Source organism: Ovis canadensis, chromosome 5 (genome assembly GCF_042477335.2).
Source record: "Ovis canadensis isolate MfBH-ARS-UI-01 breed Bighorn chromosome 5, ARS-UI_OviCan_v2, whole genome shotgun sequence".
Classification (NCBI taxonomy): domain Eukaryota; kingdom Metazoa; phylum Chordata; class Mammalia; order Artiodactyla; family Bovidae; genus Ovis; species Ovis canadensis.
The window spans coordinates 48,148,347-48,436,704 of record NC_091249.1 but is presented as its reverse complement, the minus strand read 5'-3'; positions in this window follow the sequence as shown (position 1 = coordinate 48,436,704).

Below are 288,358 nucleotides of genomic sequence, written 5' to 3'. Positions count from 1 at the left end.
ATCTATAAAGTATTGAATCATACCTGTAAAACTATCACAATACTATAAATCAGTTCAGTTCAGTTTAGTCTCTCAGTCATGTACAATTCTTCATGACCCCATGAACTGCAGCATGCCAGGCCTCCCAGTCCATCACCAACTCCTGGAGTTTACTCAAACTCTTGTCCATTGAGTCGGTGATCCCATGCAAACATGTCATCCTCTGTCGTCCCCTTCTCCTCTCGCCTTCAATCTTTCCCAGCATCAGAGTCTTTTCAAATGAGTCAGTTCGCATCAGGTGGCCAAAGTGTTGGAGCTTCAGCTTCATCATCAGTCCCTTCAATGAATACTCAGGACTCATTTCCTTTAGGATGGACTGGTTGGATCTCCCTGCTGTTCAAGGGACTCTCAAGAGTCTTCTCCAACACCACAGTTTAAAAGCATCCATTCTTTGACACTCAGCTTTCTTTATTGGAGAAGGAAATGGTAACCCACTCCAGTACTCTTGCCTGGAAAACCCCATGGATGGAGGAGCCTGGTAGGCTGCAGTCCATGGGGTCGCTAAGAGTCGGACATGACTGAGCAACTTCACTTTCAATTTTCACTTTCCACTTTCATGCATTGGAGAAGGAAATGGCAACCCACCGCAGTGTTCTTGCCTGAAGCATCCCAGGGACAGAGGAGCCTGGTGGGCTGCTGTCTCTGGGGTCACACAGAGTTGGACAAGACTGAAGTGACTTAGGAGCAGCAGCAGCAGCTTTCTTTATAGTCCAGCTCTCATACCCATACATGACCACTGAAAAAACCATAGCTTTGACTAGATGGACCGTTGTTGGCAAAGTAATGTCTCTGCTTTTTAATATGCTGTCTAGATTGATCATAACTTTTCTTCCAAGGAGCAAACATCTTTTAATTTCATGGCCGCAGACACCATCTGCAGTGAATTTGGAGCCCCCCCAAAATAAAATGTCACTGTTTCCACTGTTTTCCCATCTTTTTGCCATGAAGTGATGACACCAGATGCCATGATCTTAGTTTTCTAAATGTTGAGTTTTAAACCAACTTTTTTAGTCTCCTCTTTCACTTTCATCAAGAAGCTCTTTAGTTCTTCTTCACTTTCTGCCATAAGGGTGGTGTCATCTGCATATCTGAGATTATTGATATTTCTCCCAGAAATCTTGATTCCAGCTTATGCTTCATCCAGTGCATCATTTCTCATGATATACTTTGCATATAAGTTAAATAAGCAGGGTGACAGTATACAGCCTTGACATACTCCTTTCCTGATCTGGAACCCGTCTGTTGTTCCATGTCCAGTTCTAACTGTTGCTTCCTGACCCGCATACAGATTTCTCAGAAGCCAGGTAAGGTGATCTGGTATTCCCAGCTATTTAAGAATTTTCCACAGTTTGTTGTGATCCACACAGTCAAAGGCTTTGGTGTAATCAATAAAGCCGAAGTAGATGTTTTCCTGGAAGTGTCTTGCTTTTTCGATGATCCAACGGATGTTGGCAATTCGATCTCTGGTTCTTCTGCCTTTTCTAAATCAAGCTTGAATATCTGGAAGTTCACAGTTCACATACTGTTGAAGCCCAGCTTGGAGAATTTTGAGCATTACTTTTCTAGTGTGTGTGATGAGTGAAATTGTGCGGTAGTTTGAGCATTCTTTGGCATTGCCTTTCTTTGGGATTGGAATGAAAATTGACCTTTTCCAGTCCTGTGGCCACTGCTGAGTTTTCCAAATTTCCTGGCATTATAAATCTACTACACTTCAATTAAAAAAAAAAAAAAAGTTGAGTACCTCTCTAAGGGGTCAGTATTAGAGACAAAGCCATAGTACCAGAAAGCAGTGCTGCCAACATCTCTGGTTTCCAGAACAAATTATAGCTCTAGAGTAAATGCATATTCAAAACATTTATTTTGATTCTCTCTCATAGCTGCAACAAATGGTTTGTCTCTGAGGAAATTATTACTGAGAGCATTTTAAAATCTCTTAGATCCTAAGAGATGTGTCATGTAAAATATCTGAATAGGACACCCATCTTTTTAAAATATATGGACATTGACTTACTTAACATTAACAACCAATTGTTCAAAACTGGTATGCAGGTTAATTTTTGCCAGAGCTTAAGTGTCTGGTTCACAGATTTGGCCTTCAGAATCATGTGGTGATTCACTTCAGAAATTGCTTTTATTTATAAGAAAAAGACATAGTCTGGCAGCCAGAAATAGTTGAATGTTTCAATAAAATTTCAAGGGTATATTCATGGTATCTTCCCACAGAGAGACAGAATTAGTCAATTCAAACTGAATCTCTGTCCAATGATCCTTTAGGAAAGTGGAGTCTCAAAAAACTAGACTTTCAAATTCTGTTGGAATTTTGGCATAAACCAAATGCAGACTATAAATTAAACACAAGTCATCTGCCAATAGTACTTTACTGCTTTTAGATAACTGCTAGCATGTTGAATGAACAGTTATTACACTGATGACAAGTAACAAGTGCTTTCTTGCAATTTTAAAACTTATGCATCTAGTTTAAAGCTATCACTTCCTTCCTCCCTCCTTCCCTTCCTCTGACTCAACCCTTCCTACCCAACCCTTCCTTCCTAGCTTCCTTCCTTCCTTCCTTGCTTCTTTGCTTTCAAACAGAAATATAGAAGTATATCAACAAAGGATATTTTCTGTAAGAAAGAAACAGGAGATTACCAATAAAATTGCTAAGTGATACCAGCTAATCTGCTGGTGTGGTTAAGTAACTATTGAGTAATTGGTTTTTTAATTTCATACTAGCCCAAACAGATGGGAGGGTTTGTCAACTAAACACATATTTGGATTACCTTTTAAAGGCATGAATTTATTTAAATTTTCTTTGTAAATAGTCTCCATGATTCCAGTCAACTAGTGTCTAAACCATGCTTTCAAAACTTTAGGGCACTTATTTATTTCTGACAAAATACTCAATAAATCTCTAAATATTGCCTCTTGGTTTATGAATATCTCTATGTTCTTGTCAAAACAAAACCTACATTACTGTGTGCATAAGGAGGGGAATAGCAACAGGAGTACACAGAGATGATTGGATTTAGAAATCTGTAATTATTTTCTTGCTCCCCCCCTCTTCCCTAACCAGAACAAATATGCTAAAAAGTATATTGTTTGGTTTTTATTTTCCAATTAAGTTAGAAGAGCTTTCTGCTCCTTAGAACCACTGCTTTCTATAAGATATGAAAATGGTATGCCTAATCATGTTATTCAAGCACTGGGAAAAGTATTACTGATGAAGTCTAATGTTAAAAGCCAATAATCCCAGTATATCTTGGACAGAATTATGCCCAATTATCACTGACTCCAGGAAATCCTGGGTATTTTTTTTAACTGTACTGCCATTAGTGCCTAAAATGAGAGAACTATAAAATTCTTTTGGTCACAACTGATATAACGAAGTGTTTCAGCAAATGTGTGCAGGATCACTAGATTCCCTCCAGAATCTGCTGTGACCTTTCTTACTAATTAAGTTGTTGCCCAGGAGCCACTGGCCAGACACGGGTTACATTTCCCAGCTGACCTTGCAGCTAGACATAGCCACGTGACTAGTTTTTACCATGGGAATGGTGCAGAATTAGTTCCCACCACTTCTAGGCTGAAACATTTAAAAGGTGGTTGTGCCTCCTTAGCATATTTACCCCTCTTTGCCTGGAATGTTCATGAGAAGAGGGATCTTGAAAGATGACCCACTGAAGATGGCAAAGCTGCTCTCAGCCTGGGGCTCTGAATGACTGAGGAGAGCACTGCCACCTGCCACATCACAATAGATGATCACAGGACAGAGAAATAAACTTTAGGTCACTGAATGATTCAAGTCTTTTCATTACAGCAACAAGCACTGTATCCATGAAAATTTCAAGAAAGTGGATCATTTACAAGAAACCATCAACAGTGACAATACAAAATGCCGCTGAGGATGTGGAATCTCAGGGATTCTTGTTCAGTGCTGGTGGGAACACAAACTTGTGCAGCTACTTTGGAAGACCTTTTGGCGGTTTCTAACAAAACTAAACATATTCTTATCCTATGGTGCAGCAATAGATCTTTTTTTCTATTTACACAAGTGAGTGAAACTTAGGTCCACACAAAAAGCTGCACATGAATGTGTAGAGCAGCCTTATTCATAAATGTCAAAACTTAAACGCAGCTAAGATACCCTTCAATATTTCTGCAAATAAACTGTGGTATATCTATAGAATACAATATTATCCAGTGATAAAAAGAAGTGGGCTAGCATGCTATAAGAAGACATAGAAGAACTTTAAATGCATGTCAGTAAGTGAAGGAAACCACTATAAAAAGGCTACATACTGTAGATTCTAACAATATAACATTTTGGAAAAAGTAAAACCACAGAGACAGTAAAAAGATCAGTGATTGCCAGGGGTTATAGGGAAGGAAGGGTTGAATATGTGGACCCTAGGGAAAGTTTAGGCCAGTGAAACTGGCCTATATGATACTGTATGGTAGATTCATATCATTATACATTGTCAAATGGGCTTCCCTTGTGGCTCAGCTGAAAAATAATCCACCTGCAATGTGGGAGACCTGGGTTCAATACCTGGGTTGCAAAGATCCCCTGGAGAAAAGAAAGGCTATCCACTCCAGTATTCTGGCCTGGAGAATTTCATGGACTGTATAGTCCATGCAAAGAGTCAGACATGACTGAGAAACTTCCCCTTTACTTTCTACATTCAAAAGCCAGAAAATATTCAATGCAAACAAGTACTTAAACCATGAACTTTAGTTAGTAATAATGAACAATATTAGCTCCTTATTTTGACCAAATATAGGTTATTAATACAAGATGTAAAGATAATGGGAAAAATGTGGGAGAGAGGAATGATTAAGGGACATATGAGGGAATTCCTTGAAGGCCCAAGGTTAGAACTTTGTGCTTTTACTGCCATAGGCCCAGGTTCAGCCCCTGGTCAGGTAACTAAAATCCCAAAAGCTAGGCTATATGGTCCAAAAAGAAAAGAAAAGAAAAGATATCTATATATATATACACATATATATATATATGTGTGTGTGTGTGTGTGTGTGTGAACTCTTAGTACTCTTTGTTCAGTTTTTCCATAAACCTAAAACTGCTCTAAAATATCTTATTAATTTAAAAATATGCTTTTTTCCATCATTAATGCATCTATACTCACACATACACACACATGTATACAAAACAGGACTTGCTGAGGAAACGAGGAAGAACACACAAAGGAAACTGAAATTGACATTTTAAAAGTGATGAAACTGGAACAGGGAAACATAAAAAGCGAGGAGTTGAAGTATCAATGAGAGAACAGTGAGAATACGGAACACATTTATGCTTAAGCACAAAAGATTTAGAGCAAAATGTTCATGGCTTTCATCTCATCCTTGCTGTTTATTGTCTGCTCATTTGCCCGTGGGAAACTCAAAAGTGGTACTAGATCTCCAAGATCACTAGATTTCTCATGATGTTTTCAACTATAATCACTTAAGCGCTATACCTACAGCCTAAGCCACACACAAAAGCAATTTTACCAAAGCAGTATTTAAACAATATCATTGGCTGTTCATTTGTTGCTACAAGCACTTTCACTTGTTTACATACTTTATATTTCTATTTTAAAGATAAAGAACTGCAGCTCACAGAGTCAAACAACTTACCTAAAGTTGTGCCTTGAGTTCAGAGCTTGCATTTGAGCCCTAGTGACTTATCCAACATGCAAGCTTTCCTCCTAGATTCCCAGCATTCATCTGTTGCCAACAGTAACCACTGAGCTTCTGAGAAAGACCCTTGATTAGTAATTCAGTTTCTATTTTATATATAGAATCCCCTATTAACCCCAAGTTTAATCTCACCAACCCCTCTGTGGAGAAGCTGGAATCAAGACTGCTGGGAGAAATATCAATAACCTCTGAGATGCAGATGACACCACCCTTATAGCAGAAAGCGAAGAGGAACTAAAAAACCTCTTAATGAAGTTGAAAGAGGAGAGTGAACAAGCTAGCTTAAAACTGAACATTCAAGAAACGAAGATCATATCGTCTGGTCTCTCACTTCATGGCACACAGATGGGGAAAAATTGAAAGTGACAGACTTTATTTTCTTCGGCTCCAAAATCATTGTGGACAGTGACTGCAGCCATGAAATTAACAAATACTTGCTCCTTGGAAGAAAAGCTATGATCAACCTAGACAGCATATTTAAAAGCAGAGACATCACCTTGCTGACAAAGGTCTGTATAGTCAAAGCTATGGTTTTTCCAGTGGTCATATATGGATATGAGTGTTGGACCACAAAGAAAGCTGAGGGCAAAAGAGAACTGTGGCATTGGAGAAAACTCTTGAGAGTCCCTTGGACAGCAAGGAGATCAAACCAGTCAATCCTAAAGGAGATCAACCCTGAATATTCATTAGAAGGACTAATGCTGAAGCTAAGTTCCAATACTTTGGCCACCTGATGTGAAAGGACGACTCACTGGAGAAGACTCTGATGCTGGGAAAGACTGAAGGCAAAAGAGAAGAGGACGTCAGAGGATGAGATGGTTAGACAGCACCACTGACTCAATAGACACGAATTTGAGCAAACTCCAGGAGATGGTGAAGGACAGGGCCAAAAGACCATTTGCTTAGATCCACAGCAATGAAGCCTGTGTGACTTCTTGTATTTGAATGACAAGATCATCAGAAGGAAGCAGAGCCTCTGAGTCAGCAGCATCTGCTTAAATCAAGCCTTAATTAATAACGTGTGCAATTCTCTTTTGAAATCACTTCAACTGATGGTGCCTCCCACCCCACTAGACCTATGTCACATGTTCCAGCATTTCTTACAGTCATCACTATGCTAGTTATTGTACCTGAATGTGAATACCTTGGAATCCATTGTAAGATGTGATAGCCAAGAATCAGAAATCATCACTTTCCCAAACTATGGCTTTCTATGGGGTTAAATTGCAAGTCAAAAATTGTTTGAGCAACACTGAGGAACTCCTAATGAGGCTCTGAATAAAACATACGTGCTTATGGAAGACAAGTGAGGCATATTTATTTCTTGAAATTAACCAGTCAAAGAATAAAGTAAATTTTGTTAGCTCTCCCAGATTTTTAGATGCATATACAATCTATTGATTCCATGGGTTGCTTTAGGGCTATTTAAAGTCCTCGGGTTGGTTCTGGATGACTTGTGTGTTCTGATTTTTGTTTTGAGGTTTATAGTTTTCTGTTTGGTTAGTTTAAAACTTTTACAGATGGATTCTTATAGCTTTTGAAAAAATAATTACTTTTTTTTTTTTAGATGATCAGAGAGCATGGAGCATACAGGGTTCCGCCTACTCTGCCCCAATGTGGCTCAGCAAAAATATTGACTGAGAAGATTTCAAAACTTTTATAGGATAGATACAGTTTGCTGAAAACATTTTTCAGCAAAATAACTTAAGGAAATAATATCATGAATTCCCAAAATCATAGAAACTTACAATTATTTTGCTGCAGCCTCAGTGTCTCAAAAAAACCCAAGTCAACGGGGAAAAAGAAAAAAAGCTGATTAAAACATCCTACAAGAGGAGTTCAATAAAGGGTGTGTGTGTGTGCTAAGACACTTCAGTTTTGTCCCACTCTTTGTGATCCTGTGGACCACAGCCTGTCAGGCTCTTCTGTCCATGGAATTCTTCAGACAAGAATACTGGAGTGGGTTGCCATGCCCTCCTACAGGGGACCTTCCTGATAAAGAATACCTAGATTGTGGTGAAGGATCTAACGCCTGTAATTTGGGTTATTTTCAATGGATTCAATCACAAAAACAGTTTGATAACATTGGAGATTCATAGGAGTAAGTGTTATTGCTCCCTAAGTGCACTGATTATATTCCTGATGGTATTAATTCAACCATTCTGAATGTGCACTGATTCACTTCAATATGTTAGCACTCTGTGAGTTCCTAGCCAGCAGTATCTATAGAGAATTAGACAATATGGGTACAGAATAATGTCCAGTAAACTAGTGTCTATGGGAATACAGAAGTATAGTCTTGGTTTAATGGAAAAAAAAAATAATAAACTGCATCTGAAACTTCAGCAAATCACCTAACTGGTGTAAAATTTCTTCCAAGACAGAAGGGAAATCAAGGGAAAATCAACTTCAAAGTCTATGTCGTGTGTTCTGAGAGTCAGTTTCCCATGAGAGGCTGGAGAGTTCCGCTGACACCAACAATCAATTCTCAGACACCAGCAGGATGTCTATTCTATCCTACCTACCTAGAGATAGCATCAGATTCCACAGGTTAAGGGCTCAGTCCTAACAGGACTCCCCCACACACCACTTTAGACACAAGTTCTGAGCACTAGCTGTTAACCTGTGCTTCTAACCTATGGTCTATAGAATGGAGGTGCCAATGACCCTCTCCTACTCAAGATACCACTTCCAAGACCTAAATTGTTAACCTGTGCTTCTGAGCAACTGGCTATAAATCAGAGGCTCTCAAGACCTTCTCAAATTTGCTTAATTTACTAGAGTGCCTCCCAGAATGCAAGAAACATTTTACTGACTAGATTACCAATTTATTATAAAGGACAAAACCCAGGAACAGCCATGAGACACACAGGGTATGGTACAGGAAAAAATCTCAGAGCTTCCAAATTCACTCTCTACTCCTCACTCACCAACACAGAAGCTCTCCAAATTGTCCTTATGGGGTTTAATGAAGGGTTCATTACAAAGATCATGATTGATTACATCCTTGGCCATTGGTTATTTCTTTGTCCTGGGGGTAGGGGAGTGTCTTCTCCACCTCCCCAAAAGTCAGGGGGTGGGGCTGAAAGTTCCAACCCTCTATCACCTGGTTGACTCATTTGCAAGCTGCTTCCATTCTTAGGTGCTTTCCCAAAGTGGCCTCTTTAACATAATAAAAGATACCTCAATCACTCTCAACCCTTAGGAAATTACAGGGATTTTGTGAGTCATTGACTGTGCCTACATGCGCCTGTGCATGCCTGTTGCTGAGTCCTGTAGGACTCTTTGCGACCCTATGGACTGTAGCCCACCAGGCTCCACTGTCCATGGGGATTCTCCAGGCAAGAATATTGGAGTGGGTTGTCATGCCCTTCTCCATCAACGACTGTGAATGAAGAACAAATATATGAGAAATACATTTTGTTCATCTGAATGACCAAATAAATATTTCTACCTGGTAGTCCAGTGGATAAGACTGTGCTCCCAATGCAGGGACCTAGGTTCGATCCCTGGTCAGGGAACTAGATCCCACATACCACAACTAAGAGGTTGCATCTGGTACAGCAAAAAAAATAAAAATAAAAATAAATATTTAAAAGAAATATTTATTATAAATCATGATACTGCAGATATGTGATATATGCACATATTATTCTACACTGGATCAAGAAAAGGTAACTGGAGCTAAGTTTGAAGAAACCATTATGCTGCTGATGATGTATCTGTTAGATTGTGTTTAGTTATCTGCTGCTGCTAAGCTGCTTCAGTCGTGTCCGACTCTGTGTGACCCTGTGAACGGCTCCTCCGTTCATGGGATTTTCCAGGCAAGAGTACTGGAGTTATCTGCTAGCCATGCCCAAAGGATCGGGCACAAGTGAGCGACTGAACAAACCATGTCCATTACACAAGAAAGTGAGCTCTTAGTGAAGAATCAAAGCTACTCCATTTTGTAAGGTTCCAGGAAAAGAGCCTTTGGAAATCCCCTGACCTCACCCCACCACCTGCAAACCAATCAGAACCCTTAGCCAGCCCGGGAAATTTGAATGAAGCCTGGGAAAGGAGAACCAATCAGAACTCAACACCTAACCCTTCACCAGAAGGTGACCAATCAGACCCAGAGACTCCCGTTTTTCAAATTTTTCACACGATAATACCCTATATAAGCAACGTAACCCAGAGCTCAGGGCTCCTCCCTATAGCTGCGGCTTTGGTATCGGTGGGAGGCCCAGCTCGAGCTTGGTAATAAAAACTCTCTTGCTTTTGCATCGGATATCGGCTCCCTGGTGGTCATTGGGAGATTTTGCAACTTGGGCATAACATTAGCTTTTAACCTGTATAGATAAATTACTTCCTTATTTCTCAGCACAATCTCTAAAGACACAGAGATTTAAAATCCAGAATGGGAAGTTGGGGTTTTTGGTTTCATTTGTAGGCATAACTCATCACATGATTTCATCAATGAGCCAACTAACAATACTTCAGAGACAAGGGTCATTTAAGATAATACAGTAATATACACCATAGAGAGCTGTGCCATATATTACACATGGGGAGTTGGACAATTAAAAAGGCTGAGCACCGAAGAACTGACACCTTTCAACTGAGGTGCCTGGCATGCACCACAGAACAGGGAAGCCTGGTGTGCTGCAGTCCATGGGGTTGCAAAGAATCGGACACGACTGAGCAACTGAACTGACTGAACTGTGGTGCTGGGTGAGACACGACTGAGCAACTGAACAAGAACATAATACGCCATAGAGTCAAAGCAAGCTAAAGAGAAACACCCTAGGCATAGGTCAGCTCACTTACCTTCTTACATGAGTTACTTCATTCAAGCACTTCAGAACCCACAGGGCACTCAGGATTACAGTTCATAAATGGTAGTTCAGGAAACATGTGAAGGCCCTAAAAATATCTGAAAGGGCCGTTTGAAGTAAATGTCCACACTAAATAAAGGAAACACTTAAGTTCTCAGGGAAGAGTGCAAACTTATTTCTTGTTTGAAAAATGAAAATTATTGATTTACATATGATTACTATTTCCAAGTTGAGTTCCAAAGTAATAAATATTATCTCATGATTTTTTTCCAGAATTTTCAGGTGAAGAATAAATTTTTTATCTACTCTTGTTCACACAGGCAAAGAGTGTGCATAATGTATAAACAATGACTCTTTCTTCAGTATTTGTTGGTTTTCTGGTTTTGCTTATTAATCACCATCATTTCCACTCACAATTTAAAATACCAACACCTTGAAGAATCATAATCAAGGCAAAATTTCTAGTTCAGTTCACAGACATTCTAAGAAAGTGCACTAAACATAACATAATTTCTGAATAAACTGTAGGAAATGTCCACTGCAGCACTGCAGAAATAGCAAAGACCCATGTTGCTGATTCTTTGCTTCGCTGCCTTCAAGGCAAGTCATCTACCAAAGTAATGAGGCAGAAGACAGAAAATTTAATATTAATTTTGTGAGACCCATTCAAACCTTTTTCCTCCCAAGAAAATGTTTCTGTGGTTTTACTTAAACTAATATCACCTCTTCGGAGAGATCACTCTTTGGGTTTGTGTTTGTGAAACTAGACTACCGAGGTTGAAAAAAATGTTGCAGTGTCTAACAAGAAGCTTAGCCTAGAGCAAAACAACAGCCTCTATTTGGTAAAGCTGAACTGCTTTTATGAAATGCGGCAGTTGATTTCTTTTTCAACAATTGATTTTTATTATATTCCACAGTCAGGCCTCTAAGTGAATTTAAAGATTATCTGCAGTATGTGTTCTTAGAAGAAAAACAATTCACTTAAAAAGGTGGTTTTTGAACTGTTTCTGTAAATGTGTCTCACCATTTAATATTATCAGTAAAAAGAAATCCTTGGGCATTTGCAGCGTTGATCAGAACAAAAAAATGGATAATGTCAAAAGCGATTTTTATAGCAACATAAATACACTAACTGCAATAGGAAATATGAAGTTGGAATTAATTGTAATATTAGAACATAGAATAGAAAAGAGAATATTTTTCTCTTGTAATTGTGTTTGTGCTCTTGACTCTTCCATTCTTTGTCAACTGCTTCTTACATCACACTTAATTTCCCTGTTTTTTTCCTTGTGTAGAACTTTCTTGTGTGTGAGCAGGAGGAGTAGCTGTAATACTTTAAAAATATCCCATTTCCTACTCTAATACCAATTTTACATCCTGTCTGCTACAGCTTAAGACCAGACAACGCCTTTAATGAATTGTTTCTTTTCCAGAACTCACCATGGGCTATGCTGACACTTCAGAAAACAGCTCTGATACAACAGCTCTGATGGGTCCTTAACTCTGAACTCAAAAAGCTTATTTCTAAACTGAAAATGACCTACCACCCTGGGGACTTGTGGTCCTTTATAGGACGCTGAGAGGTTGTCTAGGCTTATGCTGGAGCCTATGCAACTCTGGTACCTCTCCTACCTGTTACATTATTTTCTAGGAAAAAGTGATTGAGAATAAAATTAGTTTTTAAAAAAATCCTATTATCAATTGAATAGTGTAAAAGTGTTATTATTCCTATCCTCTACCACTATCCAACATAGTGCCATTTCCTAAGTTACTATAGTTCATTAGCTGAAAAAAAAGCAGCTCTGCTAATATAAATTTTTTTAGATAAGTTCACCTTTCTCAAAGAACGAATGAAAAGGGCAAAGCATGACAATTTCTCATTTTATAATGGGAAATTTATTCAAGACTCCCCCTCCCCATTTATCACTGAAGAGACATTACAATTAAATGCCTTCATTTGCACATAAGTAGCCTACAAACTCTTCTTTTTAAACCCCTCAGGTATTTACAGTGTGTTTCTCTCTAGCTATTTTAAGTTTCATTTTTACTCTATTCCTCTATTAAGCAGTCTGACTCAGAACCTGGATTAGGAACAGCAGTGAACAACAAAAGGGCCGTTGCAGAATGATTTTCACTGTCTTGCTCAGGTAATCAAAGCCGAAATAAGAAAACAAAAAAGAAAATACATGTATTTCTCCTCTCTGATTATCAATATGCTGATTAATGGAATAATCATTTTTATGACAATGTTGACAGAAAATAGGAAACTAAAAATTATGGAAAAGTTTATTTCTAAACATTCTATTACATCTTTGGTAGAAAGTGACATAATTATTTTTCTTAAAACTGAAAAATCTTATCACCTAAATACTTTAGAAGCTGAGGTACACACTCTTCATTACATTATATGCCTTCTCTTTTTCATTTATTAATATATAGATGTGGTTGGATTTGCTCTTGGAATTAAGAAGCAGTCACCATGGTATTCTTAATCATGTTAATAAGCAGTATCTTTGTAGTTGTCCCTTAGAGGTCTAGAACAGAAATATACTTTATATTGTTTAGTATAAATATTTCAATTTTACCACTCAGTTTCCCAAGTTGAATTATGAATTACCAATCCTAGTGTAATATTATAAGGATGTAGGCTGAAAATTTGAAAATGTGGGTTCTAATGCAGGTCTCACTGACTTTGCAAAAGACTAATAACTACCCTGGGTTCTCATATTCTGCAAAGTTCTTTAAAAATATAAGTATTGTTATTACTATATCTTTATGTATAAAGTGAAAGTATTGCATTAAATGATCTCTGATGATACTATTTGATAAATGATATTTATATGTCAAAAACTATGACTATTTACTCAAATATAAATAGTACTGATTTCTATTATTTCAATTAATTTCAAACATGAGCATGCACAAGAATAATTACTTATACAAATCACTAAAAGACAATATATTCCATATCACAGAGAATATGCTGAATATTAATATTCAGCATAGGTGCAGAATCTGATTTCAATTTCTCCTTGACTTTAAGAAGATGTAGGTCGTTTATATAGGTCATTTGAAAGGTAATTTTTCCTAGATTTTCAATAAAGTCATGAGTTTTACCATTTGAACTCTAGGTCAACTCTAATAAGTTGAAAAATTAATTTTCAAAAAAATTCTTTAAATTCTTAAATGTATAAAGTTTAGTTTTTTTATGTTGGGTTTTCCCTGTATTTCTTAATTAAATCTTTACCATTTGATTACTGCTTTACAAACTTTGGAAAACTATAAAATCCTTTTTAAAGCAAACTCAAGTTATATAAAAGAATAGTAATAAGAAATCTGTGTGAAACACCATAAACCCCCAGGCAAACTTATGATCAAACATCCCTAGAAATGTTTCCAAAGTTCATGAATCTATATGGAGTCAGTGACAAAGTGAAGACAGAGGATTTTTGTAGAGAATGATCTTTCACGGTGCTTTTCCTGTATTCTCCCTCTACATGGAAGATTCAAGGGAGATGTACCTCACACACCTTCACATTAAGGTAAAGTAGGAAACCTTCAGGGGAATGATTCTGAGATCTTGGCCTTGTGAATTCTGAAATGTTGAGGGGTACAGGAATTAACATCTGACCATCATTTATAAAAAACTAAAGCAGCTAAGAATTTGCATCTGACAAGATGTTTGAGAGTCCCTTGGACTGCAAGGAGATCAAACCAGTCAATCTTAAATGAAATCAACCCTAAATACTCATTGGAAGGACTGATACTGAAGTTAAAGCCCCAATACTTTGGCCACCTGATGCAGAGAGCTGATTCACTGGAAAAGATTCCAATGCTGGGGAAGATTGGAGGCAGCAGAAGAAGGGGACCACAGATGATGAGAGCGTTGGATGGCATCATGGACTAACAGACATGAGTTTGAGCTAACTCTGGGAGACGGTGAAGGACAGAGAAACCTGGCATGCTGTAGTCCTTGGGGTCCCAAAGAGTCAGATACGACTTGGCAACTGAAGAGTCAGACACGACTTCATGCCTGAACAACAACTTGAACAAGAAGATCAAGAGAACAAGACAAGAGCTAACTAGTGCCTGCAGAGACAGAGACAGAAGTACATGGTCCATGCTGGGATCAGTCTTCTGTTGCATTGGGACTAATTCTGAGTTAGTTCAAGATGGGTGCATGAGTTTCCCATGGAGGAGATGAGGCCATACAGCAGAAGACTTGAGCAGGAACAACCTAGGTACTTATCATCAAATAATAAGACTGAAATTAATGCAAAGATAACACAGGGAACAGAGCTAAGTACACTGTCAGCCAGCCAGTCAAGATTCCTGCGAAAAACCAATGAAGATGCTACAAGAATATTCCAGGAGAGAAAGATTCAAGTTTAATTTTCAAGACCAACTAAGAACTTCAGTTCAGTTCAGTTCATTTCAGTCGCTCAGTCGTGTCCGACTCTTTGCGACCCCATGAATTGCAGCACGCCAGGCCTCCCTGTCCATCACCAACTCCTGGAGTTCACTCAGACTCACGTCCATCGAGTCCGTGATGCCATCCAGCCATCTCATCCTTGGTCGTCCCCTTCTCCTCCTGCCCCCAATCCCTCCCAGCATCAGAGTCTTTTCCAATGAGTCAACTCTTCACATGAGGTGTCCAAAGTACTGGAGTTTCAGCTTTAGCATCATTCCTTCCAAAGAAATCCCAGGGCTGATCTTTAGAATGGACTGGTTGGATCTCCTAGCAGTCCAAGGGACTCTCAAGAGTCTTCTCCAACATCACAGTTCAAAAGCATCAATTCTTTAGCGCTCAGCCTTCTTCACAGTCCAACTCTCACATCCATACATGACCACTGGAAAAATCATAGCCTTAACTAGATGGACCTTAGTCGGCAAAGTAATGTCTCTGCTTTTGAATATACTATCTAGGTTGGTCATAACTTTTCTTCCAAGGAGTAAGTGTCTTTTAATTTCATGGCTGCAATCACCATCTGCAGTGATTCTGGAGCCCAAAAATATAAAGTCTGACACTGTTTCTACTGTTTCCCCATCTATTTCCCATGAAGTGATGGGACCAGATGCCATGATCTTTGTTTTCTGAATATTGAGCTTTAAGCCAACTTTTTTCACTCTCCTCTTTCACTTTCATCAAGAGGCTTTTCACTTTCTGCCATAAGGGTGGTGTCATCTGCATATCTGACGTTATTGATATTTCTCCCGGCAATCTTGATTCCAGCTTGTGTTTCTTCCAGTCCAGCGTTTCTCATGATGTACTCTGCATAGAAGTTAAATAAGCAGGGTGACAATATACAGCCTTGACGTACTCCTTTAGCTCTAATCTTTTTTGAAACCAAAATCAGTGGTTTCATCAGTATCTTAAATTTTACATTCCAAAAATTGTTGTGGAATCACTGTTTCCAACTTAAGGTAGTTTTAGGACCTAGCTGTCTGTTAACTAGAAGAGCATACAAGTGTGGTTGTCCAGTAGCTAAGACTCCATGCTCCTAATGCAGTGGTCCCAGGTTTGATCCCTGGTCAGGGAATTAGATCCCACATGCTGCAACTAAAGATCCCACAGATCATAACTAAGACCCAGCATAAATAAATAAATATTGTTTAAAATTATGAGATCAGCTAGCATTGCTTTCTGGAGCAAGGAAAGAAGCTTTTCCTCCTGACCAAACTCAACGACATTGGAAGATAGAAATAAAATTGTATTTAATTATTCATTAACTGTGCTTTTCCAGGGACCTTCCTACTATCTCAATCCCACTGCACACAGTATACTTCCAAAGAAACTCTTAATTTCACCAAAACTGATTTGAAAGCCATGCTGTGCACCATCGCTATTGGAAACAAAATTTTAAATATTCAAAGTTAATCAAATGGACTCTTACCTAAGGAGTCACTATATAAAATATCACTGGCACAACACTTTAAAATCAAGGTATACAATGAATAGTTAAATTTTCAATTATAGACTCAAACAGAATTTCTAGATACTGTGACAATTTGGAGTTGGAAAACTTTCTCCTAACTTAGAAAGAGGGTATATGAGAGTAAATATGAATTTATGGGAAAATATGGTAAAAATATGAATTTGTGGGAAAAAGGATGTACTATGCACAAATACAAGTGTAACAAGTAGACTTCAAAGTAGAAATAAAACAAAATCAAAACAAGATCATTTAAGATATAGAGTAACTTGTAGGCTTTAACTAATGAAACCGTCTTTCTTATTCACAACTGTGATATATTTAATTCCAATTTAAGAAGACTAGCAAACCTCCAAACTAGCAGTTAAGGGCATTTTGAGAAACACAAAATAATTTATATATATATCTTCTATATATAGTACTTCTTCAAACAAGTTTAGGAACTTTGTTTTCCTAAAATATTTTAAAGAACACAATTAGGAAGTAACCAATGGAAATCAGTGAGAAATGAAGATTTGTTAAACAGTATTTAATTGTTGTGTGTTAGTTTATCAGTCGTGTCTGACTCTTTGTGAACCCATGGACTATAGCCCAATAGGCTCCTCTGTCCATGGGATTCTCTAGGTAAGAATACTGAAGTGGGTTGCCATTCCTTTCTCCAGGGGATCTTCCTGACTCAGGGATTGAACCCAGGTCTCCTGCATTGGAGGCAGAGTCTTTACCTTCTGAGCCACCAGGGAAGTGTTTAATTGCATATATATATATTTCAATCCATGTTCCCCAAGCTTTAGTTACATAGATTGTCTCTAATTGTATTTATAATTTGAGAAATTAAACCAATGACACAATGAGTGGACTATGCACCTGATTTCACATTTCAAAAGAGATGACCAATATAGCTTAATTGAATTCAAACAATAAGGTTTTTGATGTTTTACAAAAACAACAAAGATGTTTCTTTGTACAAAATAATGTGTTGCATATGAAATCAAATCATTGAAACTCATGGCAAACCACTTCAGCATTCTTGTCTTGAGAACCCCATGAACAGTATAAAAAGGCAAAAAGATGAAAGATGAACCGCCGAAGTCAGGAGGTGTCCAATATGCTACTGGAGAAGAGTGGAGAAATAGCTCCAGAAAGAAGGAAAACACTGAGCCAAAGCGGAAACACCACCCAGCTGTGGATATGTCTGGTGGTAAAAGTAAACTATGATGCTAAGAAGAACAATATTGCATAGGAACTTGGAATCAAATAAAATAAAAAAAAAAAACTTGGAATCAAAGCAAATTGGGAGTGGTAAAACAGGAGATGGCAAGAGTAAACATCTACATTTTAGGAGTCAGTGAACTAAAATGGATGGGAATGGGCGAATTTAATTCAGGTGACCATTATATCTACAACTGAAGGCAAGTATCCCTTAGAAGAAATGGAGTAGTCCTCATAGTCAACAGAAGATTCCAAAATGCAGTACTTGGGTGCAATATCAAAAACGACAGAATGACCTCAGTTCATTTTCAAGGGAAACTATTCAAAATCACAGTAATCCAAGTCTACGCCCCAACGACTAATACTGAAGAAGCTGAAGTTGATTGGTTCTTTGAAGACCTACAAGACCTTCTTCAACTAGCAACAACAACAACAAAAAATGTCCTTTTCATCATAGGGGATTGGAATACAAAAATAGGAAATCAAGAGATACCTGGAGTAATAGGCAAGTTTGACTTTGGAATACAAAATGAAGCAGGGCGAAGGCTAACAGAGGTTTGCCAAGAGAATGCATGGGTCACAGCAAGCACCCTCTTCCAACAACAGAAGAGAGGAGTCTACACATGGACATCACCAGATGGTCAATACTGAAATCAGATTGATTATATTCTTTGCAGCCAAAGATGGAGAAGCTCTATACAGTCAGCAAAAACAAGACCAGGAGCTGACTCTGGTTCAGACCATGAACTCCTTATTGAAAAATTCAAACTTAAATTGAAGAGAGTAGGGAAAACCACTAGACCATTCAGGTATGACCTAAATCAAATCCCTTACGATTATACAGTGGAAGTGACAAATAGATTCAAGAGATTTGATCTGATCGAGTGCCTGAATAACTATGGATGGAGGTTAAGGACATTGTACAGAAGGCAGTGACAAGATCATCCCCAAGAAAAAGAAATGCAAAAGAGGCAAAATGGTTGTCTGAGGAGGCCTTGCAAATAGCTGAGAAAAGAAGAGAAGCTAAAGGCAAAGAAAAGGAAAAATATATCCATTTGAATGCAGAGTTCCAAAGACTGCCAGGAGAACAAACCAGTTAATCCAAAAGGAAATCAACCCTAAATATTCACTGGAATAACTGATGCTGAAGCTGAAGCTCCAATACTTTGGCCACCTGATGCAAAGAGCCTACTCATTGGAAAAGACCCTGATGCTGAGAAAGACTGAATACAGGAGAAGAAAGGGACAGCAGAGGATGAGATGGCTGGATGACATCACTGATTCAATGGACATGAGTTTGAGTACACTCCAGGAGATTGTGAAGAACAAGGAAGCCTAGAATGCTGCAGTCCATGTGGTCGCAAAGAGTCAGACATGACTGACCGAATGAACAACAACAAATCTTTTCTATTTAAATGCAATTTTGAAACAAAGAAAAAGAGACAAAAGGAAAAAGAATCAAGAGAATAAAACCAAAAAATAAATCTCAATCAAGTAATTTTGTGATTTACTGAAAAAGAAATCAATTGAAAACATGATTCGTCATTTAGGGTTTTGATTAACAAGATACAATTAAGAGATTAAGTTTCAAAAGTCTACAATTATAGAAAGCAGAAGTGACCGTCGCTTAGTCATGTCCAACTCTTTGACCCTACGGACTGTAGCCCACCTGGCTCCTCTGTGCATGAAGTTCTCCAGGCAAGAATACTGGAGTAAGTAGCCATTCATTTCTCCAGGGTTTTTCCTGACCGGGGGCTTTAACCTGCATTGCAGGCAGATTCTTTACCATCTGAGCCACCAGGGAAGAAATGGAGGTCAGAGTTATACTGATTACTTATGCTTGTATCACTCTTATCTAGTGTCTAAGCTCAATAGAAATGAAGTCAAGACCAGAATCTGTTAAAATGTTAAACTGCAGAGATGTTACTTAAAACAGTTAACAAAATTAATTTAGCTAATTTAATAGATAAACCGCTGCAAGAAACACACACACAGATACACACACATGTACGTGCGCGCACACACACAAAGATGTGCAAATACTTGCAGACATACACAGAGATGCACACACAAGAGATAACTGTCCTGAAATGATGGCTGTATTTGCTTAGGAATGGGACTTCATCAGTACTCAGATAGCTCAGCCTCAGCAGGAACCCTTAACTTCTCTGTTAAATCTTGCCTTGTATTTAATTCCATATTTTTTGAAGAAAGCAATATTAATGTAGTTGTAATTCATTTACACTTAGATAATAATCAAAATGTTGCTTTAAATATTCTTCTAGAAATGGAAGAAACTGACAAAATTCTCTCTCTCTCTCCTTTTTCCACGTTGTGACCGTGCTTTGAATTTCAAATGATATATACTTCGAGGTCTAAACTGAGCAGTAAGGCAGTTCAAGCAGTGCATCTATTTTCTAGGGTATTATTGCTGTTAAAGGATTTATTCTCTATTAGGTTAACTGAGGATAAAGTACCCTTTAAAAATGTTGAAACAGATATGGAGACTATAGATTTCATGGCTTACTGAAGATGCTGCAATCTAGCTGGTAAATAACATGCATTTTAAATTGGTAAAATATTTGGGTACAACACACAGTGATGAGCTTGTGGCCCCTGTAGAGACATTGTAATATACTGTGCCACACTGAGTTGGTATTTGCAAGTGATCTTTTTTCTCCCTTTTAAAATATGTTAATTTTGTAAACCCAAAGAGCCCTGAATCCAAACACTAAGTACATAAAAATAATGATTCTGTTTACAACTTTTAGTCATAAATTTCTAAATAAAATTCAAATGCATCTGTTTTCTAAAGGATATAAAGGTATTTCCATCATTTTATGCTTATTAAGTTGTAATAGCAAGCATCAAATGCTACAGGGAAGTAGCAGAGCTGACTGTGTTAAGCCATTAAAGTCATAATTGTTAGCAGAAAACACGTTTAAGATAAATTTTCTTGCCATAGACTTAATCCATCTTTCAGAATGTGTGAACTCCGAGGTCACAGACTGGTACCCTGAACACCAAATTCATTCTCAGATATGATATTTGTGGCCTTCATGGTGATAAAATGTTTTATTGGTTGCTGACATTTTAAAATTCAGAGATTTTGCACAAAAACTTCGTATTTCTAAGATTTTTGAAAAACTGAGGATGTCTGGTAATATGTGGGTTGCCATTTGGGGCTTTCCTGGTGGCTCAGAGGTTAAAGCATCTGCCTGCAATGCAGGAGACCTGGGTTCTATCCCTGGGTTGGGAAGATCCCCTGGAGAAGGAAATGGCAACCCACTCCAGTATTCTTGCCTGGAGAATCCCATGGACGGAGGAGCCTGGTGGGCTACAGTCCACAGGGTCGCAAAGAGTCGGACACGACTGAGTGACTTCACTCACTTCACTATTAAGTAATAAGACAATAAGCAGCAGAAGTTGAGCTGTGGTTCCTTTTTTATAAGGTAATTTACACTCTACTACACACAGTCACCACCATCCTCTATTTTCTTGCAATGTTGAAGGTGCAAATTAGCTACTATTTATTACAAGTGTTTGGTATTATCTCATTTATCTTAAAACCTTCTCAAAATATTCATTTATTTTACTGCCTGTGTTGTGTGTTAGTCACTCAGTCATGTCTGACTCTTTGTGACCAAATGGACTGTAGCCCACCAGGCTCCTCTGTCCATGGGATTTCCCAGGCAGGAATACTGAAGTGGGCTGCCATTTCCTTCTCCAGTGGATCTTTCCCACCCAGAGACAGAACCCAGGTCTCCAGCATCGCAGGCAGATTCTTTATGCCTGAGCCACCAGGGAAGCCTACTTCCTAATAAAGGGTACTTAAGACCTCTTTTATCTATTCAGTCTCTTCCCATGAAATCCATATGACCTTTTCTATATGGCCACTATATTTCACTACTAAGTCAAAAAGTCTTTAATATTAGGTGACCTCAATTATCATATATCTTATAATATGTATTTTCTTTCTCCCCTAATAAACTGTAAACACCAGAAGAATTATGCCTTGTCAGGTATTTTATTTCCCAGCTTTCAAAGTATGTCCAAGATATAATGGATCCTTGATAAATATTTTGATAATACTGTTACTGGTGGTGCTGTTAATGTTACAGCTCAAATTCTGCTCCAGTTATCACCTCTAACAATTTCCCCAGAGTCTTGTGTGCATGCGTGCTAAGTCACTTCAGTTGTGTCTGACTCTCTGTGACCCCATGACTGTAGCCTGCCAGGCCCCTCTGTCCATGGGCTTCTCTAGGCAAGAATACTGGAGTGAGTTGTCATTTCCTTCTCCAAGGGATCTTCCTGACACAGGGATCATACCCATGTTTCTTACGTCTCCTGCATAGGCAAGTGGGTTCTTTACCACTAGCGCCACCTGGGAAGCCCCCCAGAGTCTTGAGGTGATATGAAAGTTATCTAGAAATATGTGGATTTTAGGAAATGGACAAAAGGGGTGGGATAATGCTCATTTGAGAATTAAAAATATATATATATATATACTTACCCAATACAAAGCATTATACTGTTGAAAATAATGAGACTATTTCAAAAGTCTAAAATAAAACTGACAATCCATGATTTTAGTCATTTATACATAAAATCTAATCACTAAATTTCCCATCATGTCATGTTCAGAGTTACTGGCACTGAACTTGTCCTTCACTCTAAAGAGCCACTCATAACATATATGAGGCAAATGTCTTAAGATGGGAAACAATAGGCAACAAAGGTTTGTGATACTTAAGATAAAGAAAAGATACAAAGTAGATTGTCATACACATTCTGGATCTCTGCCAGGGAGCACTTCCTGTCATACAGCAGGGAGGTAGAACTCAAACAGACCATCCATCTACTGAACTGAGAAAGCAGAAATCAGAGGTCATGACCTTGGTTCAGGGCAGGTGGTAAACCAACCAGGAGGTCATGGATTTAGAGATCAGTAGAAGAGCTGAGATAATAAATTTCCCACAGATTTGTCTGATCAATAAATTGCACACGAGTGTGGGAAAGTCAGGAAGCCCAACAAAAATGAAAGCCAGGGGAAACCTGAGAACTTGAAAACCTTCAGCATGCTCCTCATACATAGCAGACAGGAAAAACATTGCAGCCTTAAGATGTCTGAGCATGTATAACCTCTGCCCACATCAGTAGCTGAGCACTCCATCACACAGATACAGGGGATATCTTTAGGAAGGCAGAGAAAGAATTGAGCAGAGATATCAGCAGTTACACACTGCTATAGGAAGATGAATTCTGCCATTTAAGTTGAGGCAAGTTAAGGAAACAAACAAAACCCCAAAACTTTGGGAAAATTAAAAAAAAGAATCCAGAGTTGCTCCAACATATATTGACGGTGTTGTTTTTCAATCAAAAATCAATAAATGTGACCTATAACCATACTCAAGAAACAAAATAGAAAATGGTCTATCCTCTGCTCCTTCAGCTCAGTGAAACCATTTTGGATGTTTTAGAACTGCTGATCTAAATAAAGGACATGTTATCACTATGACATCGCAGAGAGGTTATCAACAGAAAAATTTAAACTACACAAAGAACCACATGATAATTCAAGAGATTAAAAGTTAAATACCTGAAGGGAAGCTTTCACTAGATGGGCCCAAGGACAGATTTGAGACAGCAAATCTAAGAAACAGCAGACCCAAATAGAAGTCACCAAAATTATCCAGTCCCAAACTAATGAATCTTGAATGTAGCAAGAAAAATAATCACCACACATCACATAGAGAACAACAATAATGATGGTCAATTTCTAATCAGAAACACTGTAGACAAAAAAAACTATCACCTAAGAATTATATATCAGATGAAACTATCCTTTAATGAAAGTGAAAACATTGCTATAAATCTCCATATACACACACACACACACACACACATACATACACCCATATATATGTTCTTGTGTATATATATTTTCTTTCACTGATGCATTTTTATAATCATTTGACTGTTTAATGCCAAATTACAACTTTGTATTGTGTTCATAATATAGATAACGGAGAAATTGTCATAAACTGTATTTTCAATAACTAATTCTTTTAATAAACAGTTTTTTCAACATTTCAATAAATGGTACCGAAACAACAGATATTTAAGTGCAAAAGAACAAAATTAAACAGAATTCAATCTTAACTTTAGGACACAATCAAAAATTTCCTAAAAATGGACGACAGATGCCTAATATAAAACTTGCAGAAGAAACATGGTAGAAAAATGTGTGACTTGGTTAGTAAAAAATAAAGCAGGTATTATCTTGACAACAAAAATCTGAACCGTTTATGCAGACCAAAAGAACTGGACAAAATGACTGGGAAATAAATCAATAAAGTAATATGTCACCAGACAGAAAAAGATAAGCAAGTGAAACCTAGATAAGTTTCTCTAAACTTTCTGAGATAATTATCTCTGTCACAGCCATGGAATGCCCATATAGTCTAAAGCACTTGTGGCATTAGCACAATTTCTATTACCATAATGTTTATTTTTGAAAGATTACTGGAAAAGATGATGGATTTGGCTCCAAAAGCAAAGCAAAATGTTGGCATTATTAAATATACCTATTCAAAAGCAGAGACATTACTTTGCCAACTAAGGTCTGTCTAGTCAAGGCTATGGTTTTTCCTGTGGTCATGTATGGATGTGAGAGTTGGACTGTGAAGAAGGCTGAGCACTGAAGAACTGATGCTTTTGAACTGTGGTGTTGGAGAAGACTCTTGAGAGTCCCTTGGACTGCAAGGAGATCCAACCAGTCCATTCTGAAGGAGATCAGCCCTGGGATTTCTTTGGAAGGAATGATGTTAAAGCTGAAACTCCAGTACTTTGGCCACCTCATGCAAAGAGTTGACTCATTGGAAAAGACTTTGATGTTGGGAGGGATTGGGGACAGGAGGAGAAGGGGACAACAGAGGATGAGATGGCTGGATGGAATCACTGACTCGATGGACGTGAATGTGAGTGAACTCCGGGAGTTGGTGATGCACAGGGAGGCCTGGTGTGCTGCAATTCATGGGGTCGCAAAGAGTCAGACACAACTGACTGAACTGAACTGATACCGTTTTACCAACTGATGCTAAATGGTAATCTGAATAAAACATATTTGAATCATTATAAGAAGGTATTAGTGTCTTTAATATGTAAAGAACTCAATAAAATCAATGAGAAAAAAATAGCAACCCCATTCAAAACTAGAAAAATGATGATGCACAAACCCCCATGGGGGGGGGGGGGAGTTGTGCTTAGAAAAGATATTCATCTCTAGAGTAACCAGCATCAAAATTAAAATATAATTGCATGACAGTTGGTTAATAATTACATACATTGATATTATCCGCCTTTTATTAAAGAATTGCATTTAAGTTGGTATTATGTTTGTCAGGATTCCGGCAGGAAAAAGTATACTAAAACTGAGTAATCAAAGGGAGTTTAAATTAAGAGAGCATTTATAAAAGGTATGAGCAGAGCTTTCGAACAGTAACAAAGAAAAATCATCCCTACAATGGGAATAGTGGAAGTGACTGCCACATCTAGGCTGGCAGGAGCAAGGGGAAAGAGCAGTTGCCAATATCCCCTGGAATGAGGGAGGCCTATTCGACTCAGGGCAACTGGTAGGAGCTATGGCCTTTATCCTACAGCCACTAGCAACCCAGCAGGAGGAAAGAGAAGGGAATAAATCCATGACCTCGCTTTCCTCCTTCCTGCTGATCTCCAGCTGGTGCTTACTTTGCTTGAACTCAGCAAGAGGCCAGAGAGGAATGGAGATTTACAGGTCGACTCCCAGGGCACAAAGTCTTGTGGAGCACAGTGGAGAGTAGGTACAGAGAAACACCAGATAACCAGCCCAGACACACTCTTGCAAGGAGGTGTGTTTGAGGGGGTGGGGGGAGCACTGCTGTAATTTTTAAAATCTTTCACAAGGTTACTTGATGATCTATTAAGGGCCTCAAAAATATCATTTATTTGGCCTAGTATTTCTATTTCTAGAAATTTATCCTAAGGAAAGAATGTATGCAACAATCTCTGCATAATTATGCTTATTGCAGAATGATCATATAAGTTTGAAATAACTTTTCAACAATAAGTGAAAAATTATATGACTGAATATAATTAAATATCATTCATGTTCTATAGAAATTAACTAATGAGATGGAAAACTGTTTAAAAAATTATTAAATTTAAGATGCAGAAAGCAAAATTCCCTATATAGTGAGTTGGGAAGATCCCTTGAAGAATAGAAGGGCAACCCACTCCAGCATTCTTTTCCAGAGGATCCCATGGACAGAGGAGCCTGGCAGGCTGTGTTCCATAGGGTTGCAAACAGTCAGACATGACCGAAGTGACTTAGCACACAGGCATGCACATGTGAGCACCCTGGACAGAAGCTTGGATTTACTACTATGTATTTTCTTCTATATATTTACTTCTATTTATTTTCAGCATCTAGAACAATGCCTGGCATACAGCATAAGCTATAGGCAAATATATATATACATCGGGCAAAATTAAAGAACACATTTCAGAAAATTAACAGTGCCTCTTTGTGGATGGTAGATTTAAGGGTGGTGTTTGTTACTTTCACATTTAAATTTTTCTATTTTATGATAAGAAAAAAAAAATCCTTTTTAAGTAAAGATCCTTTATAATTTTTTGAAGTATCATTATAGAAACCCTGTAAAAGCTTCTAGGATCCTTATCCCATTGAGGTCACTTCATCATCATTGGAAATCCCCTAGTGAAGCTCAGCACAAAGATTAAAATCCCAGGGAAAAATAAAAGAAAAAAACCTGAAAATCCACTCCATCCTTCCACCAGCATTGGAAGCAGCAGCAAGATTTTCACTCTTCTGGAAATTCTACTTTCACATTTCCCGAGGCTGTATTGAGTCACCTTCTGTGGTGACAGGAGTCTTAGACTTGAATCCCTTTTCTGTAAAATGTTTAAAATAGTTCATGAAGAAGGGAGTGAACTACCTTTGAGAGAATTTAGAGTGTACCGGAACCATTAGGAATACTTTCCAGGATAAAGATTAAGAATGCTAAGCATCATAAAACCAAGCTCAACTTCTTTCTATAACAGATTTGGAAAATGAAGCTCATTGCCTTAAGCATTTGCACTATTCTCATGGAACCCATATACAAGAAGTTTGGTCTGCTGAGTCCTTGTTTAGAATATTGCTATTTTTGGTATGTGAAAACTGATTTCAACAAAAGAGTTCAAAGCTCCAGCTCTGCCAGTCTAATTGAAATAAAGGTTTACTTAGTATTAGGAAACCTTAGTTGAATCCCCCTTCAGAATGAATTTGCTCTGTGCATACACTGTAATTCAAATAAATAGACATATATTTTTATATTGCCAGTTTCAAAATATTCTTGGGAGCTTTTGATTTCCTTGAAGGATTTAAAAGTTTAAGAGAGAGGTATATAAATCTAGGTCAAACCAGTGGACAGAAACCACTTAGTGATTTAAACAGGATAAGTTTCATACAACAAATTATTAAACCATGATTATAGAGTAATTCTAAGATGCAAGGAGAATGCTAAACGGCGCTGCATTGCTGAGAGTATCCAAGGATGGGAAACTTGGAAAAGAGGTCTCCTCTCCCAGGCTGAGGATCAAACCTCACTGGAGAAGGTACGGCTGCAGTCCACTGGATGCTAGAGAATTACACTGCAATGTCCAGCTCAGAGCTGGACCAAAATCAATAAGTGAACAACAAGCCTGCAGGACAACTTGAGGCGCAACTGGTGGAGAATATTCTGCTGATGATCAGTGACCAGCTGCTGAACCCACAAAGAAGTTTTTCCTCCTACATCTGTCCAACAGCCTCTACTGAGAAAGTGTAACATTGTGCACACTTTAAACCACAATTTTAAGAAATTCCAGCCATTATTGCAGAGTGAGTTTTAAAGGGCAATTTTAGGCTGAGGCAATAAACTGATAAGTGGGGAAGGAGGCCTACGTCAGGCTCCAGGCCTTATCCTCATTTCATCCAGGGCAGTTCTGCTATTACATGTTTAATAAATAGTAGTTCCCTGCAATAGTAATTTGAAAGCCAAAAAATACTGAAAAACATTACTATGGAAAAGAGAAAGTGACATAAACTTTTTAATTTTAGATTTTAAAAAAACCATTAACAAAATAAAGATGTAAATGGTATTAGCAAATTCTTATTACAGAGCAGCCCAGACTGGAGGAGGAAAGAGGGCTGCGAGAAGGGGCTCCAGAAAACAAAACAAAATGCAATAGTAATGATTTGCCCTTACACTTTTGAAGAAAGGAAAGTATTAGCATGGAACAAGTGAGTGAAGTATTTTAATTAAGCTGATAATTCCATTGAAATCGAGAAACTAGAAAAGAAGGAATTATTTTTAAAGTTATATAGGAAGGAAAATAATCATTGCCTGGTCCTTGGTTCAGTAATGAAAGGTATTTATATAATCATAGTAAACACTGATTATGAGAAAATTTGTGCTACGATTCCATCAAATTATTGGAGCAAGAGAAAAAGAGAGAGATTACAAAATAAACTCTACTGACTCAGACCAAAGATTTACTACATAATGCCAAAAAAAAACAGAAATCAAGACTTGTATAATATTTTTCTCTATCTTAGAAATATGGAAGCAAATACCAAATGCTATAAGAAATGGCCCAAGGGTGAAAATATTTTGAGGAGTGGAACTAGAGATTCAAGGGGGAGTGAAGGTTTTCACTATAATTGTTTTAGCTTTAGAATTTTTAAATTATTCACAGGTTTTAATTTGGTGAGAACAGGCCATATCTTAAATGTACATGATTTCTACATTGTAAAATTCATAGGGAAAACATTGGGAGAAAATATTCTAAAATAAGAACAGTAATTACTATTCAACATGATTTTTAACTCTGCCTTTATATTTTTATTATTTCAAAATTATCTAAAGTGAGTATCTAATAGTATCATGGAGAGACCAAGCAAAGGGTTAAGCAAAGCAAAGAAAATATAAAAGATAAATGAAAATGAATGCAAAAATATCTACCATCAGATAAGCAATATTTATTAAGTGACCATTGTAAGTCATCAGTCAATGCTATGATTTTTCCAGTAGTCATGTATGGATGTAAGAGTTGGGTCTTAAAGAAGGCTGAGTACCAAAGAATTGATGCTTTTGAATTGTGCTGGAGAAAACTTTTGAGAGTTCCTTGGATCGCAAGATCAAACCACTCAATCCTAAAAGAAATTAACCCTGCGTAGTCACTGGAAGGACTGATGCTGAAGTTCAATGCTTTGCCACCTGATGCAAAGAGCCAACTCTCTGGAAGACCCTGATGCTGGGAAAGATTGAAGGCAAGAGGAGAAGAGGGCAAAAAGGATGAGATAGTTGGACAGATTTATCAACTCAATGGCATGAGTTTGAGTAGACTCCAGGAGATACTGAAGGACAGGGTAGCCTGGCACGCTGCAGTTCATGGGGTCGCAAAGAGCTGGACATAACTGAGCAACTAAACAAGAACAATTTTAAGTCTAGCACTAGAAGTAATAAATAAACAAAAACTGACAAAGCAATGCCCATTCCCTTGAGGCACTTAAAATTAAATGGAAGAAAAGGTAAATGGAGGAAATAAAGGTTAAATATTAGATTATATTTTAATGACAATTTTTAAATAATAAAATAGCAATTAAAAACTTTTTTTGACAGGAAGTTTAAAGATCTGTTACTCAAAAATCAGTTGAAATGAAGGAATAATTTCTTCTCTTGTTCTTGCTCCTACAAAAGATAATTAGTTGTAAATACGTCTCACATAAAATTATGAACATTGCTGTAAATTCCCTAAGTATATTATTCACTTTGCAAAATTGAACAGGACTTTTCCCTAAAGATTCATCTTGTGTATTCTCAGGGCATCTGCTTATCCTAATACCAGTGGTAATGATGATCTTCTCTTATAACATTTACCACTTGCCTGAATTGGTTTCAAATATCAAGGCAAATATCAAGTCACTTTCATGTCTGCCTTTAGTTCAGATGTGAATTAACCAACATGGTAATTGAGCTTAAATGTCAGAGCCTCCTCCTTGCATGGACCACTTCTAGCAATATATTCTATATGTTTTTGTAGCATTTGCAAACACAAGGCACCTTAACCAAAATTAGGTAAGACTATTGTCACTTTCTGTTCCAGTTTACTTTCCAACATGCTTCTACTTAGGTCAGATCACATTTGGAGTGGCTATGAAGTAGCTGAGCTGGGAACAATGGAATCCTTGGAGGGAAAGTTATGACCAACCTAGAGAGCATATTGAAAAGCAGAGACACTGCTTTGCCAACAAAGGTCTGTCTAGTCAATGCTATGGTTTTTCCAGTGGTCATGTATGGATGTGAGAGTTGGACTGTGAAGAAAGCTGAGTGCCGAAGAATTGATGCTTTTGAACTGTGGTGTTGGAGAAGACTCTTGAGAGTCCCTTGGACTGCAAAGAGATCCAACCACTCTATTCTAAAGGAGATCAGTCCTGGGTGTTCTTTGGAAGGAATGATGCTAAAGCTGAAACTCCAGTACTTTGGCCACCTCATGTGAAAAGTTGACTCATTGGAAAAGACTCTGATGCTGGGAGGGATTGGGGGCAGGAGGAGAAGGGGATGACAGAGGATGAGATGGCTGGATGGCATCACCAACTCGATAGACATGAGTTTGAGTGAACTCTGGGAGTTGGTGATGGACAGGGAGGCCTGGTGTGCTGCAATTCATGGGGTCACAAAGAGCCGGACACGACTGAGTGACTGAACTGAACTATACTGAATTATATCTGAGCATATGGATCACAGTCATGCCCAAGTATATATTATAGCATTTCCTAGCCATTGTGGCAGAGAAGGCAATGGCACCCCACTCCAGTACTCTTGCCTGGAAAATCCCATGGACAGAGGAGCCTGGAAGGCTGCAGTCCATGGGGTCACTGAGGGTTGGACACGACTGAACGACTTCACTTTCACTTTTCACTTTCATGCATTGGAGAAGGAAATGGCAACCCACTCCACTCTTCTTGCCTGGAGAAACCTAGGGACGGAGGAGCCTGGTAGGCTGCCATCTGTGGGGTCGCACAGAGTCGGACACGACTGAAGCGACTTGGCAGCAGCAGCAGCCATTGTGGTATAGTTATGACTTCGGGAAATTCTCACAACCCATAATAGGATCTCCCTCATTGTTGAGACCAAAAGATGCAAAGCAGAGTTTTTATGGAGTGATTAATATGTCCTACTGAGATTAGCACCAAAAAAATTAGGATAATGAGGGGGAAAATGTTTCAAATACATAACAATAGAGCACAAAAAGCTAGCTTGTAGAAAGTTCCATCAATTCTTATATCTCATTTTGAAAAAAGAACTTTTGATAAGCTTTTTCCCCCATATTTGACAGTTAATAGTATAGTATTTACCTGACATTACAGTAAGTTGTGAAGTTGCAAGAAAATTTTTGAGTTATCAATAATGTAAAAAAATCAAAAGATAATCAAAAATCTCTCTCTATGCTCTATAGAAGACAGTATTAAATCACATTCATATGAAATCACAGTCATATGAAATGGCAATCAAATTGAAAGCCAAAAATAAATAGGAAAGAAATGCTATAAAGCTGTATTAGGCATCTAATTAATTAAAATATAATTTTGGGGGGTTTTATAATTTTACTAATATTGAGTAGCTTTTTAAAATTTGCAGTTTATTAAAATTTATTTTCTCATCTTAAATAAATGTTCACTTTTGCTGCTAATTTTTTATTTGACTTGATTTTCCTCTAAATTTTCCCAATTTGTGTACAATTGAGGCCTCATAACACTGAGACTCCCTGGATTTATTTTTTAATCATTATTTCAAAGCACTTATAATACCATGTTATGCAATTCCTATTAAACAAACTTTATATATTGACCCAGCATTTAGATCACTTTCTCGTAACAATATGCCTGTTTTTCCCTTTGCTCCCCATGTGCAGTAAGTTCAGATTTCAGATAATGCAGAAAAAAAAATTCCAAAAAATACAATAAAACTTGAGGTGAAATGTCATAGTAAATATTTATAACAGCATTGGTGGGAAAATATTCTGTACATAAAGCCATTGGAAGCTGTTCACTGTTTCATTCCTTTTCCCTATTTCCACCCATGTTATCCTTCAGGAGGTAGCTGGCTAGAAGATGGAAAAGTGTCACTGGCCCCTACATAAGAACTACTAAGCAAACATTAAGAAACAAAAAAATCCTAGAGAAAGAACAGAAGAAAAGAACACACACAAAAAGTAGAGGAACACTCTAAAGTGTAGCAAGAAGTATCTCAGAAAATAGAAAATGAATTCAAAGAAATAGATTATCATCTCAGTTGATATTACAAAAATTTTTTTTCTTAGGGAAAAGGAAATGAAACAAATATTTAAGGAAGAGATTTCAATATATAAAAGAAATTAAAACTGGCTACTAGAAATTAGAAAAGAAATGAATGGAAAAGAAAAACAAATATATTACACAGGGTTATCCTCTATTACAGAGATTAAACAATGAACATGACTGAAGATGCAAACACACAGTATTGATACATGGCCTTGAGGAAATTAGAAATGGAAGGGGAAAAAAAAGACAAAAAGACAAAGAAAAAAGAGATAAAGGCAATGATAAGGGAACAAATGTCCAGTAAGCACACTTCTTGTCCCTAGTCACAAAGAAACATTTAATGTGGCATATCAGGTCCTTCAGGCCAAAAACTGGCAAAGAAAACACAAGAAAATAGACCTTCAGGAAGGTGTTAAAGTTGCAAGATGAATAAAAAATCATATAGGATCTGCAGCAGAAAAAAATGTCATACACAGTAGGTGAAAGTTGAGGTGGCCTCAACTCTCTTTACCACCCTCCCCAAGACCAGAGACAGGCAGAAATAGTTATTTGCTTAGTGTTGGCACCCAAATGTGCCATTTGGAATTATTGGTCACTATCTTGGGACCCAGACAGAGAGAGACAAGAGGACAACTCAACATCCACACAGTGGCAAAAGCTGAAGACGTTTTCAGTCAACTCTAGATCCATCCAGCACATCTGAGTAATAACCGTTTTAATTATGTAAGCCACTGTGATTTCATTCCTTGACTAACTGTTGAAAGTTTATTACCTAACGCAAAGATGATATAAATACTATAAAAAAATCAACCATGGAAAAATAGTAATATGAGTAACAGAAATCAGAGTAAGGGTGAAGGTGAAGAAGGTTGGTTAAAGTATACTAATTTCCTTATCATTCATATGTAAAATTCAATAAATATACTCTAAAGTTGAAGCAGTATAATAATTGCACTCTCAAAAAAAATTTTTTTTCCTTTTCCTAATCTCCTAAAGGAAATCAGTCCTGAATATTTCTTGGAAGGACTGATGCTGAAGCTGAAACTCCAATACTTTGGCCACCTGATGTGAAGAACTGACTCACTGGAAAAGACCCTGATGCTGGGAAAGATTGAAGGCAGGAGAATAAGGGGATGACAGAGGATGAGATTGTTGGATCGCATCACCAACTCTATGGACATGAGTTCGAGTAAGCTCTGGGAATTGGTAATGGACAGGGAAGCCTGGCATGCTGCAGTCTAAGGGGTCTCAAAGAGTCAGACACAACTGAGTGACTGAACTGACTAAATCTTATAGGAATCTTTCAAAACCTAATATTTCTTATACTGAATGAATTTACTGTTTCCTCAAAATATTAGCAATGTTTGTTTCATTTCAATGCTTTACTTTGATAAATTTAGATAAAATAATATAATTTAAAAGAAAATAATACATAGTATATGTTAATATTTTAAATATTTCCATGCTCCTCACCTTGAGTCTTTAATACAGAAATAGCTAAATTTTAAGATACCAAATATTAATATTAGTTACTCCTGGATAGTGAAAATTTGTGGTAGAATCTACCCTTTTATTTTTCTGCTTTTAAAAATCTACCCTTTTTTTATTTTCCAAAAAATACAAATTGAATAAAACAATAAAATAGATACAAAACAAATGCAATTTGTTTTTACAAAACAATAAAGGCATTAGTCACAAAAATGAACACCTATTTTGAACACTTACTTTACACTGTTATACCACAGACATAAGTTACAAGCAATAAGATAATATTTTGCTTCACATTTCATAATTACACAAAACTTTAACAGTTATAAAAATACATGCCAACAAAATTTAAACTTATTATTGAAAAAATATGAATGAGAGATACAAATATTAGAATTTAATCTTCTAGATCAAAATTTAAATTATATATTGCTTTTAATTTATATTTTTAAAATCCACTTTTCAAGGCAAAAATATTTCACATTAGGCTGCCTTATGAAAGTATAAATATCAGATAACTGTTTTAAATGTTTTTAGAAAGAGAGTAAATCATATTTGGATCATAAAAAGTATTTCTAAAAGGGTGCCAGAAAGCTTCTTACATGCAACAGGGCTTCTTGTGTTTTTCCACATTTGTTAATGCTCATCTGGGTACTATTTAGCCTTCAGAAATCACCTTGGGCATCATCTTGTTATAGTCTTTGAAATCCCCGTGTTAGTTCAAGTGAGACAGTATTACAGTGACACCCTGTCTATATCTAAATTAACTCCATTATATTGAAATTATCTGTTAGGCTACATTCTCAAATTTGGCCTCCAAGCCAGCAATGTCAGCATCACCCGTGGACTTGTCAGAAATGTGTGTTTTCAGTCTTCACCCTAAACACATTAATTTGGGAATTCCACCGGTGGGGCCCAACCATCTGCTAATAACAAGCTCTCTGTGTGATTCTGATACATACTAGCTTGGGAGTACTCACTGATCTACTGTTTTCCCCAGTAGAAGGTAAGCTTTGTATGGACATGACCTTTTCTCATTCATTGTTGTATTCCTGAACCCTAGCCTCATGCCAGGCACACAGCACATGGTCCTTGAAGGTTCAGTCTAACAAAAACAGAGCCTCCACATAATGAAAATAACAGCTAACACTTCATGTGTCATTGTTGTGCTTTGGGCTTGCCCAGTGGCTCAGAGATAAAGAATCTGCCGGCAATGCAGGTGATGCAGGAGACGCACGTTTAATTCCTGGTTCGGAAAGATCCCCTGGAGGAGGCTATGGCAACCCACTTCATTATTCTTGTCTAGAGAATTCCATGGACAGAGGAGCCTGCTGGGCTACAATCCATGCTATCACAGAGTCAGACATGACTGCAGTGACTAAGCACACACACACATTGTGTTCCATGCACACATGCCGTGTTCCATGCACACATGCTGTGTTTCAGGCATTCTGTTAAGCATCTCACGTGTACTTATCCACTTAATTTTCCCAGTATTCTGATGGGGAAGATACTATTTAGTGTCCCCATTATTACACATTAAGAAATGAAGCACAGAAAAGTTAGGAAACTTGCCAAGGATACACAATTAGCAAATTGCAGAGACACGATAGAATTTCAGCCAGTTCTTATTCAGAGCCCTGCTACTAATCATGAAATTATATAGACTCACAATTTGTGGAAATATTTAGAATAATTACTTTAGAGTATCCTTCCTCCTCAGGTATTTGTAAGCGTCTGGGTTCTTTGTGCTCTTTATTGGTAAATATATATGTGACAATTTGGCCCCAGAAAGATTATTTTATATGCACACTTCCATTGATAACAGATGACCTCTTAAAATCACTTACCACTGAACTTCCCTCAATAACAATTGAATGGGATGGATTTGCTCAGAGTCATTTTAGATCCCTATCTGAACAATTTTCTAATGAAGACTCAGTTTTATTTTCTGATTACTAAAACCCCTTTTTGAGCTTGAGGCTCGCACTCAAATCCTACAGATGCTGAGAATTTGTTGAAAGATTCGGAATTGATTATTAATTACTATGTGATGAATTAGAACTCGGATTGACAGTGTGGCAAAACAAACTTGCCCATCATCAGATCCTTTAGCACTTATGGCTAAATAAGATACATGTAGTATTTAGATAAAATACATATGAGTGTTTTTATCAATTGTTTTAATTGAAAGTTAAGCTGTTAGTTATAATTTTTAACAATATTTAAGAAAAGAAGACCACAAATTATAAAAAGCATAAGATGACTACTTTCATAATGTCAGCTCACCTTTAGGTATACATGACTATAACAGATAATTTTGCTGTGGTTAAGTTAGGACAAGATGTGCTCAGGTTGCTTAAGAGCTGTGGTTTGCTCATTTCTACTGAATTTTACTTGGGACCATGCCTAATGCTCAGGCTCTACATGGACTGCAATTTCTACATGTAAAATTATGTTAATTTATTTTCATTTTGAAAAAAAAAATGCCATTACCCTCCTCATTTCTTAAAATGACAAAATCCCAACAGATTCAACTGTTCACAATCGATTGCTAGAACCATCTTACAGCAAAACTAAGATTTAGTTGAATAATTCAAGTTACCACAAGGCTAATTATCATTTTTATCTTCATTATGTGAGCTGACTATAGCACTTCTTAATTCCATCATTCCTTGGTGCTCTGGCAAAACAGCTAGCTGCCAGGTGTTGTGACTCTGGCTCCTGGAATTCTGCCTGATCTCCACTTTGTATGGTAACATTGCAGCCGGGAAACAGATTAGATTATGCTGAGCTGAGCAATGGAAATCCTGCTCAGTCCAGTCTTCTTATAACAAAGCAGGCTGGCAACATTAAAATTGAGGCTTAGTTAGAAGTAAAGTTTGATTCCATCACATTATGAGGTACTGGCCATGTGTAGAAATTAGTCATGTGAAGAAGGGAGTAGGAAAAGGAATTTAAGATATGCCACATGTCAACAATATATGGAAAGAAGCAAGTGGTCAAAGGAGACATAAAGATTGCTATTTTCCTTCAGCTGGTATATCTTTTGCTGCATACTTAAGGAGGATAAAACTCTCTCAAGATCTGTTCATTGTGAAAGGAAGGATGGTGGAAATACACACACACACACAAACAAAAAACAGGAATCTCTGATTGATTTCTCTGGCAACATATGGCAATACTCTATGCATGAAGAGAAGTCACTCTATTCTGATTTCTTGACAGCTTTACTCTGTGGTTCATGGATCAGCTGTCAAAGGGTATGGAGCCAGAAACAGAGATTGTGCACGGAATCAGTCAAAGAATGAGTACATCACAGTCAGCATCTGCTAATTATATGCTGAATTTCCTACTGGCCTTCTCTTTACTCTGAAGGGAAATTAGCCCTTAGAGAAAACTCTTTCGATACTGTCTATAGTTCACAGACAGATGACAAATACACCTAGATTAGGCAGATTGGCTGAAACTGAAGATGGATTGATCATATGTTGAGCTGGTTGCTTTGGGTGAAAACAGTCAAGACATTCAATGAGTAAAAGCAGAAAAAATTCAAATTCCAAAGAGTTTATCCCATATTTATCTAGAACATAATCAGTGGTTTCTTTTCCTTAAAAATGTATCAGATAGTCCAACAGGTAGAATTCTAAGATTCCCCAGACCCTGATTTACATATCTTGCATAATACCCTTCCTTGGCAAGACTTAGGATATCACATGACTGATATCACATGACTGATGAGGTTATTAATAAGTTGACTGTGAATTAATCAAACTAGAGACCATCCTGTATTGTTGTTGAGTCACTACCTCTTATCTGACTCTTTGAAACCCCATGACTATAGTCAGCCAGGTTTCTCTGTCCTCCGCTATCTAACAGAGGTTGCCTAAACTCATGTTCCTTGAGTCAGTGATACTTCTAACCATCTCAACCTCTGCCCCCACTTCTCCTTTTGCCTTATCCTGTGTAGACATGACCTAATCAGCTGAGCCCTTTAAAAGAGAAGGGCTGGCCTTGAAGATACAGCTTCCATGAGCTCTACATCTGCAAAGAACTGAATTCCAACAACTACATGAATTTCCAAAAGATTTTCCAACCCTCGACAAGATCCCAGGCTTGCCTAACACCTTGACTGCAATCTGAGGAGCACTTGAGCAGAGGACCCAATTGACCTTGCCCAAACTTCTGACCCACAAAAACTATGAGGTAATATATATGTATTGTTTTACATTACTAAGTTTATAGTAGCTTGTTACACAGGAAGAGAAAATTAACAGATCTGATATTCAAAACTGAGCTTTTTAAAGCCTTTTTATCTGGAACATTTCTTTATATGTGATGCTCTCCACTTCGTCAATAGTATTCTCCAGTATATTTTCCTGACTGAATCTGAACTGGATCTTATTTCTAATCCTCATTCAGTTCCATCTGTCACAGATATCACTATAAAAGCCTGACTTTTCAGAACTATTGTGAAACCTCAAATACTTCAATCCCTCTGGATTAATGTTCCTTTTTTTCCTGCAAAATTTTTGCTACATTCTGAGGGAAGATTGGTAAAGATAGTTGTTTTTCCTTTCAATTGATTTCAGTCAGCTTTTTGTCTTCCTAATTACTGAGGAAAAACAAAAGTTTTTTTTTTTATTACATCTTGTTATAATTTAGTTACCTTATTTCACTTTAGAAAAATAATTTAGAAAATATTGTTTTGATGTTTAAAGATAGTCAAAGGAGATTCAAAAGCCATTCAGCAATCATCCTTGGATCTAAACATCTTCACTTTCCCCAGCATCTCACATAGTGCCTCCAGTACAGTAAAAACCAAATAAATACTCACTGTATGAATGACTAGAAATAAGAAACTTTGATGTGTACAAAATGTCAATTTCCATTTATATTTTCAGCATAATAGATGAATAATGTATTTCACACTTTGGATTCCACAATTCTATACTGAGAAATAACACACAAAGAAAATTCACAATGCACTGAATAGCTGATGGATGGAATAAAGATCTCTTTATGATGGAAACATAGGTCATTATTTTTAAGGTCTGCATATTCTCAAGAATATATCTAGATAAAAATTTCATAACATACAGGGGGATCTCTCTCTTAGTTTGAAAATCTTTCTTTGAAAGCCTTAACAAAAAACTGGTGTTAATTAACTATTAATACATAGTGCATGAGCTTTCTCTTATAATGCTTTTATAATACTCGAAGTTTGCTCTCTGGAACCTGTTATTGCCGTTGTTTAGTTGCTAAGACATATCCAACTCTTTTGCAAGTAGCCCGCCAGCTTTCTCTGTCTGTGGAATTTTCCAGACAGTACTGGAAAATGGGTTGCCATTTCCTTCTTCAGGGAATCTTCCCAACCCAGGGATCAAACCCACATCTCCTGCATTAGCGGTAGATTCTTTATCACTGAGTCACCAGGGAAAACCCAGTAGAACCTGTACTGTGCTACAAAGTGGAGAAGATAGGAAGGAAGGAGGGCTATCCTCATGGAGAGAAGCCTTTCAGAATGTTTCCAAGACATGTTTTATGAAGTGTCACAAAATTCAAAATAAATGTGTTGGTACTAGAGGATTATGGGTGGTGGACTACCACCACCACAGAGAGAACATGAGGTTTAATTGGGTAGAGAAATAGCACAGAAATCTCTACACTTGCTCATACTGTTTAGAACTTTTGCTCGAAGATCTCTAGTTTCTCTAGACTTGCCACAGTTTCAGACATCCACCCAGCTGTGGAAATGAGTCCTGCAGGAGCCCTCCCCTGCTCCTGTCTTATTCATTCTGCTCAGTGAATTTTCTGAGAATAAAGGATCTACATCGAGTGCTAACATGCACACCTTAGCTTTCCCTGCAAAGAACTTCTAAAAAGTCACAGGGACACTGGATCCCTCCTGCTGTTTCTCCATTTAAGAGGCTTGGAGATGTCTTGGCATCCATGCTATGGGGTTGTGTCTGGTCTAAGATAACTCCCATCTGGTTGACATTCATAAGAACCTTCTGAGAGTAGAAAAAGGCTATTACCAAACATGTCTTGTGCTGAATCAGTAACACAGAACTGAAAGCATCAGTGACATGATTTTCAACATGTACGGAAGTAGGAACTATACAACACACAATCTACAGCTTTTTTTTTTTTTAACAACTACAGAATATTTGATGTACTACATTAAAGCCGACACAAAGACACTGAAACACGCAACACTGATCTCTTGTGTGATGTGAATGGCAAGTGTGGTCACTTTTGAAGCAATATCATTTCATGACCACAGAAAACAACTCACTGTCCCTGAATCATCAGGAGAGAGGGCATGAAGTACAAACAAGGAGAACAGTTCTGGGAACTGAAAGCTGTGAAGTTCAAGTGCCTTCTGCCTACTATGAAAACAAAAATCTCAGCCACAGAAAATCATTGTATTTAACTAAGTCCAACTGTAGCTAAATAGGATAAATAGTGAATTATCTGGAGACTTAAAAAAAGAAAAAAAAAGATTCCTTAGGCCCTGCCCAAGTGTTATTGAAATACAGTCTCTAGGGATGTAGTATAAGAATCTTTATTTTTGGAAAGCTAACTCAATTGATTCTTTCTATCATGGTCCAGCTTCAGAAGCCAAATCTAATGGATACCGTGGTTTGTTGCTCAAATTCTCCTCTCAGGAAGACTTGATCACCCTCAAGTTCCCACCTCCGTGGGTGCAGTAGGCATTCAATGACTGGCTGATGTGACAGGTCAAAGACCTCATACGTATACTTTGGTTCAGGACAATGTTAAAGAAACAAAAGCTGCAGAGTCTCCTCTGACCTTGAATGCCTCTCTCAATCCCTCAGAGGTGTTATTTCAGGAATAACAAGAAAATTCCTGCAAGCAGCTTTTCATCCCAGAGTAAGTCACTCCAGACACCCAGGCAAGGAGTGTTGGTTCTTAAGTTTTCCTTGAATATGGACCCTCAACTAGGCAGTAACTGACAGTGAAGCAAAGTGAGAAAGATATAAGGACTAGGGGTCCCAAGCACCAGGAGTTAGAATATGAGCAATGCAGGAATTCAACACAGCATTCAGGCAGAGGATGGCACAATGGGAAGAGTCAGAGGCTCAGTAGGGTGAGGAAGACATGAGGAGGTTGGCCTGAACAGGATGTCTGAAGTGGGAAGGGATTTAGCTTGGAGCTATGGGAGGTCAGCCCCGCATGGACAAATGAAGCTGGGGAAGGGTAAGAAGAAATCCTTCCAAGGCTTATGCAGCAATTCAAGACCAGTAATGGTTTTAGAAACCCACTGAGGAGGGTGTTTGTATAAGGGGTGATACAACAGAAGCTTGGACTCGGGAATCAGCCAAAATGAGTTAGGCAGGGTGTCTGCCTGGGTGTTGTTGAAAGGAGGCAGGAAATTAGTTATATAGAGAGGGGCCGATCAAATAAGCAAATGCACTGAGCATATGAGTATATACTCTTTATATAAATATAACTATATAGTGATATAATGGTTATGATATTATGCATATGTGCTCAGTCATGTTCAACTGTCTGCAACCCTTTGGACTATGGCCCACCAGGCTCCTCTGGCCATGGAATTTTCTAGGCAAGAATACTGGAGTGTGTTGCCATTTCCTGCTCCAGGGGATCTTCCCAACCCAGGGATTGAACTCTCATTTCCTGAGTCTCCTGCATTGGCAGGCAGATTCTTTATTAATGCACCACCTGGGAAGCCTGAGTATGCACCTGTGTTATAATATATATTTATAATTATATATATATATATTAGATAATATATAAAGAAATATATACTTAATATATATTTATAATATATGTAGTTACAATTTTATATTTATATATTAAATATTTAAATACATACATTTCCACACACATTCTCTAGCCCTGTTTAGTGGGAGGGCCTGATAGTAACAACCCAATAGCAATGTGTATACTTAACATCCACACACATTTTTGCTCCTAAATTGAATTCTCCACATAAAAGAACCAGAACAACTTAGAAAATAACTAATTCCAGGACTGACACAGAGGATGTACAACAGATGAATGTGGAACACCTTTCGGAGACAAAATAAAAAAGGACTCAAGATGATGAGATATATGCTGCTGCTGCTGCTAAGTCACTTCAGTTGTGTCTGACTCTGTTGCGACCCCATAGACGGCAGCCCACCAGGCTCCCCCGTCCCTGGGATTCTCCAGGCAAGAACACTGGAGTGGGTTGCCATTTCCTTCTCCAATGCATGAAAGTGAAAAGTGAAAGTGAAGTCGCTCAGTCATGTCTGACTCTTAGCAACCCCATGGACTATGGCCTACCAGGCTCCTCTGTCCAGGGAATTTTCCAGGCAAGAGTAGTAGAGTGGGTTGCCATTTCCTTCTCCAGATGAGATGTATAGAGCAAAAAAATCAGCTTGAAGGGGCTCCACTGGCAAAATCTGGAACAAATTGAGCATCAGCATGAGTAGTAGTGATAACAAATTAAAATCAATGAATAAAATATGAATTCATAAGTATATAGTGATATTAATTAATTAATTAAAAGTTTAAAGTGGGATATGTATTTAGAGCAAAAGTATCTCCTAATGAAATATTTATTAACACTAAAGAATAAAAGAGCAGTTTTATAATGGAGATCCTTTTAAGGATTCAAATAATTCAGCTAGCAATGGGACAAATCAAATTTGTGCACTGCTTGGTATGATATAATGAATAATAGCATCACTCTGACATTTCTTCCAAATTACACTGTAGAACCCAAATCCAATGAGGAAGAAACATCCAATAAACCCAAACTGAGATGCATCCTACAAAATAAATTGCCTATAATCTTCAAAAATATCAGTATCAAGAAAGTCAAGGAAAGAACTATTCCAGACTAGAGAAAACTGAAGAAAATATGACAGCAAAATGCAGTATATCATTCTGTATTGAACACTTTTGTGTAAGGGCCTAATTAATGATACAATTCATAAAATTTGTATAGAGTCTGAAGATTAGATGGTAGTAATGTTTCATTGCTATGTTCCTGATTGTGATGGTTCTATTGAGCTTAAAAAGGATAATATGCTTGTTTGTAAAGCAATACACAAAATATTTGGCAGTGATGAGATGATCTATTGGTGACATGTTCCCAGAAGTTTTAAGGAAAAAGTTATTTTATTCTTGAATTTTCTTTCAAAATCTTTATTAAAAAGTACATTTAAATTAAATATAATGAGATTTACTACCTTCCACACTGCACACAATGAAGACACCGTTGCTAGTGGTAAGGGATATACTGGTAACTCCCGGCATGCTACAATCATGAAAGTGTGAAGTGGTCACGGAAGCTGAGTTACAATAGTCTGTCAGTTAAAGGTGGATGAACATACTATATCAGGCATTCAAAAGGTTCAGGAGCAATCATTGCAAGTATAGTGGAACTGGATGACTGTTGTTGAAGACTAGGATTGCACTTAATAAAAAGGAAGGCTAAGGGTGATTATCAACTTGAGCATTAGTGTGAAAATTAGAGACACCAGTAAAGTATTACAATATGATGAGGGCTATGTCAACTTTCCCAACTTAAGCACTAATATAGTGTCAGTGGTTTTGAACTATCTGGATATCTCACAGAATATACCATAGGTCTACTATGTAATAGAAAACACATACACCATTTGAAAAACAATTCTTGGCATGACACTGGGCCCTCATAGAGAACCTAAAGGTTGAGCCTAAGATCAGGAGCAGGACTATATTAGATGCACTAAGAATAAGGTGACGGGCCCAGCATCAAGAATGGCAGAAGAAAAAGTTCCAACACTTATTGCAGATGGGTCAGTAAAATATGCATATGCAAGTCTTGGAATGACTGATAGTAAAGTATAGCTCAATTCAGGGAAACACTGGTGGGGAGAAATCCTCCAATGGGCAGTAATAAGCATAGTAATGAACTTGGACTCCTAGGCAGCAGTGAATGGCTTAGGTAGATGGCCAGCATCCTGAGAAGAAAAGATCAGAATATTAGAAACAAGGATTTTGGGGAAAGACCATGTCGATGCACCTATGGGGCAGTGCGTGAATGGTGAAGATTATTGTGTCACATTTTAAACACTGTAGAAGAGTGATTCAACCATTCGCTATCTGTCAGCTTCTACCATTGGCCACCCCCGTGCTTGCACAATGGACTTGTGAATACAATAGCTATGGTGGCAGGGTGGAGGCTCTTCATGGGCTCAACTGCCTATACTCCTCACCAGGGCTCGTATAGTGTCTACTGCTACTGAATATCAAACTTTTCAGCAATAGAGACTAACTCTGAGTTGCAGATGTAACACCATTCTTTCATGAATACAACTAGGCCTCTGGTGGTGGTTGACTACAGTGGACTCCCTTTACTCCAAGATGGGTATCTATTAATATTTCTGGGGTTGAGCTTTATAATGGCTATGGTTTGCCTTAGCCAGAAATACTACCCAAGAGCTTAAACCCAAGTTTTAATCCACCTCCACGGTATCTAACTTTAAATCAAAGGATCTCTATCACAACAGTCCAGCGGTAGTACCATGACCATGAGATCCACTCATGCCATCATATACTATGCCACCCAAAGGTACATAAGAGCAATGGAAAGAGCAATGGAACAGCAACTTGAAAGTATGTCTGAAGCACCAATGTAGAGAAAACACACTGCAAAGATGAGATAACAATCTGCATGACGCAATATACTTCTTAAATCTAAAACTATTATAAGCAGCTGTGTCTTTGGTAGATAGAATGGATATTGGTTCCAGAATGAAGGGTTGAAAGTAGCAATGGCTCGCTTGCCATAACTCCAAGTTACCCACTAGAATTTTTTGTGCTTCTTTTTAGTTTTAAGCTCTATGGATTTAGAGTTCCTTGTTCCCAGGGGAAATACTTCAAACAGGGGGCCCAATAAGTAGTGCATTAAATTTTAAGCTATGACTGCCACCTCTTCTTGCCAAGAGACCAGAAGATAAGGAAATGATAACTGCTTTAGAAGGACATGAGGCTACTGTTACCCAATGGGGACATCCGTTTGAATTTGCTGTGCACAATAGCAGAGTCTCAAATCTCCAAGAGACCAGGATCTGTAATACTCTACTATTTAGGCCATGAAGTCCAGTGGAGGTGTTGCGATGGGAAGAAATTAGAATGAAGGGAGATGATGTGTGTCAGTTGCAGGCCTGAGACGGGCTACATCATCAGAGTCATAGTTCATCCTATTAATCTTACTTTCATGAGATATTCCAGGGAAAGGGAACAAACAGACTCCTGGAGGAACTTTTCCAGATTAAGTTGACTTACTTTGTGAAGCAAGCAGGAAAAAGTGGTATAGGAATTAAGTATAGTGGATATTAGGTAGGCCACCCTGGACCCCTTTTGGGCCCAGTCACTCATCTGTCCCTTCACCTAAGCAGCCCATGTTCTTCATTGGTGGATGTAATGATACAAGAGCTAAGGCATTTTGTTTAAATCTAGGATAACTCTTGAAGAACCATTTCAACTTCATAACTACCCTTGGGGTTGGCTTAGACCTCTGTTGTGTTTACATGGTGGTTCAACTTCTCCTCTGACATTCTTTCTTTCCTTTTTCCTGTACAGGTACTGTTTCTGAAAACTCTTTCCAATAAACTTGCTGCATACAAACTCTGATATCAGATTGTTTCTTGGAAAACCTGATCTAAAAGACCACTAGATAGGAAGCATCTAATCTGGATCTATTGAGAAGGGGGATAATTACTTGAAAAACTTGGGTTCCATCTTGTACCATGCCTTGAGTGACTGTGTGCTAAGTCACTTCAGTTGTGTCTGATTCTTTGTGACCCTGTGGATTGTAGCCCACCAGGCTTCTCTGTCCATGGAGTTCTCCATTCTCTCTCCATGGACTGGATTGCCATGCCCTCCTCCAGGAGATCTTCCTGAACCAGGGATTGAACCTGTGTCTTCTGCATTGCAGGTGGATTCTTTACCACTGAGCCACTGGGGAAGCCCAGCATCATGCCTTAAAGTCTTGTAAAACAAAACACAAATAATTACAATGAGAGGGAAAAGAGTCGAGTCAAAAGGAGAATGAATAAAGGAGAAGCAGCTATGTGTACTGGACACCTAACATATGCCCCCTACTATAGAAGCTTTACACCTTTAGTCAGATTGTATTCTTAACAAGCACACAAAGAAATTATCATCCCAATTCATGGTGGAGGAACTAAGAGTTAGAGAATTTTAATAACATATAGAACTAGTAGCCTCCATACTACCTAGACCCCAAACTGACTGATTTATTCTCTCTAGAACTTCTTCCTCCACTTTTGAGAATATGGGTTAAAGGAGACAAAGTTGAGAAGAGTGGCAAAGCCATATCAGATTCCAGGCAATTGATAATAGATGGCTCAACGGTCAGAGTATCACAGCTAGTAAGTAAGATGCATTGAATAGTTCTTCTATGACAAGAACTATTCAAAGATACTTACATGGACTTTTTTCACTTATTCTCTAGGACTCCTGCCAAAGTCGTGGTAGTATTATTAACCTCTTTTTACCAATGAGAGTGCTGATTTACTTGAAGGAGTTAAACATCTTATTCAGGCTGGCACACATAGTGTAGTCTGTTGGTTCCCGAACTTTATCATGGAGGATGATCTGGAAAACTTACTAAGACACAGAATATATGTTTCTACTCCAAGAGTTGATGATTTAGAAGATCTAGAGTGTGGGGTATAAGAATTTGCTGTTTCTACAAATTCCCACGTTTTGCTGATGGTGTTGGTCCAGAAACCATGCTTCAAAATCACTGGGATAGTCAAGGACAAGGTTCAAAGTCAATCTCAGGCATCCTAACTCTAGAGCCCACAAATTCTGTGCTAAATACACATTTCTAGCAGAATTAACCCTAGGTTAAGGAGGAGAGCCATTATACCAGCCTGACCCACTTCATGATGCTAAACAACCCATTTTGTATTTCGATGCCTTTATGAAATAATAATAAACCTTCTGCCAAACATATGAAATACTTGACACGTAACATTTTTCCTAATATAGATATAAATTTTCATAAGAGGTGTGACCAATAAGGAAATAGCAATTATTGTACTTAGTGGACTGAAAGAGATCCAGAGACTTAAGCACTTTCCAGAGGAAGCAAGTGACACACTAACTGCCCTTAAGAAGCAAGGAAACTGCTGGGTATCAGGCAGGAAAGAAGAGAAGGACTAGAAGGCGGAAGAGATGAGGAAAGAGAAAGTTATCAGAAAATAATTCATTTACTGTAATTTCCCCTTAATTTGGCCTTAAAAGGGGGCAGTGGTTTTCTGCACATTTTTTAGAATTAAACCGGATATGGATGAATCAAGGTCCTGCTCTAGGAGGCCTTATACTCACTTAAATCCCACTGCCTGACTCTATAGAGGATGGGTAAAATGTACACCTCAAGTGGCATGCAGTGTTTTGAGAAAGACATGGCTTACAGTCATGCAACCATTAGAAGATAGTACTGAACAAGCACTTGCACGTGGGGCATGATTCAAAGTGAAAGTTAGTTGCTCAGTCATCCTTGACTCTGTGTGACCCCATGGACTGTAACCTGCCAGGCTCCTCTGTCCATGAATTCTCCAGGCAAGAATACTGGAATGGGTTGCCATTCCCTTCTGTAGGGAATCTTCCTGACCCAGGGATCAAACCCCAATCCCTCGCACTGCAGGCAGATTCTTTACTGTCTGAGCTACCAGGGAAGCCTAATTAATGTTAGTATAAGTCACAAATAATAGAGTAGGAGGACTTCAAGGTGGAAGTATCAGCACTCAACCCTGGGCTTCACAGAGCCCAAGACAACAAAATTCAACAAAGGAAATGATGGAAGTCATGCCCAGGCAAGTCCTCCAAAACAGAAAAAGTCTTAGTACTCTGTAGCACCTTGGATAAAGCCTGTTCTTGTGGCTCGGAAATCTGTGGGGTTTTTTTTTAAAGCTTTCTTCAAATTTTCACTTTTTTTAGATTAAAAACAGAGTTGATTTGCAATATTATATTAGCCTCAGGTATAAAATATTGTGATTCAATCTTTTTATAGACTATACCCCAGTTAAAGTTATTATAAAAAATTGGCTATCACAAGCATGTTAGGCAATTATATACAACTAGATATAAATGACTGAATTTTTTTATATTTTTAATTAATTTTTATTAGAATATAGTTGATTTACAATGTTGTGTTAGTTCCTGCTGTATAGCAAAATTCATATATAGTCATATATAAAATCTTCCCACTCTTTTTTAGATTCTATTCCCACATATGTCATTACAGAGTATTGAGTAGAGTTCCCCGTGATATACAGTAGATTCTTATTAGTTATCTATTTTATATATAGTAGTGTGTATATGTCAATTCTAAACTCTTAATTTACACCTTTCCCCCTTACAACTCTTTTTTTAACACAAATCAAAAAGCAGCACTATGTATTTTACAACATAATTCTTCTGAGCATCTGAGAATACTTTCAAATGTTTTGCTCATCTTTCTATCACTTGGGAAGGATGAGGCACATGTAATTAAAAAGTAATTATATCCATTGCTTTCCAAGTGAGATGACTTTGGACTCTTTTTTTCCAAAATATTATAGCATCTCTGCTGTTTGAACATAATTTTCTTCCTCTTAAAATTAATGCATTTTTTAAATTGGGATACAGTTGATGTACAATATTATATAAATTACAGGTATATAACAGTGATTCACAATTTTTAAACATTATATTTCATTTATTGTTATTATAAACTTTATAGGCCTTATGTTGTACAATATATCCCTGGACTTTATTCACTTTATACATAATAATCAGTACCTCTTAGTTCTCTGTCCTTTATCGCCTCTCCTCCCTTACCTCTCCCTACTGGTTAACAACTGGTTTGTTCTCTGTTTCTGTGGGTCTGTTTACTTTTTGCTATATTCACAGGTTTAATCTTTTCACATATAAGAGATATTGTGCATTATTTGTCTTTCTCTGTCTGACTTATTTCACTTAGTATATTTTTTCTACCACACCACTTAGGACTAATTACCTAGTTCAGGGAAATAACCAAATCTTGGAACTAATGCAAAAAGAGTTACATAATTTCTTTAAATGTTTTACTACAGTATTTTATAATAAGACTTCCTGAGGGTCATCTGATTTTCTCATGGGATATAATTTTGATTTACTATTCACAGTTGATTAAGGCTCATACATCTTATAACTCTGTAAAGTCAGAGATTGATTTGTGGAAAATGAACCAGGTGTGACATTTTTTCCCCCCATTTGATAAAGAAGGTATCCAAAGGTTACAGCTTATTGCCTTGTAGGATATTAATGAGATTTTTTTTATCATACCAAGCCATCTCAATCCAAATTTCTTTTTCCACTGACCTTATAAATCTGTATTTCTCATATCCTCACTGAATCACCTTTGTCATCCTGTATTAATGAACTGAATAAAATTTTGAAATGCGCTAACTACTTGTATGAGTTATTTTTTTTTAACAATTTGAGAATCACACTTTTTCTTTTATATTGGGTGGTTGATGTTCAAATCTTTTATCTAGATTTTTTTTTTAATATCACTTTAAACTTGGCTAGGAGGCAGTGGTTTGAATAGAAGCAGAAATGAATAAAGTCAAGTCAGTATCATAGGTATCAGGCAGCAAGACTTAAGTTTCTTGCTACCTTATCCAGAGCTTTGGTAATAATTGAGAATTAATGAGTATAATTATATAAATTTAAGAAGTCTTAGCTCAGTTAAATCAACTAAATTTGCTCCCTTGGAACAGATCTATTCTCTCTAAGAATTGTGGATATTTGTAACTAGATTAAAAAAAAAAAAAAAAAAAAAAACCTCTGATTGATAGTGGAACAAAAGAGGAATAAGACAGTCCATGCTCTTGTAGATGTTTCAGTTCCATCCATTGATTTATTTAGTATATATTTACTGGAGTGTTTTCTAATATCCACTCTTGCTTGATATAAGCAGTAAGCATTTTTTTTTTCCTTTCACTAAGTGTACTTTTCAGAAAAGTAGGAATGAGAAACAAAAATGGATGCATAAAATGTTAGGTGTTGATATGTGCCATGAAGAAAAATTAAGAATAAGAGTAAGAATGTTATGGAGGCTGTTCTTTCATATGCGGTTGGAGTAGGTATGTGTTAGAGATGGTTTCTCTGAGGAATTTACATTTGATAGAATGAAGTGAGGGGATACTGTTATTCTTAATTTATATTAGTCCAAAACACATGATGTTATAAATATTCATTGTTTATCTTTCAAAAACATTTTGAGAGAATATTAAAGTATGTAACCCCCTGCCAAGTGACGAATGAGAAATAATCAACCGAAGATAGAATTTCTATTACAACATTGTCTACAAATTGACACTAGAAGTTAAAAACAAAATGAATTTTATTTTCCTTAACCATATAAATACGTAACAAAACAGCAAAGGATAATAGAATTTCTATTTTCCTGGTCAGAATCTCTTGGATTCCTAGCATCAAAGTCAAAATAATTACCTTTCCTATTTTCCTTTAATTCCTGCAAATCATCTCAAATTTATCTTGATTATCATGAAATAGGATTCCAAAACTATAGCTTCACACTAGAATTACCTGGGGAATTTCAAATACAGGTACGTTTCCTAGATTCCAATAGCCCAAATCTGACATGATTGGCCGGGGTGGGGGGTGGGGGTGGTGGTGTCTTGAGCATCAGGATTTTGATAGCTCTCAAAGGACACTAATGTGATGTCAAAGTTAAATAGCATCCATAAAAACCATGATTTCATCAGGCAGTTCCCCTCTGTCCACCCCCACCACATCCACCCCCAGAGTTATTGTCTTTCAACTTGTCAACAGAAGAAATACAACTTGTTCATCCCATTCATATCTTCTAACTCTTAGTAGTCCTTCTCATTGGCAGATACCATTTCATTCTTTATCTGTGGAGCCATTTTTCTTTCACCTTAGAGCTCATTGTTTTGCTCCTTTAATTAAACAAATCACTTTCTAGAACTTTCCAAAATTAGAGTGGCAAAGGATATTGCAATAATTTTTCAGTTAATTATATCAGTGCTGAATAAGTCTGTTTCTAAAAAATAAAGGGGGGTGGGTAGACAAAGAACAACTTGCATAGAAGTTTCAGTGTAAGCATTTCTTACACCAGTGTAAGCACTTCTTACACCAGTGGTTGTTACCATATGGTTGGTCAGTATCTTGAAGAGGAGACTGAATCGAGTCACTGATTTTTCAAAACTCCCAAGTGATTCTAATATGCAGTCATGTTGGAAGACTACTCTCTGATATATCAGAAAATGTCAACAATTGTATCACATTTTTAAAGACCAGGTCTAAATTATAACCCAAATATAATGCTAGTGAAATATGGTGGAAGTTAAAGCAGAATTATTTAAAGCAATATTTGCCTGTTTATTGGAATCTCCTGGGACAGTGGCTGAAAATGTCAATTCACTGGGTCCTCTCCTGATTTGGGTCAGATTTAGTAGGTTTGGAGGAAGAACCAGGAATCTGCATTCAAACACATAAGCCAGCTGATTCATATGATTATACATGTATAGAAAATACAAGGTACAGAACTCCAAAAAAGACATAAGATTCAAAGAAGACTCAAATATAGTGTTAAGATCATGGGCACATGTCAGAATTCTCATTTGCACAGCACACTGGAAGTCTTTTTTTTTTTTAATTTGGGTGTCAGAGTCTGAGGGAGAAAAGAAGTATGGGGAGGTGGAATTTCAGAGGGGAGACTGACATGGGGTGAGGAATCAGGCTTACATGATATTAGAGTTAACTGAAAAAAAAAAAAGAGAGAGAAAATCTGGTAAGGATTTGGTGACCTGCTTTATAATGGCTGTAACTTTTATTTAGTACCTTACCAGGTACCTCACTTAACCCTCCCCTATGTATACAGAAATAAACCTCAGCTTTGGGATTTTGACAGAAAAAAAAATCTGATTGAAAGAATCTTATGAAATTAATGATTTACTATAACATATAAGAGGAGCAAGGATATACAATAGAGAAAAGCACCACACTTCAATAAGTGGTGCTGGGAAGACTGGACAGCTACATGTAAGAGAATAAAATCAGAACATTCTCTAATACCACACACAAAAAAATAAACTCAAAATGGAAATCTTGACACTCTCATGGATCATAGACAAATATGTAGTGGATTATAGAACAATTCTCAGAGGTACGGGTATTTGGATGATGTCATAGAACTCATCTCACCAGGCTGGCAGAGAGCAGTCAGCAGCAAGTAAAGGAGATTGCGTTGAATGATGCAGGGGACAATGGGACTCACCTCTCCTTGGCCCTGTCCCCATTCTATGGAGAATCACTATGGGGAACCTATCCTCACCCTCTGTTGCTTTATGCTGAACACTCTTTCTCACTTTGTGTTTAGCGCCAGGAGGAGTACCTAAGTATGGGGTCCTTGACTTTTATTTAACTATTTAACTATGTATAGGTTAGGTGAATCACTTTCTTTTGGACATGGATGAAAGAAAGTGATGGAGAAGGCAATGGCACCCCACTCCAGTACTCTTGCCTGGAAAATCCCATGGACAGAGGAGCCTGGTAGGCTGCAGTCCACAGGGTCGCTAAGAGTCGGACATGACTGAGCGACTTCACTTTCAATTTTCACTTTCATGCATTGGAGAAGGAAATGGCAACCCACTCCAGTATTCTTGCCTGGAGAATCCCAGGAATGGGGCAGCCTGGTGGGCTGCAGTCTACGGAGTTGCACAGAGTCAGACACAAGTGAAGCGACTTAGCAGCAGCAGAAAGAAAGTGAAAGTGAAGTCTCTTAGTAGTGTCGGACTCTTTGTGACGCCATGGACTGTAGCCCACCAGGCTCCTCTGTTCATGGGATTTTCCAGGCAAGAGTACTGGAGTGGGGTACCACTTCCTTCTCTAGGGAAATTTCCTATTCAGGGATTGAACCTGGGACTCCCACATTGCAGGCAGACTCTTAATCACCTGAGCCACACAGGAAACTTGGATGACATGGATAATATATGGACATGGATGGACATGGAGGAGAGATGTAAAAATAGGTACTGCTTAAGGTCATGCGGGCTTCCCTGGTGGCTCAGTGGTAAAGAATCCACCTGTCAATGCAGGAGACACAAGTTTGATCCCTGGGTGGGGAAGGTTCCCTGGAGAAGGAAACGGCAGCCCACTCCAGTATTCTTGCCTGGAAAATCCCATGGATGGAGAATCCTGGCTGGCTACAGTCCACAGGATTACAAAGATAAGACTTAACAAGTAAACGACAGCAACTATGACAAGATCATGCCCTGGTTCAGCAAAATATAACCCTTTTTGTAAAGAAAATTTTATTGGAACACAGCATACCGATTATTTATATATTTGTGGCTGTGTTGGCACTGCAATGTCAGAGTTGCATAGCTCTGACACAGGCTGACTAGTCTTAAAATCTGAAAGTATTTACTATGTAGCCGAAAAATTTTCCTAGCCCCTGTGTCACGTTGCCACCATGAAAGTACCTGGGATCATGTCACCTCAGCATAAAGCACAGTATGAGACAGTGCAAGGCTGAGCCCTGAACCCTATAGCCAACTGAAGCTATTTCTACTCTTGGTCTTCTCCATTTGAAACTATAAATGGAATTTCTTGTTTGGCTTTTGTTTGGCTTCACTTTGCTTTTACTTAAGCCATTGGAGTTGAGTTTACCTTAATTTACTCCTCCCCCCAAATAGTTCTAATTCCAAATATTAAAATTAAAAATATAAGCAGAGGAGAAAAAAAAATAACAGCTGAAATCAATGTGAAGTGAAAGTGTTAGTCACTCAGTTTTGCTCAACTCTTCGAGACCCCATAGACTGTAGCCCACCAGGCTCCTCTATCCATGAAATTTTCCAGGCAAGAATAGTGGTGTGGGTTGCCATTTCCTTCGCCAAAGGATCTTTCTGACCCAGGAATCCTGCATTGCAGGCAGATTATTTACTAGCTGAGCCACCAGGAAAGCTCTGAAATCGGTGTAGTAAGTATTTAACTATCTGACCAACTCTGAGTGAGAAATGAAATTATTTTTGCAGCAAACATAAAGACTCCTCCATAAAAGTAGTAGTAAATGCTCATAGAATCAAGTGAAGATGGTCAAAACAAGGATGATTCCAGTCAAGACCAAGATAGACAATATGCCAGCCATTCGGTGAGCAGGTTGTCACCAAGAGCTTAGGAAGTTTGGATTAATGGTTCATGCATGTATCATATACGAGATAATAGTGTTCCATGTTTTGCATTCTTAGACTGACACTAGCTGCTAGTTGAAATTGACACAGCTATTATAGTTTAACTCGTGTTAGTCTAATTCAGAAATGTCTTATGTTCACTCCTTACTTTCTAGCACAGGATCCGGCTTATGGTCGATTCTCAATAAAAAGAACAAATGAGCCTGAACTAGACAACCCAACATTTTTATTTTAGGATGCATATTCACATAGTATACATCAAGAACTTAAATACTTCTTCCTCTCAGAGTGCATCTTTATCTGAGATAGTCTCTAGTATCTGTACTCTTTTCCAAGTGGATAAATCTCCCTAAAATGTCCTGTCTGTCTAATAAATTCTTAATTGTAATGACCTAAGTTGACCAGTGGGCTTTCCTGGTGGCTCAGACAGTAAAGAATCTGCTTGCAATGCAGGAGACCTGGGTTCTATCCCTGGGTCAGGAAGGTCCCCTGGAGAAAGGCATGGCAAGCCACTCCAGTGTTCTTGCCTGGAAAACCCCATGGACAGAGGAGCCTGGCAGGCTAGTCCATGTGGTCACAAAAAGTCAGACAGAATGAGCAACTAACATTTTTACTTTCAAGCTGACCAATGAGTCAGACACAACTGAGCACGTGCACACAATCACTGAGTCTCCTTATTCCTCACATTTGATAATGTTTGTAGGTGACTATTGCAGACACCTAACCTTAAGTAGATGGGGAAACAGTGGAAACAGGGTCAGACTTTACTTCTGGGGGCTCCAAAATCACTGCAGATGGTGATTGCAGCCATGAAATCAAAAGACGCTTACTCCTTGGAAGAAAAGTTATGACTAACCTAGACAGCATATTAAAAAGCAGAGACATTACTTTGCCAACAAAGGTCCATCTAGTCAAGGCTATGGTTTTTCCTGTGGTCATGTATGGATGTGAGAGTTGGACTGTGAAGAAAGCTGAGCGCTGAAGAATTGATGCTTTTGAACTGTGGTGTTGGAGAAGACTCTTGAGAGTCCCTTGGACTGCAAGGAGATCGAACCAGCCTGGTCCTGGGTGTTCTTTGGAAGGAATGATGCTAAAGCTGAAACTCCAATACTTTGGCCACCTTATATGAAGAATTGACTCATTGGAAAAGATTCTGATGCTGGGAGGGATTGGGGGCAGGAGGAGAAGCGGACGACAGAGGATGAGATGGCTGGATGGCATCACTGACTTAATGGACATGAGTTTGAGTGAACTCCCGGAGTTGGTGATGGACAGGGAGGCCTGGCGTGTTGCAATTCATGGGGTTGCAAAGAGTTATACACGACTGAGTGACTGAACTTAACTGAACCTAAAGAAATAAAATATGTAAGAGACCTGGGAGATAGAGTTAATTCTCTGTTAATTAGCAGTATTCTCTTGCAGGATAAGCCTATCTTGGATTTGTTGGGAGGGTTAAGCCATGTTGTGTGAAGCAATAATGTCCCCTATTAACTGGTAAAAAATATAGTGAGCCCTCGTCTAAGCAAAGAAGATCTTTCTGTGTTTCAAGCTTCAGTCGTTTTATATACACACACACACACACACACACACACACACACACACACACACACACATATATATATATATATATGTGAGTCTGGTGGTTAATCCCTTTGTTTCCATTAGGATAAAACTTGCTTTATGTAATTCCTCTTCAAGTACTTAATTGAGAACAAGAAGCCTAGGTTAAGATTAGTTCTAACAGTCTGAGATTCTTCTTTTTACTGATAACAAAGGGTAATACAGAACTGCTCTGTTTAACATAAATCTCACTTGAAGATTGGAGAAAAACATTGCTAGTTAATCTTCCAAAATTCCAAATAAGGCTTGAATTCATTAACCGAAGCATCTACATGTTACTGAGGTTCTTCTTATTAATAAACTCCTTCTTAACTCACCAGGCATCTGGCTTACACCTTGTTCTCTACCAATAGCAAGCAAAGATAAATCCCTAAAGGAGGACACAATCCCATATTAGTTATCTATAGCTGTGTAATATAATACTTTACAATTCAGAGACTCAAAACAACAGTATTTATTATGTCACAGCATGTCAAGAATCCAAGCACAGCTCAGCTGGGTCCTCTGGTTCTGATCTCTCACCAGGCTGCCTCAAGGAGTTAACAGCGCTACTGTCATTTTAAGGTTCAGTTGAGAGAAGATACATTTCTATGCTTGCTCACCTTGTTGTTCCAAGATTTAGTTCTCTATGGGCTGTTGGACTAAGGGGCTCAACCCCTCATCGTATACAAACCGGACTCTCTCCTTGGTTCCTTGCCATGAGAATCTCTCCAAAGGGCAGATCACAACATAGCAGCTGATTTCATCAGAATGAGCAAGTGCACAGGCAAAAGAGAAAGAGTGCTAGCAAGGGACTTCTCTGGTGGCCCAGGGGCTAAGACTCCACGCTCCCAATGCAGGGGTCAGTGCTCGATCTCTGGTCAGGAACTAGATCCCGCCTGCTGCAACTAAGAGTTAATTTGCTGTAAACTAAAGATCCTACGCGCCACGACTAAAAGATCCCACCTGTCGCAATGAAGATTGAAGATTCCACATGTGGCTAAGACCTGGTGCTGCTAAATAATCTCTTTTTTTAAGTGCTAGCAAGATGAAGTCATAGTCTTCTACAACTTCATCTCAGGAGTGATATTCCGTCACTTTTGTAATATTCTATTCATTTAGCAAGTTACCAAGTCCAGTCCACACTTAGGTTGAGAAGATTATACAGGGTATATATATATTAGGAAGGAGGGGGGATCATTGGCAGCTCTCATTTTTTAAAAAAAAAATTTTTTATTTTAAAATTATTACAGATAAATAGGAAGATCCTCCAAAGTTACAGAGATACTGTATACCCTTTAACCAATTCGCCATACCCAATGGTAAGATTTTGCAACACTATCATGCAATCACAAAACTAGGAAACTAATATTGTTACAACCCACTAACCCCATTTAATCAGTTTATGTACTCTCATTTGTGTTTATATAATTCCTTGCAATTTTACCAAAAGTGCAAGTTTGTGTAACTACCACCATATTTACAGTATTAACAGTATCATCACCTTAAGGACATTTTGTATTGTCGTCTTGTAAATGCAGTCACCCTCCTCCCCATCTCTAACAAAAGATAGTCACTAATCTGTTCTCAACATCTATACTTTTTCATGTTGAAAATAGTACATAAATTGAATGATACAGTATGTGGCCTATTGGCACCGAGATCTTTCACACAGCCTAATCTGTATTAGATTGAGCCAAGATGTTTATGTATTAAGAGTCTGTTCCCACCTATTGTTGAGTATGAGCTTCCCAGGTGCCTCAGAAGGATTCTCAGGTAAAGAATCTGCCTGCAATGCAGGAGACCTGGGTTCAATCCCTGGGTTGGGAAGCTCCTCTGGAGAAGGGAACGGCTACCCACTTCAGAATTCCATGGACAGAGGAACTTGACAGGCTTCAGTCCTTGGGGTGAGAAGGAGTCGTACACGACAGAGAGACTAACCCTATTTTCATTACCACTATGGCTGAGTACGGAGGAGCTATCTTAGATGTCCGACTCCCACAATGTCTTTATGACTGAAGTTGCCAAAGGGGGTTGATATCTTAAGGGAAATAACCCTGAGCAGTAGGAGTTTATTTGGTAGACTGACAGGAGTTGTTAAATGTTGTAAAAAGACTTGCACCATGCTTATCAGGGGCAGCTACTTCACACTTACTCCTCACAAATCTCTCCAGTCCTGCTCTTCCACGTTGGTCTGCAGTTCCTCACTCACGGGGAAAATGCTCCTTACAGAGACATTATCCTTATTCACAGAGGAAATGTGAACCATCAAGTGAGACTTCTAAATTACTGACTCTCAAAAGGAAACTGTGTGACTGTATTTTTGCTCATTCTTTCATTTTTATTCTGATTTCAAAGGAAGAGATATTCCTGTTTTAGAGTAATTCCTTGATGATATATCTTTCTTTTCTACTTAAGTCTTTACTTCCTATTTCTTTCTTTCCCTGTACTCTCACAACAAGGCCCTCTGATGACTTCAGTCAGGCCTTATCAAGTGCCCACGTTTCTCGTGTATTCTTTCCTTGTACCCTTTAGATAGCACCTTGTTACTCTTCAGATAACTACTCACCTCCTTCACCTCGGTGCACTTAAATGTGGCCACCATTTGCATCAAAGCACATCCAGCTTTTCTCAAGGTAGTATGCTTATAGCTAAATTCAATTGCCTCTTTTCAGGCTTTAGCTTAACCAGCTTTCTTTATAATTTAGAACTTTTGACTGTCCCAACTTTCTAGAGATACTCTCCTCCTCTCATTTCCTTCAGTTCAGTTCAATTGCTCAGTGGTGTCCAACTCTTTGGATTGCAGCATGCCAGGCTTCCCTGTCAGTAACCAACTCCCAGAGCTTTCTCAAATCCATGTCCACCATTGGTGATGCCATCCAAACATCCCTTCCTCTGTCGTCCTCTTCTCCTGCCTTCAATCTTTCCCAGCATCAGGGTCTTTTCCAAAAAGTCAGTTCTCCGCATCAGGTATTGGAGCTTCAGCTTTAGCATCAGTCCTTCCAATGAATATTCAGGACTGATTTCCTTTAGGATGGACTGGTTGGATCTCCTTGCAGTCCAAGGGACTCTCAAGAGTCTTCTCCAACACCACAGTTCAAAAGCATCAATTCTTCGGCACTCAGCTTTCTTTATAGTCTGACTCTCACATCCATATATGACTACTGAAAAAACCATAGCTTTGATTAAGATGGACCTTTGTCAGCAAAGTAATGTTTCTGCATTTTAATATGATGTCTAGGTTTGTTTTCTTCCAAGGAAAATACCCATAATACCACTCTTTTATGTTGTTGTCCTACATGACTGTCCACTCCTTCTCCATCTCCTTTGCAGAGGAACAGATCTGTCCTTGAATGCTTCCCTTCAGATTTTTAGCTAAGGCACTGGCTTTTTATAAGTACTTCTAAGAAGATTTTTGGAACTTTCCTGATTTTAATTACCATCTCTATGTGAACAACTCCTAAAGTTTTATCTTCACAAATTTCTCTTTCCTAAGCCTCATGTCGGAGAAGGCAATGGCACCCCACTCCAGTACTCTTGCCTGGAATATCCCATGGATGGAGAAGCCTGGTAGGCTGCAGTCCATGGGGTCGCTGAGGGTTGGACACGACTGAGCAACTTCACTTTGACTTTTCACTTTCGTGCATTGGAGAAGGAAATGGCAATCCACTCCAGTGTTCTTGCCTGGAGAATCCCAGGGACGGGGGAGCCTGGTGGGCTGTCATCTAGGGGTCGCACAGAGTTGGACACGACTGAAGTGACTTAGCAGCAGTAGCAGCAGCAAGCCTCATGTTCCTATCTAACTATGCAAGAAAAATTCATTTGGTAATTTAAATTCAATTTCAAACTGAATTCCTCATCACCCTCAACCAAATCTACAGCTCCTAAAAGTTTCTTCCTTTCTATTAGCAGAACTCCTTCCATTCTGCTAGCTGGGTCAGAATCCTGAATAAACCCTCCTCATCCATCCAATCAACCATAAAGTTTCAATCAATAGAAAGAAAAGATTATGTGCTAGCATAATCTTTACCCAGTACTTTACAGTCCGATGCTCCATATTTAACCTTCAAATTGAATGAAAATAAAATACAGAAAAAGTGACCTTAAACAAAAATCAAGATGGTGTTTATGGTAGGCAGAATAATGGCCCTTCCAAAGATATTCATTTTCTAATTTTCAGAACCTATGACTATGTTACATTATATGGCATGGGAGAAATATTACTTCAGATACTATTAAGGTTGCAAATTAGATGGTCATAAAATAGGAAAATTATCTTGATTTATTTGGGCAGGCCCAATGTAATTACAAGGGTTCTTAAAAGTGGATGTGGGAAGAAAAAGAACAATCAGTTTCAGAGCACTAATATAGAATAAAAACTACACTAGCTATTGCTGACCTTGAAAATGGAAGGGAGCTATGGATTAAGGAATGAGGACACATTTTAGAAGATGGACAAGCAAGAAAATGGATTCTCTTCTTAAAAATGAAAGGAACAGAGGCCTGCCAGAACCTGGATTTTAAACTGCTGAAATATTTTTCAGATTTCTGATCTCTAGAATTATAAAACACAAGGCTATGGTTTTTCCAGTGGTCATGTGTGGATGCGAGAGTTGGACTGTGAAGAAAGCTGAGTGCCAAAGAATTGATGCTTTTGAACTGTGATGTTGGCGAAAACTCTTGAGAGTCCCTTGGACTGCAAAGAGATCCAACCAGTCCATTCTAAAGGAGATCAGTCCTGGGTGTTCTTTGGAAGGAATGATGCTAAAGCTGAAACTCCAGTACTTTGGCCACCTCATGCGAAGAGTTGACTCATTGGAAAAGACCCTGATGCTGGGAGGGATTGGGGGCAGGAGGAGCAGTGGACGACAGAGGATGAGATGGCTGGATGGCATCACCGACTCGATGGAGGTGAGTCTGAGTGAACTCCGGGAGTTGGTGATGGACAGGGAGGCCTGGCATGCTGTGATTCATGGGGTCGCAAAGAGTCATACACTACTGAGCAACTGAACTGAACTGAACTGAACTGAACTTTGCTTTTATCCACTAAGTTTGTGGTAATTTTTTACAGTGGTAATAGGAAACCTATACAGCTCATCTTACTAAAGTAACTTTTCATTTTTTATGTTAGACTAAAGCAGAGATCAACTGTTACTAAAATCGGAAATGACAGTGCAAATATTACCACTAATCCTGCAGAAATAAAAACATTATGAGAGTACTCTGAACAATTTTAATCCAACAAATTGGATGACCTAAATAAAATTTAAAAATTCCCAGAAACACAAAAAAACACTAAGACTTATCTGAACAGACTGTGACTAATAAGAGATTCGAATCAGTGATTAAATATCTGCCAACAAACAAAAGCCACAGGCCAGATGGCTTCACTGGTGAATTTGACCAAACATTTAAAGAAGAACACCATTCCTTCTAAACTTTTTTTCAAAGAACTGACAAGTAAACACTTCCTAACTCATCTTTTGAGGTTGCATTAAATGGCAACCCACTCCAGTATTCTTGCCTGGAGAATCCCATGGACAGAGGAGCCTGGCAGGGTACAGTCCATGGGCTCACAAAGAGTCGGACACGACTGAGAGACTTCACATTCATTCATTCGTTACCCTGATACCAAAGCCAGACCAGGATACTATAAGAAAAGAAATTCATAGACCAATAAATCTTATAAAGATGTGATGCAAAAATCCTCAGCAAAACACAGAGACAGCTCATTTCTCTGCACTTCACCTTACTGTACTTCACTGATGATATGTTTTTACAAACTGAAGGCATGTGGTAGCCCCGCATGGAGCAATTCTACAGACATCAATTTTCCAACAGCATATTCTCACTTTGTGTTTCCGTGTCACACTGTGGTGATTCTTACAATATTTCAAACTTTTTCATTTTTTCATCAAACATTTCATTTATTTCATTTGTTCATTTATTACATTTGTTCTGTGTATATTTATTAAATATGCTCACATATATTTGTCCTGATGTCTGTAATCAGTGATCTCTACCACTACAAAAAGATTACAATTTTCTGAAGGCTCAGATCATGGTTAGCATTTTTTAGTAATAAGTTATTTTTAAATTAAGACATATACCTTTTTAAGGCACAATTCTATTGCACACTTAATAGACTACAGTATTGTAAACATAGCTTGTACATGCACTGGGAAGCCAAAAATTTTGTATGTCTCACTTTATTACAATATTTGCTCTTTATTGTGGTGGTCTGGAATAGAACTTACTATATGTTCAAGGTATGCATTACTAACAACCAAATTCAGCAGCATATTAAATGAATCATGTGAAACCTATCACAAGCTTATTTTCTCTTAAGACTACTATTTAACACTGCACTTCAAATACCAGCTGGTAACAAAGATAAGGAAAGGAGATAAAGGGTATACAAATAGGGAAGGAAATCAAACTATCTTTGTTTCCAGAGGACATTAGTGTCTAAACCACTCCTCAAGTTGACTTCCTAAAACCCTCCAGAAACCAATAAACTGGGATGAAAGCCAATTATTTTTGTATCATTTTATATTTGTTGATGTTGTTTTAGCCACTAAGGCATGTCTAACTCTATTGTGACCACCTGGACTGTAGCCTGCCAGGCTCCCCTTTCCATGAGGTTTCCAAGGCAAGAATACTGAAGTAGGTTGCCATTTCCTTCTCTAGGGGATCTTCCCAACTCAGGAATCAAAACCATCTCTTATTCTCTATGTCTCCTGCATTGTGAGGTCGATTCTTTACGACTAAGTCACCTGGGAAGCCCCATCCCTATATACACCAGCAGTGAAAAACTAGAGCTTGAAAAATTCTTAGAAACTGATTATTTACAATGGCACCCCCTAAAAGAAATACTCATGTATAAATCAAACTAATTTGTACAGAATCATTATACATGAAAATATCAAAACTCTAACAAAAGAAATCAAAAATCTAAATATCACAAGAAAGATTGCCTAGGAATCCAGGTCAAGAAGTCACATTCAATAAAGCAGATAAGACCTCAATAGGATCCTAAATATTTCTCACAAGATCTCAAGGATGCTTGATCTGTCTCTTTATTCTTCCACCACTTCTTTCAGTCACCACCTTTCTCACAACCTTCTTCAGTTAACATCATTTCATATCTCTAATAAAGCTATTAAGACATAACTTGAAATGATTGGTAGTGTCAATTTGTATATGTGTGAAAATGCACTCCAGTGTGATGTGTCTATAAATAGTTATTCTAATTTGGAGAGAATAGTGCAGTTGATATATGTTTTCTTCTATAATATCAAGCCTACATTGTGATAACTTTCTTGTTTTTAATGTATTTACAGTAACTTATTTAATGCATATACAGTAACTATCAATGACATATTACAGTCCTCTGCTTCTGTTATACCCATCCCATCAATGAGATTTAACCATAAGCAACATCCTTCAAGTATACCATGAGATAAATAACTTATTAAATCAATGTCAACAGTATACAAAAGTGGTCTTTTTCTCCTACTTTTCTTAAATTGGATCCAAGCAATTTTCAAAAGCTATAAAGAAAGCAAAAATAAAGTTGTAAAAACTACCATAACTTGACACAGTATATGGCAGTGATTAAATATAAGCTATGCTCTTTTTACATGATGAAAGGTATTTTTCACTCTCTTAAAAAAGGAAGTGCAACAAATCTGATCACATTAGACAACATAATGCATGACATATACTTCTTCCTACAGTCAATAAGCAAAGTTCAGAAAGATATTAATTACTGACTCAAAAAAAGTAAAATAAAACAGCCCAGAGACTTTCAGGGACCTAGAGTGGAACAGAATCTGTCTACTATTTCAAAGGTCTAAGGGTACTACTAGGAGATGAACAGCAAAACTGGATATTTTGCATAGCGTTAGTCTTAAATTTGTTCATATCTAGTAGTATTTTGAAATGAAGCACCAATTTTCATGGAGCAAGATAAATGCTACTGGCTAGGGTGTCTTCACTAGTTTAGAACTCCCCACAAAAGGGCCAGAAAATCAGAAAGTACAAGTGTGAATTAGACAAAACTATTTTTCATATCTAATAAATCTCCAAATAGCACATATACCCTGAAAATATTGTGGCACTGGCTCACATACAGAAACTATATACTTGTTAAGGAGTGACTGAAAATTGCACAAAGTGCTCTATTGGCTTTATGTCACTCTTCGAATGGTGGCAAATAATGAACTCCCTTGATGGAAAGAAGCCACTTGTATTCAAGCGCCAGTTATGTACTTTTCTAGTCAATTGCATCATTCTTTACATTGCCTTCTCTCAAACAAAAGGAGTTTGGACCTGGGAAAAAGTTAAAGTGATGTTCTCCATTGTCCAAATTACAAAACAGCACGTTTTAGTAGATTAATTATATCCACAGGTGCTAAAGATGTTATCTAATGTGGAATAACAGTAAGCATTTACTTATCAACACTAAAACGTAATTCCAAGTTTCAGTATAAATCCTGAAATAGTTCAGTATCATACAACTTCAATCTAACACAGGGCCTAATAGTTGGCATTAGCCATGCACATTTCCATATCTCCATAGAGACTAAAGAATAATCACTTTTATATGTAAATACATTTAGTATAACTACCCTAGAGACCACAGTGGCTGCTAAGGTTAATAATGAAGCTACACTTAATTTGACGCTCACCCAAATGATTCTCTAGGAAAAATGCAAGAGCCTGAACAGAATCCGAGCTCAGATTCCACACTTGCTATATTTGATAAACCAGGACAGAACTAGTAAAATTGTTTGGCATGTTGAAATGATGACTACTTTTCCGGTTAGGATGTGAAATAGGCAAGTCTCCTCTCCTCCCAAGGTCAGTCAGTATTTTGTTCTGAGCATGCTGCTTGAATACTCATGTCCTTATCTCCAGATTCAATAGCTAGTCTTTGTGCATGATACAGCCAACACAAAGCTCAGATCAACAATAAAAGCTAAAACAAGGACTGTAGATTATTGCTGGGTGGGGCACACATTTTCATGTTTTGTCACCAGTGCTCTTTTGTTATTTGAAAAACTTCCATCAAAAATACACACATTTTCATTGAGTTGTGCATTGGAGTAAACTTGGAAAATTTGACTGGCTAAATCTTAGCATACAAATTGTTAGTTCACATGTGCAGGGCACCTCAAGGCACCCCCTGCAGACTGTACTGGGACTGCTCAGATTCACACACACAGTTCAGTTGCTCAGTCGTGTCTGACTCTTTGTGACCCCATGAATTGCAGAACGCCAGGCCTCCCTGTCCATCACCAACTCCCAGAGTTCACTCAAATTCATGTTCATTGAGTCGGTGATGCCATCTAGCCATCTCATCTCTGTTGTCGCCTTCTCCTCCTGCCCCCAGTCCCTCCCCACATCAGGGTCTTTTCCAATGAGTCAACTCTTCATATGTGGTGGCCAAAGTATTGGTGTTTCAGCTTTAGCATCAGTCCTTCCAATGAACACCCAGGACTGATCTCCTTTAGAATGGACTGGTTGGATCTCCTTGCAATCCAAGGGACTCTCAAGAGTCTTCTCCAACACCACAGTTCAAAAGCATCAATACTTCGGTGCTCAGATTTCTTTATAGTCCAACTCTCACATCCATACATGACCACTAGAAAAACCATAGCTTTGAGTAGATGGAGCTTTGTTGGCAAAGAAATGTCTCTGCTTTTGAATATGCTGTCTAGGTTCATCATAACTTTCCTTCCAAGGAGTAAGCATCTTTTAATTTCATGGCTGCAATCACCATCTGCAGTGACTTTGGAGTACAAAAAAATAAAATCTGACACTGTTTCCACTGTTTCCCCATCTATTTCCCATGAAGGGATGGGAGCAGATGCCATGATCTCAGTTTTCTGAATGTTGAGCTTTAAGCCAACTTTTTCACTCTCCTCTTTCACTTTCATCAAGAGGCTTTTTAGTTCCTCTTCGCTTTCTGCCATAAGGGTAGTGTCATCTGCCTATCTGAGGTTATTGTTATTTCTCCTGGCAATCTTGATTTCAGCTTGTGCTTCTTTCAGTCCAGCGTTTCTCATGATGTACTCTGCATATAAGTTAAATAAGCAGGGTGATACTATACAGCCTTGACACACTCCTTTTCCTATTTGGAACCAGTCTGTTTTTCCATGTCCAGTTCTAACCATTGCTTCCTGACCTGCATATAGGTTTCTCAAGAAGCAGGTCAGGTGGTCTGGTATTCCCATCTCTTTCAGAATTTTCCACACTTTATTGTGATCCAAATAGTCAAAGGCTTTGGCATAGTCAATAAAGCAGAAATAGATGTCTTTTCTGGAATACTCTTACTTTTTCCATGATCCAGCGGATGTTGGCAATTTGATCTCTGGTTCCTCTGCCTTTTCTAAAACATCTGGAAGTTCATGGTTCACGTATTGCTAAAGCCTGGCTTGGAGAATTTTGAGCATTACTTTATTAGTGTGTGAGATGGGTGTAATTGTGCTGTAGTTTGAGCATTCTTTGTCGTTGCCTTTCTTTGGGATTGGAATAGACAGTTCAGTTCAGTTCAGTCACTCATTCGTGTCCGACTCTTTGCGACCCCATGAATCGCAGCACGCCAGGCCTCCCTGTCCATCACCAACTCCTGGAGTTCACTCAGACTCACGTCCATCGAGTCAGTGATGCCATCCAGCCATCTCATCCTCTGTTGTCCCCTTCTCCTCCTCCCCCCAAATCCTCCCAGCATCAGGGTCTTTTCCAATGAGTCAACTCTTCGCATGAGGTGGCCAAAGTACTGGAGTTTCAGCTTCAGCATCATTCCCTCCAAAGAAACCCCAGGGCTGATCTCCTTCCAATTGGACTGTTTGGATCTCCTTGCAGTCCAAGGAACTCTCAAGAGTCTTCTCCAACTCCACAGTTCAAAAGCAACAACTCTTCGGTGCTCAGCCTTCTTCACAGTCCAACTCTCACATCCATACATGACCACAGGTAAAACCATAGCCTTGACTAGACGGACCTTAGTCGGCAAAGTAATGTCTCTGCTTTTGAATATACTATCTAGGTTGGTCATAACTTTTCTTCCAAGGAGTAAGCATCTTTTAATTTCATGGCTGCAATCACCATCTGCAGTGATTTGGGAGCCCCCAAAAATAAAGTCTGACACTGTTTCCACTGTTTCCCCATCTATTTTCCATGAAGTGATGGGACCGGATGCCATGATCTTCGTTTTCTGAATGTTGAGATTTAGGCCAACTTTTTCACTCTCCACTTTCACTTTCAACAAGAGGCTTTTGGCCTTTAAATCACCAGCCCCATTAATAAGCTTTGTAGTTAGTGTATACCAGTGATACAACTTTACTTGTTTTGTCAGTCTTTCTGCCCAGACCTGCACTTGTTTCCAGAGACTCTCTTGCCATTTGCACCCCCTCTTTCCCATCCAGTTTCCACAGCCTGCTAAATCAGTAGCTATTTTCCACCCTCATTTGTGTTTTCTGTTCTTGCCTCCATTTGATATCTGTCAATAAAGACCTACATCTATCTATTTGGTCAGTTTCTATTTCAGCAAACCATCCCTTTACTTTTGGAAGTCTCCTTAAATCAGAACACCACATTGAATAGCTAGGAGGAAAGAGGCAAAAATCATTCAATGTTGACTTGAGAAATTTTTTGCTTCTCCAAACTTACCTACTTTAAAATCACATCCTCAGACCACAGCTTAAGTAGTTGGAGCTCACAGTTATGATTATAAAATTACTTTGTTCCCACATTGGCTGAATTTCTGGCTCCTGAGAAGCAATATCTTACTGAGTACTACAGAAACTGTAGTACTGGCTGTATTGCACCCAGGGGTGGCTTACACTATCTGAATGAACTGAATAATAAGTAAGTTCAAAAGTTTTGATGAAAAAAGGAGAAAATTAAGAGTTTCTAGTGCAAGGGTCTTCCTGAGGAGCAGGGCCGATCACTTCCTAAATCATATTTTCCTAGCCCAAATGTAGACACTTTTTTCTCATTATGAATTAGGCTCAGTAATATCCAACCCTGCACCATCCCTGCACCATACTAATTCAATAATATGAAATACCAAATGCAGTTCTTACACTGTGAGGTGGTTGTGTGTGTGTGTTGGGTGTTGTGATTTAATTTGATTGGTAAAATTAGGACTGTACTTCTCTGTGTTTAGCATCACACACTTGAGTTTTTAAGCTAGTAAGGAGTTTTAGCTTTATCATTAATATATTTTCAGTAAAGAAAAGTGAAAGTCACTCAGTTTTGTCCAACTCTTTGCAACCCCATGGACTATCCAGTCCATGGAATTCTCTAGGCCAGAATACTGGAGTGGGTAGCCTGTCCCTTTTCCAGAGGATCTTCCCAACCCAGGGATCGAACCCAGCAGAGAACAGAGAAGTAAACACTTACTGTCACTCATGTTAATCATCCGTTCATTCATGAATGCTTGATGACTCTTGCCAGGCCCTACACCAACCTGCAGAGAAAATTTACCCACTTCTTCATTTAAAGAAGAAATGCAACACATGGAACATGTGATTTTAAGAGCCTTTAAAATTGTAGAATCAAAAAAATATTTTAATTCAAATCCTATTAAATGATTCTGTTATCCCCTAGACTGACATCTCTACTCAGCCATGGATTTTCTTTTTCTTCTATAAACTTTTAACTTGCATAGTATTTAGTGTCCTGCTTCTGCCCTTTGTATTTATCCTGGTAACTTAGGTCTCCACCTTGTGACACAGTGTAATTAAACTACACCACAGCGTTTTCCCCCAGACATGCATGTTCAGTTACTCAGTCTTGTTCAACTCTTTGCAACCCCATGGTCTGTAGCCCATCAGGCTCCTCTGTTCATGGGATTTTCCATTCAAGAATATTGGAGTAGGTTGCCATCTCCTCCTCCAAGTAATCTTCCTGACCCAGGGATTGAACTTGCATCTATTGCATCTCCTGCATTGTCAGTCTGGTTCTTTATCACTGAGCCACTTGGGAAGCCCCCTTCCCCAAACACATACATCCAAATTTGTCACAATGATGTGCAACACAATTTAAGACCCATCCTTCTTTGAAGACACTTTAGTAGTCCCCTTTAATTCACATGACCTTTAGTTTCTTATCTCTGAATCCAACCTCTGCACACTCAGACATTTCAAAAACCATCTTGTCAAAATTCTTCTGTATTCTACTTAAGAATATTTGTGAATAAAATTTCCTATCTTTATACACAGTAGTTGGTGTCATCAAACATGAACTGAGATGAAAGGAATTTCACCATGTTACTCTGCCCCCTTTTCCTTGGTAGCCTCAAGTCTATTGATTTTTTTTGCACATTTCATTTTCTTAAGAACATATTACTTAATTCAGAAGAAAACCCCGCTCTCTACTTTCACCAATATCCATTGTTTGCTGACCTTCGAATGTAAAGTGAAATTCTTTACATTTCCCATGTATAGATCTGTGAAATTCTTTACATTTCCCATGTATAGATCTGTAGGTGATCTGTAGGTCTGGAATAGTCTAAAACAAAGCACCAAAACAGGGAGATGGATGCAGAGCTTCTCTCATGTACCTTAAATTCTGCCTTTTTTGAGATTCTAGGAAAAATCAGGTATCAGGCACCTTATTTATCAAACTGTTCTGTATGAAAGCTTCACACTACAAAATATAGATACTTTGGGGGCTCAATCATGACATAGAATTGGTCTTAGGATTAATTTTTATAACATCTGGGATATTCTCCAAACTTTTCAGCAAAAGAAAAATGTATCCTACTGAAATGCTATTAATTATTTAGCAGTTAGGCATTTAAAATGTCATTTTTGTGTGCTTTCATTAACCAATATCCTTTTATCACTTTAAAAAATATGAGTGTCTCTAATCCTCAATTTGGAATTAAATTTGATTACTAACTGACATTTTCAATGATTTCTAATTAAAAATAGAGATTTTGAAATCCTAGCATTTTATTCCCATGTTACCCAGTAATTAGGATATTCATGATTTAGTTTGGTTTCTCTTTTGTTCTTCATCAAAACATATGCTGCCATTTATTAAACCCGATTTACAGTGATGCAGCTTTTACAATTTTGCATCATTTGATCACTATCAGTAATGAAATGTACTATAATTCAAACCAGGAGTTAGCCATTAATCTTTAAACAATGATCAGTGACATTTAATAAAATATGTTATGTGAAGACCATGGTTTAATTCTGCTACCAATATTCTCCATCACATCTGTTCTCCTCTGTACTTTCTCTTATAAAATAAACAAGAGAATTACTACTCTTTGGGGCTGATGGTTGGTCAAAGAAGATTGGTAGTGTAATTGAGAGTCTGCTATTATAAGTCATGATCTAGTAATTTAATACAAAAGAGTTAAGCAATTTCAGTTACATATTCCCATTATGCAACTCTCAATGATAAGAAATTTTCTTCGTGAGCAGAACACCTCATGTCATTTGACTCAATTTCTTTTCTTTCTTCACTTTGTGTCATATAGTCAAGGCTAAATTAATCATATTTCTCCAAAAGTTGGCCTTACTTCTTGACTTCTCAATTTCTTTAAATATGAGTACTTTTCTCCAAGTTGCTCAGGCTTGGTCAACCCAATGTTTCTTGATCTCTTTCTTTTTTTTAACTCACGATACTCAATCATTCTAATGCTCAGATGCCTTTTATACTCATTTCTTTTTGTTTTTTCCTTTTGTATTATATATACATATGTGTGTGTATTTTACTTTCACTTCCCAATACTTTAAGCTTGAACTTAGGTTTAATAATTATAAACTAATGCAACTGAAGAAGATTTGAGTAATATTAACTGACCTGTATGTGTGTGTGTGTGTGTGTGTGTATCGTTAATAAAAGAGGAACAAAGGCAGTATCATGAAGAATTTATGATTTCAGGTAACATTTTTTTTTTCAGCAGGCATCAGTTCAGTTCAGTCGCTTAGTTGTGTCTGACTCTGCAACCCCATGGACTGTAGCACGCCAGGCTCCCTGTCCATGACCATCTCCCGGAGTCCATTCAAACCCATGTCCATTGTGTCGGTGATGCCATCCAACCATCTCATCCTCTGCCGTCCCCTTCTCTTCCTGCCCTCAATCTTTCCCAGCATCAGGGTCTTTTCAGATGAGTCAGCTCTCCGCATCAGGTGGCCAAAGTATTGGAGTTTCAGCTTCAACATCAGTCCTTCCAATGAATATTCAAGATTCATTTCCTTTAGGATGGACTGGTTGGATCTCCTTGCTGTCCAAGGGACTCTCAAGAGTTCTCCAACACCACAGTTTAAAAGCATCAATTCTTTGACACTCAGCTTTCTTTATAGTCCAACTCTCACATCCATATATGACTACTGGAAAAACCAAAGCCTTGACTAAAGGGACCCTTGTTGACAAAGTAATGTCTCTGATTTTTAATATGCTATCCATGTTAGTCATAACTTTTCTCCCAAGAATATGAAATAGGAGAATTGAAACAAACTAGATAAAAGTAAAAGATCATCCTATAGTCCAACTGTTTTTGTTTTGTTTTGTTTTGTTTTAATTTTACTTTACAATGCTGTATTGGTTTTGCCATACATTGACATGAATCTGCCATGGGTGTACATGAGTTCCCAAACCTGAACCCCCCTCCCACCTCTCTCCCCATATCATCTCTCTGGGTCATCCCAGTGCATGGCTGCTCATTAGAAACACATTGGGAACTTTGGAGGAAAAAACACAGCAATACATGGGCATTTGTATTTTTCAAAGAATTCCAAGATAATTCTGATACACATCTGGGTTTTTAAAAGTGATTAGATGTTTTCCTATTAAATGGTAGTTTTGGTGATATGACTTCCCTGGTGGCTCAGACAGTAAAGCATCTGCCTACAATACAGGAGAGCCAGGTTCAATCCCAGGGTCAGGAAGATCTCCTGGATAAGGAAATGGCAACCCACTCCAGTATACTTGCCTGGAAAATTCCATGGATGGAGGAGCCTGGTGGCCCAAGGGGTCGCAAAGAGTCAGGACACAACTAGAGCGACCTCACTTCCCTTTCACTTTGGTGATATCGAACCCTATTAGTTTTCTGTTAACCAATCATGATACAACAGTATTAAGTGAGAAAAAGATGTCTACACTTCCCAATATTTTGATCCAAATAGTCACTCCATTCATTTGGACAATTCCAATTACTTCCCATCTATCTCTGCACTTCTAAACTCTCTGCCTGCAATTCAAACTATTCACAAGCTGCACATTCATCCTCTCACTATACAGTTTACATCATTCTCCTGCTATTCTCAAGTCCTCACAAATTTCTCATTGCTGAAAAATAAAACTCAAATTTCTTAATCTAGTACTCAAAATCCTACACAATCTGAACCCAGCTTCTTCATACTGTTCAAGATGCAAGTCATACATATGCTTAATAATGAATTTTTATTAAACATATCCTTACTTTTGCTTCTGTTTTTGTATTTTAATTTAGCCATAACACAGCCATCCCCTGACTATGCCAAAACCTTTAGCTGTGTGGATCACAATAAACTGTGGAAAATTCTGAAAGAGATGGGAACACCAGATCACCTGACCTGCCTCTTGAGAAACCTGTATGCAGGTCAGGAAACAACAGTTAGAACTGGACATGAAACAACAGACTGGTTCCAAATAGGAGAAGGAATACGTCAAGGCTGTATATTGTCACCCTGCTTATTTAACTTATATGCAGAGTACCTCTTGAGAAACCCTGGGCTGGAAGAAGTGCAAGCCAGGAGAAATATCAGTAACCTCAGATATGCAGATGATACCACCCTTATGACGGAAAGTGAAGAAGAAATAAAGAGCCTCTTGATGAAAGTGGAAGAGGAGAGTGAAAAGTTTGGCTTAAAGCTCAACATTCAGACAACTAAGATCATGGCACCTGGTCCCATCCCTTCATGGGAAATAGATGGGGAAACAGTAGAAACAGTAGCTGACTTTATTTTGGAGGGCTCCAAAATCACTGCAGATGGTGATTGCAGCCATGAAATTAAAAGACACTTACTCCTTGGAAGGAAAGTTATGACCAACCTAGACAGCATATTAAAAAGCAGAGACATTACTTTGTCAACAAAGGTCCGTCTAGTCAAAGCTATGGCTTTTTCCAGTGGTCATGTATGGATGTGAGAATTGGACTACAAAGAAAGCTGAGTGCTGAAGAATTGATGCTTTTGAATTGACTCTTGAGAATCCCTTGGACTGCAAGGAGATTCAACCAGTACATCCTGAAGCAATCAGTCCTGGGTGTTCATTGGAAGGACTGAAGTTGAATCTGTAACTCCAATAACTTTGGCCACCTGATGAGAAGAGCTGACTCTTTGGAAAAGACCCTGATGCTGGGAAAGATTGAGGGCAGGAGAAGAGAATGATAGAGGATGAGATGGTTGGATGGTATCAGCAACTCAATGGACATGAGTTTGGGTAGAATCCGGGAGTTGGTGATGGATAGGGAGGCCTGGCGTGCTATGGTTCATGGGGTCACAAAGAGTTGGACATGACTGAGCAACTGAACTGAACTGATACATTTACATACATGTATATACAGCTTCCATGGTGGCTTAGATGGTAAAGAGTCTTCATGCCAATGCAGGAGACCCAGTTTGATCTCTGGGTTGGAAAGATTCCCCTCGAGAAGGAAATGGCCACCCACTCCAGTATTTTTGCCTGGAGAAATACATGGACAAAGGAGCCTGGCAGGCTACAGTCCATGGGGTCACAAAGTATCACAACTGAATGACTTTCACTTTCACACATTTAACACTCTCTGTGCTTTTTTTTTTATTAAATACAATCGATTCTTCAATTTTGTTGTTTAGATCCTCCTTTCTCATATGACCATATGCTCTGGAAGAGATCTCTCCCTTAAAGTTTTAAAAAAACTTTATGTTGCATTATTTATGAGACATTATGGCTTTATTTCCAGTCTTTCAAGCTAGATTTATAACCTCCCAAAGCTACTGACACCCTCACATTCTTCTATCTAATACAGAGGACTGCATATGGGAAATAGTTACAGCAGTATAGAGAGGACATGGATGAAATAATCGTTTACATGTAAGCGAGGGGTCAGCAAACTATGGGCTGTGGGCTAAATATGGTCTCCTACCAGTTTTTGTAAGTTAATTTTTGGAGGACACAGTCATGCGTATGTGTACTTGGGCTACTTTTGCACTACAACAACAAAGTTAAGTAGCTGCAGCAGAGACTCTATGGCCCACAAAGCCTGAAACATTTTAGGCTTTATAGGAAATGCCTTAATTGAAAAAAGTTTTCTGGTCTGTGATATAATACACTGAAAGAAAGTAGGAAAAAATATTTGTTTGGCTACCTGAAGATATTCCACAAGGAACGTCCAGTCTGATCCTGTTTCCATTCTGTCACTGCCTTCACTTTACTACCAGGATGCCGATCAGTTCTACAAGAAAGACTGCTGCTGCTAAGTTGCTTCGGTCGTGTCTGACTCTGTGCGACCCCAGAGACGGAAGCCCACCAGGCTCCCCCGTCCCTGGGATTCTCCAGGCAAGAACACTGGAATGGGTTGCCATTTCCTTCTCCAATGCATGAAAGTGAAAAGTGAAAGTGAAGTTGCTTAGTCGTGCCTGACTCTTAGCGACTCCATGGTCTGCAGCCTACCAGGCTCCTCCGCCACGGGATTTTCCAGGCAAGAGTACTGGAGTGGGGTGCCATTGCCTTCTCCAACAAGTGAACCTATTCTTGGCTAAATTATCTGAAGCTGAGTTTTTGTAAACTGCATCTTAGGAGCATACCTCTTTGAAGGTACTTACAGTGGGACACCTTAGAGAAGCTTCTGCAGTCAGTATTTAGGACCTATGCTGATCTTCACTTATAGTCACTGAAAGAGACAGCTACCAGCCAGTCAGAACTCACCTATAGACTTAACCACTCAAAGACACAAGCTCAAAGTAGGTGTGAGAAGAGCAGTCTCAGCAGTGATGGCCCATGCCTTAATTAACTAGGAGAAGCCATTTTAGTAAGAAGATTCTTCTAAATATTCCAGAGAACACATTTAGCTGACTCATTTTTGTCAAAACAAAAGTGATTTTTGAAATTTCAAAACTTAAAAGATTCCTCTGGGAATTTATAGTAATATTTTTTACATTGAAATAATTATTTCTGTACTTTGGAATTCATAGTTCCCTGAGTATATCACAGTATGTTCATACACATATTTATACATCCATCATTTAAGTAAACTCATTTTCAACTCTAAAAATTCATGGGCTCACATATATTACAATGTAAATTCTGGGTAAGAACTGCATAGGTTCTTCGGGATTACCCTAGCCACATACAGTTTGTTATTTATGTATTTATTCAGTGAGTATTACTTAGGAGCCATCATGTTCCAGGCATCATGGAAATAGGATAGCATAGCATAAACACACCAGGTTTCTAGCTGGCAGAGCAGGGTTTGAATCTCACCTCCACAAGCTGAGTGAATGTAGTTAACTTATTTAATGGCCTTGAGACAAAACTCAGTTTTTATAAAACATGGAATCTGATATACTTGTTGAGAGAGTTGCTACAAGAATTATGCGGGGTAGCTGTGTTAATCTACCTGATATATACCCAGTTCAGGCTCTGCCTTCTGGGAACTAGCTAGTCCTCTGTGCTAAATGTAGAGGTGATCACTAGACCCAGCTAGATCTGTAATAGGGGCCTCATTCTCCTGGTAAATTTCCAGGGTTGGGCATTTGTCCCAAAGTAAGGACAGTTACTGCTGAGACAAATGTCTCTTTGCCTATCAGATCATGAAACTGGAAGAGAACAAAAATGGAAATGCTGCTTAAAAATGTCCCAACAAGTACAGAGAGACTGTGTGTAGCAGGAAAGAACAAAGCTAATATAACTGACAGTTAAAAAGAGATTGAGCTTCCAGAGTTCTCATCCCTTGATCACTAGGGCTGTCCTGGAATTGTTCCAATCAACTATTTTACTGTTAAGGCTGTATTCTATATACAAAACAAACACGCTTACCAAAGGGAAAAAAAAATTAGTGCATAAAAAATGCTAATTGCCTTATTCTACTTCCAGGCACCTGTGAATAATAGGATAAATAGTATATGGTCCTTCATTTATCAAAATGCCTCTGGTTTAGCCTCTTCACATTTTAGATAGCAGGGACCTTGTTTCTCCTATTTATTTCAAACACCTAGAGCAGTACTTGACATGTTGGTAGGCAAACAATAAATATTTGCCAAATAAATAAGTTTTTGGTTATATAACTATAGTATTGATGTAACGAGTAGCATAATAGACACATAAGGATATGTAAGAAAATCAAGAGAAACTTACCTAACAAGGTTTTTGCAAGCATTATGAAGTGTACATAAGCACACAGCAGGATACTAATGAAATGGTTCTTAATATAGCAAGTATTAGTTGCCCCACCATATTCCAAGAGCAAGAAATGCCAATGTTCCCCATTTTTCTAAAGTAAAGAAAATCTGGCTTTAACAGCCTGTAAATCAAGGTCGTCACAAAGCCCGAACTCAGGCATTACCTGAGCTCCTTTCAGTCTCCATCAAATTACACAGTGTGAATTCCTGGACTGAGGATATCCTGGAAAGCTCAGAGAGGAGGCCCCTGGCTTCAGGCCACAGTTCCTGCATTACTCAGGTCCTGTGATACACTGCACCTCTTGAATTCTCGTCCATTACCATCTCGCAGACCCCATCCCTCTGAGTCGTTGCCACAGTGCCCACTCAGCAACCCCTTTCAAGTTGTGGGCATGGCGCCCAAGGTCACATTATTTAATTGCCAGGTCTTCCAAACACCCACTCAGCAGAGTCACCCATCTGCAAAAGACACAGCACCTGGCCAGAGTTCTAAATCTGTAACACCTGAATAATCCTACAAACGGCCCTTTCCCCATTCTGACACTCACCTCCACAGAAGAACACACTTTTTCAATTGAATATATCACTCTTTTTCCTTCTATGACTTAGGTAACATGGTGACTCATTTCCCAGGTATAGTTTAGTCAGACTTTCAGAAATAGCCTACTACTAGCTTTACTTAGAACACAAAGCTCCATAAGGGAGGAAGAATTTCCTTTCTTTTTTTCATTGTGATTCCACTAGTGATCAAACAAGAAATACATCCTCAGTCAAAATTTTCTGGTATTTTTTCGTTTGTGAAAAGTTGTTCTTTTGCATTAATGTGGTCATTCTCATCATTATAATAATGATGATAATGATGATGAGGATGATGATGAATGAACTAAGAAAAGCTGAACATAAGTGAAGATTCACTCATTTTTTAGCTGCATATTCAGAAAAAAATTTCTATTGTGATGCTTTTTCCCCAGGAGAAATATTGTTCTAAGGGATTATAATTGTCAGTTTGAGTTCAGTAGAACAAGAACATTTCTCTTGCTATTTCAAAAATTTGAGACCAAAGTGCTCATGCTCTCTTCAGGCAAAGGTAGGCATCATTAGAATAAAAAGTCACAAATAGAAGGGAAGAAGGCTTGGCTTCATCACAATAAAGGAGGTATGAACAAAAAGCATTATATATATATAATATATATATATACACACACACACACACACACACACAGAATCTGTATCCATATTCGTTCCAAATCCAACACAGTTGCAGGCTTTCAGGTGTCATCCCAGCTTTACTACTTTTTAGCTGAAAGCATCTTTACCTGGAGGCTCAACTGCCAAGCCACTGCCAGTCCAACTATTTTTCACGTCAGCAGGTGTTAAACAATTACTGACACATTCATAGGTATCCCTTCCTCTCAGTCCTAACTCTTCACTGAGTTTCAAGGGCATTAGATGAGATAGATACACAATTCCCAGGTTACCTGTGGTAAAATAGAGATACAAGAATTAGCATGCATTGAAAAAGACTACTGCCTTTCGGGTCATAATTTATTAGAATCATAAGAGGCATTGACATCAACAGATTTAATGCTGACTTCAAGAGAAATGCATTTCAGAGAAAGAGCTTTTTTCCTTCCTTAGTGAAAAAGGTAGGCAGAGGTAATTCCCCAGAGTAAGAAACATTGGCAACTGACTCAATAATTGTAAGTGTAGGTAATTCACTGATAACATCTCAGGTTCCCTATCTGTGGGCTAAGAAAGTGAGTTTAAAAAACAAACAAAAAAAAGCTCTGTGTCCAGATATGTGGAAATTCCCAAACCAGTCCATAGATTTTAACTCATTAGCTATTTCTCCATAGCAGTGAAACAAGAATCTAATCCACAAAGTGATGTACCTTCTCTAAAATTACTGTGGACTTAAAATAGCAGTGGTCATACCTACTATCCTAATGTACTATTTCCTCATTTTATTAGAGTTAGAAATTCATGACATGTGATTAATCCTAAATTAGTTTCTGCTCTTTTCATTGTACATATCACAAAATGAACCAGAGATTTAAGTATGATTTGTACTTTATAAAGAATAACAGTTGCTATTGTTTTTCTATCATTTGATTGGTCAGGGAGGGGAAAAATGGAATCACTGCCCAATTCTCATACATAAAAACTTTAGAAAGTTTTATATTTCACTAAATATTCTAGCTGTTAAGTCTCTCCATCTTGTTATTGTCTCAGAAGTGGCAATGAAGCAAAGAATATATAGAATTATTCCATCATCTGGACAAGATTTAATAGAAATGTAAAATGATGCAAAAGTGGCTAATTTTACCAAAACTTGTAAGACAGCTTTGAAAATTAAAAAAAAAACATTTATTTGCAAAAATCATACTCGAATTATCTAGCATGATCGATGATGATCATAGTAATATACTTTTAGGGAATAATTCCTTAAGGATGGCTGATCATTAAGTATATAAGCCTAGCAATTTTATCGTTTTCATCTCTGATATGCAAGAGAAAGTGAATCATTAACAAACACCCCTGCTATGTAACTTAAAATTTTATATGCACTCTTTTATACAACATGAAAATATGCCTATCAATCATACACTGACAAAATAAAATTTAAAAAATGTACTTTATCCAGTCACATACCAGTCTCAGGTTCTAAATGGAGATGTTTACTCCTTGGTAAATGCACCTTTATGAAAATGTTAGTTTGAAGCACTGGCAATAAAATATGTATTTACTTTGGCCAATAATAGCAGAAGACTTGCTTGGCGGCTGCTGCTGCTAAGTCACTTCAGTCGTGTCTGACTCTGTGCGACACCATAGACAGCAGCCCACCAGGCTCTCCCATCCCTGGGATTCTCCAGGCAAGAACACTGGAGTGGGTTGCCATTTCCTTCTCCAATGCATGAAAGTGAAAAGTGAAAGTGAAGTTGCTCAGTCGTGTCTGACTCTTAGCGACCCCATGGACTGTGGCCCACCAGGCTCCTCCGTCCATGGGATTTTCCAGGCAAGAGTGCTGGAGTAGGGTGCTTGGCTAACATTTCCATAAACTATTGCCAGTTGCTAAACATTGGCTAGCACTTTTACAACTACAGAGAGAAGGGCCTAAACATTTGCAAGATATTTCTTTTATAAGTATCATTTGTCATATGGATTTGACTCAAAAGAGTATGAATGCACTTGTAGACATTTTAAAAATAGCTTGCCTGTCAAACACAGTGTTTCCTTTTAATATAACTTTAACTGAACAAGGTGTGTGTGTTTGTATGTGTGTATTAGTGTGAATGTACATGTAAAATAAATGTGTGGTCATAAAGAGTGATTCAAATAGGTTCATTAAAGCAGGCTTTAATTTAATCAAGAGTATATTTGTTGAGGTCTTTTTAAGAAATTAAATTGTTCTAGTTTCTGTTCCAGAATTCGAATTTAGTATACCTAATCACATATATAACTGAGGTCCTTTATTTACAGACTGATTTGTAACTTTAAAAAAAATTATAGTTGATTCACGTTATGTTAGTCTCAGTTGTACAACATAATGATTCAACATTTTTAGATTATAATCCATTTGAAGCTATTATAAAATATTGGTGATATTCCCTGTATGGTAAAATACATCCTTATAGCTTATTTATTTTGTACTAGTAGTTTGTAGCTCTTAATTCCCTATCCCTATGTTGTTTCTTCAACCTTCTCTATCCCCACAGGTTAATTTGTTCCCTCTGTGAGTCTCTTTCTATTTTGTTACATTCATTTATTTTCTTTTTTAGATCCCACATATCAGTGGTAAATTTTTTTTTTCTGCCTATTTCACGAAGCATAATACCCTCCACTCATGTTGTTGCAAATAAGCAAAATTTCATTCTTTTTTTATGGCTAAATAATATGATCTGAAGCCCAGTTTCCTGGATGGGATGCAGAAACCCACCAGACAGAAATGGAAGCAAAATGCCTCCCTACCTTCGAAGTTTCAGTCTCCTGTGCTCTCTGTCAGTAATTCCCATGCATTTAAAACAGTTCTGTCAAAGAGAGTACAGCCTGACTTGGTCCTATAGATGCCTTTACTATAACGGTGGCCTTCAGCTACTGAGAAACTGGTCTCCGCAGACATGGCTGAAGCACAGCAGTTAATCTAAAATCTCATTCCTCTGTTGCTATACTTGTATCAAAGTAGCATTTCACCCACAGAAGTAGCAACTATGAAGTTTTAGTTCAGTGAAACCACTGTTTTAGTTCTAAAGTACAACTTTAGTTCAGTGAAACAACTGTTCAGTGAAAATCACTTTGGCAAACTGACCTATGCACTCAGGATCAAAGTTCTTTAATTAATTTCCTTTAGCCATGTTCACAGGTTGAAAGAGGCAAGTGGGACTAAGCAGATTCCTTTAGAACCAGCTAGAGCATAAGAACAGTTAGAACTGGACATGAAACAACAGACTGGTTCCAAATCCAGAAAGGAGTACATCAAGGTTGTATGTTGTCACCCTGCTTATTTAACTTGTATGCAGAGTACATTATGTGAAATGCTAGGCTGGATGAAACACAAGCTGGAATTAAGATTGCAGGGAGAAATATCAACAACCTCAGATACACAGATGACATCACCCTTAAGAAGAACTAAAGAGCTTCTTGATGAAAGTGAAAGAGGACAGTGAAAAAGCTGGCTTTAAATTCAACATTCAAAAAACTAAGATCATGGTATCCAGTTCTATCAGTTCAGTTTAGTTCAGTTGCTCAGTCATGTCCAACTCTTTGCGACCCCCTGAATCGCAGCATGCCAGGCCTCCCTGTCCATCACCAACTCCCGGAGTTCACTCAGACTCACGTCCATCGAGTCAGTGATGTCATCCAGCCATCTAATCCTCTGTTGTCCCCTTCTCCTCCTGCCCCCAATCCCTCCCAGCATCAGAGTCTTTTCCAGTTCTTTTCAAGACAAATAGATGGGGAAACAATGGAAACAGTGACAGGCTTTATTTTGGGGGGCTCCAGAATCACTGCAGATGGTGACTGCAGCCATGAAATTAAAAGATGCTTGCTCCTTGGAAGAAAAGCTAGGACCAACCTACACAGCATATTAAAAGGCAGAGACATTGCCAATAAAGGTCCATCTAGTCAAAGCCATAGTGTTTCCAATAGTTATATATGGATGTGAGAGTTTGACTACAAAGAAAGTTGAGAGCCGAAGAACTGATGCTTTTAAACTGTGGTATCAGAGGAGACTCTTGAGAATCCCTTGGAGTGCAAGGAGATTAAACCAGTCAATCCTAAGGGAAATCAGTCCTGAATATTCATTGGAAGGACTGATACTGAAGCTGAAACTTCAACACTTTGGTCACCTGATGCAAAGAACTGACTCATTGGAAAAGACCCTGATGCTGGGAAAGATTGAAGGCAGGAGGAGAAGGGGATGAGAGAGGAAGAGATGGTTGGATGGCATCACTGACTCCATGCACATGAGTTTGAGCAAGCTCAGGGAAGCCTGACATACTGCAGTCCATGGGGTCATAAAGAGACACAAATGAGTGGCTGAACTGAACTGAGATCATAAGAGGCATGTACACCCACCCAGTGTTCTCATTTTAGATACATCATTTCTGAAGTTAAAACAAAAATACAGTAAAACATTAATAAAATGTATATTCACAGTGTCAGCAGAAATTTTAAATAAATTGACTAATTCAAAAGGATAAATAAATCCCAAGTGCAAATTGGTTAAGAAGCACATTTCTCTTCAGTAAAAATAAATAAATAAATAAAACTTCTTTAAAACAAAACTGCTGTTTCTTAAAGGTAGTTATTTTATGCATCCCTAGTGTGAAATAGTTTATTAAAGCAGGTAATGGAGAATCTGTCTTGCAATGTTTTTTTCAATATTCAGGGCAATGTATTTTATTTATTTGAAACAAGGGAATGTAGGCTTTAAAGTGATGTAAAATGCCACATGATGTTTACAATACAGTATTCATTATCCTTAAATTCAATTATTGCAAGATAGATGGAATTGATACTGAAAATATGATTGTATATTTCTTTCTCAGTAATCCATAATCACCTAAGAGCCTCTTCTCATAGAAAAGTAATCATGGACTGGCGATTCGTTTCTTACATGACCCGGAGAGATGTTATGGGGTGGGAGGGGGGTTCATGTTTGGGAACGCATGTACACCTGTGGTGGATTCATGTCAATCTATGGCAAAACCAATACAGTATTGTAAAGTAAAAAAAAAAAAAAAAGAAAGAAAAAGAAAAGTAATCATGAAGTATAACTTACAAAGCACTATATTCATCAGAGTTTTGTTTGCTTTGCTTTCCATGTGCGACATTTCAGAGTTGGCTTTCTGTTATACTGTTTCATCTGGTAATCCCTGAATAAGAGTTGATTCACACACTGAACCTGAGGTATCTTTAGAGTTTTCAAGTCTCAGACAGAAGCCCTTCACTATCCCACCCAAGAAAAGATAGTACTGAGAAGGAATTGGTGTAGAAAATTCCCTCCAAAGAGTCTTAGTATCTCAGAAGCCAGCACAAAAGAAAACTTAGAGATGATGCCAAAATGGTAACCAAACAAGGTATTTAGAACTTTGGGTGACAAAATGTCCCCTAGTTAGAAGTTTATTCGTTCATATATTCATTCGTAATTTTTTTTTAATTTTTTAAATTTTAATATCTTTAATTCTTACATGCGTTCCCAAACATGAACCCCCCTCCCACCTCCATCCCCATAACATCTCTCTGGGTCATCCCCACGCACCAGCCCCAAGCATGCTGCATCCTGCGTCAGACATAGACTGGTGATTCAATTCTTACATGATAGTATACATGTTAGAATGTCATTCTCCCAAATCATCCTACCCTCTCCCTCTCCCTCTGAGTCCAAAAGTCCGTTATACACATCTGTGTCTCTTTCCCTGTCTTGCATACAGGGTCATCATTGCCATCTTCCTAAATTCCATATATATGTGTTAGTATACTATTCATAATTTTAAAAATATTTGTTGAATACCTGCTGTATGTTGGGTTCTATTTTAGAAGCTGGGGATAAAAGAAAGAATGAGATACAGTGTTTGCCTTTAAAGAGTAAGCAGTTTAAGTTCTATCACTCAGTACTGTCCGACTCTTTGTGACCCCATGGGCAGTTTCCCTCCAGGTTCCTCTGTCCATGGGATTCTCCAGGAAAGAATACTGGAGTGTGTAGCCATTCCCTTCTCGGGGGATCTTCCCAACCCAGGATTGAACCCAGGTCTCTTGCATTACAGAGCCAGAAGGGAAGCCCCACACAGTTCAGTAAGGGTTACACACAAGTGAGCAGTCAATTATAACCCAACAAGAGATAAGGGAGCAGACACAACACAGTTTAGCAGGTAAAGGACAGAGTACCGGAGAGTTACCTGAAAAAAGTTGCTGAAGTGATAACATGAGATCATATAGTTTGATATCAAAATGGATTTAGACATGGACAACAGGCACATGAGAAGATTTTGTTCATCAACACTAATTATTACAGAAATGAAAATCAAAACTAAAATAAGGTATCACCTCACACTTGTCAGAGTGGTCATCCTCATAAGTCTACAAATAACAAATGCTGGCAAGGATGTGGAGAAAGCAGAACCCTCCAAATGGCTGATGGGAATGTAAATTGGTGCAGCCACTAGGGAGAATAGTATGGAGGTTCCTTAAAAAACAAAAACAGCTACCATGTGATCCAGCAATTCTACTCCTGGATACATATCTGGAAAAGATGAAGACTCTAATGTGAAAAGATATGTGCACCCCAATGTTCACAGCAGCACTATTATAATAGCCAAGACACGGAAGCAATCTAAATGTCCATGAACAGCTGAATGCATAAGGAAAATGTGGCATATATATGTGTGTGTACATACATATGTATATTTTTACACATATTTTTTGCACATACATATACACAACGGAGAAGGCAATGGCACCCCACTCCAGTACTCTTGCCTGGAAAATCCCATGGACAGAGGAGCCTGGTAGGCTGAAGTCCATGAGGTCGCTAAGAGTTCAACACGACTGAGCAACTTCATTTTCACTTTCATGCATTGGAGAAGGAAATGGCAACCCACTCCAGTATTCTTGCCTGGAGAATCCCAGGGATGGGGGAGCCTAGTGGGCTGCCGTCTATGGGGTCGCACAGAGTCGGACACGACTGAAGCGAACTAGCAGCAGCAGCAGTATACACAATGGAATATTATCCAGTCATAAAAAAGAATGAAATAATGCCATTTGCAGCAACATGGATGGGCCTAGAGATTATCATATCATGTGAAGTTAGGCAAAGAAAAATATCACATGATATCACTTATAAAGTGAAAGTGAAAGTGAAGTCGCTCAGCCGTGTCCAACTCTGCAACCCCATGGACTGTAGCCTACAAGGCTTCTCCATCCATGGAATTTTCCAGGCAAGAGTACTGCAGTGGGTTGCCATTGCCTTCTTCAGGGGATCTTCCTGACCCAGGGATCGAACCCAGGTCTTCTACATTGTAGGCGGACACTTTACCCTCTGAGCCACCAGGGAAATCACTTATATGTGGAATAAAACACACACACACACGCACACACACACACACACATATGAACTGATTTATGTAACAAATTCACAAACCTAAAAAATAAATTTATGAAAGGGTAGGTGAGGAGGAGAAATTGGGAATTGGAGATTAACAGATACATGATTCTATATATAAAAGAAACAGTAAAAATTGACTATATAGCACAGGAAACTATATTTAATACCTTGAAATAACTTATTATGGAAAAGAATATGAAAAAAATTCTCATTATTTTTCCAGTTGAGGAGATTCACTTGTCTCATGTTTCCTGCCCCATGTAAACACAATTATACTTTCTATCACCTTTAAATAGAAATACTGAAATGCTGTTAAATTCCATTTCTTCTCTACTTCCCAACTTACATTTGGATCTCTTGTCTTGAATATCCTAACAACCTCCTTTGTAATTATCCTGCCCATATTCCCACCTCACTCCAGTTAGTTCTCCATACCACTCAACTATAATCTAAAAATGCAAATTTGGTCACCTGATTTTCCTGCTTTAAATTTTTTTCTAGTACTTCAAAAAGCTAAAGAATATGATCAACACTAGGGGCTTTATACATAACATCCTTACTTCAGCTAAAATTGCTCAGTATCCATCTATCCACCAATCTATTTATCCACCTACCCAAATATTTATCTGCCCTCTACTTCAAAAGCATGGATTTAAGTGTCCAGTCTCTGTGAGGCACTGACAGTATAGGGATAATATGAAGTTTCATCTTGAAAGTGTGTCTGGTTCTGTGACCTTACGTTATTTCTTTAGCTTCATCTCTTACCACTTCTTGCAGCTTCCACTGACCTTCAGTTCAGGTCAGTTGCTCAGTCGTGTCAGACTCTTTGCAACCCCATGAATCACAGCACGCCACAGCACGCTATCCATCACCAACTCCCAGAGTTCACTCAAACTCATGTCGATCAAGTCGGTAATGCCATCCAGCTATCTCATCCTCTGTTGTCCCCTTCTCCTCCTGCCCCCAATCCCTCCCAGCATCAGGGTCTTTTCCAATGAGTCAACTCTTCACAAGAGGTGGCCAAAGTATTGGAGTTTCAGCTTCAGCATCAGTCTTTCCAATGAACACCCAGGACTGATCTCCTTTAGGATGGAATGGTTGGATCTCCTTGCAGTCCAAGGGACTCTCAAGATTCTCCAACACCACAGTTCAAAATCATCAATTCTTCAGCACTCAGCTTTCTTCACAGTCCAACTCTCACATCCATACATGACCACAGGAAAAACAGTAGCCTTGACTAGATGGACCTTTGTTGGCAAAGTAATATCTCTGCTTTTGAATATGCTATCTAGGTTGGTCATAACTTTCCTTCCAAGAAGTAAGCATTTTTTAATTTCACAGCTGCAATCACCATCTGCAGTGATTTTGGAGCCCTCCAAAATAAAGCCTGACACTGTTTCCCCTATTTCTCCATTTCCCATGAAGTGATGGGACCAGATGCCATGATCTTCGTTTTCTGAATGTTGAGCTTTAAGCCAACTTTTCCACTCTCCTCTTTCACTTTCATCAAGAGGACACTGACCTTACTCACACACAAGCATCCATATCCTATGTTCCAGCTACGCCAACTTTTTTCACTGTCCCCAAATTTGTGAGTATTATAATCAAGTCCTTGATGATTCCACATTTTCTCATATGTGGTTTCATCTCCTGGGATATCTGTATCCATTGCTACCCCCTAAGAATACCTTAAAATTCTAGATTATATATAACTTCTAAAAATCCAGCTCATATTCACCCCTTTATGAGTTGGATTTTGCTGTTTTTAGCAACATTGCACTGATTAAAAAACTGAGGCCCACAAATCAAAGACTGGTCCAAAGTTGCACAGCTAATAGAAAACATGTCCAGAGTTTGAGCTCAGCTTCTCTGATTTCAGGGCTCATTCCTACACAATCTTTCCCAACCCAACCCTTACACTCTCAGGTCTGAGTCATTTGTTTGAGGTGCTCAAGAATTTCTATTTTTCCCAAGCCTCAGGGGGGGTGTATTGATGATTGTCTCTAGAAGCTTTTCAGTCTACTAGAAAAATCAAGTTTCAAAGGGATGAACAGTGGGTTCATACCCAAAGACCTGTGTTCTGCCTCCATCTCTGGTAATAACTCTCCACAAAAGCGTGAGCATGTTTTCTCTCTGCATCCTTTTCTTCATCCATAAAACGTGCCTGGCAAAACTATGTCATAACTCAGCCAGACACAATTACTTGAAGTTTTGTATAGACTTCTTTGCACTTCTTAGTCTTTGCTCAAGTTATTCACCTCTACCCATAATACTCCATCTTGGCCAGTGCCCTCCTTCTTCTGAATAATTCTCACTTCCCTTTCTCACCACAGTCTAGCATAAGACTCAGAACAAAGAACGGTTTCTGAGTACACGTCAGATGAACGAGTTAATGACCAACCCCCCCGCCCACACCAAGGTAAGAGAAACCCAAGTAAGATGGTAGGTGTTGCAAGAGGGCATCAGAGGGCAGACACACTGAAACCATAATCACAGAAAACTAGTCAATCTAATCACACTAGGACCACAGCCTTGTCTAACTCAATGAAACTAAGCCATGCCCACAGGGCAACCCAAGATGGGCAGGTCATGGTGGAGGGGTCTGACAGAATGCGGTCCACTGGAGAAGGGAATGGCAAGGCTCTTCAGTATTCTTGCCTTGAGAACCCAATGAAAAGTATGAAAAGGCAAAATGGTAGGTTACTGAAAGAGGAACTCCCCAGGTCAGTAGGTGGCCAACATGCTACTGGAGATCAGTGGGGAAATAACTCCAGAAAGAATGAAGGGATGGAGCCAAAGCAAAAACAATACTCAGCTGTGGATGTGACTGGTGATAGAAGGAAGGTCCGATGCTGTAAAGAGCAATATTGCATAGAAACCTGGAATATCAGGTCCATGAATCAAGGCAAACTGAAAGTGGTCAAACAAGAGATGGCAAGAGTGAATGTCGACATTCTAGGAATCGGTGAACTAAAATGGACTGGAATGGGTGAATTTAACTCAGATGACCATTATATCCACTACTGTGGGCAGGGATCCCTCAGAAGAAATGGAGTAGCCATCATGGTCAACAAAAGAGTCTGAAATGCAGTACTTGGATGCACTCTCAAAAACGCCAGAATGATCTCTGTTCGTCTCCAAGGCAAACCATTCAATATCATGGTAATCCAAGTCTATGTCCCAACCAGTAATGCTGAAGAAGCTGAAGTTGAATGGTTGTATGAAGACCTACAAGACCTTTTAGAACTAACACCCAAACAAGATGTCCTTTTCATTATAAAGGACTGGAATGCAAAAGTAAGAAGTCAAGAAACACCTGGAGTAACAGGCAAATTTGGCCTTGGAATACAGAATGAAGCAGGGCAAAGACTAGGTTTTGCCAAGAAAATGCACTGGTCATAGCAAACACCCTCTTCCAACAACACAAGAGAAGACTCTACACATGGACATCACCAGATGGTCAACACCGAAATCAGATTGATTATATTCTTTGCAGCCAAAGATGGAGAAGCTATATATAGTCAACAAAAACAAGATCGGGAGCTGACTGTGGCTCAGATCATGAACTCCTTATTACCAAAGTCAGACTTAAATTGAAGAAAGTAGGGAAAACTGCTAGACCATTCAGGTATCACCTAAATCAAATCCCTTATGATTATACAGTGGAAGTGAGAAATAGATTTAAGGGCCAAGATCTGAAAGATAGAGTGCCTGATGAACTATGGAATGAGGTTTGTGACATTGTACAGGAGACAGGGATCAAGACCACCCCTATAGAAAAGAAATGCAAAAAAGCAAAATGGCTGTCTGGGGAGGCCTTACAAATATCTGTGAAAAGAAGAGAGGTGAAAAACAAAGGAGAAAAGGAAAGATATAAGCAGAGTTCTGAATGCAGAATTCCAAAGAACAGCAAGAAGAGATAAGAACGCCTTCATCAGTGATCAATGCAAAGAAATAGAGGAAAAGAACAGAATGGGAAGGACTAGAGATCTCTTCGGAAAAAGTGATGGCACCCCACTCCAGTACTCTTGCCTGGAAAACCCCATGGACGGAGGAGCCTGGTGGGCTGCAGTATGTGGGGTTGGTAAGAGTCGGACACAACTAAGTGACTTCACTTTCACTTTTCACCTTCATGCATTGGAGAAGGAAACTGCAACCCACTCCAGTGTTCTTGCCTGGAGAATCCCAGGGATGGGGGAGCCTGGTGGGCTGCCGTCTACGGGGTCGCACAGAGTCGGACACAACTGAAGCGACTTAGCAGCAGCAGCAGAAATCTCTTCAAGAAAATTAGAGATACCAAGGGAACATTTCATGCAAAGATGAGCTCAATAAAGGACAGAAATGATATGGACCTAACAGAAGCAGAAGTTATTAAGAAGAGGTGGCAAGGAAACACAGAAGAACTGTACAAAAAAGATCTTCATGACCCAGATTATCACGATGGTGTGATCACTCATCTAGAGCCAGACGTCCTGAAATGTGAAGTCAAGTGGGCCTTAGAAAGCATCACTATGAACAAAGCTAGTGGAGGTGATGGAATTCCAATTGACCTATTTCAAATCCTGAAAGATGATGCTGTGAAAATGCTGCACTCAATATGCCAGCAAATTTGGAAAACTCAGCAGTGGCCACAGGACTGGAAAATGTCAGGTTTCATTCCAATCCCAAAGAAAGGCAATGCCAAAGAATGCTCACACTACCCCACAATTGCACTCATCTCACACATCAGTAAAGTAATGCTCAAAATTCTCCAAGCCAGACTTCAGCAATACGTGAACCATGAACTTCCAGATGTTTAAGCTGGCTTTATAAAAGGCAGAGGAACCAGAGATCAAATCGCCAACATCGCTGGATCATAGAAAAAGCATGAGAGTTCCAGAAAAACATCTAATTCTGCTTTACTGATTATGCCAAAGCCTTTGACTATGTGGATCACAATAAACCGTGGAAAATTCTGAAGGAGATGGGAATACCAGAACACCTGACCTGCCTCTTGAGAAACCTGTATGCAGGTCAGGAAGCAACAGGTAGAAGTGGACATGGAACAACCGACTAGTTCCAAATAGGAAAAGGAGTATGTCAAGGCTGTATATTATCACCCTGCTTATTTAAATTATATGCAGAGTACATCATGAGAAACGCTGGGCTGGAAGAAGCACAAGCTGGAATGAAGATCGCCGGAAGAAATATCAATAACCTCATATATGCAGATGATACCACCCTTATGGCAGAAAGTGAAGAGGAGCTAAAAAGCCTCTTGATGAAAGTGAAAGGGGAGAGCGAAAAAGTTGGCTTAAAGCTCAACATTCAGAAAACGAAGATCATGGCATCCGGTCCCATCACTTCATGGAAAATAGATGGGGGAAACAGTGGAAACAGTGTCAGACTTTATTTTTCTGGGCTCCAAAATCACTGCAGATGATAACTGCAGCCATGAAATTAAAAGATGCTTACTCCTTAGAAGAAAAGTTATGAGCAACCTAGATAGCATATTCAAAAGCAGAGACATTACTTTGCCGACTAAGGTCCGTCTAGTCAAGGCTATGGTTTTTCCAGTAGTCATGTATGGATGTGAGAGTTGGACTGTGAAGAAGGCTGAGTGCCGAAGAGTTGTTGCTTTTGATCTGTGGTGTTGGAGAAGACTCTTGAGAGTCCCTTGGACTGCAAGGAGATCCAACCAGTCCATTCTGAAGGAGATCAGCCCTGGGATTTCTTTGGAAGGAATGATGCTAAAGCTGAAACTCCAGTACTTTGGCCACCTCATGCGAAGAGTTGACTCATTGGAAAAGACCCTGATGCTGGGAGGGATTGGGGGCAGGAGGAGAAGGGGACGACAGAGGATGAGATGGCTGAATGACATCATTTACTCAATGGGTGTGAGTCTGAGTGAACTCCGGGAGATGGTGATGGACAGGGAGGCCTGGCCTGCTGCGATTCATGGGGTCGCAAAGAGTCTGACACAACTGAGCGACTGAACTGAACTGAAAGATTTCATGTGGAGCTTCAACTTTATTCTGTGAAAAAATACAAATGCACCTTCAGATTTTTCCTTCAAATATACTGATGAGGAAAGAGGTGAAAAGAGTCCTTTATGAAAATAAACAGGGATGAAGGGGATGGAGATCTCATCTGTGCAAACCCTGTCTAATAGAAAATCCTAAATTTAAAAGGAGAGCATAACTTTCTAGATAAATATTTACACCCAGAAAATATCAAGTCCAATTTTATTACAAGTGCATCCTGAGGATTAGTGAAAGGTTTTGAATTTCTTCTTCAGTTTACCTTGTAGAAAACATCAGGAACTTCTCACCTGTCTATAAATAGAATTCTCTGAGGAGGAAGGGGCTTTAGGAAGATATGACTATATTTTACAAGCCAGCACAAACTGCTTAAAGGAAATTCATTAAAATGTACTTCTAATTTCTTTAAGAGTTTTTTTCTATGAAAGCAATTAACTTTACCTCAGAAATCTGTCAGTGATTTTTCTAATTCCACTTAACATTTCCATCCTTAGTGGGATCTATCTAGGGCAATGCTATATGCTAGTTTTTTCAGTGATGGAAATGTTTTGTATCTGCACAATCAGTGTTTTGGTTATTAAGTACTTGAAACACAGCTTGTATTACTGAGAAGCCATATGTTTAAATAACTTAATTTTAATAAATTGTTCAGTTCAGTTCAGTCGCTCAGTCATGTCCAACCCTGCGACCCCATGAATCACAGCATGCCAGGCCTCCCTGTCCATCACCATTTCCCGGAGTTCACTCAGACTCATGTCCATCGAGTCCGTGATGCCATCCAGCCATCTCATCCTCGGTCATCCCCTTCTCTTCCTGCCCCCAATCCCTCCCAGGATCAGAGTCTTTTCCAGTGAGTCAACTCTTTGCAGGAGGTGGCCAAAGTACTGGAGCTTCACCTTTAGCATCATTCCTTCCAAAGAAATCCCAGGGCTGATCTCCTTCAGAATGGACTGGTTGGATCTCCTTGCAGTCCAAGGGACTCTCAAGAGTCTTCTCCAACATCAGTTTAAGAGCATCAATTCTTCGCTGCTCAGCCTTCTTCACAGTCCAACTCTCACATCCATACACGACCACTGGAAAAACCATAGCCTTGACTAGATGGACCTTAGTCGGCAAATAATGTCTCTGCTTTTGAATATGCTATCTAGGTTGGTCATAACTTTTCTTCCAAGGAGCAAGCGTCTTTTAATTTCATGGCTGTAATCACCATCTGCAGTGATTTGGGAGCCCAAAAAAATAAAGTCTGACTCTGTTTCTACTGTTTCCCCATCTATTTCCCATGAAGTGATGGGACCGGATGCCATGATCTTTGTTTTCTGAATGTTGAGCTTTAAGCCAACTTTTTCACTCTCTTCTTTCACTTTCATCAAGAGGCTTTTCAGCTCCTCTTCACTTTCTGCCATAAGGGTGGTGTCATCTGCATAACTGAGGTTAATGAATTGTAATTGATGTATATGTAACCACAGGTGGCTAATAACTATCACACTGAACAGCACAGATCTAGTATATATGGTCTATATCTCTAAATTTTTAAATCTGTGGTTACATGCCATCTTTGGGTATGATTTTCCCAACTGATAAGGAAGAAAAAGACCTTGAAGTAACAGGCACTGTGTTTTGCATTTATCATACTCTAGAAGACCTATTTATTTTATTTTTATTTTATCTCATTCCAAAAATAATCAGAGGTTACCCTACTCAAATACATGATTTTGACCTTGCATCAGATAATACAATGGAAACACAACAAACTTGCCATCAAGTTGCTTATTAATTCAGACAAAAACTGTATATTAAATTATTTATCATGTAACAGAATATTAAATACATATATAATTTATAACTATTAACTGTATTATGACAAAGGTTTAAATTTACATAGCAAATGGACAATTTGACCAGGCCAAGAGAACTAACATGGATTGGAATGAGTGAATTTAACTCAGATGACCATTATATCTACTACTGCGGGCAGCAATCCCTTAGGAGAAATGGAGTAGCCATCATAGTCAACAGATTCTGAAATGCTGTACTTGGATGCAACCTCAAAAACGACAGAATGATCTCTGTTCGTTTCCAAGGCAAACCATTCAATATCACAGTAATCCAAGTCTATGCCCTGACCAGTAACACTGAAGAAGCTGATGTTGAACAGTTCTATGAAGACCTACAAGACCTTTTAGAAATAACACCCAAAAAAGATGTCCTTTTCATTATATCACATTAGAATGCAAAAGTAGGAAGTAAAGAAACACCTGGAGTAACAGGCAAATATGGCCTGGGAGTACAGAATGAAGCAGGGCAAAGGCTAATAGAGTTCTGCCAAGAGGTGGTCATAGCAAACACCCTCTTCCAACAACACAAGAGAAGACTCTACACATGGACATCACCAGATGGTCAACACCAAAATCAGATTGATTATATTCTTTGCAGCCAAAGATGAAGAAGCTCTATACTGTCAGCAGAAACAAGACTGGGAGCTGACTGCAGCTCAGATCATGAAATCTTTATCACCAAATTTAGACTTAAATTGAAGAAAGCAGGGAAATCCACTTGACCGTTCAGGTATGACCTAAATCATATTTCTTATGACTATACAGTGGAAGTGAGAAATAGATTTAAGGGACTAGATCTGATACACAGACTGCCTGATGAACTATGGATGGAGGTTCATGACATTGTACAGGAGATAGGAATCAAGACCATCCCCAAGAAAAAGAAATGCAAAAAAGCAAAATGGCTGTCTGAGGAGGCCTTACAAATAGCTGTGAAAGAAGGGAAGTGAACAGCAAAGGAGAAAAGGAAAGATATACCCATTTGAATGCAGAGTTCCAAAGAATAGCAAGGAGAGATAATAAAGCCTTCCTCATGATCAACGCAAAGAAATAGAGGAAAACAACAGAATGGGAAAGACTAGAAATCTCTTCAAGAAAATGAGAGATACAAAGGGAACATTAGAGATACAAAGAGATACAAAGGGAACATTAGAGATACAAAGGGAACATTTCATGCAAAGATGGCTCAATAAAGGACAGAAATGTTATGGACCTAAGAGAAGCAGAAGATATTAAGAAGAGGTGGCAAGAATACACAGAAGAACTGTACAAAAAAGATCTGCACGACCCGGATAATCATGATGGTGTGATCACTCATCTAGAGCCAGACATCCTGGAATGTGAAGTCAAGCAGGCCTTAGGAAGCATCACTATCAACAAAGCTAGTGGAGGTGATGGAATTCCAGTGGAGCTATTTCAAATCCTGAAAGATGATGTTTCAAAGTGCTGCACTCAATATGCCAGCAAATTTGGAAAACTCAGCAGTGGCTGCAGGACTGGAAAAGGTCAGTTTTCATTCCAATCCCAAAGAAAAAAAATGCCAAAGAATGTTCAAACTACCGCACAATTGCACTCATCTCACACGCTAGTAAAGTAATGCTTAAAATTCTCCAAGCCAGGTTTCAGCAATACATGAACCGTGAATTTCCAGATGTTCAAGCTGGTTTTAGAAAAGGCAGAGGAACCAGAGATCAAATTGCCAACATCCGCTGGATCTTCAAAAAAGCAAGGGAGTTCCAGAAAAACATCTGTTTTTGCTTTATTGACTATATCAAAGGCTTCGACTGTGTGGATCACAATAAACTGTGGAAAATTCTGAAAGAGATGGGAATACCAGACCACCTGACCTGCCTCTTGAGAAATTGTATGCAAGTCAGGAAGCAACAGTTAGAACTGGACATGGAACATCAGACTGGTTCCAAACAGGTGTCACCCTGCTTATTTAACTTATATGCAGAGTACATCATGAGAAATGCTGGACTGGAAGAAGCACATGCTGGAATCAAGATTGCTGGCAGAAATTCAATAACCTCAGATATGCAGATGACACCACCCTTATGGCAGAAAGTAAAGAAGAACTAAAGAACCTCTTGATGAAAGTGAAAGAGGAGATTGAAAAAGTTTGCTTAAAGCTCAACATTCAGAAAACGAAGATCATGGCATCTGGTCCCATCACTTCATGGCAAATAGATGGGGAAACAGTATCAGACTTTATTTTTTCTTGGCTCCAAAATCACTGCAGATGGTGATTGCAGCCATGATATTAAAAGACTGTTACTCCTTGCAAGTAAAGTTATAGCCAAACTAGTAAGCATATTGAAATGCAGAGACATTTTTTTGTCAACAAAGATCCATCTAGTCAAGACTATGTTTTTTTCCAGTAGTAATGTATGGATGTGAGAGTTGGACTATAAAGAAAGCTGAGCACCGAAGAATTGATGCTTTGAACTGTGGTGTTGGAGAAGATCTTCAGAGTCCCTTGCACTGCAAGGAGATCCAACCAGTCCATCCTAAAGGAGATCAGTCCTGATTGTTCATTGGAAGGACTGATGTTGAAGCTGAAACTCCAATACTTTGGCCACCTGATGTGAAGGGCTGACTCATTTGAAAAGACCCTGATGCTGGGAAAGATTGAGGGCAGGAGGAGAAGGGGACGACAGAGGATGAGATGGTTGGATGGCATCACCAACAATGGACATGGGTTTCGATAGACTCCGGGAGTTGGTGATGGACAGGGAGAACTGGCACGTTGCAGTTCATTGGGTTGCAAAGAGTCGGACACGACTGAGTGACTGAACTGGAATTGGAAGAGAAATATGAAGCATAAGATAGATTTATTTTAATCAAGTAAAGATGAGAGGTCAAATAAATCCAGACAGAGGAACAACATGTGGAAATTAACTGTGATGGGCAGGACAATGTTAAGTATAAGGAAATGAAGCAGCTCACTATAGTTATTAGGACCCAACAACAAGAGGCCTTGTGGGTCATTTTAAGGAGTCATCTTCCCTCAATAATGAGAGTATCAAAAACCCATTTAGAAGATGTCAGTGTTGAAAAGATCACTTTGATTTCTGTGGATTGGAGAGTCCAGTGTCAGACTTATGCTGATAGGTAAACTAGTTAGAAGGCTTTTTCAGAAGTTTAGTAAAGTTCTGATAAATACCTTGAACTAGAGTGTTGGGGTGGGTACAAAGAAAAGTGGATGATTCTGACAATGCTTTAGAGATGGCTATACAAAAGGCAGTGCAAGAAAGATAAGAACTAGGATGACTTCAAATAGTTCGGCTGAGAAATTGTGTGAATGGTAGCATTATTTAATAAAAAAGGTCCATAATCTTGGTTTTTTTTCATTGTAGGATATGGGTAGAAATAATGAGTAAATTGATGAAGTCCCAGCATGAAATTTCTAGGAGGTGGATGAATGTATTCATCTCATGCTCAGAAAGGAGAACAGAATGAGAGATAATAAACTGTAAATAAATTGTATATGGGTAGAAGTTAAGGCTGTGGGAATGGACCAGATTGAATATAGAGGAAAAAGTGAAGACTGTCTCCAGCCATGTGAAAATCTATACTTAATCCAAGTTATAAGCTGAGTCTGAAGAACATCTAGAGAAGTCATTAGAAGTTAAAAGAAAACCCAAGATGATACTACATCACAGAAGCAAGTGAAGGAAACTATATACATTTCCTACCTCATAAATAATATGTGAGGTGGTTTAAAAGTACATTTAAAGAAACAAGGTAAAGTTAAACTGGGCCAGAATTACGAAAGGGTGGGGCATTTTTCTTTTTATACAGTGCTTTACAGTTGCTAAATATAGACAACAAATTTGGTTCTAAGGTGTTTTGTCTCCTATTGCATTCTGGAATGTGGAAAATGGGGACTAAATGGTATCTGTCTGACAGTGTTGGTGGGAAGAATAAAGAAGCTAATGCCCATTACACATGCACAGTCTCAGCAACTGGTCCAGGTCACCATGGTTATGAGAAGCTGTGATGCTGGAACCAAGGCCATGGTGCTAGAAGATATGTTGTCTCAAGGACTGCAATGGGATATTTTGATTGTGTGCTGCTTTTGAGAAAAGTCAGCCTACTGTGCTTATGTTGTATTTCCAGTGCCTGAAACACTGCCTGACACTGAGTAGCCTCAGTGATGCTATTTAATTCATTCTCCTCAAGTACTGCTTTGGATTTGTTTTTCAATAATTAAAAAACCCATGCTCAGAAATTACAATGATGCATAAGCTAACTATTTTCAGTATAGGTGTAAAAGTTTACTCATAAATAAGTGTGCTTTTCTAAATTACAGTCCGTTGATGACAATGAAGCATAGCGAATTAGATGAACATTTCACAGTCACTAATTAGCTCTTCCTCAGGGACCATGTACAGGGAGGTGAAGGTTTTCTACCAGTGTAAAATCCTAAAAACTACTGTATGTCATTTCCTGAAGGTAGACAATTAAATAATCACCCGGTTAACCTAGAATTGTGTTTTTAATTAATGGTCCAAACTTATGTTCATATTACCAACTTTCCTAGATAAGAAGAGCTGAGATACTCAGTAGTATCTGAATATCTACTTCTTCTGCTTCCATTTCTTTCTTCCAGTGAAAAATTAGCAGCTTTAATGAAAAGTAGCCTGTGGTCATCATTCCTGCCTCCTAACCTGGCATATCTGGACTTCAGCAATCTCTGTGGGAGTTAATTAATCAGAAAGCAGCACCCACTGACTTCTGTACTTCTGTGATATTAATAAAATAAGAAAGTAGCCAGTGTAAGCTACAATCAGCTAATACATGCATTCAATCAATGAGTACTGATTAAATATTCAACACAGCATTGAGTAGAAAACAACCTGAAACCAGAAACTAAAAACACATATTAATATCACTTACTATTTACACTATTTTAAGCACTTTGTAAGTACTATGAAATTTAAGTGTAAGAAACAACAAATCTAAAAGCTATATACTGATGGTTAAAAAACTGAGTCACTTAGTGCTAGTGGTGGTTTAGTTACTCAGTGTGTCTGACGCTTTGTCCCCTGACAGACTGTAGCCCACCAAGCAGCTCTGTCCATGGAATTTCCCAGGCAAGAATACTGGAGTGGGTTGCTATTTCCTTCTTAAGGGAATCTTCCCAATCCAGGGATCAAACATACATCTCTTGCATTGGCAGGTGGAATCTTTACCAATGAGTCACCTGGGAAGCCCCAGCTGAGTAACTTGTTTGGGGTTAAATCTTAGTATGCAGTGGAACCACAAAGCACCCCAAGAATTTTGACCCCATGAACCTCACTTTTAACCACTGCTTCATCAGAGCATGAGTATTCAACCATATTTAACCCTGAAAGTAATGCTTCACCTCTTATTACTATATAATATAGAGTTCCAGGCCAGAAAATGTTTACAACACTTTGGATAGGCTTTAAAACATTGTATTATTTCATCTGTCCCTTCTGAAATATACAATATTGAGTATTTTCCAATTCATATGACAGGTTTTTTGTTTGCTTGCTTTTCAAAGGTTTCAAATCTTCAAAGCAAGACCTGTTTTTTCTTTTATACTTAGCTCTGAATTTGAATTCAAATTACAAAAACAATGACAAATATCTACCTCCACCTATGGCTTAAACTAGATTCTCATATGCAAATCTTCCAGCATTTGGGGGGGAAAAAAGCTGTCTTTTACTTATTTTAAATTTAATAATGTATTTCTTTGGTCCACATACAATGAATGATCTTTGGGGTATAAAAGTTGCAAGCATCAATTGTAATTTAATTTTTTACACTTGATATCTTATATAGTCACCATAGCATGACTTTATGATATATGATAGTTATGAGGTAGTTAACAGCATTGAAAATTATATACCACACTATGAACTCTGCTTGAATTACAATATGTTTTTACAGTAATTAAATATAAGGAGAGCATATAGCCTCTGCACCTGTGTCCTCTCCAGCCCTGAAGCCATCGGCAAAAGATGTTTTATAAATGCAATAGCTAACATGATTTGTGCACTATTTACCACTTTTATGTAGTTGGAAAAATATTCTTTGCAAGACCAATTTGATTTTAAACTATATTCACTTATGTCCTAATGAGACACTCTGAATAGAATATGAGAACTCTTCAGCATTTGTGGAAATATAAAACTAAGATAACTAAAGCCTTAGCGTACTGGAAACACTAGAATCCATTTAGAAATTTAGAAGTAACAGAGGTTTCTCACCTAAACTAATAAACATTCCAGGAACTGTGTATTACAATCCCATGAGGATTCTGTTTTTTGAGGACATTTCTCTGGAGAAATATGTGATCCAAGCCTAAAGTCAAAAAAGGTCTTGGTAAGAACCCACTTAATAAAATAAGCACAGATTACCTTTTAACAGCATTTTTTCTAAAAGATTTCAATTATTCAGTACGCATGCTTTAAACCATGAGTTTTTTTCCATTATACCATGGATTGGCTTGAGAGGGATTCATAAAGCGCTGAAACAGAATAACTTAATATGTATGAATATGCGTACCTGGAAAGAAATATTGCATGCTATTGTAATGTTTCTGTTCTGCTGAAGCAAAAACTCCCCTAAAACTGTTAATATTACCTTATTCCTAACAATGGTAACCATATATATATTGCTTTTTTATGTTGTTACTGATATTAAGAATGGATTGTTTAAAAACAGAAAGGTAGTTTTAAGGAAAACTCGATTTACTATATTTATCTATTTCAGTTACCAACAAAGGAAGAAATGTCATGCTGTATCCTCAGCTAGTGTTGACTGATAAATGCAATTTACAGTACAAATAAGACACTCTGACACTCTCTTAGACAGTGTTTTCCAGAGCCACTCCATTTTTCTTCTCCTTCTGCATGACCTTTATTTTACCTTCAGTCCCACCATTGTGATCCCAGACACCTATCAATCAATCTATTGTTTAAATATGACCCGTCTTACATAAAAATGTTTGATGACAGTGATCATGGAATTTCATGTTCCTTGCCAGCGTAGCTATTTGCACAAAATGGTATTTCTAAACAATGTTTATCCAAAGTATAGAATGCATGAGTCAGTTCAGTCAGTCAGTCGTGTCCAACTCTTTGCGACCCCAAGAACTGCAGCACGACAGGCTTCCCTGTTCATCACCAACTCCGGGAATCCACCCAAACCCATGTCCATCAAGTCAGTGATGCCATCCAACCATCTCATCCTATGTCGTCCCCTTCTCCTCCTGCCCCCAATCCCTCCCAGCATCAGGGTCTTTTCCAGTGAGTCAACTCTTCGCAACAGGTGGCCAAAGTATTGGAGTTTCAGCTTCAACATCAGTCCTTCTAATGAACACCCAGGACTGATCTCCTTTAGGATGGAATGGTTGGATCTCCTTGCAGTCTAAGGGACTCTCAAGAGTCTTCTCCAACACCACAGTTCAAAAGCATCAATTTTTTGGCACTCAGCTTTCTTCACAGTCCAACTCTCACATGCATACGTGACCACTGGAAAAACCATAGTCTTGACTAGACGGACCTTTATTGGCAAAGTAATATCTCTGCTTTTTAATATGCTATCTAAGTTGGTCATAATTTTCCTTCCAAGGAGTAAGCAATACTCATGATAAATGATCCTAGGTTTTTATAAAAAACTAGTATTTTTACTTTTTAAAGCAAGTTACAAGTCATTTTTGTTAAAAGATATCTATGATATGACCTTGTTTGTATGTATGTATGTGTTAGTTTCTGCTATATAGCAAAGTGAATCAGTTTTACATACATCCACTCTTTTCCAGTTTCCATTCCCATATAGGTCATTACAGAGTAGTGAGTAGAGTTCCTGGTGATACACAGAAGGCCCTCATTATTTATCTATTTTATATTATACGGTAGTGTATATATGTCAATCCTTGTACCAAAACTTACTACAATACTGTAATAATCAAGATAGCAGGGTACTGACATACAAATAAATATACAGATAAATGGAATTGAATTGAGGATCAGAAAAAAAACTCATGTATTTATGTCAGTTAAATTGTAACAATGTTGCCGAGAATATTCAATGGAGGAAAAAACTAGTTTTGCAAGAAATGACACTGGGATGCTTAGATATGCCCACACAGAGCATAAATTTGGACCCCTACCTCACACTCTATGCAAAAATAAGAGCAAAATTAATTATAAACATAAAAGTAAAATCTAAAGCTGTAAAACTCTCAGAAGAACACATAGCAATAAATCTTCTTGACCTTGGGTGAGGCAATGGTTTCTCAGAAACAAGACCAAAAGCATAAATGATTTTTTTTAAAGTTAAATTGGGTTTATCTCTGGGTTCAATTATCCTCCAATTAAAAAATTGTTGAAGCTTGGAAGGAGTGTTTATCATAACACTACACATTATGGTTAAAAAATAGAAACAATCTAAGTGGCCAACACTGAGGATTTGATTTTAAGACATATTTTATATGGGGCTTCCCTGGTGGCTCAGACACTAAAGAATTCGCCTGCAATGTGGGAGACCTGGGTCAGGAAGATCCCCTGGAGGAGGGCATGGCAACCCACTCCAGTATTCTTGCCTGGAGAATCCCCATGGACAGATGATTTGGTTTTATAACATCATAATTTATATAATCATTAAAAGTGACGTTGCAGGAAAAAAATAAGAAAGATAAATTGGATTGCATCAAAATTTTAAACATCTACATTTAAAAAAACAAAAAATGTCAAAAGAAAAACCAACAAAGTGTGATATTTGCAAATCATAAATCTGATAAGGATCTTGTATCTAGAATATATGAAAAACACTAACAATTCAATATAAGACAAGAAATATTATTCAAGAATCAGCAAAATATTTGATTAAACACTTCACCAAAGCTGATATTAGAATGACTAATAAGCAAGTGCAAAGATGCACAATATCAACATTCACTAGGAAAATATGTATCAAAATCACAACAAAATTCACAATCCACAACAAATCAGAACCATTTTCCATCTATTAGAATGTCCATAAACCCAAAGACAGACAGTAACAAGTATTGATGAGGATGTAGAGAAAGTAAAACTTTTGTGTACTGCTGGTGGGACTGTAAAATGGTACATCCAGATGCTTTGGAAAAGAGTTTGGCAGTTTATCAAAATGTTAAAAAATAGATTCCCCATGTGACTTAGCCATCCCAATCCTAGGCATCTATCCAAGAGAAATAAAAATATGTGACCACAGATTGATTTGTACACAAATATCCATAGTAGCATTATAATGGTAAAAATGTGGAAACAACCCAAATGTCCATCAGCTAGTGAATAGATAAATGAAATGTGGCATATTTAAAAATGTTGAAACATTCAGCAATAAAAACACATGCTACACATTCCTTATCTCAAGGAAACGAAAGAAGCCTGACACAAAAGACCACGTATTACATGATATCATCAATGTGAAATGCCCAGAAAGGCAAAAGTGTAGAAAAGGCAAAATTTGTAGAAAAGCAGATTAGCAGAAATACGGAGTGACCACTATTGGACAATCTTTCTTTATGGAGTGAATGAACTTCACTAAAATTGTGATGGTTATGCAACTCTGTAAAGATATCAAAAAACACCGAATTTTATATCTGAAACAGCCAAATTCCATGTATATCAATTAAATCTTAAAGCTGTTAAAAATATTTGGAGACTCTTCCTAGCAAATGTTGCGGTAATACAAGTGGTAACATTTTTGGTATTGTTAGTTTCAGGCTGTTTTCTGTGTGTTGTGGGATTTTAAAAAAATGAGTAATTATGTGCTATGCTGTGCTTAGTTACTCAGTTGTGTCCAACTCTCTGTGACCCCATGGGCTGTAGCCCGCCAGGCTCCTCTGTCCATGGAATTCTCCAGGCAAGAACACTAGAGTGGGCTGCCATGCCCTCTTCCAGGGGATCTTCCCAACCCAGTGATCGAACCCAGGTCTCCCACATTGCAGGTAGCTTCTTTACTGTCTGAGCCACCACGGAAGCCCAAGTAATTATGATATAATTTTATCATCCTTTGTGCCATTGAGAGCAAGAATCTCAGTGTGGAAAAGATGATAGAAACAGAATGTAAGAGACTTCAGACAAAAACCTATAGTCCTAAATATGGTTAGAGTGATCAATTCCTGAAGTCTCAATTTATGAAGTATATCACAAGCATAAAATTGTAGATATAAATATAGATAGATATAGATTGAAATATAGACAAATTTATTGTAAGCTAATCCAATGAAGAGGCCTAGATATAATGAGCAACTGATCACAGGTGGGCATCCACAATAACTAGATAGTATTCTTGAAGTAGCAGTTTAAAAGGTAATTAAAAAATAAAAAGCATTCTAGAGAAATGGCAGATTACAGATGTGGGGCAGGAAGTATACAGGTTGACTCTAAAACATCTTAGTCCAACTAGTGAAGACACACTCAAAGACTACCAGGTCCTATCCAAAAGACTCAAGAGACAAAGTGAAGAGGTCTTATGTGAACAAAGATGGAGATTTTTGAGCTTCAGAATAGTAATGACAAAGTTTAAATTATTAATAATTTTTTAAAACAATTCAATCCCTTTAGAGAACTATAGTGAATTCATTATCTTTAAAAATGGTACTTATTCTGCCTTATACGTATTCAACACTTGATAACCAATTAACAGATTAGAAAAAGAATTCCTTCATAGAAGTATTCCTACTAGTAAATGAGAAACTGAAAGATTTGCAATCCCCAATTAATAAGTGGATCTAGATAGTAAATAGCAACAACTGCGATGTCACAAAAAGACAGCCAAATATTAAGTTCCTCCTGATGGAAGAACAGAATACCACCTCTGCTAAAAGCATAGAATCTGAGATGGAAAATGCCTCTAGATCCAACTGTCCATGTGTAGACCACACAGAAATGTGTTGAACTGCATTATTAATATTCCATCAACTAAACCCAGACCAGCCACCTCTACAGGTCGAACATCCTTTGTTCTTCAACAGATAACTCAAAGAAAAAAAAAAAATGAATGGAAAAGGAACTTCTGGATTAAAAGAGAGTTAAAAATATAACCAGTTTTCCAAATTGGCAAGACTAACCTCTACTGTATAAGGATACACATTTGAGTGATAGAACTATACAACCATATAAAGAAGTGACTAGTATAGCATTCAGAATAACAGCTACTTTTAGATTTATAACAAGCACCAGATCATGGAGGAACATCTGCGGTGGCTGGCAAAATTTTGTTTCCATTTAGGTGCTTATCACAAGCGTTTATGTATTACTATCTCTTTAAGGTGTATATTGTATATATTTGTTTCTATTTTTGTTTTCCAGTAAGAAGGGAAATACAGTTCTTAAAGAGAGTACATTTGCCCTTCCAACACAATGGAGAAAATGAAGGTAAATAAAATACAGTCAAGATGGAAAACATGCTTAATAGCAAGAAAATTGTAGAAAAGAAAGCATGAGCACAATGAAAGATGAGGCCATTAGTAATAGTACTTTCCAAATCACTGTAATTACTTCAGCTTACCACACCTCACAAAGTTTACAGCTGAATTTTCACACTAATCTTAGCTTCCAAAATTCTCACTGTATTTCAGAGTTTTCCAAACTTTGAAACCTTTTGATTATGTGTTGCCGTTTTCACCAGCATTCATCACAGATCTTTTGTTTGATTGGTTGTGTCTATACATTTTACATTTCTGATATTTATAGTGAAAGTTAATGTTAGAGACTCCTTGGAAGGAAAGTTATGACCAACCTAGATAGCATATTGAAAAGCAGAAACGTTACTTTGCCAACAAAGGTCTGTCTCGTCAAGGCTATGGTTTTTCCAGTGGTCATGTATGGATGTGAGAGTTGGACTGTGAAGAAAGTTGAGTGCCAAAGAATTGATGCTTTTGAACTGTGGTGTTGAAGAAGACTCTTGAGAGTCCCTTGGACTGCAAGGAGATCCAGCCAGTCCTTTCTAAAGATCAGCCCTGGGATTTCTTTGGAAGGAATGATGCTAAAGCTGAAACTCCAGCACTTTGGCCACCTCCTGCGAAGAGTTGACCCACTGGAAAAGACTCTGATGCTGGGAGGGACTGGAGGCAGGAAGAAAAGGGGACAACAGAGAATGAGATGGCTGGATGGCATCACTGACTCATTGGACATGAGTTTGAGTGATCTCTGGGAGTTGGTGATGGACAGGGAGGCCTGGCGTGCTGCGATTCATGGGGTTGCAAAGAGTCGGACACGACTGAATGACTGAATTGAACTGAATGTTAGAGAAATTTATCTAGACTTGTTATAAATTAGTTTTTATCCCTCTGAGTGCATATTTGAAGTAATATTACTCATTACTTCATCTCTGAAAAAAAGTTACGTGTCCTTACTTAATGCCATTTCTAATTTATGTAGTATGTCTTTAAGTAACTTTTAGAAGTGTGTGTGTATTAGTTTGGTTTTATCATTTTGACAAATTGATAGATTTTTGAACAGATATTTTGGGTTTTCTCTTCTCAGTGGCATGAGAAACTTGAGTTTTATAAGGTTATAACTTTTCTCTTTCTCAATTATATTTAGTCTATAAAGGTTTTTTAGAACTGAAATTAATAATTGATTTAAATATCCCAGATAAGTTAAAGTCTTCATAAAACAAAAAATATTTTACATTGCTAGAGAATTAGATCAAGTAAAATAAACAATTTGTATTTAAACATAAATCTATATATTTATACTAAATATCTTAAATATATATTTTAGAAAATACATCTTATGATCTCTATGTCATATGGTTATTGGAAGTGGATTCTAGTATAAGACTCAATACTAACTAATTGTGGGAAATCATAGGGTGCCTTACTTCTCTTATTACTTGATCATCATGTGATTTTCCCTGCTCTTTTTTTTTTTATGAGTATTAACATTTTATTTTATTTATTTTTTTTTAAATTTTAAAATCTTTAATTCTTACATGCATTCCCAAACATGAACCCCCCTCCCACCTCCCTCCCCATAACATCTTTCTGGGTCATCCCCATGCACCAGCCCCAAGCATGCTGCATCCTGCGTCAGACATAGACTGGCGATTCAATTCACATGATAGTATACATGTTAGAATGGCATTCTCCCAAATCATCCCACCCTCTCCCTCTCCCTCTGAGTCCAAAAGTCCGTTATACACATCTGTGTCTCTTTCCCTGTCTTGCATACAGGGTCGTCATTGCCATCTTCCTAAATTCCATATATATGTGTTAGTATACTGTATTGGTGGTGAAAAATTGAAAGCATTTCCCCTAAAGTCAGGAACAAGACAAGGGTGTCCACTTTCACCGCTACTATTCAACATAGTTCTGGAAGTTTTGGCCACAGCAATCAGAGCAGAAAAAGAAATAAAAGGAATCCAAATTGGAAAAGAAGAAGTAAAACTCTCACTGTTTGCAGATGACATGATCCTCTACATGGAAAACCCTAAAGACTCCACCAGAAAATTACTAGAGCTCATCAATGAATATAGTAAAGTTGCAGGATATAAAATCAACACACAGAAATCCCTTGCATTCCTATACACTAATAATGAGAAAGTAGAAAAAGAAATTAAGGAAACAATTCCATTCACCATTGCAACGAAAAGAATAAAATACTTAGGAATATATCTTCCTAAAGAAACTAAAGACCTATATATAGAAAACTATAAAACACTGATGAAAGAAATCAAAGAGGACACTAATAGATGGAGAAATATACCATGTTCATGGATTGGAAGAATCAATATAGTGAAAATGAGTATACTACCCAAAGCAATTTACAAATTCAATGCAATCCCTATCAAGCTACCAGCCACATTTTTCACAGAACTAGAACAAATAATTTCCCTGCTCTTTACTGATGTGGCCACTGCATTTCTAAAGTGAATTATTTCCTCACCAAACATAAGTAAAAGTTGGCATCCTTCAAAAATTCTGCTTACAAATTTCAGCAGTTGAAAATTGCTTTGCCTATGTTATCTAAACTGTTTCAAAAACTACTTTTATGCTTATCATTGACATTTCTCTCCTTTCCCCTATATTCCTTATGGAACTTTTAAATTGGATTTTTAAGCATCCATGTGCTCATCCTTCAAAAACTTTTAACTTTCATAGCTTCTACTGCCTTTATCAGTTTAGTTGACACCTCTTTCCTAATTCTCATCACTTCAACTACTGAAGTCACTTTGTATTTTACTATGATCACCTGATTTTTCTTTTGGAACACTTAAATTTCTAGAAAAAAATACAAATTCTTATTTTCTCCCCTAGCTTTCCCACAAATGGATATGCATCCACATATGCAGCCTTATGTGGATACATATCCTCATTGCATATTCTTATAGTTGATTAACTACTATGAATTTTCCAAGCCATTAATAATCACATACAGTTATTAGTATTATAACAGAGTCCTGACTACAGCAATTTTTTCCCTTAATTTAGTGGTTTATTTTCTCATGTAAAACTAAAGTATATGTATTCCAATCCTGGTATGTCTGCTCTACAAAGTCATTAAGGCATTAAGCTCCTTTTATTTATCCTTTCTATCACCATCTTAAGCACATGTCCTCTGCTCTCAGAATCACAGGATGGCTGCTGGATTTCCAGCCATCACATCCATTTTCTAGGAAGGGAAGGGACACAACAAACAGTTCTCTCAGCCAAGTCTGAGCTCTGTAAGAGTTATTTTGATAAACGCATTCAATTGCTTTCACTTATAGCTCATGAATCACTCTTCAAGGCAACTCAGGTGAAAAACTATAATCTTCCACCTAACACACTGCTGTTCCAAATGAAATCAAAGCTCTATTATTGCATTTTGGAGGGTAGTTTATGCCCAAATGGGCACTTCTATTTCCAAAGTATCAGTTTATTAACAGATTTATACAAATCTGATGTCTACATTTTCAAAAGCTAAATTCTTTTTACTAGCCTTAATTGTAATTGCATTACACTGCAATTAATATGATCTAATGTAGATCATAGTTACTTTATAAACCTTTACCTAAAGTTTATAACTTGAGTTTGTCACCTAAGTATTTATTATGTATTCTCTTTGTTATCAAAACAATGTCATCTATGAGTTTTAGCTAACTGGATGGAGAAGTTTCCAGTTACTTACCTCTCTTTCTTATCACTACAGGAACACACACACACACTCTCTACTATATGCATGAATCTAGCTACTGAGTTTCAAAGATGCTTAGGGAGATGCAAACTGAGAAGAATAAATAGTTTAGACAAACTAATATAAAACTGGTATTTGAGAATGCTATTTTAAATATATCATCAGTTTAACTCAATTTTTGCAAGAAAATTATTTTCCATATCTAGAGTGTCCAGGGAATTTTGTAGTACTTTTCCAAAACAGAAAGTCTTTTTTTAAATTCACCTAAAATAGATTTATAACCAATATTTTAAGCTTGCTTGGAACTGTAGATTGAAAACAAATATAAAAATACTTTAAACTAATATTTTATCAATATTGAACAAAAGTTAGATTATAATGGCAATTATGTATTTATTTTAAAAACAAATATTATAGATCCTTCCATATATATATTTGTCCAAGAACACTTATAAATGCATGCATAATGAACAACTTTCACAGCATAGCTATAAAGAACATTACTTTTGTAACAAGTATGTGAAATTTCATAAATTTTCTTTAAGACTTCTTAAATATGACATATTATATATATTATGTTATGTAATACACTATATACATAAAACATTTTTAAAAGAACAGAAAAAACTAAGATTTTTAAGAGATATAAGCCATATCACAGACTTGCCAAATGTTAAAATTTTGCTGTAATTGCTTCAGCTATATTTTCAATGAATAAAACATGACAGATAAAATCAAAATCTTCCTTGGTTTGTATACATTTAAAATGTATGGATCCACAAAATATATAATATCATGTCAGTGTTCTTTTTACATCTTTGCATAAATGTTTAATATTGTTTTTATAATTCTATAATTGACTTTATAATCAACATTATTTCTGAGATCTACTCTTACTAATACTTCACTTTAGTTCATTTATTTTTAACACTTACATAGCATTCCATTACAGGAATATTTCAGACTTTATTTACTGGTATGTTTCCTGATGTTGAAGTAAATATCTTTTACATAAGTTTTTCTTAAGGTACATGTTCAGATCTAGTATTGCTAATATATTTTCTGTCATAAAATATTTACATCTTAGGCTTTGAAATTGCCAAATTTCTCAGATGTCTAGTTTATAGTTCTATCATGAGTGTAAGATAATTCTGATCTTCCAATATAATGACCAAGTCTTGGTGATCAGATATCCATAGGTTGAGGAGCTTGTTTCTACTGCCTATTATTTCTGATGTTTCTTAAAGGTAATGTATCTTGTTTCCCTATGTGCCTGATTAACATAGACTATATACTCTATGTTGCATTTGAAAATGGTATTTGCTGAAATCATTTAAGATATAGGACTACAGCTTCATCTTCTAGTCTATGCTTTTATTTCTTTTTGTCCTACATTTGGAGGTAATGCTAATTCAGAGCCACATTATTGGTGTGAAATTCCCTGAAGAGCCAGGTGATAAGAAACCAGACTTCAAGTTTCTCTGAATCATGGTAAACATATAGTTGAGATTCATGTGGACTGTGTAGACGTTTGGGATTCCAGCTCAAAGTTAATGGTGGCCAGATAGTAACAAGGCAACGGAGGCATGCAGAGTACAAAACTTAAGACAGCCTTCACTCCTAGGGGTACAAATGCAGACAGAACCCTTAAAAGACTGTAGGATTCAGAAATAACTAACCTCTGAAAGACACCAAAATGTAGTCTATATTGGAAAATGTATTATCAGTTTTCTTATCATTATGTTTTGAGGCATTTACAACTTTAGTAATTTGTAATGTTTTACTGTCATATAAACTATTTCAATCCATTTTCAATCTTATTTTCTTCCACTAATCTGATTTTTTTTCTTTGACCCCTGGGAAAATACCATACTTTTTAACATATCTTTATCTTACGCGTGGCTTGTTTTCAAAATTGATCCCAAGATACTCTTGGCTCTATACCATTCCTTATGTTTAAGCATTCCTCCAGAAAAACTGTTGGAATCACATTGAAATTGTATACTAATCTGCTGAATTTGACAGCTTTTCAAAGTTGAGTCCCTCTATTCATGAATTTGGTATTTCTTTCCATTTATTCAGATCTATTTTTTCTGTTTTTCACAATGTTATTGTGGTATTAGTGTACAGTAAATTGTATATATGTAAAGCATACAAAAATATGAGATTTAAACACAAATATATGTGTAAATCCATGAAACCATCATCACATCCAAAGCAATGAACATTTTCTTCATCACCAAAATATTCTTCCAGTCACTGTGTAAAATACCTTTCTCTTCAAATCCACCTGCAGGCAAACATGGATCTGTCTTCTAGCTCTAGAGATTAGATTTTATTTTCTAGGATTTTATATAAATGAAAACAATCACTGTGTGCCCCTTTTTTGTCATGTCTTTCTTATTCACCACAATGATTTTGAGATTCTCCCACATTATTGCATTTATCAAAAATGTATCCCTTAATATTGATAAAAGTACTCCATTTTACAGCTGTAGTTTGCTTTCTTTTAATCCACTCATCTATAGACAGTCATTTGGGTTGTTCCCAGGTTGGGGGTTATTGAGAATAAAGCTGCTACCATCATGTGAACCTAAATCTTTGTTGGATATACATCTCAGATTTTATTGAATATCTAGGAGTGGAATTGATATTATTGTATTATAAAATGTAGTTAATCTTTCATGAAGCTGTTAGATTGTTTTCTGAAAATATTTCAAGACTTTACATTCTCATTGGCAGTATATGATTCCTATAATTTCTCAACATGCTTAAAATATTCGGCATACTCATTTGAGTGGATGTGAACTTGTTTGTAACTCTGGTCGTTTTGAGCATGTGTAGTTTGGTAGTTTATATCAATCAACTGACTGCTGATTTCATAAACATAGAGCTGTTCATGGTATTTCCTTGCTGTTGTTGTTCAGTCGCCCAGTCGTGTCCGACTCATGACTCCATGGACTGCAGCACACCTGCTTCTTTGTCCTTTACTATCTCTTGGAGCTTGCTCAGACTCATGCCTATTGAACAGATGACGACAGCCACCCATCTCATTCTCTGTTGCCCTCTTTTCCTCTTACCCTCAACCTTTCTCAGCATCAGGGTCTTTTCCAATGAGTTGATTCTTTGCAGAGGTGGCCAAAGTATTGGAGCTTCAGCATCAGTCCTTCCAATGAATACTCCTTTAGGACTTACTGGTTTGATCACTCCAAGGGACTCTCAAGAGTCTTCTCCAACACCACAGTTCAAAAGCATCAATTCTTTGGCCCTCAGCTTTCTTTATTTTCCAACTCTCACACCCATATGTGACCACTGGAAAAACCATAGCTTTGACTAGATAGACCTTTGTTGGCAAAGTCATGTCTCTGCTTTTTAAAATGCTGTCTAGGTTGGTCATTGCTTTTCTTTGAAGGAGTAAGCATCTTTTAATTTCATGGCTGCAGTCATTGTCCACAGTGATTTTAGAACCCAAGAAAATAAAGTCTCTCACTGTTTCCATTTTCCCCCCATCTTTTTCCCATGAAGTGATGGAACTGGATACCAGGATCTTAGTTTTTTGAATGTTGAGTTTTAAGCCAGATTTTTCACTCTCCTCTTCCACCATCATCAAGAGGCTTTTGAGTTCCTCTTCTCTTTCTGCCATTAAGGTGGTGCCATCTGCATATCTGAGGTTATTGCTATTTCTCCGGGCAATCTTGATTCCAGCATTAGATTCATCCAGCCCGGCATGTCATATGATGTACTCTGCATGTAAGTTAAATAAGAAGGGTGACAATATACAGCCTTGACGTACTCGTTTCCCAATTTTGAAATTGTGTTGTTCCATGTCTGGCTCTAACTGTTGCTTCTTGAACTGCATACAGGTTACTCAAGAGGCAGGTAAGGTGGTCTGGTGTTCCCATCTCCACAGTTTGTTGTGACCCATGCAGTCAAAGACTTTAGCTTAGTCAATGAAGCAGAAGTCGTTTTTTTTGTTGTTGTTGTTCTTTTAACATCTAGGGGTTTGTAGTGAGCTCCTGTAATTCTCTGCTATAGACAATTTTACTTTATATTGTTGTTGCTAGTCTGACTAGAAGTTTACCAATTTGATTGACTCAACAGAAATTTTAGGTTTCACTGGTTACTTTATTTGCTTTTTGTTTTCAAATTCATTGATTTTTGTTTTATCTGTATTTTTTCTTTCCACAGTTTTTGTTGAGTTTAATATGTTCTACCTCTCTAGTTTTTTAAAAGTATAAGATTATACTACTAATTTGAGATCTATTTGTTCATTTTATAAAATTTTAATTTATTATTTACTTATTCTCTCTACTTCAATTATTATTTACCAGTCCAACTCTAACAAATCTTCCTGTTTAAATGGTTTGAGTATGACTAAGGAAGTACTTGAACAGCTTTTTTTATTTGATTCATTTCCTCTTTATTATAAGATGTTCAATTAACTTTACAATAGATCTGCATTTAATTTAAAATGCTTAGGACATATGTTACATTGACTCTATGGGCCACTGGAGTTGGTATCGACAAGTGCCAAGGAATATTGGTGTCCCTATTTTATCTTAAGACTGGATTATTCAGTAAGTTTTGAAAGCCAAGTTTTCCTTATTTAGTTAAATGTTCTATTTCCCCATATGTATTTTATAGATTTTCCAGGAAAAGTGTGTTATGATAAAACTAAATTCCATAGTAACATGCATGAACTAAGCCTGAGATGAATGTGTTTATAAATAGCCAGTGTACCCCCGACTGGTTTCCTAGAAGGTTATTTAACATCCTTCAGCTTCAGAATATATGTAGAGGATTGATTGGGCCATTTACAAAAACTTGCCAGCTTTCATTATAAAGCCCTATGAATGTGCCTAAAATTTACATGATTTTTTATTACATATTTACCTTCGATAGAGAGCAAGGATAACTAAATGTTTACTCTCAGCTAACTGATCTGCTTCTCTCTTGACCAACCTCTTCCTATGTGTACAGCTGCAAATAGCTCGTATTATTTTTCCAGAAATTTCACACACACACTGCATGATATGGTTTACTCTTAAGTCATAAATATTAAATGAATATATAAGGAGAAAAGATGTTTAAGTCATAATGATAAAAAACAGCACAAATAGATAGCAGTAAACACTGTATTTAGCACATGATAGTAATTATCTTATAAGCCCTCATAATAAGCTTGCAGATAAATTCTATTGTCATTGTATCAACGAGAATGTAGAGGAATCTCGAGAAAATTGACAAAACTAGCAAGAAGCAGGGCAGAGATTTCTTTGTCCTCTAAGTCAAATTGCTTTCTGTTTTTCTTTGACATTTATAAAATCCTGAGGCACACACTCACTTTTAGTTTTTCACGGCAAATAAATAAAAAAGAAACTTCCATATAAATTTGGAGCTTAGAACAGTGTGGTGTTAATCTACTGCTTTCTCAAATTCCGATTCTAAGAATATGTAAATCGAAGCTGTGCAATGCCATTGGGTTTTCATATTAAGGGGATATTCACAGAATATGAAGTATCAGAAAAATTTAAGCATGTTGACCTGATTGACAAACTTTTTAATCTGCTCATGTGTTGCTGGTGTGGGCGAAACACAAGAAAGAAAGAGAAAACAGAACAGAGCAGTGCAGAGAGGCTAAAAGGAATGAAACTGAGCACAGAACAAAAAGACAGCAAATGGCAGTCCTCATCAAATTTTTATGCTTTCCTTTCCTTTCTCATTTTTTTTCAGTTCTTCACCTTTGGTAACTGTAATATATTATACTATCTTCATTCAAATCACTTCATAAATTAAATCTTTCCCTCCCATCTCCCACCAGACACTTTAGGATTAACATTTTATCTGAGTGCTACTCCAGGATAAAGACAATGAGGGGTGGTGGGAGAGCAAAACAAAGAAAAAAGAGGAAACCTTTACAACTTTAAGACAGGTCCACTTATTTATCCAATGTTTTACATATTTCTTATGATTGGACAAGCATAGAATATTTCTAGCCAGCACCTCACAGCCTGTCAACACTCTAATACTTCATAATTTATAAAACAGCTTTCTTCCCCCAAAAGCTCAATTTACTTTACAGATATCTCATTGATGCTCATAATATTCCTTCAGGGAACTTAGGCAACAAGAATTATTATGTGTTTTACTAGGTAGGGGGAAAGGCTGAAACAACAATAATCCATTATCACTAGTGAGTTACCAGAGAACCAGAAACTTCAAATTTAATGCTATTACCTCCCTGACTGCACAAGCTATGAAGAGAGATGAAAATGACTAAGTCCCGACACTCAGGAGATTAGAATTTTATAGGCAAGAAAAGTAGGTTAACACGTAGCTAGCTGTCAAATGCCTTCTTTGGGTCTCCATTAGAATGCCTAGTAGCCAACTCCAACTGAACATAATGCCCAAAAATAAAAAAAAAATCCTTGCCTTTCCCCGAAAACCACTTCTTTTTCTACTGTTCTCACCTTAGAAGGCAATGATCCACCTAGTTGATCAAGCTACCAAAGTGGTGGTCATTCATTTTTTTCCTTTTCTCCCTCTTCCCTCATCTCTAAGTTCTATTGGCTCTACTTCCAAGACTGATTCTATGCATATGCAAGTCTACCCTCTTCTTTGATGCAACTCTATATTGTCATCACCCATTCTAATGTCTGGTAATCTGACAAAATTAGAAAATGTTCCACATCTACTATTGCAGTACCCTGGTGTTATCAGGATGAGTGGCAATATCATCATCCAGAAGACTGTATAGCTCTCTCCCTTCTCCCTTTCTGATGCCTCCTCACCAAAACCCACACTTAACAAAACAGAAAGAGTAATAGTTTGAAAATTTTAATGGTAACTTTTATCCATTATACATATAAGTGAAATAAATCAAGTTAAAATGTTCCATTTACATTAGAAAAGAAATCCCTTCGTTCATAGTCATATGATGCTTCTCAGAGATAATCACTTTCAATTCATTTGGTATTTGTCTTGTGTGGGTATATCTATAAAACATGTTACACTGACATAGAATACTACTTCTTGATTTTTCATTTTGCAACATTATCTATTCTCTTCCATCTATAGAAGATGAGAATTTGGCTCTCTTACCATTTCCTTCCGGAAACCACCTATTCACTTCCTACACCTTCATCCTTATGGCATATTTTTATTGAAATGTTGATTATGTAGCTATGCAATATTTACATTATTCTGATGCATCAATGCTACTGATAGCCAAGCCATGCATGTTTCATTATTCTAGACATTTACCATAAATTTAACCCCCACTGTCTACCAGCTGTGAGATTTTTCTTAAAAACATTCAAACACATTACACAGTCTCTCAATTTCACTTTCTTACAGAGATTTCCACTGTTATCCACTCAAAATTCAATCCAGATTGGTTAAACTTAAAACCTGATACACAGGTATCATTCTGGCATCCCTGTCAACCATCATCCTGAAAATCCTATTTGCTGCTCTTTAGAGCCTATGCTCCATTTTATGGAGCCCATGCTTCCTCTTTCTTGCTTTACTCCTTATTTTGTGGAGTACATCCTCTAATATAATGTCTTTCTGAGAAAGAAGAAGAGGTAGAAACTTAAAACATCCTGTATATTTGAAAATTTCTTTCCCTACTACTCTTAATTGATAATTTAGCAAAATATAATATTCTAAACTCTAGAATATATAGCATTTCCTTCAGTATTTTAACAGCACTGCTTCATCATCTTTTCACTTTCAGTATTGCTGCTAAAATGTCTAAAGCCACTGCGATACTGAAAATTTGCATGAAACTTTATTATTTTAATCCTGGGATATCTGTCTGAAATGTTCTAACATTTTCATCTATTAAGCTGGTTACATGGTGAGTCCTTTAAGTTTGGCGATTCATAACATTTAGTTCTGGAAAATGTAATCCCTTGACACTTTCTACTCCTCCACTTTCTCCAATTTTTTTTCTTTCTAGAATGCCTACTATTTGGAGTATGGACCTGCTAATCAGATGGGCAGTCCTCTGATTTTTTTTTTCTTTTTTCTCCTGTTTTCTGTCTTTTAATTTTTTTTGTTCTATTTTCTGGGAGGATTCCTCAATTTGATCATCTAATCTTTTTAATTGGCATTCTGTTCTGGTATCATAGTTTAATGTTTTAAGATGTCTACATTCTTGTATTTAATGGAAGATAAATTAGATTTCTTAAGGTTTTTTACTTCTTGCACAGTCTCAGGTTCCACCAATCCACCGTCCTTAAGCTCTGCAGTGATCTTTTAAAAATCTTAAATAATGTTCTTTTCTTGTGAAGGCTTCTAATATTACCCTCTTTCACTTTTAATAAAGCCTACATTTTCATACCATGGGCCAGAAGTTGGAAGGTAATTTGACCTTTGGTTATCTTTCCTAATTCACCTCATTATCATAGCTGATAGAAATTCAAATATCTGTTGATTAAATTACCATGGTTAGTAAGTTAGTCTTAGTCTCTCAGTTGTGTCCGACTCTTTGCAAGTCCATGGACTGTAGCTCACCAGGCTCCTCTGTCCATGGAATTCTCCAGATAAGAATACTGGAGTGGGTTACCATGTCCTTCGCCAGAGGATCTTCCCAAACCAGGAATCAAACCCAAGTCTCCTGCATTGCTGGCAGATTCTTTACCATTTGAACTACCTGGGAAGCCCTAAATGATCCTGGCAAAATTCAAATATAAATTTACATAACCTTGAATCCATGACTTGTCCATTCACCATACTTTTTTCTTCTTTTTTGCTAGTGTAGACTTTTACTCTATTTCCCACTCCAAAACATTCTAACTACCTCTGCAAGCTGGTTTTCCTAAAATGTGGCCTAATCGTGTATTTTTGCTCTAAAGTCATTCTGACTTCTCTATGATAAAGAAAAGTAAAGTATCAGTCTAGTAGTCAAGGCTCCCAACCAAACTCTCCGGTTTTACCCATAGAACTGGTTAGTAGTTGAAATGCATAGAAGAATCACCTTACCTGTTATTCAGTCAGTAAATGGACCCAATCACTGCACCATCTCCATTCAAGTAGACTAAGCAAGACAGACTTGTACTGAAAAGGTCATTTGCTAATGTTAAGATGTAGAGTGTCTGTTCACTCAAAAATTTAGTGTTGAAGAACATTTGCTTAAACAAGCACCAGAATCTCCCTGAAGAGAGAGAAAGTGCAAGTAAAGAAGGGGGCGGGGTGCTGGCAGTGCTGGGATATTTAAAGCTGAGTTTGGAAATAAGACTGCAGGGTGAGACAAAAGGGAATTGGGTTGGAAAAAGTTTAACCCAGAAACAGATTCAGTCCAGGATTGGTGGTTACACGAGAGTCCTGTTTTAGTGACAAGTAGGAAATTAAAAAACAAACAAACAACACAAAACACGAAGAAGAAAGGACTATACAGAAGGACACAATTCACCTGTCCATTCTTTTTCCTATTCTTTGAAAATTCTTGAATTCACTAGGACCACCCTTGTTCAGATCACTACTCATCTCTCATGGGTGCTGCTGAAATGGCCTAATTGATCTCTACACATCCAATCTTTCTAGATCTAATCCATTCTTTACACAGCATTCAGAGTGATCTTTAAATTTGTATCTGACCATATCACTCTCCTGATGAAATTCTTTAACTGCTTCCAGTTGCTCTTGGAACAAACCCAGAATCTTTACTTGGACTAGGAGACCCTGTATCTTTTAGCCCTGGATTGAGTCTATGGTATTTTTATATATTATTTTTCTCCCTGTATCTCTCTAGTCTGAAAATTCTAGTGCTAAATTCACCTTTCAGAACACAGCTTACCTGTGACCTCCAGAGGGGAACCTTCCCTAACCTAAAGATTACAGTAAACCATCATCGTATTTTCCCAAGGTACCTCACATTTTTCCTTAGCAGCACACATCACTCCTGCAAGTTTTTATCTGATATCTACCATCCCCTGGGTTGTAAGATACACAAAATAAGATTCTTAGACTCATAGTTGGTATAATAAATACTTAATTATTATAATAATAACAATAGCTAATCTTTGAACATGTAATGTGTGCCAGCTGCTCCATGCTTCATCAGCCTTAATTTACCCCTTACATGACTTAGTAACACAATAGCAACAAACAATTTTAGGTTTAAGAAACTGAGATACAGAGATACAGATACAGAGTAATCACAGGAAAGCTTCAAAGCTCATGAGGCAGTAATGAGCAGTGATTCTAGAGTCAGGTTCAGTTCAGTTCAGTTCAGTTCAGTCGCTCAGTCGAGTCTGACTCTTTGCGACCCCATGAATCGCAGTGCACCAGGCCACCCTGTCCGTCACCATCTCCCGGAGCTCACTCCTCTGGCACCAGCTATATAATCTTAGACAAGTGACCGGTAATAGCAATACTTATCTAATAGATTTTTCAAGGGAATTAAATGAGAGCAAGAATAAATGGAATTATTCACCACTGAACAGTGTCAGACTTTATTTCTGGGGGTTCCAAAATCACTGCAGATGGTGACTGCAGCCATGAAATTAAAAGACGCTTACTCCTTGGAAGAAAAGTTATGACCAACCTAGATAGCATATTCAAAAGCAGAGACATTACTTTGCCGCCTAAGGTCCGTTTAGTCAAGGCTATGGTTTTTCCAGTGGTCATGTATGGATGTGAGCGTTGGACTGTGAAGAAGGCTGAGCACTGAAGAATTGATGCTTTTGAACTGTGGTGTTGGAGAAGACTCTTGAGAGTCCCTTGGACTGCAAGGAGATCCAACCAGTCCATTCTGAAGGAGATCAGCCCTGGGATTTCTTTGGAAGGAATGATGCTAAAGCTGAAACTCCAGTACTTTGGCCACCTCATGTGAAGAGTTGACTCACTGGAAAAGACTCTGATGCTGGGAGGGATTGGGGGCAGGAAGAGAAGGGGACGACCGAGGATGAGATGGCTGGATGGCATCACTGACTCTATGGACACGAGTCTGAGTGAACTCTGGGAGTTGGTGATAGACAGGGAGGCCTGGCATGCTGTGATTCATGGGGTTGCAAAGAGTCGGACCCGACTGAGTGACTTAACTGAACTGAACTGAAAATTATTCAAATTTTATTTCTAGGGGTGTGGTTCAAATACTTCACTGTACCACCTCTAATTTTCAATTATTGAGATTTTAAACACATCAGCCCCCAGTAGTCTGAGTGGTACCTACTGGGGAAGAGAATGGAAGTACTATTTCAGATGTACATGTTGTAGCCATTAGTTATGGGGCTGGGACATACGTACTACATATAGAGTGCAACCACTGAACTGCTGTGCAGGAAATCTGAGCTCTCTTAAATGAGTTGAGTGTGTCTCAGCATCTGGGGTCAATACACTAAACAAAGTGATGCTCGTGAGTGCTAAAGTGAGAGGCAATATAATTTAGTATTTGAGCACCCCGTGGGCTTAAGATGTTTCCTTCTTCACATACTCCCCAGGTCTCAGATAATCAGCATTTGAATAGAATTTTCAAAGGAGCATGTCTACAAAATCATCTTCCTGACTTTGTTTTTCCAAATCACTTCCCTTATAGAAGAAAACATGCACAATTCTAACTTAGTATGATAAAACTGAGAATGAAAGTCAGTGATGCCATGGCTATTTTCCCAATGTAAATGATAATGGACACTTATATGGGCAGCTCTTCCCTGGTTCCAGCTGTGAAAATATAGCAGCCTGAACCTTGGCACACCCGTCAGTCCTTCAGTATGCCTAGTGACTACACTAGTTCTGAAATACATGATAAGTAGAAAACAGCCCTTGTCTAGAACCTCAAGAGAGCTTATTATGTGCTCCATTAGCATGCCCACTCAAAGTAAGCAGACTTCTAAGGGCTTTTTAGACTTGCTCTTCAATTTCTTCTACCCTCTGTATGTTATTATTTTTCTATTTTGAGAAGTGTTCACTGGAGACTTATACTCTTCTTAGGTAAAAATATGTAGTTATATGCATATGTGTATAGAAGCAAATTAGAAGTAGCCATAAATTCCAATAGAATAGCATGAGTCTACACTAGATTCTGCTTATTGATTAACTGATTGATCATAGGAAGGGCTAATTCAAAGGTATCAGCATTGACTCTATATACTCGTTTGCAATGATGAACTAACTGTACGTAAAACAACTGCAGCTTTCTACTTCAAGACACAGTTGGTAAAGTCAACAAACAGTAAACGCTGTAGTGCACGTGGAGAAAAGGGAATCCTCCTACACTCTTGATCGGAATGTGAATTGGTACAACCACTACGGAGAACAGTAAGGATGTTCCTTAAAACACTAAACACAGAAGTTCTATATGATACAGCAATACTATTCCTGGACATTACCTGAAGAAGACCATAATCTGAAAAGATACATGCAACATAATGTACACTGAAGCACTATTTACAATAGCAAGACATTGTAAGCAACAACCTAAATATCCATTAACAGAAATGGATAAAGAAGACATGGTACATATATGTAAGGGAACATTACTCAGCCATAAAAAGATAAAAAATAACGTATTTGCAGCAACATGGATGGACCTAGAGATTATCATACATGACTATCTATAAGACAGATAACCATAAAGGACCTCCTGTATAGCACAGAGAACTCTACTCACTATTCTGTGATAACCAATATGAGAAAAGAATCTGAAAAAGAATGAACACATGTCTATATAAAACTGAATCAATTTTCTGTATCCCTAAAACTAACAAAATACTGTAAAATAACTATACTCCAATTAAAAAATTTTTAAAATACAGCAGAAGAAAATGGCAATTGAATGCAGTTTCATTTCTCTCCACTAATGATACCAGTTTATCTTCCTTTACTAGCTTTAATAGCTGCTAGACTAAGAAATGCCTTGGTTCTGTGAAAGTCTACCTGAGACCAGTCTTGGAACCCATGGCATAGAATGTTAAAGCCTGAACTTTGGGGAAAATTATGCACTATGAGATCTGTGTATGCCAGGGAATATTTGAGTTCAGTCTTCTGCTAATATGTTTTAATATGCCCATGTTCCTCACCTACAGCATACCAAATGGTGCTGGAAGATTGCTATTCTTCTACAATACACAAAGCTAAAAGGCTGTAATTACATCCACACGTCAAAAGGGGGGCTGAAAACTTAGAGTTCCACACTCAGCCAATATATCACTCATCTATCTAGGAAAAAAGAAATTACTGTGGATATTCCAGAACCAAAGGTAAACAAGAAAGGCTTCTAACAAGACAAAAAGTAATAAAAAATAGAGACTATACCATAGATACAAATGGAGAAGTCAGGGAATAATTGTAAGCAATGGTCCTTGAGATATACATATATTTGTCAAGTGTGTGTTTATACACAGTATATAACATAGTTTGTATATATAGGGCATCAGTTCAGTTAAGTCACTCAGTTGTGTCCGACTCTTTGTGACCCCCCATGGACTGCAGCATGCCAGGCCTCCCTGTCCATCACCAACTCCCAGGGTTAACTCAAACTCATGTTCACTGAATCGCTGATGCCATCCAACTATCTCATCCTCTGCCGTCCCCTTCTCATCCTGCCTTCCATCTTTCCCCACATCAGGGTCTTTTCAAATGAGTCAGCTCTTCACATCAGGTGGCCAAAGTATTGGAGTTTCAGCTTCAACATCAGTCCTTCCAATGAATATTCAGGACTGATTTCCTTTAGGATGGACTGGTTGGATCAGGGACTCTCAAGAGTCTTCTCCAACACCACAGTCCAAAAGCATCAATTCTTCGGTGCTCAGCTTTCTTTATAGTCCAACTCTCACATCCATACATGACCACTGGAAAAAACACAGCCTTGACTAGATGTACCTTTGTTGGCAAAGTAATGTCTCTGCTTTTTAATAAGCTGTCTAGGTTGGTCATAACTTTTCTTTCAAGGAGTAAGAGTCTTTTCATTTCATGGCTACAGTCACCATCTGCAGTGATTTTGGAGCCCCCCAAAAAATAAATAAATAAAGTCAGCCACTCTTTCCACTGTTTCTTCATCTATTTGCCATGAAGTGATGGGACCAGATGCCATGATCTTAATTTTCTGAATGCTGAGCTTTAAGCCAACTTCTTCACTCTCCTCTTTCACTTTCACCAAGAGGCTCTTTAGTTCTTCTTTACTTTCTGCCATAAGAGTGGTGTCATCTGCATGTCTGAGGTTATTGATGTTTCTCCCAGCAATCTTGATTCCAGCGTATGTTTCATTCAGTGCAGCATTTCTCATGATTTACTCTGCATATAAGTTAAACAAGTAGGGTGACAATATACAACCTTGACATACTCCCTTCCCGATTTGGAACCAGTCTGCTGTTCCATGTCTAATTCCACTGATGCTTCTTGACCTGCATACAGATTTTTCAGGAGGCCTGTCAGGTGGTCTGGTATTCCCAGGAATTTTCCACAGTTTGTTGTGATCCACACAGTCAAAGGCTTTGGTGTAGTCAATAAAGCAGAAGTAGATTTTTTTGCTGGAACTCTCTTGCTTTTTCGATGATCCAGTGGATGTTGGCAATTTGATCTCTGGTTCCTCTGCCTTTTCTAAATCCAGCTTGAACATCTGTAAGTTCACGGTTCACATACTGTTGAAGCCTGGCTTGGAGAATTTTGAGCATTACTTTGCTAGTGTGTGAGATGAGTGCAACTGTCCAGTAGTTTGAGCATTCTTTGGCATTGCCTTTCTTTGGGATTGGTATCTACACTGACTTTTTCCAGTCCTGTGGCCACTGCTGCGTTTTCCAAATTTGTTGGCATATTGAGTGCAGTATCATCTTGTAGGATTTGAAATTGCTCAACTGGAATTCCATCACTTCCACTAGCTTTGTTCATAGTGATGCTTCCTAAGGCCCACCTGATTTCACATTCCATATATATAGGGCATATATTGCATATATTCATATACATGTGTGTCTGTATGTGCATATATATGTGTGTATATATATGTATATATGTATATATGTATATATGTATATATGTGTGTATATATATATATATATATATATATATATATATATATATATAAATCTCCTTCTGGTGGCTTAGATCGTAAAGAATCTGCCTGCAATGCAAGAGAACCAGGTTCTATCCCTGGGTCAGCAAGATCCTCTGGAGAAGGGATGGCTACCCACTCCAGTATTCTTGCCTTGAGAATTCCATGGACAGAAGAACCAGGAGGGCTACAGTCCACAAGTCACAAAGAGTCAGACACAACTGAGTAACACTTTCACTTCTTCATTTTCATATATATATTTATGAGATATATACATGCATATATGTTATCCTTCTCTGAAAGCTTATTTGTAAAGAATCCACTGGCAATTCAGGAAACCCTAGTTCCATTCCTGGGTCAGGAAGATCCACTGGGGAAGGGATAGCTACCCAGTCCAGTATTCTTGGGCTTTCCTTTTGGCTCAGCTGGTAAAGAATCCTACTGCAGTGTGAGAGACCTGGGTTCAATCTCTAGGTTGGGAAGATCCCTGGAGAAGGGAAAGGCTACCCACTCCAGTATTCTGCCCTGGAGAATTCCATGGACTGTATAGTCCATGGGGACACAAAGAGACACGACTGAGCGACTTTCATCTAAATTTGAATGTATCTTGTATGAAGAACACATAAATTTTCAACAGTTATAGTATAGGGACTATCTCCATCAGTTTTAGATATTACACACTTCTCTTAAATTGATCATTGGTCTGTTTATCTGGGTTCCTCTTTATTGTCATACAAACAAATCAACTGCTATTTCCACAAATTTTACATTTTCCAAACTCTCTTATTAAAATGCAAATACTCAGAGAAGTGTCCTATAGCATGTGATTGTTCACTGTTCATGGCAAATGACTTGCTAAGGATTTGAGATGTGTGCTATCGATCATGGAGTAGCGGTATGTGATACTAAAATCAAGTGTGAACATTTCTTTTTCCTCTAAAATCCATTCCACACACACATAGACTGTGAATTTTAATATACCTACCTCTGAAACCCAATTGAGAATCATAATCTAGTTAGCAATCATTACAGATAAAATATTGATACATTATTCCTCACACCTGTCAAAATGGAAAAAAAAACAAAAGTTGCATCTAACTGGTTTGTGAGATGACATTACAGTGCCCGAAGGGAATTTTACACAAGAAAGGTAAATGGATTTTGCTCACCAAGAAAGGACAGTACATGGGGAAAGACTGTTATGGGGTGGGAGGTAACATGGCGGCGACGGCCACTGCGCAAACTGTGAGTTCAATTCTATGTTATAGTTAAATGAGCTAGAGGAAGCAAGTCAGAAGCAAGGCATTAACGATGAGGCAAAAGCAGCAAGGAAACACTGAAAACTCATCCGCTATTTGTCCTTACCTTAAACTGACGCTGAAAGTTAAATCTCAGCAGTACATGAAGCCCAATCAAGGCTGTGGGAATTTAACTTGTGAACCTTTTTAAAACACTGATTCACTCTCTAAGTGGAAGTCCATTTCTTCTAGAAGAGTAAAATGTAATCTAGCTAATTAAGGTTGGGGCTTCCCTGGTGGCTCAAAGGTAAAGAATCTGCCTGCCAATGCAGGAGACAAGGGTTTGATCCCTGAGCAGATAGGATCCCTGAGAAGGAAATGGCAACCCACTGTAGTATTCTTGCCTGGGAGATCACATGGACAGAGGAGCCTGGAGGGCTACAGTCTGCAGGGTCGCAGAGAGTCAGACACAACTGAGAAAGTAAACAACAACTAAATTAAGGCTGACTTTGGACCCTTGAAAGTGAACTCAGGTTGTTCACATTTCATCTCCTCTCTCTGTGTAGGATCCATTTAGAGGGTACTTATGGAGCTCAGGACCTAGAGGAAGAGATCTCCTTGACAACTGTGAGAAAAGACCTCTTCCCAAGAGACCTTTGCCAATGCCTTCCTCTTTTGTTCCATCTTTCCCTTCCCTCCTGAATTCAGGGGATCTTCATCTCTTCTGAAAGGGAAAGTGGTTCTGCTAGACTATATAGTCTTTCTGTCTTACACCTGGGTGACAGTTTTATGGCATAAAAGTAAAAGATTTGATATCTTTTTTCTCTGGTTATACAGCAATAAGTTTCCCTAAAACAAAGGATTGCTCATGTGCAACATCTGAAATGAGGAAAGGTCAAGGGATAAACATGAAATGTGAATCAAGAAAAAAGACACCTCAAGTAATCCATAGAATATTACACCATTATTTAGCCACATTCTACATCCTAACTTAAATATTTGCATCATGACAAAGAAACTGATTCACGTTTTTTATACTTTTCATCTCAATGCCCCATTTCCCACTGCCTCCCTTCAGAGACACTGGGAAAAGGGTCTTTATCCAGATTCCATTGTTTCTGAAAAAGCAATCTCCACACAGAAACTAATACATAGCAGTATGGGTGTTAGGTCTACCAGACGGCTTTCAATCAAGAACAAGCCAGGATGCTGGCTAAGATGAACCCTTTCCTCTAATCATGCCATTCCAGGGGATGATACATTTAGCAATATGATTAATCCACTGGAATAGACAAGTACAGTGTTATGTTGTCATTACATAAAACCACACTGTATGTAATGTATTCTTTGTACTTTTCATCTTAAACATTCAAATATATTTTAAAATAAAACTTGATGAACTTTTATCCCTTACTCTCCTGAGGCAGTCATAGTCATAGCATTTAGAAACTGGAAAAATTAAGGTAGGAAAATTAAATGATATCTAAAGAACAGTATTGAAAGTAAAATTTAAAACCAATGACTAATAATACCTTGGGAACATTTTTGTTGAATTATTTGGCTAGTCTTAGGGAATGAGATGGAGAAATTCCAAATAAGTCTGCATAATGACCATATTCAATGTGAAGCATTTTTTTCTTTTTCAGCTTGTAAAATGCCAGCAAATAAAGAAATGTGGGTAATTTTATATGAATAGATACAAATAAATAGATTTTGAACAACCATCGTGAACTTCCACAATGCTGTTATTTCTCTATTATGTTTTCTTTTGACTTACTCAATTGGTATTGAATCAGTCAACAATATATTACTTAAATGCCTACTCAGAAAATACTATTATGACTCTTGAAAAAAACTCTTTTTTCAAGAACCAGCTTCTTTACATAACAATATGGTACCATTTTAATACAGGCTTTTTTTTCAATAAAAGTGACAAAAATTAAGTCAGATTGTAAGCACTTGCTAAATGAGACTCAATTACCATCTGCATAGGCAATTTTATTTCTTTTATGCAGGACTCTGGGCCTGAAACTCTCTGAAGCAGAAATATATATAACTAAAACTTGAAAGAATTCCATAAAGGAAATTACTCAATGTCTTGCTGAAGAGTATTTAAGCCAAGCTTAATTGGCAAAGCCAAACCCATCAACAATTCAACCTCCATGGAAATAGTAAGACCACTGTTTATAGAAACTCGCTGCCATCTGGTAGCGCTCTGCATGTTGATTTATATGAATGACCTTCTGGACTCTGGACTTTCTGACTCAGTTCAACTTATATATATATGCACACGGGATACTCTTTTATTTTCCAAACTTTTCAAGATTTACCCTCTGATTATATCTCACAAAATTATAAATGAGTACATAGCTAGACAGAGCAAGCATGGACCTGACAGTAAAACTTTCACTTTAATGTGACTTTTCTGACATATGCTTAAAATTTATTAAACTTAAATAAGCTTAGAATCCACATTTTTTTCAACAGCTAGCTTCTGTGAAACCTATTAAGTGCCAGCATTTTGGTGAAGACAAAGCATTCAAGACATGTTTGTTGCTCTCATAAAGCAAGAAACAGATGAAAATAACTATACCAAATCAAAATATGCCTTTAAAACAATGGAAAAATCAATGAAGTGCTATAAGAGAACAGTAAAAGAAAAGGAGAAGGTGCAATTAATTTGCTTAGTTGGTGAGGGGTAAAACTGAATTGGCTCTTGAAGACGAGGTACGATTTCAAAAACAAAGGTGGTGAATGTGCCCACTGGCCTAACGAAATCTGAGCTAATGCACAAAGAATGCAAAATGAAAGATAAACTCTGAAAGTATCAAGTAGTCCAGTGAAAGTCAGAGCAGATTTGTAATTATTTTGCCTAAACCTTAAACATCTGTCTGATGGTTCAGAGGGTAAATTGTCTGCCTTCAATGAGGGAGACCTGGGTTCGATCCCTGCGTTGGGAAGATACCCTGGAGAAGGAAACGGCAACCCAGTATGGTACTCTTGCCTGGAAAATCCTATGGATGGAGAAGCCTGGTAGGCTACAGTCCATGGGGTCGCCAAGAGTCGGACACGACTGAGCAACTTCACTTTCACTTTCAAACCTTAAACAGTTTTCATACAATAGTTAATAGTCAGCTGTGCCAAATTCAAATTCTTTCAAATAATTTCGTGATTTCTATTTTGTTTTTTTAGATAGCACTCATACTTCAGTATAAATTGCTTAAATACCATGGTCACAAATTTTTACCCTTTTAAAACTTAAAGAAAAAATAATAATAAAATCAGTTGAAACCAAATGAACACATTTAGAGTATTCATCCCACCAGGAACTACTAAAAAACCACCAATATTTTGTAACAAACCACTAATATTTTGGAGTTCCTAGTAACTTCTGCCTTGATTCCTAAGCTTTGGAACATAACAGAAGTTAAATGCTATATGCTATGAATGATTCTGTAGGTCTGTTGTGACATTTCCAGCCTGAATATTCCTGACAAGAAAGCATAGCATATTATTTCTGTTCTTTAAAATCTCTATCTAAATGGACAATAATAGTAAACTAACAAGTCATATTAAAAATATCACATTGATTTAACAATCATAAATTCAGATAGTAACAATATTTCAAGTTTCATATGTAATGTTACAAGATGTTAAAATGGAACTTAAGCTCTCTCAATTTCAACCGTGTAGGCAACCGGTCCTATCACTCCAGGGGAAATGGATGGAGAAACAGTGGAAACAGTGTCAGACTTTATTTTGGGGGGCTCCAAAATCACTGCAGATGGTGATTGCAGCCATGAAAGGAAAAGATGCTTACTCCTTGGAGGAAAAGTTATGACCAACCTAGATAGCATATTTAAAAGCGGAGGCATTACTCTGCCGACTAAGGTCCGTCTAGTCAAGGCTATGGTTTTTCCAGTAGTCATGTATGGATGTGAGAGTTGGACTGTGAAGAAGGCTGAGTGCCAAAGAATTGATGCTTTTGAACTGTGGTGTTGGAGAAGACTCTTGAGAGTCCCTTGGACTGCAAGGAGATCCAACCAGTCCATTCTGAAGGAGATCAGCCCTGGGATTTCTTTGGAAAGAATGATGCTAAAGCTGAAACTCAGTCCTTTGGCCACCTCATGCGAAGAGTTGACTCATTGGAAAAGACTCTGATGCTGGGAGGGATTGGGGGCAGGAGGAGAAGGGGACGACCGAGGACGAGATGGCTGGATGGTGTCAATGACTCGATGGACGCGAGTCTGAGTGAGCTCCCGGAGTTGGTGATGGACAGGGAGGCCTGGCGTGCTGTGATTCATGGGGTTGCAAAGAGTCGGACACGGCTGAGCAACTGAACTGAACTGGACTGATGGCAAAACCAATACAGTATTGTAAAGTAAAATAAAAAGTTAAAAATTAAAAAAAGTTTCAACCAAAACCCCAATAGTCAAGGACAATATAAAAGATGCCAAGTACACCATATTATACAGAAGGGAATCAGTCTTTTTCTGAAAAGAACAGAAAGTATTTTAGACTTTGCAGCTCATAATACTTTAATCAGTCAATTGTACCATCATATGTAGAAAGAAGCCATAGATAACATACAAATGAACACACATGGCTGTGTTCCAATGAAATCTTCACAGAAATTTGGGTCTATCATTTTACATATCACAAAATACTATTTTTCTCATTTTTCTCTTCAATCTTTTAAAAGTATAAAAATCATTCTGAGGGCGAGTCACACAAAAACATGTAGCAACCTATATTTGGCCAGTAGGCTGAAGTTTGTCAACCTCTGTTCTATAATGAGGTGCTAGACCACTTATGTACAACATGCTAAGAGAACATAAAATAAATTTTAACAGCATTTGTGACCTCCCACTTCCAAAATATATGTGTTAGAAGTTCGACAGTGAAAATTTATGAAAATAAATGTATACATACATACATAGAGTTGTCCTCCTTATCCAACAGGAATATGTTCCAAGACCCCTAGAAAATGCCTAAAACTAGATAATACTGAACCCTATAGAGACCTTCCTATGCATACACACTGATGATAATTAATTTATAAATTAAACACTGTAATATATATTAATAATAATAATATAGTAAAGTAGTATGTTATAGTAAAATTATGTGAATATGGTCTCTGTCTCTCTCAAAATATTTTACTCTACAAATTTAACACCTCTTCCATCTTCACTAAGTGCTTATCATGAGCTGTGGTTGTAACTGTTAACTTTTATAGTTTAAGGATGCCAGGAGATGCCAGCAAAAGTAACGATTTTTTCCTGTTCTTTATAATGTTATTGATAGATTTATTCTTACTGGAGATCTTAGGGAACTCAGCATATAGTTTTCTTCTTTGTCCTTAGAAAGTCAAGAATTTGCACTTTTTCACCTAGGATTTCTGTTTATGCACTATAGCTCCGTCTTGTTCTCAGAACTGGAACTGGTCAACTTCTCAAAGTAACATAGCATTTTTCATTTGTATTTTTCTAATCCTTCAGAATTTTCATGGAAATGATTGAAAGAAAAAAATTATGTTGTGTACAGAGTCTGACACCTTAGTTGCCCTTTGAGTTTATATTAATATAGCATGCTCCTCTTGAGTTTGGTAGTACACATTGATTATTTCAGAAGCAATTTCAACATTTTCTAAGTAAAAGTGATAAAAGAATCTAATGAATTTCTCAAAAACAGCCCATTTTTCAAAGGTGACTGTACTACCAAATATTTATTTTTCTGGACTTTACAGATAGGAATGATTCATTCCAATTAAGCATTACTGATGGAAGAAAATATGCAGCATTTTCAAGATATTCTTTTGATAATGTTTTCAATGTATTAAATTTACAGTAAATAAAATATAAATTTGGTAACAAGTTGTGATTGGCACAACTGTACTGGCAATCACATTTTTTTATATTTTGAGAAGTTATATAAATTCAGGCATTCTTACCATTTCTAAAATGCAAGGTTTCGTATGAGGGATCATTTTACAACCCACCCTTCAAGGAAAACTAAGTTGATCAACTATCCAAATTCACAAGTAGGATTTATTTTCCCACCTGCTATCCTGTATTGAATGTAATGCACACTTGCTATACCTAGGTAAGATGAATATAAAACTAATCTTTTAAACCAAAGTAAAAGGAAGACACTATTAATTATTACATCAGAGACAACCTATGTAAACAGATGACTGCTGGACAAACTGTGTGGTCACCTTAGCTATAACTGACAGACCATAAGTAAGTTTCCCAAATGTCTTTTAAAACAACTCACAATCTGTAATTAGGGTATTCATAAATAATCATTTCAGAGTTCAGCCAAAAAAAAAAAACCCATCTTTTTCTTATATATGAACTTCCAAATAATAGAATTGTGGACTTTATATTCCATCTCACCATAGGTGTAAAATTTTGCCCTGACAGGATTTTTGTTTTGTGTTGGTTCACATTCTCCATATTCAAACTCAGCTCTCCAAACAAATAGCAAGAACCTCATGATGTAGGTTACTGCTGCTTTTTAATTTCCATAATGGATGTCGGTAAATATCAAGGAGATGGGAGGGAAAATATGCATTTTAGGCAAAGGTAGGAGGGCTATGCTGCTTCTGAAGCCTTTTTCATTTTACTAGATGATTTGGGATTTGGGAAATTAAACATTTCAAAGCTTAAAAAGACCTGGGAAAATGATTTAATAATCATTACAGTAATTCCCACAATCTACTGCACAGCAAGATGTAGGTCTCATTAAACTGAGCCACAGATGAGTGAGCTGGAAAGACGTGGCTGAGCACCCAGCACAAAGGTGACTTGCTGAAGTTACAAGCACACAAAATAAAAGCACTTTTCATCAGTTCCAAATGAGCAACAACACTGAGACAAATTCCTTGCATTGAAATTGTGTCTAATTAGTTAATGGATATGTTAGAGGCCAACCGACTTTACCAATTTGTTGATATAAATGGTTTTCCATTTCCTCCCTCATTGAAGCCCTTTTTTATTACTCACAAACTTTTCAAATTGCACTCAAGGCTCAAGGCAGTTTGAACTCAGCAGGAAATCGCCTTCCAAACAGACTCCTAGATCTATATCTCAAAAGAGAAAACTCAGGGTTCTGTAAACTAGGTGACTCAGAGCTCCAGGCCAGAAAAGCCAGTGATGTGAGCATTTCAACCTGCAGTTTCTCCTCAGCACTAGTGGTTTCCTAACCTCTCAGTCTTTTCTCCTCACCACCTCCGTAAATTTTCATACTAAATTTTTAAAAAGGAGAATCCCAGGGACGGGGGAGCCTGGTAGGCTGCCGTCTATGGGGTCGCACAGAGTTGGACACGACTGAAGCGACTTAGCAGCAGCAGTATGCCTCACCATTCTTTTCAGATGGCCCCACTCAGCAGCTTTTCCAGTTCCCAAAATGGTTGTTCCAACCCTTCATTCATCTACACAAGCCTACCACGTTGGAAAACTCTACTTCTTCCTATGAAGAAATGGAGGCCCCAAATTTTTCCTGCTGCATCTACACAAGTCACTGTCTTCACCCACAAACCTTCTTCTTGCTAGTGCTGTCTACACTGCAAGATCAACCATTTTGCCTCTGCTCAGACCAGTACCCTCTGAGACTTACTCACAGTTACTTTTCCATCTCTTGTGTGCTTTCTTTCTCTGCCAGGTCTTCCTCATCTCACATCCCCATGACCTGTAAGCATGTGCAAGCTTCTTCCACCATCTTTTTTTTTTTTTAAAGTTAAAGAAGCATATCAACTGAATAACCAAAATCTTTCTTACTATTGTTGACGTTCTGGTTCTCTTGCTTTCTTCCTCATAATAATAAAACTACATTTTTGTACCCACCCTTGAGGTCCCTAAAGTTGCATCCCTTGAATTTTAAAATTTCTCTTGTCTAAGTCTCTATCATGCTTCCCTGGTGGCTCAGATGGTAAAGAATCTGCCTGCAATGTATGAGACCTGGATTAGGAAGATACCCTGGAGAAGAGCATGGCAGCGCACTCCAGTATTCTTGCCTGGAGAATCCCCATGGACAGTGGAGAATGGCAGGCTACAGTTTATGGGGTTGCAAAGATTCAGACACAACTGAGTGACTAAACACAGCTCAGCAACCTCACTCTTAAATCAACAGCTTTTCTGATGGAGGAGAAGGAAACGAGAAAGTCAAGTATTTGACTCTAATACCAGCCACCCTGCCTACTATAGACATGGTGAGTTGTTGTCCTGAAACTGTACCCAATTTTATCTACCACTGCTTCTTTGGGTTGAGAAAGGGAGGGGATGATTTTCTCCTCCCTTTAGTACCTTAATGATAAACATGAGACTGAGCAACTCAGCTTTCACTTTGTCTCCTGTTAGAATTCAGGTACTCAAGTCTGTATTGACCTTTGTTCACTTGGTGATGATGGTAGTCTCACCCATCACATTTAGGTGAGCTCTGGGCATGACAACGTAATGTAAAAGCATTCCCTGACCTGAGTACCCTATTTAGAACTTTGGAATCTTTCAGTGAAGTGAAAGTCACTCAGTCGTGTCCAACTGGAAGTCTCCAGGCCAGAATACAGAATACTAGCCTTTCCCTTCTCCAGGGGATCTTCTCAACCCAGGGATTGAACCCAGGCCTCCTGCACTGCAGGCAGGCGCTTTACCAGCTGAGCCACAAGGGAAGTCCAAGAATATCGAAGCGGGTACCCTATCCCTTCTCCAGCAAATCTTCCCGACCTAGGCATGGAAACGGGGTCTTCTGCATTGCAGGCGAATTCTTCATCAACTGAGCTCTCATCTTCCAGGATTGATTCAAAATTGTGAGCAAGCCTTTGTTTCACTTTTGTTTATTTAGATGAAAAGAAACCAGGGAAATGGCAGAATAGAAGGAACACAAATGATCAAAATCATGAGATAAAGACTGAGGCAAAGCAAGAATGTAAGGGTGGGGGTATGGAGAACCTTTTCAAGACGGAGATGAAAATAACTATTTCCTAACATTTTGAAAGTATTTCAAAAAAATCTTAGACATTCTGAGAAGAAGCTGTAGTGATAGCATTAGCCCTCATACCCACTAGCTGAATTACCACTGTGTTAATAGATCAGTTACGGGGACTCTGCTCTCATATTAAATCCAGCTCTTCTCAATTATTATGAACACAGGGAAGTCTTATTAAGAGACAGATAGGAATCTGAAGGAAACCATTGGAAATATGATAATCTGCTAACAGTGACTGCCTTAAAGCTCTTTAATTCATGCTTCCTTGTAGTTGTCTGTGCTTCTAAAATACAATTGGAAAACTGATCACGTAAAGTCCTGAGAAATTTTCCTAAGGCTTGGAGGTCATCAGTTGGTGTTCACTATGATGGAACAACTGGGGAAAATATAAAATTAAAAACCCAATGTCTACCTATAATGAAAATTTGAGCTTAGCATGAGTTTTAATTGCTGAAGTCAACACCTCTCAGAAAGAGGTATTAACATTATTGTCCTCAGAGCCCAACAGAAGAGATATTCAGTGGTCTGCAAATCAGCATTCAATCTGTGTGATTACGTACAAATGAAGTAAATTTGATTCTTATTTTGACTTAAAGGAAATAAAAATGTAAAAATAAAATTAAAATGAACACTTAAGTGCAAGAAACTGTGATGCTGACTGACATATAATTGAATAGCATTCTCAGTCTCGTGCACAAAGAAGCTAAATGGAAGAGAATTTGAAGATCTTACTAGATTGATACAGCTGTTAAGAATATGGCCATAAAAAAAAAAAAAGAATATGGCCATGGATCACCTTTGATGATGAGGAGAGCTACTTACAGTACTTCCAAGATATATCAGGAGGAGGAAAAGGAGAAATTTAAGCATGGAGATGCTAGCTTCCATTTCACATTGTATTACATATGTGAATATCTTCATTGATGGGCACTGCTTGGTTTTTAAATAATAAGTTTATATAGTGTAAACTAAATCCTTCTGACAGATCATTTTATCTGAATTTGGTGAATTAAGCTAAAGTTTAAATGTTGGGACACCATATATAAACTTCCAGAGCATGGGCTTCTTCTGAAATAGGTACAGGACTGGAGCAAATCATGACTTGGAGTTAAACAGTGACTTTGCTATGATTCCCACCTGACCAGTCTCTGTAGGATTAGAGTCTGTTGCATTTTTTTCATCTTTGTCTGCTATGTTAAGCATTTCATGAACTCTAATTGTACTTAGTGTCGCACTTTTTTTTTTAGGCTAGAGATGTTGTTACATTTACACAGAAAGCCACAATGTGCTGTGCTTAGTTGCTCAGTCATGTCCAACTCTTTGAGACTCTATGGACTGTAGCCCACCAGGCTTCTCTGTCCATGGGGATTCTCCAGGCAAGAACACTGGAGTGAGTTGTCATGCCCTCCTCCAGGGAATCTTCCCAACCCAGGGATCAAACACTCAGGCCTCCCACATTGTAGGTGGATTCTTAACTGTCTGAGCCACCAGGAAGCCCAATAATACTGGAGTGGGTAGCCTATCCCTTTTCTGGGGGATCTTCCTGGCCCAGGAATGGAAACAGGGTATCCTGCATTGCAGGCAGATCCTATACCAGCTGAGTTCCCAGGGAAGCTCGAGAAACACAATAAAACAATATAAACAGAAGAGAAATAGCTACCTATTCCTAACTTTGCATGGAATACTTATTCACAGAGTAACTAGGCAAGAGATGAAGCAGAAATATTGGTAAGATCTAATGTGGAAGTTTTGCTTGATTCTACTGACTGAATGGTAAGACACATCACATGATTACAGCAGGTAGAGCTCCCAAGAGCACTGTCTCTAAACCTAGCAGAGAACACAGCACTCAAGGGCTTCACCAGCCCTCTGAACCATCAGTGCAAAGTCTCCATTATTTTAAAAGATAAAAACCCTTCAGATTTTACAGCATGCTCAACACCCCCAGAAAAAAATACTCCTCCAGAAACTTTGAGTTCAGAAGGATATACTAATTTTCAAGTGAAATGATTTTGCAAACACAATTATGAGCTTCAAGTCTTTGGGGAGCAACATAAGAAAAAAATAGAGAAAAGCTGGTAGGATAATTTGAGTTTATGTCTACATATGTTTTTTTTGGTTTGTTTATGGAGATGTGGAACTAAAATGGTAAATTAAATTAGTAAAATATAAAACAGATTTTTAAAGATCATTTTATAGCAAAGGTATTTATTTTGCTAAGAAGAGAAAATATAAGCAATTAATATCAATTGCATGCTAGATACAGATTTCTTGAAAAATCAAATTAAATCTTGGGATTTAAATTTTCTGCTTAGTATCATATGAATGAATTATTGATATCACCTAGCAACGGCATTGCCTTTTATCTTTCTCAGAAATTGTCATTGCAAAATATCAGTTTATCATCATCATAGTAAAGGAAATAAATGATTTGAACTTATTCATTAAGGTTTTACTAAATTGGGGCCACTACATGCGTTCATTTTTCTAAATTAATAACCTTGTTATTTCTCTCAGTAAAAGAATTTGAATTATACACACATGTATAGAGACATATTTATATGATTAATACTGGAATCATAGAAGTTCATGCTCAAAATCTATACACACTGACAACTCCAATAAGGTGAAAGTTTTCAAATTATTTAAAGTAATGGATAGTTTTTAAGAACAGCAGCATAAATTAAAATCCTTTCCCTTGAATTGACTAATTTTTGTTTCTAGTTAGTAATTTTAGATATGAAATGTCTTTATGCCTAATACATATATAGACACATACACACACAAACCAGGGAAACAATCAGAGTTCTGAAAGTAATATTAAAGCAATCATACCACAAGCATTCACAGAACGACACTGACTTGATGGGGACAATGTTTAATCTTTAAGGAGCAATACACTGGAACAGGTTTAACCACAGATCTGTCGTACAATAGAAAAACTTTAAAATTTCATAAGTGAGAGAAACTAAAAAGTGGGTCAGTTGTCAGTAATGTATTAATTTTTCAACACAAGAGTTTAATTCTCTTACACTCTTTTTTCAGGTTTCCTTTGAAGTTAACAGCAACCAAAATGGAGTAAGTTTGAATATAGAATCAGCATATTGCAATTGTTAATGCAGAGGATTTGGAGTACAAAGGAAATTAATGAGTCCTTTAAACTAACACAACTTTATGTTTTGCTTTGAACATGCAGTCGCATTGAAAGGCAACGTTCGTGCTGAACTAGTAAAAACAAGAAAGACAGAGCAAGTAGCAGGGTTTCTGTAGTTCAAAGAAATTCCACGGGGAGCCTGCTTCAAACCACAGAATCCCTATTCCTCATTACCCTGTCTAGTAGCAAGAACAATTATTTGTGGGGGGCGGAGGGGTGGTAAGCAGAGGTGCACACTGATGCAGGCTAAGAAGGAAGATAACTTTCTTTCAAAAGAATATCACAGTTCTGAATTATGGACACATTGCATCTACCAGTGAATTATTCAAAGCAGCAGTAGTACTCTCACACATTTTCATCTCTAGTTCCAGTAGTGCCTGCTTCACTATTGACACCCTGGTTGGTAACTAGTAAATTTATATTAGGTTTCAATTATATGCTGAACATACCAACTGCTGGCTGTTCAGTAATAAGAGCACACCTCTGCATAAAATGATTGTTTTTGAGTGAGTCAACATACTGTGTCATATCACAACTCCTTTTGATTTGGGGGCCAGTGTATGTGACAAAGACTCAATGTTGATATACTTTGTCCCTATCCTCAGGATCCCTTCTTATTATACACTAAGAAATGGTTCCAGGTTGATATCCTGCAGTCTATTTACTTTCATAAGAATTATACCTCCCCATGAAGCATCTTCTTTTAGCCAGACTCACAAACTAGCCCAATACATTGCTAATTTCAATAGTGTTGAGCTCATTTATTGGAACATGCTGGTTTATTGTTTTGTGTTTAGTTCAGGAAAGCCTCCATCAGGATTCACTCTGAAATGTAGATAAACCAGGAAGAATGGGAACCTGGCAAAACATTCTGCTTCCCCTTGTTCCATGTTCATTTCTTGCACTGATCTAAATTAGTGATAAGCTATTTCTACATATTTGCATTTTTAGATATAAGATATCTAATTTCTATATAAGATATATAATTTCTAGATATTTTATCACACTATATCAAACAACTATTTTTTAAATTAGGTATTTGGCTTTGTTTATGGTATACCCAAACCAGTACAGTGAATCTCGACCCTGTTCTGTAGAATCCTCTAGAGAAATTAATAATAATGCCTATGCTCCTTCCCCAGAGATGCTGATTTAATTGGTATAGAGTAAGTTGAGAGTGGACTATAAGGAAAGCTGAGTGCAGAAGAATTGATGCTTTTGAACTGTGGTGTTGGAGAAGACTCTTGAGAGTGCCTTGCACTGCAAGGAGATCCAACCAGTCCATCCTAAAGGAGATCAGTCCTGGGTGTTCATTGGAATGACTGATGTTGAAGCTGAAACTCCAATACTTTGGCCACCTGATGTGAAGGGCTGACTCATTTGAAAAGACCCTGATGCTGGGAAAGATTGAGGGCAGGAGGAGAAGGGGATGACAGAGGATGAGATGGTTGGATGGCATCACCGACTCAATGGACATGGGTTTGGGTGGACTCCGGGAGTTGGTGATGGGCAGGGAGGCCTGGCATGCTGCTGTTCATGAGGTCACAGAGTTGGACACGACTGAGCGACTGAACTAAACTGAACTGAAGTTCCATGCACCAAAGTGTTTTAAAAGCACCCAAATTCACAGAAGCTACAGTCAGTTTTAACATCCACTGTGAAAAGGGGGATAACTTGCTTATAGTTTGTGTAGCTGAGTAATCACAACTTTTATAATGACAGAAACAGAAACTATTCAGTCCAGCTCAGTCGCTCAGTCATGTCCGACTCTTTGCGACCCCATGAATCGCAGCACGCCAGGCCTCCCTGTCCATGATCAACTCCCGGAGTTCACTCAGACTCGCATCCATTGAGTCCGTGATGCCATCCAGCCATCTCATCCTCTGTCATCCCCTTCTCCTCCTGCCCCCAATCCCTCCCAGCATCAGAGTCTTTTCCAATGAGTCAACTCTTCCCATGAGGTGGCCAAAGTACTGGAGTTTCAGCCTTAACATCATTCCTTCTAAAGAAATCCCAGAGCTGATCTCCTTCAGAATGGACTGGTTGGATCTCCTTGCAGTCCAAGGGACTCTCAAGGGTCTTCTCCAACACCACAGTTCAAAAACATCAATTCTTCGGCACTCAGCCTTCCTCACAGTCCAACTCTCACATCCATACATGACTACTGGAAAAACCATAGACTTGACTAGACGGACCTTAGTTGGCAAAGTAATGTCTCTGCTTTTGAATATGCTATCTAGGTTGCTCATAACTTTTCTTCCAAGGAGTAAGCGTCTTTTAATTTCATGGCTGCAATCACCATCTGCAGTGATTTTGGAGCCCCGAAAAATAAAGTCTGACACTGTTTCCCCATCTATTTTCCATGAAGTGATGGGACTGGATGCCATGATCTTCGTTTTCTGAATGTTGAGCTTTAAGCCAACTTTTTCACTCTCCTCTTTCACTTTCATCAAGAGGCTTTTTAGTTCCTCTTCACTTTCTGCCATAAGGGTGATGTCATCTGCATATCTGAGGTTATTGATATTTCTCCTGGGAATCTTGATTCCAGCTTGTGTTTCTTCCAGTCCAGCGTTTCTCATGATGTACTCTGTTAAGTGGCTACAATAAGCCAGAATGAATACCTTATTCTCATTATCACAATAAATACTCTTACCACTGCTATTCAACAAGAAGGTAAGTTGTTGTTGAAAACTCATTGCCCACACACCAGAGAGCATGCTAGGTCAAAGCTGAGTGGATAATTTACTGAGCCTCAGGTTTACAGCAGGTAGATATGACATCTAGACATTAAGTGATAGCTATAGAATCATTTGCACTGTCACCCAGATATTCCCAGTATTCAACGATCCCTTATTATAAGTCACAACAGCATTTCTTTTCTTCCCAGGATTTCTTACTTTTATCTGAAAGTAGATTTCTTACTTTTATCTGAAAAGTAGTTCCCTTTTATCTGAAAGTAGAGTAGAAAGTGAGATTCAAAGATATTTTAGGTTTCCTTTAGTGATCATTTCCAAAAAACAAATCTACTTTCTTTCATTTCAGAAACCTGTTTACTTCCATACAACTTTCGAGTACTTCACCCGGGAAAGTCAGAGATTCAGGATATGTCTGTGTTGACATATTCCACCCATATTTCCTCCCCCGAAAAAGGAGTGATTCTGCACATACAGCTGCCTCAAAGACATGGAGGTCGTCACAGTCAGAAAGAGTCTAATGTAGTATTCAGTTCACATGATTCATGAATTCATACTAAGCCCCTCAGTTTCTCCTTAAGGCCTCAGCGACAGGAAACTCACTTGCTAACTTATGGTGAGATAGTCTAGCTACAGAGAGGGCTAACTATTAAACAGTTCTTAATTTGTTTTGAGGAGAAATCCACCTAGCTTAATTAGAATCACTAGTCCTCATACTTCCTCCTAAGAACCACCCAGAATAAATCCTATTTTCAATAATACTTGAAGAAGGTATCATAGTCCATTACTAAGTCTTTACTCCGTGGGCTTGAGTAAAGTCTTTTCCGCATGTCCTCATCTACTGTCTTTAGACACCTAATAACTGCACCACTCTCCTCCAATATACCTCCCTGCATCATCACCCCTTCTGAAGCGTCGTGCCCAGAGCAAATACAAAGCAGAGTGTGGTCTGATGAAGACAGAGTCTCATGGGGACCATACTTTAGAGGAGGCATCTATTAAAAGAGTTTTCTTTTTCCCATAAGTTTCTATTTGATCACTTCCCACAATCTATCTAAATAGCAGGTTTCCCTTTTCATTCCTTCTTTCTCTCTTTCTTCCTTCTGTATCAAAGTTCAGAAGTATTCAAAATCAAAATCTACTTTAAAAGTTCCTATGAAAACTGTTTATTATTTTCTCCCAGGCTGTTTTCTCAGTTGGTATTTCTTGCCTTGGTGGCAACAGAAGATAACTTGCAAAAAACTTGAAGGTTCTTTTTGGCCATAGCAACTTGGTCAAATTAGTCTACAGTGCCTTAAAATGGAGGAAAATCAGATGTCTATATTGGAACATACCATTTTTCTTCAAACTTTAATTATAATTTATTGTAAGAATGTATCTGCAAATGAGTCCTGTGTTAAAATACTGCATATACAGATCATAACTTTGCTATTATTCTTTCAAATATCACTCAATAAATATAATATTGCTTAGTGGAAAAATCCATTTCTGTTGTTTCTAAATTCTCAAGTTAATTGTTGGATTTAGAGCCACATACATGCTGATTGGAAAAAGAGATTTTTTTCCCCACACTTTGATTGAATACTCTCATCAGAAATGAAATGGGTATTGGTCTCTGAGGAGGAAATTCTGGAATCATACCAGACTGATTTATCTTCCCTGATGCTTAGATTGTAAGGAGCTAAATGCATCACAGTATTAGAATGAAATGAATTATGCAGAGTCTTTGACAGCCAGCATGTGTAATTTCCTCTTGAAAAACTCTTCAAATTATTCTGTTCCACCTTTGATTACGTGCTAGTTATGCTGAAAATAAGTAACCCCTCAAATGTTTTAAAACATACATACATATGGATTGCATAAAATTAATATTTTTACCTTTACAAAAATCATTCCAGGAGCATATTTGCCAGTAAAATATATTTAAGGCCATTTCAGCACTTCCACTAAACTCCATTTTCAGAGGTTTATAATGTGGTCATAAAAATTCATTCCAGGCTAAAATTCAGCACCAAAGAAAATGTGCTTTACACTTTGTAGATAACCATTTCCTCTTCTTTCATTTCTCATGACTGATTTGGGGGGAAAAAAAAAAAGTTTCCACTGAGTGTTTTTCAAAAGTTGAGACATTAGCCGAACTGGCAGGAATCAAAATCACAACTGACATGCTAGTCATTTTTTAATTTATTGGAAACTTTCCCCCATCCTTCTCTCTCCTTTTTTCATCCTGCTTCCAAAACACACAGGTTCAAGAATCTTTCACATAAACCTGTATGTTTAAAGAGCATACATCAAAGACTGCATGGTACCATGCTTCAGGAAAGTTGGTATGGGCAATGTCTAGCTCTAATGGGTATTACAAGGACAAAGGTGCTTTCACAAAGATTCAATCAAAATCTTGTTAACATCCAGTCTCTACTTTATGTGTAGCAAAGAAACACATGAAGGGTCACAGTTAGAAAGTTGTAAGTGTTTCTTGTTCAAAGAAGAATGAAACCATTTTCCCAGGCTTCTGTAGCTCGTGCACTGAAGCATGACAAAAACCTTGAAATCCATGCGGTCAAGATGATGTCAGCAAGGGAGGGAATGCCCATCTAAACCACACCAGTTTTGGAATGCAGAAGCAAATGGACCAACTCTTTCTCTAAAAGGTCACCTAGTTCATATGATCCTAAAAGTAAAATTAAAGATCTGAACCTGAACTCTTTTCTGCCTCATCACTGGTTTCATTCTTGTCTTTAAGCAATAAAAAATTTTGCTCTGTTTTTGTTTTAACTAGTCACACCCTTCCCAACGACAATCCTTGGGAGGATCTCTCTGAGTATACTTGGGAGATATTGTTAAGGTATTTTCACCCTTTTTAATAATGTATCCACCAAATGTGTAATTTTTAAAACTGCAGTATAATCTTATATCATTCTTTTTTAAATATAAATTTATTTATTTTAATTGGAGGTTAATTACTTTACAATATTGTACTGGTTTTGCCATACATCAACATGTATCCGCCACAGGTATACATGTGTTCCACATCCTGAACCCCCCTCCCTACTCCCTCCACGTACCATCCCTCTGGGTCATCCCAGTGCACCAGCCCCAAGCAACCAGTATCATGCTTTGAACCTGGGCTGGTGACTCGTTTCATATGTGATCTTATATATGTTTCAGTGCCATTCTCCCAAATCATCCCACCCTCTCCCTCTCCCACAGAGTCCAAAAGACTGTTCTATACATCTGTGTCTCTTTTGCTATCTCGCATACAGGGTTATTATTACCATCTTTCTAAATTCCATATATATGCGTTAGTATACTGTATTGGTGTTTTTCTTTCTGGCTTACTTCACTCTGTATAATAGGTTCCAGTTTCATCTACCTCATTAGAACTGATTCAAATATATTCTTTTTAATGGCTGAGTAATACTCCATTGTGTATTTGTACCACAGCTTTCTTATCCATTCATCTGCTGATGGACATCTAGGTTGCTTCTATGTCCTGGCTATTATAAACAGTGCTGCGATTCTTTACAACAGTTCTGTGAGGGTGCTTTTCCCAGGTTGTGTCTGATATCAGAGAGAGAAAGGAAGAAGAGAAGTTTAGGCATCTATCAAGGCTGGGGGACTTAAAGTGGGAACAGTCTGCTCCCTCTTCTTTCCGTTGGAGGAGGACTGGACAGCCTCTTGCAGCAATGCATGCATGCTGATAACACATTCAACCTCAAGAGTCAGAGCTGGAAGCCAACCCACAGGAGTAAAAAGCCTGATAAAATAGATCCAGATATGGAGCGGAGAAGAAAAAAAAAGAAAGATCAGGAACTCAGTATTTTTTCTCAGTGTTTTTACTATGCCCAGAAAAGACTGATAAAAAGAGGTCAATTATAAATGTTACAATATTGAAATATTTATTGAAGAAAGTATAGATATTATTTTCACATCAGTAACAATTAGATTTAATCCATATTTAGCATAGTTGGAAATATCATGCTCCTTGACTTCAGACTATACTACAAAGCTACAGTAATCAAAAATAATACAATACTAGCACAAATACTGACACATAGATTGATGGAACAGAACAGAGAGCCTAGAAATAAACTCACACAAGTATGGTTAATTAATCTACAATGAGGAGACAAGAATATACAATAGTGAAAAGACATTCTCATCAATAGTGATGCTGCAAAAGCTGGGCAGCTACATGTAAAAAATAAAATTAGAATATTTTCTCACTCCATATACAAAAATAAGCTCAAAATGTATCAAAGATTTAAACATAAGACTGGAAACCATACAACTTCTAAAATAAAAGTTAGGTAGAACACTCTATGACACAAATCTTAGCAATATTTTTGGGCTGTGTCTCCTAAGGCAAAGGAAACAGAAGCAAACATAAACAAACGGGACCTAATTCAACTCAGAAACTTTTTGAGACAATAAAAATACAACCTACTAAATGGGAGAAAATATTTTTAAATTATATGACTCAAAATGGGTTATTATCTAAAATATATAAACAGCTCATAAAATTCAATGTGAAGAAATAAAAAAACCAATTAAAAAATGGGCAGAAGACTTATATAGACATTTTTTCCAGAGAAGACATACAGATGATTAACAGGCACATGAACAGATGCTAAACATCACGAATCATCTGATAAATGCAATTCAAAAAACAATGAGATATCACCTCACATCAGTCAGGGTGACTGTCACCAAAAAGACCACAAATAAGAAATGTCAGTGAGAATGTGGAGAAAAGGGAACCCTTGTACATTGTCAGTAGGAATGTAAATTGGTGCAGCCACTGTGGAAAACAGTATGAAAACTCCTCAAAAACTAAACAAAATATACAACTTCTACACAATCCAGCTATCCCCCTATCCTGGGGGTATAGCTGAAGAAAATGAAAACATTAATTAAAAAAGATACACACACCTCAATGTTCAAGGCAGCATTATTTACAATAGCCAAGATATGGAAGCAACCCACAGGACAGTCAACTGATAAATGGATAAAGACATGGTATTTATACACACAGGACTTCCCTGGTGGCTCAAATGGTAAAGAACCTGCCTGCAATGCAGTAGACCTGGGTTTGATCACTAGGTTGGGAAGATCCCCTGGAGAAAGAAATGGCTACCCACACCAGTATTCTGGCCCGGAGAATTCCATGGACAGAGGAGCCCGGCAGGCTACAGTCCATGGGGTCCCAAAAGGTCGCACACGCCTGCAGTGCGGGAGACCTGGATTTGATCCCTTTACATACATAGAACATTACTGATTCACAATAATGACTGCAATTTTGCCTTTTTTAACTACAAGGATGGGCCTGGAGTGTATTAAGCTCAGTGAAAAAGTCAGAGAAAGACAGACACTATATGGTATCACTCATATGTAGAATCTAAAGAATAACGCTAGTCAATTTAATAAAACAGAAGCAGACTCACAGATAAGGAGAACGGATTTGTGGTTACCCGTGGGGAGAGGGAAACAGGGAAGAAAAAGACTGCAATAAGGGATTAAAAGGTACAAACTCCTCTGTATAAAATAAATGGCAAAGATATATTGCACAGCAGAGGGGATAGAGCAAATATTTTATAATAAAATTCATTTAAATTCCAAAAAAGGTCTGCATAGTCAAAGTTATGGGTTTTTCAGTAGTCATGTAATGATGTGAGGGTTGGACAATAAAGAAGACTGAGTGTTAAATAATTGATGCTTTTGAACTATGGTGTTGGATAAGATTCTTGAGAGTCCCTTGGACTGCAAGGAGATCAAAACAGTCAGTTCTAAAGGAAAGGAGTCCTAAATATTCACTGGAAGGACAGATGCTGAAGCTGAGGTTTCAATACCTTTGCCACCTGATGTGAAGATCTAACTCATTAGAAAAGACCCTGGTGCTGGGAAAGATTGAAGACAGGAGGAGAAGGGAACGACAGAGGATGAGATGGTTGGATGGCATCACCAACTCAATGGACATGAGTTTGAGCAAGCTCCAGGAGATGGTGAAGGACAGAGAAACCTAGTGTACTGCAGTCCATGGGCCACAGAGTTGGACACAACTGAGCGACTGAACAAATGGAGTATGACCTGTAAGAATATCTATAAGAATATATGTTGCAACTTGAAACAAAGATAACATTCAGTTCAGTTGCTCAGTCATGTCCAACTCTTTGCGACCCCATGAACTGTGGCACACCAGGCCTCCCTGTTCATCACCAACTCCCAGAGTCCACCCAAACCCATGTCCATCGAGTCAGTGATGCCATCCAACCATCTCATCCTCTGTCATCCCCTTCTCCTGCCCTCAATCTTTCCTGGCATCAGGGTCTTTTCCAGTGAGTCAGCTCTTCACATGTGGTGGCCAAAGTATTGGAGTTTCATCTTCAACATCAGTCCTTCCAGTGAACACCCAGGTTGGATCTCCTTGCAGTCCAAGGGACTCTCAAGAGTCTTTTCCAACACCACAGTTCAAAAGCATCAATTCTTCAGCGCTCAGCTTTCTTCACAGTCCAACTCTCACATCCATACATGACCACTGGAAAAACCATATTAGTATAATAACATACTTCAATAAAGAAAAAATAAAAATAAATAAATAAGTAAAGGTATAGGTGAATTTCAACAAGGCATATTTGTGTTTATCTTCTCAGAACTAATTAAAACTAGACTTCAAATGACAGATTGCTTAGGCAACCATCTCAGGTTTCTCACCAGTTTGGAAACCCTGATAATTTTTTTTTCTTATTGTTAGTGTTTCGACATGTTGCCAGTTAATGTCCTGCTCATAGGGAATAAACACACTTGAAAAATTTCTCTTCTTTGTTGAAACTGTTTTTCTCCCCTTAAAATGCCCATTTTTATGTAAACAACTTTGCTTTTCAGTTACTTTTGTACTATACAATGACACTATTAATTTTCAAATGTCTTTCCTTCTTTCCGAAGGCAGCAAACCCCTGGGTGCCACTTTTAGCCATGTACCGGATGAGAATATCAGTTTAAAGAATTATCAGAAATTGATTTTCATGATCTCTGCAGAGTAGAAAACAGACAGAAAACCCCCTGATGCATCGCAGATTTAAGGGAGAGTGACAGTATTTGCACCATTTTATCCCTGTCCCTATGTTTCCCTGTTTATTATTGCCATGTCACTGTTCATATACTAGGGAATAACATGTACAAGGAATATCCTCTTTTCCTCATCCCCAAAATAATACATGAAATGTTTGTATCTATATGTCTTACTAATTAAAAAAATAAGAACTCTTACACAGTTACACTCTGTTGACTACTGCTCACTTTCATCACATGAAAACGCTTGTCTGACAAGTATTTCTGTGGACATTAATGGTGGTACCATAGACCACAGGTTAATTTCTCAGTAACTTTTCTGCTGTCTTTCAGAGTGATTATTTTTCCCGATAAGTCTTGTGAGTTGTAGAGAGATTTTGTTCAAATCACCAAGCAAACATATAAGAAACATTTGTTGAATATATTAACAACAATTATGTAACTTCCTATTTTCTCTTAGATAATTTGATAGTTATTTTCTACATCTTAACTATTTAGATAGTACAGTGAAATATAAAACCACATAGTAAAGGCTTGGCAAAGTAACTCCTTGGCGTGGAATATTAGGAGCTCTCAAAGTCTGCCTTTGTTGACTTGGTAAGATTTGTATCCCACTGCTGCTCCATTTGAAGGTGAATTTCCATCCAACTAACGTTACTTAGTTTATACAATATTTTATATTGATGTATTCTTCTGTGATCAGACCATGAGCAAGCCACAGAAAAAAAAATTGGAAAGAATTGTGCAATTCAAACTGCAGGAAGATAAATAGCCAAGAGAGATTCTTTGTTTTGTTTTGTAAAGGCATTCAAACTTTGACCAAAAAGAATGCAACTAGGTTTTTGAAAGCTTTTGCTATGCCAAGGAGAACCTCATATATCACCATAACTATGAACAGAGAGCAGGAGAAAAGAGAAGGGGTCACAGTTATCCATCAACCTTTAAACAAACACATCTACTTTGCTACAGGTGGTGCAGCACATAACATTAAATACATAATATTAAGCCATGGGCTTGCTGAATGCTGCTGCTCAATGCTTAAAATAAAAACTGAAGATTTATATTATACCCACTTCTTGCCGAGTTTTCAACCTGGGCCAAAGAAAATCGCTTTTCAAGTAACCAACAGGGATAATTCTTCGTTTCAAATTTTCTAGTGGCTAAAAGATTCTAAGGGGGTGGCAAAAACTTTAAGTTCTTGGATCGCAGCCATTCTGACTGGTGTGAAGTGGTACCTCATTGTGGTTTTGATTTGCATTTCTCTAATAATGAGTGATGTTGAGCATCTTTTCATGTGTTTGTTAGCCATCCGTGTGTCTTCTTTGGAGAACTGTCTATTTAGTTCTTTGGCCCATTTTTTGATAGGGTCGTTTATTTTTCTGGAGTTGAGCTGCAGAAGTTGCTTGTATATTTTTGAGATTAGTTGTTTGTCAGTTGCTTCATTAGCTATTATTTTCTCCCATTCAGAAGGCTGTCTTTTCACCTTGCTTATATTTTCCTTTGTTGTGCAGAAGCTTTTAATTTTAATTAGATCCCATTTGTTTATTTTTGCTTTTATTTCCAGCATTCTGGGAGGTGGATCATAGAGGATCCTGCTGTGATTTATGTCTGAGAGTGTTTTGCCTATGTTCTCCTCTAGGAGTTTTATAGTTTCTGATCTTACATTTAGATCTTTAATCCATTTTGAGTTTATTTTTGTGTGCGGTGTTAGAAAGTGATCTAGTTTCATTCTTTTACAAGTGGTTGACCAGTTTTCCCAGCACCACTTGTTAAAGAGATTGTCTTTACTCCATTGTATATTCTTGCCTCCTTTGTCAAAGATAAGGTGTCCATATGTGTGTGGATTTATCTCTGGGCTTTCTATTTTGTTCCATTGATCTATATGTCTGTCTTTGTGCCAGTACCATACTGTCTTGATGACTGTGGCTTTGTAGTAGAGCCTGAAGTCAGGCAAGTTGATTCCTCCAGTTCCATTCTTCTTTCTCAAGATTGCTTTGGCTATTCGAGGTTTTTTGTATTTCCATACAAATCTTGAAATTATTTGTTCTAGTTCTGTGAAAAATGTGGCTGGTAGCTTGATAGGGATTGCATTGTTGATGGGAATGCAAACTAGTACAGCCACTATGGAGAACAGTGTGGAGATTCCTTAAAAAATTGCAAATAGAACTACCTTATGACCCAGCAATCCCACTTCTGGGCATACACACCGAGGAAACCAGAATTGAAAGAGACACATGTACCCCAATGTTCATCGCAGCACTGTTTATAATAGCCAGGACATGGAAACAACCTAGATGTCCATCAGCAGATGAATGGATAAGAAAGCTGTGGTACATATACACAATGGAGTATTACTCAGCGGTTAAAAAGAATTCATTTGAATCAGTTCTGATGAGATGGATGAAACTGGAGCCGATTATACAGAGTGAAGTAAGCCAGAAAGAAAAACACCAATACAGTATACTAACACATATATATGGAATTTAGGAAGATGGCAATGACGACCCTGTATGCAAGACAGGGAAAGAGACACAGATGTGTATAACGGACTTTTGGACTCAGAGGGAGAGGGAGAGGGTGGGATGATTTGGGAGAATGACATTCTAACATGTATACTATCATGTGAATTGAATCGCCAGTCTATGTCTGACACAGGATGCAGCATGCTTGGGGCTGGTGCATGGGGATGACCCAGAAAGATGTTATGGGGAGGGTGGTGGGAGGGGGGTTAATGTTTGGGAATGCATGTAAGAATTAAAGATTTTAAAATGTAAAAAATAAAAAACTAAAAATAAAAAAAAAAAAAACTTCAAGTTCTTTTATTTGTTCAAAATTTGACCACACTGTTCCACCCAAGCCATAAATAAATCTGTATCTGCAGGTATAATCATAACAAAGACTATGTACAGTTATTTGTAGTCTTTCATTTGGTTAACATGTCTCCATATATATATCTGGTATAGATCTTATTAGATAATCTTTATTAATGATGACAACTATTAGATAGTAATCAACTAACTAGAAAATAGAACTTCAAGTTTATTGATGCAAATTCTAATAATATTAATGTCTGTCCCAGAAAGATGAAATTACAAATAACTGTTTTGTTTATTTCAGGAAATTTCAGGCAACCTATTTACCTGTGCCAATCCAGTAGCCCTCATCAGAGTAATAGTCCCTTTGCAGACAACAGATTGTTCAGCTGGGTTTATCAAGCAACAGTTTCATCTTGAAGGTTTATTTTAAAGCTCTCTCCTGGCTGTGTCCACTTAAATTATTACATCTAAAAATCTGCACAATTGCAATCAGGGTCTGTCAATTCCACTTCATACAGAAACACCTTTCTTAAACTACCGATAAACATTATACATGATACCACCTGCTTTAGGGTCATTGCTAAGACTTACAAAGGAATTACTCTCTCTTGTTTAAGGAAGAGGCTGTTTTGATGACCTGGTGGAGACCTAACAGAAAATAGTCTAACAGCTAAAAGGGGTATGTTCTGCTCTTCCATGGGTTTTAATAATAAAATTAAAACAATCATAATCTTTCTCTTTTTATGTCAACTGACAATTGGGTTTAAAGGAATCTCATTTTGCCTCCTAATTATATGGTCTCCTCTCTCAACATATTATGGTTAATTTAAACAACTCACTTATGCATGATTAAAAAACAGTCAGCTAATTAATATGGACAAGTTAGTTGATGTCTGTAGAAACAGGCAATAAGTTTTTCAAGTTAATATTAATTTATAGTTGTCATTAGGGGAGAATAAATGTATCTAAAAGAAAATTACTACAGTGAAAATTTTAATATTGAATATAAGGATTTATTTTACTAACACTTGCTCTTACTAGAATTTGAAAAATATTTTAAGTGGTTAACTTAAAAGATAACTAGCATCCTTTGTGTATGCCTTTTTAAAGTTAGTATGACATTAATTATGATCCTAAAGATTATCCCAATCTGTTTATCTAGAATTAGAAAGAGAAAACTGAATTTTTTAAAATTTCTTTTTCCCAGAGGCTCTGTTCAAAAGTCAGTTTTGCTTTGGTAGGAGAATACCACTGAGTCTTTTATGTTTTACATTTCCAAATGAATTCCTATTAGACTTCCTATTAGGAAACCTCTGAAGGCAGTTGACAGATTGCCATTGGAATTAAATGGAATTAAAATTTTTTATATATTGCAAAGTATGCAGTAATTAAGCATGAGAAGGAAAAATATAAACTAATATGATTGATAAAATATTCTTGATTACTTTAAAATATTTTCCCCACACTACTGCATGCTTATCTACACTATTTTGGAGATTTCAGAAAATGGTCAACAGAGCTATGTAAAGGAGACGCTATAAAGAGAAACCATTTCATTATTTTAAAAGTCAGGTCCAAATAATCAAAGGGATGTAAGAGGAAGAAAAATAAATCACACTGAAAACATATTTCAGCCTTAGTTGTGTACATTATTATAGAGATTAAAATTTTCATCCACTGAGTAGATAGGGGGTATTTTAGGCGGTATCCTTAATTTTTTTCAAATCTGAGGAAAATGACTCTCCACTGGACAGGGCAGGAGAGGGTCTGACATGCCTTTCTATCCTTCACAAAATGTGACATATAACAAGCTATAATAAATGTTTCTGAATAAATATCTGTTAATTATCATGGAGCTTTGATATACTCCAGTCTTATATTTTATAATTCCAGGAAAGACAGCGATTTTTACCACTCAGAAAATGGTGCCAAAAAAAAAAAAATCATATATAGCTCAATTCAAGTAGTCCTTAAGCCATGTAATACAGTCACAAAAGATCTAGGCTGAAAGCTGGCCAACTGAGCTTTTTGTCTCTATTAACTGGCCCCTTGAGTAAAGTTTACCTCTCTAACCTACAGTTTTCTCACTTATCAAATAAGATTGGCTAAAAGAGAATCTTTCAGCTCACTGTTTCTTCAATGGCGTTTGGCTCCTAACAGCTGTAGTGAAAATCAGGCTGTTTCACGGTAAGCTGCTGTCAAAAGTGACAGTTAGGGAGTGGTGTTATTACTTGCACTTCAAGTGATTTTATGTACTTTTTAAATTAAGTAAGATTCTCAAGGCTCTCCTAGTAACCAAACACAATATAAATGGCTTAGTGCCTATAGGGAAAAAAAAATTAATGTTCAAAATTACAACTAAAATCTATCAACATATTTTATTCTCTTGCAGTTGTATATTCCCATGTAGTTCTTTGTCAATAGGATATATAGCTAAACAAGTGAAAAATCATAAAGTCATTTCCTTAAACATCAGTGACCCAATCAATCAAAACTTCATCCTACTTGTTGGATTCTACTAATAAGCTGTCTTTTCTTTCTCTCTTTCTTTATTGAAGTATAGTTGATTTACAATGTTATGTTAGTTTTAGATATGTTATTGTTGTTGTTTAGTCTCCAAGTTGTGTCCAACTTTTTTGCAAAGCCATGGACGATAGCCCACCAATGTTCTCTGTCCATGGGATTTCTCAGGCAAGAATACTGGGGTGAGTTGCCATTTCCTGTTCCTGGGGATCTTCCTGACCCAGGGATCAAACTCATATCTCTGTCATTGGCAAGCAGATTCTTTACCACTGAGCCAGCAGGGAAGCCCAATTTCAAGTATACGGTATAGTGATTCAGATTTGAGGGGTTTTTGTTGTTGTTGTTGTTGTTTTCAGATTATATCCCAGTATAGGTCATCCCAAGATATTGGGTATAAGTCCCTGCACTACCCAGTAAAATCCTTATTACTTATGCATTTTATGTGGCGGTGGTGGTTTAGTTGCTAAGTTGTGTCCAATACTTGTGATCCGTGGACTATAGCCAACAAGGTTCCTCTGTCTGTGGGATTTCCCAGGAAGAATACCAGAGTGGATTGCCATTTAGTTTTTATCTGTTAATCCAATACTCCTAATCTGGGCCTCCCCACCCTCATACTCTGTCTCTTTCCTCTTTGGTAACCAGAAATTCTAAACTACCTTTTCTTAAATGAACAATTATTTTCACATCATAGAGGTTTAACAAGCTAAATTTACAAAATTAGTATTATTTAGTTGGTAGGAAAACAACAGAACAGGAAAGATTGGCGACCTCTTCCAGAAAATTGGAGATACCAAGGGAACATTTCATGCAAAGATGGGAAGGATAAAGAACAGAAACAGTGAAGGGCCTAACAGAAGCAGACGACATTAAATGATATGGCAAGAATACACAGAAGAACTTTAAGGTCTTAATGACCTGGATAACCACAATGGTAAGCTCACTCATTTAGAATCAGACATACTGAAGTGTGATGTCAAGTGGGCCTTAGGAAGCATTACTATGAACAAAGTTAGTGGAGGTGGCATAATTCCAGCTGAGCTCTTTAAAACCTAAAAGATGATGCTGTTAAAGTGCTGCACTCAATATGTCAGCAAATTTTGAAATCTCAGCAGTGGCCACAGGTCAGTGACTTCAGAAAGTCAGGTTTCATTCCAATCCCAAAGAAAGACAGTGCCAAAGAATGTTCAAACAACTATACAGTTGTGCTTCTTTACAAGCTAGCAAGGTTATGCTTCAAATCCTTCAAGCTAGGCTTCAGCAGTATGTGAACTGAGAACTTCTAGATGTACAAGCTGAGTATAGAAAAGGCAGAAGAACCAGAGCTCAAATTGCCTGCATTTGTTGAATCATGGAGAAAGGAAGAGAATTCCAGGGGGAAAAAAAACCCAAACATCTACTTCTTCTTTATTAACTATGCTAAAGCCTTTGACTGCGTGTATGCGTGCATGCTCAGTTGGGTCTGACTTTTTGTAACCCTTTGGACTGTAGCCCAGCAGGCTCCTCTGTTCATGAAATTTTCCAGGCAAGTAAACTTTGTGGATCACAAAAAACTGTGGAAAATTTTAGAGATGGGAATACCAGACCATCTTACCTGTCTCCAAAGAAACTTCTATGAAGGTCAAAAAACAACAGTTAGAACCAGACATGGAACAATGGACTGGTTCAAATTTGGGAAAGGAATACGATGAGGCTGTATATTGTCACCCTGCTTATTTAACTTATATGTAAAGTACAACATGCAGAATGCCAGGCTAGATATATCAGAAGCTGGAATCAAGATTGTCAGGAGAAATGTCAACAATGTCAGATATGCAGATGATACCACTCTAATGGCAGAAAGTGAAGAGGAACTAAAGAGCCTCTTGAAGGTGAAAGAAGAGCATGAAAAAGCTGGCTTGAAACTCAATATTAAAAAAAAAAAAAAAAAAACAACCTAGGATCATGACATCCAGTCCCATCCATCACTTCATGGCAAACAGAAAAGGAAAAAGTGGAAGCAATGGCAGATTTTCACTCTTTGGGCTCCAAAATCACTGCAGACAGTGACTGCAGCCAGGAAATTAAAAGACGCTTGTCCTTGGCAGGAAAGCTATGAGAAACCCGGACAGTGTATTAAAATACAGACATCACTTGGTTGACAAATGTCCATCTAGTCAAAGCTGTGGTTTTTCCAGCCATCATGCATGGATGTGAGAGTTGGACCATAAAGAAAGCTGGGCGCTGAAGAACTGATGTTTTCAAACTGTGATGCTGAAGACGACTCTTGAAGTTCCTTAGGCTGCAAAGAGATCAAATCAGTCAATCCTAAAGGAAATTAACCCTGAATATTCACTGGAGGACTGATGCTGAAGCAACAATACTTTTGCCACCTGAAACAAAGAGCTGACTCATTGGAAAAGACCTTGAGGTTGGGAAAGATAGAAGGCAAAAGGAGGAGGGGGCGGCAGAGGACAAGATAGACAGCACGACAGAGTCAACAGACATGAATTTGAGCAAACTCTGGGAAATAGATAGCGAAGGACAGGGGAACCTGGAGCGCTATAGTCCATGAGGTCACAAAGAGTCAGACATGTTTAGTGACTGAACAACACAACAGTTAGCATTTTGACTATTTTTGGAGAAAATGGAAAAAAAAATAGTCCTTATACTTTTTTTTTTTTATCCTTATACTTTTATGAGCTTTTTGTTTGATTAAGCTAAGAAAAGAGGATTAGTCTTGAATGCAGGACGTTGTAATCAATTAGAAAACGTGCAATTTCATCTAAATTTTAATTCACAAAGTCTTCTCTAGATTTAAACATTTTATGATAAAATGTTTATTTAAAAAAATTTTTCAAATGTATTAATGTATCCATTTTACCATGAGAAACTAATCTGGTCAAAGCCTGTGGTATTGGAGAAGACTCTTGAGAGTCCCTTGGACTGCAAGGAGATCAGTCCTGGGTGTTCACTGGAAGGACTGATGTTGAAACTGAAACTCCAATCCTTTGGCTTCCAGATGCAAAGAGCTGACTCATTTGAAAAGACCCTGATGCTAGGAAAGATTGAGGTCAGGAGGAGAAGGGGATGACAGAGGATGAGATGGTTGAATGGCATCACCAACTTGATGGACATGGGTTTCGGTGGACTCCAGGAGTTGGTGATGGACAGGGAGGCCTGGCATGCTGAGGTTCATAGGGTTACAAAGAGTCAGACACAACTAGGTGATTGAACTGAACTTAATCATTTAAATTTTTAAAAATATATTTTTCTTTTAATAAATAAAATATACTTTCAAAATGGAAATGTGAGGTTAGGATGAGTTTTCCATCCATGTACTTAATTCAAAAGATATTGAATACCTCTACAGGCTAGGTGCTGATGTGATCTGAATCAGAAGAAAATACAAATCACGTATTTTGCATGAATTGAATTGCTTAGCAACTTCTTATTAAGAAGGTATGATATGCTGACGTTACAATGAGCCTTTGGTCATGTTGACTTGGAGAGCCGAAGGAAAGACCTAGAGACATGTTAAAATGATTTTAAACTAAAAACTAACACGAACATTCTTGAAGATACAGACACATCTTCAAGGTGTGAGATAGTGACATGTGGCTCTAAATAAGAGATAAAATGAAATCTTAGTAAAACCAGACTGCTACAAAATTCACAAGATCCCCCTTTGAGGAAGACAGAAATAGAAAATGTTCTGGGACTTGCATTTTAGAAAAGTTTGCCAAATCTTGAGAAATGTCCTAGGGCTGAACTATACTAGCTTGTCAGTTGGTAGTGGTGAGCAGGTGATGACTAAAGGGTGCCAGCTCTGAGGAATGCACTTCAAGAAGACAGAACAAGAAAGGCACTGAGATCCCAAGCATCCTAGAAAGCTCTACTCAGCCACAGAAATGGCAGTGCTGAGCTTTCAAAATATGAGCCAGCTGTTTTCAACGGTTTGGGCAAGCTGCCCGTCAGCTTCCATTACTGAGGTCAATGCACAGAGATGGTAGATAGTGACAGAGGGGATGACTGCCAAGGAACCTAATGGCTGAATAAGATTTCTCTCCAGCACATGCACCAAGCAAGCCTTTTATATTCAAACATCCCAGGGAACTGTTTTCACAAATACCAAAGCTTTCATTTTTTCAGTTTCCAGCCACATAGGGCTCATGTTTGTTCATTCATGAAGGAATTCTGTTTCAGTGTGTTAAAGATAACAAATTCACGTTAAAACCAAGGGGCTGACTTTAAGGTAAAATTAAACTATTTGTTTCAATCATATTATAAAATGTCACCCTCAGTTTTTCTTCCTTTCTTTACAGCAATGTTCTTTAGCTGGAATGTGAGTTAGACATAGATTTACATAGATACTGAGATGAATTAAGTGAAAATATATTACAAATCTAAATTTAATATCCACTATGCATCTATTTGAGATTGCACCCAAGTACTGCTTTTCAGACTCTTGTTGACCATGATGGCTACTCCATTTCTTCTGAGGGGATTCCTGCCCACAGTAGTAGATATAATGGTCATCTGAGTTAAATTCACCCATTCCAGTACATTTCAGCTCGCTGATTCCTAGAATGTCAATGTTCACCCTTGCCATCTCCTGTTTGACCACTTCCAATTTGCCTTGATTCATAGACCTAACATTCCAGGTTCCTATGCAATATTGCTCTTTACAGCATCAGACCTTGCTTCTATCACCAGTCACATCCACAGCTGGGTATTGTTTCTGCTTTGGCTCCATCCCTTCATTCTTTCTGGAGTTACTTCTCCACTGATCTCTAGTAGCATATTGGGCATTTAACAACCTGGGGAGTTCCTCTTTCAGTATCCTATCATTTTGCTTTTTCATACTGTTCCGGGGTTTTCAAGGCAAGAATACTGAAGTGGTTGGCCATTCCCTTCTCTAGTGGACCACATTCTGTCAGACCTCTCCACCGTGACCCATCCATCTTGGGTGGCCCCACACGGCAGGGCTTAGTTTCACTGAGTTAGACAAGGCTGTGGTCCTAGTGTGATTAGATTGGCTAGTTTTCTGTGATTATGGTTTCAGTGTGTCTGCCCTCTGATGCCCTCTCGCAACACCTACCGTCTTACTTGGGTTTCTCTTACCTTGGACATGGGGCATTTCCTTTTCAGCCACTACAGCAAAGCACAGCCACTGCACCCTACATTGGAAGAGGGGTATCTCCTGATCTTAAATGTGTAGTAGCTCCTCTGGGCCCTCCTGCACCCACACAACTGCCACTCCTTGGACATGGGGTTGCTCCTCTCAGCCGCCGCCCCTGACTTCAGGCGTGGGGTAGGTCCTCCCACCCGCTGCCCCTGAACTTGGGCAAGGGGGAGCTCCTGTCAGCCATGCTTCTGCGTGCTTCTGCACAGTCTGTCAGATAATCATGATGGTGTGGTCACTCATCTAGAGCCAGATATCCTGGAATGTGAAGCCAAGTGGGCCTTAGGAAGCATCACTATGAACAAAGCTAGTGGAGGTGATGGAATTCCAGTTGGGTGTTTTCAAATCCTGAAAGATGATGCTGTGAAAGTGCTGCACTCAATATGCCAGCAAATTTGGAAAACTCAGCAGTGGCCACAGGACTGGAAAAAGTCACTTTTCATTCCAATCCCAAAGAAAGGGAATGCCAAAGAATGCTCAAACTACCGCACAATTGCACTCATCTCACATGCTATTAAAGTAATGCTCAAAATTCTCCAAGCCAGGCTTCAGCAATATGTGAACTGTGAACTTCCAGATGTTCAAGCTTGTTTTAGAGAAGGCAGAGGAACCAGAGATCAAATTGCCAACATCTGCTGGATCATCAAAAAAGGAAGAGAGTTCCAGAAAAACATCTATTTCTGCTTTATTGACTATGCCAAAGCATTTGACTGTATGGATCACAATCAACTGTGGAAAATTCTGAAAGAGATGGGAATACCAGACCACCTGACCTGCCTCTTGAGAAACCTATATGCAGGTCAGGAAGCAAGAGTTAAAACTGGACATGGAACAACAGACTGGTTTCAAATAGGAAAAGGAGTATGTCAAGGCTGTATATTGTCACCCTGCTTATTTAACTTATATGCAGAAATGCTGGGCTGGAAGAAGCACAAGCTGGAATCAAGATTGCCAGGAGAAATATCAATAACCTCAGATTTGCAGGTGACACCACCCTTATGATGGAAAGTGAAGAGGAGCTAAAGAGCCTCTTGATGAAAGCGAAAGAGGAGAGTAAAAAGGTTGGCTTAAAAGCTCAACATTCAGAAAACTAAGATCATGGCATCTGGTCCCATCACTTCATGGGACATAGATGGGGAAACAGTGGAAACAATGTCAGACTTTATTTTGCGGGGCTCCAAAATCACTGCAGATGGTGACTGCACCCATGAAATTAAAAGACACTTACTCCTTGGAAGGAAAGTTATGACCAACCTAGATAGCATATTGAAAAGCAGAGATATTACTTTGCCAACAAAGTTCCATCTAGTCAAGGCTATGGTTTTTCCATTGGTCATGTATGGATGTGAGAGCTGGACTAGGAAGAAAGGTGAGCACTGAAGAATTGATGCTTTTGAACTGCGGTATTGGAGAAGACTCTTGAGAGTCCCTTGGACTGCAAGGAGATCCAACCAGTCCATCCTAAAGGAGATCAGTCCTGGGTGTTCATTGGAAGGACTGATGTTGAAGCTGAAACTCCAATACTTTGGCCACTTCATGTGAAGAGTTGACTCACTGGAAAAGACCCTGATGCTGGGAAAGATTGGGGGCAGGAGGAGAAGGGGACGACAGAGGATGAGATGGCTGGATGGCATCACCGACTCGATGGACATGAGATTGAGTAAACTCCAGGAGTTGATGATGGACAGGAAGGCCTGGCGTGCTGCAATTCATGGGGTCGCAAAGAGTTGGACACGACTGAGCGACTGAACTGAACTGATGTATGTGTGCATGCTAAGTAGCTTCAGTCGTGTCTGATTCTTTGCAATCCCATAGACTGTAGCCTGCCAGATTTCTCCGTCCATGAGGTTTCCTAGGCAAGAATACTGGAGTGAGTTGCCATATCCTCCTTCAGCGGATCTTCCTGGACCGAGGGATTATACCCATGTCTCCTGCGGTTTCTGCATTGCAGGATGATTTCTTTTACTGCTGAGTCAATGGGAAATATGATGGAAATAAGAACCTTTTGGGGAGTAATGTCAAAGTGAGAATGTGACCAGGTTAAGTTCTTTCAGAAGTTATTTTTATTTAATTTTGTTACGCTTGAAGACATTTACAATTATTGACTAAAATTTTTAAACCTGGAGGGAATTTACCTATAATTTAGAATGTGACTTTCTTTTCATAACTCATCCCTTTTCTGTTGCATTATCTAGAAGAGTTGAAAATTCACCCCCCATAGTTTGATGTTACAGTGTCAGATAAAGAGTTAAAGTAGACAATTTTGAGTATCAGCAAGGACAGCTGCTCTAAGAGAAAAAATACTCAGAACATCTAAAATGCCAATTAAAAAAAAGGTTCAATTATCAAGAAACAAGTTTAAAAAATTAGACTGGCAAATTTGCCACATTCATAATATTAGAATAAACTTAATTATACTGGCTTCTTATTAAATATTAGTTACATCTTTGTTTAGAAGCGAGAAATGGCGGGTATACTACAAGGATCTTAACATGAAATTAGAGACATAGGATATTATTTCCCAGAAAACTGTATGGACTGGGAAGGCAATCAACTTCCACCAAAGCTGGGTTTTCAGATCCAGTCCTTTCATGACATTTCATTGCCATTACCTCCAGTGTCAGATGGTAAGAGAACATTTAGACGGCAAATTTTTATTCCTCTTGGTATGTCTTCAGGGAAAGTTTTATTTATACTCCAAAAAGGCTTACTTTTTTTTTTTTTTTTTGTAAAAGGCAAGTAGAGTATTTTTCAAACTAAACTGTAATGGAGATGGTTATCTATTGCTGAAGTTGGCTGATTCTGGGGATTACTATGGATGACAAAGATCATGATCCAACAGGATTTGTATCTTATCTACGTCAGATAAATATAACTGAAATGACTATTATATGGTAGAATTTTGCTCCAAAGCAGAAATTCAATACTCAAGGACCCAAAGTGTCAGAGTAAAATGGTAGATGAAGGAAGAAAAACAGAATAACCTCAAGCTCAATTCCCATTAATCAATATATTATTAGTTCCTCTTAACAGAGCTGTCTACATGCTAGAAATCTCTCTCAGGAAAAGGTTCCTTTCTGAAACATCAATATATCTCTTGGAATGTGTTCATGAAGAAAGCAAAGAAAGTACAATTTTTTTCCTCGTGAGTAAAGGAAACTGAAGGGGTGTCCTTTATAAGCTACCTTGGAGGTTTCCTATGTAACTAAGAAAGCAGATTAACTGGCCATAGGACCTCTCATAAAATATTCAAGTATTTTTCTCAGGAAATATTCAAATAAACAGTAGCTGAGAAAATCCCCAGGAACAAAAACTGTCCACTTTAAACAATGTGCCCAAGTCTCCGTTAGGGGTAGGATAGCCACTCACACTGACAGTGCCTTCTGTAGGGACTGATTCAAAAGTTCATTTTTTATCTAGCCCTCGAGGCTAGATCTAAAGGGCACTAACCAAACATGACCCCTAAATGTTTCTTATGCAGGGAAATGTAACCGTGATAGTCACCTTTGGCGCCTTAATGCAGAATCACCACTGCCCAATAAAAGGCTGCTATTCCTCAAGTCCTTGCAATTTCTCTTCCAGATCAGCATATCTGCTTCTGTCATGCTCTGATTCTGAGCCATGTCTGCTTCCTCTTGTTCTCATTAACTTTTCTCATCCTATCATCATTTAGAAACTGCAACAGAATTTAAAGACTGGAATAGCGTAGGAGCACAGTGTTCAGAATTCATGAATAAAAAGCTAACTGCTGAGTGTTCTGTTTCTTATTTAGGTCAGTGCTTCTCAAATTACCTTTTGTGAAGACCCAGTTTCTTCATCTTTTAAAACTTTCTGATCTGTTGCTGTCTGAAACTCTTAAGAATTACAATATTAATGAATCACTTAGAAATTAAACTAATCACCTATCATGCAAAATAAAGAGTTTTTTAAAATATTAGATTCAACAGACATAAACTACTTCTAATTGTGATTTTGCAAAAGATATCAAAAGCCTTACTTCCCATTGCTTTGCTGCTTTCTTCTCTAGCTGTAGCAAATACTTTACAAACTTGCCCCATCTGTGAACAACACTTAGAGTAGAACTGAATCAGATAATTCAATATTCAGTACACAAAAGTCTGTATCAGTCCAGCTTTTTTGGTTTTAAATGAAATGACTGTTTGATTCAAGGGAATTCAAGCAGAATTGATCACCTCTTCCTTTCCTTCAGGTTTAGATCTGAAAACCCCAAGCTGTTAGCACACAAGCTTAAGTACTCCATCCTGCCATTCTTTTGGGAAGCACTGGCATTAGGTAAGTTTCTTGCAGGGTCTATAAGAAATACTAAAATAAAAAATCACAGGATATTTCTCCAAATCTATGATAAAGTTCAACTAGCAAGTATTATGATTTCAGAAACCCATGAATAAAAGAGAAATAACACAGGTAATTTTCAAATCAAGAACAAAGGGAGGGACACCAAAAAATAACATGATGGGGTGAAATTCAAGGGTTTGATTTAAGAGAAAAAGAATAAAATCTGGGGTAAATTTATAACCCATTAAAGTTAGTAAAAAGAATAGAAATTGGGGAAAAATCCCTATCAGTTATGTTAAGTATATATATGAATGTTATTCTAAAGGAAATAAAGAGATGAAAATGAAAGAAGGTGAAAGATGTAGACAAAAAGAAACACAGATTCAAGCTAGGATTTCCAGATTTTCCTGAGGAAACAATAAAACAGAGGCTTATAGATCCAAAGGGCCCACTAAGTGGTGATGGACAGGGAAGCCTGGCGTGCTGCAATTCATGGGGTCGCAAAGAGTCAGACACGACTGATCAACTGAACTGAACTGAAGTTTAAGGAAACTTTCTGAGTATGTAGCCAATAAATATTGGATTAATGGGTGAATGATTGGCAACAGAAAGACAATTTTTCTAGTGACACAGTTTAATCAAGTTCAAGTAGTTATGGAGCTACTCTCTAGTAACTCTCTATTGAATTAAAATAAAATCAGAGATGTAACATTCTTCTAATGTGTGTGAGGTACACCCTTGTTCCTTCACCACAAGTTAGTGGTGTGGGAGGATGGCCTATGGAAAAGAAATGTACACAGGCTCAACAGGAATGGCCTCCAGGATATCAAAGTACAAAGTGCCCATTAAACTGTTCCTTTTTGGTTTGCTTAACATTTTTGTTATTTCCAGTGGCTGTAGCCAGTGCCTGGGTCACTAGAGAAAGCTCTAGAATTTCTTTAAGGAGCAGCTTAAGTGCAGACGTATGAGCATTTTTAGATTAGTTGGTAGTAGCTTGTGGTGGAAGGACTTATGGAGGCTTTTTGTAGGTACATCCTTTACCTCCTCCGGTGCTGCTCTTTGGCGCTGTCACTGGAGGAACGAGAGTCATATTCTGAAACATCTTCATTTGTTATGTGGGACACCCTTCCTGACATTTGCACATTCGGGCCCCAATCTCTCCACAAAGTTTACATGGTTCCTATTTATCACTACAGATTATCTTTCTGAACACTATCCTGCTCGGCTATACTTCAAATCATTTATATTTGTGATGGCATTCAGTCAGTATGGAACATGACTCTAGGTAGGACTTCTTTTTATAAAAGACATATATTACAAGATAATAGTAAAAACAAATGGGAAAAAAAGGCTTGCTTATAGAAAGTCATTATATGGACATTTTGGGGAAAGTGTATGTGTGAATCTGAATCACCCACAGAATGTGGCGCTATTCCCTGGGACCATGAGCATGTATACCTGAAAGAGCCTAAATAAAGGTGAATGTGGCCTGACACTGGTGTTTCCTCCTAGAAGGTACCCAGCTCAGGACATTTACTTCGTCATTGCTCCTCTCGGCCCTACAGACCTTGCATTGTAGGTATAATAGAAAAGAAAGAGGATAGTGGAGGTCTAAATGGGAGCAAGAAAGTTTGTAGGATGAAAGAAGGCACAAAATTAGAACATGGTTAGGAAAAATAAGTATTCTAACTAGATTTCATCTGGATTGCTGGGAGACAAAACAAAATAAATGATACAGAAACGTACAGGGGAAGTGACATATTGTACAGGCCATATTCAGTGTCAGACCAAGGAGTCTGACACAGATACAACAGACGTTTCTCAGTAAAGAATCAGTGGACCAAAATGAATTTAAGTAAAGAAATTTCTAGAAATATATTACCCTTTACATAAGACTACTTATGTTGAAAAAGGAAAGAGGTGAAATATTCAAAAGGATTTTTTAAGTAAGAAAAAATAATGATGAAATGAAACTCCTTAAAGAGAAAAATGTATATGAGCATGTATCTTACTCCCATCAACAATTACAGGAGTGGGGTGGCCCAAGTTTTAGTAGTGTTTAATAAAATCCTTTGATAAATAGCCTAAGGATGAGATCTTTGAGGAAAAAGCTAAATAAATCTAGTTATTGCATTCTAAATGCTAAATATGACTAAAGGCCAAAGCTAAAATATCTTATAAATGGAATTACAAAAGTCTCAATGAGACGTTACAAAAGCTAGATCAAACTTCTTTGGCAAAAACTAGACCTTTTAAAAAATACTAAATGAATGAAAATGTCAAGATTAATAGTAGCAGGAAAAAATGCAAGACAAAGAGATAAATAGAAGAGGAACTAAAAAATGAGCCAAGACAGATCCACACAAACGGAAGAATTTGCCCATCTGACAAGCAGTGCTGGGAGAAGACAGAATGTTTAAAGTACATGAAAAGAGAGTCTTTGTCTTGGTATTTAATTGAAATTAATTAAATCATGTTGGAATAAAAGCAAGAGAAAATGATAGATGCACATTATCTAAAGCTCGCCAGTACCTAGAAGAAAAGAAAGTTAACATTGCATAAAGCACAAATGGAAAAGTTCAAGGGCATTCATGCTCTGAGCCAAAGCTGACTTTAAAACCCTTTCTAAGATCCCTCCAACTACAAGAGCCACTCATTGTATTTAAATGTACTGTATGAGGAGTCATTCTCTTCTGAAGGGCATAATATATCCAAGTTGGCATCTCACACGTTACCTTAAAAGGGGAAGAGAAGGTGACCCAAAGACAGAATCAAATTCCAAAGAAAATAACTTCACTAAGCAACAGGAACTCCTTTAGGTGTTATACTGACCAGCACCAAAAAATTGTCTGAGTCTCCAACCAGTCCAGCTATTTTACAGCAAAGACAAATTTTTGCCATTTTTATTGCTGCTCTTAAACATGCTACATACACAATAGACCCCAACAAATTAACATACCAAAATGATTGGAAACACGTTTTACCAACAAAATCAAAGACCATTTATTTGTGATCTAAGCAATCATTTCATGATTATCTTGTAAACTAAATAATGATGTTTAGTTAAGATTCTTTCATTAAACAATGGAAAATACTAAATAAAACTGTGAAAATAAATCATTTGTGTCTTCAGACTGAAACAAAGAAATAAATATAAAGAGCCATGTATAAAATTTAGAAAAGGAGATGAAAAAACAGGCAAATATTAAAATGTCAGGAATTTAATATAACTTAGTCTAAAATTTAGGAGTACTTAAGAGAGTATGATAATAAGATAGATGAAGAACAAAGACAGTAGGAGGAAGATGTTAATGATCACAATTTCAAATACAGAAAGAGGAGGTTTTAAAGGGTAAACATATTTAAATAGCCGTCTGTTAGTTACTGGGCTTCTCAGATGGTGCATCTGTAGAGAATCCACCTGCCAATGCAGGAGATATGGGTTTGATCCCTGGGTGGGGACAATTCCCTGAAGTATGAAATGGTAACCCACTCCAGTATTCTTACGTGGAAAACCTCATGAACAGAGGCGCCTGCAGGCTATAGTCCACAGGATCGCAAAGAGTCAGACTCAGCTAAGCAACAGAGCACACACGCTTTTAGTTACTACCTCTCAACTCTGACCTGTAATTCAGACACTCTGAGAAAATTAAATTACTCCATGTTGAAGCCAGAAGTTACGACTATATCTTGAGTAGAAAGCAAAATTTAATGACTGAAAACTAACGAGTGAGATGCACAGCAGCAATCGAGTAGTCCATAACTTGCAGAGAGCATAGAAAGAGAAATTTTAGTTTTCAGCAAAGCAGAAGAAAAACTGCATCAAAGATAGTAGGCAAGAGGAGAAACCTGAATAGAACAAATAGGGTAGGTCCACATTTCTGTGGGTAGAGGTCAAAGAATTAAGAGAAAAATAAAGATGGCCTCAAATTAATAACCCTCAAGAAAACCAAGTATATTTCAAAATTTACAAGCATTTTCACATCAAGGTCTAGAAGAAACTTCATAAATCGAAACGTCAAACTAAAAGGATACAATACATATGAGAAAAAAAGAAAAACCTACTTGACGTTAAAACTAATAAATACCATGTTACTCAGTCTTGCACTGTTACTGATGTAGAAATATGAATTGTAAGCCTTTGGAGAAAAATGTCTTCTTGTATGTTAATAAACAACTTTCATATTTCCCTGTAGATGATACATTTATAAAAGAGCTAAAATGCAACCAAGCAATATTTTGTAATAGATAAACAAAAATGAAATTAAATCCAATTCTGTAGACCATAAATGTAACAGTTAATAAAAGACATTTAGGCTGTGGCTGGGGCTTCCCAGGTGGCACAGTGGTAAAGAATCTGCCTGCCAATGCAGGAGACATAAGAGACGCTGGTTTAATCCCTGGGTCAGGAAGATCTCCTGGAGGAGGAAATGGCAACCCACATCAGTATTCTTGCCTGGAGAATCCCATGGACAGAGGAACCTGGTAGGATACAATCCATGGAGTTGCAAAGAGTCAGGTACAACTGAAGCAACTTAGCAGGCATGCATAAGGGGCTTAGAGGCAGGCATCTGGGTACTTGAAATTCCTTGCAGTTTCATACACGCCTTGTAGTAGTTGGTTTCCTATGATCATTTTAACCACTACTAATTCAGCCATACTAAATCCTCAGTCAACTTTAATATTCAGTAGAATATTGATGCCCATAGGATATTTCTTCTGTGCAACAACGATTGTTAGGGAATTGTATATTCCTTAGCTTCCCTCATAGCTCAGTTGGTAAAGAATCCACCTGCAATGCAGGAGACCCCGGTTAGATACTGGGTTGGGAAGATCCGCTGGAGAATGGATACGCTACCCACTCCAGTGGGCTTCCCTGGCTCAGCTGGTAAAGAATCTGCCTGCAGTGTGGGAGACCTGGGTTTGATCCCTGGGTTGGGAAGATCCCCTGGAAAAGGAAGAGGCTACCCACCGCAGTATTCTGGCCTGGAGAACTCCATGGACTACATATTCCATGGGGTGGCAAAGAGTCGGACACAACTGAGTGACTTTCACTTTCAGATACGTTCATACATCCCTCACTTCTGCGTAAGCTTGGACTGGACTTCAGCACCAGCATGTGACACTCATACTGCCACACAGTGCAGGCCAAACCCTGTTCTCTCAACTATGAGAAGGCAGTGAGACTCTCCAGGGACCAAATGCCTCCAAAGGACTGATATGCAATCAACTTAAGCCATGGGACAGTTGGAGCTAGAGCTCAACTGAGAACCTTTGAAGATGCTACGAATATGGTGATTACAGAATAATTCCCTTATGAAAATCCCATTTGTAGCCCACCAGGCTTCTCTGTCCATTAAAACATTATTCTAATTAAAGTTTATCATTTCATTCTATCCATAAACATCATACAATAAGAAATAATTCATAAAAAGAACGCAATAGGGAGGATAGCTATACTGTAACTTTCAGTGACTCTTCGGAGGAATCATGGGATAGTTTAAAATTATCATGCATGACTTAAATTTTTCATACATCACTTGTGTTTTTTTAATAATAAAAATGTATCCTTAATACATGAAACTTAGAAATATATAGAAAAGTAAAAAAAAGAAGAAAATTCCTGACGATTTCACCATCCAGAGAGAATTACTGCTGCTGCTAAGTCGCTTCAGTCGTATTCGACTCTGTGCGACCCCATAGACGGCAGCCCACCAGGCTCCCTCGTCCCTGGGATTCTCCAGGCAAGAACACTGGAGTGGGTTGCCATTTCCTTATCTAGTTCATGAAAGTGAAAAGTGAAAGTGAAGTTGCTCAGTTGTGTCCAACCCTCAGTGACCCCATGGACTGCTGCCTACCAGGCTCCTCCGTCCCTGGGATTCTCCAGGCAAGAACACTGGAGTGGGTTGCCATTTCCTTATCTAGTTCATGAAAGTGAAAAGTGAAAGTGAAGTTGCTCAGTTGTGTCCAACCCTCAGTGACCCCATGGACTGCTGCCTACCAGGCTCCTCCGTCCATGGGATTTTCCAGGCAAGAGTACTGGAGTGGGGTGCCATTGCCTTCTCCGACATCACCAGTAAAAAGTGAAATTTTAAGTTTTCATTCTGTAATTATGCTATGTGCATGTTTGGAACATTATCAATAATGGAAATAATGCGTTTGGCTTTCTTCTTCATTACCCCAATCATTCACATTGGTTCAAGGCAGATAGAGAGTTTAGGGGTGGTAGAACTTAACAGATAAAGCAAAGCATAAGCTTCGGCATCAGACAGACTGGAGTTATTCTAGATCTGCCACAAACTCAGGGTATACTCTGAATATACCCTGTATATACAGAGCACATCAGTAAGTCTCACTGTCCTTAACTTTAAAACAAAAGTGATAAACCTACATTTTAAGATATATTCATGGTTTAAAAGAGATAGTGTATCTGCAAAGTGCTGCAAGGCTTGAGCTTGAAGCACATGTCTAGGAGTCTAGGAACAGATTGGGTAGACAAGAGGAAGCAGCATGGCCCAATTCCTTGGTGCCACTGGGGACCCACTATCTGTTCTTTTTTTTTTTTTTTTGGCTTGGGAACTCCTCCAACAACACAGACTATCACAGTCATAAGTGAATAAAATTCTTCAAATTCTGGGCTTTTAAGTCTCAAATTCTAGCAGCCCACCTGTGCTCTCAGAGAAGATCAGAACCATGCTGCACTCTGCTCAGCATTCAGTACATGCCATTGCTTAAATCCCATCCCTGAAAATCTAACTTAAAAAAAAAATTGAAATTAGACGTCGGTGTGTGTGCACGCAGTAAAACAAATTCTTCTCTTGCTCTGCTGCTTTCCAAAGCTCATCCGGGACTAGTGCTCAAACTGAATTTCAACTTCACACCCAGACTAGGCCTTCAGCTTGAAAGGACAAGGTGAGAACTTGGTCCATTAAACATTATGGAGTAAGTCAAGTAGCCAAGAGTCATACTCCAAGCAAATCCAAAATTCAGATTTTTTTCAACAAAGACCTCAGGTTTGATTCCAACCCAGGGCCCTGAGCTGCATGAGTTTGCACTGTTACATTAGGCAGGCAAACACCAGGCAACAGATAGGACCTTACTGCTTCCTTTTAGGGCTCAGTGGCGCCTGTTCTCACATTACAATGGCTAACCTTGGATTAAAGAACACTTGGATAATAACAGCATAAACTTTTCACAGTTCACTTAAAACTTTGTAAAGGCGGTGTTTTTTATAGAGGAGAGTGCATTAATATATAAAACAAGCATGTTGTTTAGTTTAACCATTTGGCCATATGTGTTTTCCAGGGTCACTATTTCAGGAATATATAGGCAATCTCAACTTTTTTTTAATAAAGTGAGAGAATGCAAAACTTTACAGTTCACTTGAAGAAAGCTGTAGCACCTACATACCATGTATTAAAAACAATTATTATGCTGTTGCCAGACAGTATGGGGTATATTACCAGAGCTCCTATCATTAAACATGCCTCAGAATAGCTCTTAAAGAATCCAGATGGTGGCTTTCAACTTCATCTCCATGGTGTCCCCTAGGAAGTATGTGTTATAATCAGTCTCCTTCTGCCTTTGGAGTTTTGTAGAGCAGACCCAACAGAGCACGGGGCTTCCTGCTGCTACTGGTGGACCGTAACTATACTAGCCATTACTCTAAACAGCCACCAAAATGCCATGTGTGGGAGAACCCACCCATCCACAAAAGCAAGTTTGTAGTCCAAGTGCAAAAACTGCTACTTAGAGGAATTTCTCACAGAAGGCAGATCTCTTTTTTTAAATTATGCTTTTTGTTGCAATTCCACAGAAAATAAATGTGAGGGAAATGAATTTAGGATCTGGTTTTTCATAAAAATGATTTCCAGTCAGGTTTTATTACCAACAAAGAAGCACTCAAGTGGGAAAGAATGATAAGATGAACTAAACCAACTGTGGATCAGACTCAGGTTACCTTCAGGGAAAGAATTAAGCTGGAAACGTCTCCTGTGTATCTAAACAATGGATTCTCTAAAGAAGCATAACTTTCTAAGTGGAATCACAATAGTACAATGGTTTCAGCTTGGAAATCATGAGGAAATCATCTTTTCATTTTGCTGTGAAGTTTTATGATAACTGTTCACATACTTTGTACTGAGTTAAAACTACATGACTTTGCACTTTGCACAGTTCTAACACTGGCTTCTCTCATAATTTAATTGGATGTACTCATCATACATGTGTGTTAACATATAGTATATTTCATTAGATTTTTAAAAATATGATATTGTTAAATTAGCAGTATCAGAATTTTAAATGCATATGCCCTTTGACTCTTAAATTCATTTATAATAATTCATACCATAAATATTCTTTTACTTGTATGCAAAGCTATGTTTAAGCTAATTGAAATATTTTCATTTGTAAAAAAATAAAGAAACTGTAAATTGGTAACTAGTAAAATTATTAGGGAGCCCACAAATAAGTTAGGTATGTATATACTAATTTGGACTTCCAGATACGTTTTAAATAAATATGGAATTAACAATAGTATATATAGTATATACCTAGTACTATTTCCTACTCGTTTCATCTGTAAATATATTCACATCCATTTTTGGTTGTGAATTAATTTTTACTATTTTTTCACTTTTATTTATATGGAATCCAAAAAGAGATGAGAAATGAATACATGTACTCAAGTCTTCCATCAGGAGGTGAAATCAGTTAATTTAATTGTGTTTTCATAGTATTAATTTTTTTAACTTTTTATTTTTACTTTATTTTACTTTATAATACTGCATTGGTTTTGCCATACATTGACATGAATCCACCACGGGTGTACATGCGATCCCAAACTTTTAAATAATTTTATTACATTCCCATTTAAAGCATGGAAAAAGATGAGGGTTTTTTTGATATGTTATGTGTAAGATTTTATTTGCTATTAACAAGTTACATGGTGATTCAGCATTAAATCATGATGCATTGTCAGCACTCTGATCTCAAAGGCAAGTGATTGGCCTTTTCCCTATTTTCCAGGACAGGGTAATTTAAATTAGGTCTTTTACCACATATATTTTTTAAAAATTATTGTTATTAATTTTTTAACACAGTAAAGTTATCACATTCTTTGCTGGGACAACCGTAAGATATATGTATTAATAAGATTTCAGCACATTCCAAAGGTTTTTGCTAATAATGTAATGGGAAGAATTTAAAATATATTACAAAAAAGGGAGAATTCATGACAGTTGTGTATAATTTCCTTTTAAAATATTATTTTCCATTAATATTTAACTAGCTATTTAGAGCAATTTTAGGGTTGCAGAAAAATAAAATATAATGTATAGAGAGCTCTTATATACTTCCCCACTTTCATACACACACACACACACATGCACACATGCACACACCAGTTTTCCCTGTGTCAACATCTTGTATAAGTGTGATACATTTGCTAGAGTTAATGAGCCAATACTCTCTATTATTGTTAACTAAAGCCCATAGTTTAGAGTAAGACCCCTACACATGAATCTTCAAGTTGCAGACTTTCAAAGATATGAATAAGCTCACATATCCAAACATGTGAGTTAGTTCATATGTCAGGTATACATTGTCACATGCATGCATCCTTTACAATTTGTTGTGTTGTGTGTACTTTACAGTTCTGTAAAGAGTACAGTAGTACACAATCTTTATTTCAAGCCCAAAATGTCCAGAAGAAACCATAAAAGCAGCAGAATATAGCCAATTGTGTTAGCTGGGTATCTTGGCCAACTTTGTTGGACTTACAAACATGCTCTCAGAATGAAACTCATTTGTATATAGGAGACTTACTGTACATTATGTAAGCTTTGCAATTATATAAAATGTATCCACCATTACTTTTCAACAAGTCTATTCATTTTTTAACTTGCTATAGCTATCTACTCAGCATTGACCTCATAGCAAAAGATGGAAGCATTTAGGCATTAAAGTCTTTTTGCTTTCACTTTCTGTTTGAAGTGCCCAGTGCCCTTTTACAACCACAGGATTTGTAGTCATAAAGTACAACAATTCTGATTCATACATAGGTAGAAATATATGAATCATAGCATCCCAATATGTCTCTTTCCTCAGGAGAGTCTGCAGTAGAAACCACTGTCTAGAGAGTTGACCATTTAAACCCAAAGGCATGACTTGCTTATCATGTACTTATAGATATGTGAATTTGAAGGTGGCTGGGCCCTTGGATATAGATTTACAAGATATAGAATAACTTTTCTATAAATAGAGATTTATCTGGACTCTAGTTGAATTTTCATTCACCAATGTCTATTTAGGAAGTTGATCCATTGTTTCCAATGTTTGACCTTGGAGGGCTAATGTCTTCTTTAACCATTTACTATCCAATCATATCTGAATTTTGTGTTACAAAATAGGATAAGTTATAAATTCAAATTATGTGGCATGAAGTCTATTCTACATGTCCATCAAATTCAGCAAACAAATTTGTTTTGGGTAGAAAAGAGGGCAAAGAACAAATGTATTCCTTTCCCTAAAATGACATAATTACCTATAATGATATGAAAGTCATTCCACAATATTATTGGAGAAATTTCATTCCTAAAGTGATTTAAATTTGTCTTTATTAAAACAGAACAAAAAAAATAAACTTTGACCTCAGTTTTATTTTAATCAACAAATAGAGGCAAAATATAGCATATAATAGTACATAGACTTAAGATCCAAATAAAAATTAAATCTCAATTCAGAACCTGCAATTTAAATGAAATTATGCTTTATAATATAAGTCATAATATATATCAGCTAAAATATAATCAAGAAGATGTACCACCTTTGGCATTAAAATTTAATGTGATAGTCTACCAAAGCAAGTTTCTGATTTTTTAAGGATATTAAGAAAAAAACCTAGCTTTTATCTGGTTAATCAAAGAGTGGGGATCATTGTAATGGATAATTGGGCTAGCTGGCTCATCTTTATAATCTGACATTTACACAGGTCTTTATATTTTCAAAATGTTCTACAACCATTTTTTCTGGTTCCGTAGATATAACCTGGAGAAGTAAATTAGTTGTTCAATTCACATTTTACAAATGAGCACAAAGAAGCAAAGTGAGATTAAGCAAGTCAGATGCAAAGCCAAGATAAATTCTTGCCCTAGCAGGCTTAATCCACAGCCTTTCTGTGCCTCAAGGAATCCTCAATCTCTATTTGAAAATTTCTGAAGAGAATTAAGCTGTCAAACACACACTCACAATCAAGACTCCTCACCATTCTAGCCCAAGTGGTCCAATTATAGATTTAACCTAAAGTAAGTTCTGATATATTGATGAAATAATATGGCAAGTCATGGTTACTACAGTCTTAATCTCTTACTTTAAAACAGTCTTCAAAGACTAACATGCCTTTAACCATGAGTAAATTATCTTTTCAACTCTCCTCATTCTTTTTCTGCTCTTATTAGAAGAGTACAGCCACTGTGCAGGTTCCATCTGCAGCAGCCCAGGAAGTTCTGTGAATCTGCCTCAATATTACAGGAGAGAAAGGAGAACCATAAAAACAGCATACAAATGTGGGGAAATAATAGGGCCATTGTCTGGCATTTGATTGAGTAATTTGATCAGAGGGCAGAATTCACATGACTTAGCCCAAGTGGGCCTGTATGCTTTCCTTTCTTTCATTTCTTGGGTTCAGTCACCCCATCACCTACCACCCCCTGCCCACAATGAATTTACACACAGAGCCACCTTACATGGTCGCAGTGTTCTCCCCGTGTATAACATAAAGCTGAAAAGAGCCATTTCCTCTCAGGAGGTAAAGATGCCACTTAAAGGATTAAATGCTCTTTTTATACAGTTCATCTGAATGATCAATTGAATTTTTCAGTTTTGAAGATTTCTAAAAGAATTTAGATGTTCGAAGTAGAATATGAATTTTTTTAGGAGCTTCTGTTGGGTGAACATAACCATTTATTAAGGGATAATTTGCTGCAATGTAGCATTTGATCCAAGATCTGAATCAAACCCCAAATCTGCAAAATTAATTTTGTCAATTTGAGGATTAGACTTCCTGGCAATAATATGTATGATTTAAAACTTGAAAACAAATTAATTAAAAGAACAAATTCAATTTCTTGAAACTGTCATAAATTTTGCTATTTTTGGTGAATGGCATTTTAAGAGCCCAGAGAGTTAACAAGGCCTAATGGTGGCAAAAGTAGATAAAATTATTTTTTAAATGTATTTATCATCTTTAGAAGCACCTATTCCTTTTTGTGGAGGATTAGTATTTTTCAAAATAAAATAAATCTACTTAAAATGTATTTTATATTCTTCAAATGCCACTAAACAAAGCAACAAAGTTACAACTCAATGTTGGTGAGTACATATGCATATGTTACAATTTCTTCTATTTCATCCTTAGAAAATAAATAATAAAGTTGGAATTTATTGCTTAAATTATATATTGACTCCCAAGTTAGAAACTCAAAATACAAACAAAAGATGTGACCAGGTATAAAATTTGAATAAAAAACATTATTTTCATATTTATTAAGCTTTTATATATATTGTTTCTAGAAAAAAAATCAATCACAAATACTATATTGATACCATAGGTGTCTGTGCATATTTGTAAACCCAAGTTTTATATATACGTGAAAGTTACTGAATGTCACTCTAAAAAAAGCAGATAGCCATAATTAAGTGTAAACATGGACAGTGTTCTGAACAAGAGTCCCAGACATCAAAACTAGACTTTCACTCAATCTGCATCTGTTTGTTAATTCAAACTTAGCATTCTAGATTAAGAATTATTTCTTAACCATTTGTACTGACAAATCGAAAATCAAAATTTTTAAATGAGAATAGTCATTGTGATGTCTAATGTTTCCAAGTTTGTTATTCATGTCTTAGGGATCACATAAATTTTGTTTGATAATTCAGTTCTCCCTCCGTTAAAATAAATAAAAACACTGCCTTTCAGAACTGTGTGTACATCTCCTTGCTCACTAAACTGACTGAATAAGAACTATTCTTTTCTATCTATTCCTGTCATTTTGACATTAATAAGCTTTCCGTGACTTGTGTTTGAGTGGTAGAATTTTGTTCAGAAGTGGAGTGACATTCAGTTCCCTGAGTCAGGTAATGAAGCCTATATTTTATATAGGCATGCCTCTGATTTTACTAGCCTTTTCTAAGTACATTAACAGCATAAGCTATATTTTTGAAAGCATCTATAAATTATAAAAACGGTACAGATGTAACATTGTATGCCTATAGTTATATGCCTAAATGCCCTAAGAACATGCTATATGTATACCCCAAACCCTGTAAAAAAAAAAAGAATGCCCTTGAAATTCAATTTAATTCCTTCAAATTGACCTGTACTATATGTCAGGAATGAAAATCAATGGTTATTTATATTATATCCACAAAGCACTATACAGTTCCAAGGCCAATATAAAATGATTATCAGTTCGTCATTTTTTCCCTTTTTTATTTTACGTCATTTGAAATCACTTATATAATAAATCAAAGACATAAGAGTGAATGTATAAATGTTCAGGATTAAATGTTCCTAACTGTTAACAAGGATACATAGAAACTGAGGTATTTACGAGTGAATTCTACAACAAATTCTTCCAGATCTCTTTGCCAGTCCTTTTCCCCACGCTCCAGCCCAAAGAAGGTAAGCTCTAGTTACAGACCCCATCTGCCATGCAAATCATGTCTTCAGATAGGGAGGGAATGAAATCTCTTACATTCTTTTAATTTCTTCCCGAGTATTCCTTGCTATCCCCAGTTCATAAGCTCTAAACTACATTGCTTGCATTGCTAATGATGGGCGTTGTTCATTTTGAAACATCCTCTTTGCTTCCATTTTTAATGATATAATAAAAATAAAGACATTCAAGATTCAAAAGTCCATAACCATGGAAAGACAGCACTGAAAGAGACCTTAGAAATCACTAAGTCTAGAGTGGTATTTCTCACTCATTTCTTTAGTATCACTCCCCAAGAAGAGTTTTTAGGCATTGTCTTCCACATTGCCCCAATTTCAACATTATAGATCTATTTATACTTGTGTATGTATTCTATGTATATCTGCACTTTATACATAAAAAGAGGAGGAATTCTTTCCCCTTAACAATTTTTTATCCCCTTTGGGCAAAATCACCTTTGAGTTGAATATATTTTTTAGTTAAAGAAATATGACGCAAAAAGAGCTAGTACAATGAAAGCATATCCTATCAAAATTATCTTAGTAACTTACAGTGAGGCAAAAGCTGGAGTTTCCACCTTTGACCATCATTAATATAATATTGAGACACGTTACCTCTGGAAGAGATCTGAGGGAAGAAATAACACTACTTTTAATTATGTGTCCCTATCTAATAACTTCCCTTCTTTCTCTTTCATTGATTATATGGATACTCTTCCCTTTTGTCATGCTGGCAATATTAAAAGAACACATGACTTCTTCCTCAAATCTTTTATGATTTTTTTCTCATTTAATTTTTCTCTGTTTATCACAATAGCACCTTTTCATAGCATCTTTCATCAACAGCAAATCAGCTTAAAGATACATGAACATTCATAGTATGCAAGAGCATACACACTCGTATGTAATTCGTATATAACTACATGCACATATACCATTTTAAGGTGAAGAAAGGCCACACATGGTGATATTCTATACTGCTAAAGACCAGAGGACACTGTAATATATGACCGATTGTAGACATTGTTCATGATGACATTGAAACATTTCGGTTTCACACCTAATCATGACAAATTTCTGACTAATGCCATTCCTTTCAGTGCAGCTTATGGAACTAATCCACTTAATATTACAACAACTGACAGCGTAATAGTGAACAGTTCAGAAGCCTGATCAATAAAAATAGATCCTAGACCAGGGCAAAAGGCAATGGAGTAAGATTTAGAAGAAGGTGGCTGACTCAGCTCCCTTCAAATAAATCAAATGAATCACTCAAAACCCTATGGAAATAATAGCTAAGAAGAACCTCAGAAATTCTGATTAGGCAGAAGTGTTTTTATGTGATGTGTATTGGTCTTTGTTGTTCACTAAAAGGACAAGTTTGGCAGGGCTTAAATTTCATGGTTAAAGTGGTATAGCTTGTGTCAGAGAGGTTTTTTTGTGGGTTTATGGAAAGAATATGGAGCTCAAAGACAGCATTCTGGTGCTTGCCCCAGCGCCTTCCTTTCTGATTCTCTTTCTCTGGGAAAATTTCTTAACTTTCTGGGTCTGAGCCCCTCTTGTTTTAGGCATAGGCTATTTGTGAGGTCAAATGAAATAATGACTATGACTTACATACGAGGCTTCCAGTTTTTCACAAAAATAAGGCAGTCTTATTTCTCATTATTGACATCCGATAGTCACTGCTACTTAGTGTTTCCTAATCCAAATGTCAATCAAATAAGATTTTGTTTTGCATTTACTTTCAATAGGACAATATTAAACTATGAACAAAAGATGATTTTGAGGACATCGTCATATCCCTAAATGTCTTCATGACAGATAATGAAAGACACAGGCACTGAGTAATGAGTTCTATAAAAAGGACTCTTAGAATTAGTCTTTCTTGCTCCTCAGCACAGATCATCAGCCTTTACCCTCTACATCCAGGGCATCTTGCTATGATTCCAATGAAGAATCATTAAGTGTGCCACATGGTTCTAAACACTGAAGCACAGCAAAGTGATAGTAATGGGGATTAAAGTTTGGGCAGAGGAGATTGCATATGGGAGGCTAGAGACTTAGTGTAATTCTCATTTTAAGAAAAAAGAAAAATGAACTTTTATACAAGTTGGCATGTGCTCATGTTGATATTGGAGAAGGCAATAGCACCCCACTCCAGTACTCTTGCCTGGAAAATCCCATGGAAGGAGGAGCCTGGTGGGCTGCAGTCCATGGGGTCACTAAGAGTCGGACACGACTGAGCGACTTCACTTTCACCTTTCACTTTCCTGCATTGGAGAAGGAAATGGCAACCCACTGCAGTGTTCTTGCCTGGAGAATCCCAGGGATGGGGGAGCCTGGTGGGCTGCTGTCTGTGGGGTCGCACAGAGTCAAACATGACTGAAGCAACTGAGCAGCAGCAGCAGCATGTTGGTATATTTTTAAGTTCTATGAAGAATTAGGTGCCAGTTATTTCTCATTTCCCTAGTTCCCCAAAGGCGAATGTGTAACTGAGATAAGTATACCAATTTGAAGTTTTGATAAAGAGGTACAGCATGCATGTCATCTGCTCAGTAAGGCTGATACTCTTGTGGCCAGAATGGCCAGCACAGGAGAGAAGAGTATCCCTTTTAAAGGTTCTTAGTGCTTACACCATGTTGCACCATGTCTTAAAAGTTCTTTGAGGGTATATCCTCTATCACTCCTACCCTACCAGATTGGAATCTCCTGGAAATTAGGGATCATATTAGGAAATGGCAACCCACTGCAGTATTCTTGCCTGGGAAATCCCATGGATGGAGAAGCCTGGCAGACTACAGTCCATGGAGTCACAGAGTTGGACACAAGTGAGCAACTTGACTTTTTTTTTCTACATTTTATTCATTTTCTATCCTGAAAATGACAGAAATGGCTGCAGTACATGCTAGACATTCAGTGAATGTTTGTTAATTTAAAATGAACACAGAGAAAACACAAACATGTTAATATTTTCATGCTTTTTTTACATTGATAGTTTGTGATCATACAATGTTCTATGTTAACAGGGTATCTTTAAAATTCCATACACACGGTCTAAAATATAGTCTAAATATAAAAAAGGGGAGAGCTATAACCCTATGAAATAAAATTCTAACTATAAAGAGAAGAAAAAAGTAAATTATTAGAAAGCCCCATTTGAATTTACTATAGTAAATTCCAATTCTAATCTATACTTGCCTCTTATTTATAATGCTATGGCTCTTCTGAGCAGTTTGTTTTAAAGCATGTTTCTGAAGGTTAAATTAGACTTAATAGTAAATTTCTACCTTTTACCTTTACAAACTACACCCTTGCTCCTTGAGGAGTCAAGAGAGTTTCTGATGAAGATTTCAACACAATTATTATATAACGTGGCATATCTTTTCACTGACCAAGACTCTCTACCTCATCCAAATTAGATTGAACGCTAATTTTCCTTTTAGTCATTAATTTCTTACTTTCTCAATTGTTCTACATTCTTAATTGCTGGCGGGCAAAAGACTTCTGTATAACCAAGCATGTTTGACTCTGAGAAGCTAGAAGTTAGGAGGGCCTGTCTGTATGCATCATACGGCTCTTGTCTTCTCTAGTTAAAAGCTTCTGATCAATAGACTAAAGAGTAATTTCTAGTGACCTAGCACAGAACTGAAAATTAAAAGTTCTTTCAGCCAAGATTACCCAATAATAATTCATGGACTGTAAACAGAGTCTGTCGAGTTGTCCCATGCTTCAGCAGTTTACAGGGAGCACAGATTATTAGCATTGAGTTGGGCTTGATATTTGCTTACGCGTCTGTTACGTTTTGTTGCTACTGATTTTTTAGAAGGCACAGATACTGTGCCTATTCACCCAAAGGATGGTTTAGGCATACGCTTGGGCTCTACGAAGAAATGGTCTTAACTGCTGATGCCAACTGGTTTTTTGTAACTGGTGTTACCAGGATAGTTTTACTTGGTAAATGGTAAACAATGATGTTGGTGGAGTTATGCTCTCATGTTAATGTATATAGGATTATATGACCAGCACATCAGACCCATGATTTCTTTTATGTCACTGCTCAAGAGGAGGCTAATACTACTACTGTGATGCAAGCATAATCATTTTTTTTGGAAACACTATACCAAAAATTGATTCCTTAAAGACAAAAAGCAGGTAAGTCATGCATATTGAGAAGTTTTATCATTTTAACCTGTCTTTTCACTTCCTGATATAACAAAGCTGCTGCTGCTAAGTCACTTCAGTCGTGTCCAACTCTGTGCGACCCCATAGATGGCAGCCCACCAGGCTCCCCCGTCCCTAGGATTCTCCAGGCAAGAACACTGGAGTGGGTTACCATTTCCTTCTCCAATACATGAAAGTGAAAAGTGAAAGTGAAGTCGCTCAGTCGTGTCCAACTCTCAGCAGCCCCATGGACTGCAGCCCACCAGGCTCCCCCGTCCATGGGATTTTCCAGGCAAGAGTACTGAAGTGGGGGGCCATTGCCTTCTCCATAACAAAGCTAAGTATCAAGATATTCAGCTCAAGATCAAAATAAATACACATGAGATTTTTCAGAAATAAAAGTTTCAGGGTGTTAATTTAGCTCCAGTCACTTGTGGATTTAGATTCAGCCAAGGTCAAATTGTTTCTCCTAAAACATAACTCCATGAAATAAAAAAAAAGATATACACACATTTAACTTCTGTGCATGCTAAGTCACTTCATCATGCCCGATTCTTTCTGACCCTACAAACAATGGCCTGCCAGGCTCCTCTTTCCATGGGATTCCCCAAGAATACTAGAATGATTTGCATGCCCTCTTCCAGGGGATCTTTTCCACCCAGAGATTGAACCCCATCTCTTAGGTCTCCTGAACTAGCAGTTGGGTTCTTTACCACTAGCACCACCTGGGACGTCCAGTTAACCTATATACAGTTATAAATTTTGTTTCCAGGCATTCACAGCATAAATAAGTACAATAGTCATAATCCAGTTTACCAAAAATGTGAATATATTTCCAGAAGACATTTTTCTAAATCTGACTCGAAGTGGACCAGTCAGTTCAATCACTAAGTCTGACTCTTTGCGACCCCATGAATCACAGCACGCCAGGCCTCCCTGTCCATCACCAACTCCCAGAGTTCACTCAAACTCACGTCCATCGAGTCAGTGATGCCATCCAGCCATCTCATCCTCTGTCTTCCCCTTCTCCTCCTGCCCTCAATCCCTCCCAGCATCAGAGTCTTTTCCAATGAGTCAGCTCTTCACATGAGGTGGCCAAAATACTGGAGCTTCAGCTTTAGCATCATTCCCTCCAAAGAAATCCCAGGGCTGATCTCCTTCAGAATGGACTGGTTGGATCTCCTTGCAGTCCAAGGGACTCTCAAGAGTCTTCTCCAACACCACAGATCAAAACCATCAATTCTTCGGCACTCAGCCTTCTTCACAGTCCAACTCTCACATCCATACATGACCACAGGAAAAACCATAGCCTTGACTAGACGGACCTTAGTCGGTAAAGTAATGTCTCTGCTTTGAATATACTATCTAGATTGGTCATAACTTTTCTTCCAAGGAGTAAGCGTCTTTAAATTTCATGGCTGCAGTCACCATTTGCAGTGATTTTGGAGCCCAGAAAAATAAAGTCTGACACTGTTTCTACTGTTTCCCCATCTATTTCCCATGAAGTGATGGGACCAGATGCCATGATCTTCGTTTTCTGAGTGTTGAGCTTTAAGCCAACTTTTTCACTGTCCTCTTTCACTTTCATCAAGAGGCTTTTTAGCTCCTCTTCACTTTCTGCCATAAGGGTGGTGTCATCTGCATATCTGAGGTTATTGATATTTCTCCGGGCAATCTTGATTCCAACTTGTGTTTTTTCTAGTCCAGCGTTTCCCATGATGTACTCTGAACAGAAGTTAAATAAGCAGGGTGACAATATACAGCCTTGATGTACTCCTTTTCCTATTTGGAACCAGTCTGTTGTTCCATGTCCTGTTCTAACTGTTGCTTCCTGACCTGCATACAGATTTCTCAAGAGGCAGGTTAGGTGGTCTGGTATTCCCATCTCTTTCAGAATTTTCCACAGTTTATTGTGATCCACACAGTCAAAGGCTTTGACATAGTCAATAAAGCAGAAATAGATGTTTTTCTGGAACTCTCTTGCTTTTTCCATGATCCAGCGGATGTTGGCAATTTGATCTCTGGTTCCTCTGCCTTTTCTAAAACCAGCTTGAACATCAGGGAGTTCACGGTTCACATATTGCTGAAGCCTGGCTTGGAGAATTTTGAGCATTACTTTACTAGCATGTGAGATGAGTGCAATTGTGTGGTAGTTTGAGCATTCTTTGGCATTTCCTTTCTTTGGGATTGGAAGGAAAATTGACCTTTTCCAGTCCTGTGGCCACTGCTGAGTTTTCCAAATTTGCTGGCATATTGAGTGCAGCTCTTTCACAGCATCATCTTTCAGGATTTGAAAGAGCTCAACTGGAATTCCATCACCTCCACTAGCTTTGTTTGTAGTGATGCTTCCTAAGGCCCACTTGACTTCACATTCCAGGATGTCTGGCTCTAGATGAGTGATCACATCATCATGATTATCTGGGTCATGAAGATCTTTTTTGTACAGTTCTTCCGTGTATTCTTGCCACCTCTTCTTAATATCTTGTCCCTCTGTTAGGTCCATACCATTTCTGCGCTTTATTGAGCCCATCTTTGCATGATATGTTCCCTTTGTATCTCTAATTTTCTTGAATAGATCTCTAGTCTTTCCCATCCTGTTGTTTTCCTCTATTTCTTTGCATTGATCGCTGAAGAAGGCTTTCTTATATCTTCTTGCTATTCTTTGGAACTCTGCATTCAGATGCTAATATCTTTCCTTTTCTCCTTTGTTTTTCGCCTCTCTTCTTTTCACAGCTCTTTGTAAGGCCTCCCCAGACAGCCATTTTGCTTTTTTGCATTTCTTTTCCATGGGGATGGTCTTGATCCCTGTCTCCTCTACAATGAATGAACCTCATTCCATAGTTCGTTAGGCACTCTATCTATCAGACCTAGGCCCTTAAATCTATTTCTCACTTCCACTGCATAATCATAAGTGGATATGTTGCTGAGAAAGTAATTATATTTTAATTTCACTTCTGATATTGTTTCACAAGGAAATGATGACAAGGCCTCAATGCCCTATTTTTGTTCTCCGGAAGCCCCTCTGTGCTCTCGAATAAAGCCAGTCTCCATTCCATGAAGCATAAAGCTCATTGTGGTCTAGCCTCTGCCTGTGTTCTAACTTCATCCTTCTCCATCTCCCTCTTAATTCACTGCAACCTGGACACCAGAGTTTTCTGCAATTCTGGGCTAAAAATCTCTTTCCCAAGGACCTTTCCCATACTACTCCCTCTGCCAGGAACACTTTTCCTCTAACCCTTCGCACATCATTCTCTTCTCAAGGTATCAGCTTAAATTCATGCTCTGAAAAGAGCATTTACTGCTAAGCTATTCAAGAGAAATCCTTCTCTGTGCTCTTTTGTTCATTTCCTTCCTAAGAAGCAGGTATTTGCTATGGCTCAGAGAGTAAAGAATCCACCTGCAATGGAGGAAACATGGGTTCGATCCCTGGGTCAGAAACATCCCCTGAAAAAGGAAATGGCAACCACTCCAGTACTCTTGCCTAGAGAATCCTTGGACAGAGGAGCCTGGAAGGCTGCAGTCCATGGGGTCGCTGAGGGTCGGACACAACTGAGCGACTTCACTTTCACTTTTCACTTTCCTGCATTGGAGAAGGAAATGGCAACCCACTCCAGTGTCCTTGCCTGGAGAATCCCAGGGACGGGCGAGCCTGGTGGGCTGCCATCTATGGGGTCGCACACAGTCGAACACAACTGAAGTGACATAGCAGCAGCAACTGACCTCTCACACACACAATAATGAGTGGTGTTGAGCATTCTTTCATGTATTTGTGGGCCTTCTGTGCATCTTCTTTGGAGAAATGTCTATTTAAGTCTTCTGCCCATTTTTTGATTGGGTTGTTTCTTTGATATTGAGCTGCATGTGCTGCTTGTATATTTTGAAAGTACTTTAACTAGATATTGCAAAATATCTTTCATTAAGATTGTGTCAATTTAAATCCCCACCAGCAATGATGTGAATGACTGATTCCTCACAGACTCAGCATGAAAATGTATTAACATGTATTTTAATTCTGTCAATATGGAATGGCAAGAAAATGTTTCACTATAGTTTGTATACATGTTATGAGTGAGCTTGAACATACTGTCAAATGTTTAAGAGTCATTTTTACACATTTTAGTGAATGTGTCATTGATGTCCTGCCCTTTTTTTTCCTAAAAATAAAATAAGCCTTCTATTGTTAAAACATTAAAAAATAAAGCCATTAGGACACAAATTGCTATTGTTTAATTCATCATTTTTTTTCTGCTTAATAGCATACCCAATGTTTGCACACAGTAGGTCCCTATGAAATATTTTGAAAGGTTTAATGAGTACATGTCTTATTGGTAATTTCCTCCGATTATTTTTAATGTTTCAATCATGCTATCAAAGTTCTTGAATAAACCATTTTCAGTACAATATTAAAAACATAAACTAGGACAAACTATGCTTTCTTCTTTTAAAATTAGTCATTCAAAACTAAACCTGAGGTATGACTCTCAACGCTCAGGTTCAGCACCTTAGCTTTGTATTTGGAAAGGATGATGAATCTCTCACTTGAACAAAAGCTCATACCAATTTAAAACACTAAACTCCAGGGTGTCAGGAACCATCCTCACTTTATAGTCTTAGCAATGCAGTTTTTCTTACTGCAATGTGTTTGTTGATTAATTATCCAGCTAGCAACTAGCCAGTATTTTCTTCCGTTTTCTTTGTTGAAATCTATGTTTCTCTTTGACATTCAGGTTTTCCTATTTTCCTTGTGTCGTTTTCCCATCTATCATTTTCTCTCTTATTTTCCTAAAGAAATGAGTCAGTTGAACATATCTTTTACTCATCTTCCAGCACAGCTGAAGGAAAATGTGTAACATCTCAGACCTGTTTGCTGAATTCATATTTTTCAGTTCCAATTATGTTCTCTGAATTACAAGTTATATGTTTTTAAATGAAAATATTTTCTTTTTTCGCAAAGCCATATCATTCCAACTTTCCTGTTGTATAAATGAGTTGTTTAATCCATTCAGCAAACATTTGTTCAACACCGGCAAGATGGCTGACACTGTCCTAGGCTCTAGCAAACAGCCAAGAACAAAATATTAAGTGGACTTCCAGCTGGGTAGGAACCTTCTAGTTAGAACATACATTAATGTTCAGTTCAGTTCAGTTACTCAGTCATGTCCGACTCTTTGCGACCCCATAAATCGCAGCACACCAGGCCTCCCTGTCCATCACCAACTCCCGGAGGTCACTCAGACTCACGTCCATCGAGTCAGTGATGCCATCCAGCCATCTCCACACACGCAAACATGTCTACACACCTTTCCTGCATGGGCCTGCTAAAACATATAGATCCTATACAGGGGAAAGGAGAGAATGTATGTTGAGAGTTAATTATTAGTACTTGTTACATTATTACTGTTTATTTTATTAACTAAATCCAGGAAATAAATTATGAAATTTTCCAAATAATTAAGAATATACTATGTAATCTCTGGGATCCAGGAACATATTATCCAGTTAAAAAAAGGAAACATAGGATAATTTAACTAATAACATGACTGGATTTCTAATCATGGTATGTGTGCTCGTGTGTGCTCAGCCGCCCAGTTTTGTCTGACACTTTGCAACTCTGTGGGCTGTAGCCCGCCAGGCTCCTCTGTCGATGGGATTCTCCAGGCAAGAATACTGGAGTGAATTGCCATTTCCTCCTCCAAGGCATGTTCCTGATCTCCATCTCCTGTGGCTCCTGCATCGGCTTGCAGATTCTTTACCGCCGAGCCACCCAGGGAAGCCTTAATCATGGTGTAATCGCCTTCAAAGCAGGATTTCCTCACCTCTTTCTCCAACTTCAATTCTAACTGCTATGAGCACTTTGTGCTTTAAGTATTGAGACTTATCTGGAAAACGCAATGTCCTTGTCTGGAAAATGCCATGTCCTTTCACCATCCCATGCCTTTGCAGATGGTATTTCAACTTTTTGGCTTTGTATTCTCACCTGCAAACCTTTCCTTGATCCCTCAAGACCAAAGTATAGTGATAATACTTACCTCAGACCCTGGTTCACAGAGGTACTCAATAAATGGTGTTGAATGAACAAGTGAATATAGGAACAAATGTAAAGTTACTGTGAATGCTCAGCAATGATGCAAATACACAAATCCTCAAGGTTCAAAATAAGAGAGAAAGCATGCTCAAGATAAGTATTCAGAAAGGAAAGGAACTATTCTTAAAAAGTGTGAAAACAACTTTGTATGTCAGAGAATGAGAAACTATTTTACAGATACAACAGAAACACGATTTAGAAGCATATGATAACACATTTATTTTCTTTATTCTTGATATTTATATTTTACCTAATGCTCATGATGAAATTTACTCTTGCCTGGAAAATCCCATGGACAGAGGAGCCTGGTGGGCTGCAGTCCATGGGGTCTCTAAAGAGTCAGACACGACTGAGCGACTTCACTTTCACTTTTATGCATTGGAGAAGGAAATGGCAACCCACTCCAGTGTTCTCGTCTGGAGAATCCCAGGGACGGGGGAACCTGGTGGGCTGCCATCTATGGGGTCGCACAGAGTCGGACACAACTGAACCGACTTAGCAGTAGCAGCAACAGCAGCAGCATGATGAAATTACAAGAGCAATTTTCCCTTTGCACTGAAATTTCATGTAAGCTATCTATCTATCAATCAATAAACTCATTATTGAATAGAGATATATTAATACATTTTGTTACCTGAATGTTTATTGACTGGAGGTGTTTCAGTATCCACTTACATAAAAAATCACAGGCTACAGGTGTTAGTGTCTACAAAAATCCCCCAGGTTAATAATGTGTTAAGAAAATGAGCTGGTACATTAAGTTTGTGACCTTTGTTTCCTTCTTGGAGAAAAACATTCCTTTTCCTCACAGCTAAGTGAATTTTCCAAATTAGAGTCTCTTGATAGATGTCAACAAGTTCACTTCCGACTCTTAATTTTTAAACCCTTCCTGGTTATATCTGTAAAGTAAAACTAAAGAATAAACATAAATATTTAAGATTTATCAATGCAGCCCATTTTTAATATACTCCACTCAATATACCATGTGCTGAAAGTATTAATAATTACTTATCACAGAAACAACTATGTGAATAATATATAATAGAAATAAAGTCACAAAGTTACTTCAATCTTCTCAAGGTAAGTGAAGACAAATTGGTTTTTTGGATTGGGTAGACGCACACTGTTCTTTGTCTATGAGCAGAATGCATTTTCTGTCTACAATAAACATTCTCTGCTTAGAGTTAAAATTTTTCTGTATACTTCACTAAAGTGAAAAACTCCAGTTCAAGCCAATTTTCTTGCTTTAAGAATGATACCTAATTTGAGCCTTAGAACTGCCTCCAAATCTGTAACTCCATTGCTGCATGACTCTGAACTTGTTAGTGGAGATGCTTCATTCTATACAATGTGAGGAGAAGTATGGAGGCAAGTCATGACCTCTGGAGTCTGCTCATGCAACTCCAGAATTCTATGGTTTTATATTCTCCTCTAGTCACCCAGGAAAGGATTTTCTTCTCTTTGGAATTTCTCCCAGGCCTGACAAAGAGTGAATCTCCCAGCCTTGACTTTGTTACCTAAATGATTATTTTAAATGATTATTTTCCCCAATAGGTATGGAGAAGGAAATGGCAACCCACTCCAGTACCCTTGCCTGGAAAATCCCATGGACGGAGGAGCCTGGTAGGCTACAATCTATGAGGTCACAAACAGTCAGACATGACTGAGCGACTTCACCTCACCTCACCCAATAGGTAATGTCATGGCTCATACAAATATAATATGAACACTTAATGAATACTTTATTTAACTTATTCATTAATGGGGGATTCAGTAAGATATTACTATCAATAAAATGGTGACCTCACTTATATAGATCAATCAAAATTCCGAAGCATATTAATAAAAATACATGACTATCCTTCTATGGGGTAATAAACAATTGCATTTCATCAGATTTAGGCTGACTTACATTTCTACAGATGAGAGTTAGCTGCACAATTATTAATTTTCCACAAATATTATAAAAATCACTGAAAGGCAGTGAAAGGTGGAGATAAGATAGCAAGAAGCATAAGATAGGAGACTGAGTATTCCTTGAGGATATTTCCACAACTTTTCCATACAGAGATCCTCCAACTTAAGTAGAAAATCACATCTCTTTTCTTATTATGTTATTCAGTCACCTTCCAAATATTAAGACATATGTTAACACATATATTTATTATCAAAATAGATATGTGCAGAAATTTCAAATTTGAGAGATGATAGAATCATCATTTTACATAAAATGTCTCTTTTCAGATTGATTTTAGAAACAGAATCTTTTATTCAAGCAAAATGCAAATTATTTAAAAATAGAGAGCTCCCCTGGTTAAAGTTTGGGGTTTGGAGAGTTTTTAAAGTATATAAATAGCCAAAAGGTGAAAACAATCCAAATGATCATCAGTAGATGGATGGATAGGCAAAATTGTGGCATACACACATAATGGAATATTATTCAGTCATAAAAAGGAATTAAATTCTGATACATTCACAATCTTGAAAATGTTTTTCTAAGTGAAATAAGTCAGACATAAAAGGGCAAATATTATATGACTACTTATATGCATTATCCAGAACAGAAAAATTCATAGAGATAGAAGATGCTAGGGACAGTGCTAGGGACAGAGGGGATGAGATAAATGGGGAGTTATTACTTAAAGAATACAGTGTTTCTGTCCAGGATGATAAAAAAAATTCTGGAATTGGATAATGATGCTTGTTTCACAACATTTTGAATGTATTAATATCAATGAATTGTACGATTAAAAATAGTTGAAATGTTAAATTTTATGCATATTTTACTATAGTAAAGATACCAAAAAATTCTGATTTATATTAATAAAAAGCAGTGTACAAAAGTTACCTCATCATAAACAGTTTATTTTACTTACTACTACTAAGTCTAGCATAGTTCTCACTGTCAGTTAGTTACAAACCTAAGCCTATACTTGTATCCAGATTTTCTAGTTCCTAACCTAGTCATTCTTAATGAGATCCTACATAGATCTTAAAATTTTTATTTCAGATCTCAAGGACTTCTAAGATAATAATAAAAGATCCATCATATCCACACAATATCAAGACTGACTATATAGACATAGCAACCAAAATAGTATATTTCTGACAAAGGGATCGAAAAGGAACCAATAGGAGAAACAAGAAACAGTCCCCACACAAACGTGCCTGACTCATTTTTTACAGAAGTGGAATAGCCATTTGATAGAGAGAGAATAATCTTGCCAAATGCTGCTGGAACAATTGCACATCCATTGATAAAAATACAAATATTGACCTAAACCTCACAGTTTATTCAAGAATTAACTCAAAATGGATTACAGACTTAAAACACACAACATTTAGGGAAAATATAGAGAAAAGCCTCAAGTCTAGTGTTAGACAAGGAGTTCTTAGACATCACCAAAATCATAATACATAAAAAGAAAATTTGATAAATTGGATTTCATCATTTTCATTTTGAAAGTCCACATAAAGAGGATGAAGAGATAAATTATAGACTGGGAAAAATTTTACAGATGTTCAACAAAAGAGTAGTATTATGATTATAGAAGGAAACTTTAAAACTTTATAGTAGGAAAACAATCCAGTAACAAAGTGGGCTAAAGATATGAGTTACTTCAATGAGAAGATACACAGATTGCCAACAAGCTAAGAAGAGATGTTCCACTTCATAGCCATCAGGGAAATGCAAGATGAAAACCACTGTACTGCATGCCCATCAGAACAGCTAACATGAAAAAACAAACAAACAGTGACCATTCAAATTCCGGCAAGACTGGATCCCTCACACGTTAGTGATCCAAAAATAAGATACTAGAGACAGTCTGAGGGACAGTTTACCCGGTTCTTTACAAATTAACAGACAACTATCATATGACCTAGTAATTACACTCTTGGGCATTTATCCTACAGAAATGAAAACTTATACTCACATAAAAGGTTGAATGTGAATGCTCATAGCAGCTCTGTTTGTAACAGTCAAGAATGGGAATCAGTCCAGGTGCCATTCAATACGTGGTTAAGCAAACAGTGGCGTATCCAAACCATGAGATACCACGAAGTAGTAAAAGGAATGAACACACAACTGAAATGAACCTCAGGGCATTATACTCAGTGAAAAAGGGCAGCCTCAAGAAGTTACACATGGTGTGATTATCTTTATATGACATTTTGGAAAAGACAAAATCCTAGAAATGAAAATAAGAAGAGCAGGGGGAGTAGGTTCGGTTATAAACACCAGTGCAAAGCGAGCCATCCTTGAGGTAGTAAATACACACATCTACACGTGAGAAAATCACATAGAACTAAATCCATAGCCACACAAGTACAACTGGGGAAATCTGAATTTGCTGGGTAGATTATATCAATCTCATTACTGTAACTGTGAAATTATTCTATAGTTCAAAAAAATTACCATTGGAGGGACCTGAGTATAGTGTGTGTGACAACTCTGCATTTTTTCTTAAAAGTGCATGTAAATCTACAATTACGTCAACAAAAAATTTCAGTTAAAACGTAAGTCTACAAAAAGAACATTCCAAAACAAGAAAAGTATCTAGGAAGTTACAAAAATGATATCAGATATAAAACAAAAAACCAGTCCAAAAGTTGAAGTAAAATATGGGGCCAAAAGTAAAGGAGTTAACCATTCTGGCCAGAAGGTCAATATCCAAATATCATGAGTCTAGTAAGAGTTAACAGAGAAAACACAGAAAGGAAAGCATTAAACAAATACCACATAAAAAATTACCAGGATTGAAAACTTCAAAATAATTCAAAGTAATTGTGATGTATAAATGCACAGAACAATGTGTAAAAAATACCAGCAGCAAGGCATATCATGCTGATTTTTCAGAAATACTAAGAATCAAGTCAGGATTCTACAACACTTTATAGTCAGACAAATTAGGTCACATATAAGAGACTGGGAACCAAAACACTGTAATTTTCACTCAGAAGTTAAAAATAGATAATGCTACAAAATTCCAAGAGGAAATGTCTTATGGTCTAAATTATACACCTAGCTAGACTATCAATCAAATATAAAAGTAAAATAAAGGCATTTCCAGGCATTTGAGGTAGCAAAAGTTTAACTTGTGGTGCAATTTTTTTTTTTTTTTAACGGAAGCTACTGGAGAATGTGCTGTACTGAAACAGGGCAATAAGCAAGTAGAAGTCACAGGAACCAGGAAATAGGAGCAATCATAAAAAAAAAAAAAATGAAAAAAAAAAAAAGGTGATGGAAATCCCCAGGATGCTTAGTACACAAAAGAGAAAGATTCCAGTCCAGGTCAGAGCAGGAGAATGATTCTGTAAACCTCCCTCTAAGACAAAAATTTAATTGATGCACTTGACCCACCTGGTGAAAAGCTTAGCATTCTAACAGAGTTCAGAAATTAATTAGTGATAAGGACAGATAGAGAAGTGACTCAGTGGTGTCTGACTCTTTGCGACACCATGGACTACAGACTAGCAAGCTCCTCTGTCCACAGGATTTTCTAGACAAGAGTACTGGAGTAGGTTGTCATTTCTTTCTCCAGGGCAACTTCCCGACCCAAGGATTGAACCCAGATCTCTCCCTCATTGCAGGCAGACTCTTTACCATCTGAGCCATCCCGGGTTCAATCCCTGCATCAGGAAGATCCCCTGGAGAAGGAAATGGCAGCCCACTCCAGTACTCTTGCCTGGAGAATTCCATGGACAGAGGTGCCTGGTGGGCTACAGTCCATGGGGTCGCAAAGAGTTGGACACCACAGTGTGACTCACACACACACAAGGAGAGATAAGTGTAAGGCAATGATGATAAGACACTTAATACATTCTGATACAGTACAACACTGAGTTTCAAACAAAACAGATGGTGGCACTTATACATAATCATCATAAAGCAATCCTTGTGTAGTCATTTAACAAGACAAACAAGAGGCAGTCATAAAACTGGTAGGTCTGATGGACGGAAAGTGTGAGATAGTGAGAGCATGCGTGGGAGGGTGGGGGGACTGTGGGGGACTGGTCATAGTAAAAATGTCAAAGCCTCATCTTTCATATTTAGAAATCAGTAGAAAATAGTTGCAACTGAAATCTTTTTTCAATAACAGTATAAATATATTTTAATAGTTTAATATGTATGTAAATAAAATAATAGCTACAAGTGTTGAAAATGAAGCCACTAAGCATAGCAATTTGGAGTGGGAAAGGGTGGAGCACAGACTATCTTTATTTTCAGTTCTTTAGCATCATCTCAATTCTTAACCATTCATATGTCTTATTTTAATAACAGACTACATTAAAAATAAACAAAGTGCAAGTATTTTTAAAGTTTACAAAAAAACAGAAAGATTAGAATTGCTACTATAATCCTGCAACCCAGAGGGCACCACTGCTAAAATTGGGGTCTATTTTCTAAAATTATGGTATAAAGTTAGAAAAAAGAAACAGCTGATTCAAACAAACACCAAACATTCAATTATAGGATCTAAAATCTTCCTTCAGAAAACAGTCATAATCTTCAAGCGTTCTTTTGAAAACACTAACATTACAATTGACATTGCAATTGACACTTGGGAAATCTTGGCAGGAACTGAATAGCTTGGAAAGGAATAACCCACATCTGTGCCTGCCTGGATGTATCCAAATTTTACAATTAAACATGAGAAAAACAGAGGAATAACTAATTGATAATGATAAGCAACAATCTACCTTAGGGTCACTTTTGTGAAAGTTGATTCAGTTTGATTGAACCTCCAAACCATCAGTGTTAAGCTTGAAGCAATATTTCACACGCCTGCTATTTCTAATAGATTACATTATGACTTATGCTTTTAAGTCCTTTAAATTAAAAAATGTTGCATATATTTATAGCCAGTTACTTTTATTATATCTTTAAAATGTTCCAACTTACTGCAGGATTACTATGCCCTAACCGAGAACTTACAGATGTTCAAACTGGATTTAGAAAAGGCAGACTGTACGGATCACAACAAACTGTAGAAAATTATTCACGAGATAGGAACACCAGGCCATCTTACCTGCCTCCTGGGAATCTGTATGCAGGTAAAGAAGCAACAGTTAGAACCGGACATGGAACAACAGACTCGTTCAAACTTGGGAAAGGAGTACATCAAGGCTGTATACTGTCACCTTGTTTATTTAGCTTATATGCAGAGTTCATCCCATGAAATGCCAGGCTGGATGAATCACAAGCTGGAAATCAAGATTGCAGTGAGAAATATCAATAACCTCAAATATGCAGATGACACCACCCTTACGGCACAAAGCAGAGAGGAACTAAAGAGTTTCTTGATGAAAGTGAAAGAAGAGAGTGAAAAAGCTGGCTTAAAACTCAACATTCAGAAACAAAGATCATGGCATCTGATCCCATCATTTCATCAAATAGATGGGGAAGCAGTGGAAACAGGGACAGACTTTATTTTCTTGGGCTTCAAAATCACTGCAGATGGTGACTGCAGCCATGAAATTAAAAGATGCTTGCTCCTTGGAAGAAAAACTATAATCAACCTAAACAGCATATTAAAAAGCAGAAACATTACTTTGCCAACAAAGGTCCATCTAGTTAAAGCTATGGTTTTTCCAATAGTCATGTATGAATGTGAGACTTGGACCGTAAAGAAGGCTGAGCACTGAAGAACTAATGCTTTTGAATTGTGGTGTTGGAGAAGACTCTTGTGAGTCCCTTGGGCTGCAAGGAGATCAAACCAGGCAATTGTAAAGGAAACCAGTCCTGAATATTTGTTGGAAGGACTGAAGCTGAAACTCTAATACTTTGGCCACCTGATGTGAAGCAGTGACTCATTGGATAAGACTCTGATGCTGGGAAAAACTGAAGGCAGGAGGAGAAAGGGAGGACAGTGGATGAGATGGTTCGATGGCATCACCAACTCAATGGACATGAGCTTGAGCAAGCTCTGGGTTGTAGTGAGGGACAGGGAAGCCTGGTATGCTGCAGCCCATGGGGTTCAAAGAGTTGGAATCAACTATGCAACAGAACTGAACTGAATACCCCGTCTACAAAAACAAGTCTTACAACAGAAATCTCATCTTATTTCACAAGTCATTTGTTAAGATATCGGTTACACTTCTGTTCAGATGATTTACTGTAGAGTTAAAATGGCCCATTCTTTTCCCTTTAACAGAATTTTGTCACTTCCTTGCCATTAGTAAAAGAATAATCTATATCTGCTAGCCTCAAGATTAAGGTGGTAATTTCCATACTTAATGTCAACGTCAAGGACACTGCAATGTAGAAACTGTTTTATCCCTTTCTTCAGTTCAGTTCAGTTCAGTCGCTCAGTCGTGTCTGACTCTTTGCGACCCCATGAATCGCAGCACGCCAGGCCTCCCTGTTCATAACCAAATCCCGGAGTTCACTCAGACTCTTGTCCATCGAATCCGTGATGCCATCCAGCCATCTCCTCCTCTGTCGTCCCCTTCACCTCCTGCCCTCAATCCCTCCCAGCATCAGAGTCTTTTCCAATGAGTCAACTCTTCGCATGAGGTGGCCAAAGTACGGGAGCTTCAGCTTTAGCATCATTCCTTCCAAGGAACACTCAGGGCTGATCTCCTTCAGAATGGACTGGTTGGATCTCCTTGCAGTCCAAGGGACCCTCAAGAGTCTTCTCCAACACCACACTTCAAAACCATCAATTCTTCGTCACTCAGCTTTCTTCACAGTCCAACTCTCACTTCCATACATGACCACAGGAAAAAACATAGCCTTGACTAGATGGACCTTAGTCGGTAAAGTAATGTCTCTGCTTTTGAATATGCTATCTAGGTTTGTCATAACGTTTCTTCCAAGGAGTAAGCGTCTTTTAATTTCATGGCTGCAATGAACATCTGGAGTGATTTTGGAGCCCCCAAAAATAAAGTCTGACACTGTTTCCCCATCTATTTCCCACGAAGTGATGGGACCAGATGCCATGATCTTCGTTTTCTGAATGTTGAGCTTCAGGCCAACTTTTTCACTCTCCTCTTTTACTTTCATCCAGAAGCTTTTTAGTTCCTCTTCACTTTCTGCCATAAGGGTGGTGTCATCTGCATATTGCATATCTGAGGTTACTGATATTACTCCCAGCAATCTTGATTTCAGCTTGTGTTTCTTCTAGTCCAGCGTTTCTCATGATGTACTCTGCATAGAAGTTAAATAAGCAGGGTGACAATATATAGCCTTGATGTACTCCTTTTCCTATTTGGAACCAGTCTGTTGTTCCATGTCCTGTTCTAACTGTTGCTTCTTGGCCTGCATACAGATTTCTCAAGAGGCAGGTCAGGTGGTCTGGTATTCCCATCTCTTTCAGAATTTTCCACAGTTTATTGTGATCCACATAGTCAAAGGCTTTGGCATAGTCAATAAAGCAGAAATAGATGTTTTTCTGGAACTCTCTTGCTTTTTCCATGATCCAGCGGATGTTGGCAATTTGATCTCTGGTTCCTCTGCCTTTTTTAAAACCAGCGTGAACATCTGGAAATTCACGGTTCACGTATTGCTGAAGCCTGGCTTGGAGAATTTTGAGCATTACTTTACTAGCATGTGAGGTGAGTACAATTGTGCGGTAGTTTGAGCATTCTTTGGCATTGCCTTTCTTTGGGATTGGAAGGAAAATTGACCTTTTCCAGTCCTGTGGCCACTGCTGAGTTTTCCACATTTGCTGGCATATTGAGTGCAGCACTTTCACAGCATCATCTTTCAGGGTTTGAAACAGCTCAACTGGAATTCCATCACCTCCACTAGCTTTGTTTGTAGTGATGCTTTCTAAGGCCCACTTGACTTCACATTCCAAGATGTCTGGCTCTAGATTAGTGATCACATCATCATGATTATCTGGGTCGTGAAGATCTTTTTTGTACAGTTCTTCCGTGTATTCTTGCCACCTCTTCTTAATATCTTCTGCTTCTCTTAGGTCCATACCATTTCAGTCCTTTATCGAGCCCATCCTTGCATGAAATGTTCCCTTGGTATCTCTCATTTTCTTGAAGATATCTCTAGTCTTTCCCATTCTGTTGTTTTCCTCTATTTCTCTGCATTGATCGCTGAAGAAGGCTTTCTTATATCTTCTTGCTATTCTTTGGAACTCTGCATTCAGATGCTTATATCCTTCCTTTTCTCCTTTGCTTTTCACCTCTCTTCTTTTCACAGCTATTTGCAAGGCCTCCCCAGACAGCCATTTTGCTTTTTTGCATTTCTTTTCCATGAGGATGGTCTTGATCCCTGTCTCCTGAACAATGTCACGAACCTCATTCCATAGGTCATCAGGCACTCTATCTATCAGATCTAGGCCCTTAAATCTATTTCTCACTTCCACTGTATAATCATAAGGGGTTTGATTTAGGTCATACCTGAATGGTCTAGCTGTTTTCCCTACTTTCTTCAATTTAAGTCTGAATTTGGTAATAAGGAGTTCATGATCTGAGCCACAGTCAGCTCCTGGTCTATTTTAGTTGACTGTATAGAGCTTCTCCATCTTTGGCTGCAAACAATATTATCAATCTGATTTTGGTGTAGACCATCTGGTGATGTCCACGTGTATAGTCTTCTCTTGTGTTGTTGGAAGAGGGTGTTTGCTATGACCAGTGCATTTTCTTGGCAAAACTCAATTAGGAGAACTGTAAAGATGGCGGAGGAATAGGACGGGAAGTCCACTTTCTCCCTCACAAATTCCTCAAAAGAACATTTCAACGCTGAGCAAACTCCACAAAACAACTTCTGTAGGCTGCAGAGGACATCAGGCAACCAGAAAAACAGACCATTGTCTTCAAAAACAGGTAGGAAAAAATATAAAAGACGAAAAAGGAGACAAAGGAGGTGGGGAGGGAGCTCCGTCCCAGGAAGGGAAGCCCGTCCCGGGAAGGGAATTTTAAGAAGAGAGGTTTCCAAACACCAGGAAACACTCTGCCTGCCGAGTCTGTGGTGAGCCTTGGAAACACAGAGGGCAACATAACAGGAAGGAAAAATAAATAAATAATTAAAACCAAGAGATTACAAGCCCACCAGTAACTCCCCCAGCGGAAAAGCAGCACAGACGCCTGCATCCACCACTGGGAAGTGGAGGCACGGCAGGGACGTGCGGGCTGCAGTGCTTTGTAAGAATCGGGCAGGAACGCCCCACGTGCAACCAGAACCATCTAACTTGGGCTAGCAAACCAGACTGTGGGATAGCTATCACACAAAAAGCTCGAACATAAGACACCGCCACGATGAGCACAGAACAAAGGACGGAACGGAAAAAGCCGGCTACAGACCATCCCCCACCGGGGACAGGCAGCCAGAGCCGTAAGGACTGGAAAGGGGCAATTGCAGACCCGGAGAGATTTTACTTACCTAACTGCAAGCAGGCTTCTTTGCTAAGACTTCTGGGGGTGCTGGACAGTCACAATCTGCCTCATGGGGGGCGCCAGCGGTCCACCCAGAAAGCTGAGCAGCAGCAGCAGAAAAGGTGACAAGCTGCGGCAATCGCGCTCACCAAACTCCTGAGCTACTCGGACCTGGGAAGGGCACAAAGCGCAGTCCCAGCCCAATCTGTGCCTCTGAGGGCTGCCAGAGCACCGAACCTGAGAGGCTTGGACAGGGGAAGTGCAAGCAGCCTAGGGCCGGCCCCAGACGGTTCTGGCTGAGCATCGAAGAGCCGGAGCGGTTTGTGCTCCGCGAGAAGGGACAGGTCATGCGGGGCTGAGACACTGTGTGCACACGACAGTGCTATTTGTTTGCAGCATCCCCCCTCCGCACAGCGCGACTGAACTAGTGAGCCTAAAAAACCAGGAAACAGAAGAAGTTAAACAGAGGGAACCACCTTGGAAGTGATCCCACACAGCCCACAACATCAGAGAACGGACAGATATATTGTTACTATTTTTAAAATCATTCCTTTTTCTTTTTTTCTGTTTTGTGGTTTTTTTCTTTTTTCTTTTTTTTTTCTAACTTTTTTTTTTAATTGTTAAGTCTTCTATTTCTCCTCTAATTTTTATTTCTATAACCTTCTATTACTATTTTTTTTAAAAAAAAGACTTTTTTTTATTTTTAAGGCAAACACCATATATAGTCTTTGGACGGCTGTTGGTTTTTTGTGTTTTTTGGTTTTTTTGTTTTGTTTTGTTTTGTTTTTAATAATTCTTGTTTTGTTTTTTTTTTCTTTCTTCCTTTTTCCTTCTGCTTCTTTTCTTTAATATTGTATTTTTGAAAATCCAACCTTTACTGTAGATTTTTAATCTTTGCTCTTAGGTTTTTATTGTCAATTTTGTACATTTAAAAACCCAAACTTCACTACCCAAGTTTACCTGAGAGCGAGATTACTGGCTTGACCACTCTCTCCTCCTTTGGACTCTCCTTTTTCTCCACCAGGTGGCCTCTGTCTCTTTTCTCCCCTATCTCTTCTCTATCCAACTCTGTGAATCTCTGTGTGTTCCAGACGGTGGAGAACACCTAAGGAACTGGTTACTGGCAGGATTTGTCTCTCTCCTTCTCATTCCTCCTTCTTATCCTCCTGGTCACCTCTGTCTACTTCCTCCCTCTCCTCTTCCCCGTATAACTCTGTAAATACCTCTGAGCGGTCCAGACTATAGAGAGCACATAAGGAAGTGACTACTGGCTAGCTTGCTCTCTCCTCTTTTGATCTCACCGCATCTCATTCCAGTTACCTCTAACATCCCCCTCCATCTTCTCTTCTCCTTGTAAATCAGTGAACCTCTCTGAGTGTCCCTCAATGTGGAGAAACTTTTCATCTTTAACCTAGATGTTTTATCATCAGTGCTGTATAGTTGGAGAAGTCTAGAGGCTACTGTAAAAATAAAACTGAAAACCAGAAGCAGGAGGCTTAAATCCAAAGCCTGAAAACATTAGAGAACTCTTGAATTCAGGGAAAATTAAGCAATAGGAGCTCATCAAATGCCTTCATACCTACACCAAAACCAAGCTCCACCCAAGGGCCAACAAGTTCCAAAACAAGACATACCATGCAAATTCTCCAGCAACACAGGAACACTCCCCTGAGCTTCAATATACAGGCAGCTCAAAATTATCCCAAAACCTTTAATGTCTCATAACCCATTACGGGTCACTCAACTGCACTCCAAAGAGAAGAAACCCAGCTCCACCCACCAAAACTCCAACACAAGCCTCCCTAACCAGGAAACCTTGACAAGCCACTGATAGAACCCCACCCACAGTGAGGAAGCTCCATAATAAAGAGAACTCCACAAATTACCAGAATATAAAAAGGCCACCCCAAACGCAGCAATATAACCAAGATGAAGAGACAGAGGAATACTCAGCAGGTAAAGGAACAGGAGAGTTGCCCACCAAACCAAACAAAAGAGGAAGAAGTAGGGAATCTACCTGAGAAGGAATTCCGAATACTGATAGTGAAAATGATCCAAAATCTTGAAATCAAAATGGAATCACAGATAAATAGCCTAGAGACAAGGATTGAGAAGATGCAAGAAAGGCTTAACAAGGACCTAGAAGAAATAAAAAAGAGTCAAAATATAATGAATAATGCAATAAATGAGATCAGAAACACTCTGGAGGCAACAAATAGTAGAATAACGGAGGCAGAAGATGGGATTAGTGAAATAGAAGATAGAATGGTAGAAATAAATGAATCAGAGATGAAACAAGAAAAACGAATTAAAAGAAACGAGGACAATATCAGAGACCTCCAGGACAATATGAAACGCTCCAACATTCGAATTATAGGAGTCCCAGAAGAAGAAGACAGAAAGAAAGATCATGAGAAAATCCTTGAGGAGATAATAGTTGAAAACTTCCCTAAAATGGGGAAGGAAATATCACCCAAGTCCAAGAAACCCAGAGAGTTCCAAATAGGATAAACCCAAGGCGAAACACCCCAAGACACATATTAATCAAATTAACAAAGATCAAACACAAAGAACAAATATTAAAAGCAGCAAGGGAAAAACAACAAATAACACACAAGGGGATTCCCATAAGGATAACAGCTGATCTTTCAATAGAAACTCTTCAGGCCAGGAGGGAATGGCAAGACATACTTAAAGTGATGAAAGACAATAACCTACAGCCCAGATTACTGTACCCAGCAAGGATCTCATTCAAATACGAAGGAGAAATCAAAAGCTTTACAGATAAGCAAAAGCTGAGAGAATTCAGCACCACCAAACCAGCTCTCCAACAAATTCTAAAGGATATCCTCTAGACAGGAAACACGAAAAGGGTGTATAAACCCGAACCCAAAACAATAAAGTAAATGGTAACGGGATCATACTTATCTATAATTACCTTAAACGTAAATGGGTTGAACGCCCCAACCAAAAGACAAAGACTGGCCGAATGGATACAAAAACAAGACCCCTCTATATGCTGCTTACAAGAGACCCACCTCAAAACAAGGGACACATACAGACTGAAAGTGAAGGGCTGGAAAAAGATATACCACGCAAATAGAGACCAAAAGAAAGCAGGAGTGGCAATACTCATATCCAATAAAATAGACTTTAAAACAAAGGCTGTGAAAAGAGACAAAGAAGGCCACTACATAATGATCAAAGGATCAATCCAAGAAGAAGATATAACAATTATAAATATATATGCACCCAATATAGGAGCACCGCAATATGTAAGACAAATGCTAACAAGTATGAAAGGGGAAATCAACAATAACAGAATAATAGTGGGAGACTTTAATACCCCACTCACACCTATGGACAGATCAACTAAACAGAAAATTAACAAAGAAATGTAAACTTTAAATGATACATTAGATCAGTTAGACCTATTTGATATCTATAGGACATTTCACCCCAAAACAATGAATTTCACCTTTTTTTTCAAGTGCTCATGGAACCTTCTCCAGGATAGATCACATCCTGGGCCATAAATCTAAACTTGATAAATTCAAAAAAATCGAAATCATTCCAAGCATCTTTTCTGACCATAATGCATTAAGATTAGATCTCAACTACAGGAGAAAAACTATTAAAAATTCCAACATATGGAGGTTGAACAACACACTTCTGAATAACCAACAAATCACAGAAGAAATCAAAAAAGAAATCAAAATATGCATAGAAACGAATGAAAATGAAAACACAACAACCCAAAACCTGTGGGACACTATAAAAGCAGTGCTAAGAAGAAAGTTCATAGCAATACAGGCATACCTCAAGAGACAAGAAAAAAGTCAAATAAATAACCTAACTCTACAACTAAAGCAACTAGAAAAGGAAGAATTGGAGAACCCCAGAGTTAGTAGAAGGAAAGAAATCTTAAAAATTAGGGCAGAAATAAATGCAAAAGAAACAAGACACCATAGCAAAAATCAACAAAGCCAAAAGCTGGTTCTTTGAAAGGATAAATAAAATTGACAAACCATTAGCCAGACTCATCAAGAAGCAAAGAGAGAAAAATCAAATAAATAAAATTAGAAATGAAAATGGAGAGATCACAACAGACAACACAGAAATACAAAGGATCATAAGAGACTACTATCAGCAGTTGTATGCCAATAAAATGGACAACGTGGGAGAAATGGACAAATTCTTAGAAAAGTACAATTTTCCAAAACTGAACCAGGAAGAAATAGAAAATCTTAACAGACCCATCACAAGCACGGAAATTGAAACTGTAATCAGAAATCTTCCAGCAAACAAAAGCCCAGGTCCAGACGGCTTCACAGCTGAATTCTACCAAAAATTTCAAGAAGAGCTAACACCTATCCTCCTCAAACTCTTCCAGAAAATTGCAGAGGAAGGTAACCTTCCAAACTCATTCTATGAGGCCACCATCACCCTAATACCAAAACCTGACAAAGATGTCACAAAAAAAGAAAACTACAGGCCAATATCACTGATGAACATAGATGCAAAAATCCTCAACAAAATTCTAGCTATCAGAATCCAACAACACATTAAAAAGATCATACACCATGACCAAGTGGGCTTTATCCCAGGGATGCAAGGATTCTTCAATATCCACAAATCAATCAATGTAATTCACCACATTAACAAATTGAAAAATAAAAACCATATGATTATCTCAATAGATGCAGAGAAGGCCTTTGACAAAATTCAACATCCATTTATGATAAAAACTCTCCAGAAAGCAGGAATAGAAGGAACATACCTCAACATAATAAAAGCTATATATGACAAACCCACAGCAAACATTATCCTCAATGGTGAAAAATTGAAAGCATTTCCCCTAAAGTCAGGAACAAGACAAGGGTGTCCACTTTCACCGCTAATATTCAACATAGTTCTGGAAGTTTTGGCCACAGCAATCAGAGCAGAAAAAGAAATAAAAGGAATCCAAATTGGAAAAGAAGAAGTAAAACTCTCACTGTTTGCAGATGACATGATCCTCTACATGGAAAACCCTAAAGACTCTACCAGGAAATTACTAGAGCTCATCAATGAATATAGTAAAGTTGCAGGATATAAAATCAACACACAGAAATCCCTTGCATTCCTATACACGAATAATGAGAAAGTAGAAAAAGAAATTAAGGAAACAATTCCATTCACCATTGCAACAAAAAGAATAAAATACTTAGGAATATATCTACCTAAAGAAACTAAAGACCTATATATAGAAAACTATAAAACACTGATGAAAGAAATCAAAGAGGACACTAATAGATGGAGAAATATACCATGTTCATGGATCGGAAGAATCAATATAGTGAAAATGAGTATACTACCCAAAGCAATTTACAAATTCAATGCAATGCCTATCAAGCTACCAGCCATGTTTTTCACAGAACTAGAACAAATAATTTCAAGATTTGTATGGAAATACAAAAAAAAACCTCGAATTGCCAAAGCAATCTTGAGAAAGAAGAATGGAACTGGAGGAATCAACTTGCCTGACTTCAGGCTCTACTACAAAGCCACAGTCATCAAAACAGTATGGTACTGGCACAAAGACAGACATATAGATCAATGGAACAAAATAGAAAGCCCAGAGATAAATCCACACACATATGGACACCTTATCTTTGACAAAGGAGGCAAGAATATACAATGGAGTAAAGACAATCTCTTTAACAAGTGGTGCTGGGAAAACTGGTCAACTGCTTGTAAAAGAATGAAACTAGATCACTTTCTAACACCGCACACAAATATAAACTCAAAATGGATCAAAGATCTAAATGTAAGACCAGAAACTATAAAACTCCTAGAGGAGAACATAGGCAAAACACTCTCAGACATAAATCACAGCAGGATCCTCTATGATCCACCTCCCAGAATTCTGGAAATAAAAGCAAAAATAAACAAATGGGATCTAATTAAAATTAAAAGCTTCTGCACAACAAAGGAAAATATAAGCAAGGTGAAAAGACAGCCTTCTGAATGGGAGAAAATAATAGCAAATGAAGCAACTGACAAACAACTAATCTCAAAAATATACAAGCAACTTATGCAGCTCAATTCCAGAAAAATAAATGACCCAATCAAAACATGGGCCAAAGAACTAAACAGACATTTCTCCAAAGAAGACATACGGATGGCTAACAAACACATGAAAAGATGCTCAACATCACTCATTATCAGAGAAATGCAAGTCAAAACCACAATGAGGTACCACTTCACACCAGTCAGAATGGCTGCGATCCAAAAATCTGCAAGCAATAAATGCTGGAGAAGGTGTGGAGAAAAGGGAACCCTCCTACACTGTTGGTGGGAATGCAAACTAGTACAGCCACTATGGAGAACAGTGTGGAGATTCCTTAAAAAATTGCAAATAGAACTACCTTATGACCCAGCAATCCCACTGCTGGGCATACACACCGAGGAAACCAGAATTGAAAGAGACACATGTACCCCAATGTTCATCGCAGCACTGTTTATAATAGCCAGGACATGGAAACAACCTAGATGTCCATCAGCAGATGAATGGATAAGAAAGCGGTGGTACATATACACAATGGAGTATTACTCAGCCATTAAAAAGAATTCATTTGAATCAGTTCTGATGAGATGGATGAAACTGGAGCCGATTATACAGAGTGAAGTAAGCCAGAAAGAAAAACACCAATACAGTATACTAACACATATATATGAAATTTAGAAAGATGGCAATGATGACCCTGTATGCAAGACAGGAAAAAAGACACAGATGTGTATAATGGACTTTTGGACTCAGAGGGAGAGGGAGAGGGTGGGATGATTTGGGAGAATGGGATTCTAATATGTATACTATCATGTAAGAATTGAATCGCCAGTCTATGTCTGACGCAGGATACAGCATGCTTGGGACTGGTGCATGGGGATGACCCAGAGAGATGTTATGGGGAGGGAGGTGGGAGGGGGGTTCATGTTTGGGAACACATGTAAGAATTAAAGATTTTAAAATTAAAAAATAAAATAAATAAAAATAAAAATAAAGATAGTCATTTATGATAATAATTTCTCATCCTTACCTATTATTATATTTAGTGTTTAAATATATGGAATTTAATGGTAAATAAAGTTTAAAACTAAAAAAAAAAAAAAAAAAAACCTCTTTTAGTTTTTGCCCTGCTTCATTCCATATTCCAAGGCCAAATTCGCCTGTTATGCCAGGTGTTTCTTGACTTCCTACTTTTGCATTCCAGTCCCCTAGAATGAAAAGGATATCTTTTTTGGGTGTTAGTTCTAAAAGGTCTTGTAGGTCTTCGTAGAACCGTTCAACTTCAGCTTCTTCAGCATTACAGGCTGGAGCATAGACTTGGATAAATGTCATATTGAATGGTTTACCTTAGAGACGAACAGAGATCATTCTGTCGTTTTTGAGATTGCATCCAAGCATTGCATTTCGGACTCTTTTGTTGACCATGATGGCTACTCCATTTCTTTGAGGGATTTCTGCCCACAGCAGTAGACATGATAGTCATCTGAGTTAAATTCACCCCTTCCAGTCCATTTTAGTTCACTGATTCCTAGAATGTCGACGTTCACCCTTGCCATCTCTTGTTTGACCACTTCCAATTTGCCTTGATTCATGGATCTGACATTCCAGGTTCCTATGCAACATTGCTCTCTACAGCATCGGACTTTACTCTCATCATCAGTCACATCCACAACTGGGTATTGTTTTTGCTTTGGCTCCATCCCTTCATTCTTTCTAGAGTTATTTCTCCACTGATCTCCAGTAGCATACTGGGCACCTACTGACCTGGGGAGTTCCTCTTTTGGTATCATGGGGTTCTCAAGGCAAGAATACTGAAGTGGCTTGCCATTCCCTTCTCCAGTGGACCACATTCTGTCAGACCTCTCCACCATGACCTGCCCATCTTGGGTGGCCCCACACAGCATGGCTTAGTTTCATTGAGTTAGACAAGGCTGTGGTCCTAGTGTGATTAGATTGACTAGTTTTCTGTGAGTATGGTTTCAGTGTGTCTGCCCTCTGATGCCCTCTTGCAACACCTACCATCTTACTTGGGTTTCTGTTACCTTGGGCGTGGGGTATCTCATCACAGCTGGTCCAGCAAAGCACAGCCGCTGCTCCTTACCTTGGACGAGGGGTATCTCCTTACCGTCGCCATTTCTGACCTTCAACATGGGATAGCTCCTCTAGGCCCTACTGCCCCTGTGCAGCCACCACTCCTCGGAGTGCTCCTCCAGGCTGCAGGCCATGGCCTCGGGCATAGGTGGCTCCTCCTCTGGGTCACTGCCCCTGGCCTTGGGCGGGAGATGTCTCCTCCCAGCCGCCCCTGACCTCGGACGCGGGGTAGCTGCTCTCAGCTGCCGCCCCTCATCTTGGACACAGGGTAGCTCCTCTCGGCGTTCCTGCACTGTCACAGCCTGGCACTCTAGGCCGAGGCCCCTGACCTCAGAAGTGGAGTAGATAGCTCCTCTCGGTCACGTGCCGCCTGCGCTTAGTGCGCCGGCTCTCGCAGCCGCCTGCGCTTAGTGCGCCGGCTCTCGCAGCCGCCTGCGCTTAGTGCGCTAGAAAGGGAAAGTTTATTGAGGATTTGGGGGCTTTGGGTCCATTTCTAAACATTTCCCATAGTCTTAAAAGTTAAAATATGATTTTAACATTACAAGCTCAACAAAATGCCAAAAAAATTAGCCTGCCAACATTTTTCTACTTGTTAGATTTGCGTTTGATTGCTGCCCGGGGATACTGTATAAATTTCCATAATTTATGCAAACAATGCTAAACAAATCACACAACAGAAACAACTGTATTAATGATAAAATAAATTATCTTGAACACTGGTACTTAGCACCAAATTTTTATTACCAGATATATAAATGTACAGTTAAAATATACATTAACATTTGCTATTATTAGAAATAAACTCCCTCATTCCAGAAGTTGAATCCTTAAATAAAGTGGAACAGGGATGGTGAAGTAGGTAAGTTTATCTACCCACAAACTAGTCCATCCACCAAAGTCTTGGTTTATAAATTTTGCCTGAAAGAACATTAACCTGAACAGATGAAATGTATCACTATGTACATATTCTATTTATGAATTTCTATATTAAGTCATATTTTGATCACATTTGAACACATATGATTTTACCCAATTTGAATGATCTAGGTGTCATATTTGAATGCTGTGAACTGGGAATATGTTATATTGATAACTTTGGGGAATTTGTAACACACAGGGGTCATATAATGACTCTATCCTTCTGGCCACTTGCTATTGTGCTATTTTTTATTGCCTACATAGCCCACAAAAATGTAAAGCTCAGTAGATATTTCCCTGGCCAAAAGTACAGAATGGTACTTACTACAAGGCTGCAGCAAACAAGATTTTCATACAAGGGCTGGTCACAGTTACAGCCCACAGGTAGACAACATCACAGAGGCTTTCCCAAATACTTAACAAGTACAGTCAGAAATATGCTATCAGGTCTTATGTTGCTTTTGCTCATTCTGGGAGAAAAAATAAACTAGCTTAAAACTAGAAAAGGTTAGTTTTCATCCTAATCCCAAAGAAAGGAAATGCCAAAGCATGTTCAAACTATCACACAATTGGTCTCATTTCATATGCTAGCGAGGTATGCTCAAAATCCTTCAAGCTAGGCTACAGCAGTACATGAACTGAGAACTTTCAGATGTACAAGCAGGACTTAGAAAAGACAGAGGACCCACAGATCAAATTGCCAACATCCACCGAATCATAGAAACAGCAAGGGGATTCCAGAAAAACATCTTCACTGACGATGCTAAAAGCCTTTGACTGTGTGGATCACAACAAACTGCAGAAAATTCTTAAAGAGATGGGATTACCAGACCACCTACCTATCTCCTAAGAAACCTGTATGCAGGTCAAGAAGCAGCAGTTAGAACCCGACATGGAACAACACATGGATTCAAAATTGGGAAAGGAGTATAACAAGGCTATATATTGTCACCCTGCCTATTTAACTTCTATGCAGAGTATATCATGTGAAATGGTGGGCTGGATGAATCACAAGCTGGAAATAAAGATTGCCAGGAAAATATAAACAACCTCAGACTGGCAGATGATTCCACTCTAATGACAAAAAGCAAAAAGGAACTAAAGAACCTCTTGATGAGGGTGAAAGAGGAGAGTGAAAAAGTTGGCTTAAAACTCAACATTCAAAAAACAAAGATCACAGCATCCAGTGTCACCTCTTCATGGCAAATACATAGCGAAAAAGTGGAAACATTGGCAGATTTTATTTTCCTGGGCTCCAAAAAAATCACTGTGGATGGTAATTGCAGCCCTGAATTAAGAGACACTTGCTTCTTATAGAAAAAAAGCTAGGACAAACCTAGACAGCATATTCAAAAGCAGAGACATCACTTTGCCGACAAAGGTCCATCTAGTCAAAGCTATGGTCTTTCCAGTAGTCATGCATGGATCTGAGACTTGGGACATTAAGAAGGCTAAGCCCTGAAGAACTGATGGTTTTGAACTGTGGTACTGGGCAAGACTCTTGAGAGTCCCTTGGACAGCAAGGAGATCAAACCAGTCAATCCTAAAGGAAATCACCACTTACTATTCACTGGAAGGACTGATGCTGAAGTTGAAGCTCCAGTACTTTGGTCACCTGATGCAGAGTTGACTCATGAAAAGATCCTGATGCTGAGAAAGATTGAGGGCAGGAAGAGAGGAAGGCAGAGGATAAGATGGTTGGATGGCATCACCAACTCAATGGACATGAGTTTGAGCAAGCTCTGGGATAGGGTGAGGGACAGAGAAGCCTGGTGTGCTGCAGTCTGTTGAGCCACAAAGAGTCAGACATGACTTAGAGACTGAACAAGGAGCAACAAGCTTAAGATGCCTGCTTTCATACCCATAACTGTCTCTCTTCTTGACTCCAGACCAGCATAGCCAGCAGCTGATTCAACTCATACCTGAACATCAATGTACCCTAAAATTTAAATCATGAGTTTTCCCATCCCATACTGGCCCTCTCCCTGTTTCCACTCTCTTATTAAATGGCAGTCTCTGAAGTGGAAACCTGACAGGCATAGTGACTTCTCCATTTTCCAAAACACTCACATCAAATTAATTCCATCCACTAAACCATCTTCTCACTCATTAACCAAGCCCAGGTTACTACTCAGTTTAGTCCCTTTTTGCTTGAAAACCCTATAGTTTCTCATTGTTACTAATGAAATGTCTAAAACACAAATAAAACCTGTTGATGAAAAAATTAATTAACAGTGCATCTAAGAAAGAAATGGAAATTTTCATAAGAGCCAATCTGAGGATTATAACCAGAAGGTTAGGTTTCACAAAGCCCTAAGGACTGTTCCATCCACTAAAAGTCAAAGAATAGTAATATAAGTTTTTGAGACAAAGGGTTATACATCAAAGTAACATACTGACAATTTACATAGTCCAACAATGAGTAGTGGATCATCCTGACCCTTAAACAGTTGAGAAAGGAGTGTTTTTTCCTAGGAGTTACCTTGCTGGCTTCAGGAGGAAAGTGCATTTGGTTTTGTGGGTTGGTTTTTTTTCTTTCTTTCTTTCTTTTTTTTTTTCTTTTTTGTTTTTTTTTCTTCTAGGGCTCTAGTTAATGTATAATGCAGATATACGAATGCACATTTAAAGGGGTAGGGGAAGTGGCCCAAATGCGCAGAGAATTTTACATTAAAAAGTTGTCTTGTTCTGCCTTTAAAATAAGTTTGATTGATCAAAACTAATAACCTTTGTGTCATCTAGCCCCTACCTACCTCTCTAGCCTCACTTTGTACCTTTCTAACTTTTCTGTTTCAGATATAGGATCCTTCTTTCTGTTACTGTATTATGTTGATGCTTTCCATGTGCTCTTTGCCCCAAATATTCTCCTGAAACTTTACTCTCTCTCCCTTAACTTGTAAGACCTATATACTCCTAAGTGCCCACTGAACCAAACACTTTCCATCAGACAAGGCATATCTCCTATGATCATACTCTTCCTTCTCAGAGACTCTTCTTAGTTGAAGTTTTGAATTTGATTGTTTAAGATGTCTGTCTTCTTCTGTTATTTCTTTTCTATAGAGGACTTGGGAGTAAACATATTAGGCTTTGCTGGGCATAGGGTCTTTGTTTCAACCACTCAACTGTGCACTTGTAGGTAGAAAGCATCCATAAATAATAAGTAAACAAGGAGGTGTGGTTCTGTTCCAGCAGCTTTTGGCCATAGTTTGCTCACCCTTTCACTACATAGTGTAAATGCCATGGAATTGCTGGGCATGTTTGTTTTTATTCATTGCTATATTTTAGTACTCTCAGTTCTCACAATACCTACAGTGGTATTGGAAGGTGAAACTACATTTTCAATTGTGTGGGTACAACTATATTTTCAATTATGATTCTAATATACAAGACAAAAATGAAAAAGAAATTATTTGACAAAGTGAAAGTGAAAGTGAAGTCGTGTCTGACTCTCAGCGACCCCATGGACTGCAGCCTACCAGGCTCCTCAGTCCATGGGATTTTCCAGGCAAGAGTACTGGAGCGGGGTGCCATTGCCTTCTCTTGATTTGACAAACGAGGTTTCTTTTAAAGGACCTCATGGTTATTTAGACTTGCTCTTGATATGCCTGATAGTCTCAATAAAATTCAAAGCACAAAAGGTTAAGCAATTAGTGAGGATACCTATACTTGTCCAGATGGTCCCTTAGAGGGAATAGAAAGTTTACGGAAAAATGGGAACTGAAGGAACTATATTTCAATACTCTATGTTCACCTAGCAGGAAAATTGACTGAAGCAACTAGAGAAATCTTCATTTTTTAAACTACTTGGCTGAACACAGACAGTAATTGTGAAAAGAAGAGCTACAATGAAGAATCATACAGACATTCACTGCAAAGGATGACCAGAAACTTCAGTAGCAGCCATCAGGCACTTAAGCTTCACTTTAAAAGTTTTGCTTTGTTTTCCCAGAAAAGAACAGCTTCTGCACTTCTGGTAAAGGTGATGAATTGAGCAAGCACAGATATATGCATCTCTTCTCAATTAAAGCTGTTAGAGAAAAATATACAACCAAGCTTAAAGGTAAAGGATGAAAATATGCGTGCATCAGAAACCCAGCAAGAACTAAAGCTATGTGAAACATGAAGAAGGGAACTATATACATACCCTTGGGGCTGAAGTTTTAAGCCAATCTTGATAGACATTAGTTTCAGATCTTATTTCTAAAATCAGGGAAATAGCACTTGGCTCCCTGTAAAAACGTGGGGCCTAGGAAATGGTTCAATGGTGACTTGAAATTTTCTTTTCAGCTGTCAAGCTCTAGAAGCTGGAAATGTTCATGGACACATGTGGAAAAGGGGAATGCCCTCCCCATACGGAGTAAGAACCATACGCACGTGTAGTGACCAGTGTGTGAGGGGCAGAAGTGGTGGGAGTGGGAGCAGGTTGAGGGTCTGTGTCTAAGTTCACTCCACCCTTCAGTTATAGAACTCTTGAACTGAGAAACAAACCTAAATATTGGTTCAGATCTGATGAAACCTATAGGATCACTTGAAAAGGGAATGAGGAAATCACCAGACTATACCTATGGAAGAAAATTACATATTAACAACACAAAACAGAGTCCATAGAATCAATAAACTAGGAAATTTACAATCAAAGAACTAGACTACAGAACAATCTGAAATGGATTTTTAAAATAGGTAGGTTTTAATTTTGTTTAATTTCTATTGAGGTATAGTTGATTTGCAATATCATGCTAGTTTCAGATACACACACACAGACAGATGTATATGTGAGTATGTACTTACATATATCATGGAACATTACTCAGTCATAAAAAGGAGTGACTTGATGGCATTTGCAGCTACCTGGATGGACCTAAAGACTGTCCTACCGAGTGAAGTAAACTGGACAGAGAAAAGACAAATATTATATGACTGCTCTTATATGTGGGATCTAAAAAACTGGTGCAATATAAGTAGATTTCAAGGGAGCAAAAATACAATCCATAAAAAGAGAACTTATGTTGGAAGAGGGATCTCATGAGCATCCATGGCTGATTCATATTGATGTATGGCAAAAGCCACCACAATGTTGTAAAGCAATTACCCTCCAATTAAAATAAATTAATTAATTTTAAAAAGGGAAAGGAGAAAATTTATGAAAGGTAGGTACAAAAAATTTCAATGAAAAATAATATGCAAAATATACTCATTTAAATAAAACACTCAATAACTAGAACTGTAGAGATGCTGAAGAATTACTATAATGAAATAACAAATCCGAAGTCTCTTTACAGAGTACCAGAAAGCTAAAGAGAGATTAATAGTATGAAAAAGTAGGTAAGAAAAAGAGAGTCAGAAGAAATTCCAGAAGGAAATAGTAGAAGAGGAGGAAAATATAATTACAGAATAAGGGTGTTTAATAATTGAAAATATCATTCATCATACTAAAAGTGCTTCTTGAATCCCAAACATCATTTTTTATACATGGACTTAGACATAAAAATTATTAGCAAAAATGTTCTTAATATTTCTCACATGGGGGGAAAAAGGTGATATGAAGAGACTGATAACTGAGGATTAGGCCTGTCAGAATGAACATAGGCCTATTCAAAATGGATAGCAGATTAACCATCAACACCAGAAATGAGATGACAATAAAGTAATAATGCTGTCAAAGTGTCAAGGAAATACATATATATCAGACTAAAATCCCAACAAACAAGCATGAAAATAAAATGATGACGTTTTCAGACATAAGATATCCTAAAGAATTTCTACACACTAATGTGTACTGAAGGGATTACTTGAAGAATGATAAAAATTACTCCACAAATGGAGGGCTGAGGAAAAAGTTTAAGAATATAAAATAAAATCTACCAGACATGTAAGGAAGGACTGATACCAATTCTCTATAATCTCTTCTAGAAAATGAGCAGAAGGACTTGCTTCCTAACTAAATCTCTGATACCACCAGCATGACCCTAATTCCAAAAACAGACAAATGTATTACAAGAAAACTACAAACAAATATATGTCATAAACAGAAATGCAAAAGTCCTCAACAAAGCATTACCAAATTAAATAAAATCACAGCAAAAAATTATATATCATGCCCAAGTAGGATTTATTGCAGATATGTAAAGCCAGCTCAACTTTCAAAGCTCAGTTAACATACCCATCACATCAATTGGCTAAAGATGAAAAATCATGTAATCATACCCATAGACTCATAAAAAGCATTAGAGAAAATTTAATATCTATTCATGATAATAACTAGTGCTAAACTAGGAGCTGAGGAGAATTTCCTCAACTTGATAAAGAACATCTACAAAAAACTGAGGGCTGATACTATGCTTAATGTTAAGCTACCAGATACTTTCTAAAATCAGGAACAAGGGACTTTCTTGGAAGTCCAGTGTTTAAGATTCCATGCTTTAATTGCAGAGGGCATGGGTTCAACCCCTCATTGGAGAACTAAGATCCCACACGCTACGCAGCATGGCCAGAAAATAATAAATTTTAAAAATAAAATCAGGAACAAAACAAAGAGATCCCTTGCTATTTTTCTTGTTCAATATTGTGCTATAATTCAATAGAGAAAAGATGATATTCTCAATAAATAAAGTTTTTTAAAAAGTAGACAACAAACTTTAAATCTAAATTTTAAATTTAAAATAAAGGGTTGAGACAATCCCCTGGAGGAGGACATAGCAACCCACTCCAGGGGAGCCTGGTGGGCTACAGTCCATGGGGTCACAAAGAGTCCAACACGACTGAGCAACTAAGCACACAGCACAAACATTAATGAGAGCTAAGGTGGAAAGAATTTAAAATTTTAAAAGCATATGCCCTATGGAAAATAATAATCAAATTGATTACATTAAAATAATATACTTTATAACATCAAAGTTCACTATAAGCAAGGTGAAAATACAAGTGACTGATATAAGACAGTATTACAACATGTGTAACAGCTGAAGGATTACACATCCAAGTTTTTATTTGAGAACTGACATATTTAGGTTTTCTGGTGACATTTGCAATCTGATTTATATCACATGCCATCTGAAGCTAGCAGAGCATCAGCTGAGCCAGACTGCTCAACAGATCAAGCAATGCATGGTATCCTCTAGAAGGTAACACGGACATTTGTAATTGCTGTGAGATTCACCCATGGACAAAGTCACATTTCTCCCTAAAGTTGGCCCAAAACCACTGGGAGAAAGGAAGCTCTAGAAGAGAGATGGAGGTGGCTATGTTAGTTGGCCCCATATTCATCACTGATGTGACTCATGACACCAACAATAATGTTGGCTGAATGGAATTAGCTTCAGCTTCAATTTGAGCTGAGAAGAAGGAACCAGAAACTATTCCTGTTGGCTTTCAGAGTCAACCATAATTATTGCTGCTTTCTCTAAAGAATTAATCTGAAGAAACCTATTTGAAATAGTTTTATCACTATTCTAATAAATTGGTGTACTTAAAAAAGAAAGAAAAGCTGAAGCCCCATTCTTATCAGTAAGTAGCAACTCCTTGCTTCTAGTTTCTCAAGCCAAAATCATTAAGACTTCCCATTAACTCCTCTAGACTCTAGACTTTGTAAATTATGCCTACAAATCAACAATGAGAAAAATACAGTCATTCAGAACAGAGATGAGAAGTAGAAATCATAATAGCCAATTAATTATGAAGCCATCCAACCTCACTAACTATTGAAGAAATTAATTATTAACAATCATATTTCACTTATTTCATTTACTATTTCAGTGAATGGTAAAAATTTGTATGTCTCATAATGTCAAGGATTTGGAAAATTTGGGGGAAAAAATGGTTCTCTCAGATATAGCTAGTAGAATACAATCACTTAGAGGATACTCTGACACTCAGCAGTGAATTTAATTGTCTATTACACAGCTCAATGCCACAATTACATATCTGAGTGTATACCTAATAGAACTCTTACACACACATACAGAGAGACACACACAAAGAAGCATTTCTCCTTAACAGCAAAATCGAGGTGTACAAGTAGTACTCAGTGTGTACAAGTAGTAACAAGTGTGTATGAGTAGAGAAATGGAAAAAGACATTAGTATGACAGGACATAATCTCGGCATGGAATGTTACAAAGCAGAGAAAACACAGATATATGTCCAAATATAACGCTGCAAGGTATAAAATGATCTATCTATATATCATCTTTTAATACGTTGCAGTTAAAAAATACAGCAAAAACAATACTCTGTGTTGTTTGTGAATGCATTCCTCTATATATGTAAAATGAAATGAAATGATAAATACTAAATGTGTCGTATTGGTTGCCTCTGGGATTGGGAAAAGAAGAATAGAAATGTAGGTGCTGGTAAAAGAATAGTCGTATCTGTAATAGCTGTAACATATAATAATAATCTCTTTAGATTTAAAAAATCTAGAGGTGAATATGTAGAAATGTTCACCATTAACTCCACGTGTTTGATATATTGTTTATAATTCTTTGTGCATTATATTCTTTAAAAAATAAAAATAGTATCTATTCTATATAACATTTACTTTAGCTTTTGTATTCATTGAGCATTATGAAATGTGTCCTTGACTATTATAAAGTTTTCCTTCTCTTCTAATGCATAGGTATTTTTACATGTACTCATTTCCCTATAGATGACAGATGTAAAAACAACACAAAGTGAATACTGCTGCTGCTGCTGCTAAGTCGCTTCAGTTGTGTCCGACCCCACAGACGGCAGCCCACCAGGCTCCTCTGTCCCTGGGATTCTCCAGGCAAGAATATTACTGAAGTGAATATAAAGCACAATAAAGTGGATATTAAGATAGGTTAATTCATAGTAATTTACTGGTTTGAATCAGCAGATGAGAGAAGTGGGGTGGTAAGGAGAAACCTAATCAATGATGCTCCTAAATACTGGGACACACCAGGGCAGTTTCTTCCCCTGATTATGACATTTGCAAGGACAGCAGCATTTTCTATTGTGCTTTTAGTCTCAGAATCAGAGAAATTATTGAAGAGAGTGAACTCAATAACTTCAGGAAATGGTTGTGCTCTGCTTCTCTTTCACCCATTCAGGGTCTATTTCTGTACTGAGTGCTATTCTGCAGGGATGGGCCCAGAAACCACAGATGGGAGATGACTCAGGAGAGTGGGCTGGGCAAGAATGACCACATTTAAACTATGCGCTAAATCAGATCCCTCTGTTCTCTCTGGCTGGAAGAGTAAACAAACTTCTCGAGGACTTAGCCCGCTGTCCATGAAGTAGGTTATCCTCATTAATGTTTTCCATGTCAGTATAAAGGACCAAAATCCAGCTGAAAATCAATATAACTTGTTTGCCAATCTGACGTTGTTTGTTATGCAAACTCAAATCTCCCTGGCTTCAGTTTTCTTTATAATGACAATGAGATCAATAAATACTCGGTCCACAAACTGTTCTCAAAATGACAATAAGAGAGTTTTTCATTTTGTTCCTGTTATTAATACACTATGAAGGGAGGACACGGTTTTCTAGATCATTGACAAAAGATAGATGATAGACTGACCGATGTGTGTATATACATATATGTATGCACACATATGTGCGTGATTGAATGTGTATGTATATAACGCTCTTGTAAACTGGATGTAACAATGCATGATGTATTTCTATAGTTGATTGTTATGACAACAAAATTAAGTAATAGATAAAATGCTAGGGAACTGTATTGAAATAATACTTTTGGCTTGATTTTCTAGCATAAAAAATGGTCTGGAGTAATGTTCACTAACTAGAAATATTTTTAAAACATGACTATCAGTCTTTCAGTTAAAAAATCAGCATCTCCGCTTTATTCATTTACGTGTTTTTCTTACCAATAACTTCAGATAATTTTCTTTTCCATTTGATCTCTACTTTTTCACATGGCTACAGAAAGTTTCATAATTCTTATGCCTCTCCAAATTTCCCTTCCTTCCTTTCCCCCTCCACCTTAATTTTTCTCTCCTCATTTACCACTATGTAGGCTTAGGTATAGGAGATATTGGGAATACTTCTCCTCCAGCTTATTTCCTGTAATGAGTATTCTGAACCTGAAACAAGATGTAATTCTTGGTTAAAATCCATCATAAAAAGTATGAAAAAGCTTACTTCGGATACCTATCTAGCTTTCCTTTATGTAATCCTTTCTTTCTATTACAAAACTACTCTCAGGAATAGGTCTGATAAGTTCACTACATATACACATATATAAAGAGGATAAATGCATATATTTACTGCAAGGGTGGATTGATCTCTCGCTAATATTCACCCATTGGTGCAGTTCAATCACTCACTCAAGTCTGACTCTTTGCGACCCCATGGACTGCAGCACTCCAGGCTCCCCTGTCCATCACCAGCTCATATTCATCCATAGTAGTAACTTAAAAATAATTCTGAGCTTGTATTCATTCTCTTCAGGATTTCAAGTCATGAGTTACAGTGACTTCTTCATGGACACTGGCTGAATTCGTCCTCTCCTACTAGTTGTCTGCACTCTTTCAAGGTAGTAATAAATGCTGTGAGATCTCTACTATTGGAAAAGACCCTGATTCTGGGAAAGATTGAAGGCAGGAGGAGAAGGGGATGATAGAGGATGAGATGGTTGGATAGTATCACAGACTCGATGGACATGAGTTTGAGGAAGCTCCAGGCGTCGGTAATGGACCAGGAAGCCTGGTGTACTGCATTCCATGGGGTCACAATGAGTCAGACACGACTGAGCAATTGAACTGAACTGAGATACCTACTAGCTGATAGAGAAGATATTTGAAAAGAAAGAACTTTCTCAGGTTCCCCTGTTTTTCTGTTTGTTTTTTTAAATTCTGGCTTCTCAGCCAGACAAAGCTTTCCAAAAGTAAATAAACTTTTTTATTTCCATAAAATTAAATCAGTAATTTAGTAAACATTCTTCCTAGTACCTTTTTGTAAAAATGAAGATAGAAATCTCATAACTTACAAGCCCAAAGTCCTTTAATTCTTTACTGTCCTCCAAGTAAAGAAGGTGACAGGCCACTTAACCATCATTCAGAGTTTATATGTCAGTGTTGGCATCTTTGACATTGTTTGTTGTATAAACAGCTCCAGAAAAACACTGCTTTTAGTCTGATATACACTATCTGAATGTTTCATATCATAATTATCTGAGCCAGTAGAAGGAAGAGTTTTAGCAAAAATACCATGACATAACAGATATCACATAAGTTGTTTTTAAGATACAATCATATCTCAGATTGCCTAACTGGAAAACCATGAGGTTACAGGGTTTACTAGAGTAAATGTCCCTGTTCAGTGAGGCATCCCCTGACTCACATGTCTCAAAGAACACCCAGGCAACCCTTAATGTCCATCCTTCCTGGCATGTTTTACTTCCTTACACAAATCAGTGTCTCCCTAAACGTGCCACTATTTAACAAACTGTACTACATTCACTTATATTATGAATGGCCTATTTTGTGAAAATATAAACTTGCATGACTAGAACTCTGTGCTTTGTCTACTTTCGTAGCCACAGCACTTAGAACATCAGCAATCAGAATAGGCTTATGATAAGTTTTTATTAAATGAGTTCCATCAGCATTGTTAAAACATTAAGAGCCTGGCTCTTAGCAGAGAAGCCTTGGCTCTTTCTGTTTCTCTTTATTATCAGGATTGTGGCAAAGACAAGGGAGTGATCAAGGCTGCTTCATCTGGGATAAGCCCCAGATATTTCTTTTTCTTCTTGGTCTTTCCTCTTCTATCAGGTGAGAGCCTGGACCCTGAGTACTGGCTTAACAGACCTGGGCAGCTGACTTAGCTCCAGAATGCATTTGCCCTTGAGTGTTCCATATTAAAAGACAAATATGTCTTTTAATCTCACATTTTGACAAGTTAAGGTATATTCTGGACTATATTTGTGCCCTGCAATGAGAGTTGATATTTAGATGTTACTTTAGGAAAAAAAAAAAAAAAAAAACCACTGGTCATTACACACACACACACACACACACACACACAATTTGTGCTTTGCTAAGTCACTTCAGTCATGTCTGACTTGGCACAACCCCATGGACTATAGCCTACCAGGTTCCTCTGTCCATGGGATTCTCCAGGCAAGGATACTGGAATGGGTTGTTGTGCCCTCCTCCAGGTGATCTTCCTAACTCAGGGATCAAACCCGCAAGCCTTGTGTCTCCTGCATTGGCAGGCAGGTTCTTTACCACTAGTGCCACCTAAGCCAAACTAAATATGGCAATATAAGTCTTAATAAAAGTCCAGCTTAAATGCTGAAGTTCTCTCTGGCATTTAGAATTAAAGCCTAGGAAGGATAATTTATAAATAGTTTAGGGTTATAAGTATAAAAATATAGAACAAGAGGACCAGAGATAGCTTTTCTTGATATAAACTTGGGTCAGGAAAATCCCTCCAAAGTATTATATAAGGCCATCAATCAAAAGACTGGTGGATCAACTAAATTAAAATTTTAAACTTCTGAAGAGTAGGATATATAATGATTGCATGATTAGAAACATGGGTAAAATGTATCAATGACTATCTCAAAAAAAATACAATGACTAATGGACAATAAAATGTTTACTCTAATAATTGAATACATTAAATTAGAGCAGCAATGAACTATCTTTTCAATATTTACACATCTAATAAATAATGATAAATTTCAATGTTGACTTTGATATAAAAAGGCACTCTCATAAACTCTCCTTGCCAGACTAAATTAGTATTAGTTTTTCTGGAAGACATTATGTAAATATGCATCGAAATTAAAATATGTATATTATCCTCTGCGTGTGTGCGTGCACACACATAGTTGTGTCCAACTCTTTGCGACCCTGTGGAATGCAGCCCACCAGGCACTTCTGTTCATAGAATTTTCCAGACAAGGAGAGGGTTATCATTTCCTCCTCCAGGGGATCTTCCCAACACAGGGACAGAACCTGTGTCTCTTGCCTCTCCTGCATTGCCAGATGGGTTCTTTACCAGCTGAGCCACCAGGGAAGGCCTGTATATTGTCCTAATTTAATCTAAAAAGAAATCATGAGAAGAACAAGAATATTCACTGCAATATTGTTTACATGAAAAATGTCTGTAGAAACTGTTCAATAGCAAGACTGAGTGGGTTAAAATTAATTCAGTACTTTTATATAGCAACTTTCCAGCAGCATTGAGTGGGTAGGTTAAAAATTAATTTAGTACTTTTAAATCGGGTATCATTGCAGGCAATATAATGAATAAGAAATGGACATGGGAAGATGCTCATGGTGTTAACTAAACTATCATTTAATAGTTTAACACATGTAGGTATGTTTATAGGTGAATTAAAATGTGTTGGTAAGATATTTGCAAATATATAACAGAGGAGGATTCTATAGGGCCTTCCCCTAACAGACCCCTCTGCCATGTCCTCCACCGTCCTCTTGTCTGTAGAAAAATGCTGGACAAAGAACAAATTTAACCAAAGAAGTGAGAAAATGCAGAAGCAAAGGAAAGCTGTCAAACAAGGCAAAATAATACTAGTTTAGCCAATAAACAAAGTCAAGGACCTTTAGCTCCTCCTCAAGAACTATGACTAAAGCGACTTAGCAGCAGCAGCAGCAGCAGCAGCAGCAGCAGCAGCAGCAGCAGCAGCAGCAGCAGCAGCAGCAGCAGCAGCAGCAGCAGCAGCAGCAGCAAAAGCTATAGACAAGATTCTGAGCCATGTCCTTGAAATTGTTTTACAGATACTGAAAGCCCCACCCGGTGAAAGAAGTTAACCACGTAATGATGGGACTGGAGCCATGATATAAGCTGTTGCATGTTATACAGTTCCAAGAACTGACCTCAAGCAAACGAGAGAGAACCAACCAGCCCTGGAGTGGAAGATTAACTGTGCCTGAAACAATCAATAGTACACTGATCAGATCAACACATGACCAATTTCAAGATGATTATCAGAGCTAGCTGAGCTACTCTGAATATAATTCCCTTCTCTCACCTATATGCTCCTGAAGCTACCTTTTAATAGCTCTTGGCCCCTGACTGGCTGCAGGGCATTGGTTCTGTGGGACATGAGTCCATCTTCTCCCCAGGACTGTGGCTTCCTCAGTAAAGCTACCTTTTCTGTTACTCAACACTTGTAATACTCATCTATCAGTTTTGGATTCTTGAGTGATGAGAGTGACAAATATACCAAATGGTTGTCTCTCAGTAAAAAGATCAGTGGTTGCCAGGGATGAGAGGGAGAAAGGGATAAATAAGTGGAGCAGAAAGGATTTTCAGGACAATGAATTTACTCTGCATGATACTGTAATGATGAATATATATCATTAAACCTTTGTCAAAACCCAAATAATGAACAACACCAAGCATGAACTCTGATGTAAACTCTGGACTTTGGATGATAATAATGTGTCAATGTAAGTTCATCAATTGTAAGAAATGTACCATTATGATGGGGGAATGTTAATATTGTGGAGGAGGATATGTTATGTGTACAGGTAGAGATATTTGGGAAGTCCCCGTACCCTCTCTCAATTTTGCTGTGAATCTAAAACTGCTCTAGGAAAATAAATTCTATTAATAATAATGGTTGTCTTTGAGGAGCAAAGTCACGGGAATTGCGAGAGAATTTAATTTTCCATGTCAAATACTTTTGGTAGGACAGAACTTTTCTATCAGACATTTATATTTTCAGATTTGAAAAGATATCTCCATTTTGAAAATATCAGCAGGAGAGGATAAAAGGCAAGTGACCTGACTGAGAAACCAAATCCAGGAGCAATTGAAAGCTGGCCTGCACATGTGTTTCTTAACACTATTCTTATTTCATGCATGCCACCTAAATATCAGAATATACTTCCCCTATATATCCTCTTATTAATATCTAGCAACCATTTGTTTTCTAAGTTTCCTGAATTTTTCTTTTCTTTTTTTTTTTTTGGCATTAGATTTCATTCCCTCCCCTTCCCTCTCTCCAGCCAGCAGCTAAATAAAAATTCAGACTGGAATGAACAGAGCCCTACCTCAGGAGAGCAAAGACAAGGGGCACATCCCAAATGTTCAGGAACAGGGGTTGCTAACTCTACTGCACTTTGGAAGAATCGGGCTAGGAGGAATTCAGGGGCTTGTCAGCAGTCTCTGATTGTCCACTTACAGTTAGACTAGATTCCCTGGGAGAAGGAGGTCAGAGAGTCGCCAGAAGGTAAATCCTAATAAATCCCAAGTACAAATGGCATATTCCTTATATTATCCAGTGGGTACAAAAACTGGGCTATATCTTGTGATAGTGTCTTTTATTTCCTAGAGATATATTTTTTCCATTCATGGTATATTCATAATCCTTCCTTCTATACTATAATGCTATAGTTCAGGTTTTCTTGCAAAAAATTATAGCCCAAAAGTTGTTTAATAATGTATCTCTATCTTTTTTAACTTCAGATAAACAATCCTTTGAAAATAAATAAAAGAACTTCCCACTGTTGTTTCAGTCTTCACTCTTCTTTAGTAGAGAAGCTTGACACAAACCCTCCAGCCAGACATGTCATAGAAATACAGTGTGAAATGAGTCTTGTGAAATCTGGCTACTGTTAAGAGATTATAAAGGATTACCATACAGTCCATTTCTTTAACGTGGTGAACTATAATCTGGGGACAGCAAAAAAACTTCACAGTGAATATATCCATACAAAACATATACAGGTCTAATTATATACCTGTGGATTAACAGCAATGTGGACAGGGACTGCCCTACTTCAATTTTCAACTTCTGCATTTTCATAGATAGCAACCGAATTATATTGACTGTACTCCACACAAAAACACAAAACTAGGTCAATCTGCTCACATCCTAGAGATGGCGTGAGCATCAGTATCTGTAATTTCAGAATCTTCAGTATATTCAGAATATTCAGTATACTCAGAATATTTAGTATATTCAGAATATTCAGAATATTCAGAATTCAGAATATTAGTCTTCAGAAGTTTCACAAGCATTATTTGCCCTATCCTTTGTAATTCTTAGTAAAACAAAACTACACACTGAGAAGACATAAAGTTCTATAAGAGGAGGCTTACAATCTCAACAGCAAAGGAAGAAAACTGGTTAAAAAAACAAAAACCTTCCATGCATATGGGATAAATCAGTCAGTAGTGAGAGTGACTGACTCCTAAGGACAGCAAGTAAATCTTAGAACATGTGTGGGGCACCATGCCTGTGCCATAGGTAATGGCAATAATGCCACAGTCTCCCAATCTATTTTCCTCTGTATTTGCTTCTACCTTCCATTCTCATTCTAAACATAGCAACACTGATTCCAACACAAGAACATGTAACTTCCCTATTCAAAATCTTCCCACATCTTCTTTCTTCTTTCTAAGATCTAATCACCTGTCCCCCAGCCCTAGTTGCCCCATCTGGCACTTTGCCCCATCTGGCACTCGGCTGTCTCTTAATCAAGCTGCCTCACCATACTGGTGTTCTTACTATTCCAAGAACTCACTGAGCACACTCCTACCTCCGTGTGTCTGCAGAGGAGGTTTCCTTTCCTTGGAATGATTTTGTGCCATGCACATACCTGGCTTGTCCCCTCACTAACTTCACGTTTTTGTTTTTTTTTTTTCCCTCTGGTATCATCTTTTCAAAGGGGCCTTGACAATCAATCAAAACTGTAATACTCCTTTCTTTCCCCCATCTCAGAGTTGTCCTCTGCCTCTTCTTGCTTTAGTTGTCTCCACTGTGCTGACCAGTTCACGGTCAATTGTATACATTTACTCATCCATTTAGTTTCCTTCCCTTCCTCTGAAAGCAATTTGCCTGAGGGTGAAATATTGTCTGTTTTGTATAGTCCTGGATCCTTAGCACACAGTAAGAAAATACTCTTATAAATATTTGTTAAAGGGATAAATACTTGTTGAATGAGTTAATTAACGAAGAATGAAGGATGGGCTAGCAATAAAGGAACATGATTTGTGAACTGGATTTTATGATTAGAGCTAGAACATGAAGGTCCATTTGATGCCTATTAGCTTAATGTTCGGAGAAGGCAATGGCACCCCACTCTAGTACTCTTGCCTGGAAAATCCCATGGACAGAGGGGCCTGGAAGGCTGCAGTCCATGGGGTCGTGAAGAGTCGGACGTGACTGAGTGACTTCACTTTCACTTTTCACTTTCATGCACTGGAGAAGGAAATGGCAACCCACTCCAGTGTTCTTGCCTGGAGAGTCCCAGGGATGGGGAAGCCTGGTGGGCTGCCGTTTATGGGGTCGCACAGAGTCTGAAGCGACTTAGCAGCAGCAGCAGCTTAATGTTAACTTAAGAGAAGGCTAGGGCTCTAAGGCATAACCGGCCATGTGGTGAAGATGAAAGAATGGCAGAGATCACCTGGGGGTATTTACAAACTTCATAGATTTTCACAGCAGACAAAACTACTCTCTATTACATACTTTTAAAGTCCAGTAAAATATAGTGACTCAAGAATAACAACATCTGAAAATAAGCTTGGAAAGATTCAGTTGGAAATTTTCTATCATCAGTTGCCACTGATGATATAATCTATATCCAATCTACCAACGAATCCAATGATTTCTTACAATTTCACCACCATCCCACCTGTCCGATTCACTACCATCTCCAGCTGAGATGTACACTGGCCTCCTGAGTAAAGTCTCTGCTAGAGTGTGAACATATAGAGTCCAAAAGCCTCACCACCCCTAGAAGGACCTACGTGATGCAGAGCCTGTGTACACCTCTGACCCCACTTCCTATCCTTTTCCTCTCCCTCAGGGCCATTCAACACACCAAATACACACATGCCTTGAGTTATTTGCACCTGTGGTTTCCTTTCTCTGGAACATCAATCCGTCAGATTTACACACGGGTCACCTCCTCTCGTTATTCATCACCTCATTCATGTTTTTGTTCAAATATCACCTCCTCAGAGAAATCTTTCCTGACCAGCCAATATAGAGCTATAGCCCCTGTCATTTACTAGGTCCATTCATATCTTATTTTTATTTATAGCTCTTTTCATTTCCTAACATTAAAGATCTATCTCTTTAGATATTTTAGAGCTGTGTTTCCCAATGGCCTTGACAGTACCAAGTTCAGAGTAGGTGCTCAAAAAATATTTATTGAAGGGATGAGTTTTGAATATAATGCATGGAGACCAGCAAGGTGAAGGTCATTTTCATCATTATTCATAGGAGGAAATGGACTTTAAAAATGGATTTTAGTTTTTCCAAGCCCAACATAGTCATAATTAGGAGACTTTCACATTTTTAAGTTCATGATGACTTCCTGCTCTACAGGAAAACATTCAGAACCACTGTAAAAATTGCTGGAGTTCTGAATACTGCATGATTACTGAAGGTTCAAATGGGAACCTATCTTACTTTTTCCTCAGTCCTTGCTCAGTCTAAGTAAAACTGACTCAACACAAGGAAACAAGACAAGGCAAAAAACTTCAAATTCCATCCACATTAAACAGTCTCTCCTCATCTGTATTTAAAAACCTTGTTTGTGACCTAAATCTTATCAGTGTGTTTTTAGAAAAGCATGCATTTATGAAAAGACATAAATTTTCAGGAGGAAAGCAGGCATTTAAACTCCCAAATCTGCTTATAGGAAGCATTCTCTAGTTTTATATAAGTTTCAGAAATGTTCCTCTAATCTCCTACTGTATTATGATTTCTTATATTTAAGGTAATAAAAAGAGAATTAAGTTGCATGTTTTCCATACTAATTTGGGTCTACTTTAAAAAACAGGAGCCAGAGAAATAGAAAACTATATATACATAATGTGTTTTCCTTCTTAACTTGCTATTTTCCTATATTCTAACTTTTACAATAATAAAGTAAATCTGTGTATTCTTTCTCCTAAATCTGAATAAAAAGTTTTCTGCAAGTACTTAAGGAACTTCTGTGACTATAAAATGTCAAGATCTCATAAAGCATGTTTCCAAAGGAGAGACAGGAATTTCCGAATATGTTCAAACTAAGGTAGAATTTAAAACACCCAGATTTCACAATCCTCATGCAACCTCTCTAGTCAGTGGGTGCTGCTGCTATTTTTCTATGTCAAATAGAATTTCTAATAGATTTTTCCCACTGGAAAAGGAGACCAAAGACATCATTGTATATCAGGTAACTGGCTCAAGAAACACTTGTATGGACTTTAGCTGATAAACAGCTACACTGTAAATGATCTTCATGTTCACTTTGCATAAAATTATTGATGATTCTTTTATGAATACTTTAAAAAATAGATTGCAATGCATCATTTTTGTTAAGTCACAAAGTCATGTCTGACTCTTTTGCAACGCTATGGATTGTAGCCCACCAGGCTCTTTCATCCATTGGATTCTGCAGATAAGGATACTGGAGTGGGTTACCATTTCCTTCTCCAGGAGGTCTTCTCAACCCAAGAACTGAACCTGCATCTTCTACACTGGCAGGCAAGTTCTTTATCACTGAGCCACCTGGGAAGCCCTGGATGTTAAAACATTTTCCATTCCAGCTCTTTTTCTGCTTTTAACCAAACATTCTTAGTATATTGTCAAAATAACACCTCTTAGTATACTGCCACCATTCAATTTTTACAATTATCACTTCCTGTAAACAAGAATGTGAACCATAAAATCCATAAGGCAAATATTCACACATCATGACCACGGCAGGATATTCTTGGAAAAATGAAACTTTGAAGGACCACACTTTGACTCTCAATTACAGAACTGTGGTAAATTGATATGTAGGCTCACTTTGCCTATCTGTGGAGCCCAGAGGGCTCTAGAACATCATTTGCAAACGTATTTTCCAAATTTTCATAGGCACGCACTCGAGGCCCAGCTGTAGGCGTCAAGACTACATTGTTGATTGAACAGACATGGCTTCTGCACTCAAAGATTCTAGGCCATCACTGCATGACTTATTACAATAAAGTGTAGAGATGTACATGTGCACACACACACACACACACACACACACTTCTCTATGCAGGTGCTATTTTTTTTTATCATTTTCAAAGAAAAGAATTGGGCAGTTTCAAAGTCACTGCTTACTGCTTATAAAGCACAGGTCATGAATGTTTCATTGATATATCTCAGATGTTATCTTTTATGAATGAAGGGTTTCAATGCAACTTGATTGTGACAATTGTCTGCCTACGGGAACTCAGAAGAAAAAAGAAAACTATTTTAAGTGGGTGTTTCCTGCATGAATAAAAGGATTATGATGATGCATTGTCAATTTCAAAACTGCAGTTTTTAAAAAAAACATGACCACAACCACATCACTGAAAATACCATCAGCCATCAGTCATGTACTCTTCCTACACCATGGAATTTGGCCTGAAATTAATTTTTGGTGACATCTACATTTCTGATTAGTTTTTTCAATGCATAAAATGCACAATCATGACATTTAAGGAAATGAACATTGATGCATATTGCCTCAACTTAGAGAAACGAATAAGAGCAAAGTTTGTCATTTATAAAATATGCACAAAACAGAGTTTGTATGAAGGGTTTCCAAATGCATTTAATTTTTTTTGAGATACATTAACAACCCCTGTTGACATTAATGATAATTACTCAAGGGTACTGAGAAAGAGTAGGCCTTTTGTGTATAGTCATACATTGAAGCCGTAGATCTCCATACTCTTCAAGAAAACTATTTGTTTGTTCTAGTGTTAAACTGAGTTAAAATCACTGGCACTCATTGCATGAAGTAGAGAGGAAAACATGGTTGACAGAAAAAAGAAGGTTCAAGGCATTAAGTAGCTCAAGATACTCTTCCATAAATTGTGTGTTTTCCTTTACCACCCAGGGCAGAAACTGGTTTCTTAATTACGTTTTCTTAAATGAGAATTATACTGTCACTAAGTGGAGAGAGGAATGACCACAGGATAGTCTCAGTGGCTCTTTCCCGATTGTCTGACAAGAAACTGCAGCAGGAGAGACTGTCCATGGCCTCAACTTCCCACAGGATCTCCAGGTGCTGAAAGCACAGTCATCTGCAAGGCCCTGGTCTTGGCTTGCAAGACTATTCGCATGCTTACAAAACCCTCTATTTTGTGCCCAGCCTATCAAGAAAGGAAGTATAACAGGAGCTGGATGCATCCTGCACATAGGCCCAAATACTCCTCTCAGTAAGACTATCAGGTCCTGTGAGCTTCAGGCACCCCTGACTCCTCTACTAACGACTCCAAGTGGAATCATGGGACACTGGCCCAACCCTCCACCAACATGACCTGCCTCAGAATCTTTCTCCAGAGAACAATAAAATTTGTCTTGGTATTTTACAAGTATTTTAGATGAAAGTTTGTCTGTAAACAGAAAATAACTTTCAGAGGAAAAGCATAAGTATATCTAACTTGATTTTTCTCTATCCTAGGAAATCAGAGGCTCTGTCATCTGTATATTTTTAATCAGGACCTAGGTCGCTAGGAGTAGGACATGACTTCACTTTCACTTTCACTTTTCACTTTCATGAATGGAGAAGGAAATGGCAACCCGCTCTAGTGTTCTTGCCTGGAGAACCCCTGGGACGGGGGAGCCTGGTGGGCTGCCGTCTCTGGGGTCGCACAGAGTCGGACACGACTGAAGCGACTTAGCAGCATCAGCAGCAGAATGCTAGCAGAAGGCACAGTGAGAAGAGAGATTGGGGTTACTGAGAGAGAGCATAAAATTAAAAGCTTCAATCTTTGTCATCACTTAGGATTTGCCTCAGAGAAGGCAATGGCAGCCCACTCCAGTATTCTTGCCTGGAAAATCCCATGGGCAGAAGAGCCTGGAAGGCTGCAGTCCATGGGGTTGCAGAAGAGTCAGACACGACTGAGGACTTCACTTTCACTTTTCACTTTCATGCACTGGAGAAGGAAATGGCACCCCACTCCAGTCTTCTTGCCTGGAGAATCCCAGGGATGGGGGAGCCTGGTGGGCTGCCGTCTATGGGATCACACAGGGTCAGACATGACTGAAGCGACTTAGCAGCAGCAGCAGCAGCAGGATTTGCCTATTGAGGTTTTTAGCATCTTTTGGTGATACAAGAAGAAACAAAAGGATTAAATGTCAGGCAAGGTGTTGCAGAAGTTTGTAGTGTTATCTACAAATACTTCTGAGATAAATAAAACTACTTCGGGAAAGTACGTCTGAACACTTGACAAAAAATGCCTCCCGTCCCATATTCAAAACTTGATCTAAGATGATCTAACATTTCAACTAAGATGAAATGTTGATCAGGCTTTCAGGTTTTCTACTTACTCAAAAGTGAAACAAGCAGCTAATCTTTAAGCAGAATTCAGCTGAGCAGGATTTGACATTGATGCTTGAGCCACATGTTTGGGGACACCAAAATCACAGCTCTCATCTAAAGAAATTCATTTATTTCATTCATTTATTTCATTTATTCATTTATTTCAGTGTGTCCATTTGGACAAATGACTGATGATCCTTCAGCTGCTGTTTTACATCACAGCATTTCACGGTACAGTATGATGGCAGTTTACATCTTTTGATGGAGTTTTCTACTAAGAGTACCTACCAGGATTCTGCAATTCACAAGAAGTTTGGAGAAAAGGTGTCACTACCTCCAAAGGCAGAGTGAAACTTTGATGGAACTATGTGAGAACTTGCCAGTACTTCATAATTTGTTATCCTAATAGCTACAAAATTAAGTCTTCGCATCGAAATGGCCATATGATGTTTCATGCCCTTGGATTGTCTCCCTTCCGCACTGCACACTGAAAACAGGGGAAAGTCTGTGCTGAAGGCATTTCAGACTGATGATGGCTGCTTTGAGGGGTTCCAATTGCTGTGGTGATGCATACTGATCCCCAACCCTCTTAGCTAGTTATGACTATTCTACTGTCTACTTTAATTAACATATTATTGACCAGAGATGTATTATGGCCATAAGCATTAATTTCTGGAAAAATTCCCCAGTCAATAATATGTTAAGAGATAGGACAGGAATTACTATTAGGAAGGGTATGTGCTAAGAAAACATTTCCTTTTGTTTCCAGCATCTCAGCAGTATTATAATTTGCTGCAGTTTCTAGTTTCCTTAGACCATAAGCAGAGAAACATGACAGATGATCACACTTGGCTGCATTTGAACCCTGAAAATGTTACTACGTAGCAAAGTACTTAAGAATCTAAAGAAGTTCATAAAGCTAAGGGACTTCTGCACACATCCAAACAGATAATGGCACTGTAGTTTATTTCATCTACCAACATCATGTATTAGAACTAGAAAGACTGTGGCCTTCAAGAGTCAGACCCAACTAGGTAGGTAAACTCACTCTTCTACTCATGGGTTAAGTGACCTTGGTTTACCCAAATGTAGTTTTCTCACTTGTAAAATGTAAGCAAGTGTATTGTCTTCATGAAGTTTTGTTTTGTTTTGTTTTGTTTTGTTTTTAATATGAGAGATAGGGATTCTGGCACTGCTGCTGCTAAGTCGCTTCAGTCGCGTCTGACTCTGTGCGACCCCATAAACAGCAGACCACCAGGCACCCTCGTCCCTGGGATTCTCCAGGCAAGAATACTGGAGTGGGTTGCCATTTCCTCCTCCAATGCATCAAAGTGAAAAGTGAAAGTGAAGTCGCTCAGTCGTGTCCAACTTTTAGCGACCCCATGGACTGCAGCCCACCAGGCTCCTCCGTCCATGGGATTTTCTAGCCAAGAGTACTGAAGTAGGGTGCCATTGCCTTCTCCTCTGGCACTAGAGTAAGTGAAATAGTTCTATGTGATAAGTAAATGCAGACCCATTGATACTTAGTGAAACATCATTTATGATGGAGCCAGAGCAACATCCCAGATCCTCTATATGGGGTATATAGTCCTCTCTGTAGTATACATCAACAGAATTACTGCTTTTTTTTAGCAATGTGTGTATTCGTATTTAATTCAGATGACCAGGGGTTGAGGCCACTTCTACTTAGCCAAGACAGCTCATCCCCAGCACCACTTCCTCCTTTCTCTGAATCTTTTAGGCTCCCTTTTCCTCATCAGGAAACCTGAGATCATCTTGGCTAGGAACATTGACATTCGATCCTGTTGTGAAACATTGGTGCTTTTCTTGCTTGGACATCTCCACAGTGGGAAACCCTTCTTTCTCTGGTGTACTTAATCAGCATCACCTTATTAACAATATTTCTTACAGCAAAAGGCAGATAGAATCATGTCTAGTGATTAAGAGAATTTGCTCATTCTATTTACTGTCAACTGTTAATGATACAGAAGTAAATAATACACTCAAGGTCTTCACTCACATGAGCTCGAATTCCAGAGAGGGGAAGAAAACATAAGTAAAACATAAACAACTAATTTGGGTAATTTGGGGGCAAGACACCTGGCTTCTGTGAGCCTTGGTTTCCTCATTCTCAGAACCTGGGGATTCTTTTTTTTATAAGATCCATCATTAGCTGGAAAAATTTAATATTAATATACAATATCAAAATGTTCGCTACAGGTACATCAAAAAGCCACATGTAAAAGGAAAATGATAAAACTTTTAAAATAAATCTAGGAGAATATTTTATAACCTTATACTTCAGTAGAACTTCTTAAATAACAGTATATATTTATAGGTATAAAAATAAAATGTAGATATGTTTCCATGAAGAAAAACTATATGGCCATAGACCCCATAAGCAAAGTCAAAAGATAAAAACACTTTAAACAACCTGTAATATTGCAAATTTAAAAAAAAAGAGCTCTAAAATGTATAAACTACACACTATGAAAAGGGACAAATGCTATGAAAAGATATTTTATATATGAGAAAATACTGAAGAATCACAATCTCGTTAGTAGTTAGAAAAATATGGAAATTATAAAGATAAGAAAGTGCCAAAATTTTGTCCAAAAATTTGATAAGATCTTTAAAGACTGACAGCACTCAGCACTGATAAGGGCTTAGGAAAATATTTTCTCTCAGACACTGTTGGTAAGTTTAGAAATTATGATAAACTTTTAGAAAAAGTAATCTGGAAGCATCTATTAAACTACAAAACGGCCTAACTTTTGTCCCCCCAAATCTAACTCTGGGAATGTATCCAACTGAAATGAAAGTATAAGTACTTCAAGATAGGTAGATGGATGGATGGATAAACAGATAGACAGATTTATAGTAGCATTATAAGTAATGGGAAAAAACTAGAGACAGCCCGGTTTATACAGAAATATTTTGATCAATTAGGTTATATCCATTTAATGAAATCCTCTATGAGTTCTGAAAAAGGATTAGACAATTTGTATGCATAGGAAAAAAGAGTACACTAATATTGAAAAAGTAAGTTAATAGTATATATTATTTGATCATGATATTTTAAAACTATGTATAAATGAATTTTATACTTTTGTAAGCAAAGAACATAATATTGAAAATTTTGAGATTTGTACAAGTCAGACCCTAAGGAATTCCCTTTCAGAAATAGGTTTAAAGAATGAAATAAGAATACAGCAGGCATTCTTATATTGTTTGGATATTTGCTATAAGTGTATAAGACTTTGGAAGTCAATTTTTTAAAAATGCACACATAATGTGTAAGGACTTGAGCGGATATATATGCAGAGATGAATGAAGCACAGGAGGAGCTATTCACCTTTCTGAAGAAGTCACGGAATTTCTCATTCCAAAGGCAGCCTGAGAGCTGAATCTTGGGAAAACTACATGAATGTAACTAACTTTCAATGGTTTATAATTTTGGAGATACAGGATACAGACCCAAACCTCTCATTAGTCAGTTCAGTTCAGTTGCTCAGTCATGTCCAACTCTTTGTGACCTCATGAAATGCAGCACGCCAGGCTTCCCTGTCCATCACCAACTCCCAGAGCTTGCTCAAACTTATGTCAATCAAGTCAGTGATGCCATCCAACCATCTCATCCTCTGTTATCCCCTTCTTCTCCTGCCTTCAATCTTTTCCAGTATCAGGACCTTTTCCAATTTTGATTTTACCTTCTAAATATCTCTAAAACATACACTCTTCTGCACTCAAGTAACTTTTAAGCCTATATACAATACAGGCTTACTGTATGGTATAAGAAAATATACACACATTGTCACACACACACATTCAAATTTAATCAAATACAAACAAATTAAATTAAAAGGTGTATCACACATCCAATTTAGATTGAAAAAAACATGATCATCAACATCAAAAAGTCTGAACATAACAGTATCTGATGAAGAGAGGAGAAAAAAAAGACACTTTCATATCCTGTGGGTAGGAGCATAAATCGATACAAACTATGGAGAGCTGTTTGGCAAGACCTGGGGAATTTAAGATTTGATACCACTTTCAATTTCTAGAAATGTATCCCACAAATATACTTACACAGGTACACAAATGCATATGTTCAAAAATGTTCATGGAAGAACTCTTCATATTAGCAAATGGTTAGAAATAATGTAAATATCTATCACTATAAGTTAAATATTAAATCCATAATAGAATACTATCTAATCTAAAAAAGGCAGGATTATCTATTGATGTACTACATAAAAAAACAAAGTAGAGTGTATTAGTCTAATTTTAAAATATAAATATGTATGTCTATATTCATCTATTTCTACATAAATATCTACATATAAACATGTATACATTTGTATATACATAAACTCTCTCCCTGAATAGATTCATAACAACCTATTCATTACTTAAGGAACTTCAGTAGCTTCTCACTTCTTCAGAGGAAAAATAAAGCAAATTCTTTACTACATTTTGCATGTTCTCTCATGTCTTGCTAACTAATAAGCATCAAACTAAGACACCACTCAGCAATCAGGCTTCCCTCGTGGCTCAGTTGGTAAAGAATCCACCTGTAGTGCAGGAGACCAAGATTTAATTCCAGCGTTGGAAAGATACTCTGGAGAAGGAAATGGCAATCCACTTCAGTATTTTTGCCTGGAGAATCCCATGGTCAAAGGAGCCTGGCAAGCTACAGTCCATGGGGTCACAAAGAGTCAGACAAGACTGAGTGACTAACACTCACTTCACTCTCAGGACTCTCAGAGTCCTCAAAAGACTCAGCAGCCATGAAAGTAAAAGACACTTACTCCTTGGAAGGAAAGTTATGACCAACCTAGATAGCATATTCAAAAGCAGAGACATTACTTTGCCAACTAAGGTCCATCTAGTCAAGGCTATGGTTTTTCCTGTGGTCATGTATGGATGTGAGAGTTGGGCTGTGAAGAAGGCTGAGTGCCAAATAATTGATGCTTTTGAAGTGTGGTGTTGGAGAAGACTCTTGAGGGTCCCTTGGACTGCAAGGAGATCCAACCAGTCCATTCTAGAGGAGATCAGCCTTGGGATTTCTTTGGAGGGAATGATGCTGAAGCTGAAACTCCAGTATTTGGCCACCTCATGTGAAGAGTTGACTCATTGGAAGACTCTGACGCTGGGAGGAATTGGGGGCAGGAGGAGAAGGGGACGACAGAGGATGAGATGGCTGGATGGCATCACTGACTCGATGGACGTGAGTTTGAGTGAACTCCGTGAGTTGGTGATGGACAGGGAGGCCTGGCGTGCTGCAATTCATGGGGTCACAGAGAGTCGGACATGATTGAGTGACTGAACTGAATTGATAGTAAGGAGCTAGACACAGGTGTACTTTGTTTGGATTCCTGCTTTAGCCAGATCCTTTAGGGAGCAAAAGGGCCAGAGGCTGACTGTGGACTGCCCTGGTGTGAGGGAATTTGCTTGTTGGGTGGGGTGGCTTTAGTTAAGGTGAATCTCTGGGTAAAAGAAGCTGTGAGCAACCAACCTTTATAGCAACTAAGGGACGAGTAAGCTGGCCTGGTGGAGGAAATCTAGATGGGCAGAATATCACCCATGTGGATGCAAAATTAATCAGTCTATCTAGGAAAGAAATAGGTACTATTTCTTATCTAGACACTATCCTATGCAATGTGGTTACACTAACAAATGTTCCTTACCCTTATGAAATGTGCATTCTAGTGGCCAGTGAAGATAATAAACATATTCATTTTAGGCAGCTATACACAGTAATAAGAAAAGTAAATAGACTTGTGATAGTAATTATTGATTGTTTGGTTGCTCAGTTGTGTCCAATCTCATGGACTGTAGCCCACCAGGCTCTTCTGTCTATGGCATTTCCCAAACAAGAATAATGGAGTCGGTTGCCATTCCCTTCTCCAGGGGATCTTCCTGTCCTGGGTGTCCTGGATTGCAGGCAGATTCTTTAACACTGAGCTACCAGGGGAGCTCTGAGAGGAAAGGAATGGGAGATTTAGGAGAGGTTTATTTGAGAAGATGCTTTTGAGAAACAACTTGTAGATTTCCCTGAACCCTCTGTTCCTGTGAAAGTGGACTAGCTCTCACCTATGGTTAGAAGATACAGTCCGGTGCCCTCAATCCCACCCTTGCGTGTAGATGAAAATACCTCAAATGAAGCAAGGTTTTTCCGACAAGGCATACCCTGAAGGATTTGTCCCTCCATCTCCTGTTGAAAGACCTGTAGGACCTAACCTGTATCTAGCAATAGGAACCGGAAGAGTGTCCCCAGGAGTGGATCTTGAGGATGCTATGTAAAAAGTAAAGTACTATGAAGCTAGATACAAGAGTTTATCAATTCGGGATACTTTTCCATCACACTGAAATTAACACCTGGCAAAACTCGTGCGAATAGCATACCACCCTCTCAGTTTCTTCCTGAGCCATTTCCCCTTTTATCAACTTACTTCTCCTAAGCAAGTCATTCCGATCAAATGAATAAATGAATGTATGGCCTAAGGCCCCTATCAGTGGTGGTTCACTGGAAACTACGTGGAACCACTGAACATGCAGATGAACGCTCCCTCAGAAATTTCCTTATGCAGAGGGTAACACAAATTAAATAATCCTTGATAATCCTATTTAAAAACAGAGATTTCTGCACAGCAAACTCCTCCTCAACCATAGTCTAGCTCAGTTATCACCTTTTCATGGTCCTTATTCTCAACCCCTGAAGAAAAATTGTTCTTTCACTTTGGTTACTCCAGCACTTTATTCTGTAACTTATGTTACACCACTTAAAATATATTATATAGTTATAGGTGTTGTCTAACCAGCTTTATATTCCCAGGATTTAACATAGTAGTTGGTACATAGAAAGTGTCAGATACTTTTTTTAATATAAATTTATTTATTTTAATTGGAGGTTAATTATAATATTATATTGGTTTTGCCATACATTAACTATTAACTTTAAATAATATGCTCTCATGTTATCAATAATAACAAAGTTAACATGTGTCAAGAATTAACAGGTAGGTTTGGTTCTTGTTTTGTTAAATTTCCCCCAACCCTCAACTCTGTTTTTTGTATTAATACTTTATTAGAGTTATGAGAGTTTTTAATTCATGAAAATGGATTAACTGGCAGAGTTTGATCAACCATGCTGGCAGCCTTGTCTGAAACAGGAAAACATATATTTTATGTATCTTTTTTATAATTTATTATAAAAATTTCAAACATTAGAAAAAGTAAAGAGAAAATTATAAAGACTATCCTCCTTCAACAGTTACCAATTTATAGCCAGTCCTATTTCACATATTTTCCCACTTACCCCGCTACATAGTTATTTCAAAGAAAATTACAGATGTCATATTATATCACCCAAAAATACTTCTGTATATACCTCTAAATATTAAGGACTCTTTATAAAAACTATTTAAAAAAACAGAATTCAGCTTAGTAAATTTTGAAGATCTTATTGGCTTTCTTCAGTAACACATGAATCAGGCAGGATTTAATCTAGCAGATAGAAAGGAACTCCTAGGAACCGGTACAAAATGAAGGGCTTTTACGGGCAGAAAGTAGCAGCAACAAGGAAAATATACTAGGCTTAAAAGCGGATTGGTTATGGAAAGACTGCTTTCCTTCAGAGGATGGCAGGGTCTGTCAGAACAATTACCTAACTAGCACTGATCATGTGATTCCCAACCTATGACCACATTTGGAGAGCCAAAACTATAATTAAGCCTGTTTGGTAACACAGGGTCTAGCATAAGCTGCCCCATTTGGTGCCTGTTGTTTTGCTTTTGACAACATAACCACAATATGATCATCACTTCTAAAAACCTCAATATATTTTTAATATTATCAAACATTCAGTCAGTGTTCAATTTCGGAGGGTACTTTTAAACATTTCAATTATATCATGGAGAGAAGGTGCTAAATATCTGCTCATTTTGCACAGACTAGAGTGAGAATGTTCACTGTAGCAAGGATGTAGCTTCATGAGTTCAAATAATTCTGCAGTGGTGTTATTCACAATAAGGAGTTAAGTATCATTTTCACTATCAGAAAGAGAGGAACAAGAGTAGAAGTGATTCTCAGCTGGGCTTTTCAGGGAGTCCCAGAGAGATGGTATTCCAACTTCTCTCTCCACTGATGATCACAGTCAAGGGCTAATTATAATACAGGAACATGTGGCAATTACATATTTTTGTGCTAAACATCCAATTCCATCTCTTTATTATGTAATTACTGATTGATTACTGGAAACTAAAGCTAATAAAGAAGTGCTAAGACTCTCTTCCCCATAGGAGTACAGTAATGACTCTGAATTATGCAGTATTTTAGAAAATGTATTAAAAAAATCCTATTTGCAATTTAAATACTCAACAGTTCTCACATTTCTATTGCATGATGGAGTAACAATCATTTTTACAGTGAGACTACCACAGAACAAAGAATTAACACAAATGTCTTACCTTCTCAGATTCTTCCTCATACACTGCTTTGGAGAATGCTGGATCTGCTACTCCCCTACCCAAAGTCATATTTTAAGGAAAGTAAAGCCATTCAGCTAACCATGATTAACTATATGCCTCCCTGATAGCAAACAGAGTTTTCTGAATATTCTACTCTTCAGCCTTTTGTCTTTGCTTCAGATGGACACAGCTTAAAACATACATAAGGATAATGGCTTTCCAAGTTAGAAAATTAAGCAAGTAGAAATAAAAATAATATCTTGTAGTGGTGAGAAAAAAGAGCCAAAACTGTAATCTCTTCTACTCTTTCCTACTTACCAGTTTTGCGATTTAACCAAGTCTCCCCTCGGGATCTGATTCCTTGCCTGTAAAACAATTGTAGGCAATGAATTAGGTCATCTTTAAAAACTATTGCAATTAAGGACTATTTCAATTTAGTTCTCCTTAGATTTTGATTCTTTTATCCATAATTCTTTATTTCTTATTTTCTTTGTTATGAAATAGATATATCATAACATCTGTTATCAAAAGATATTTCATTAGAAAAGCTGTTAGAATATCATCTTAAACCATACTGAGTTCAGTTCAGTTGCTCAGTCGAGTGTGACTCTTTGCCGACCCCATGAACCGCAACACGCCAGGCCTCCCTGTTCATCACCAACTCCTGGAGTCCACCCAACCCATGTCCATTGAGTTGATGTTGCCACCCAACCATCTCATCCTCTGTCGTCCCCTTCTCCTCCTGCCCTCAATCTTTCCTGGCATCAGGGTCTTTTCCAATGAGTCAGCTCTTTGCATCATGTGGCCCAAGTATTGGAGTTTCAGCTTCAGCATCAATCCTTCCAATGAACACCCAGGACTTATTTCCTTTAGGATGGATTGGTTGGATCTCCTTGCAGTCCAAGGAACTTTCAAGAGTCTTTTCCAACACCACAGTTCAAAAGCATCAACCATAATTAAGCATAAACCATACTCAAGACTAGCCAAAAAAGGAGGATCAGGTTGACCATTCATTGGACTAGAACCACAATCTATTCTTCTAATTTTCACATTTGAATAACATTTTTTCATAAAGAATCTTGTTTCTTGTCACTTGTCAAGTGATACATAGTACAAAGATTCATTGATATAAGTTCTAGATAGGTAACAGAAAAATTATTATTGATGCTAAACTTTTTAAACTGATCTGTACAGTTTCATCTCACATAGCAAACTAAGGATGCATAGATTTCCTGCTACACAGAACAATTTTCATATGAAAGTTTTCTCTGGAACCAAGCAATGATTTTTTTGTGGATATTTTGCTTATGTATTTTTCATACGGAAAAGATATTTTAATAAGAAGAAATACAACCCATCCCACAAATATGAGTCATTGAATAAAACACAACCACACGGACTTTGAGTTATGATTGCAAAGCAAATACAACAGCAAATGGGCTTAAAGGAAAGCTTACACCCACTTAGGTGGGAGAAGAAGGGAAAAGCAGGATGGGGAAAAAATATTCAGAGAAAATTATACTTGAGCTCAATCTTGGCAAATGAATAAAAAAATTAAAATTAAAGATAGGAAGATATTTCAAAGAAAATAAGTGAGCAGAGGGAAGAGAGAAAATGAGAGACATTGTCCTAGGTGTTTTCACTATTCTTGCTTAATATTCACAGCAATCTGAGTATGATTATTATAGATGTGGAAACTGAGGTTCAGAGAGATTAATTAACTTGCGTAAGTTTACACACCTAATAAATAGCAGAGTCAGTCTTCATATCTAATTAAATGACTTCAGAGTACACTATACTGGGATATTCATTTATTCAAAAACCATTTATTGAGCACTCACTGTGTATCAGAGAAGAGACTAAAACCAGGGATTCAAAGATATAGTCCCTATTTGTAAGGAGCTTTTTGTGCTCTTGGAAACAAAGAACCTCAAAGCTGACCAGCAATAATCTCACCAGCCACTTGCTTCCTGCTCTCCTTAATACCCTACAGGGGACCCTGAGTTCATTCTCATTATGACCAAACTATGGGGCCCTGTTCTGCACTAATCTGCTTTGAGATAAGGATTTTTTGGTACAAATAGGAGTTAGCACAGGGTTGCCTAGAAAAACAGCTCAGAGATGCTTCGATCTTAAAGGAGTTGCCACCATCCCTAGAAAAAGTCCCCAGAGAAACTCAAGTGTCTTACTCCTCCAGTTTCCTTCATAGACTCTGAGCACCTTGAATATATATTCAGGAGCAGCAACACCCCAGCCTGGAGCAAAGGCACCCAGGAAAAAGATGGATCGCCTCTGTCCCCTACTTGATAAAACTCTAGGAGTTCAAAGTGAAGATATATCTCATGTTGTGCTGTGCTTAGTTACCCAGTTGTGTTCAACTCTTTCTGACCTCATGGACTGTAAGCCCACCAGGCTCCTCATTCCATGGGGATTCTCCAGGCAAAAAATCTGGGCTGGGTTGCCAGGCCTTCCTCCAGGGAACCTTCCCAACTCAGGAATCAAAGGTTTCCCACATTGCAAGCAGATTCTTTACTGTATGAGCCACCAGGGAAGCCCAAGAATACTGAAGTGGGTAGCCTATCCCGTCTCCAGGGGAACTTCCCAACCAAGGAATTGAACCCGGGTTTCCTGCATTGCAAGCCAATTCTTCCCCTGCTGAGCTACCAAGGAAACCCTAATATCTCCTCATAGCTTTCTTCTATTGACATTCTCTTTGACCCTAACAATTCTTTTCTCCCCACTCCTTTTTTTCATGCTTCTTGATATACTAACAGATGAAGTAACCGTCCTCGTTCTTAAGAACCCTAACTAGAAACATCACTGTGTTTCCTAGTATTGCAAAGCTTACCCATCTCCTCCAATCTCAAAACATGTTGAGCCTAGTGTGTGCCCAGTCTCTCTGTCTTGAGCACTTCCTGGGACCTAATAGAACAAGGCTTGTCAATAGGCTTTGAACATTGAGCGGAAGGGATGCCCAGATCTCAAGGGCTCGTGATATAATAGGGAGGTGTTTCCAGTTCTGGATGACCATTAGAAGGGATAATTTCTGCAGAGCACTGCTCTAAGGTGCAGTTGTCAACCAGATAGAAAACCTAACTGTCCCTTATCATTTTTAACTGGATTTGGGGAATCCAAATCCAAAAGAAATGCCTTGGCCAGAGATGGAAAAGACCGCTAAGACTGAGTATTTAATAAAAGATACGTACACACACACTTTTAAATCTGTTTGGCAAATACCTTATTTCCATGCTTTCATCTTCCAGGTTTTAGGGAAATAGGAGCGACCTTCAATATTGCTTTTAGGATAGAATTGTGAATGTGAGGAGGGGCTGAAGTGGGAATAGAGGTGGTCTACAGCCTAAAACATGAACTCATTTTAATTTGCCTTTTCATTCCTTAGATGAAGCTTAGGTCACTTCAAAAAATTTCTATATATACCTGCTTCTCCCTGATTCATCTATTAATATATATTGGAGGAGCTTGGTACATTTGATTGCTAGAGCTGCGCTAGTAACCTATGAAAAATGAAAGTCAAAATCACCTTAGCAACTGCTTTAAAATGTACTGAACTTTATTAACTGTAAATGTTGCCAAGATATGTTTATTTGCCTTCTAACTTTTAATATATCCCAAATGACAAATTAAAAGCTATTAAACCCTGACTTGTTTTGAATATCTCTTGGAAGTCTATTCTTTTATCAAAATAAAATGGGACCCAACAGTTCAAAGACATAAAGTTTGCTTTATCGCAAGCAAACATAACTAAAATATTTGGAATGAGGAAGTAACAATTTTCTGGAAAAGCTTAATATTTTCTTACCAGCCAGTACACTTGCTTTGCAAAACCTTTCAACTGAACAATGGTTTGTATTATCCTCAGCCTTCATCTTTCCTCCAGATCCTCTTTTGTAGGCATTTCCTAGCTTTCTCAACTCTGCTTGACAGTTTTGTTATTTCAGGCTGATTTTCTGCAATTTTACGTCTCTGCTGTCTGGATGATTTTATTATTTGCCATATTCTCTCTTTCAGATTGGGGTTTATTCTGGTTTTGGCTTGCTGGGGTTTTGGCAGGCTACTGCTATAAAATACAAGAGGTTTGGAAGCTATGCAGATGGCAAATGTAGTGTTGTGTGCTTTCATTCATGATGGGCTTCCGTCTTTTTATAACAGGCAGGAAAACTGCCAACTCTTATTTCCTGTGCCCACTTCTGACATATTTAAGCAAGACTGCAGTAGTGACTTGCAGGACTGTAGGCTTTTTAGTTTGGGTAGGCTATCCTTGGTGCTTGGAATTTAAAAAGAAAGTTTCTGCTGATACTCAGCATTAATCTTCTTACATGTGTTTTCTGTTTCAGTATGTATTTAATGAATCTGTTTAACGTTGAAGTAAATATTCTTCTTCCTTTTAAAAAGGTTAAATGATTGCCTAACATTTTCTTTTGGTTTTTACTGTTTGTTTGTTTTTCCCTAAGCCAGTACACATGATAACAATTACATTTACTTCCCAAAGAACATCTTGCCAAGTATTACTGTTAAAATAATAAGACCTGCTCTTTCAATTGAAGTTTAATGACCTTGTTTCCAGAAATGGCACTTTGAAAAGAAGTATCACTCCAGTAGGCAGATTCAAGAGCATAGATTTGTAAACAATATTTCTTTTCAGAAAAAGGAGAACAACTTTGCTACACCATGGATCAGATATTTAGGTCAAAGAGTGTTCAAAGTACAATCCTCATAGCAGTAGTGAAATATTGTTTGGCATTTTTAAGGAAGGTACATATTCTTGCCATGGAACTACTGCAGTGTGAGAAGTTGAAATAATAAAGTTATGCTAATGCCTCAGTATCCCTTGACTGGTTTTTATTTTTCCCTGCAGGAACATGCATTAGGGAAAACATAATTGTAATAATTTCTGTTCAATCTGAGTCCTGCAAAAAAAATATATAAGCACTAGAATGATAAACAGACCTTCACAAATATAACTTCATAGTCTCTGGCGTACTACATAGTGTTTATTGATTTATGGGCTCTACTATAAAAAAGGCACACAACTTTGCTTCTGGTCACACATAAATAATATGACAAATAATCAGCTGGTCTGATTCCACTTATGCCCTCACTCAATAGGAATCTGAATTCAGTGGGAATTCTGAATGAATAATTAATGATGTCCTAACCATGGAACACAAAAGCAAGAAATCCAGATGTCCTGGGAGACTTCCAATACCTCACCCAGAACTTGGGCAATATAATTCTCCATCACAAAGACTCTATTTCTAGCTAAACATCTACTTTCCTGGTCTTGTCTACAAAATGGTAACAGTGTTCTCCCCACTATTTATATGTCAAACAAATAACATCCCCACCTCCTCCCAGATTCCCCACGGATGGCAAGGTACCACTCTCATATGAGAACCACTGCACACAACATGGCTTCTTCTAACCTAGGTCCCTAAAGCTACAAAGATAGTTCTGTTACATATTAAGGAGCCCAACCACAAGGCTTGTACAAGCTCCAGGTAGATTGGTTTTCTTTTCTATGAATAGACATTTTGCATTACTATTTATTTACTTTGATCAAAATAATAAAGAGGACCATGCAGATATACACATAAGTTAAAGAAAATAAAACAATTTTTCATCAGGTTCTAATGCATTTTAATAAATAGATAATTTGTGTCTACTTGTATTTAATTGTACATTCAGTTAAATTGAATTAAGGTATGAGGGCTAAAGTTTACCTGACCCTAAGACCATCTATATGTAAATATGAATATATGACCAAAGGCCTAATTTTACTATGGGGTTCTGTGAAGAAAGCTGAGTGCCAGAGAATTGATGCTTTTGAACTGTTGTGTTGGAGAAGACTCTTGAGAGTCCCTTGGACTGCAAGGAGATCCAACCAGTCCATTCTGGAGATCAATCCTGGGTGTTCTTTGGAAGGTCTGATGCTAAAGCTGAAACTCCAGTACTTTGGCCACCTCATGCAAAGAGCTGACTCATTGGAAAAGACTCTGATGCTGGGAGGGATTGGGGGCAGGAGGAGAAGGGGATGACAGAGGATGAGATGGCTGGATGGCATCACCAACTCAATGGACGTGAGTCTGAGTGAACTCTGGGAGTTGGTGATGGACAGGGAGGCCTGGCGTGCTGCAATTCATGGGGTTGCAAAGAGTCAGACATGACTGAGCAACTGAACTGAACTGAAACATACTACACAAGATATTCAAATGGAAATATTATCAGCCTCACTTAAATTTTTCTGATAACTAGGATAGAAAAAAATCATTTATGAAGTAGTAAAGGATAGATTTCTTGAATATTTTTCAATAGAAACTTACTTGCTATGACAGACATTCATTGACCTCATATCAATCAATGTGAGTATTTCAAGTTAGGAAGTTTAGCTTACTTGTCAATATAACTAAGTAAGTGTGGCTATAACAACATGCTTTACTAAATGCTTTACTTAAAAATATCATATTTCCTAAAATATACTGAAATATATTATATTTAATAAAATATATAATATTATTATATTTATATATAAATAGACTCAAGGACAGGAAAATACATTCCATGTTTTTGGATATGAAAACCTTCTCTAATTTACTTCAAAAATTTAATACAACCTCAAGAAAATGTCATAAGAATCATTTCTAAAGCTATACTAGTTCATTTTAAAATTGTATGGAAAAATAACCAAGGGATAGCCAGAGAAATCCTAGAAAGTTGGGGGTGGTGGTACTTCTTCCAGACATTAAAATATGTTATAAAGCTTCTATAACTAATGACCAGACTTAATAGAGGAACAGGGTAGAAAGTCCAGAAATGAATCCTCATCTACAGGGAAGCTCAACCTATAATAAATACAGGATCTCAAATCAGAGCTCAGAAAATTGTACGCTCATATGGAATAGTGCCTACTTAGTTCATTGTTCACATCACACATTGTGATAAATTTTGAATGCATCAGAAATTGAAATGTGAAAAAAAGTAACCAGGTATGAGCTAGAATAAAATGGGTAAATTTCTTTATAATAAAGGCTGGAGAATGTTTTCCTAATTATAATCAATGAATAGAATCAATAGAGAGAAGAGACTAGTAAATTTCTGTACATTGACAAAACAATGTATGCATAGCAAATACAAACATCATAAGAATAGAAGATAAAGTCCAAACTAGAAAACAAAATACCAGTAACATATCAAAGATAAAAGTTTAATACCTTCCTTAGAAAATGCGAAGAACATTAAATGTTTGAGAAGAATAAACACAAAAAGCCTCCTGGAGAATTTGTAAAAAAAAAAAAAAGTTTTTAATGAAACAAAAGAAGAAGGAAGGAAAAGTATATATAAATGTGTTCATCTTCATTCAAATAAAAAATGCAAAACTATTCTCCAACATGATTTCTCAGCAATTTAAGTGACAAACATCTAAAATTTTGGCAACGTACTCTGTGGTTAAGGAACCAGTATTCTTGTACACTGGGAATGCAAAATGAGACAACCCAAGGGAATTTGATGTCTAGCAAAATTATATATACAATTACCCTTATCTCAGCAATCTACTAGGAAATTTCTTTAAAATACTCTGACAGTTGGAAGGAATGATGCTAAAGCTGAAACTCCAGTACCTCATGCGAAGAGTTGACTCATTGGAAAAGACTCTGATGCTGGGAGGGATTGGGGGCAGGAGGAGAAGGGGACGACAGAGGATGAGATGGCTGGATGGCATCACGGACTCAATGGATGTGAGTCTGAGTGAACTCCGGGAGTTGGTGATGGACAGGGAGGCCTGGCGTGCTGCGATTCATGGGGTCGCAAAGAGTCAGACACGACTGAGCGACTGCACTGAACTGAACTGACAGTAGTACAAAATGTCACATACAAAGGTCGTTCATTGCAATGGTATTTTTATTAAGAAAATACTGGTAGGGGAATCAATGCCTATATTTAGGAGACTGCTTAAATAAACACTAATTGAGTACTGTTTAGCTGTCAAAATGAATGAGGACAGCTTCACTCTACTGTTAAAGAGTGATCACCAAGATAAGTTGTTAGGTGAAATAAACCAATGTGTTGAACACCTTTTATAGTATATTTGTGTAAAAAAAAAACAGAGGATACAGGAGTTCCTTTGTATAGGTACAAACACATGTACACATGTGAGTGAATGCACATTTATCTACATGTATATGTTAGTTCAGTTCAGTCACTCAGCCGTGTCCGACTTTTTGTGACTCCATGGAATGTAGCATGCCAGGTTTCCCTGTCCATTACTAATTCCCAGAGCTTGCTCAAACTCTTGTCCATTGAGTTAGTGATGCCATCCAACCATCTCCTCCTGCCTTCAATTTTTCCCAGCCTCAGTCTTTTCCAATGAGTCAGCTCTTCACATCAGGTGGCCAAGTTTCAGCTTCAGCATCAGCATCAGTCCTTCCAGTGAATATTCAGGACTGATTTCCTGGAGGATTGACTGGTTGGATCTCCTTGCAGTCCAAGGGACTCTCAAGAGTCTTCTCCAATACCACAGTTCAAAAGCATCAATTCTTTGGCGCTCAGCATTCTTTATAGTCCAACTCTCACATCCGTACATGACTACAGGAAAGACCATAGTTTTGACTAGACAGACTTTTGTCAGTAAAGTAACCAAAAACTAATTTTTAAATTTAATTTTTAATTAGTTTGAGAGAAAACTAATCAAACTGATCGCATGGACCACAGCCTTGTCTAACTCAATGAAACTTTGAGCTATGCCATGTAGGGTCACCCAAGATGGATGGGTCATGGTGAAGAGTTTTGACAAAATGTGGACCACTAGAAAAGGGAATGGCACACCATTTTAGTATTTTTGCCTTGAGAAATCCACGGACAGAATATGTATGTATATCTGTATATATAGATATATGTGTATATATAGCATATGTATGTGTGTGTGTGTATCCACACATACACATATATATACTACTTGCACACATACATATTATTTAAAAAACAGAAAAATATACTAAAACTTGTTACACATAAGAGGAGCAAGAATAAGGAGAAAGTTATACTTCCATTTTGAGTTTTACTTTGGAGCACTGCAAATATTTTACATAAATAATAAACTAAAGTTAAAAAATGAAAAAGTACCCCTTCATTTTGAAAAGAAACTGAAGCAAATGAATTTAACTATGTTAAGGTGGTGGAACAACCATATAAAGAAATTGTGTTGAGAGATTAAAAATAAAATGCTTTCATTATACAGTCCTTGTGGGTTATATCCTAAGGACACAAAGAATGAGAAAGAAATCTTCAATTGTACTCAGTGGTCTTATTATTTGTAGAAAAGACAGCATGTTATTTTGAAACTATTATAAGCATATTGTGGATTAAAAGGACCATGTAATTATGTTAATGCCACTAGGAAGCAAGATTTTCAAACTAAAGGAGGAGGAGGAGTATAAAAATCAAAGTACCCTAATATCTGCAATTTGAATTACTACTATTTATGTGAACTCATGAAATAATTTTTGTAGTGCAGTACCCCCTTATCCACGGAGGATATGCTTCCAAGACCCACCAGAGGAGGCCTGAAACTCTAAACATACTATGTTTTTCCTATACTCAGCAGAAGTGTGGAGTCACATTAGATTATTGGATCACCAGGGATTTCCCTAGATCAATCCTTCACAGGAAATGTAGGGAATGAATTAAAAAGATAAATTAGTAAATGATGCCACAAAGGATGGCCAAATCCAGAATGTAAAAAATTTGTCGAAATCTAGTTCATTTTTCAACAAATAAATGGCAAGGAGGAAAAAAAAAAGAGAAAAATTGCTACCGAGAATACAAATTTACAACAATTGAGGAAGTGTAATGCATGGGCTTTGTTTAAATTTTGCTTTAAAAATAGTAAAAAGATATGTTTTAAGTAATTAGGTAAATTGAACATGGACTAGTTATTAGATATTAATATTATTAGTTTTGGTAATAAAAAACTCATCAGCTGTCAGTAATAATATTCTAAAGAATTTATGGAGTCTGGAATTTGTTTTTAAATAATTTAGAAAAAATTGGGAAAACAGATAAAACAACATTGCAAAATGTTGATAATTGTTGAGGCTGGAGGATGTGTACATGGCAGTTTATTAAGCTATTTTTTTACTTTTGTCTGAACATTATCATAATAAACATTTTTAGAAGTCTACTGACTGGCAATTTCTAGCTTATACAACTACTAGTTACTACTCCCCTTGTACAAGCACTGCAGGAACTATCCCGCAGCATGAAATTGAGATTATATAAATTTCTATTGTTTGTTTTTAAAAACTAATATTTATTTTTAGATCAGGCCTGGTGCATTTGCAGGCAATTTTCAATATGTTCTATGTCTCATACTTTCTTAGTCCATTAAGTAATATTATCCAGAATTTTTTTATATTTTCTTTGTAGTGAAAAATGAAACAAAATCTGAATTGTCCCTTGTTTCTATTTAATGTTTTACCCCAACAATTCCCAACCTACAGATCCTGAACCTCTGGCAGACCAGATCACAGAGAAATCCATGAGACCTTGAAACAAACATTGTGTAGCCTAATTTTATACATATAAGTTGTATTATATATGAAGTTCACTGAAATGCCTTTATGATGGATAAAATATAATTTCAATTAATGAATATTTAAATTGTGACTCATTTTATGTTTTGATAGATTGTAGACATTTTTTTACCTTAACAAACAATACCCTAATTCTTGACAATACTGAGGCTGTCTGACTACTTGGTTCTGAGATTCCATAGTGTTTGATTGTCACACATTTTAGGAACAGCAGCAAGTTTTTGTTTTTGAGGAGAGTGATTTCCAAAGGGTCTTTATTGAAAAGATTCCCTGAGGATTCATCTTAAGTGGTCCCTCATTTTCCCGAAACTAAATCCTCCCTATAAAAATGTCAATAGGTTGAAAAAGTCTGCTCCGGTCTATGTAAGTAGGATATCACATAGGTGGAGCTCCCTGGAATTGCACAACATAATTACTGAGCACTGGAACTTTTGTCCCTAAGGTTACAAGATGCAAAAATACTATCCTTTTTAAACCACGAAGAGTACAAAACTGTGCCCTCTTATGGTATAAACTGAGTATGTACTGGATTTTACCTAAATCTGACCTGCAGGGTAAGTGACTATAGCATGTCAGAGGAACAGGACCGAGAGAAGGGAATACGCTAGATCCAAGTGACTCCACATACTGGTGATTCAGTTCAGTTGCTCAGTCGTGTCCGACTCCGACTGTTTGCGACCCCATGAATCACAGCACGCCAGGCCTCCCTGTTCATCACCAAATCCCGGAGTTCACTCAGACTCATGTCCATCGAGTCCGTGATGCCATCCAGCCATCTCATCCTCTGTCATCTCCTTCTCCTCCTGCCCCCAATCCCTCCCAGCATCAGAGTCTTTTCCAATGAGTCAACTCTTTGCATGAGGTGGCCAAAGTACTGGAGCTTCAGCTTTAGCATCATTCCTTCCAAAGAAATCCCAGGGTTGATCTCCTTCAGAATGCACTGGTTGGATCTCCTTGCAGTCCAAGGGACTCTCAAGAGTTTTCTCCAACACCACAGTGCAAAAGCATCAATTCTTCAGCGCTCAGCCTTCTTCATAGTCCAACTCTCACATCCATACATGACCACAGGAAAAACCACATCCTTGACTAGACGGACCTTAGTCGGCAAAGTAATGTCTCTGCTTTTGAATATACTATCTAGGTTGGTCATAAGATTGGTTGCATATTAATGATGGTTGTGTATTTCTTAGACTATATGAAACCTTAATTAGTTTTTCTGGATACTTAACTGTCTGGTAAATGCCTGCAATAAATTGTTTATATTGTTCTTAAGAACAAGGTAACTCCAATTTGAAATTCTTTTTTCCTTTGATGCACTCTTCCAAATGTTTTCCCCTTATTAAAATGAGGATTATCAGGTGTAGTCTAAGTATGTGATGGTATAATGCTTTACCAAATAAAATGCTAGATTCTTATTCTTGGTCCTTCTTTTATGAAATATTAAATCAAACACCATGTATGGGTAACTGTGTACATGAGGAGGCTATGATTCACTGCAGAGCTTCCTCTCTCCATAGACCAAGATAATGCTGCAGAAACCCCAGACCTAAAGCCTTAACATGCCAATGGCACCATTGCAATCAGAAGGAAATGCAGAAAAATATTTAAGGAAGATAAAGAGAGAAGTCTATCACTATTACAAAGAAACCTGAAATTAGAATATTGAGACTATCACAAAGACCCATATTAATCCTCTTCTGGTCCTCTGTTTATAGTTGCTATACTGTTTTGCTTTAAAAAGTCTTTGCCTGGGTCTCTATGCATGCTTGGGTTTTTTTTTTTCCATTTTATAATTTTATTTTATTTATTTATTTTTTTAACTTTTTATTTTTACTTTATTTTACTTTATAACACTGTATTGGTTTTGCCATACATACATTGACATGAATCCACCACGGGTGTACATGCGATCCCAAACATGAACCCCCCCCCCACCTCCCTCCCCACAGCATCCCCTGGGTCATCCCCACACACCAGCCCCAAGCATGCTGTATCCTGCATCAGACATAGACTGGCGATTCGATTCTTACATGATAGTATACATGTTTCAATGCCATTCTCCCAAATCATCCCACCTCTCCCTCTCCCTCTGAGTCCAAAAGTCCACTATATACATCTGTGTCTTTTTTGCTGTCTTGCATACAGGGTCATCATTGCCATCTTTCTAAATTCCATATATATGTGTTAGTATACTGTATTGGTGTTTTTCTTTCTGGCTTACTTTACTTTGTATAATCGGCTCCAGTTTCATCCATCTCATCAGAACTGATTCAAATGTATTCTTTTTAATGGCTGAGTAATACTCCATTGTGTATATGTACCACAGCTTTCTTATCCATTCATCTGCTGATGGACATCTAGGTTGTTTCCATGTCCTGGCTATTATAAACAGTGCTGCGATGAACATTGGGGTACATGTGTCTCTTTCAATTCTGGTTTCCTCGGCATGTATGCCCAGCTTGTTTTTCTGTTTTTAAGATAGTGAAAAGTAAAGAAATTCATTATTAGAAGATATTTCTGTATATGAAAGTCTTCAGCTGCCAAGAACCAATTACTCTATCTTTAATTTTGTCTTTAGCCAAATAAATTTTAATATTCAAAGCTAAATTAGTTTAAGATCAGAGATGGAAGAGAAATTCATTTTTCGAGAGACATGGCAGATGACAGATTCAGCAGCATTTCCATTGATTCTACATGTAATGACCAGACCTCTGGGTCACTTTGATAAATCTGGTAACTATAAATTCATAGGTAAAATGAACAGTGAAAAAAGGAGTAACATGAACCCAAGATTAAAGTGACTACCTGAGACTAGTTAAAATAGATTAGTTCCCCTATAAGAGTCATTAATGACATTTCAAAGAACAAACAGGCCAATATGGAATAATAGAAAGCAAGAAAGTGCTGTCTGATACAGGTAACACTTTGGATAAGTTTTACTATAGTGTTGCTTTTGTCTCAGAAGCAGAAATTCTCTGCTCATACCCATTTGTGCCATAACTGAATAGCCTAAAACAATGAATTAAACAATGAATTGCCTTCCATAGAAGCCCAGTTTGGTTTCTTCACTGGTAAAGTAGAAAAATGCAAAGAGAACTCCCCTTGACTATAAAACTAACAGAACGTGTTTTCTGAAGCATGAGACCATACCTCCGTTGAAGTTAAAGTACTGCGGCATGTCTAAAAGTATAGGATAAAAACCGATTCTGATGTTAGAAGTAAAACTGTCCTATGAAAATCACTACTTTTGTCACTAGGTCATTCAGAATTTCTGGTTAAAAAACTAATTTTAGTAACCCTTTTTCTTGTAATTAAAAGATAAAACATCAGCTTTCTGATTATACCAGACAGTGAGTGTGTAACTAACAGGACTTATAGAGAAGAGCCACTGGGTAAACACCCATGAATTGATTCGCTGAGGCACTGAAACGTCCATTCGCACTGCACACTATGTGCTTCCATTTGTGTGTGGGTGGGTGCTCAGTCATGTCTGACTCTTTGCAACCCCATGGACTGTAGCCCACCAGGCTCCTCTGTCCATGGAATTGGCCAGGCAAGAACACCTGACTGGATGGCCATTTCCTAATCCAGAGGAACTTCCCAACTCAGGATTGAACCCACGTATCTTGTGTCTCCTGCATGGGTGGTACTACCGTACCACCTGGGAAGGCCCAGTCTTTCTCTGGCTTGCTATCTGTAAGGTGTTTCCTGTATACTTTACTCATCTCAGCTAGGAAGACAGATGTATAAGCACGCTAACAAATAAAATTATTGTTTCAGGATCTTTGCGTCAATATGGAAAATCTCATAAAAAGCATACTGGAGTTTGAGCCCCTTCAACGTGTCTTGATGAAACTGTGTATCCATTAGGAATGGTCTAGAGAAGAGCATTGGCAATGCTCAAATTATGTTCACCCACACTTGTCTCTTTACTAGTTTTCTGCCAAGGCCAATCTTTCCTTCTTTAAAATGCATGCATCACTGAAAAGCACCCTTTACCTGCAATAACATTTAAATGAAAAGACACAGGCAAGGTAAGCATAAAAACATATACTAAAAAATGGATGTGCCATTTTGCTCACGATGCACACACAGAGGACCGCAGAGATTAAGCAAGTCATAAAGATAAATAAAATGACACGATTCAGTTGTAAGAAACACAGAAGAGCAAGAGCCACTAAAGGAGATAAATGGCCCTCGACCTCAGCTAGGGAAAATCACTAGGGAGTGGTGGGAATTACAGCCATCCCTTCAGACTGACTTCCCTGGTGGCTCAGAGAGTAAAGCGTCTGCCTACAGTGCAGGAGACCCAGGTTCGATCCTTGGGTTGGGAAGATCCTATGGAGAAGGAAATGGCAACCCACTCCAGTACTCTTGCCTGGAAAATCCTATGGATGGAGGAGCATGGTAGGCTACAGTCCATGGGGTCGCAAAGAGTCGGACACGACTGAGTGACTTCACTCACTCCTCAGACTACAAGCCCTGTGCACAGAGGCAGTCATGGCATGGTTCTAGCTCTGTAAGAATGTTCTATAAAGAGAAGACAGAATTGACTCACATAGAAAACATATAGTTACCAAAAGGGAAGGGTGGGGGGGAGATAAATTACGAGATTAGGATGAACATATACACTATCATATATAAAACAGATAATAATCAAGGACCCAATGTATAGCACAGGGAACTCCATGAATATTCTGTAATAACCTATTTGAGAAAAGAATCTGTAAAAGAATGCATCTATTTATGTGTGTAACTGAATCGCATTGCTGTACACCTGAAAATAACACAACATTGCAAATCAGCTATCAGTTCAGTTCAGTTGCTTAGTCGTGTCCAACTCTTTGCGACCCTGTGAATCGCAGCACGCCAGGCCTCCCTGTCCATCACCAACTCCCAGAGTTCACCCAGACTCACGTCCATCAAGTCAGTGATGCCATCCAGCCATCTCATCCTCTGTCGTCCCCTTCACCTCCTGCCCCCAATCCCTCCCAGCATCAGAGTCTTTTCCAATGAGTCAACTCTTCGCATGAGGTGGCCAAAGTACTGGAGCTTCAGCTTTAGCATCATTCCTTCCAAAGAAATCCCAGGGCTGATCTCCTTCAGAATGGACTGGTTGGATCTCCTTGCAGTCCAAGGGAAATCAGCTATACTCCAATATAAAATAAAAATTACATAATTTTTGAAAATATATTAAAATTTTTAAGCAAATAAAACAGAAAGTTGTATTTTGTTTGAAATATCTCAAATTTAAATATTATAACCAATTCAAACAAAGTTTCGGTCATCATAACAGTTAAACAGAAACTTTACAGGGATGGGGGCCTTTAGGTCTTCTGAGATGTTTTACATTTTAGATACTGGTTTCTGAGAAATATGAAGAGTAAACTATGGCTCTATCTTAATTATCTAATTAGTAAAATATTTTTACATTAAAAGACATTTCAAATAGTTCCTGACAGAGCTATTATTGAAATTTTAAAGGTAATTCCAACAAACACTGGGCTACCAAGTTGCCATTTGCCTAGTATCAATGTCGCCTTGTTTTGGACTCCTTTCTACACTAGTTGATGTCTACTTTCCCCCAATTTCTTCTATATCCATTTGTGACTGTACTTTGTTCATTTAGTAAAAGATTCTTTGTGAGCTCAGGAGTATGGGAGACTGGCTCATATCACAACCTAATACCGGCCCCCCCACCAAATGAGCATAAATGTAGTCCCTTCAGTTCAGTTCAGTTCAGTCGCTCAATCGTGTCCGACTCTTTGTGACCCCATGATTTATTTGCAGCACGCCAGGCCTCCCTGTCTATCACCAACTCCCGGAGTTCACCCAAACTCATGTTAAAGCACAGTAACTCTAATATCTGTTAGTAAAAATATTTATTTGCTTAAATAAAGGATAAACCACTTTATTTCCATGACTACTTCTTTACTTGTCACCCATTTAGTTTACTCTTTCAATGCACGTAACGTTGTAGCATCAAATTCAAGTCACCAAATAAAGAACTATAAAGTGTCCAGAAAACAAACAAACAAAAAATTCTAAGGAATACTTTTAAAATCAAATATTCTCCACACGGATTCATGTTGATGTGTGGCAAAACCAATACAATATTGTAAAGTAAAAAATAATAATAATAAAATAAAAATGTATAGAACTAGAACTGTGTATTAGAAATGCAGAAAGATCTTTAAAAAATCAAATATTCTACAAAATATTACATCCTTCATAATTATATCGACTATGACTGAGGAGAAGCAGAGAAATCATATAACTTCAGAGAAAATCTTGGTATTATCTTACTTTATGGAAACCAACCAAGTTTAAATGTATGGTGGTCATAGACCAATACACACAGTAACGATTACATGAGGACCTCCATGACTTGGTGCTGCACCACCATCATATCATTTCATTTCGCTGTGAAAGGAAGCTATTAGGATCTCAATTACACTCCTTAGGAAAACCAAGTTTTAGGTGTAAATAATCACTACACATTACTCAACTAACAAGTGGCAAGTATATCCTATGGCAGGTATATATATTCTAGCCAGAACACAAATCCAAGCACAGAAAATTTGGAGGACATGGAGGGACTTGAGGAGTTATCTGATCCAATGCCCCTAATTTATATTTGAAGAAATGGAAGTCCACCAAATCAACTCATTGACCAATTCAAGGTCTCAGAAGTAAAAAGTCATTTTTCCCTCACTTCGAGTGAGTGACAAACACAAATCATCTTTGCCAGCTTTAGCAACCATTGTTTACCATTTCAGTATCTAAGATGACGCGACCTCCGTGGCCATGCCTTTACCGTGTAGAAGAGTGGACTAGGTCAGCCTGTTACTTGCGTGTTGCGCTAGTGTGCTTAGCTGTATCTGACTCCTTGCAACCCTATGGACTGTAGCCTGCCAGGTTCTTCTGTCCGTGAAACTTCCCAGGCAAGAATACAGGAGTGGGTTGCCATTTCCTTCTCCACCATTATTTATAAGCAATCACAGTTAAACAACCAAGCATAAACAAAGTTTCGATAAATGTGCAAAATAGTTCTTTCATTTTTCTCCCAATCATTCCTCAGTTCACTCAGAGCCTACCTCTGCAGACCTTAAAGAGAAACTACTCCCTGACCTCAGTCCCCACCTCTGTGCTCCTATATGGTGCCTCAGACTTTCACTGCCCAGGTGGTCTCAGCCCTTTCCCCCCATGGCTGTTGCCCTCAGTTGCCATTAAGGCAGGGTTTTTTCCCAGTGGAACAGGTAGGAGTTGGGGCTACCAGAATCTCTGGACAGATGTTATTTAGAAGCAATAATCTGTTAAGTGATAGTGGGAGGTGGAGTCTAGTAGGCACATTAACCTTCATTTATGAAAGAATTTTAATAACAAACAGGGTTTCCTTGCTGGTTTCTTGTGGTTTCTTGTGGCTTTGGGAGTGGGGTCATGACAGGCTTAAGATTACTAAAACGCTCATGTGCCTTCCTTAGGTGAGGATGGTCCACTTTTCAGGTCTCACCTATATGGGAAAGAAATGAAGAAAAATGATCCTGTCAGATCTAACCTCAAAATGAAAGAGCTACTACAGAAACTCATCTTTCTCTGGCTAATACTGTCTATCATTTTCAGTAAGACTCTGGTATATTTTAGCATATTAAAGTATTTTTTCTTCTTTCTAGCTAAATTTCCTTGTATTATCCTATCTTCATGTGGACTGCGGCCCCACTGAAGAGGTGGAAAAGGGTCTTGTGCCAAGAAGGATTAAGTGGAGAGAAAAACATGAGTCTTATCACAACAGAAACAGATGCAAAAGCCATCAACCATACTATAGTCCACAATATGGGGGAAATACCACATAGACCCACTGCTCTCTGAATGTTTTTCTCTTGTCAATGGTAATAGGAGTCAATCTGCTGATAAACTGCCAAGTTGCTGTGGGCTTATGTAGGCTAGGGAGGGTGGGGTGGGGGAGGAGAATTAAAAGGATTGTCTCCTGGAAATGTTTTTATTGTCCTGAGAGGTGGGATAATATCTAGCTCTATTTAGAAAACTGAGCTCTTCTGACGATCTTAACAAATTTATACCCCAATCTCTCACCTCTTCCTCTCCAGTGTATTTCATAGGTAGCTTTGCTAACTGCCTGCACAACTACAAATAGAATCTGTCACTTTAGAAATAGGGTTGTCCTTTTATAGGCAGATTGATGGACTGGGTGCCAAGACTTAAGAACAGTAGCATGACTGGGGCAGACATCGTCCCCTATAAATCCAGTATTGACAAATATCCTACCCAACCCAGATGATTTTGTTTGTCAAGTTGCCTTTATTAAGACATAAACTGCGAAGCATAGGACACAGAAAATCATTGACAAGTTTTTGGAAATGAGCTATCAAGCCCATTATTTAAAGAGGAAAATGATGAACAATTGAGTATTATAAATTATCAAGAATCTCTTAATTGCACCTCTCAACCTCCAAAATATGCCAATAATTCTTAAGTAGCTAATAAACATAGATCAACCTGCATTTACAGATTCTTAAACTTGAGACTTTTTATTTGTAGCTTCTGTTTTATTTCTCAATTCATTGGTGAAAAACTGAGTTAGTAATGTTGAATCAAACACAAGCTAGGCATAAATAAGCAAGCTACAAGCTAGGACTTCATGAAAATAATCATTGCTCTATTCACATCAGAGAACAAAGAAAACCCCTAACTTAGCAATGTCCATTTTAAATATGCTCAGTTTGAACTCTCTTTGAAAACACCACTTGTGTTTGGGCAGCTGTCCCCTTTCAGAAGTTCATACTCACCTTGCACCCTTCCTGTTCTCATGAGCAGGCTAAGCTGAACATGCTTTTAAACAACATTCTCCTTGAACTTCTGTAAAACTGTGCTGACTGATGTCAGGAGCAATGAAATCCCAGAATGTGAGATCCTGTGGCTGAATGTATCCAGAAGAAAAAAAACACTAAAAAAAGCCTCCTCCTCCTCACACTAGGAAGAACATTTCAGTAGGAACACACATAATTTTTTTCATTAGAAGAAACAAGTGAATCCCTAACAAGTCCTTAAATAAAGAGCAGAAACTCCCCATTCAGGCTTCTACCACAAAAACTTTGACCCCAGGATTATTGATGGAAACATAGCTTCACCAAAGCCTTTGACTGGTGTGTGCACCATTATTGTATTACATCTCCTATGAGTTCCAAACTTCATAGATCCATCTTTCTGTTAATATTCTCCCTGGATGTCTAAAAAGTGTCACTATCTTAATATGGCCAAATCATTTTGTCCTAACATGCTCCCCCTGTCTTCCCTATCATTTTCTGCAATATATGACCTTCCCATCCACCAGTTGTTCAAACAAACCCAGAAGTCAGACTTGATTTCTCATTTAATCTCACCTGTGTCCACTCCAGTAGCAGGTACAAAATATGCCAAACCCTTTTGTTCAATTTCTCTTTTTATTAATAACACCCTAGAATAGTCTACCATCCTCTCTTGCTAGGATGTTTTAGTTGGTTTCACCTAGAGGCCCTAAACTATTTTCCACAAAGAAGCCACAGTGCTATTTTTAACATCAGATTTTGTTACTACTCTGCTCCAATTCCTTTAATCGTTTCCCACTGCATTCCCAGCTACTCTTTTCCCTCTGTACTTTGGTTTTCTCATCTGTAAAATGAGACTAGTAATGATACTACCTCATTCAACAGCTAAGAAGATGAAATGACATATATATAAAGTTGCAATATATAGAAATTGTTCATTCTAGCATAAGCCTGGGATTACTTTGTGATTTTTTTTTTAAATTACAGAAATCATAATTACTAAATTTGCATCTTGGTTACTCTCAATCTATCCATGGTATAAATTAAATTTGCCCTTTGACTTGTGTCTAAATGAAAGAGCAAATTTTAGTGAGGAGCAGCTCTGTATTCAGAGGTAAACACATTCATCTTCGCATTAGTTCTGATGAAATCTATCCACAGGCAGGTTATATGCCAGGACACTGATATATGCCACGAGGATGCACTGCTATGAACTCTATCTCAGCAAAGTCCTCCAGATGGAAAATAAATTAGAAAGCTTCCTCCAGAGAAAATGAGCTAACAGGAAAGATTTGAGTTTCTGAGTTTAGGAGCTTTGCCTAGAGTTAGTTCCTCTTGGGGAAATTCAGTGAATGTGTTCCTAGCAATTCTAGGAAGTCTTGAGATCTTTTAAGACAAACATTATGGTCTTATGTAAATTCAAGTAAACTTTCTTTGGGAATATAGCCCAGGGAAGTAAACTTGCAAATAAGTTTGAAACAGTTCATTGCAACTTGACTATTGAAAGAAAAATATATGCATATTTACTCTTCCTTGCTTTAGAGGAAATGTAACTGGGAGTACAGGAGATGTGTAAAATAAAGTGAAGAAAAACTAGAAATTGTCTTCAAGTTTTAGGAATACATAAAAGTAGCAACATCATGAAGGATGTTCTCAGAGACATAAAGAAGGATGTGTTAGAACAATATTTACACCCTCCAAGTAGGATCCAGAGACATGGCCTAAATCAACAGTCACCCATGAGCAAGGAACCCACAAGCATGTCATTCTAAACGAGTGATTCCTAAATGTGTCAAAGCTAAATTCAAGCAATGACAGTCTTTTAGCAGGAGCATGCCATTTCCCCTAGTTTTTCATTAGGCTGATAACAAACACTACTTCATATATCCTCTCATGTGCTATCTGACTCACACAGACTCACATTAGGAGACCACAAACCAATTATCTCTATTTCCATTTGGCAAGGTAATAAAATGTCTTTATCCTCAGAAATAACTTAACAATAGCATCAGCATCAATGACATTTTTCATATTGACTGCAGCATAAATCCAGGGCATTATTAACAAGGCATAAACAGAGATTTAAAATGGCAAAAAAAAAAAAACTTTCAATAAAAATATATTAAAGGAGAAAGATGTTGTAGACATACTTTTTCTATATTTTTATTGCTAAATATAACTAAAAATCCTGCACATTGTATATAACAGAAACATAAGAAGAGTCTGAAAGCTAGAGAAAATAAGGTAGACAGTGTATGCACCTCAGGGCCCAGAAATCAACGCGATGGTGTGTTCTCCAGTTTGTTTGTTTTTTTTTTCTATTTTTGCCCCATATATACCAGGCTAGGCTTCCCCCGTGGCTCAGCAGTAAAGAATCTACCTGCAATGCAGGAGCCATAGGAGACATGGTTTCAGTCCCCGGGTTGGGAAGATCCCCTGGAGGAGGAAATGGCAACCTACTCCAGTATGCTTGCCTGTAGAATCCCCATGGACAGAGGAGCCTGGTGGGCCACAGTCCATTAGGTCACCAAGAGTCAGACATGACTGGAGCGACTTAGCATATACCAAGCTAGGAGCTGAAGAAGCTATTAAACCAGAAATGCCACAAAGCACAGGCAAGCAAAGACTGTCCTCTCTAGACAAACAATTAGGAAAAAGATAGCTTAGCAAGATAGAAAAATTTAGACAATAGCCACTATTACCCAGCCAAAGAGCACAGAAAGAGCTGTGGTACAACATCATGCATGCCAGCGAAGGCTGAGTGAAATGCTTAGAGTGCCATCATGCACAGGTTATAATGAGGCCTCACAATGGCCTGATCGATTGTGATAAATGAGGAAAATGAGGAAGTAGCTGGAACTTTCATCACCGATGGAAGAGAACTAGTCCTTCCCCAAGAGTGCTGTTGTCAGTGGAGATCATATGTGGATTCTAGACTTCCACCCCAATCTGGCAATAATGAGGAGCATCCCCTCTCCGATCCTTGATTGTCAACAGAGTGCTACTGGACATTATTCCACACTTGAAAAGAATATCATACATCATACATCATCAACAAACATACATCATTTCAGGTGTAGTGTGAAAGAAAGCCAGGTAAAACAGAAGAGTTCAATAAACTGAGGTACGCACACCACTAAACTGTGCAACTTTCAACCAAAAATCATTCCTTGTACCAAGAAACAGGAAGATCACAAATTTAACAATAAAAGACAATCAACAGATTGCCAACACTGAGGAGACAAGCTGTTGGAATTATCTGACAAAGATGTTAAAACTGTCATGAGAGGAAAAAAAAAACCTTCAAAGAGCAATCATCATTCCTCAATTAATGTGGTTGTAGTTCCTTGTTCATATCTTTAGTTGCAGAAGATCTTTCCTGGTAGATGGCTGTTCTACAAATAGTTGCTATTTTGTTGTGCCTATGAAAGCAGCAAGGCTCAAAGAAAGAGAAAGTATCAGCAAAAAACAAATTTCCTAAAACCTCCTCAAATTTAGCAAGAGACATAAACCTACAGATTCAATAAACAGTGAAAGATAGGATAATGTAAGGAAACCCACTCCATGACACATCATAAGAGAACTTGGGAAAATTAAACAGAGGAAAAAAAAAAAAGCAGGAAGAGACAAATGACACCTTAGCTATAAGAAAAAAATCTATTTGAATGACACCAACTTTCTCATTAAAAATTATAGATGTCAAAAGGCAGTGGCACAATATTACTCAAGTGCTCAAGGATCAACTTAGATATTTACCCAGCAAAGATATTCTTCAGGAAAAAAGGGGAAATTGAGACATTTTTAAATGGAAAGATCAATAAATGTGGTGGAGTAGAAAGACCCTGAGCTCACCTCCTTTCAGGGGCACAACAAAATTACAACTATTTATAGAACAACCATCTATCAGAAAAGATCTGCAACTAAAGATATGAAGAAGGAACCACAATGAGACAATAGGAGGGCAGAGTCGTAATAGAGTCAAGCCCCATATTCCCAAGTGTGTGAACCACAAACAGGAGAATAACTGCAACTGCATAATTTCCCAAGACTGCATCAAGAAGGAACAGAAAATAGAAACAGACCAATCACTAGTAATGAAACCAAATCAACAACTTAAAAATATCCAACAACAAAATGTGAGGACCAGAGGGCTTCACACAATTCTACTAAACATGTAGGGATGATTTAAGACCTAGCCTTCTCAAACTATTCAAAAAAATTGTGGAGGAAGGAACACTTCCAAACTTATTCTATGAGGCCAACATTGCTCACATACCAAAAAAAAAAAAAAAAAAATCACAAATAAGGAATTATAGGCCAATGAACATAGATGTAAAATTTCCCAATAAAATAACAGCAAATGGAATTCATATTAAAAGAATGATACTCCATAATTAAATGGTATGTAATTCAGGGAAACAGGGATGGTTCATTACGTACAAATCAAACATTGTGAAACACCACATTAATCAAAAATAGAAATGACAATTATCTTAACAGATGCAGAAACAACTTTTGACAAAGTTCATCATCCATTTATAATAAAAACTCTAATAAAGTGGGTATAGAGAAAACATGATTCTATATAAAAAAAAGCCGAGACAAACCTACAGCCAAAATCATCCTTGATGGTGAAAAGCTGAAAACATTTCCTCTAAGATCAAGAACAAGACAAGGACCACCTCTCTTGCCACTTTTTTTCAACATGGTTTTGGAATTCCTAGCCACAGCAATCAGACAAGATATAAAAGGAATCTAAACTGGAAAGAAAGAAGTAAAACTGTCACTGTTGGCATATGACATGACACTATAAAAGTTATTAAGATACCACAGAAAAACTACTATTGCTCATCAATGAATTCAGTAAAGTTTTAGGAAGTAATATTACTATACAGAGATCTATCTCATTTCCATACACTAACAATGAACTATCTGAAAGAGAGATTAAGGAAACAATCCAATTTATAATTGTATCAAACAGAATAAAGTATCTAGCAATAAACCTATCTAAAGGGGGAAAACCAATAGTCAGAAAACTTTAAGACATTGACAAAAGGAACTGAAGATGGCACAAAGAAATAGCAAGAAATAGCGAGCTATACCAAGTTCATGTACTACAAGAATTAATGTTGTTAAAGTGACAATACTACCCAAGGTAATCTACAGATTTAATATAATTCCTATCAAAATACCCAGATACTTTTCACATAACTAGAACAAATAATTGTAAAATTTGTGTGGGAAACACAAAAGACACAAATACCAAAAGTAATCTTGAGAAAGAACTTGAGATTATAATATTCCCTGACTTCAGACTACACTACAAAGCTACAGTAATCAAAATCATATGTTGCTGGCACAAAACACAGAGATCAATGGAACAGAATACAGAATCCAAAAATAAACCCACATGTTTGTGGTCAATCTATGAAGGACACAAGACTATACAAGAAAGAAAAGACAGTCTCTCCAATAAATGGTGCTGGGCAAGCTGGACAGGTACATGTAGAAGAATCAAATTAGAAATTCACTCACACCATATATAAAAATAAACTCAAAATGGATTAACAACCTGACAGTGAGACCAGAAACCATAAAAATCCTAGAAGAAAACATAGGTGGAACACTCTGACATAAATCATAGCAATATTTTTTAGATCTGTCATCTAAGGCAAAGGAAATAGGAAAAAGAAATGGGGCCTAAAGCTTAAATCTTTTGCACAGCAAAGGAAGTCATTGGATGAATGAAAAGACAATCTATGAAATAAGAGAAAATATCTTCCAATTATAAAACTATAACTATGCAAATTTATAAAAAGTTCATACAACCCAACAAACAAACAATGCAATTTAAAAATGGGCAGGAAACTGAAGAGACATTTTTCCAAATCAGACATAAAAATTGCCAACAGGCACATGAACAGATGCTCAACATCATTAATCATAGAAATGGAAATCAAAACCATAATAAGATATTACCTCACATCTGTCAGAATGACTGTCATCAAAAAGACCACGGATACAAATGGAGAGGATTTGGTTAATGGGGAAACTTCGTACTGTTAGTGGGAATGCAAACTGGTGCAGACACTGTGGAAAATAAAAGCTAAAAAAGGAACTATCATATGACACAGCAATCACACTCCTGGATATATATGTATATATGTAGTTCTAAATATAGATCGATGAATCATCTAAAACAATTATAAATGGAGGAGTTTAAATGACAAAAAGGTAAAGTTTCCATAGGTCACTCAAAACTATAATATGAGAACAATGGTGAGCTTATAAGTCTCCTATATGAAGATACAGCCTACCAAAACTTGTGGAACAAAGGCAAAGCAGTGCTGAGAGGAAAATCTATAGCATTAAATAGAACCTAGAAAAAGAAGAGAAAAATAAGCCCAAAGCAAGCAAATGGAAGGAAATAATAAATCTTAAAGTGAAAATTAATGAAACAGAAAGCACTTAGAGGGAAAATAATAGGGAGAGGAATCAATAAAACAGACCTGGTTCTTTGAAAAGATTAACAAAAGTCAGTAATATCTTATAAGAATAAAAACAGAAGACCCAAATTAGTAATATCAAGGGTGACACAGTGGATATCAGTACAGACTACACAATCATCAAAAGAATAAGGGAACACTGGAAACAAAGGACCAACTCCAAAACAGGAATGCGTTGAAAAATGTCAAGGTCTTTTATCATCCTTCTCTCTGCAAAACCTCATTTTTTTCTCTCTGAAGGAGAAGTCATTCCTATAACCAAACGTAAGTCTCTTGAGTCTAACAACAAATTCATTCCACTCAATTTGGTTCAGATATTTGGTCCAATTTGATCCAATCCACTAAGACCAGACACATGAGCCTCTACTATACATATAGCTGGAAGAGCCCACTTTGATGAATGATGGGCATCATCGGGCTAGGTAGCATTTGAAGATTTCTATATACCCTTACTGCTAAGAGAAGAAAAAAAAAAGCATACACACACAAACATTGTAATATTAGAACTTTGTTGCTCACCTCTTTTGAATGCTCTTCATATCTCTGCAGATAATACCCATTTCTCAACCCCGCCAAATCCCATCTCTTCGGTGAATTCCCATCTGCATATGCAAGTCTTTATTGAGCTCAGCTTCTTGAAATCCTCACAGCACCTAAGCAGCGCACCAAGAGATTTGGGATGTGATAATGTATCACCACATATAGCTCACCATTGTTTTGTATCTATTAGTGTTGGCTCATAAATCATGTCTAATACTTATAAATGTCCATCTTCAGTGGGTGCTTTTCTACATACTCATTAGCACAATAGGTGCTCAGTAAATTCCTATTTAATGAATAATTATTGACAAATTTCAGTAGTCTTTTCCACAATGGGATTTGCTGCTGCTGCTGCTAAGTTGCCTCAGTCATGTCCAACTCTGTGCGACCCCATAGACGGCAGCCCACTAGTCTCCTCTGTCCCTGGGATTCTCCAGGCAAGAATACTGGAGTGGGCTGCCATTTTCTTCTCCACTGCATGAAAGTGAAAAGTGAAAATGAAGTTGCTCAATTGTGTCCAAATCTTAGCGACCCCATGAACTACAGCCTACTAGGCTCCTCTGTCCATGGGATTTTCCAGGGAAGAGTACTGAAGTGGGTTGCCATTGCCTTCTCCCAATGGGATCTAGGAAGCTGTATATCTTTCAAGTAAAAGAAAAATATGAAATACTTTGATCTAGATAAAAATATTTAAGAAATGAATTGGTGTTTTACATACTGAGGTATAAAAGCAAAAATACCAGAAACTTAGAGTTATTTACCACTGTTATTGAATTATTTTTCACAGAATGCATGGATGGGGAAAAAAAAAGTAACTTACTTGCTTTTCTGGCAAGAGAATTAAAGTACAGGGGTGCTGAGGGAATGAATGACTTGTGGTTGAATGGAAAGTCAGCTCTGAAGCTGAGACTCAATATTATGCAGGTATTATTATTCATTTATTCATTCTTTATTGACTGTGTGCTAGGTGCTATGAAAAATACCAAGAAATAAAAGGTCCCATTTTCAAAGAACTTACACGTCAGTGAAGGAGATGAGACATATAAATAAGTTCAGAGATAAAACAATATAATATTACCTTGAAGTGGTTTATCTGTGAAGTTTTCAATTCCATTACCCATTATGCTATTTTAAGCATCAAACTGATATTCTTATAGGTTCCTCCCTTTATATTTAGTATATTTAGTATTTTTGTTATTGAAAACCTCTATGCCATTACATTTTCTCCCAGTCTATCATCCATTTCCCTTTATTTCTTGTCCTGTCTGTGCCCAATATGAAAAGTTTCATCACTCAAGATTATCCCTAATGCTCTTGTTTTCTATTTCACCCTATTCATCCATTCAGTTCAGTCAATCAACAAATGCGTATGGAGAACTTAGTTGATTCAGGCACTATCCCAGGTGCTAGGGGTACAACAGCGAATCAAATCACTTGTCCCAGAGCTTTGGTGACTGAGAACCCTCAGCTTCTTGTACATTCTGACTTAACTCCACTAAGAGAAAAAAAATTACAATAGGATGTATTGATGCAATTAGAAATGAATGATCCTCTCTCTCACCCAATCTTTAAACAGGACTAATAAGCTCTTTGTGAACAGCCCTTTGTCTTTTAAAGCAAATGTTTCCCTTTCTCAAATATTCTACCCCCTCATCCCCCACCCTTGGTGAGTGGCCTTTTCTCTTTCTTCACTAAGAAAAAGCAGGCTTGTCTTCTGAGGACTTCCTCAGCTCCTGCTTCTTTCCCCTGCATCCATCATTCCCCTTGGTGTCTGTTGCTATTTCCCTTGCATCACAAACCCCTCCACTGCATTTCATGCCTTGCCTACTCATATTTCCCAAAAGATGCTGCGCTAGTAACTGTCATTCTTTCTTGTTCCTCAACCTCTTTCTTCTTTGCCTGTGAACATGCTTCAGTCTCTTCTATCTAGAAAAATATAAATAAAATTCCTCATCTGACTTCTTCCTCTAGTTATTATTCTGTATGTTCCTGCCCTTAAAAACAGTAAATTGGGTGAAGCCTCGATGAGGAGAGGGCTTCCCGGGGTGGCTTAGGCAGTAAAGAATCTGCCTATAATGCAGGAGACTTGAATTCAATCCCTGGGTCAGAAAGATCCTCTGGAGAAGGAAATGGCTACCCACTCCAGTATCCTTGCCTGGAGAATTCCATGGGCAGATGAGCCTGGTGGGCTACAGTCCATGGGGTCACAAAGAGTCAGGCACAACTGAGCAACTAACACTTTTACTTCTCAATGAGGAGAAACTTTAAAATGACCAAGATCCTAGGAGGTCTTATGAAAGAAAGATCCTGAGATCAGAAAAGCTCTTTGTGAAGACTCTCTACATGGGTGTAATATTTATAGATGGTAATATGAGCTCAGTGATTTGTATGCAGTTTTATGTTGCACTGTTTGTTGTGAGAAAATCCTTGGTGCCATCCTCTGTATCTGATAAGTTGTCTGTGCTGCATAAATACAAAGGCAGCTTTTCAGGGCCATTTGCCATAGCTTGAAAGCACACCAGGAAGCATAGCTGGAGAGCCTGATGAAATGTATAGCTCAAGGAAGCACAAAAGTTGGGAGTGGGGAAGACTCGTGCCTTTCAAAACAGGATGAAGCTTATGAGCAGCCTCTAGATCATAATGATATATGTCTATTGAGTGAGTAGGGCAGAACTGGCTGGTCCTACATCCCCTCCTTTCTTGATCTGCCCTCTCTTCAGAAGAAAGAGCTTTCTCCCTGGGGTCACCTTGTTTTGGGTTTCCAGCCAGCTCTGCTTCTACTCTGAATGTGTAAGCATCATAATTCTCTAGCCTTTCAACGCCAGAAGAATGTAGAATGTGGAATTATCTCCTCGAGAAACAACAGAATCCCCTCTACAAAAAAAAATAAAAATAAAAGATAACAAATCAGTATTTGATTTTGACAATATCTACAAGATCCAGAGAAGCAATGGCTATAAAAAGTTCTAACCCTTTTTTCCACCAACCGCAATATCATTTCCATTATTTCTCCAGGCTCCCATTCGGAATTCAAAGCAATTTATCTGAAGTTCAGACACTGTCACTGTGATTTAGTTTCAGTTTTATGGCAACTGCAGGTCTCTAATAAGTATGCTCCTTTCATTGATTTTGTTCCCCTTCAGCTGCTGCTGTAAATGTAATTGAAATTTTTTGTTTTTTTCTTCTGACCTAACTTTTTTTTTTTTTAACTGACAAGAGAGCAATCAGTGCAGTGTCCTATGAGTTTCATATACTCCATTGATAAGAAATAGTTTCTTCTGGAAACAGACATTCCCTATCATTTCCCTTTAACTAATTATATGCCCTTGTGGCTCAGCTGGTAAAAAAATCTCCCTGCAATGTGGAAGACCTGGGTTCAATCCCTGGATTGGGAAGATCCCAGGAAAGGCTACCCACTCCAGTTTTCTGGCCAGGAGAATTCCATGGACTGTATAGTCCATGTACTCACAGAGAGTCAGACACGACTGAGCGACTTTCACTTTTACTTTCAATTATATGTTAGAAGTACAAGTTTTACACCCTCACCTCCCAATTTCTTTATGTTTTAGAGCATCAGTTAATCTCAGGAGTTAGAGGATCTTTTTAAAAAATTTTTGGGGAAAGGTGTAAAGTGAAATACATAGAAAGCTGACTTTTAGGCAGTATTTTTCATTTGTTTAAGTCATTTTTCAGTGCTGGGATTTTCCTCTGTTGATGGACTAATCCATTCATAGAAGCCTGGCCTACTTCCTCTCCAGAAGTTAATTTGAGACCTCAGAAGGGAAAGGAACCTCACATGGTTCTCAGGCAAACACAAGCACTTCCCAAGGAGAAAAGTACTTATCCTTGACATGGAGACCCACAGTCTTGTCTGTCATGAGCCAAAACCCAGATAACTCCTGTCTCTCATGCATAATTCCTGGAAACACAGACTAAAAGTGACAGATTGAAGGGCTAGCCACATTTCCCCCTTTCCTTCTTTTTCCTGAACTTTCCACCCTGATTTTAAATGCCATTTTCAATATGCACTACATTCTCATATGTATTTGGTTATTTTTTGGATACTACTCATCTGTTTAGTTTAATTCTGTACTTTTAGAATATATTTCGGAGAAAGCAACGGCAACCCACTCCAGTACTCTTGCCTGGAAAATCCCACGGACGAAGGAGCCTGGTAGGCTGCAGTACATGGGGTTGCGAAGAGTCGGACACGACTGAAGCGGCTTAGCAGCAGCAGCAGAATATGTTTTAGAATCAGGTACATTTTTGTCTGATTTAAAAGTATTTGGGGTTTAATTACACTGAGTCCTGCAATCAAATTTTGTGAAAATTTTATAAGATGCTATAAAACTTTCCTGTAGTATTTTTAAATTAAAAGCAGTGAATTCATCTGTACAAGTAACAATATGTCCTTTTGGCATTTACTTATTTCATGTAACTGTTTTTAATATTATATTTCATCAGATCTAGTACATCATTAGCTAGACACCATTTACAACTAAGAGAAATCACTGCTAATTATAATAAGATAGCACAAATCATTACATAAATTTTAATTTTAAAGATGACATAATTTGAAAATAAATGCACTGTAAAAATCAATAAAATAATTCTTATCTTCATGATAATCTAATTTCAAAAGACTTATTGATACCTAAACTTCCCATCATTAATTTTGTTATGTGTTTAGTGGCTTGTTTTATTTAAATTTGGAGAAGGAAATGGCAGCCCATTCCAGTATTCTTACCTGGAAAATTCCATGGACAGAGGAGCCTAATTTAGATTGGACTATTAGTGAACCTAATTGAAGAACCAAAGACATAGAAATATGCACAAAATCTGACTGCCTAGCTCAGTGGATTATCACAAATCCATCACACCCATAATATTAAGCACCCAAACCAAAGATCAGATATATTAACAGTGTCCAGAAACTCCTCTTGTGCCTCCTCCTAGTTGCCATTTCCTTCCCAAGGAAATTCATATGCTGACTTGGAAAAGTATACAGTGTAGATTAATTCTGCCAACTTTTGACCTTTGTAAAAATGGAACTGTGGCGCATACACAATTATGCACTGTGGACTCACTAGTGTCTGGCTTTGTTTGCTCACCATACTATTGTGAGATTCACTCCTTTAGTTGGAGGTAAATATTGAGCTCCATTCTACTTGCTGTGTGGTATTCCACTGTATAAGCATAACACATTGATCCATTCCAATGTTACTGGGCATGTGGGTAATTTCCAATTTCACATATTTCATTTTTACCTTAAGTACCACCTTTCCTTGAAAATGATTATTCCAGAAATAAACAAATGATTACCTGGCAATATATAAAGGAAATGAAGCACAAAATATTTTAACAGAGATAAACTAATTTCATTCTGAAGGTTTTCCTGAGCAATGATTTTGCTATACAGAATCATTTTGGTGCATTTTCGAAACATGTATTTTCTAAGATCAAGAAGAGAGTACAAGCAAAGCTACAGATTAGTCTGGGGTTAAAGCCATAAATTGAGGAGGCTTTGTTTCTAAAATATTGTCTAAAATCAGATGGATTTCTCAGTGTAGAAGCTATGTGCTACCACCCTTGGTTGTTTTTCTTTGCTTAGTTTCTCTTCTTTATTTTTCCCCATTGTCTCCTTTACTTTTCCAACGATACTGTCCCTTGGAAAGTGTTCTCAAATTAATCCAGTGATTAAATGCTCCCATAATTCAATAATCTCTATCTGAAAACACATGGTTTGACAGATTAAGAAATAGCAATGATTGCATTTTAATATTAATTAAAATGTCCAACTCTCTGTGACCCCATGGACTGAATTCTCCAGGCCAGAATACTGGAGTGGGTAGTTGTTCCCTTCTCCAGAGGATCTTTCCTGGCCCAGGAATCAAACCCAGGGTCTCCTGCATTGCAGGTGGGTTCTTTACCAACTGAGCTACCAGGGAAGCCCTTTACTAATACTTAAATCTATTTATAATCTCACAAAAAATGAAGAATAAACCGCTGGAGAAATATCTACCAAATATTTACCAAATATAATGTAAAAAATCAGTGTAAATGCTACTTTAACTAAATTCTCTGATCTGTGTTTTCTAACTAGGGACCCACAAGACACTGTTTCTAAATAAATAGGAAATGTGAGAGAAAGCGAATTCTTCGAAAGTCATCCTCCAAACGTGATCTCCATCTTAGGTAGTCCCCTGTGTCCTCCAGGAAGATAAGGGTCACAGCCAACCTGGCTTCAGGGCCTCAGTCATGGATGCTTAGGGGATTGGAGGCCATCTGGGACTATGGAGCAAGCACAAGATTTGGAGTCAGCAGGAATCAGTGTGGACAAATGATCTAATTCTCTTAAGTTTCAGTTTTTTCATCAAGAAAATGGGAATAAATCATCCTTACCTCATAGGAATGTGATGAACACTAAATCAAAAAGGATACAGAGATAGCATCATAAATGTACACGGTTTTCATTTCCTTTAGCCAACAATAAGTAAAGTCTTCTACTTCCCATTTGATAAGTAGGTTTGAAACTCTTTACCAGCTTAACCCTTTTGTCAAATTAAATTTTACATAAGCTATAGACAATTAAACTAGTTAAAAGAAGAGCCTAGTTTGAATCCAGTTGTACCTAGATGGTTCCTCCATGGGTCGTAGGAAAAAAAAAAAAAAAAGGCCATCTCATTTGCCACTGAGCAGGATACTCTTCATCCACAACAGAAAAGCTGTGAATCTTATTTTTAACAAAATTCTTTTGAGGAAGAAATTTCACAAGCTAATTTGTTAGCTAAATTCCAGTATCTGCTACCCATTATAGGCAAGAGCTGCATTTCAAAGTCACATCCAAATGACTGTTAGTTTTGAAAAGAAACCCCTTTCCTCTCCCTTTGAAGGGAAATAGAAAACAGCTATTCACCGGCATATGTATATAAATTATTGCAGGCTTGTTTTGTTTTCTATCATCTTTAAACTCATCCTGAGATTCAATAATCAGAGCTCCTTTAGACTGTCTTTAAAAATCAATTTATTCAATGCTTTGTCTTTTTCATCACTTTTGAGATATTTCACATCTCTGTACCTCACTTCATAGTCTTTAAACTTAGGAGAAATACTTTTCTCCAAAGAGAGAAACAGCGAATTAAAAAAAAAAAAGGGGCAGCTAAACATCTACAACCCATACTGAATTATATATAGGAGTGGAGGAGGGGATGAAACCTAATGAGACAGAGAGAGATGTGATCTAAAATCTGTCCCTAGACACAAACACTTAATTTGTTAGCCTTGACAGCCCATTTGTACTATGTCACACCAATAAAGTTATAAAAATTGAAGCTGAAATTAATCTATTTCCCCTCAGCTCTGAGTCCGTCCCTTTCTAATCTTGTATAAATGGTACTTTGATTCAGAGCTCCTGTTATTCGCATTGTCAGTATCCTAGAAAACACACTGCTTACAACAAATACGTTACAAACAGTTTTGCAGGGTCAAACTGAGCCAATCGCTAAGAATGAGATTAATTAAAGGTGGAAAGAGACTGCATGTATTGAGTACCTCCTGAGTTTCAGGCCATAGTTTAGACTTGTTATCTTATTTAATACACACAGACACACCAGAGCTCCATTTTGAATAAGTGAACTGGGCTCAGAATTGTAATGCTCTAAGCCCTATGTCACACAGCTATTAATAGGTTTAACTAGAAAACAAGTTACAGGTCAGATTGATTCTGAAGTCCATGATTGGGAGTGGGGCGGGAACTGTAGGAACAAGATCATATGCGTATTTAAGAATAATTTTCAAATGGTTTTCTTCTCAGACCTCGCCAAGGGCTATCCAACTGAAACATTTAAGTCCCACATTCCTACAATGCAGTGTCCTCTTCACAGGAAGCATGATGAACTGCAGTCTCACGTATGTCTGGGACTCGCCTACTCCCACCCCTGACAACCAGTCCTGAAACTACAGCATCCCTGGGTATGCTGTACAAGGAAAGCCTGTTTTCAGAACAGAAGTCCCTGCAGTAAGTTATTAACTACTGTCAGCAAGTAGGTAAGAGCTTTAAGCAGCTCCTGTCCTCATGCCCTGGCATCCAGATGCCACCTGTGGACAGCCTAGGACAAGTCACTCCCCCACTCCCCCCATAGAAAGATGGTTACTCTGATGTGCTCATCAAAGGCTGATATCACCCACTGAATGTGACTTCTGTCTTGGTAATCAGATTTCACATCTACGATATTAATAAAATGCCAAGTATCACAAATGGGATGAAGTCAGGTAATGTTCTTTTTAATTCAAAAGACTTCCTACACATCTGTACTTTACAATTATTTGTCTAAAACAAATTGATTCAGTTAATTTCCTGAGCTGAAGTAGTACATAAATTAAATTAGAATCTCAATGATTAAGGAATAATGACATCAGTGGTATGGTTTTAACCATTCTATTGATTCAAAACAGGTCTTTTCCTTGGGAAATAGTTAATAGATAAAACTATGACTAAGACAGATAATAACAATTAATGCATCAGGTCAGAGGTTAAGTCACTTTTAGCCCCATTATGAGCATTTCCTGACTATTAGTTTGATTTTGACCTTGTTAACATAGATGTCAGAGGGCACAAGATGTACTCTGAACCTATTTAAAATAAGGTTCCTCAAGCCTAAATGGCCCTTTACCAGGAAATAGATGAAAAGCAGTAAGTTTAATGGTCTGATGACTCCAGCTGGTACTCCTCATAAGAGAAGCTGATAGAGTTTCCATCTGCATTTTTTTAAGTCAGAGTTGCTATGGTCTGAATATTTGTGTCCCCCCAAAATTTTTATGTTCAAATTCAAACCCCTCAGATGATGGTATTAGGTGGTGGGTCTTTGTGATGAATGAATGAGAATAAATGATATGAATGCCCTTGAGACACCCCCACAGAGTTCACAAGCCCCTTCCACTTTGTGAGGATGCAAGAAGTCAGCTATACTGCAAAAGGCCCCCATCTGATCATCCTGATCTGGGACTTCCAGACTTCAGAACTATAAGAAATAAAATTTATTGTTTACGAACTATCCAGTCTATGGTATTTTGTTACGGTAGCCTGAATGGACTTGGATGCATCATTGATTTAAACTATCTTAGATTGAGCTGAAAGAAAAGGTACAGTGTAAGGTTGTTTTCAGTGGTAGCACAACCTTAAGTGGTAAAAGAGCCTTTAACTTAACAAAATGATGTGAAGGCATCTCAAGAAGCAATAGTGGCAGTGTTACAAAGAGGACAAATAAAGCACTAAATTAAACAATGTGTCTTGGACAAGAAAATCCTAAAGATGAAAGTGTTACCAAGGGCCCAGAAGAGAGACAGTGTTCAGGCAGCCCAGAGTCCTCATACGTTCCCATACGTTCCCTCGTATATCCTCACACGGATTGAGCAGGAGTGCTGCAGGAGAACACTGGAAATGTCAGGACAGCATCTCATGAGAAAATGAGGACAATTTTCTTCCCAAGAGAACCTGATGAACTGACTCTGTCAATAATCTAAAAAAAATTTTAAAGATCAATACCTATCATTTAGTGGCTCTTTGGAAGTGAACACACACATACCCCTCCTCATTGTGAAGTTAGTATAACTACCATCCCCATTTAACAGATGAGGAAGGAACCCAACATATGGTTCGTTTAATTCATTTGCCTAAGGTAACCCAGTTAGAAAGAACTGGAATTATTGACTTCAGCCCTGGTCCTCTGATACAAAATGCCACATGTCTTCATTTTTAGCACATTATTCTTGATTCTTTGTGTGGTGAAGATAAGAGAAAAAAGCAGGCCTGCTTTTTCTGCCACTCCCCTGCTAAGGGGTAAGGAGTCTTCTGCTGGACCAGATTCAAGATGTTGGAATCCCAGAAATAGGGAGAGAGGAAAGGAAACCTTTAGCTTCAGAGGCTAAGGTAGTCTACACAAGTAAAAGCAGCGGTGGGGAACCAGAAAGGGGGGGGGGGGGGGGGGGGCGGGGTTTAACTGTAGGAGGAAAATAGGAAGGCAACATAGAATCTTTCAAGAAGATAACCAGGAATTTAAGAATGTTCAGAATTAAGAGAAGCACCTTTAGAAATTTTAAGAAACTGTGTTGAGCATTAGTGTTTGTCATTGTTATTGCTGCTATAGTTTTAAACAGGTTTGATTAATTAACTGATATAGGTATTTCATTTTTCCTTACTAGATTGCTGTTACTTGACTTCATGCTAAGATTAGACTACATGAATTCTAGTTTATATGTATAAGTAGTGATGGTAAAATATAAAAGTCAGTTCTGGACAATTTTGCATATATATATAGCTAAACTAAGGCAATGGTACCCCACTCCAGTACTCTTGCCTGGAAAATCCCATGGACGGAAGAGCTTGGTGGGCTGCAGTCCATGGGGTTGCTAAGAGTTGGACATGACTGAGCGACTTCCCTTTCACTTTTCACTTTCATGCGTTGGAGAAGGAAATGGCAACCCACTCCAGTGTTCTTGCCTGGAGAATCCCAGGGACAGAGGAGCCTGGTAGGAGGCTGTCTATTGGGTCTCACAGACTCGGACATGACTGAAGCGACTTAGCAGCAGCAGCTAAACTAAATTTTGTGCAAATATATAGCAAACAAAATTTTCCAGTCTTTTGTTCACTAATACACTCTACCCTCAGTCAAAAATGGATAACTTTCACTCCTTGAAAGCACTCCAGATTTTTCTAGCTTTATATCTTTGCCCCATATCCCTTTAGAAAAGGCTTTCTGTGCTTTCCCAGACAGGCATCGTGCATCTCACTCTATAGATTTCTTTTGAACAATAACTCCCTCATTCATTCCTGTGTTCATATAAAAAGAAATTCGTTGCTTTGTAGGGGTTGTGTAAAGTAAGAAATGAAGAACTTAAGAGTTTACTGTGTATTTAGAGGAATATTGTAAGAAATTGGAGGGTAGGGAAGAGCCAAATCTATTTTCAATGTAACCTATGTCAGAGTGGAAATCTGAAGACCCTCTGGATATATGAACTTTCTGTAGGTGTTTTGATCACTTCCACTAAGTACAAGGCAGCTGGAAAGATGATGTGAAGGCTCATTAGAGGATTGTCAAAGCAAAATCATTCCTGGCTTTCACCACTTGGAAATCAAGCAGAGGAACTGGGAAGATTGCCCAGCAGTTTGCAAGGAGACGTTTCTACCATGAGGCCATGAAATAACATTGAGGCCATGAATTTAACATTATAAACTTAACTGTAGCCCTCATTTCTCTGTCTCCTCCTAACCTTGGACATTAAAGGAATTGATATTATCAGTGAATGCAGTGAGTCAAGTTCCTAATAACATTCAAGCAATTGAATGATGTACCCTAGGCACTTACTTTCCACCAGGCCAAGAGTTGAGTTAGTCAGGTCAGCAGGTTGGAAAGGTGCTCTAAAAAAGAAAAGTGTGAATGGTGTAATCACCCGCCAGCCAACAACAGGAAGGTGCTCTCTTGCTCCCTCAACGAGTTCAGTGAAACTCCGCATAGTGTCATGTCAGCCCCTGGGGTTCATTTTCTTTGGGTCTACTACTTTAGATTCTATAGATTTTTAAGCTACAAAGATATCAGTGATAATATTATTCCTATCATGCTTTGAAGCCACCTATTTGGTCCTAGAAGGAACGGGGATCAAACAGTTCAAATCCACACAAAATGACTGCTCTAAACATAAACCAATACACTAGCAATATGCGTACTGAATCTGGAATTTTTTTCAAGCATGAATAAGCAATCTGGTGAAGGAAAACCGAAACTTTATGTACACTCTGTTTCTGGAAAGACAGTATGAATATTGGACAGTTGGATTCAAGACTATGTTTTTAGCATGGTTAACTATTTTTACTTCCATTAAACTATGGCTGCCATTTTACTGGTTTTAGTTCAGTTAAGTCACTCAGTCATATCTGATTCTTTGTGACCCCTTGGACTGCAACATGCCAGGCTTCCCTGTCCATCACCAACTCCTGGAGATGGCTCAAACTCTTTATCTATTGAGTCAGTTATGCCATCCAACCATCTCATCCTCCATCGTCCCCTTCTCCTCCTGCCTTCAATCTTTCCCAGCATCAGGGTCTTTTCCAATGAGTCAGCTCTTCGCATCAGGTGGCCAAAGTATTAGAGTTTCAGCTTCTGCATCAGTCCTTCCAATGAATATTCAGGACTGATTTCCTTTAGGATGGACTAGTTGGATCTCCTTGCAGTCCAAGAGACTCTCAAGAGTCTTCTCCACCACCACAGTTCAAAAACATCAATTCTTCAGTGCTCAGCTTTCTTGACAGTCCAACTCTCATATTCATTTATGACTACTGGAAAAACCATAGCTTTGACTAGACAGACTTTTGTTGGCAAAGTAATGTATCTGCTTTTTAATATGCTGTCTAGATTGGTGATAGCTTTTCTTCCAAGGAGAAAGCATCTTTTAATTTCATGGCTGCAGTCACCATCTGTAGTGATACTGGAGCTCAATTTATTGGTATATTAGGAGCTTAAAGTCATTGTCTAATTTAGAAAAGCTACAGAAATATTACAGGTGTTATTTTTCTTGTTACCCTTGGTGATTAATATCTTTTCTCCACCCCAGCAGCTCAGGGCTCACAGAAAAGCTAACTTAGGTGATCAGTGTCTTCTCTTTTCCCTGTCCACACTCTAAAAGACTGAAAGCTAAGGCAGGTAAAAGACAAAGCAATGCATTAGCTAAAATTTATTCCTCAAGGTTTAAACAAGTATTATAGTTTTCACCAGCAAATGTTCTCTGTAACTAGGAATCTAGACATTTGTAAAAATAGAATAAAATACGACCACATAAAAATGCCCCTATTTTAAACTGTTACAAGTAATTTGGAATTATTTGGGTCTCTAATTTTTATGCTTCTGTATGTGTAGGAAAGATAAAAAAAAGTTGTATTTCAAAAAGTCACTCCAATAAAAAAAAAGTTTAAGAAAAAAAATCAATATTCTTTCTGCATGGTAGGGTACTGTGATATGTCTACATATTTACAAGGGGCATGCATAATGTTTAAATCAGGGGGAAAGTTATAGTAAGCCTTTTTTAAAAAAAAGAGAATATATTGTACTTCTATAAAAGTTGTAGATTTCTGTCTTTTATGCAACAGTGCCAATAAAGTAGAACTAAAATTTTACTCAATTCCAGAAAAGTAAATGTTCCTTTTGAATTTAATAACCAGCATTTATGACAGGATCTACTTGAAGGAGAAAAAAATACAGCTCAATTTTGCCTTTGAGAAACAAAGTAGGTTTTCTCCACAGACAAAGTGAGTGTAATAAAAGCCAAATGTTTTAACAGATGAGTAGACTGTTCATGATAAAAAAAAAAAAAATAGAAAAACAAAAACCAAAAATCATCTTTTAAATAAGTAGTTTCAGAATCATATGGTGTTTGTAATAGACAGTTAAAGAGGTTTTGCTCAAGTACAACCTAACACATGAATCTTTTCCAGTGAAAATAAACTGTCTGGGATCATAGATACGACATATTTAATTATTTTCTGGGAACTCAATTATGCAGTGATCATCTCTGATCCTTGAAATGATAATACAGATAAATACTCTATACAGTGATGCCACAGTATAAATTTCGGAGAGTCGTCAGAGCTTTAAATCAAGGCTAATATACTTTGAAGATGAAATGATTCCAATTAGCCTTGGTACCCGCAAGTCTCCAAATTCATCACAAGAAAAACACAACTTCAATACATTTCAAGAAATATTTACTTTGCTAATTGCCAACATGTTCCAAATTTTCTAACTTGGAGACACAAAGTCCAAAAGAACGACTTTGCTGGCCTTAACTAAGGTGTAACTATACCACCAGGATTCACATTGATGGCATCAAAGCATTTATTCTACATTCTTACCAGACTTGTAACACAAAGAATGTCCCATTTAGTCAGTACCGATATAATTTTTAAAATAAAACTTTCATATAAAACAAATCTAAGACAAGAATACCCCTAAAGTCATCCCCTTTTCTGGGTTCCTAATTGCAAAGGCAAAAGGCAAATTTGAATAAGATCTTATCAGAAAAAGACAGAAGTGAAAAAGCTAACAGTTTCTTCTGTCGCATGTTGAGCGCAATCTCAGTGAAGGCTATGGGGTCACATGATTAGGTTTCAGAAGTAGCGCATGTGGAAGAAGGTTGGTAGGGAAAGAAATTAGGGCACAACAGTAGGAATAGTCTCTCAAAACACTTAAACAGCAGGCATTTTGTATATATTATCTTATTTAACTTCCCCAACAGCTTTATGAAGTAAATGCCATTTTCTTTTCTATTATTGCATCTTTATGGATGAAAAATCTCCAATAGAGAACAAGTGATGAGATCAGGTCAGGTGATATGCTTAGTAACTAGTAGAGCACAATTTAAACCCATCTCTGTCTAATGCCAAAGGCAAAGCTCTTAATTTATCAATAACTCTACCTTTCAAGATACTTTACAAAGGATCACTATTTTTCTCTTAAAAGAAAAAAAAAAGGACTTTAGAGATCATATTTTCCTAGGGCACTGACATTAACTATGAAACCTGAATCTCTCTGAGATTGCTGGTCCCTGCCTCAGTGCCTACCCACTCCAGTGTTCTTGCCTGGAGAATCCCAGGGATGGGGGAGCCTGGTGGGCTGCCGTCTGTGGGGTCGCACAGAGTCGGACACGACTGAAGCGACTTAGCAGAAGCAGCAGCAGCCTCAGTGCCTAGCAGAATGAAGAAAGGAATCAGGGTTTAATTTGTATGAAATTACACTGTCAGGTGCAAAGTAATGGAGAAACAACTTTGTCCATGACCCCAGGTAGCTGCTAGAACTGCTGGAACCAGTGCTAAATATTTAGCTTGTTACCTACCTGTTTTATAAATGAGGAGAGAATAAGTGCCTCACTCAATGTCACCCAGATAGTTCATCACAAAACTATTAGGAGAACCACTGATCGATATCACCCACCCTGGCAGGGCATCCACAGTCACCATTTGCATGATTACTTTTCAATAGGAAGTCCTGATAAGAAGCACAGAACTAACAAGCCACCACCAATGGGAAGGAATCTGGGAAAGGTCAAAAGAAGATGTCAATCCATATGTCCTATTGAGCTCCCTGAGTCCTTCTTGCTGGAATCCATCTTGGCTGAGTGACGCGTGCACCACCAGGACAGACCCCGAGTCAGAATGACTGGCCAGAGACAACCTAGAAACTAATCCCTTAACCATCAAACCTGATACTGAACAGCATGGGAGAGAAGTCCTCCTGGGTTCTCTCACCTTCCTGCTCTCTGCCCAGGCACTCCTTTCCAATAAAGGCTCCTGCTTTGTCAGCACGTGGGTCTCTTTGGACAATTCATTTCTGAGTGTTATACATGAGCCCACTCTCAGGCCCTGGAAAGGGTCCCCCTTCTCACAGCATTACTAGGACCAGCATTCAGGTTTCCTTTCTCCCATGCCACTGTCTCTCCAATATCTGCTTTCATCTGCCTTCGAACCCAAAGTTCAGAAGCCACAAACTCCATCTGGCTGTACTGTACATTCTTTGAGCCCCACAATGTTTATAAACAGTGAGCCAATATTTTAAAGATACTTCACATAACAAGATATATTTACAGCTTCTCCTGAAGAAGAAGAGGAGGAGATCTGGCAACTGGATCAAGCATTTCTATGGGCCAACAATGTGCAGGAAAATGGGCATGAAGGCTGCGGTTCACAGCCATGGTGTCACTTGGTTACTGCCCCTGAAGTATCTGATCCTCCCCTGTTAGCCCCACTGGTAGTATTTTTATTGGGTATTGACCGCAAATATTGCGGTAGCCATTCATAATTTCCATCAACTTTTTTCAGTTTGCTTCTCAGCGACATTGTAGCATTGTATTTCCTACAATCTGGAGGTTGTATATGGCCATGAATTAACCTTGGCCAAGGAAATGTGAGTATGGATTATGTGTGGCACCCTTGGGAAGAAGCTTTAATACCGGGACACAACGACTCACTCTTTTTTTTTCTCTTTGCCACACTGAAGAACTACTTGCCTATGAGCCTGGATCCAGGAGTAAGGACTATCCAAAGTAAAACCCACATGGGGACTCAACAGAAAGCGAACCTGAGCGAGAAATAAACCTGCTGTCTTCAACTATTGAGAATCTGGGATCCATCTGTTTCAGCACATAATCCAGCCTCTCTGGGTTATCTCCACCATGTTAAGAGTGGCAGATAATGCCACCTTTACAAAGCCAGCCCCTGCTGCCTATGGAATTTGCTGACTCACCTTTATGGTTCAGGACAAATGGCCATTTTCTTTAAAAGATGAAAATAAATAAATAAATAAAGGAAGAGAGAGAAAAGAAAATGACATGGAGGAGGAAAAGGAAGAAGGGGGGTGGATAAAGGCAAAAGGCAGTGGCTGTTGGTGACATTGCAGGGTCCTTAACAGATAATTCTTTCATGTTTTATTTGCAACTGTTACTGGAATCTTCATGGAGATTATAGTATAATATAACCAAAGTCACCCATCCACTGTAAGTTGCCATCAAATAAGTGTTAGAACATTAGACTAGGAGAAACAACTGAGTCCATCCTCTTATTTTACAGAGGCAAAAATGAAGACGGAAAATTTTCAGTGCTATCAAATAGTACTTTCTATAAAGATGGAAATGTTACTCTGCATTGTTAAATATAGTAGCCATTAGTTTCAGTTAATTAATGAACATGTGTGGTTAATGCAACAGAAAAACTGATTATTTTATTTTAATAAGTATAAATTTAAATACTCACATGTGAATAATATCTACTGTTTTGAAAAACTGTATAAACTTGTATTGTCCAAAGGAATAAGATTAATCAGTACCAAGGTCATGATTCAAATGTAGTTCCCTATATCTTTTAGAGGATTTCCCAAATTTCTTAAATATATAGATCAAATTGGCCCTCATCCTAATACAAATACGAAGTCATAGCTGTTTTCCTGTTACTGCTGCTTCATACCTGAACTCTTCTAGAGCTGTAAACTAGCATCCCAAAGTAGCTTACTATTCTGATACTTTCTCTTCAGTCATTAGATCACATGGTTCTAACCATGTCTGCTCCCAACTATATGGGACCTGCTCTTTAAACAATGATTTTCTTTATCCCACTGTAAGCCTCAGGCAGAAACTTGGTGGGTGACTTGTGTAAAGTATCATGATTTCAGGAGTTCTCTAAAATGCCTATATAACCTGCCTTGTATCAACACGGGTTCTAAGTATTTTTTTCATCTTCTCATTATAACTTTGATAAAATGATAAACAAGAGACAAAACATTTCCTGACCCAGGGATCGAACCTGGGTCTCCCACATTGGAGGCAGACACTTTAACCTCTGAGGCACCAGGGAGGCCCATACAAAAGATAATAATGGAATTAAATGCATGCCAGTGTATTAAAGAGTGACAGCTGATTTGGTCTTGTCATATGACATCGATAATAAAAGAGACAGAATGTGGTCCGAGGGTTACCATCAGTAGCAAAATTTACTCATCACTGAGCACCTCTAACTTGCATAAGCTTTTTACAATGTATTTAGTTGCAATATCTCAAAGAGATACATTCTGTCTATATCTCTATTTTAATAGACTTTCAAGATCACATATCCAGTAAATGATGAAGCTGCATTCAAAAAATCAGGCAGCGAATCTATGCTCTAATTTCTAGGGTAAAATAGACAACATTAAAAATTGTAAAAAACTAAGAACCCGAAGAATGGATTTCTGTCCTGGATCTGCCACGAATTCACAAAACTGAGCAAGAAACTCAACTCTAAGCTCATTTCTAATATAAATTCCTTAGTAGTTGTTCTACATCTTCTCTAAACTGGCTGGGATTCTAAATACAATGGATTTCAGATTTCAGTCCAAGCTAAGGTCTCCTTTAGACCTGAGGCATGTTTCTTACTGTGCATGTCTTGATCTGTAATGTTATCTGTAAAACAGGACTAATATTGCCATTTTACAGATCAGTTGTAAGGATTAAATTAAATAAGCCACTAAAATGCCTGGCATAGTGCCTACCACTATAAAAGCCTAGAAATTATAGTTTTCCTTCTCCCTTTCAGCAATAATGTCCCAATATTCTAAGTGAAGCTGTCTTCATAAACCATCCCTTACCTTTCAGCAAACACTAATTAACTGGAAACACTATGGGTGATTCATTTATGATCAAGACATGGTATACAATGACTAGCCTTTATCTGTGCTTTCGTTGTAAGAAAATCACACCAATGCATAAATCATAAGGGATAGTCTTTATCTGAAAATGAAAGAAAACTATTTGCTGAGTAGCAATGAGGTCTTAATAAACTAGAAGTGTAACACCTGTCAGGTAAAACAGCAATGAAACAAATCAAGGCAGTAGATCATCATAAGTTACATATTATTTCCAAACATTAAAATACTTAGGGGCCATGATATACCTAGGAAATTAAATAAAGTAGGAAGTAACATCAGCATCACGGTGACCCAAGACATTCCCTTTGTCTCTCCCCTTCAAATGTGCAACCAGTAAAACATTCATAACGCCAAGATTCCTCTGCTCAGTATATCAGGATGCTGTGAGTTCCACACATCTGTACATCTAAAAGTGGGTGGACTGGGACACACATAAGAGGTAGAACTGGGAGAGCAACAAATGGGGTGCCTGTAATCCTAGTCCCCTGGCAGTAACACATTAATTGATTCATGCATGTTGAACCATCCTTGTGATCCCAGAGTAAAACCAAATGGATCAAGGTGTGTGATCCATTTTATACACTGTTGGTTCAGTTTGCTAACATTTTTGTTGAGGATTTTTACATCAATATTCAAATACATTGGTCTGTAATTTTTTTTTTAAAGTGTGTTTGGTTTTCTTTATCAGGTAAAGGTGCCTCATAGAATCAATTTGGGAGCATCCAATCCTCTTCAATTTTTTGAAACAGTTTGAAAGGATAGGTATTAACTCTTCCTTATATGTTTGGTAGAATTCCCCAGGCAAATGAGTCCTGGGCTTTTGTTTGCTGGGAGTTTTGTGGGTTTTTTTTTTTTTTAATTACAAATTCAACTTCAGTTCTGGTGGGACCTGTAGTCTCATCCCTCCAGCTTCAGGGGAGCCAATGAGTGATCCTAGTTCCCCTCTCAGCCTCTCACTCCCCACCCAGGCAAGCCCAGATGTGTGTCCACCGTCCCAACAACAGCAGTAGCACCTGCAGCACCAAGTCACCAGCAGTCCCAGAGAAACAGCAGCGAGGGCACTAGAGTACACCTCTAGTACAGGCAGCAGAGGGTGGAAACTGAGTGTGCAAATGTAACCAGAGGCAACTCAGGTAAGAGAAATCAAAAATTTGTGCTATAGTGCCACCTACTGAAAAACTTAAAAAAGTCTAAATACTAATGTTAAATTGTTTAAAAGGTGTTCACTACTTCAAATGAACCAGCTAAAGAACAGTTCATCAATCACCATGAAAAGTGTCACAAAAAGAAAATGATTTGCAGAAACCCAAGCTTAAGTCATGGAATATCACAATCTGAGAAAGAAGTCAAACAGCAATCATGAAGAAATTTGCCAAACTTCAAGAAAACTCACATGCAGTTCACTGAGCTTAGGAATAAAACTAATGAATAGAAGGAATATTTCACCAAAGAAATTGAAACTCTAAAAAAGAACCAAATGACCATATTTCTGGAGTGGAAGAATTCAGCAAATGAGATGAAGACCTCATTAGGAAATCTTGGAAATAGAGCAGAACTTATGGAAGAGAGAATTATCAAGCTTGAAGATAGAATCCTAGAAATAATATGGGCAGAAGAAAAGAAAAAACTAATAGCTGAAAAAAGAAATTTTGTGATAACTATCTGACTCCATTAGGAACTGTCTGACATAAGGATAATGGATATCTCATGCATTGGAGAAGGAAATGGCAACCCACTCCAGTGTTCTTGCCTGGAGAATCCCAGGGACAGGGGAGCCTGGTGGGCTGCCGTCTATGGGGTCGCACAGAGTCGGACACGACTGAAGCGACTTAGCAGCAGCAGCAGCAGAAGGAGAAGAGAGGGAGTAGGGAGCAGAGTTTATTTAAAGAAACAATAGCTGTGAATTTCCCAAACTGGGGAAATAATTGGATGCACAAGACCATGAAGCTAAAAGAGTGTCTAATTACTTCAATGGAAAAGACCTTCTCCAAGATACATTATATTGAAACTGTCAAAAGCCAGTGACAAAAAACTTTAAAGGTAGCCAGGGGATGAAAAAAGACAGTAACCCAAAAAGGGTTCTCATTAGGCTATCAGATTTCTCAGCAAAACTCTACAGACCAGCAGACGGTGGAAATGACATTCAAAATTTTGAAAGATTAAAAACACTCATCCAAGAATACTCCATCGAGAAATGTTATCATTCAGATATGAAGGATGAAATAAAGGCTTTCCCAAACAAACATGGAGGGACTTTATCACCACTAGACCTGCCTTGCAAGAAATGCTGACATGAAAAGCTAAAACACACAAAACTTTGAGAAGGTGATGACTAGAATTAGAAAATTGCAACTCTATATCAGAATGGGTTATGAAACACTCAATTATAGCATAAAGTTTAAAGGGAACAAAAAGCAGGGAAAATAACTATGGATACTTGGTAACAAAATCATAACATAGAAAGGAGTAATTGGAAACAAAAGTAGAAAGGGAAAAGGAAAAGGATGAACCTGTATGGGTAAAGGAAGATAAGATACTATCAGCAGAAAAAGGACTATTTTATCTACCAAACATTTATACACATCTCACCGTAACTATGAAAGAAACATCTAGAGCAGGGGCATGAAATATGAGAAAAAGAAGGTTGTTGTTTTTTTTTCTTTTTTTAAAGTCACAGAAATCCAAACTAAGCAGACAGAAACACAGGGGGAAAAAAAAGAAACAATAGAGATATAAAGCAACCACAAAACAAAAAAAAGGCAGTGCTAACACCTCATTTATCAATAATCACCCTAAGTGCAAATGAATTTAATTCAGCAAAAGACACACAGTGGCTGATTGGATTAAAAAATAATAAGACCCAAATATATTTTGCCTCCAGAAGATTCACTTGATTTATAAAGACAGACATAGATTCAAAGTACAGGGATGGAAGATGATACTTGAAGCAAAAGGCAACCAAAAGAATGCCAGAGTAGCTGTACTCATATCAGAAAAAATATACTCTCAGCTGAAAAATATAACAAGAGAAAAAGATGAATAGTATATAATGATAAAGGAAACAATTCAGCAAGAAGATGCGATTATTAACACATATGGACCTAACATAGGAGTACCAAAATATATAAAGCAACTATGAACAGACCTAAAAAAAAATAAACTAGAATTATCATATGTTCTAGTTATTCCACTTCTGGATATTTATTCAAAGAATATGAGAACAGTGATTCAAAAAGATATGATAATGCTATATTATCTACAATAATGCATGGCAGCATTATTTACTATAGCCAAGATACAGAAACAGCCTGGGTGCTCATTGACGGGTGAGTAGATAAAGATGTTGTATATGTGCACAATGGAATACTACTCACACAGGAAAAATAAAATCTTGTCATTTGCAACAACAGAGGTGAATCTAAAGAGTGTGTTGCTAAGTGAAGTCAGTCAGATGGAAAAAGACAAATACCACATGATTTCACTCATACGTGAACTATTTTAAAAATAAATAGCAAAATAAAAGAACAAATTGATCCAAACAAAAACAAACACATAGATACAGAGACTAGAGTAGTGGTTAACAAAAAGGAAGGAGATTGAGAACAAGATGAAATGGGGAAAAGGGGTCAATTAAAAAGGGGAAATAAAACTGTTGGTGGTATACACATGATAATGCATACAAGAGGAGAAGCATAGTACTGTACACATGAAAATTATTTAATGTTAGAAACTAATGTTACCTCAATTTAAAAGAAAAAAATAGAAGAATGTAAAAATATATGATAACTCAATAGATGAATTTCAAATCAAAAAGAAAAGGGGATTTTTACATGAATGGTATTGAGACAGCTAGGCCATAATTGATTAAAATATCTAGATATCCATATTATGTACAATATATATGTAAAAAAATAAATTACTAAAGAAAACATTGGGAAATATAATTTTCAAAAAAGGAGACTTCTACGAGGATATATAACCTAAAAATACAGTAAGAAAAAATGAAGTTGACTACACAAAATTTTCCTTAAAAGCATAACAAATCTGATTAAAATTTGAGACGATTTTTATAAAACTTAGCAAATTGATTCTAAAATGATTGTAACATGCAAAAGTTCTGAAACAGCTAAACAATTTTCTAAAAGAATAGGAAAGTCAAAGACCTTATCCTATAAAAGAGAAAAGAATATTGACCCTTGTCTGAAAACATATAAAATGTTAACCTGAAATGGATCACAGAAGCATTTGTCAACAGCATAGTGATGTCTATCCCTCCAAGCTTGTACAGATGATACCTATTAAGATCCACTGGTTCTCCATATCTGAGGCATCAGAGAACCCCCTAAGTAAGAAGTGAAAATTATCAGCACACAAACTGCTCAGAAGCTGGAGTAATAAATGAAATTAATAAGATTCAAAGTGACATGTAAGAGGTATCTAATTCCTCATTGATTCTCATAACAAATGTCAGAGTTATATACTTTTCTCATTTCCATCTTACAAGGGCCTCAAGGAGATACACATAACTCAGGCTACATGACTATTGACTAGCAGAGCCAAGATTTGAAGGAAGGTCAATTTGACTAGGGGCTTCCCTGGTAGCTCTGCTGGTAAAGAATCCATTTGCAATGCAGGAGACCCTGGTTTGATTTCTGGGTCAGGAAGATCCTCTGGAGAAGGGATAGGCTACCCACTCCAGTATTCCTGGGTTTCCCTGGTGGCTCAGAAGGTAAAGACTCTACCTGCAATGCTGGAGACCTCAGATCGATCCCCAGGTTGGAAAGATCTCCTGGAGGAGGGCGTGGCTACCCACTCCACTATTCTTGCATGGAGAATCCCCATGGACAGAGAAGCCTGGTGGGCTACAGTCCTTGGGGCCAGAAAGAGTTGGACACGACTGAGCAACTAAGCACAGCAACTTGACTGTTCTCTTTAACCACACTATACAATCTTTCCTGCATTATTGGGTTTCAAATGGATAAAGGCCATAACTTAATGTGTCAGTCTGTGAAAGAGCTTTCCTTGAAAACAAAAACATTTGCCATCTTTTCTCAAAACCAAAAGAAATTACTAACCCCACTCTACTCTTGGCAGGTTATCTGACTGCCGACAAGCAGAGTGTCTAAACTGCTGGGTACCATGCTCACCCTCTTACCACTAGCCTAACCAGAGGTCACTGGCAGATCTTCCGCTCTAATTCTGAGAAAAGCATACATCTTTTCTCACTTTTTGTTCTGCTTGTGTCTCATTTGAAGAATATTAAAAGGGCAATTTTGAACTAGAACCTGAAGCCTTAATGGCTACTAATGGGCCTGATGGATCCAATAAAAAAGAGCAAAACAAGGAGTTATTCAATTCCATGTTTCAAAAAGTATTGGATACAAGTAACTTTGTTACTTTGGGTAAGAGATCTATAAAATACTTGATTACTATTGATGAATAGACTGCAACCCAGTGTGTGTCTTTCTCATTTCTTTCACAGATTCAGCAGGAGACAATGGTCTCACTGTTTGCTCATCACCAAATAATAAAGCAGTAGGATCAGATGCTCAAGACAGCCTGCGAAAGTCTCATGGCTGGTCAAAATCCTCCTATAAGTGGTGCCCAAAAAGGTTTAAGAATTCTCTTCTGCAAATAGAGACTTCCTAAAATATTTGGCTATTAGAATAGCACAAGAAAGCAGCAGAGGAAGATGTCATTAAGCAGCCTTTACATATCCCTTCTTCCAGAATGGAATGGTTGGACTTTTGAGAACCCAGTGGATGAGCGAAATGACACAGGCAGCCTTGTATACAGAGATAATGCAATGGAAAAGATGCGGCCAATTGGCCAGGGAGGGTCAGCAGCCCCTGAATTCTCTGTACCCTTGAAGCGTGCCACTGCTCTGGCCTAGCACTAGATCCAACTTTCCTCTTTCTTATCCTTTCTCAAAAAGCATCTCACAATTTCTGGAGTGACTGATGCTATACAGACGAGCACCTGTGGCCTAATCTGGTCCAGAAACCTGTAGAAACAGAGAGGTACCCTTGTAATGGTTGCCACTGACCTTGGTGTCTCCCTTGAGAAGCTATGTACTTTAAGTATTAGGATTTAAGATGAAATTACAGATAACCTAGCCCAGCATTTCTCAAATGTCCTCTCTTTGTAATTTATGCCATATCTGTATCCCCTTAGTACTATTATTTACTAAACAGTTTAATTTCTTACTTATTTTCACTTAGCAGTGATATTCACAAAGTTATATGCTTTATAGACTAATTATATTTATTGTAATATACACTGAAATAAATGAACACCTATATTGCACATAGTACTAAGATCATCTTAATTGCTATATATATTTGTCAACTTTGTAAAAACAAATTTCCTTAAATACCTCTTCTTAGATGAAAAAATAAGCAGCTTTTCCAGTGCCACTGATATAGTGCTTCACACAGCTGTGGCAACTCACACTCAATTCTCTGGACATGCAGGCCATTCCCTTTGCATCATGCTGACTCAATAGTATGAAAGAAGGGCACGACAAATGAGGCAAATTTAAACACGTATTCACTTCTTGGCTCCATGTGGTGATGAAGAGTCTATATAGGTGTCTAAGCAAAAAATGATTGTCTATATAGGTGTCAAAGCAACTCTACTAGCTCCCTCCCCCGCCCCCCAGCAAAAGGAGATTCTTCCTCCTCTAAGCATAATGATATTAGCAGATATACTTCTCTTGTCCTAGGTTTTTGTCCTTCATCTTCACCCTCAGTGTCATCATTCACACTCTGTCATGGCAAGTGACCTCTTCAAAAGTTGGGGCAAAAGCCAGCATGGTGTACTTGGCCTGCAAATAACCATTGCTATACCTAGCATTTATGAAGCGCTTCACAATTTTTTAAAAGTGCTTTCCCAATCTTTGCAATGTTTAATCCTCACAATACCCCTGTATGGTACATACTTCAGCTATCCAAGGTTTTTCCTGGATTCCATGCTGTGATCAAAATAGACGGGTGGGTGGGGATTGAGTGGGAAGGGAGGTCCAAGAGAGAGGGAATATATGTATACATATAGCTGATTCACATTGTTGTACAGCAGAAATCAACACAGTACTGTAAAGCAACTATACCCCAATTAAAAAAAAAAAAAGTCCTCTTCCATATTTGCACTAAGGAGGAAAAGAAAAAAGTTTAAAATTTACTAAAGAGTGAATATAAAAACATCATTATATATCCCCTCCCTTGATCATGCATTTGTATTGCAAACATGAACGATGTAGTACATTCATTCTACACTAAAAAATGAATCCTCCTTCAATAAAATGTTGCATTTTATCCATTATCTTAAATGATGTGCTTGTGAAAGCTGTCAGTGAAGTTGGTTGAACATTCCAGCCTTCAATGAACAGAATAAAAAGTGACATCCCCTCAATTAGAATGAATTTCTTTGCCATAGAAGAACATGCAATATCCATCTCCCTAATGGTTCTAAAGTCCTTGGAATAATGGATGACACAATGAAAGTAAATAAACAATGTTCCCAGGAGGGAACTGAATTTTTTAAGCTAAAGTCAGAATAGCTCTGGAGAATAACTCCTAAACACATACCAGAGAGACACAATATTAGTAGCCAAAGGCACCATCTCCAGTTATCTGCTAATTTTTAATGCTGTTATCCCAGGATATGGGATCCAAAAAGTTAATATTTACAGACCACACACTTACTCAAGCTCCATTCGGTGGGCTTGAGTAACTCTCTCTTTAAAAAGACATTTAAAAGACCACCCATTTTTAGAGGTTACTAGCTAATTTCAACTGAAAGGTACCACGTGAAAGCTTAGCGACCTTAAAAGTTAATGCACCTCTGTAACCATCACCTTAATCACATAGTTTACTCACCTTACCTGAACTATCAATCACCTATTAATACGTCCTGCCACCATACTGTTTGTGGGAGAAAGTTCTATATGGTTTCAAGTGGTTACAGAAGAATATCCAGTAAGTTCTTTGCCTCCGTTACATGACTTCAACTATACAAATGTCAACTCTGGTCTCCAACCACCTCTCTTCACTCCCATAGCCAGCACTTTACTTGGCTTCTTTTCCCAAATGCTGAGTCATGGTGCCCACCCATTTCAACATTATCCTAGGTAAAATACAGAAAACAAAACCTTTGAGAAATGACACTTTCCAAAGCACAAAATGATAATTTAACATATATGACAAAAGAATGTGTTGATATTCAGCTCAGTTCATTCACTCAGTCATGT